The sequence below is a fragment of the Pleurodeles waltl genome, chromosome 11, assembly GCF_031143425.1.
Source record: "Pleurodeles waltl isolate 20211129_DDA chromosome 11, aPleWal1.hap1.20221129, whole genome shotgun sequence".
NCBI lineage: Eukaryota > Metazoa > Chordata > Amphibia > Caudata > Salamandridae > Pleurodeles > Pleurodeles waltl.
Window position 1 is genome coordinate 266,967,314 of NC_090450.1, and position 288,358 is coordinate 267,255,671.

The following is a 288,358-nucleotide window of genomic DNA, read 5'->3' on the forward strand; positions in this document are numbered from 1 at the left end:
AATCCGTAAATCAAGAAAGGCCACCTCTTGATCGGAAATGTTGGAACTGAAACGGAGATTGGTATCCAGGGTGTTAACCCATTTTGTAAATTCTTCTGCCTATTCACTGCTACCCTTCCATATCACTAGAATGTCGTCAATATAACGACGCCATAGTCTTATGTTAGTAAAAAATGGTTGTTCGGGAGTAAGAATATAGCGTTGTTCAAAGGCAAACGTATAAAGACATGCCAAACTTGGTGCGAAGGTACTTCCCATGGAAGTACCTTGTATCTGATGGAAGAGACGTGTTTCGAACTGAAAGAAATTCTCCTTTAGTGCTACGCTTGCACATTGCATGATGAAACTAACTGGAGTGTTGTAGGTCCATGTTTCTGCCAGGAGCAAGTCCTCTACTGCTGCTAAAGTAGCTTCTTGTGGAATATTAGTGTAAAGGGCTTCCACGTCCAGGCATATCAATATGTCTGTGGGGCCTGCGTCATTAACATCGTTGAGTAGAATCAAGGTGTCCTTAGTATCTCTAAGGAAGGTGGAAGTGTTACGAACCATAGGTTGCAGAAAGAAATCGCAGAATTTAGATAAAGGTTCCAAAAGAGAGCCAATCCCGGACACTATCGGGCGGCCTGGCGGTGGAATGTTCTTGTGGATTTTGGGAAGACAATAAAAGTATGGTATCCTGGGATTCTTAGTGTCCAGGAACTCAGCTTCCTGTTGTGTGATCCATCCTGCTGACTCAGCTTCCATTATCATCCCGCGGATCATCCGTTGTAGACGGGGAGTCGGATCTGTCTGAATGTGTCTGTAGTGAGTTTTATCACTCAAAAGTCTAAGACATTCCTCTCTGTAGAAGGTGGTATCCATGACCACAATCGCACCTCCTTTATCTGCAGGTTTTACAGTAATATCAGGATTGTGTGATAAAGAATGTATGGCCGTGCGTTCCAAGCTGGACACATTTTGAAAAGTCTGAGGAGGTTCTAGTAGTTGAATCTCATGACGGACCGCCTTCTCGAAAGTTAGTACCTCTATTGGAATCGAGGTAACAGGAGGTGTGAATGTAGACGGGTTCCTTAAATCAGTGTCGCCTCTGGAGTCCCTCGGCGGTTGGTCTTTAAAGAAGAAGTGCACTCTAATCTTACGAAATAGAGCTGCCATCTCGCAATGCAGTCTAAATTGGTCTTCTCTTGGGGTGGGTACAAAGCCCAGACCTTTTTCTAAGACCGACATCTCCGGAGGGGTAAGTGTGGAGCTGGAAAGGTTGACAACTAGGTTTTCTTTTGTGCTGTGATGCTCCGACTCCTGGTCATCATCTGGGGTTCTTCCTGTGCCCAGTGCACGTTTCTTCCTCTCCTTCTGTTTCTGCCTCTGCCTCTGCCCCGGCCTCTTCCTAAAAAAGGATTGAAATTGTATTGAGGTTGGGGCTGGAAGAAAGGCATAGGCATAGGTTGCCAAGGAGGAATCTGCTGGTACGGAAACGGGGAGTTGTAGTGAGGAGGTGGAATGTAGCGGTTACGATTAGTCCTCTGTCCCTCATCGCTACTCCAACCGTCAGAGCTTGAGCTGTAATGAGGTACAAAGGTCTTCCGTGGTGGGGCATCAGAATCCTCTGAGGTCTCAGAGTTGACCTCACAATGATAATCGTCTTTCGTGTAGGGGTAGATCTTCTCCCTGCTGAACCGTTTAATGTCTTTCTGCAGTTTATTAATCTTCTGTCTAGTGAGGTATTCCTTGGTCTCATTAAGTTCCAGATTTATTTCTGCCAAACAGGACTTAAACTGGGAGAGTTGGACTGTGGTTTTCATAGCTGCCTCAGTGATGGAGATCTGTATCGTGACTGAGTCTGCTAGACGTTTAGATGTATTGATGATCAAGATCAACCAATCACAAGTGCATTTCCATGAGATCTGTGACTAGTCTATTCTAAATTGTAAGTCCTGTAAGAAAATTCTGGGAACATTAGTGACAATGAAGGACCGTCCTTCATGGCACTATTATGACCGAATATCTAAGGGCCAATATCTCACCAAACGGTCTCATTGTCACTAATGTTCCCAGAATTTTCTTACAGGACTTACAATTTAGAATAGACTGGTCACAGATCTCATGGAAATGCACTCGTGATTGGTTGATCTTGATCATCAATACATCTAAACGTCTAGCAGACTCAATCACGATACAGATCTCCATCACTGAGGCAGCTATGAAAACCACAGTCCAACTCTCCCAGTTTAAGTCCCGTTTGGCAGAAATAAATCTGGAACTTAATGAGACCAGGGAATACCTCACTAGACAGAAGATTAATAAACTGCAGAAAGACATTAAACGGTTCAGCAGGGAGAAGATCTACCCCTACACGAAAGACGATTATCATTGTGAGGTCAACTCTGAGACCTCAGAGGATTCTGATGCCCCACCACGGAAGACCTTTGTACCTCATTACAGCTCAAGCTCTGACGGTTGGAGTAGCGATGAGGGACAGAGGACTAATCGTAACCGCTACATTCCACCTCCTCACTACAACTCCCCGTTTCCGTACCAGCAGATTCCTCCTTGGCAACCTATGCCTTTCTTCCAGCCCCAACCTCAATACAATTTCAATCCTTTTTTAGGAAGAGGCCGGGGCAGAGGCAGAGGCAGAAACAGAAGGAGAGGAAGAAACGTGCACTGGGCACAGGAAGAACCCCAGATGATGACCAGGAGTCGGAGCATCACAGCACAAAAGAAAACCTAGTTGTCAACCTTTCCAGCTCCACACTTACCCCTCCGGAGATGTCGGTCTTAGAAAAAGGTCTGGGCTTTGTACCCACCCCAAGAGAAGACCAATTTAGACTGCATTGCGAGATGGCAGCTCTATTTCGTAAGATTAGATTGCACTTCTTCTTTAAAGACCAACCGCCGAGGGACTCCAGAGGTGACACTGATTTAAGGAACCCGTCTACATTCACACCTCCTGTTACCTCGATTCCAATAGAAGTACTAACTTTCGAGAAGGCGGTCCGTCATGAGATTCAACTACTAGAACCTCCTCAGACTTTTCAAAATGTGTCCAGCTTGGAACGCACGGCCATACATTCTTTATCACACAATCCTGATATTACTGTAAAACCTGCAGATAAAGGAGGTGCGATTGTGGTCATGGATACCACCTTCTACAGAGAGGAATGTCTTAGACTTTTGAGTGATAAAACTCACTACAGACACATTGAGACAGATCCGACTCCCCGTCTACAACGGATGATCCGCGGGATGATAATGGAAGCTGAGTCAGCAGGATGGATCACACAACAGGAAGCCGAGTTCCTGGACACTAAGAATCCCAGGATACCATACTTTTATTGTCTTCCCAAAATCCACAAGAACATTCCACCGCCAGGCCGCCCGATAGTGTCCGGGATTGGCTCTCTTTTGGAACCTTTATCTAAATTCTGCGATTTCTTTCTGCAACCTATGGTTCGTAACACTTCCACCTTCCTTAGAGATACTAAGGACACCTTGATTCTACTCAACGATGTTAATGACGCAGGCCCCACAGACATATTGATATGCCTGGACGTGGAAGCCCTTTACACTAATATTCCACAAGAAGCTACTTTAGCAGCAGTAGAGGACTTGCTCCTGGCAGAAACATGGACCTACAACACTCCAGTTAGTTTCATCATGCAATGTGCAAGCGTAGCACTAAAGGAGAATTTCTTTCAGTTCGAAACACGTCTCTTCCATCAGATACAAGGTACTTCCATGGGAAGTACCTTCGCACCAAGTTTGGCATGTCTTTATATGTTTGCCTTTGAACAACGCTATATTCTTACTCCCGAACAACCATTTTTTACTAACATAAGACTATGGCGTTGTTATATTGACGACATTCTAGTGATTTGGAAGGGTAGCAGTGAATAGGCAGAAGAATTTACAAAATGGGTTAACACCCTGGATACCAATCTCCGTTTCAGTTCCAACATTTCCGATCAAGAGGTGGCCTTTCTTGATTTACGGATTACACTTAGAGATGGATATTTACATTCCTCTGTATACCATAAACCTACAGATAGAAATAGTTTACTGCTCTACAACAGTCACCATCCAAAAGCATTAAGGGACAACCTTCCGTTTGGACAGTTCCTCAGGATACGACGGAACTGTTCGGATACGGATGACTTCCATCTTCAAGCCAACACCCTTTGTAAAAAACTGAGCGCACGAAATTACCCTGCAAGGTGTGTGAGGCAAGCAAAGAAAAGAGCCAGCAATATTCCGTGAGAGACTCTACTGACCAACAATATTCGTACTCAACAATCAAGACTCACATGTGTAACCACCTACACGCCTTTGAGCAATCGGATCAAGAGCATCATTCGGAGACTGTGGCCAATTCTTAATAGTGCAGGCGAGACTTTGGACTGCCCCTTATTTGCCTTTAAAAGGACTCACAACATTAAAGATATGGTGGTCCACACCAGACCTGTACATCCGAAAATCACGGATGAAGTCCACCACAATCAGTGGTTAAAAGTTGAAGGCCATCACCCATGTGGGGGCTGTAATGTATGCCCTATGACTAGGAGCACCTATGAAGTAGATCTCGGTGAACCCAAGAAATGGCAATTGAAATCCCACACCAATTGTCGCACTAAGAACTGCGTTTATATGATTACTTGTCCATGTGACTTGAGGTACATAGGAATGACAACGAGAATGGTGAAAACACGCATCAACGAACACCGGAGCACCATCAGGTGCAAGAGGGCTGCAACTAAATTAACTAATCACTATCTGGAAAAACAACATACCCCAGATAACATCAGATGGCTGATATTGGAGACTATTAAAGACAATAAAGAGTGTACGAAAAGACTCTTTGAAAGAGAACAACGATGGGTCTTTAGGTTGAGGACCCATGAGATTGGGCTCAACGACGAGATCCCATGGACTTGCCTTACCCATTGAATATCCAGTTCCTTTAGGTCACTTTGTGCCTCATCATTATTTTTGTTATATAACTTTTCAAAAATGTTTTGATTTATTTTTTGGTATTCATGATGTGCTTATAGAAGGCACATACTACCTTTTTACCGGACCCTTGAATAACGATCTCTCTTTCATCAACTGAGATATTGAGATAGGCACTTCCTTATCCCTTATTTTGTATGAAGACAGTTTCCTCTTAAAAATGGCCGACACAGTTTTGAGTCCTTTTTCTGTGTTTTTCACCTTCTTGAATTTTAGAGTCCTCTTTCACTTTCTTGTGGTATTTTAATGAATCCCTTGGGAACATCATTCTACGTTCCGGGGACCGACACGGCTCACAGGTGAACCAACGTTTGTGGTTTGACACCAAGTAAGTGCCCCTCTGACGCTGTGCGATCGCGGGTCTTTTTTCACCCCCGCTTCGCTTGCTCAAACTTCGTATCTCTTCACGAAGCTGTATTAGCTTGTTTCCAGCGCTAGCCATTACGGGCGAGTTCGCGTGTGACTCGCTGATACAGACACGGGTAGGACGCGCTTCTGATATCCTGCGCTCCGACCGTTGTGTGGCGCGTATGTTTTGTTACTCCTGGTGCGGCTATTTGCCTTCATTTTTCGATGGATTGAGCACACTTCCTTCTCCTTCTTTTAAAGCGGGATGATCGACACCCGTGCTCCTGTAAATAAATGGTTCCCCATAGACGGGCTGATACCATCTTGCGCGCATGCGACCCCGATGTGGAATATTTGACGACCATGAGAATGATTGGGTCTTAAAAACATATTTTTGGACTATGTTTTTAAAGTTGAGGGTCCTGACGGATATTGTCTGTATATACCCTGGCACCCTGCTGATACCTTAGTTTTTCGACTAGGAGGTGCCCCGCAACTGAGGATCATTCTTTACTTAAATATAACCTATAGCTACTCCCACGTCTTTCCTAGTAATATGATAGAAATTGTCCTGTATCATTCTGTGTGAGAGGCTGGAGTTGCTTTTTATCATGGATATCAGGGACTGTGATGAGATTACATTCTTACCAATTACCATGTTGTTTTAAACCCTTACTTCCCTTTTCTCCTTTTGTGTATACATATGTCTAGTTCATAATGGATTTTTGAGCCTGCTACCTCCCCGATGGGGCCCACAAGTAATACTTGGAGGGTGAGCATTTCTCTATTTTTGCACTTCTTGTGTTTTCTCGGTCTTTCACCATGGCACCTTTGTCACAGGTCACATTTGTTCTTGTTTGGCGTTCCCACGAGGGTATATGGTAACCTTTCTGGTACAGTGATTAATACAACTGTTGATGAGTAGATTATCCTCTGACTATGGTTTCCTTTGTTTTCCTTTTTAGGTTTTGAATTAATTAGTTCACTGAACTTTTTTCATAAGGATTAGGTACGTAAGTAGGTCCTGAAGAATCACATGAGATCAATTTCGACTCAATAAAGCGAGAAACATGTTGACCCCTTGATTGAGTATCACGGTAACTCTGTGTACTCTCATTTTTGTACCATTTTGTTACGTTGAATCCTAGTAACAACTGTTTATATTTTGTGTCTAGGGAATGTAGACATTATTTTACCATATCCCTATACGATGTTTTTAATCATGTCAGGGGTTTAAATATTAGAATAAATAGCTTTTTTACCCTTAGTAATTTTTATTTTGTCTATACCAATCCTTTTTTTTCACGACTTGACCGGCTTCACAACAACTGTTTAAAGATCTCCGGCAAAGAGCCCCCGTGTGGGGCCCGTCAGGCATTGCAGTGCCGGCCTGACGAGGAGCATAGCCCTATGATGAAGCATGTCACCGGTAGGTGAGTGAGGGCTTTTGCTTCGAGCACATTGCTTTCCCCCCCCCCCTTTTTTGGGAAACCTTGCCCCAAAAAACCATAACCCTTGCTTCCTTTTCTGCCCCTTTTTTCTCGCTTTGGAACTGTGTGTATACTTTGTTGGAGCAAAGGCCAACACATATAATTTTCTTTTTACAGTTAACAATCAATGTGGAGTTGTTTTTCTCAAATGTTTCTTCTGAGATGCAGGTGTTAGGAGGGGAGACAGTCAACAAGATGAACAAGAAGTTTGTTGTGTGTGAGAGATAAGAAAGCCTGAGATGAACAATGCAAAGACTAAAAAAGGAGTGTTCTGGAAGCTTGGCAGCTGTAACTCTTTTGAATTTGCTGAGATTAAATAGTATCAAGATGGTATAAATTAGGGAGTTGGAAATTGTACCTTCCAATTAATTCTAATTAGGGTTTTAATGGTGAAGCTTTGACTGTGATGTCATCATCTTGGGACACTGTGATTTAAGGAAGGTTAGTTGGTGAGAGATTCAGACTATTTCATTTTCTCAGAGCTGAATGGACCCTTCTGAGGTACAGACCTCATGATTTCTACATGGCTTTTTGCCATCACACCTCTCTTGACAGAATATTCCATGGAACTTCTGCAGATCTTTCTCAATTATTCCTTTAATGTTAGAATAGTTAGGTTTTAGTTTAAATGGTTCAGGTGACCAAGAATCATATGTTTTTCAGATCTTTTGTACCGTGGCTATAGAAGTTTTAGTCCTGTATATGCTACCTAGGTTTAACATTACTTGATGATTTAACTCTCCTTTGTGGTTTTATATAGCTACACTGTGGTTTTGAGACTATGTTATGTAATGTTGACTTTGAGTCTGTAATAAAACCCTTTTAACCCAGAGACTGACTCTGAATGTTATTATGTGACATTTGGGTTGTGTAGATATTTGTGCAATGAATTCAATAACTGTAACTGTTCACCCCTTGGAGCTGAGAAGCAAAGATTCATCAGATCCCACAATTAGTGAAAGGGCCACAGGCTCTATCATTGTCACTTAAGAGTACCCAAGAATAGACACAAGAAAGAGTGTGAAAATGTCCTTTAAAGCATTTATTGCAATAGTCCTATTCTTGCATAAACATATGAGTTGTGATTATTAGGCAAACAAGACAGACAATGGTAACCAGCAATACAAAGATGTTGAAAAAGATAAGCAGTTCAACCATGGATTTGTGATTGTGTTAGTATACTCCTATTTGTAAATACCTACACTGCTGAGAGCAAGGTGGGAGCACCCTCTGTCAAATATGTTGAGAAAACCAGGACCCTGATACCTGGGTAAGATGTATGATGACATCAGCAAGCTAGTCTGGTGTAGTACAGGCTATTGATCCCATGAAGGGCAGAGATCAGATTGAGGCTCTGCATCAGAATCAGCCAAGCTGCCTCTCAGGCACTGCGTGCCCTGTTATAGAATAAGGCAGGTGGAAATGCTCCTCCTTTGCTGATAGAGCAGAGTCTGTTTATATATTACAAGCACCACCCATGTCACACTGTGTCAAAGTTTCAAGCTTGACACTGTGATATGTCTAAAAATACGGAGTTGTCTCTATGCACAATCAAGAGTGTACAGATTTTATAGCTTACTAGGAACAAGCAACATATACAATTGTTCTTTGTACATTATCACATTAAGGAAAAACAATGCAAAAAGCTTCCCAAAAGAAAAGAAATGCTAAATTAAAAAATGTGCATTTAAAAATGGAAGCTCTAAGCATGCCCTAACATGCAGTTCACTACACCTGCATCTTAAGTGCCTCCTGCTCCAAATAACTTCAGTTTGCTAAAAAACGATACTCAGCGATGAACTGTAAGTTTGGTTGTGTGATATTACACCCAAGGATGGGGGAGATCTAGTATGTCATAGAGAGCATAGGGTTAGGACACGTCATTATGGGCATTAGTCACCTGTTAAAGGGGACCAATGGGCACATTTTCACTCCCTTGTTGAATACAGTATTTGGCTTGTTTGACCCTATTTAAGCAGACTCACATTTCAGAGAATTTTAACTATACTGCTACATCCCCGGAGAGCCCGTCAAGTTACATGACATCCATTTGCCTTGTTTGACCCTGATTGAGCAAACTACCATTGGAGAGACTGTTTACCGGCACCACTACATCCCCAATGTGCCCAAGTACTTCTATAACGTCCATTGGTTTTTATATTGTACAAAACAGTTTCCAGGATTTACATTTATACATTTCATAAGTATGGTATATGATGTTGCAAGGTTTTGCAACTAGAAACTGGAAAGAAAGTAAACCTTTGCAGCTTTTTGAAGTTCAATTGTGGTGACAGAAAATATCCCATTCCTTGCTGATGGAAGTTCCACCAGTGCGGAATGGGAAACACATCGTTGTCAAGCTGCGAGTATTGTTTTCCCTCTCCCACTCAGTACTACGAAAGATCTAGGAGACAGTGGGTGATAGAATTGCACACAGCCGGATGTGTCATCAGAGATGACTTAAACATCTGTCTACAGGGAAATGGTAAAGCCAAAGCAAGACTTTGTCTTGTGCTGGTAAGGAAATCTCACCCTTTTTCAAAAAGAGCAAAGGTTCCTGACTTTGGTCAACTTCCCAGGCAAAGGTCTTACCCTGACTCACCCACAGTCATGAGTCACTCTGTACTCATTTACGTTCCACACCAGAACACAGGGGGCGACCTTGGTGGAGGGCATTACTCTGTCCCAAATGTGACGGATAATCTGTCCGCCATATTACAAGTTCCATAGGATACAATGGAACGTGTAATAGGGCGGATGGGATGTCCGTCACATTTCGGTAATCCCCTCTGCCAAGGTTGTAATTAGACCCAGAGTCTTTGTCTTATGTGTGCACTGGAACTGCCACTTATTTGATAGCAAGCTGTTTCATGACACAATCCTGATGTCTATGTAGTAATATCTAACCTCCCCGTTCCTAAATAAGGTTCTATATTTTCAGTCAGCACTGTTCTGATTGGATGGCTATGACCACCGCACAACACACAAATGGACTTTACCTGGACCAAATACACCAGTATGCTACCTGGACTCAACACCTATACCTTTCCAGAATACAATCCATAGGTGGATATAAAATAAACCTCAGAAACACTTGCTCACTACCGCACAAAGCCTTTTGGATATTTATATTTTTGCCAATCCACTAGTTCATGCTAGCACTACCGCACAAAGCCTTTTGAATATTTATATATTTGCCTATTCATTATTTCATGCTAGATGTAAAATCAAATAGGTGTTATTCCTGAAGGAATTGAAATTACTAATCACAGAGCCTCACCTGCCACTGAGTTCTCCGAAAGGGAAAACGCTGAGAGTCCCTGGTATACTTTGCTCACAAAAACGAAGTCTATGTGCAAGAGGGCGCAGCAAAGTTTCTTTTACTTTTTGAATAGATTTAGGCAAACAGCCTAGGTTTAAGGGAAGTGTGGGGTCTTGATACCACACAACACAATTATCACAGTTGAAATAAAATATGAATGTCCTGCCAGGGTTTTTATTATCTTATCCTATATAAAATTATTTTAAATATAAACAATCCTACTCATCCAAACCAGATAATGTCACAAGGGGAATGGTAATTTGTACAACGCGGCAATCAGTTAAAGCGGATATTAGTAACACTATACAGTACAGAATGCTTGGACGCTGCCATCACACTCCATATAATGCGGATAAATAGCTAATTCTAGTAAAGCCTTGACAAAACCTAGAATGGAGTGGGACAGAGACAATTTAATTTACTATGGCCAGATAAACGTATGGATCACAAGCCACTAATGTTTGCAAACCTTTAAAGAGACACTAGGAGACTAGTCAAAAGAGTGCTTAACCACACCACCAGACAAGGTCAAGGAAGCAAAATAAAATATATAAAAATAACAAAAGTTGATGTAGAAGGTTGTGTAATCGCCAGTCACAACTGTCTCGAATGCACTTGTAGCAGTTGATCTTCCATCTTTGATGGCGGATTCAAGAAGCTCAGCAGATGCAGGTGAACATCATGAGTCATTAAGGTTGATTTGTCAGCAGCCTTCTTTCGGTCTTGGTCTCGTGTTGGGGAGTAAATTAGAATTCAGGCGCTCTTACTGTGTCTGAGGTCTCCTTGTATTGGTTGGGTGCTTCCGCGCAGGGCAATATCAGCAACTGGGCAGGCCAGCAGAGTGTAAGCAGGGCCTTCGGATTTAGTCTCACACAGGAGGGATTGAGAAACATGCCAGTTACACAGGCATGAAAATCCACAGGAACAAGGTCCACGCAGGCTCAAGTCCAAGAGATGAACAGGGAGATTAAAGAAAGCTGGCAGGTAAATATTCATAGCCAATAAGAAACCAATAGAAAACCAATGTATTCTTTCAATTCAAATCGGTGAAATGGTGCGCTGCTTTTTTGTCTCAAAATGTCTGCAGTACATGCAAAAGTGTTGCTTCAGGACTGTATTACCTTCAGTCTCTAGATCTCACATTTAGCAGGAAATGAATTCATTTAGTAAAACCGGTGCCTCGTTTTATTTTCATGTTATGAAAGACTGCTCCATTCCATTTTCTTTTATAAAACTTCGGGCACGCCAAAAATCATTTTATGGCTCTGATATTGCACATACCTAGAAAGTGGTTCCACATTTCTATTCCACTGATAGTAATTTAGGGCTACCTTACCGGGACACCTGTGGACAAGAGCAAAATATTAACATTGAGTATTAACCTATGGAAAGTGGATGGATGCCTGTTGGATTTGATTTATGGCACGGAGACTGGCACGTTTTCTTAATTTATTGTGCATTTAGAGTAATATTTTAATAGAAGACAGGTTTTCGACAGAGAGGCTCTGTGAGTGGTTTAGTATACGCCTGTAAATCTCCATCATGTTAACAAGAAAATGTCCCCTGCATTATCCCAAACGGGAGGTTGGACGCTTATCAGTCTTTCGCCCGTCCTTTAAACAATGGCAGGATATTTTTACATTCTCCAGCCATCCACCTCTCCTGCCACTCCACTTTATAGACTTTACTGCAAAAATCGTTCTTCTAGAGCTATAAGGGGAAAGCAAGCCAAGAATATTAGAATTTCCGTTTATTGATGAACAATCGGTTTTTACAACCAACAGAAACCCAGGTTTTAAACCAAAGTTTGAAACATGGAGAATGAAATTGCTGTAAAATGTGAGTATTTTTTCCACTCCAGGACATATACCTTAAACAAGTTGTCAAGATGCAGAAATTATATGCGTATTTTGTTTTTAGAAATAATAACACTGCAGCTTATAATGTACTTTCTATATATATCATCCTTTCGCTCTCGATAGTATAAACTGGACATTTGGCTAGTGTACTAATCCATGCACTTTCATGATGCACCTCACTCTGGAGGATAACTATATGTTTCCTCGCCATGATTACTGCATCACCATGTCACGATTCACCGTTTGTATAAACCTTGATGTAAAACCCAATAAAAACAATTTACAAAAACACCAACACAACAAAGGCACAACCATGACACAACACGATAACACAACCGCACAATACCAGAACAAAAAAGATAAAGCAACACAATTTTGAAAACTTGTGATACTCTATTGTTGTCTGTTGGTGCGTTACTACATTCTGTTAAGGCGTTGGTGTGCCTTTATTAATGAGTTGTGTTTTGTTATTTTAGTGAATTTTATTGGTGTTTTTTATTGTGTTGATGTGATATTTCTTTGTTGTTGAATTGTCCTGTTGTGTTGTTGTGCTACAGTGCTTCTTTTGTGGTTTGGTATTATATCATTGAATTATATTCTTACTTTGTGTGCGCTCAGTGCACTACGTCCACCCCTGGCGTGAGACTCTTGCGGTGGGGAATGCGGGTACCCCCCCCTCGAGTGACTCCTTCGATCACGTCCCCTCCTCTCTCTTTTTCTCCTCATATCTTTATTCTTCTTTCTATTACATCTCTTTCATGTTTACAATGTTTCTAAATAATTTTGGTTGAATGTATAAATGGCAATTACACAGCCAAGAATGTAAAAGACATGCAATAGTAATTAGAATCAGAGCAAAAAAAACAAAAAAAAAACTGTAATTATGTATATCTTGGAAAACAATTGTACTTTCTTATTAATTCTAGATCTATTTCCTGATGACTTATCTAAATCATAATTTAAGACCACATTAAAATCCCCCCCATCCAAACAATAGGATATGAAAATTGCGGAAAGTGCTGAAATAAATCTACTAAAGGGTCAATACCATCCTTATTGCCAACAATCTCCCTATAGCCCATCTTCCAACCTTATCTATAGGTCCCTTCTGAAGGTAATTAGGATGATTTTTAATAAGCACCACAACCCCTTTACTCCCACCCCTCTGGCTGAGCTTATTATCCGTTGTACCCATCTACATGACCTAACACAAAACTCCATACACTCTTGTCTAGACAGGTGAGACTCTTGCAACACTAATACATCTGCTTCAGCATCTTTCATGTATTGTAACAACCACTTTTGTCTATTTACTACCCATAATCCATTAATATTCCAAGACAGCAGCTTCAACTCCTTCTCACCCCATCATCTACCCCTTGTCATTGTTTCGAGACATATTATCGCCCCTAAGCTCACGCTGTTTCCCATTACTCTGAGGAAATGTTTCTCTTTTCTCTCCACCCTGTGCCCTATTGCCCCCCCCCACCTCTACTCCCACACTCCATACCTCCCAGGGTGCACCTCTCAGGCATGGTCTTCCAGGTGTAATCGCTTCAGGGGGGGACTACCACTGGGACTTTAAAGTTACACACAAACATTCAACAGATGAGCTAACTGAGAGGGAAAGACAGAATAAAGCGGCCTGCATATTCCCAACTTATCTAACTTCTCCTAATGTTTTTATCAGGTCATCTAACTCTCTTGCTTCTTTAAAATTATACATTTTATCATTCACCATTACTCTCAAAGAAGCTGGGAATTTCAACTGAGCTGTAGCTCCTAATTTCTTGAGGGCATCAATTCTCTTGCCTAGCTCCACTGCTTTCTCAAAAAAGGTCTGACCTGATTTCGAAAGAGACTTCCTCTGCCCAAAGTGACTTCTTTTTTAATGCTGCTACCAAACTTCTTTCTTAACTGTATATGTATGAAAACACACCAAGATTTTCCTATTGGTCTGTCTGTTTGGAGGCTTTTTAAAGGGGTCCTGGTGTACTCTTCGTATGTTGTTCGTAATATATTACATCTGCCTTATCAATCTGTAATCCTTGTCTAATCAGATGGACCACAAGGCCTTTCAGATCATCATCCTCTATCCCTTCGGGGACTTTTAGAAGCCACAAGTTATTTCTCTCTGGCTATTTTCCAAAATCTCCAACTTATTCCTAACACTTTCCTCTCAAGCTTTCAGACTCTGAATTGTCTCCTTATTCTTCTTTACTCAGGCCCCCTACTTCTTCCTCGAGTGCAGCTGTCCTACCTGCCAGATCATCAATTTTTTTCCCCAAAGTCTTGCATAGGCCTCTAATCTCCCTTTGGTTAGAACTTGATTTTTCAAACCCATCTTTAATTTCCAAAGCCAGACCTTTCAACATTTCTGAAATAGAATGACTCAAAGGGCTTTCTGCAATCCCCTGGCACTGACTTTCCCCAGCTCCAACTAATCCTAGGATAGGAAAGTCATCCAATAGGGGGTCTTGAGCTTGCTCTTGCTGATGAGCTCCCCCTAACTCTGCTAGTTCCTCCTCTGTAAATTCCAAGGAATTACTGTCCGGAGCCCAGCCCCTTGTAGACATTAAAGCACTTTCTTCCTCCCCCTCCAGCCGTTCCAGGCCACCCAAAGGAGAAAATCTTTTTGATGTACCTACTATTTGGGTTACATGAGACCCCCCCAAACTAATAACCTTGAGGTAGCCATATCAGTGCCAGAACCTTGTTGCCCCACTTGGTCTGAAAGGTCCAGCTCTTCCATTTGATTCCTAGGTGAGACCCTAAAATATGTTCTCAGTGAAGGGGTAACCTTATGTCTGTTAGTCCATTTTCTCTCATTTTTAACTTTCAAACAATCTCCCCCCTTGTCTCTATTGCCAATGTCTCTTTGGGCTTCAGCTATTCCATCCAAGACTTCCCTTACTGGAAGGTCCACAAGGGCGTCATACAACTTCTTTTTAACCCCGAAAACCTTCCTACCACTCCTCAAAGAGTACTCTTCCCAAGCTTCCTCCTTGCCACAACCTCTCCTTTTATTTTTATTAGATCCAGCCTTCCTGCAGCCCCTGTAGCGCTTCCACTTTGCCCCTCAAAGACTGTCAACATCAGGACAGTGCGCGCTCTACGGGCGACAAAAATGCAAAAACCCAGTCTTTAGGCAAGAGCATAATTCATGCATTGTGTTTATATGCAGTATGTTAACCTCTTACATTGCAGAGTTTAACCTTGAAAAACACAATAAATGATGTTTGCAATAACTGTTCATCTGCAAGGTATTGCTGCAGGCTTACTGAGTGTGTTAGGGTGTGGTCCCTTTCTAGGACCTTCTAGAAGCTTTCCCTGCAGCATGACTGGGTGTGGTTTGTGGGCTGGGCTTGACTCTATATAAGGGAGCGAGCCTTCCTGCAGCCCCCGTAGCGCTTCCACTTTGCCCCTCAAAGACTGTCAACATCAGGACAGTGCGCGCTCTACGGGCAACAAAAATGCAAAAACCCAGTCTTTAGGCAAGAGCATAATTCATGCATTGTGTTTATATGCAGTATGTTAACCTCTTGCATTGCAGAGTTTAACCTTGAAAAACACAATAAATGATGTTTGCAATAACTGTTCATCTGCAAGGTATTGCTGCAGGCTTACTGAGTGTGTTAGGGTGTGGTCCCTTTCTAGGACCTTCTAGAAGCTTTCCCTGCAGCATGACTGGGTGTGGTTTGTGGGCTGGGCTTGACTCTATATAAGGGAGCCAGCCCAGGTCCACATGCTCACTATTCAGAGGTCCCGGTGCAGAGCAGCAGCAGCTTCCTGAGTTCCTGTTCCGGAGGCCTACCTTGATATTCCAGGCCTGCCCTCATTATTTTGTTGATCCTTGAGCAGGGCGGTAAGGCGGAGGTCGGGCTGGGCCCCCGAACCCTGTTTTCAAAGACATTCGACTTTTGGACCTAGTTGTGAAACTCTCTGTGTGCGTGAGTGTGATTTCATGGCATTTGCATATTCTTGTCCGAATCGGCAGAGTGCGCGATTCATTTTTAACATGTAAACCTTGGCATTCAGATCGGCAACAGTGTGCGCGATCATTTCATGGCATTTGCATATTCTTGTCCGAATCAGCAGACTGCGCGATTAATTTCTAACATTTAAACGTTGGCATTCAGATCGGCAACAGTGTGTGTGATCATTTCATGGCATTTGCATATTCTTGTCCGAATCGGCAGAGTGCGCGATTCATTTCTAACATCTAAACCTTGGCACTCAGATCGACAACAGTGTGCGCGATCATTTCATGGCATTTACATATTCTTGTCCGAATCAGCAGAGTGCACGATTCATTCCTAACATGTAAACCTTGGCATTCAGATCGGCAACAGTGTGCGTGATCATTTCATGGCATTTGCATATTCTTGTCCGAATTGGCAGAGTGAGCAATTAATTTCTAACATGTAACCCTTGGCATTCAGATCGGCAACAGTGTGCGTGATCATTTCATTGCATTTGCATATTCTTGTTTGAATCAGCAGTGTGCTCGATTCATTTCGAACAAGTAACCCTTGGCATTCAGATCGGCAACAGTGTGCACAATCATTTCATGCCATTTGCATATTCTTGTTTGAATCAGCAGAGTGCGCAATTCATTTCTAGCAGGTAACCCTTGGAATTCTGATGGGCAACAGCGTGCGCGATCATTTCATGGCCTTTGCATATTCTTGATCGAATCCGCAACAGTGTGCGCGATACAATCCTGACATAAAACTCTTGGTTTTTGGATCGGAAGTGTGCGCGATCATTTCCTGACATTTGCATCATGTATTTCGAATCGGCAACAGTGTGCACGTTTCAACCCTGACATAAAACCCTTGGCTTTTAGATCGGCAGTGTGTGCGATCATTTCATGACATTGAAAACTTTGGTGTGCCGTGTTTGCTGAGGTGCACACACTTATCCTGAGCTTTTGGATTTCTTTGAAATGCTTAATTCAAAGTGCAACATTCTTTGTGCATTTTAAGTTACTAGTACAGTTCCTATTGTTTCCAGAGAATGTTCAGATAGCTTTTGTCCTCATGTAAAAATGCAATGTTTATTCTGAAACATTATTGAAGAAGGTTCTTGTATTCTAGACAGTATGTGATATTTCCTGAAAAGCTCATATGAAACATTGTATTAACCCATTCTTGATTTTTCCAGGTACCTAGATTTCCTGAGGTCTAGTTATAGTCATTTCTTAGGTTATCCATGATTACAGTATAAGAACTCTTAGAACCATAGTCTATTGAAAGTCAATGTGATTATATCTTGACATTGTGTTGTTTAACCTCTTGCTTCCTACAGGTCTCCTTCCCAGCTGTTCCCTACCTAATCCCCTTTTCCCCCACTTGGACTCTCTCATGCTCTGTGGTATATCTATTGGAGCTTTGGAGCTGTCTACTGGTGGACATGTTGGGAACGTGCACAGGCCCCAAGGATCTGGTCTCCCTGACAAAGACTCAGTATGCCTCCAACACTATTCTTCTAAATAAACGGGGGTTTGCCCAGTACCTTGAGCCTCCAAGAGCGAACTTGCAGCCTCTCCAGCTCTCCTCAGCCTACAACTCGTGCTTGTGCTGCTTGTGGCAACTCTGCCGCTTGCAGCTGGTTCTCTTCCACGCCTGACATCCGTCACCGCCCTCCCCCAGAGTGCAGCTCGTTCTGCGCCCCTGGCACTCCAAGACCCCTCCACCCCACCTCCTCTCCGGTCACCGATCCTCCTGGTAAATCCCTCACAATCGCCGTCGCCATCCACGTCACTTCGGTCCATCACTCCCCACCTCCATTACTGCCCAGAGGAGCCCCTCCTGCAGCCCGCTACCTAGCCGGCCGCCATGTTCTCCCCTAGCCAATCTTATTCCTCCACTAGCCCATCTTATACGGATCAGGGTAGGTGGACGCTTGCTAGAACCTTGTTATTAGATGAGGTGGTGGCAGAATTACAAGCTGAGGTAAAGGAATTCTTTGTTTTTAATGTGGGCTCAACCTCTCCGGTTATGGTATGGGACTTCGTTAAGGTGTTTTTGCGCGGGAGACTAACTACAGCGGCCACGTTTAAAAGACGTCTGTATAAAGAAGAGATTGGTAAGTCAGAAAAGCAGATACAGCAAATAGAAGCAAGATTGACATTGGTTGGTCTGAAGGACGAGGAAGTAAAACAGCTACACAGAGTATACCGGAGATTGCGATCTGAGTTGACTGCTGTGATTGAGAAGAGGAGTAAGAAGAGATGTGAGGCAAACAGGGTAGCACATTTTGAGTATAGAGAAAACTGCAGTAAATTACTGTCATGGAAATTAGAAGTTAACAGAGAGAGGAACAGGGTGATAAAGCTACGAGATGCAATTTCAGAGAGCTTGAGGAGGGCTGATAAGGAGGTAGGAGAAGTTTTTTGAGAACATTTTTCAGAGTTATATGCTGAGAATCTAGAAGTACCCTTTGGGAACAGTGAGAACCTGGTTAGAGGAGTTGGGTTTGGGTACTTTGCGTGATGAAGAGAGTAGAGGCCTGAATGAGCAAGTTGATTTGGAGAAATTGGATGATGTTTTAAAATCAGGCAAGACTGGGAAAGCACCAGGCCCGGACGGTCTACCTCTGGAAGTTTATAGTGCCCTGTGAAATTTTAAAAAGAAGTTTTTTGTGAAGATGTGTAATGACATTTTAGAAGGCAGAAGTATGATGCCTCCATCTTGGAAGTCAGGGAAAGACCCAAGATTTGCCGACTCATATAGACCAATTTCCCTAATAAATGTTTTCAAAGATTATGGTGGATAGGTTAAGTGGTGTCCTGGGAAAGCTTTTCACACGGATCAAAATGGTTTTATGAAGAGTAGGTTGATGCAGAGGCTGACACAAACCCTGATAGGCTCAATTGATCTGGCAACTACATGCCAGGATCCCTTGCCGGTAGTAATGGTAGATGCCACTAAAGCATTTGATAGGGTTAATTGGGTTTATTTGGAAATGGTTTGCAAGTTTTTCAATTTGGGCAAGAACTTTATTGGGGTGTTGCAGAAGATCTATCAACACCCCGAAGCGAGAGTGCTAGTTAATGGTGTTCTAACTCTCCCTTTTAAAATTCAAAGAGGTTCAAGACAAGGATTCCCGCTGTCGCCATTACTTTTTAATATATATATATAGAGAGAGTCTCTAGCTTGTAAATTTAGGAGGGATCAGAGTACACTCCCATTTCGGTGCGGGAATCGGAGTAAAAAAATGTCCCTATACGTGGATGATCTGTTAGTGTACACAGCAGATTTGGGTCAAGCAATGGTACCCCTGGAAGAGCTGATGATGGAATCTGGGAAAATCAGCGGATTTGCTGTGAATAGTGAAAAATTTGAAGTTTATGCTAGGGAACGCACAGGTGGAAGGGATGTCTGTAAAGAAGGAGGTAAAATATTTAGGGATCACAGTAACAGAACGTATAAATAAAATTGCAGAAGTTAACTTCAAGATGGTTTTGAGGGAGGCTGGCCAGCTAATGAAGAAGTGGGTTAGTCTTCCTCTTACTATAATAGGACGGGTTAACTTAGTCAAGATGGTGGTTTTACCTAAATTTTTGTTTATTTTTAATTAAGGTCCCTTTGATGTTTAATAAAGAGTGGTTGAGTAAACTTCAGGGAGAAATCAGCAGTTTTGTTTGGGCCTTAAAAGGGATACGCATTGTTGGAAGAAGTTGAGGAGGAGGAAAGAGAAAAGAGGGTTGGCGTTACCGGATTTACAGTATTATTCGCAGGTCTTCTTCCTGAAGAATACAAGGGAGCTAATGAAGGAGCCAGGCAATCCTGAGAAAGGACAATTTTTTTAAAGTTATGATGGAAATAAATGGTGTATCCCAGACAGGCTTTTTATATAAATTTGGCGATCCTAAATTCTTCAAAAAAATAATATTCAAGGTAATCTCGGATTTGGTAAAGCTGTGGTGGGGTGTGAGAAGAGCCACTAAGTTACCATACTATAGTAAGTATGCACCAATTTGGGAATTCTCTAGGTACCCCAGAACAGACTAGAGACAGGTTGGCTGTACCTTAGAAGGAGGCAGCCTTTTTGGACTGGGAACACCTGTTCAAGGATGGTTGTATGGAGTCTTTTGAGTCCCTCCATAGGGAGATGGGGGCAATCTTTCCAGATTTAAATACTTTCAAATAACTAGCTGAATGAAGCATGTAAAGGAGGAGGTAGGGGGCTTAAAGGAACTGAAAGAGTTTCTACATCTAAACCCCCACCTGAGAAAGGAAGTTACAAAACTGTACTGGTTGATATTGGAGATTGCGAATGGAGAGTTTACCCTTCCGGAAGACGTGTGGGAAGAAGGCTTGCTAGGATGACAGATAGGAGATCAATGGCAAGTGTCTAATACCCTTTTATATGCTGCAGTTCGGCTGCGTCTCTAAGAAGGAATCAGCTATTCTCAATTCACAGGGCCTTCTGGACTCCAAATAAGTTTTCTAAAATGGGGCATGGATCTTCAACGACATGTAAGAAATGTGGCTTGGTCTTGGCGGATGACCTACATATGTTTTTGAGATGCCCCCAGCTTAATCGATTCTGGAAGGAGGTGGAGGAGGTAATAGGGTAAGTTCTTTCTATGGACTGTCAGGTAAGGCCCTTCTTAGATATTTTGGATCCCTACAGAATCAGAACCAAGTGATAACTGAGAGGGACAGTGCTAAATTGCGTCTTAGATGAATTTGTTGACCAGATGAGAAATTTGTAAGTAATGGGTCAGTGCCTTTCCCCCGACTCTGCAGGAATGGAAGGAGGCACTTGTCTATAATTTAAATCTGAATATGAAGAGGGGAAGGCGCATAAACTTTGGGCTCCTTTGAGAGAGTGGCCTAGAAGAACTGAATAGTAGGTACATGTACAGTGGCTTTGATATTGTCCTATGAGAATACTGCTTACTCGTCTCAAGATGCTCTCTGTGGAGCCAAAGCAGCTCACGATCAGCGAATCAGCTCTAATTCCAGACAGGAGTTTTCTCTGTTTTCTTTGGGTCTCCCCTCTGAGTCAGATTGTGGTGGTAAATGAGGATGAAAAAAAAAAGACCAGTTCTGCATTATATTGAGTAAAATGTACTTTTTGTTTAAAGTGAATGTAACATGAATATTAATGAAGCAATATTAAAGTCTTATTCATACATTTGCATATTTAAATGGGTTCAGTATAATATATTAATCAAAATGTATTTTTTTAATTTGCTTGCATTCAATCAATCAATCATTTGTAAAGCGTGCTACTCACCCGCTAGGGTCTCAAGGCACTGAGAGGAGAGGGGCAGAAGTGCTACTGCTCGAACAGCCAGGTCTTGAGGTGTTTCCTGAAGGTCAGCAGGTCCTGGGTCTGTCGTAGGTGGACGGGGAGGGAGTTCCAGGTCTTGGCGGAGAGGTAGGAGAAGGATCTGCCACTAGCTGTAGTTCGATGTATACGAGTGACGGTGGCGAGAGCGAGATTGGCGGAGCGGAGTTGGCGGTAGGGAGTGTGGAAGGAGAGTCGTTTGTTGAGGTAGGCAGGGCCGGCGTTAGTGGAGTGGTTTGTGAGCATGGATGAGGAGTTTAAAGGTGATCCTTTTGTTGATGGGGAGCAAGTGTATGTCTCTCAGGTGTGCTGAGATGTGGTTGCAGCGTGGGATGTCGAGGATGAGGCGTGCGGAGGCGTTCTGTATACGCTACAGTTTTTTCTGGAGCTTGGTCGTGGTTCCCGCGTAGAGTGCATTGCCGTAGTCCAGTCTGCTGCTGACGAGGGCATAGGTGATCGTCCTTGTTTCGGTGGGAATCCATCTGAAGATCTTGCGGAGCATGCGGACGGTGTTAAAGCAGGAAGATGAGACTGTGTTGACTTGCTGGGTCATGGTGAGAGCTGAGTCTAGGATGACACCTAAGTTGTGTGCGTGGTTGGTGGGCCCTGGTGCGGTTCTAAGGGCGGCTGGCCACCAAGAGTCGTCCCATGCAGAGTGTTTGGAGCTGAGAATGAGGATCTCCGTCTTGTCTGAGTTCAGTTTTAGGCAGCTCCTCTCCATCCAGTTGGCGATGGCCTTTGTTCCGTCGTGGAGGTTGGTTTTGGCGGTGGCGGGGTCCTTGGTGAGTGAGAGGATCAGCTGGGTGTCATTGGCGTAGAAGATGATGCTGAGGCTGTGGGATTGGACAATATTGGCGAGTGGTGCCATGTGGATGTAAAAAAGGGTTGGGCTGAGCGAGGATCCTTGGTGAACGCCGCAGATGGTCTTGGTTGCTTCAGAGCGGAAGGGAGGGAGGCGGACTCTCTGGGTTCTGCCAGAGAGGAAGGATGTGATCCAGTCCAGTGCTTTGTGGCGGATCCTTGCATCGTGGAGACGTGTGCGGATGGTGTGGTAACAGACTGTGTTGAAGGCAGCCGAGAGGTCTAGGATGATGAGGGCTGCAGTTTCACCTTTGTCAAGCATGGTCCTGATATCGTCAGTTGCGGCAATGAGGGCGGTCTCTGTGCTGTGGTTCCTCCAGAATCCGGATTGAGCATTACCCTAAGTGAGGCTTATACGGCCTGTATTTCGTGACTGTGCAGGAAATGTTGATTCATTTTCATGACATGAACTTTCTTTTGGATTTTGTTCCTATGAGAACATTAGCTGTGGTAATAGACGGCCATTGTTTCAGACTTAGAAAGAAGTGAAACAGTGTCCTTGAGTGTGGAACATCCTGAACCATGGACTGGTAATATATACAATTGTTTCAATCCCATGTGGAGCAACATGGATGGATAAGGTTCCCATGAGAGACCTAGGAAGATATGTTGAAATTTCAACCTGGAGTTGTGTGATCGATTGCTAGTGGATGATGCACCTTCAACATAAAATAGATTGTCTCTCAGAACAAATCAGAATGTGTATAAACTTTAATATGTCTTTGACCAGTTGGACTTTGGTCATTCCATCAGATATCTAGATGCCGTTTGACCAGATGCCTTGCTGATGAAGAACCCTGAATACTGAGCCCCTTGGAGAGGTATCTTCCTCTCTGCCTTGCCCCTTTGAGATGCCCCACTGAAACTTAGAGATTTTCTTCCTAACCCCTACAGAAAACTCTTGATCGAGCTTCTGACATGCTGATGCTTTTCTTTTTTACCTATCTTTTGCCCATCTCAGTTGGTACCTTGTTGCCTGCGATTACCTTTTTGCCCTTTCTGGCCATTTTGTCTTTTGCCCGCATGTGTTCTGCCCCAAACACATTATTCCTTACTTTGGCAATGTAGGGTTTCCTCTTGTGCACAGCTAAATTACGACTCTGCCGATTTGAATTTGACTGATGTTTGTCAAACCAGAGCAATGCTTGATTTCTATATCTCAAATAATTGTGTTAATGTTTTATACTCTTCTTATTGAATGCTTAGTTTTATTAAAGTTAGTTCACCTGAACTTATTTTGCTGCCTTGGGCAAACCTTGGTGATCCTGTAACTTTATAATTTTGTCTTGAGAGTTGTCTACATGACTTCAAGCTTGAGTTTGGAATAAACCCCTTAACTTTATTTCAGACTTGAGTTTGGTTGTCTGGCCAAATGGGTCATACTTTTTAACTTAATTGGTTTATATTGAAATTGAATTGTATGGTTCATCCACACCCTGTTGCAGGGTCAAAGAGATACATCGACTGAAGTTCAGCATTGATTCCTGTGAAGGATGAAAGTGCTCTAGCAGACCTCGTAACAGAAGTATGGTTTGACCCACAAGGGGGTAAACCATTCAAGGGTAGTGTTAGGGAGATAGAATTGACCTTATGGTTTGCCCCTCAACATGGAAGAACCATTCAAGTGCAGTGTTAGGAAGATAGGATTCGCCCCATGCATTTGACCAGTCCAAATTTTGTCCACCTCGAATTTTGTCCCATAGTTCGTTCTGAAGACTGATGTGGGTCCAACGTCGTGCCTACAAGTTACGGATGTGTGAGTATTAATATGGTTTTGCGCCTGCATTGCTTTTGGCCTGAAGATTGTTATGAAATGAAAATTGTGGTGAAGTGTGATATTGTGAAGTATTTTGCAGGATTGCCATACTCATTTGATTGTGGCACTTTTTGCTAAAAAATGTCCACAGTTGTTGTTGCTAAACGGGTCCGCTGTGGCCTAAGATCCCAAAATGACCCACAAGTGTAGGAAACACTTGGTTAATTTATTGTCTGCAGTGAGGTACTTTCCATGAGACATTGTTGACAGTGCCCATAATCTTCCTTGATTGAGTGTGATTTGCGGTATGCATTAAGTGAATCCTGAGGGCCCATGGAGGATCTGTATCAACTGGAGTGAGAAGTGCTGGTCAAGTTTCACTTGTTGTGTAGGTTAGAAAGCTACAGCTGGAAAGTGTAGCTCCTTACAACTTTAAAGTGTTTGAGTTCCTACCCTGTAGTGCGCAGACAGGTTGTTGGTTTTTGCTCACAGTATTTTGCAATAGAGGTATGTGAGTGATTGTGTGAGAGACAATTGCAAAGCAACTGCAGCTGCTGAAAGATGTGAGTGTGCTATAATTTTGTGCCACACTAGTAGAGGTCGGCTGGAGTGAATCTGCGCTGGTATTGGTGGACAGTGCTATTGGTTGAGAACATCGTGAGAAAAGGATTGTGGGATTGAAATTACGTCCTGATTCACTCAAAATGTATTGTGATTAATTGAATTTAATTAAAAATGAAGTTCTTTAAAGTTTAAAGACTGCATGAAGAGATATGTTTGTTCCAGTTAGAGATGGTATAGTAGCTTCACCCAGTTGTTCAGTGCCATCTGTAAAAATATTTAATACATGTTTGTGGCTTGAACAGTGGAGCAAAATTACTGAAAAAGAGGGCTCTTTAGCATTTCTCCTTTTTAGAACCTTTAATTTGAAAATTGTAGACAATCTGAGGTGAATATTGTATGAAAGGAAATTGCCTCCAAGACCCGCACAGTTTGAAGCCCTTAGTATTTGGGAACTCATAGCACGAGAGAAAATGTCAAATAAATACGAGAACAGAATGCAGAAAGCAATTAAGACACTTGCAGAAACTAAATGGGATGCAGAGCAGAAAATGTGGCTATCAGACTTACTTGAGGGAGTGAGAATGTAACCAGCTATTTCAAACGAAGAAGAAGAAAGCATTGAACCTAAGACTAGGAAAAAGACATGAAAGCCTGAAGAGGCAGGAGAAGCCATGGATAAAAATACAGTGACATATGAGAGTGATTCAGGTGAGTTTATAAATCAGATTTTGATGACTCATCCACCTCATTATTCAGTTGACTCAGGAACAACAAGTAGAGCAGCACAAAATGTAATCCTGAATGTGCCAATTGCCCCAGTTGCACAGACCCCAAATCAGATTGTTGGACTTTTTGCCTTATGCAGGGTCATCCCCAGTCTTTTTGCCTCCTTCCTCCTGGTTTTTCTGACCTCTCGCTGTTGGCTCTAGGACTCTGAGCACTTTATCACTGCTGACCAGTGCTAAAGTACAGGTGCTCTCCCATCTAAAGTTGGCATGATTGGCTTATACCTAAGTGGCATATTTAATTTACCTATAAGTCCCTTGTACAGTGGTATCTCTATACCCATGGCCTGTAAATTAAATACTACTAGTGGGCCTGCAGTGCTGCTTGCGCCACCCACTGAAGTAGACTTTTAAACCTGACTCAGGCCTTCTAGCCTGTGCCTGTGTGCGCAGTTTTCTGCCACAGGGACCTGGCATCTAAATTTACTTGCCAGGCCCAGAACTCCCCTTTTACTACATGTAAGTCACCCCTAAGGTACGCCCTAGCTAGCCCTATGGGCAGGGTGCCATGTATGTAGAAAGGCAGGACATGTGCCAGGTTGCGTGGCCTGTCCTGGTAGTGACAAACAGCCTAACTTGGTGTCTCACTGCTGTGAGTGCTGCCTTCTCATAAGATTGCATTAGAAATGTCCTGCCTTATGTGTAAGGGGTATTGTTCGATTTATGAGGGGTAGCGTAGGTGTGTTTGGTATGGTTGTGATGGTGATAATAAATGCTGCTTACTAGTGTGGGTGTATTTTTTATTACTATCACAGAAATTCCACTTCTAGAAAGTGCCCATTTATCAGTGCTTATGACTCTGGTGTTTTTCAGCTTGACTCCAATCCAAGGCTGTGCCCTGGCCTCACACAATAGGGTCGTTAACCCCCCACTGATGTTTGGAGCCTGTGCTGAAAGGAGAGAGGGGGCACTACCAGAACCAGTTGGAACTGGCTGGAACCCCCTCTCCCTACCATTACAAAACATTGTAAGGACTGAGTATAAGTATAGGGGAATTTCCCCCACAATCTGGAGACTATTGGAATCATCTTGGAACTTGACCCCAAAGGCTGAAGGGACTTACCAGGAACCGCCATGGACTGCTGATGCTGTGCTGACCTGTGACCTGCCTGGTCACTGTGAAGGACTTGCCACTTGCTGCCTTTCCCTTGTGCTGGCCTGTTGCTGGGCCCTCCACCTGAGGACCTTTTCTTAAGACTCTGCTCCCCAGGGGCAGGGTGTTGTGGCCCCTGACACCTGCATCCACCTACAGGGTGAGGATTGTTCCTTCTTTTACTGTAGAACGCCTGGCGGGCACTTTGCTAAAATTAGCGCTGGGCACAAGAGGAGCGCTTCTCCTAGTGCCCGTTTTTGCGCTTGAAAGCGCTGTGTCTGACGAAGATCACCGCCGCAACCCGGGGACGCTGTGTTTACACAGCGCGAGGGAAACACGCTGACTTGTGCCCCCGGGGCACAGAGAGAATCCTGCTTCAAGTAAACACAGAGCAAACGCGCTCCTATGGTGGCCCCCGGGGCGAGGCCACACTCGTTGGAGCTCCCCCGGGGCACCCGAAGACCCTGCCTTGGGCCAGAGAGTCGTCGTAGAGATGAGAGGAAAGGAGGACGCCTCTCCCTCGCCTGGTGAAGCCTCGGAAGGCTTTGATTGTCCTGCAGGTGGGCAGCAGCCTCATCGGAGGCTCACCGCGCCCCGGATCCTTCAGGGCCCCTGCGAGGGCCAGCCTTTACAGTCGAGGTCTCCCCCTTACAGCGGAGGGCCAGGACAGGTCCGGGGGAGACCCTCGTGGATCACAGGCCCCTGGAGGGGCCCGCTACAAAGTTGGAGGGGGTGCGTGACGCCCCTCTCCTCTCCCTTATTGCGATTATGTTGGCCCCCCCTCGTGAGGGCCGGTTGAGGCCCGGGGGCCCCTAGTAATCACGGGTCCCCCCAGAGGGGCCCACGCACAAAGGAGAAGAGAGGCGTGCACCCCTCCTCGGGTCTGAAAAATAGAGGAGGCCCCCGTTTTGCGCACAGGAGTGCCGGGGGCCCCATTTTGCACCTTCTTCATTCCTCAGGCCCTGGAGGTGCCTTTACCATCCAAACAGGTACTCCCTAAAAGGGGTCCATATATATAATCTAAAGTTCTTCCTACAGACTTTGGCTGATTGATATATTGCCTACCTATTTTATGATGTTTTTTTACATATGTGTATGCGAATATTCCTGTTATGGGCATGACATGCTAGTATGTTTTTCTAACTTGCCATATGTTTTCTAATGTTCCTACTATGGGCGTTTCATGAAATTCTTATGACAAGTGCTCTAATGTGATAACGTGTTTCCTGACTACTTATGTTGCAGAATACTGAGTAACCTGTGTGTTATGTGTGACCACTGCTAATTTGCAGAGTAACTAATGTGTAACGTTCTGACAACTGCTAAGGTAGCAGGATAGTACTGATATGTGATGTTTGGTCTGATAATTGCGTTGTGTACAATACAGTATATTTTCATATATTCTGGTGTTGTGTTTCCTTTGTGGTGGGGATACGTGTGTTGTGTGTGTTGTGCAAATGCTTTACACATTGCCTCTGTGATAAGCCTGACTGATCGTGCCAAGCTACCAAGGGGGTGAGCAGGGGTTATCTTGGACGTGTAACTCCCTTGCCCTGACTAGAGTGGGTAGCTTCTGCCTGGCTGAGGTACATACCCTAGCCAACCAGAAACCCCATTTCTAACACAGATAGTGCCAAGTACACCTGCAAATCCAGTGACACAGATTCCTGATACGAATCAACCAGTTCAAAGTGGTAATACAGTTCAGCATATACAAAGTCCAGTTGTGACCCAAGTTGTGCCAAATTCTAATGTGAATCAGACAGTGCAGTCACCCTATGTGAATCTGCCTGTCCAATAGGACAAAGTTTCAGTACTGTCCTGTCAAGACAGAGTGTAGGAATGATAATTCCTCAAAGTCAGACAAGTTTAAAGGTCAAGACGCATTAAAGGTTCATGTGACTATTGGTCCATTTGTTCCTTTGTATACTTCAGGTACGCCTGGAAGCAATGCCCACTCAATAAATGTTCCGAACGTTTCTGATACACCAGTTACATCGCCTAGGATATCACTAATTGGCATGCAGAGATCAGTATATTCTAACAACTAAGAAATGGAGAGGTCAGCTTCTTTTGTCAGACTTTCAATCCCTGCTCGAATTCAGATTCAAACCCGATGAGAGGTCAGACAGGATTTACTCCTGATGTGAGACCAGACCTGGTCAGATCCCGAATGCACATTGTACCACTACACAAAGAGGAGTCCCCTTTAATACCCCAGAGAGCATGCCACACTTTAATGCCTGAGTCAAGAGAATATGGGATAGATAAGAGCAGAAGTACCACAAAAAAATATTAGTTTGCAAGGTTTTACTGCACAGTAGATGACAGATTAGTTAAATAAATAGAATCCTAAAGGTGCGACAGCTATAACAAATTGTAAGGTAAGAACAGAAGAGACGCCAGAGAGACCTAGATCAGTGAATGTGCCCTGAATGAAATTAGAATCAAATGAGATGTATTTGGGAATGTTAGGCACAGCTCAATTGGAAAATTACACAGAAGACGAACTGCGGTTCGTGTGCAAAGATGTTACTCAATGTGCAGGACAGACTTATGAGAGATTACCTGAAGTATCAGAGAAATATGATTTTGATTTGGAGAAATCAAAACCCCTAAAGAGAAGTTACAGATTGCAGTTCAACACAAAGGACATAATCAATATGACATCTCCCAGAATAAAAATGTACATTAAAGAATTGATTACATGCATACAAAAATGGGATGCTGTAGATAAATGGGAAGGCAGATGGGAGACAAAACAAGGTCAAAAGAAGGCAAAGCCAAATGTGCCTCCAGTAGGAGCATATCAAGCCGAGGACAATGTAACAATGGTACCCATGAAAGAAATACAAGGTGGAGGTTAAGTTCATGTACCCTGGAGTAGGAGTGATATTTTGTCATCCACAAGTGATTACCCAATATTAGGAGAGAAACCAGTGGAGTGGTACAAGCAAACAGAGAGAATAGTGAAACTTTCAAAATGCCTGTGGGATGATTTGAAAATGTTGATTGACATTGTGCTGATTTGTGGAATGAAAGCAAAGTGGATGTTGATTGGCCTAATTGTGAACCTCAAAGAGATCCAGTTATTGGTGCACAAGCTGAAGAGGTGATGAAAAAGTATTACAAGGTAATTGAGTTTTTCAAAAACAAACTGCCCCCGAAAGACATGGATTGGTGGAAAATTGACAAGACAGCTCGGGAGTCAAAGGAGTTGATTCATGCACACTATGAAAGATAGCTCCAAGCTTTCAAACAGCATAGTGGTACAGAAACAATAAAAGCTAAAGATATGGGTCATTTTGTGTTCAGGTTGGTGCAAGAATAGAAGCCAGACATTAGTGAGATGATTTAGCAGCACCTGATTTGTTGGCAGAATAAACCCATTAATGAGATTCTGTGATAGGCCAAGTAATGTAGTGATGAGCTGAAATTGAAGCAAAAAAAGTTAAAGAAGAAAGTAATGATTATGCAGTTCAAGGCTGCACAGAAAGGTGGTGAATTCTGGTGGAATGCAAAGTGTACGAGAGCAAGTGACAAATGCTGTTCAGCCTAGATGTAGAGGTCATGGTGGTCATGTAGATCAGAGGGGAGGTGTGGTTGATGTTCAGGCTTTGACGAGAACTAATCCTTGCCATGTCGTGGAAATTTTGGATATTGGTAGACGGAGTGTCTCTTTAATAATGTGAATAACCAAGTGCAGAATGTTGGAGCTGCTCATGCACCAGGCAGTAACCAAGTTCAAATTCAGAGAGTTCAAGGACCCTGAGTACAATATGTGAATGTGTCCCAGGAGAGCAAATACAGGTACCTCATGCCCCTATGGCTCAACAGAAAATGGTTGTTCCCCAAAGGAATCTGAACCAGATCGCAAATTCAAATATGAATCTGATAGCGTCACAGTTTTCCCTGTATGGACCTGAGTGAGGAAGAATTTTCAGAAGTTCTTCAAGCTGATAGCTCAGATAATGAGGATTGCATGTTAGCTGCATCCTTAAAGATCACTCAACGTGGTCCCTATGTAAATGCAAACGTTGTGAATCATGATCTCAAGATGTGACACAGGAGCTACACATACCACTGTCTGAACAATAGAAGTGGCAAATCTGACCCTTTCAGGAAAAAGAATTTAGGTCGTAGGAGTTGCAAATACCAGTTAACCAACCCTGTACCAGAATATGTGCCTGTAAAAATAGGCCCATTTGAAGATGAGCAGCAATTTTAGTTTACAATTCAAAACCTGTAAGTTCACATGTATGCAACCTATTGTGTAAGTGAAACCTTTCTATTAGCTGCACACCCCAACTAACAGAAATACAGACAAATGAAGGAGATGTGCCCTGTTAAATTGTGAAGCAGCATCTGAGTGTCACATTGTACCCAATGCTAACATGTTATGATTTGCCTGAAGACCTAAAAGACACGGTGACACCTGAGGTTTGAATTTATTCAGGAAAGGAAATAGGACTCATTAGAGGCATTGAGCCTATTAAAAAAACAGTGAAGTCGAATGCAGTGTATCCAAAAACACCCCTGTATAATGTGACACCTGAGACACTTGCTGGAATAACTCTCCTGATTAACAGTTTAATTGAACAAGGCATTTTTAAAGCAATTTTGGGAAGTCCATAAAACTCTCCCCTTCTAGGATTGTGGCTGCCCAGTGGAAAGTACTGCAGAGTTCAAGACTTGAGAAAAGTTAACAAGATTGACGTTCCATGTTCTCCCGTGGTACTGAATTCTGCAGTGAATTTATTCCAAAAATCCCAATGAAGCAGAATGGTTTACTGTAATTGATCCCAGTCAGGCTTTCTTCTCCATACCCTTGCATGAGGAAAGCCAATTTCTCATTCTTCCAAACTCCTCAAGGGTGTAGAGACTCACCATCAATTTTCAACCAGACCTTGCAAAAGTATCTGGAGTCCCTTAAGATGCACTATCACTCAGTCTTAGTCCAACACATAGATGGCCTCCTTGTTGCATAAAACACCCGTGAAGCATGCAGGAGAGATACAATAGCGATCTTGAATCATTTAGAAGGAAATGGACATAAGGTTATCCCCAGCAAAGTTACAGTATTGCAAGAAAGAAGTCATGTCACCACATTGAGAAATGTGTGTGGAAGGTGGCACAGGAAAGAATCTCAGCAATCATGCAAATGAAACCTCATGTCACACTGAAAGAAGTTTGAATGTTTCTGGGAATGGTTGGCTACTGCCATCAGTTGATTACACACTTTTCCCTTTTGGCTACGTCTTCATGTAGGCTGACCCACAGATTGTGTCTTATCGGGTACTAATGGATGACAGCTGCATGCATGCCTTCACAGAGCTGGGAGAAAGCCTATGCCGAGCCCCAACTCTGGGAATGCTTGATTATAACAAATGTATTTCTTTGTTTGGCTGTGAGAGGGATGGATGTGCTCTCTCAGTTTTGACACAGTTGCATGGAAATGTGAACAAGCCTGTGGCTTATTATCCTGCCACTGTTGATCCTGTGGTTTCAGCACTACCTGGTTGTTTAAAGACCATCGCTACTTTTAGCATCAGCACAGAGCAGTGCAAAGGCATTGTTATGGGTCATTATCTTACATGTTTTTATTCTTTATCCAGTGGAAGTTTGTTATCCGTAGAAAGACCCAACACTTGACAACTACACGTTTAACCAGCTACGAGCAAGTTACACTTGCATCTACAAACATTAATCTTAAATGTTGTACTATTTTTAATCCTACCATGTTGTTGCCAAATCCTGTTATAAATGTTGATGACCTCGAGGATGAGGTTGGGCATGACTGTCTCGATGTGACTGAATTGTGCACCAAACCAAGACCTGACATTCAATATGCCCCCTTAAATGAAAATGATTACATCATGTTTGTTGAAGCTCCTGTTTAAGAGATACAGATGGTACCATGTGAGCTGGTTATGCATCTTGCATGGTTTCAGGTGTGGTAGAAGCCTCCTGGCTTCAAGGAGTTTTTTCTGCCCAAGTAGCTAAATTGGTTGCTCTTACCAGAACATGCTGTGCTTCTGAACAGCTTAAAGTGACAATCTTCATTAGTAGTCAGTATGGTTTTAGTGTTGTTCTTGATTTCAGACAGTTGTGGTCCCAGAAAGGGTTAATGACCTCCTCTGAAACCCCTATCCAGAACAGTGATAAGATTCATAATTTGTTGAATGCATTATGGCTGGCTGCACAAATTGTCACTGTGAAGTGAACAGCACACAGAAAATGTACTGACTATGCAACTGTTAGACTTGGCATCCTTGGTGTGGTCTCCTCTAACGTTTTGCCTCTGTTTCCCAGATTGTTGATGTGTGCTGGACTCTGTTTTGCTGTTTTTGATACTCAGGGTATTTTACCACTGCTATCCAGTGCTAAAGTGCTAGTGCTCCTATGTAAAATGTATGTGTAATTGGCTTTCCATGATTGGCACATTTGGTTTACTAGTAATTCCCTAGTACAGTGCACTAGAGATGCCCAGGGCCTGTAAATGAAATGCTACTAGTGGGCTTGCAGCACTGGTTTGCGCCACCCACATGAGTAGCCCTGTAAACATGCAGTGTCTGTGTATGCAGTTTTTAAACTACCAATTCGACTTGGCAAGTGTACCTACTTGCCAGGCTTAAACCTTCTCTTTTATACATGTAAGGCACCCCTTAGGTAGACCCTAGGTAGCCCCATGGGCAGGGTGCAGTGTATGTTTAATGTAGGACATGTACTACTGTGTTTTATATGTCCCAACAGTGAAATACTACTAAATTCAGACATCACTGTTGCAAGGCCTATCTCTCTCATAGGTTACCATGGGGGCTGTCTCTAAATATTATTAAAGTGGAGATTCCCTTTAGCAGCAGATAGAAATATGGAGTATAGGGTATCTGGATTCACAATTTAAAAATACATCGTTTGCTAAAGGTTGTTTTTGGATTGTGTGTTTGAAAATGCCACATTTAGAAAGTAGGCATTTTCTTGCTTAAACCATTCTGTGACTCTGCCTTTTTGTCGATTCCATGTCTTGGTCAGTTTGACAGGTGGGCTGTTTGCACCTCTCTTCTAGACAGTGACACAAAGGGAGCTGGAGTGTAACCTGCATATCTTGATGAGCTATCTCGCCTGGAGGGGAAGGGGGGAGTGGTCACTTACACCTGAATGGCTATGTCTGCCCTCACACAATGCAGTCTCCAACCCCCTTTTGTGTGTCTGGAGTCTGGCCGGATCATACAAACAAGAGACACTTTCATTTGAAGTATGCCCACTTCAAAGGCAGAAAGGGGTATAAGCAGTGGACCCAAACCCCTGAAAATGCGATCACTTCTGGAATCAGGAGGAACATCTGCCAAGGAGAAGAGCTGAGGAGAAGTGCTGCCCCTGCCTGTGAATGTGCTTTGTTTGGCTATCCTGTAGTTGCTGCTTCTACCTGGGAAAGGGAACAAAGACTGGACTTTGTTGTGCATTCATGCTTGAGAAGAATCTCCAAGGGCTTCAACTGAGTTTGCCTCCTGTTGTTGAAGTCTCAGGTTCATCAAAGACTTCTCCTGCCAGCACCTGGACTCTCTGCTGAGACTCTTGCCCTGTCAAGTGGTGCCCTATCCAGTCCCTGGGCCCTTGAAAGGTGAAGTTGGCAGACAAGAACTGAAAATCCGCGCACAGAATGCTGTGCCGGTAAATTTTTGATGAAGCTTCCGCAATGCGGCTGGTAAACGACACGCCGCCGGCTTGGTGCCTGAAATCAACGCTCCACCTGCATCACAGTGGGGAGATCAACGCATTGCACCTGGAGAAACAACATGCAACACCCGCTTACAGAGGCTGATAACGATGCAAACCACACGCAGAGTGGTTTTCTGATACTGTGCGACCGGATTTTCCACGTATCGTCCCTGGGCGTCAAAGTCAACCCAACTCTGCGTGGATCCGAGGTACCCAGTCCGGAAATAGACGCATCACTCTCTTGCAAGGGAGAAAAACAATGCTTCGCCGACCCGACCGGAGAAGGAAACGATGCACAGCCCCACTTACAAGTAAGTAATCGAAGCTTCGCTACACTTTTGCGACACACGGTCACCGATGTGGCTTTATTTTTTATGCCCACCACTTACATTGTTTAACAACAGCATTCTTACTGTTTTCTAAGGATTAAGGCCCTCATTACAACCCTGGCGGCCGGTGTTAAAGCAGCAGTAAGACCGCCAACAGTCCGGCGGTAAAAAAAATTTAATCACAACCATGGCGGAAACCGCCAACATAGACAGCCACTTTAACACTCCGACCACCAAGGCGGTAGAAACTAACAGCATGGCGGTCACCGCCAACAGACAGGCAGAAGACAATGTACCGCCCACACTATTAGGAGAGGCCAATCCGCCACCTTTTCCAGGGCGGAACCAACGCGAACGAAAACACAGCGGAAACAGGGCTTGGAAGGGAAAACACACCTCTACACATTCCACGAGGAGCCAGGATGCCATGGAGCCAGAACTCCAAATACTCCCTGCGATAGTATTCCTGCTCCTACCAGGAGCACAAATGACGGCGGCGACGACCACGGTGAGTACTGCACTTACAACACAGGGGGAAGGGGGAGTGAAAAGAGAGTGACACACACACGCAACACGCAAAAACCCTACCCCCACCCTCACCCACAACAACATACACACAAATACATGCTGCAACATTACATTTACACCCTCCCACCCCCCGTTGAAGAACGCAAGGACAAAATGAAATTAGTTGAACGATTGTAATCAATAAAAATCCATTAGTCAAAACTTTAAATACAGTATAAACAATTATGTACACCAACGTTACAAGTCCGGATAGTGCACCATTCATAGTCCGTGGACCACTGGGCCTAAAATGCATGGGCGAGGCCCACACTCGATACCAGGCTCCAAACGGAGAGAACACTGCTGGGCATCAGATCAAAATGAAACAGGCACCTCAGGAGGAAGCGAAGGGGGGCACCTCAGCCGGATGAGTGCACAACGCCAGCTCCACGAGGGGGCTCCATGCCCATTGATGTATCCAGGGGAGTGCAAAGCACAGTCTCTCAAGTGGGTGGTTTGCCCACTGCTTTATCCTGGGGAGTGCAAAGCCGCAGTCTCTCAAGTCTCTCCAGTGGGTGGGTTGCCCACTGTTTTATCCTGGGGAATGCAAAGCCACAGTCTTTCAAGTCTTTACAGTGGGTGGTTTGCCCACTGCTTTATCCTGGGGAGTGCAAAGCCACAGTCTCTCAAGTCTCTCCAATGGGTGGTTTGCCCACTGCTTTATCCTGGGGAGTGCAAAGCCACAGTCTCTCAAGTCTTTCCAGTGGGTGGTTTGCCCACTGCTTTATCCTAGGGAGTGCAAAGCCACAGTCTCTGAAGTGGATAACAGACTCCACTGGTTCTGGAGGGGGCTTTGTGCCCAGAGTGCTTCATCCTGCCAAGGACTGAGGTAGCGGATGTCTTTCTCCACTGGTTCTGGAGGGGGCTATGTGCCCAGAGTGCTGCATCCTGCCAAGGACTGAGGTAGTGGATGTGACACTCCACTGAGAGTGGTGCAACATGCAAGCTGCCCAGGCTCCTGGAACTGACCACCAGCCTCGGACGACTGACCACTGGGGATGGCAGCCATGTCTGCGGTGGTGCCACTGGCTCAGGATGTCGCGGGTCACTGGCGGCTGTGTCAGTAGCGGCGGTGCTTGCGGCTGTCTCAGTAGCATTGGTGCTGGTGGCGGTGTCAGTAGCGGCGGTGCTTGTGGCGGACTCTGTGGCATCGGTACTGGCAGCGGGCTCTGTGGCATCAGTGCTGGCGGCGGCCTCTGTGGAATGGGTGCTGGCGGCGGTCTTTGTGGCGACGTGCTGGTGGCGGGCTCAGTGACTGCGGTGCTGGTGGCGGGGTCAGTGACTGCGGTGCTGGTGGCGGGCTCAGTGACTGCGGTGCTGATAGCGGTGCTGGTGGCGGTGCAGGTGGCGGTGCTGGTAGCGGTCTTGTCCGCCGTGCAGGTTGGCGTTGACGTGGACCTGCCCTTGATCTTCTGGCCCTTCCCCACCTTGGATGGTGGCGCAGCTGTCTTGCCACTATCCACTTTTGTTTTGCCTCAGCCCTTGGTGGCAGGTGCTTTCGCCTTCTCCCTCTGGGATGTAGGCAACCTTTTGACTTTTGGAGGTGGCGGAATGTCCTTGCCCTCGCTCCGTGGAACACTGACAGCCCTGTTGCTTGGCGCACTCCAAAAGCCCGCAATTGCTGGCACCAGTGTGCCCGGTGATGTGGTGGCTGAGGTGCTGGGTTGGGACCTGGAAAGGCGGGCCCTAGGGGACGGACGGGGGGGAGGTGTAGGAAAGAGGTCAAACTTAGATAGGAAAAGCTTTTTAGACACACTGGGACGGGTAGATGGAGGGGGTTTGGGAGTGGAGGAAGAGGTAGTGGATGTAGGAGGTGTACGTTTGCTGACTGGGTGGGTGAAGGTGCATGGGCTGGAGGCTGTTGTTAGGTGGATGGCTGTTGGGTGGGTGTGTGGCTGCATCTGTGTACTTTGAGAGGGGGGCTCACAGACACACTGGTAGAGGACACAGAGGATGTGAATGGTAATGGGGTGGTGAGTGCTCGTGAGCGGTGTGTGGTGATGGGCGTGCTGGTGATGGAGGTAGTGGCTGAAGATGTAGTGCATGCAGGTGTGAGTGGAGACCAGACAGGGAGGGATGAGGGAGACGTGGAGGAGGGGGACACAGTGGAGGCAGTGGATGTTGGTATGTGTGCATGGGTATGATGCTTGTGTGAGTGCCTGTGGGATGTGTGGTGCTTATGTTTGCCAGAGCCACGCTTGTGTGTTGAGGTGTATGCATGCTGGTCTGATGGTGTGCTTGGGATAGGCTGAGGTATAGGGGATTGGGTCTGGGTGGAGGAAGTTGGAGGGGGGAGGCTGGACACAGGGACAATGGCTGCCATCAGTGCAGAGGCCAGAGCCTGAAATGCTCTCTGTTGGGCTGCCTGGCCAGAATGAATGCCCTCCAGGTATGCATTTGTTTGTTGCAAATGCCTCTCGATGCCCTGGATGGCATTCACAATGGTAGACTGCCCAACAGGGAGGGATCTCAGGAGGTCAATAGCCTCACTGAGGGCAGCAGGGCTGACTGGGGCAGGGCCTGAGGTGCTTGGGGTGAAGGAGATGCCCACCCTCCTGGGTGAGCAGCCATGGGACACACGCTGAGGGGCTGCTGGGAGGGCGGTGCTGGTAGGGGGGGTGGCGTCTGTACCTGTTGATGCGGGGGGCACAGAGGGCCCGCCACCGCAAGGGAGCTCCCATCAGAGGAGCAGTCGCTGTCGCTGATGTCACCTCCTGTCCCCACCGTGGAGCTCCCCTCGCCCTCGGTCTTACTGGTGGCTTCAGACTCCGTTGTCTCGCCCTCCAGGGCCATGTGGGATGCAGCTCCCTCCTGCTCCGGTGGCACAGATCCTCCGCCTGATGATGCTAATGCACACATGAACAGGGAAACCACAAAAAGGAGGGGGGAGACAGAAGAAAGACATGTTCAGTGCATGCAATACCGCTACTGTTGGCGGACACTACAGACACAGCAGCCCTCTGCACTACGCCATGCACTTAGACTTTCCTAATTAATCCCAGGGACATGGGGTATAAGGCCTCTGACCGATTGCTGCACACATGGAAGTCACTGGAGCCTGACTAGGTGCAGTTGGCTCTTAGCACTGGTGGGGTTGGGGTGCCACATGGCCTGCCTCACCAAGGGACCTTGCCTACAAAACTTGCCCTGGCCTAGGGGAACCCACAGCACACCTCCCCCACCCAGACACCTCGTAATGCAGGCAGAGTCAGATGGATGTGACTGTACTCACCCCCTTGTGGCTGCTGTGATGCCCTCAAGCGCCATCCAACTCCAGATATGGCACTGCCAGGATCCGGAACATCAGGGGGGTCATGGTGCGACGGGCACCCCTCCCACGTTGGGAGTCCATCCGCAGCTGGGCCTCCACCGTCTTCTTGCTCCAGCGGCGACTGTCCTCCCATCTTTTCCGGCAGTGGGTGCTCTGTCTGTGGTGGACCCCCAGGGTCCAGACGTCCTTGGCGATGGCACGCCAAATATCCTTCTTCTGGTGGGCGCTGACCTAGAGGAATAGTACAGGGGAAAAGGATAATCTTTAACTGCCTGGACCGTCACAGTCATTGACCCCCGTTCCCACCCTTGCCCTGACGCACATACACTCACTGTCCGCTCATGCAGGCCTCAGTTCCCCCGTATCTTCCATCCACACCACTCCAAACAGGCATTGCCCATACAGTATGCTCACAGTGTACTCACCTGTTTGTCTGGAGGACTGTAGAGTAGCGTGTACTGGGGGAGGACCCCATCCACTAACTTCTCCAACTCCTCCGAAGTGAAGGCAGGGGCCCTTTCCCCAGACATGTGAGCCATCATCGCTTCAAGACTGAGGTCACAGCAGCACTTGCAGTAAAGGTCCTCTCCTGTCGAAGGTCAGGTATCAAGTGAGTGAACAGACAGAAAATGGCGGTCACGTCCGCGGCGGTGCGTTCCGTCACCGTCGGCGTACATCGTCATTGGCTCCTGGGACCCAATGTTAAACAATGCAGGATTGCGCTGCGGTCTTCGACCGCCTACCGCGACGGTGTACAACGCCAGCGCAGTTACCTCATATCCCCTTGTCCCACCTTACAGGTCAGGCAGCCGCCATTTCAGGGGGCCACATGGCATTAATTTTAAATGCATCGCACCTATCTAGGCCTTGCATACACAGAGTAACAGGCACATTGCGGATAGACAAATGTGTGCAATAAATATTTTTTTTAATACCTCAGTGTTGGCTGACTCTGTGCTCGCTGTTCTCGTCCATAGGGCACGTCCGCTGGGGCAGGTGATAAGATGGCGGCATCCTCCGGTGTACAGACCGCTGGTGGACCTGTCGACAATGGAAGACAGACACATCATTATCACTTACAGACTTGATCGTGCCACAATCTAGGAACTGTGTGCCCAGTTGGAGCCAGACCTGATGTCAGCTATCTGCCATCCCACAGGAATCCCCCCTCTAGTGCAGGTCCTGTCAGTACTCCATTTCCTGGCAAGTGGGTCTTTTCAAACAACAGTGGCCATTGCATCAGGGATGTCCCAGCCTATGTTCTCAAACGTGTTGTCCAGAATGTTGTCTGCCCTGCTGAAACACATGCGCAGCTACATCGTTTTCCCTCAGGTAGAGGATTTGCCCACAGTGAAAGGTGACTTCTATGCCCTAGGACATATCCCCAACATCATAGGTGCCATTGATGGGACACATGTAGCCTTGGTACCCCCCGCAGGAGTGAACAGGTGTACAGAAACCGGAAGAGCTACCATTCAATGAATGTGCAGATGGTGTGTTTGGCCGACCAGTACATCTCCCATGTGAATGCCAAGTTTCCAGGCTCAGTGCATGACGCTTACATTTTGAGGAATAGCAGCATCCCTTATGTGATGGGGCAACTCCAGAGGCACCGGGTGTGGCTAATAGGTGAGGACAAGGACCCTATACCGTGTGAATGATTGTCTGGTTCTGGGGTTGTCCCTAGGGGTTAGTGTGTGTCTAACAGTTGTCCCTCGACATTTGCAGGTGACTCTGGATACCCCAACCTGTCATGGCTACTGACCCCAATGAGAAATCTCAGGATAAGGCAGAGGAACGCTACAATGAGGCACATGGGCGAACTAGGAGAGTGATCGAAAGGACCTTCGGCCTCCTGAAGGCCAGGTTCCGGTGCCTCCATATGACAGGTGGTTCTATCTACTACTCACCAAAGAAGGTGTGCCAGATCATCGAGGCCTGCTGTATGCTGCACAACCTGGCTTTGCGACGACAGGTGCTTTTTCTGCAGGAGGATGGTCCAGAAGGAGGCCTTGTGGCAGCTGTGGAGCCTGTGGACAGTCAAGAAGAGGAGGCACAAGAAGAGGATATCGACAACAGAAACAACGTTATCCAGCAATACTTCCAGTGAGACACAGGTAAGAAGACATCACTGCCTCCCACATCTCATACAATTGTTAGACCTATCATTTGTCTGTCACTTTCACCCAGTGTATGGACCCTGACTTGTCACTTTGCATTTCCATTTCACAGATGTGGGTCCCACTGTGTGACCTCTGCTATATTACCTCCTGGACTAGAGCTGTGTGACATAGGTATGTTGACAATACAATCGACATTGCTATTTTCCTTAGTTATAGCAAATACACATTTGTGAAAGCACAGACTGACTCCAGATTGTTTTGTGATTCAAGGGTGTTCATTTAAGGGCTAATTAGTGGAGGGGGTAGTAAAATGGGCAGGGGTGATGGTGGAGGAATGTCCATGGCACAGTCCAGTCTATTTGTTTCACAGGTGCATTGTCCAAAGGGGCATAGGAAGTGGATCTGGGGCAGTTGATCGATGGACAGGGTGAGGAAGTGGGACAGAAGGATGACATTCAGGGTGGTCTCATTTCTTGGTGGGGGTCTTGGCATTGTTTTCTGTCTTTGTCCTGAATCTCTGGGACCATTTGCGGGTTGGTTCTCCATCTGCAGGGGGTGGGGTGCTGGTGTCGTGGTCCTGTGGCGGTGCTTCCTGTCCACTAGCGCCGGCGAAGGTGGTGGGCTGTTCATCATCCAGGCTAGTGTCAGGGGCCCCTTGTTGTGCCACAGTGTCCCTCCTGGTATTCACAAGGTCCATCAGCACCGCTACAATGGTGACCAGGGTGGTGTTGATGGACTTGAGTTCCTCCATGATCCCTAAATACTGTTCCTCCTGCAGCCGCTGGGTTTCCTGAAACTTGGCCAGTACCGTTGCCATCGTCTCCTGGGAATGATGGTACGCTCCCATGATGTTGGAGAGGGCCTCGTGGAGCGTGGGTTCCCTGGGCCTGTCTTCCCCCTGTCGCACAGCGGTGCTCCCAGGTCCCTGGATTTCCTGTTCCTCTGTCCCCTGAATCGTGTGCCCACTGCCACTGCCCCCAGGTCCCTGATGTTCTTGGGGTGGTGGGTTTGCCTGGGCTTCCTAGTGGTGGACACACTGCTGCTTGACATGTCCTGGGGACAGAGGTATGGGCCCGCTTGGTGGGTGCTGTGCTGGTGTTTCCTGAGGGGGGAGGCTCTGTGGTGGCATGTGCCAGTGTGTGGGGAACCGACTGTTCCGAGGTCCCAGATGGGCCGGGCTGGTCATCTAGATCCGGTTGGACAGAGCTGCTGTAATTACTGTAGGCCTTTCTGTGGGGGGAGTGGACATGTCTGGAACCTCCTGTCCGGTGACATTGTGTAGGGGTCCTGCAGGGGTGTAAAGGCATGAATATTGCATCTGTGTGTGCCATTGTGTGCAATGGGTGGGTGACCCTGTACCCCAGTGTTTACATTCTTGTCTAGGACCTTGTGTGATATTTGGTTTGGGGATCTGTGTGGGTATCTGTAGTGGCCATGCTTTGGTGTTGGGTGTCCATGCTTTGGTGTTGCATGCAGGGCTTGGTATTGGGATGTGTGGGTTGTGATAGTGGGGCATATGTGAGGTGTTGGAGTGATGGGTGTGAGGGTGAGGGTGAGGTATGTGATAGCATGCAGGTAGGGTGGGGGATGTAATAGTTAAGATTTGACTTACCAGAGTCCATTCCTCGTGCTACTCCTGCGAGGCCCTCTGGATGCAGTATAGCCAAGACCTGCTCCTCCCATGTTGTAAGTTGTGGGGGAAGAGGTGGGAGCCCGCCGCCAGTCCTCTCAACTGCAATCTGGTGTCTTGAGACCACGGAACGCACCTTCCCCCGTAGGTCGTTCCACCTCTTCCTGATGTCATCCCTAGTTCTTGGATGCTGTCCCACTGCATTGACCCTGTCTACGATTCTGCGCCATAGCTCCATCTTCCTAGCCATGGAGGTGTGCTGCACCTGCGATCTGAATAGCTGTGGCTCTACCTGGATGATTTCCTCCACCATGACCCTGAGCTCCTCCTCAGAGAACCTGGGGTGTCTTTGCGGTGCCATGGTGTGGTATGGGTGATGTGTGAGGTGGTGTGTGTTGTCATGTGTGAGGGGATGTGTTTGTGTGTGTTGTCTGAGGTGCATGGATGTTGTGTGAGTGATGGTGTTGTGTGCCTGTGAATGCTAGTATTGTTGATGGTGGTGTCTCTCTCTGGGCTTCTTTCTTAATTTGTGTTGTAGATGTTTGTAGGTGATGTGGGTGTGTGTTTTATATTGGATATGGGTGTGTGGGTGTGGTGTGTGTATGTGTATCAGGTGTGTGTATTTTGAATTGTCCAATGTGGTTGTGTTTTGTAAGAGTCTGTGCATTTTGAGCGTGGCGGTGTGTACCACCAATGGAATACCACGGTTGAAAGACCGCCGCGTGGATTCGTGGGTCGTGATAGTGTGGCCATATTCCTGTTGGCGTGACGGTGTCGGTTTTTTTATCGCCAGTTTATCACTGACCTTTGGTGTGGCGGACTTGTGTTGGTGTCTGGATTTTGGCGGATCCCGGCCTGTGGGTCATAATAGCTGTAGCGGAATTCCGCCGCTGCAGCGGTATGTTTGCGGTCTTCTGCACGGCGGGAAGCGGGATTTACCACCAATGTTGTAATGAGGGCCTAAGAGACTTATTTCTTTTGAAATAAATATCTTGACTTGTGCATGTTGGATTTTTTCCATTTTGGTCTTTGTTGATTTAGATAAATATTACCTATTTTTCTAAACTGGTGTGGTGTCCATTTTGTAGTGTATTCACTGTATTACTGTGTGTGTTGGCACAAATACTTTACACATTGCTTCTGAAGTTAAGCCTGGCCGCTCGTGCCAAGCTACCAAGGGGGTGAGTGGGGTTAACTGAGGGTGATTTTCTTTTAGCCTGACTAGAGTGAGTGTCCTTGCTTGGACGGGTGGTAACCTGACTGCCAACCAAAGACCCCATTTCTAATAGTAACCCTAGGTAATGCATATGCTAACAAAGTGGCAAAATATTTTACCCTTAGTTGCTCTTCCTTTAATGGGGAGTGGAGCAACAAAACTAGTGAGAGAAGTCAAAGTTTCCCATTAACCACTATTGATAGCTGAGAAGAGGTTAAGAGATTGCTGGAAGAATTGACATAGGAAGAACAGCCGAACTGGCTCAGAGCAGGATGTGTCAAAAGAAATGAAAATGATGTTTGGGTTTCCAGTGATGGAAGATCAGTATTGCCAAATAGATTGTTGGTCTCTATGGCTAGATATTATCATAGACAGGCACATATAGGTAGGGATGCAATGACCAACATGTTCAGACAGACATGGTTTAACCCCAAATTTAGAGAGACTGCAGAAGCACAAATGTGCCACATGCCAGCAGATGAATTCAGGGAAGCCCAAAGTTGTTATAGTGAGACATGTAGTAAAACAAAAGGATCGTTCAACAGAATGCATCTGAATTTTGTAGAACTACCTGAGTGCAATGGACTGAGGTGCAACTTAGGCCCTCACTATGACATTGGCAGTAAATCCCACTTACCGCCATGCTGACTGCCGCCAACATACCGCCGCCGCAGCAGATATCCGTTCCCCATATTATGACACACACACACACCAATCAGTGACTATTCAGCCACAGACACATGTCCGCCACACCAAAGGTCAGTGATAAACTGGCGGTTCCAAAACCCACACCGTTACACCAACAGAACAACTCTCATCACATTATGACCCACGAGTCACCACGGCGGACATTCAATGGTGGTAAACCATTGGAGGTACATACTGCTGCGCTCAAAATAACAACACACATACAAAACAACACCACATTGGACAATTCGAACTACATACACCTGACACCCATACACACACCACACCCACACCACTTTAAAACACACACCCACAGTACCCACAACCCTTTATGACTACAAACCATTGCCAACAGACTGACATCACAACTACAGACAAGACCAGACCCACACACCACCATCACCTATACACCACCCACGCACCTTACATCACACACCCCAACACATCACCCTACATACCCTCACCCACACCACTCACACAACACCCATGGCACCACAAAGACACCCCCCATTCTCAGAGGAGGAGCTAAAGGTCATAGTGGAGGAAATCATCCGGGTAGAGCCACAGCTATTTGGAGCACAGGTGCAGCAAATATCCATTGCTAAGAAGATGGAGCTATGGCAGACGATCGTGGACACAGTCAATGCCGTGGGACAGCACCCCAGAACCAGGGACGACATCAGGAAGAGGTGGAACGACCTACAGGGGAAGGTACGTTCCATTGCAGCAAGACACTAACTCGCTGTACAGAGGACTGACGGTGCACCCTAACCTCTTCCCCCACAACTAACAATGTGTGAGGAGCAAGTCTTGGCAATCATACATCCTGAGAGCCTGGCAGGAGTAGCAGGAGGACTGGACTCTGGTAAGTCAACTCTATACTACTATCGCCACCTTACCTGCATGCCATCAAAGACCCCCACCCTCACCCGCACTCCCATCACTCCACCCCCTCCCACACCCTCCACCATCACATCTCACTCATCCCAATGCCAGGCCCTGCATGCCATACCAATGCATGGACATCACTCACAGCCCTGCATGGACACCTATCACTAAAGCATGCAAACTAGAGATAATCAGCTAGCTCACCACAAACCAACTTATACAAGTAAAAGCTGCCAGGGCAAGTACAACCAAACAGGGAAATCCACTGATGCACAATATGTCACACACAGAAATAATAACACTGCATTCACATTCCCACAGGTACCCCAGCCAATGTCACCGGAGAAGAGGTGACAGCACTATCCAGTCCTCCCCGAGAAGAGGCTCACAGTGATGACCGCGACTCTGGACACCTGGATCTGGATGACCAACCTGGCCCATCAGGGACCTCTGGACAGTTGGTAACCCTGCTACAGTCACACACCACCACAGAGCCTCCCCCATCAGGAAACACCACAACAGCACCCACCCAGCGTACCCATACCTCTGTCCCCAGGACATGTCGATCAGCAGTGTGTCCACCTCTACAGGGACCCCAGGGCACCCCTCATACCCAAGACAATCAGGAGCCTGGGTTCAGTGGCAGTGGGCACACGGTTCAGGGGACAGAGGCACAGGACAACAGAGAAACTGGGAGGAGTGCTGTGCGCCAGGAAAGGACAGGCCCAGGGAACCGACTCTCCAGGAGGCACTCACCGAGATCCTGGGAGCATACCAACATTCCCAATACGCTGGGCCAGATCCTGGCCAACGTGCAGGAGAACAGGCGGCTGCAGGAGGGACAGTATCAGAGGATCAGGGAGGACTTGCAGGCCATTAACACCACCCTGGTCTCCATTGCAGGGGTGCTGGCAGAACAGCAGGCCCCTGCCACTAGCCAGACATCTGAACTGCTTTCCACCTCCGCTGCCGCTAGTGGCCAGGAGGCCCCGCCACAGGAAAAACAGGCCACCAGCACCCCTCCCCCTGCAAATGTTCCCTACGATCCAGGCAGAAGCCAGAGACTATTGCCCAGACCCCACCAGGAAATGAGACTCTCCTGAATGTCATCCTTGTGTCCCACTCTGTCACCCTATCCACCTTGAAATGCCATTGCTCCCCTTCCTATGTCTCCTTGGGCAATGCACTTGTGCTACAAATAGACTGGAACTATACCTTGGACTTTCCTCCATCATCACCCCAGCCCAATGCACTTGCCCCCCTACTCCTTAGCACTTAAATAAACACCCTTTGAAAAAATAGTAAGTATGGAGCATGTCAAATGATTTCAGTATTTATTTGTGTAACCAGATTCAAACATTGCATTACAAATGTACAGTAATGTTCACATTGTAAACACCTGTAGTTGGCTGAGGTGATCACACCAGGAGCGATAGTGGGGCACCAACATCTGAAAAATGAGTTACCAAAGGGTACAGTGAGTGGGCATTGAAGTGGGAAATAACAGCATGCTGGTGTCAAAGGTAATCAAAATAATGACAATGATATATGAAGTAGAACTGTCCTACCTGTGTGTCATTGGGAGTACTGTCTGATGACTGCAGTTCTTCTGTCCTCATCTTCATCCACTGCCTCCTCATCCTCACTGTCCACAGGGTCCACTGCTGCCACACGGCCACCTCCAGCTTCCTCCTTCTGCAGAAAAGGCACATGGCGTCTCAAGGCAAGGTTGTGCAACATGCAGCATGCCACAAAGATCTGGCAGACTTTCTTGGGTGAGTAGCACAGGGATCCTCCTGTTAGATGGAGGCACTGAAATGTGGCCTTCAGGAGGCCAAAGGTATGTTCTATAATCCTTCTTGTACGTCCGTGTGCCTCATTGTAACATTCTTCTGACCTTGTCCTGGGATTCCTCACAGGGGTCAGTAGCCATGATAGGATGGGGTAACCTGAGTCACCTGCAAATGTGGAGGGACAAGATTTAGCTACACACAATCCCTTATGGCCTACACCATACCCATACACCAACATCCACTGGGTTGGAACCAGGGCTCACCTATTAGCCACACCCTGTGCCTTTGTAGTTGAGCCATCACATTGGGGATGCTGCTATTCCTCAGGATAAAGGCATCATGACCAACCCAGGATACTTTGCATTGACATGGGAGATGTACTGGTCCGCCAGGCACACCATCTGGACATTCATGGAATGATAGCTTTTTCGATTTCCGAATATCAATGCAATATGTGTTCCATCAATTGCCCCAATTATGTCGAGGATATGTCCCATTGCATAGAACTCAGCCTTCACTGTGGCCAAATCCTCCACTTTTGGGAAAACAATGTAGCTGCACATGTGTTTAATCAGGGCAGACAACACTCTGGTCAGCACTATTGAGAACACTGGCAGTGACATTCCTGTTGCCATTCCTGCTGCCAAGCCCACTGTCACTTGGAAAGAACCAGTTGCCAAGAAATGGAGCACAGATAGAACTTGCACAAGAGGTGGAATCCCAGTAGGGTGACGGATAGCAGATATCAGGTCAGGCTCCAGTTTGGCACACAGATCCGTTATAGTGGCCCTGTCCAGTCTGTAGGTGAGGATAATGTGCCTGTCCTCCATTGTTGCCAAGTCCACCAGGGGTCTGTACACAGGGGTATGTCTCCATCTCCTATTCATCTGCAGCGGTTGCAGTCTAAGGGACAAAGGAGTGAGGAGCCGGTCACAAACTGAACATTGGAGCCACAACAGTACAATGCATGATGTCAATTAAAATGTATAAGTGGCATTTGTCTTGTATGTCCAATTGTGAACTGTGACACAGTTATAATACAGGCCCTGCACCCCCCACTCTCTGAAATGGCATCCGCTTGGCCTGTGTGGAGGGACAGGTAGAAGTGAGGTAATTCCACTGACGTTGTACCCCGTTGCGGGAGGCGTTCGGGAACCGCCGTACAACTTCTCATTGGATAACATTGGGCCCTATGGGATACAGTGGCCATTGGTGATGTACGCCGGCGGTGACGGTATCCACCGCTGCGGACGTCACTGCCATTTTCTATCTGTTCACTCACTTGCTACCTGACTTTTTGACAGGAGAGGACCTACACTGCATGTGCTGCTGTGACCTGTGTCTGGAACCTACCATGGTGTGTGTGACTGGGGAAAGGGCCCCTGCCTTCACCTCAGAGGAATTGGAGCAAATGGTGGATGGGCTCCTACCCCAGTACAGACTGTTGTATGAGCCTCCAGACCAACAGGTGAGTACACTGCTAAGTACGATGCTTGGGGCATGAATACACTGGGGTGGTGTGTGTGAAGGGCTCGTGGGGGGGTGGTGGATGTCCCCTGGGTGGCCTACAGCTTGTGGGCTGGGCACTTTGTGTGCAAATGGTGATGTGAAGGGGTATGGTGGGCCAAAAGTGTAACAGCCAGGATGGTCTGACTTATGGCTTTCCCTGTTTGTATTTCTCTGCAGGTCAGCGCCCATCAAAAGAAGGGTATATGGCGTGCCTTCGCAAAGGACATGCGGACCCTGGGGGTCTACGTTAGACGGAGCACCCACTGTTGGACATGGTGGGAGGACCTGAGACGCTGAAAACGGAGGACGGCAGAGGCCCAGCTGGGGATGGCCTCCCAACGTGGAAGGGGTGCCCGTTGAATCCTGACCTCCCTGATGGCCCGCATACTGGCGGTGGATATCCTGAGCTGGATGGGCACTTGAGGGCATCACAGCAGCCACAAGGGGGTGAGTACAGTGCCGGTCATTACAACTTGCGCCTGGTAGGGTGGTATCCAGGTGGGGGATGTGTGTCAGTGGGTGCCCCTAGGCCAGGCCTGACATTACAGAGTAGGTCCAATGTTGGGCAGAGTTCTGAAGTGATATTCCTTCTACCTAGCTTGTAGGTATCCTCTACTGGGCAGGGCTGTGTGAGTCCCAGGTATTCTGCAATTGGTGGGATGTATCCCTCCCCATGCCCTGGAGGCTAGCATAGGTATTGTTAGTGAATTGCATACTGCGTAGGCCTGCATCTCCTTCGTCCCAGGCACCTCAAGCCCTGCCCCAGTTAGCCCTGCTGCCCTGAGTGAGGGGGCAATTGACCTCCTGCGATCCATCTCTGTTGGGCAGTCAACAATTGTGAATGCCATCCAGGGGTTGGCAGCCCAAATGCAACAGACAAATGCATTTCTGGGGGGCATTCACACTGGCTTGGCGGCCCACCAGAGATCAATCCAGGATCTGGCCTCCTCTCTGATGGCAGACATTGTCCCTGTTTCCACCCTCCCATTTCCAACTTCCTCTTCCCAATCCCATTCCCCTCAACTCCAACCTATCCCAAGCACACAGGCAGATGAGCATTCACACAGGACAACACACAAGAGTGGACATGGCAAACACACGCACCACACATCATCCCACAGGCACTCTCACAAATACCATCCAGATGCAGACATACCAACATCCACTGCCTCCACTGTGGCTCCTTCCTCCTCCTCCACCTCCCTCCCAGTTGCGTCTACACTCACAACAGCAGGCACTGCACCATCATCCACTACCATCATCACCACCACGCCTAGCAGAACACACACCTCACTTGCAGACACCAGAGACACCAGTACAACAGCCATGCACACGTCCCCTGTGTCCTCTCCCACTGTGTCTGTGCCCCCTCTTCCCAAAGTACACAAACGCAAGCACTCCGACACCCAACAGCCATCCACCTCTCAACAGCATCCAGTCCATGCACCTGCACCCAAACACAGTAGATGGACTCCTCCTACAACCACTCCCCCTTCCTCCACTCCCAAACCTTCTCCCTCTTCCCACCCCAGTGTCCCTAAGAAGTTTTTCCTCTCCAACACTGACCTCTTCCCTACCCCTACCCCCCAATCCTTCACATCTGACCAGGGTGGCAAAAACCCAGGCAAGTACTTCAGCCACCTAGTCCACGGGCACAGTAGTGTCCACACCCACTCGTGGTGGTAAAGTATCCAGGGCACCTGGCAGCCTCAAGGAAGGGGTGCCGTCCCCAGCTGCTGCCAGGAGGGGCAAGGAGCCTGCCCCAAGTGCTGCCAGGAATACCATGGTGTCATCCCCAGCTGCTGACAGGAAGGGCAAGGAGCCTGCCCCAAGTGCTGCCAGGAAGAGCAAGGTGCATCCCCAGCTGCTGACAGGAAGGGCAAGGATCCAGTTGCTGCCAGGAAGGGCAAGGGGCCTGCACCAGCAGGCAGGAAGGACAAGGGGCCTGGTGCTGGGACTCAGTCGGAGCCCCACCACCAACCATGGTTGTGCAGTCGTCCAAGGCTGCAGGGGATGGGCTGGAGCTTCCCCTCACAACCGCCACCACCAGCAGCAGCAGAACCACCACCAGCACTAGTAGGCAGCCATCCAAGGCTGCAGGGGATGGGCTGGAGCCTCCCCCCACAACTGCCATCACCAGCAGCACCACCAGCACCAGTGGTCAGCCATCCGAGGCTGCAGGGGATGGGCTGGAGCCTCCCCTCAGAAGCAGAAGCAGCAGCACCACCACTACCACCACTGACCAGCCGTCACTTCCGGCGGACGGTCTGTAGTCCTTCAATGGGCTGTTGTGCGGCCTGCTCCCTGCAAATCCTGTGGGTATGACACCCAGCTGAGAGACTGTGACCTTGCACTCCCCAGGATCAAAAGCACAGGGCACGATGCCCCCTCCAGGACCAGTGGGTATTGCACCCACTCACCCCACCTTCCCAAGGATCAGAAGCACAGGGCACAATGCCCCCTACAGGACCAGTGGGTATGCCATCCACTCACCCCATCCTCCCAAGGATCAGAAGCACAGGGCACGATGCCCCCTCCAGGACCAGTGGGTATGCCATCCACTCACCCCATCCTCCCAAGGATCAGAAGCACAGGGCACAATGCCCCCTTCTGAACCAGTGGGTATGCCACCCACTCACCCCATCCTCCCCAGGATCAGAAGCACAGGGCATGATGCCCCCTCCAGAGCCAGTGGGCAAATCACCCACCTGAGAGACTGTGGCATATGCCCCCTCCAGAACCAGTGGATTTGTTCCATCTGCCGGCTGAGGTGCCCACCCATTCCCCGTCCCTCTGAGGTGCCTGCCTATTTTCCAAATGATGCCCCTGCAGTGTTCTCCCTGTGTTGGTGCAGGAGACAGGTGGGGCCTTGGACTTTGTCATGTGTCCCTGTGGCCCACGCATTTAGGGAACTGGGCAGTGTCCCTTGTAATGTAAATATGTATATACTTTTGGACTGAATGTTAGTATTTTTACTCTATTTATATTATTACACTCACTTTCATCTATTCATTTTGTCCTTGCATTATTCCTGAGGGGTACAGGGTAAATATATTGTTTTACTGCATCTGATTGTGTGTATGGTGTTGGGGGTGGGGGGGGGGTTGTGCATGTGTGTGTCATTCACTTTTTCCTCCCCCATCCCCTGTGTGCTAGGCAGCTGTACTCACCGTGGTCGTCTTCGCCATCGTTGGTTTTTGTGGTGGAGTAGGGCATAAAATATCATGGGATATATTTGCAGCTCGGGCTCCGTGGTGTCATGGTTCTACCCTGTATCTCCAAAGGTGAGTCTTTTCCCTTCTGATTTCTGTTTACGCCAGGCTTTTGATGTCGTTGGTACCGCCCCCGAAAAGGTGGTCATAATACCGTGGGCGGAACATTGACTTCCGCATGGCTGTAGGCAGCTACCGCTGTAGTGCCTGTTGTTTCCGCCCTGGCAGTCGGTGTGGTAAAGTGGCAGTATATCTCAGTTCTCACCACCATTGTCATAATTTGGCAGTAGTTACCACCAGCCTGTTGGCGGTATTACCGCCACTTTATCACCGACCGCCAGGGTTTAATGAGGGCCTTAGTTATTGCTTGCATTTTTTCACACTGGATTGAAGCTAATCTAGGAGAAAAGATAGTCTCACAGAAGCAAACCTGTTACTTAGGGAGTTGATACGGTGTTTCATTTTTCTGAATTCTTTAGAGTCAGCTTGAGGAACTCACTTCTACAGTGACATCCTTAAATTGGTATGTGTGGCATTACAAGTTGAGTAAAGATTGTATTGCAACTACAGTCCTGAGGCTTCAGGACTTATAGAACAAATTAATGGAACCCTGAAGTCCAGACTGGTGAAAGTATGTGCATCCACCACTTTGAAATGGCCAGACGCATTGCCTTTTGTCTTGATAAGTATGCGCAGTACACCCAACAGAAAGACTAGGTTATCCCCTTGTTAAAGTATCATGGGGAGAGCCATTAGATTGCCAGAAGTGCCTGCAAAAGAGCTTGCAAACATTACAGATGATGTGGTGCTGGATTATTACAAAGAACTGGCTAACATGGTTCTTTCTTTGTCCCATAAGGTAGGAGAAGCTACAGCACAGCTGTAGCAGAAGCCGTGCCATGACCTATGTCCAGGCGACTGGGTCATGATCAAGAAGCATGTAAGCAAAACATGCTTGCCACTGAATTAGAAAGGCCCTCACCAGGTAGTTTTAGTGACCACTGCAGCTGTGAAGTGTGTTGGTCTCTCAAACTGGGTTCACACGAGTCATACTTGTGAAGTTTTAGGTCCCCTTGATGATACACCATCTGTTCCAGAAGGGTAGGCTACAGTGAGTGAGAGGGATCAGGTTAGCCAAACTTTTTGGACTAGACATGTGGCTGCTACAGCACAAGCTCAAACTGATGGCGTTCTGAGTGAGTCACCAACAGTGGATGGTACAGAAGTGTCAAGACAGAATCAGTTGACTCATGCTGGCTCGGATGCTGACGAAGGACCGGTTGCTGTAGATAAAAAAGTTGTACCAGGAGACAAGTGGCCTAAAAAACACTCAGTGACAGCTGTACAAGTGCCTCCAACTACTGCTGAGGAGATTGAGGAGTTGAGTCAGAGTGGCCGTGATGCTGAGGGTCGAGTAAACAGAAGATCAAAGAGTACGAGAATACCAAGTCGAAGATAATCAGCATCTGAATTGACATATTTTCCTGCCAATGGCTGGAGAAGGAATTTGCAACCTTTTGCTTTCACAATTCAAATCCAGTTCAACATTCTTGAGTTTGACAATGCAGTGGAGCTGAACTATGAAATCTCACTGCTGCTTGATGAACAAAGAAGTCATGTTATGGAAGTGATTATTGGTGATTAGGAGCTGTGCCTTAATTAGAGACATTTGAACTTTAGTGGAAGCCTTTTTGAATATTTGCAGGTAGAGAAAATTCTTGATGAACTTTCCAGAAGATCAAGGAATTTTATGAAAATGTGCATTTTCAAAGAGACTTTTTTTATTATTGCTGTGTTCACAAATGAAAAGGAATGAAAAGAGACAGTGAAACATTAAAGCTGCTTTGCATTTTTGATTGTTGTTTTTGATGTTTTGAATTCAGATTTTTGGTCTGAAATTAGAGAACTCATGGAGTTGAATCTCAATAGAGGTAGTAAATGTAAATACATATGTATACTTTTAGTAGTAGTGACAGTAATCATGATTACATTAATGGTCATTGGATTGACTTTGCCCACAGAAAATGATTCAGAGAAAGTTACATCCACAAATGCCCCGAACTTGGCAAATCCAATTGCAAATCAGGATCCCCTTTATGAAGATGAGAAATATTTGCATACTGATGGTTCTAGCAGTGATTTATCAGCAAATGTGTAATATAAACCTCTTTATAACTCAATAAATCAATCAAGCAATCAATCATTAGATGTTTGTAAAGTGCTGCTTCTCACCCTGGGGATATCCAGGTCCTGTGGGTTGTTGCTGTAAACTGGTAGCCTCTCATCAAAGACCCATGTCTTGAGCTCCCTCCTGAAGTCAAGGAGGATGTTTTGGTACACTGGAGGTAAAGGTCATTCCTGATCTTGGCAGCGAGGTAGGAGAAGAAGCACCCACTGCAGTGACTGCAGGGAACCCGCAGGACTTGAGTGAGGGTAACGGAGGTTGAACAGAGTTCTCTGGTGGGCTGGTGGAAGGAGAGTATGTGGTTGATGAGATTGGGTCCAATGTTGTTGAGGTCTTTGCACGTGAAGGTGAGAACCTTGAATTTGCACCTCTTGTGCACGGCCAATCAATAGAGACCTCTGAGGTGGGGAGTGAGGCAGGTCCATCTGTAAAGGTCCAGGATGAGTCTCGCTGCTGCATTCTGAATGATTTTGAGGCGACAGATGAGCTGTGTGGGAAGTCCTTCGTAAAGGGCGTTTCCGTATTCCAGTCTGCTTTATGAGTATGAAGTCACCATGGAAGCTAGAGATTGATACATTTGCACCCAGTTGCCTTCATCAGTAAATGAAGGAATTACATATCATAATTTACCTCTTAACTATGGAATTTCCTGTAGTCTGTTATTAACACTGTTGTATCAGTGGGAGTATTATCAATACTTCCATTCAAATTATGACCTAGTGTTCTCCATTGTCCCCATCATGAAACATTTGAGTAATATTGCAAAGACGAAAAACATAGACACAGTGGGAGGTTTCTTTGAGCCTACATTGACATTTGGTACAGTTTATGCCCACAAGAATAGTTTGGCCTGCATTCTTAGCCTATTGGCGAAGGAGTTCATTGGACAGGTTGAGGAGAGAAGAGCTATAAAGACTAAAATGGAAAAAGAATAGTTTTACAAAATTGGGCAAATAATGCAACAAATTTAGTGGCTAGGTATCAAGAATTCCTGGCCTTAGATTGGCAACATGTTGGGAAATTATGTGTATATAGTCTTAGATCAAAGACGGACAAACTTTTTGTAGAAAGTCTTGAATGTAGACATGTTTTTGTTTAAAAGTGCTAAGACACTGTTGCTGAATGACAAGATCCACCCATACCAGGTGTTTATTTCATATGTGGGAAACATACCTATTACAATCTGCCAAAAGGCTGGTATGGAACATGTTGCCTTGGAGTCGTTTTTCAAAAGACATATCATGTGGACCATTTTAATGATCTAGGTCCCGGATAAGAAATCAAACTCCAGTGTTAAAAGAGGAGGTAAAGCTTCAGAGATTGTGGGAGATATTTTTAGTGCCATAATTCCATCAGTAGGTGTTATCTTGAATGGTATCAAGATTAGAAAGCTGTCAACAATAGTAGATAAGTTATCTACAGTCACTGCAGTCACCATATTGTTAATAGAGACATAAATGGTTGCTGTGAGATCAATAGTTCTGCAAAATAGCCTTGTGTTAGACATACTCCACGCAAAAGAAGGGGAATTTGCTAACTTAAATGTGCAACAATGTTCCAGTTACATAGATGTCAATAGTAAAGAAATAAGAAATAAGAAAATACTTTGCAAACATGACTGACATGAAAAGGGACCTGAAAGAGTTAACAGCAACAGGTGCATGGGAAGCAATAGGTAGTGTTTTCTCAGCCACTGGAAGGTGGTTTGGAAACTTAGGGAGAGGAATTATGGGAACCATCTTGAAACCCCAATTGATAATGACTATGTGCACCCTAGTTGCAGTTGGTCTTTACAAAATGATCAAGAAGCTGAAAGAAAAGAGAGCAAGGAAATGACAGCAAAAGAAGGAGATTTAAATGGAGACTAGGAGAAGTATATGCTATAATCACCTTAAGGGGTAAGAGGACTACAGAAGTCCTTGCCTGAATAAGCCTCTAAAACTTTGAGCTGTCTTAATAAAATTAGAGTTGGAGTATCTTGTGATGGCTTGATTCACCATCAAAGGGGGGACTGACATAGTTGATCATTTAGTGCTGTCCCTCAAGTCACAGAAGTCATCAATATATGCATTATTTTAACAAAAGTACTAATAGTTTTAATGTAGAAACATGCACTGAAAAGTCATTTTAAATGTGCATTTGTTTAGACTAGTGTTAGAAACCCTGGTGGTAATTTTTATAAATCAAATGTTTGAAGGATTTAATTGATATTATGGGGAATATTTATACTCTGCGCCGAATGTGCGTCAAAATTGGTGCAAAACCTGCCCCATATTTATACTTTGACGTCCGACCCCGCAGGCTTCAAAATTCCACCATGTGCGTCATTTTTTGGAAGGGGGAACCAGCCTTGGGTTAATTATATGCAAGGTAGGCGTTCCCTTCCAAAAAATGACTTTAAGGCCTGTGCCCCTTATTTATACTCTGGCGTCATTTTGACGCACAGGAGGGGGTGGGCCTTAAAAAACGACGCACAGCCTGATGTGCGCCGTTTTTTAACGCCTGGGTCAGAGCAGGCGTTAAGGGACCTGTGGGCTCAGAAGGAGCCCAGAGGTGCCCTCCCCTGCCCCCAGGGACACCCCCTGCCACCCTTGCCCACCCCAGGAGGACACCCAAGGATGGAGGGACCCATCCCAGGGAAGGAAAGGTAAGTTCTGGTAATGTTTTTTTTTTTTTTAAGTGGCATAGGGGGGCCTGATTTGGGGCCCCCTACATGCCACTATGCCCAATGACCATGCCCAGGGGACATAAGTCCCCTGGCCATGGCCATTGGGCAAAGGGGCATGACTCCTGTCTTCGCTAAGACAGGAGTCATGTCAATGGAGGTTGGGCGTAAAAAAAAATGGCGCAAATCCAGTTTGAGGCCTGAATTTTGCCTCAGACCTGACGTGCACCATTTTTTGACGCACAACCCCCATTTTCCCATACGCCGGCGCTGCCTGGTGTGAGTCATTTTTTTTACGCACACCAGTCCGCAGCGCCGGCTAATGTCATTCCATTAATAAGGCGCCCACATGGCGCGTTGGAATGGTAAAAGTTTTGACGCACAACTTCGTTGGCGCAGTTGTGCATCAAAAAGTATAAATATGGGCCTATGTTTGGACTTAGACCTTATACTAATAGGATGTATTGAAACAATATTGAAATTCTAACGATTAATCATTTCAATACTTGTGCAAAAATAAAGAAATGAACCTCTGCATTATATTGATTAAAATGTATTATCAGAGTCTTTTCATTTAAAGTGGATATATACATGAATATCAATGAAGCATTATTAAAGTCACATTCATACATTTGCAAAGCATAGTAAAATGTGTTCAGTAGAATGTATTAATTAAAATGTATTGTTTTAATGTGCTTGTGTTCGCCTAAGTGAGGCCTGTGAGGCCTGTATTCTGTGACTGAACAGTAAATGTTGAATCATTTTCATTTGTTTTAAACCTTTATTTTTGTGCTTTTATACCAACAAATACAGTGGAATTTACTGAAGTAAACAGTACAGAGACTGTAAAATCAAGTCATACTAGCAATAACAAATGAAATCGGTCATTTTCATAACGTGAACTTTCTTTCAGACTTCGTTCCCATGAGAACACTAGCTTTGGTAATAGACCCCTACTGTTTTAGACAGAGAAAGAAGTGAAACAGTGTCCTTGAGTGTGTAATATCCTGAACCATGGACTGGTAATAGAAACAATTGTTTCAATCACATGTGGAGCTACATGGATGGATGAGGTTCCCATGACAAACCTGGGAAGATATACTGATGTTTCAACCTGGAGGTATGTGATCAATTACTATTGGATGATGCCCCTTCAATATAATGTGGGCTCTCAGAGCAAACCAGAATGCCATAAGTAGTTTAATATGTCTTTCACCAGTTGGACTTTGGTCATTCCATCAGATTTACAAATGTCCTTTGGCCAGATGCCTTGCTGATGAAGAACCCTGAATGCTGAAACTCTTGGAGAGGTAGCTTCCTCTTTGCTTTGACCCTCTGAGATTGCCCATCTGACACTTAGGGGGTCATTCTGACCCTGGCGGTGATTGACCGCCAGGGTCAACGACCGCGGGAGCACCGGCAACAGGCTGGCGGTGCTCCCAAGGGCATTCTGACCGCGGCGGTATGGCCGCGGTCAGAAACGGAAAACCGGCGGTCTCCCGCTGGTTTTCCGCTGCCCTGAGGAATCCTCCATGGCGGCGCAGCTTGCTGCGCCGCCATGGGGATTCCGACCCCCTCACCGCCATCCTGTTCCTGGTGGTTTTGCCCGCCAGGAACAGGATGGCGGTGAGGGGTGTCGTGGGGCACCTGGGGGCCCCTGCAGTGCCCATGCCAATGGCATGGGCACTGCAGGGGCCCCCGTAAGAGGGCCCCTAAAAGATTTTCAGTGTCTGCCATGCAGACACTGAAAATCGCGACGGGTGCTACTGCACCCGTCGCACCCTTCTCACTCCGCCGGCTCCATTCGGAGCCGGCTTCCTCGTGGGAGGGGGTTTCCCGCTGGGCTGGCGGGCGGCCTTCTGGCGGTCGCCCGCCAGCCCAGCGGGAAACACAGAATAACCGCGGCGGTCTTCTGACCGCGTAGCGGTATTCTGTTGGGGGAACTTTGGCGGGCCGCCTCCGCCGCCCGCCAAAGTTAGAATCACCCCCTTAGAGATTTCCTCCCTAATACCTGCAGAAGACTCATGACTGAGCTTCTGACATGCTGACGCTTTCCCTTTTCACCTGTCTTTTGTCCACCTTAGTTAGTACCTTGTTGCCTGAGATTACCTTTTTCCAACATTTTTTTGCCCTTTTTGTCCTTTTTGCCTTTTGCCTGCATGTGTTCTGCCTGCATATGTTATTCCTTATTTTGGCAATAGTAGGGTTTCCCCTTGTGTTCAGCTAGATTATAGTTCTGCTGATTTGAACTTGACTGATGCTTATCAAACCATAGCAACACTTGATTTCTATATCTCAAATAATTGTGTTATTGTTTCGTACTCTTCCTATTTAATGCTTAGTTTTATTAATGTTAGTTTGCCTGAACTTATTTTGTTACCTTGGGAAACCCTTGGTGATTCTTTCTTGAGAGATGTCTACACGACTTTGAGCTTGAGTGTGTAATAAACACCTTAACTTTTCAAATTGAGCTGTGTGGTTCTACCACCCCCTGTTGCAGGGTCCAAAGATCCATGGACCTGAATTGAGCATTGATTCCTGTGTAGAATGAAAATGCTCCAGCAGTTGTATTTTATTGAAATATAAAAATAAAAAAATCTATTTTTCTTAATTTTACTTCTATTTTGGATTATTCTTGAAAATATGAGTTATTTGACCTAGAGGCATAAATTATATTACCATTGTTTTGGAAACGGTAAGTGTAGAACTTTAAAAGGGGTTTCTACTCAGTGCAATCAATGTAGAAACAAATATTTCTTACATTGTCCTTCAGTACCAGGTCCTGTATATTTCCGATTCTTGACTCACTAATTCCCACAGAGCACTGTAGCACAGTAAAAGCAAATATTTCCTTACCTTCCTTAGAGTATCATCCTGCACCTTGGAGGCCAGTTTCCATTCCTGCAGTGTTTTCTAATCAACCAGAAACAACAAAAATACTCTGTTTCAGTAGGTTTCTTTTTCTAAATTTATTATTTGCTATGCAAGAACACTATACAATATATATTATGCATTCCCCAACAGTGAGGGTAGGGTTACAGATTCCCGGTACTTTCTCATACTTAACTTTGGCTAAATTATTTAAATTGGAAGCCAATATTCAAGGTGTTAGACTTTTCATCCTTAGCGCGGTCTCCCTTAACTTTTTGCCTCTGTTCCCCAGGTTGTTGATGTGTGCTGGACTCTGATTTTACTGTTTTTGTTACTCTGGGCACTTTACCACTGCTAACTAGTGCTAAAGTGCAAGTGCTCCTTTACAAAATGTGTAAGTAATTGGCTTATCCATGATTGGCATATTTGATTTATTAATAAGTCCCTAGTACAGTGCACTAGAAGTGCCCAGGGCCTGTAAATCAAATGCTACTAGCGGCTCTCCAGCACTGATTGTGCCACCCACATAAGTAGCTCTGTAATCATGTCTCAGACCTGCAATTGCAGTGTCTGTGTGTGCAGTTTTAACTGTAAATTCAGCTTGGCAAGTGTACCCACTTTCCAGGCCTAAACCTTCCCTTTTCTTACATGTCAGACACCCCTAAGGAAGGCTCTAGGTAGCCCCAAGGGCAGGCTGCAGTGTATGGTTAAGGTAGGACATATAGTAATGTGTTTTATATGTCCTGACAGTGAAATATTGCTAAATTCATTTTTCACTGTTGCAAGGCCTGTCCCTCTCCTAGGTTACAATGAGGGCTACCTTTAAATCTGATTAAAGTGTAGGTTCACTTTGGGAGTGGATGGACATGTGGCGTTTGGGGTCTCTGAGCTCACAATTTAAAAATACATCTTTTAGTAAAGTTGATTTTAAGATTGTGTGTTTGAAAATGCCACTCTTAGAAAGTGGACATTTTCTTGCCTATACCATTTCTGTGACTCTGCCTGTTTGTGGATTCCCTGTCTGGGTCAGTTTGACAGTTGGGCTGGTTGCACCTCACACTAGACAGTGATACAAATGGAGCTGGGGTGTCGCCTGCATATCCTGATGAGCCATCTGTGTTAGGAGGGAGGGGAGGAGTGGTCACTCACACCTGAAAAGGCTGTGCCTGCCCTCACACAATGCAGTCTCCAACCCCCTGGTGAGTGTCTGGGGCCTGGCCTGGGTAAGGCAGGATTTCACATTCAAAAAAGACTTTACTTTGAGGTAGGCCTACTTCAAAGGAGAAATTGGGTATAAGAAGGGCATCCAAAACAGCAGACTTTAGAAAATCTTCTGGAAACAAGAGGAACCTCTGCCTGGAGAAGAGCTGAAGAGCTGGGGAAGAAGAGCTGACCTGCCTGTGACTGTGCTTTGTGGAGCTATCCTGCAGTTGCTGCTTCTGCCAGAGTAAGAAGGCAAAGACTGGAATTTGTTTTTTATTTTTTATTTTTATTTATTTTTATTAAATTTAAATTCCCCCTCCCCCTTATCAGGATCAATCAATATAATAACAAAAACAATACATTGCCACTTACAATGAACATAAATAACTGTGTATAATCATTCCATAGAAAATTAAACCATAGAGAAATTCACCCAAATTTATCTGAGAAGCAATCACCCCAAATCAAAGAAAACCTTTTCCCACTTCCTGCTCTGTTAGCGTATCTCATTTCCTGATTCCTGACTTGCGTCATTTTGCACCGCCATTCTTGAGCAGTGGGAGAGAGCTCAGACCACCAGTTTCTTAGCACAAGAGATCTGGCGACCACAGTAGCGATAAATACAAGTTTCTCCCACCTAGAAGGGAGCTTAGCCTCAGAGTCGAAGCCTAGGCACATCAGCCATGTACTGGGAGTTATGGATACCTGTGCCATGGTTGTTAACATCTTAAATATTCCATACCAGTATTCCTGTATGCATCGACATGTCGCAATCACATGTGTCCCGCCCGCCACCCCAACTTCTTTACAGCAAAAACACTGGTCGGGACAACTAGGTCCTATACGGGATAAGGCCTGTGGAGTTCGATATAATAACCATTTGTTGAAGAATATCATTCAATGCCAGTTTGCTCCTCTGAGAACTGAGAAATTCAGATGATTAATTCTCTCCCAGCCTTCGCTCAAGAGATCTAAGCCCCCCTGACGAGCCCATTTCCTTTGCGCTTTTATCCCAGGATTGGCCTTATCCCTGTCTGACAAGAGCTTTCTCCATGACCCCGCGGACCTTATCCCAGGAGGATCTACCAGTTCTACGATCAACGACTGGGCATTAATAATAGAATTGACATCTAAATCCCTCAGAGTGTATAGCAAAGTATTATAGGATCCCAGCAAGAGAAAGTCATTTTTAACAGCAGTCAGGGTATTTAAGGGAGTCTCCCAGATATCATTAGCGTGAAAATCCCCAATTTTACTGAACCCAGCGTATTCCCATCTCCTTGCTAAGTCTGTATTGAGCTGAGTACCAGAGCGTAACGTGATCTGTGCAAGAGGGGTATCGAAATGCAGAAATGGAATAGAATACTTTCTAAAAAAGTCTGATTTTTTTCTTAAAGAACCATGGCTGAGGATGTAGTGCATGCAGGTGTGAGTGGAGACAGGGAGGGAGACGAGGAGGAGGGGGACACAGTGGAAGCAGTGGATGTTGGTGTGTCTGCATGTGTGTGATGCTTGCGTGAGTGCCTGTGAGATGTGTGGTGCTTATGTTTGCCAGAGATTCGCTTGTGTGTTGAGGTGTGTGCAAGCTGGTCTGATGGTGTGCTTGGGATAGGCCGAGGTACAGGGGTATGGGTCTGGGTGGAGGAAGTTGGAGGGGGTGGCTAGAGACAGGGACAATGGCTGCCATCAGTGCTGAGGCCAGAGCCTGAAAAGCTTGCTGAAGGGCTACCTGACCAGAATGAATGCCCTCCAGGGATGCATTTGTCTGTTGCAACTGCCTCTCTACACCCTGGATGGCATTCAAAATGGTAGACTGCCCAACAGTGAGGGACCTGAGGAGGTCAATGGCCTCCTCACTGAGGGCAGCAGGGGTGACAGGGGCAGGGGCTAAGGTGCCTGGGGCGAAGGTAATGCCCACCCTACTTGGTGAGCGGGCACGGGGCAAAGGCTGAGGGGCTGCTGGGAGGGCGGTGCTGGTAGGGGGGGTGGCGGCTGTACCTGTAGAAGCGGGTGGCACAGATAGGGCCGCCACCGCAAGGGAGCTCCCATCAGAGGAGGAGTCCGTATCGCTGGTGTCAGCTCCTGTCCACGCAGTGGAGCTCCCCTCGCCCTCCGTCCTACTGGTGAATTTGGAGTCCGTAGTGTCGCCCTCCAGGGCCATGTGGGATGCAGCTCCCTCCTGCTCCGGTGTCACTGCTCCTCCCCCTGATGATGCTAATGCACACAACTACAGGGAGACCACAAAAAAGGGGGTGGGGAGACAGAAGAAAGACATGTTGAGTGCATGCAATGCCGCGCACTTGGGGTCCACTATTCAATCCCAGGGACATGGCTTACAAGGCTATGGCCGATGTCTGAACACATGGATGTCACAGGAGCCTGACTAGGTGTAGTTGGCACTGTACACAGGTGGGGTGGGGTGCCACAGGGCCTGCCTGAAGAAGGGAACTTAACTAGCAAACTCGCCCTGGCCTAGGGTAACCCACAGCCCACCTCCCCCACCCAGACACCTAAAATGCACGCTGAATCAACAGAATGAGAATGTACTCACCCCTTGTGGCTGCTGTCATGCCCTCAAGCGCCCATCTAAGTCCGGATACGCCACTGCCAGGATCCTGAACATCAGGGGGGTCATGGTGCGACGGGCACCCCTCCCACGTTGGGAGGCCATCCCCAGCTGGGCCTCCGCCGTCTTCTTGCTCCAGCGGCGAATGTCCTCCCAACTTTTCTGGCAGTGGGTGCTCCGTCTGTGGTAGACCCCCAGGGTCCGGACTTCCTTGGCGATGGCACGCCAGATGTCCTTCTTCTGGTGGGCACTGACCTACAGGAATTGTACAGGGGAAAAGAGAAGTAATTACCAACTGCACCGTCACAGTCATTGACCCGCATCCTTGCCATGAAGCACATGCACTCACCGTCGTTTCATGCACGCCTCAGTCTCACCCCCCTATCTTTCATCCACCCCACTCCACACAGGCATTGCCCATACAGCATGCTCACAGTGTACTTACCTGTTTGTCTGGAGGACCGTAGAGTAGGGTGTACTGGAGGAGGACCCCATCCATGAGTTTCTCCAACTCCTCCGTGCTGAAAGCAGGGGCCCTTTCCCCAGACACACGAGCCATTGTCTCTTCCAGACTGAGGTCACAGCAGCACTTGCAGTGTAGGTCCTCTCCTGTCGAAGATCAGGTATCGAGTGATTGAACAGAGAGAAAATGGCGGTCACGTCCGCAGCGGTGCATACCGTCACCGCCGGCGTACATCGTCATTGGCTCCTGAGACCCATAGGGTCCAATGTTAACCAATGCAGAATTGCGCCGCGGTCTTCGACCGCCTACCGCAGCAGTGTACAACGCCAGAGCAGTTACCTCAAATCCCCTTATCCCACCTTACAGGTCAGGCAGCCGCCATTTCAGGGGTCTACATGGCTTTATTTTTGACTGCGTCACACATTCCTAGGCCTTGACTAACCACTCATACAGGCAAATTTCAATTTATGAATATGTTCAGAGTAAGCAGTGTTTACGTACCTCAGAGTTGGTTGACTCTGTGCTCGCTGTTCTCCTCCATAGGCACCGTCCGCTGGGGCATGTGAGGAGATGGCGGCATCCTCCGGTGTACAGACCACTGGTGGACCTATCGACAATGGAGGAAAAACATGTGATCATCACCTACAGGCTTGATCGTGCCACAATCCAGGACCTGTGTGCCCAGTTGAAGCCAGACCTGATGTCAGCTATCCACCATCCCACAGGAATCCCCCCTCAAGTGCAGGTGCTGTCAGTACTCCATTTCCTAGCAAGTGGGTCTTTTCAAACAACAGTGGCCATGGCATCAGGGATGTCCCAGCCTATGTTTTCCAACGTGTTGTCCAGAGTGTTGTCTGCCCTGCTGAAACACATGCGGAGCTACATTGTTTTCCCTCAGGTGGAGAAATTGCCTACAGTGAAAGGTGACTTCTATGCCCTGGGACATCATAGGTGCAATTGACGGGACACATGTGGCGTTGGTACCCCCCGCAGGAGTGAACAGGGGTACAGAAACCGAAAGAGTTACTATTCCATGAATGTGCAGATGGTGTGTTTGGCAGACCAGTACATCTCCCATGGTAATGCAAAATTCCCTAGCTCAGTGCATGACACTTACATCCTGCAGAATAGCAGCATCCCTTATGTGATGGGGCAACTACAGAGGCACCGGGTGTGGCTATTAGGTGAGCACCTGGACCCAAATCATTTGGAATAGTTGTCTGGGTCTGTGGATGTCCCTATGAGTGAGTGTGTGTCTAACAGTTGTCCCTCGCCATTTGCAGGTGACTCTGGTTACCCCAACCTGTCATGGCTACTGACCCCAGTGAGGAATCCCAGGACAAGGGCAGAGGAACGCTACAATGAGGCCCATGGGCAAACTAGGAGGATTATAGAGCGGACCTTCGGCCTCCTGAAGGCCAGGTTCAGGTGCCTCCATATGACAGGTGGTTCCCTATTCTAATCACCAAAGAAGGTGTGCCAGATCATCGTGGCCTGCTGTATGCTTCACAACTTGGCTTTTCGACGACATGTGCCTTTTCTGCAGGAGGATGGTCCAGATGCGGGTGTTGTGGCAGCTGTGGAGCCTGTGGACAGTGAAGACGAGGAAGCAGAAGAAGAGGACGTCGACAACAGGAACACGGTGATCCTGCAATACTTCCAGTGAGACACAGGTAAGGAGACAAACCTGCCAGCTGCATCTAATTTAAATCAACTACCTCTCTACTGTCTGTCATTTTCACCAAGTGTATGGTCACTGAGTTGACACTTTCCCTTACGATTTCACAGATGTGGGTCCCGCTGTGTGACATCTGCTTTGTTTCCTCATGGACTAGAGCTGTGTGACATAGGTATGTTGACATTACATTTGAAAGAGCATTTTGGCACTGTAATTGCTAATACACTATTTCGAAATCACAGACAGACTCCAGATTTTTTTGTGCTTTAAGGGAGTTTATTTAAGTGCTCAATATTGGAGAGGTTGTAAAATGGTGAGGGGTGATGGTGGAGGAATGTCCATGGCAGAGTCCAGTCTATTAGTCTCACAGGTGCATTGTCCAAAGGGGCATAGGAAGTGGAGCTGGGGCAGTTTAAGTATGGACAGGGTGACAAGGTGGGACACATGGATGACAATCAGGGTGGTCTCATTTCTTGGCGGGGTTCTTGGCATCGTTCTCTGTCTTTGTCCTGGATCTCAGGGACCGTTTGCGGGGTGGTTCTCCATCTGCAGGGGGTGGTTGTGCTGGTGTCGTGGTCCTGTGGCGGGGCCTCCTGCCCACTAGCGCTGGCGGAGGTGGTGGGCAGTTCATCGTACAGGCTAGTGTCAGGGGCCCCTTGTTGTGCCACAGTGTCCCTCCTGGTGTTGAGGAGTTCCTTCAGCACCCCTACAATGGTTCCCAGGGTGGAATTGATGGATTTGAGTTCCTCCCTGAAGCCCAAATACCATCGTCTCCTGGGAATGGTGGTAGGCTCCCATGATGTTGGAGAGGGCCTCGTGGAGAGTGGGTTCCTGCGCCTGTCCTCCCCCTGACGCACAGCAGCCCTCCCAGTTCCCCTGTGTTCCTGTGCCTCTGTCCCCTGGACTGTATGCCCACTACCACTGCCCCCAGGTCCCTGTTGTTGTTTTTGGGGTGAGTCCAGTCTATTAGTCTCACAGGTGCACTGCCCATATGGGCATAGGAAGTGGAGCTGGGCAGTTCCAATATGGACAGGGTTACAAAGTGGGACAATGGGATGACAATCAGGGTGGTCTCATTTCTTGGCGGGGGTCTTGCCATCGTGCTCTGTCCTGTTCCTGGATCTCAGGGACCGCTTGCAGGGTGGTTCTACATCTGCAGGGGGTGGGGTGCTGGTGTGGTGGTCCTGTGGCGGAGCGTCCTGTCCACTAGCACCGGCGGAGGTGGTGGGCAGTTCATCGTCCATGCTAGTGTCAGGGGCCCCTTGGAGTGCCACGGTGTCCCTCATGGTGTTCTGTATGTCCTACAGCACCCCTATGATGGTGCCCAGGGCGGAGCTGATGGTTCTGAGATCCTCCCTGAACCCCAAATACTGTTCCTCCTGCAGGCGCTGGGTCTCCTGAAACTTGGCCAGGACCGTAGCCATCGTCTCCTGGGAGTGGTGGTATGCTCCCATGATGGAGGAGAGGGCCTCGTGGAGAGTGGGTTCCCTTGGCCTGTCCGCCCCCTGTCGCACAGCAGCCCTCCCAGTTCCCCTGTGTTCCTGTACCTCCGTCCCCTGGACCGTGTGCCCACTACCACTGCCCCCAGGTCCCTGGTGTTGTTGGGGTGGTGGGTTAGCCTGGGTTCCCTGTAGTGGTGGACACACTGCTGATTGACGTGTCTTGGGGACCGAGGTATTGGCCCGCTGGGTGGGTGCTGTGCTGGTGTTTCCAGAGGGGGGAAGCTCTGTAGTGGCCTGTGCCACTGTGAAGGGAACCGACTGTCCTGAGGTCCCAGATGGGCCGGGCTGGTCGTCTAGATCCAGTTGGACAGAGCTGCTGTCATCACTGTGGGCCTCTTCTGTGGGTGGAGTGGACATGTCTGGACCTTCCTGTCCGGTGACGCTGGGTAGGGGTCCTGAAGGGGTGTAAAAGCATGATTATTTCATCTGTGTGTGCCATGGTGTGCAATGGGTGGGTGACCGTGTACCCCAGTGCTTGCATTCCTGTGTAGGACCTTGTGTGATGATGGTTTAGGGGGGTGTATGGGTATGTGCAGTGGCCATGCTTTGGTGATGGGTGTCCATGCTTTGGTGTTACATGTAGGGCTTGGTGTTGGGATGGGTGGTTTGTGACATTGGGACATGTGTGAGGAGTTGGAGTGATTGGAGTGAGGGTGAGGGTGGGGGTATGTGATAGCATGCAGGTGGGTGGGGGATGAAGTAATGAAAGAGTTGACTTACCAGAATCCATTCCTCCAGGTACTCCTGCGAGGCCCTCAGGATGCAGAATAGCCAAGACCTGCTCCTCCCATGTTGTTAGTTGTGGGGGAGGCGGTGGGGGTCTGCCGCCAGTCCTCTGTACCACAATGTGGTAACTTGAGACGACGGAACGCACCTTCCCCCGTAGGTCGTTCCACCTCTTCCTGATATCATCCCTATTTCTTGGGTGCTGTCCCACTGCGTTGACCCTGTCCATGATTCTTTGCCATAGCTCCATCTTCCTAGCTATGGAGGTGTGCTGCACCTGTGATCCGAATACCTGTGGCTCTACCCGGATGATTTCCTCCACCATGACCCTGAGCTCCTCCTCAGAGAACCTGGGGTGTCTTTGCCGTGCCATGGGGTGGTGTGGGTGATGTGTAGGGTGGTGTGTGTTGTGAAGTGTGGGGTGATATTTAGAGGTGTCTTGTGTGAGGTGCGTGCATGTTATGTGGGTGATGGTGTTGAGTGCCTGTGGATGCTCGTTTGTAGATGGTGGTGTCTCTCTGTGGCCGTCAGTCGCAATTCTGGTTGTAAGGGTTTGTGGGTGATGTGGGTGTGTGTTTTATATTGTATTGGGTGTGTGGGAGTGGTGTGTGTATGTGTATCAGGTGTGTGTATTTGGAATTGTCCAATGTGGATGTGGTTTGTAAATGTGTGTATTTTGAGCGCGGCGGTGTGTACCGCCAATGGAATACCGCGGTTGAAAGGCCGCCGCTTGGATTCGTGGGTCGTGATAGTGTGGCCGTATTCCTGTTGGCGTGACGGTGGAGGATTTCTTATCGCCAGTTTATCACTGACCTTTGGTGTGGCGGACTTGTTTGGGTATCTAGATTTTGACAGATTCCAGCCTTTGGGTCATAATGACCGTGGCGGAATTCCGCGGCCGCGGCTGTGTGTTGGCGGTCTTCTGCACGGCGGTAAGCGGCTTTTACCGCCAATGTTGGAATGACCCCCTAAGAGCCGCTTCCTGAGAGATACGTTCTTCATCTAGAAACAGAATAATGTTGTCCGCGTAAAGTTTAATCTTCCCCATAAACGTTAAAAGAGGCTGTATCTGATTATGTTGTCTAATTTTAATGGCTAAAGGCTCAATAAAAAGAGCAAAGAGTATCGGGGATAGAGGGCAGCCCTGCCTATTCCCCTGTTGTATTTGAAGTTGACTAACGCACTTGGAGTTTATAATAATATTAGCTTCTGAGTGTAGATAGAGCCTTTGAATTAAAACAATGATCTGGGAGGACACCTTATAGCTAGCAAGTACTGCAAAAAGTGTGTCCCATACAACCAAATCAAATGCTTTTTAAGCATCTAGTAAAAGAAAGATGGCAGGAACATTATTAGAAGCCAAATAGTCCAGAGCCTCAGCCAGAAAGTGCGTATTAGAAGCAAGTTGCCGACCTCCTATAAACCCGTTTTGATCAGAATGCACCAGTTTATTAACTTCCCGATTTAGCCTGTTAGCGAGGAGTTTAGTAATAATTTTATAGTCTGTATTTAACAGTGAAATTGGACGATATGCATTAGGGTCTTCCCTGTCCTTGTTCTTCTTAGGGAAGCTAACCACATTTCCTAAATGCCAGGTCTTGGGAATCTGCTTACCCACCAGAAGGCCAATAATTAAAGCCAAAAAATCATCAACAAATGCTTTAATGAAGGCCTTATAAAATTCAGCTGGAAAGCCATCTGGTCCCCAAGCCTTCTCCGTGGGGAGGTTCTTAACCACGTCAAGAAGTTCACACTTCGTGAATGGCTGTATCAGAGCCTCACTGTCTTTTTCTTTAAGACTGGGAATGTCCAGTCTCCCCATGAATTCTGTAATGGCCCTAGGGTGAATGCTCGGAGCATGGCTGTAAATTCCTCTATAATGCTCCAGCATAATTTCACCCACAGCTCTGGGGTCAGTGTGTCTAGATCAGGTAACAGGACATCTTAAAGCATGTATAATATTCCCAGCAGCTCGATCTTGGGCTTGCCATGCCAAGAATTTACCTGTGAAATTACTTTCTTCGTAAACCTTTTGTTTATAAGCCTGATAGTCTGTATCAACGTCTTAAAAAAGTTATTCGTCAATGCTTTTTTAGCAGATTCGAAGGACTGTCTATTATTTTCATGAGGGGCATGGAGGTAAGCAGTTAAACAGCTTTGGACTGCCTCCTCCAGTGTCCTAATTTGTTGTTTCAAATAAAGTTTATCTGCAGCCTCCTTAGCAATTACCCAGCCCCTGAAGAAGGCCTTAAATGAATCCCAAATTACAGCTGGGGTAGAAGATCCCTGATTCCGTTAAAATAATTCAGTTATTTCGTCCTGGGAAATCTGTAACCATCCTTCGTCCTGGAGAAGCTGCAGGTTGAAGGCCCACCTTGTAGTCTGATTTCTAGTGACTTTGAAAGAGAGAGACACTTCTAGGACTAGGGAGGCATGGTCAGATAGGCTTGAGTGCTGCACCAACTGAGTTTTAAAACACAATGGCCCATGTTTATACTTTTTTAGTGCCGCATTTGCGTCGTCTTTTGATGCAAAATCGGCGCAAACTTACAAAACACAATTGTATTTTGTACGATTGCGCCGATTTTGCGTCAAAAAATGACACACATGCGGCGCTAAAAAAAGTATAAATATGGGCCAATGTTTCTGATATCAGAAAGAAATCAATACGCGAGGAGCTTTTAAATCGAGTCGAGATACAGGTATATTCCCTCCCATTAGGAACATTCGTTCTCCAAGGATCACAGAGCATCAAGACCCTAACGTAATCTTTTAAAAAAATTGGAACTCTGGGTTTATGATGTTTCTTGCCCCAGACAGTAGTATCTAAAACTGGATCCTGAAGAAAATTAAAATCTCCTCCAATAATGATTTTGCCTGGTAATTGCAAAAGTGATTGAAACATCCCAACATAGGGAGCTGGGTCATCTAGCAAGGGAGCATAAAAACTAACGTAGATAAATCTTTCTTTGGCAACCAAACACTGCACCCAGCACCATCCCCCTCCAGGATCAGAAAAAAAATCAAGTGGCTGTGCACTGAGGCCTCTGGCTAAAAAGACTGTGACACCTCTATGTGCTGCTGAGGCTGTGGCGACCACCTTAAAATTGACCATCTTTCTAAACATGTGAAAGCCCAAAACTTTATTAGGCGGAATATGAGTCTCCTGTAAAAGAATAACTGAAGGGTTTAAAATAACAACCCTTTTCTCAATTGCGGCCCTTTTCCTACGGTTATTTAATCCATTGACGTTCCAGGACAGTATTCTTAATGGAGAATACAACCTTGTCATTGATTTAAACCTTGACTTACTTTGAATGATATTGCCCACATTATGGGCTGAAACATTCTATAATAATAAGTGTAACAGCGTTCTGGAGTGGCAAAACAATTGATCCTGGCATCCTACCCTCCCCTCCCATTCCCTCCCCTACTGCGCCATCCCTCACCCTTGTTGGCCAATAATTGGAGCCCTCCCTTCTGCGCCAACCTAGACCACCCCCCGCCACGATACCCCCTTCATGCCTAACCTGGTGCCATGACATAGCACCCAAAGCCAAAGACCAGCGAGGGGCTAAAGTATAACTACCCTGGAAGGGCGCTGTGGTCACTCTCAGTACAATCTGCCATTCTAATACAACGAGATCCTCCCTCTTAGCGCAGAATGTGTCTCGCCCCCCCCTTCTGTTATATTTTTTCCCTTATATTTTTCTCCTTATACTTTTCCCGCTCCAGCTTCCCCCCGCCCGCTTGTCCGTCTTGACTACTCAGGATTTTGAATTACATGGAGCAAAGACTTAGCAGCATCAACTGTATGAATAAAATTAGAGTGACCCTGCAAAAAAACTTTAAGCTTAGATTGCTGCACTAGCCCAGTCTGGGGCCCAGCCTTTTGAAATGCCGGGATCAACGCCTTCAGTTCTCTCCTCCGGTGTGCAGCCACCACTGACATATCTGAGAACATTTTAAATGCATAGTCGACGAGAATCTGGTGGATTTTACTCATGATTGCTTGCTGGAGAATCCGTTCCTTGATGCGAAAATCACCAAAATTCACAAGAATAGTGTGACGATATTAAGGGGGTTATTACAACTTTGGAGGAGGTGTTAATCCGTCCCAAAAGTGACGGTAAAGTGACGGATATACCACCAGCCGTATTACGAGTCCATTATATCCTATGGAACTCGTAATACGGCTGGTGGTATATCCGTCAATTTACCGTCACTTTTGGGACGGATAGACACCTCCTCCAAAGTTGTAATAACCCCCTTAGTGTTGGAAGGCTGTATAGCAGGGACACAATGGGCCCGCATAATAGTAAGATCTAAGTGCTTGTCTGTTGGATCTAACAAAACATGACGCTGAATAAGAGCAGTAACTAAGGGGGTCATTCTGACCCTGGCGGTCTTGGACCGCCTGGGCAAGAATGACGGAAGCACCGCCAACAGGCTGGCGGTGCTTCATTTCCCATTTTGACCGTGGCGGTAAAGCCGCGGTCGCACCGCCGGGGACGGCAAGCAGCGCTGCCCTAGGGATTATGACCCCCTTACCGCCAGCCTTTTTCTGGCGGTTTACACCGCCAGGAAGAGGCTGGCGGTAAGGGGTGTCCTGGGGCCCCCTAACAGGGCCCCGGCCTGCTTTTCACTGTCTGCATGGCAGACAGTGAAAAGCGCGACGGGTGCAACTGCACCCGTCGCACCGCCGCAACACCGCCGGCTCCATTAGGAGCCGGCTCCTGTGTTGCGGCCTCATTCCCGCTGGGTTAGCGGTTAACATGGTTAGCGCCCACCGGCCCAGCGGGAATGTTGGAATGGGAGCCACGTTCTTGCGGCCGCATGGCGGCCGCTTGGCGGTTCCCGTCTGGCGGGCGGCAGTAGCCGCCCGCCAATGTTAGAATGACCCCCTAAGTCTGTCACTGTCTGACCATTTTCACGCCCTTCGGGAACTACTGTGAATCTCAAATTAGTTCTGCGTGAGCGGTTTCCAGCATCGTCAAGCCGGATCTGAAGATCTAGCAAATCTGCCTGACATTTTGCCAGGGAAGGCTCTGTAGACATACACACGTCCTCAAGATCCAAAACTCGCTGCTCGACATCCTTAATTCGTGAGTTAAGTTGCTGCACATTACTGCAGATTAAGTTTAATTGTGACTCAGTTCTCTGGTTTGCATCATCCTGTGAAATATTCTGAGATTTTAGTTCCCTTAAAATCTGAAGGAGTAAACTTTCCGGTGGAGTGCCTGTGTCTGTCTTGTCTTTTAGCTCCTGAAATAGGGCTTCTGTTTGATTGTTTGCCTTGGAGGATCCATTAAGAGTGGTAACAAAAGGAGGATATCCGACTGTTATGCTACCCCCGGCACTACTGATTGGGTCATACGATGGAGAGCTATCTGTCTGAGGAGCAGAAATAGAATCATTGATTAGTGAAGGAGTGATATCCTTCTGGCCCTTCCCTGACCCATTCCCAAACAGAAGATATTACGGTTTAGGAGCTGTATCCATATTGGAGACCTGGCTGCCAGAGGCCTCAAAGTTCCAGCTAGGGGATGATTGAATAAGCAGTGAGGAGCCTTTGCCAGGATATCCGAGATTGGGATCTGGGTCGAGTACCAAAACTCTTAGTTCCTGCGATAAACAGACAGAACTGAGATCAGAGATGAGGTTCAAACTTGTCATGTTAATCGTGGAAGACGGTGAGTTGTGAGGCAGGGGCGGTGTGAAGTTGAGATATAAATTTGTAGTTGATGGCAGGGCAGAGTCTAAAGGTAAAGCCTTGTTGATGTGGTTATCCGAGGGGGCAGGGCGATTTACTTTAGCAGTGCGCGCTACTCTGGGTGCCCTGGCTGAAGATCATCCTGCACCGATAGATTGATGCGGAGAGCGCCGCATGGCGTGGCGAGGCCACGTCCTGACAGAAGATACCCTGTTTTTTCTTTCAGCCTTTTTTTCCTCTTGAAGCAAACCCTGCCTCACCTTTGTGTATTGTATACCGTGGCGGTCTCTCCCTTGCAGAGTCAAAACTGGAGTTTTCCTAAGCAAGTCCGCCTGCTAACGGGCTATTAGAAGAGCCGGGAAGTTGTAGTCCCAAAATCAGGGTGTTCAAATAGAGTCAACAGCCAGCAGTCTCCTGCTTACTGCCCTTACTGCCTTCTGATCCCTACAGGTAGCCTCCCCCTCAGTAGCGCCGTCACTCCGTGCTATCTCCGTTTCCCAACCACCCCCCCCCAGCTGGACAACGCACCCCTTACTGCTTCTCGTGCTCCTCCGATGTTATTGGCGCTGGGGCAGAGGCGGGAGTCTGCGTCTACTCCTACTGCGACTGCCTTGCGCCGCAAGGGTTTTCTTACTACAGCCTCAATGCCTCAGCTGTGAGAGGTACTGGGGGGGTTGGAGTGGTCCGATGCAGTTGTTTTCGGCCGCTGCGGGTCCGGTCCTTACCGCGGTGCAGGTGTGCTGCTGTGTCTCTGCGGCGACTTGGCTCAGCTCGGCTGCCGCTCCCCTGCTCCACTGCAGACTGCTGTTCCTGCTGCTCATCTTCCTGCCTCCGGAATCCAATGGAGGCGTCAGGTCAGTTTTCAGAATGTGCCCGGTTTAGCTGTTCCGTTGCAGCCCTTACCGCCTGCGGTCCAACCGAGCTGCTGTACCGTGGAGCCTCAGCCGAGGCTCCCATTAGAGGAATGCTGAATCGCAAAGCGTCTCCACAGCGAGTCTCACTCCAACGCGCGTCCTCTCGCCGTGTCTGTGGCTAGCCACGGAGCATGACGGGAGCTCCTACGCGGCCTCGTCAAAGACTGGAATTTGTGTGCCTTCCATCTTGAGAAGAAATCTCCAAGGGCTTGATTTAGAGCTTGCCTCCTGTTGTTTGAAGTCTCAGGGACAGCAAAGACTTCTCTCTGCCAGCACCTGCAGTCTCTGGAGAGACTCCTACTCTGCACAGTAGTGCCCATCCAGTTCCTGGGACCCTGAAAGGACGAGCTGACAGCCTAAGGACAAGAAAATCCACACACAGAGCACCGTGCGGGAAAAGATCGACGCAACTCCAATCTGCGGCTGAAGAAACGACGCGCCACCGGCTCCGCAGCTGAGAAACGAATGCTAGCAGGAAACAAGACTGAAGAATCGACGCACAGAACAGGAGAAACGACGTGCAGCATCGCTGACGGAGGCTGGGAGATCACAACCTACGCTGCAGGGTTTTCGGATCATCGTGCGGCTGGATTTCCTACTCAAGTACCGCTGTGCGTGGAAAAACAACGCAATGCCTGCCCGCACCCGAAAGTGCTGACCGGATCGATGCATCGCTCTCCTGCAGAGAGAAGAAACAATGCACCCCGACCCGGCAAAAGGAGAAACGATGCACGGTCCCGCATGTGAGTGGAAATAATGCCTTGCAAGCCCTTTTTGACACGCAGTCGCCCGTGCAGGGTTATTTTTGACGCGCCCAAGGTACTTTTCATGCTGACAGCGTTAGTGTGTGTTTGAAACTACTTAAAGACTTTTTTTGCATTTTTATTGATAACTTGACTTGTGTATTGTGGATTTTTGTTGTTTTGGTCATGTTTTGTTTAGATAAATATTTCCTATTTTTCTGAACTGGTGTTGTGTCATTTTGTAGTGTTTTCATTAAGTCACTGTGTGGGTTGGTATAAATACTTTACACCTAGCACTCTGAACTTAAGCCTACTGCTCTGCCAAGCTACCAAGAGGGTAGGCAGGGGTTAGCTGAGGTTGATTCTTTTTTACCCTGACTAGAGTGAGGGTCCTTGCTTGAACAGGGGGTAGCCTGACTGTCAACCAAAGACCCCATTTCTAACATTGGTGATCAGCGGTTGGGATTTGGACTTGTATTTGTACATGACATACAATGATTAAGTGTACACTACTATTTGGAGTGCAGACCACTACGTGACCACATACTACTTGTTGGTGATCTTTTGATTTTTTCTCTTTGGGACTGTTTTTGTTCTACTTCCATTTTTTCGTTGATTCCTCGATTGACTTTCTTTGGAACTTCATTTGGGAACTTGTTTTTCTGCCTTTGGAACTTTGCACTTGTTTTTGAATCTTCATCAATCAATCAATCAATCAGTGAATTTATAAAGCGCGCTATGTACCCGACAGGGTTTCGAGGCGCTGGGGAGGGGGTGGGGGGTGCTGCTAGCGTTCGAAGAGCCATGTCTTGAGGAGTCTCCTGAAGGTGAGGAGGTCCTGGGTCTGGCGTAGTGAGGTGGGGAGAGAGTTCCAGGTCTTGGCGGCGAGGAAGGAGAAGGATCTGCCGCCAGAGGTCTTGCGCTGGATTCGGGGGACGATGGCGAGGGCGAGGTTGGCAGAGCGGAGTTGACGTGTGGGGACGTAGAAGTTGATTCTGGTGTTCAGGTAGGTGGGTCCGGTGTTGTGTAGTGCCTTGTGTGCGTGGGTGAGGAGTTTGAAGGTGATCCTTTTTTCCACAGGGAGCCAGTGGAGGTCCTTCAGGTGGGGGGAGATGTGACATCGGCGGGGTATGTCGAAGATCAGGCGGGCGGATGCGTTCTGGATGCGTTGGAGTCGTTTGATGTCTTTCGTTGGGATGCCTGTGTAGAGTGCGTTGACGTAGTCAAGTCTGCTACTGACGAGGGCTTGAGTCACCGTCTTCCTGGTTCCTGTGGGAATCCACTTGAAGATCCGGCGGAGCATGCGGAGGGTGTTGAAACAAGAAGAGGAGACGGCGTTGATCTGTTTGGACATGGTGAGAGCAGAGTCGAGGACGAAGCCGAGGTTTCGTGCGTGGCTGGCTGGGGTGGGTGGGGGTCCGAGGGCGGTGGGCCACCAGGAGTCGTTCCAGGCCGAAGGGGTGCGTCTGAGGATGAGGACTTCCGTCTTGTCGGAGTTGAGCTTCAGGCGGCTGTTGCTCATCCACTCGGCGATGGATTTTAGTCCCTCATGGAGGTTGGTTTTGGCGGTGAGCGGATCTTTGGTCAGGGAGAGGACGAGCTGTGTGTCGTCGGCGTAGGAGATGATGCTAAGGTTGTGTTGACGGGCCAGTTGTGCGAGGGGGGCCATGTAGACGTTGAACAACGTTGGGCTAAGAGAGGAGCCTTGGGGGACGCCGCAGATGAGGTTGGTGGCTTTGGAGCGGAAGGGTGAGAGTCGGACTCTCTGGGTTCTGTTGGAGAGGAAGGATGAGATCCAGTTGAGGGCTTTGTCTTGGATGCCGGCTTCGTGGAGACGGGTTAGCAGGGTGCGGTGGCAGACTGTGTCGAAAGCGGCTGATAGATCGAGGAGGATGAGGGCTGAGGTTTCGCCGTCATGTCCCAAGCTGGAGATGCATCAGTTGGAGCTGACTTTGACCTTGAGAAATTGGAGAGTTATACCAAGGCTCAGTTGAAGCAGTTCTGTAAAAGTTTTGACTGTCCCATTAAGAGTTCATCCAGGAAGGAGGAGCTGCAAAACGCGCTGAGGGCCTGGGTGACAGCCAAGAGCACTGAAGGGCACACAGAAGATGAGGGAGATGAGGAGGAGGAGGAAGAGTGTTCCGTGCACAGTGGTATTTTGGATGGGCCTGTTATGTCCAGGGAGAAGGACATCATAGTTAATATTATAAAATAGAGTTCTGCAACTCATAGTAAAGTGCCTGCTAGGGTGCAAAGAAAAACAGCCTGCAAAAGTTACAAAGATGCAGAATGCAAAATACAAATAACAACAATTGAAAAGAGAATATAATGAAATAAAATGCTACAAGTAGTTTTAAGCTGCTAACCTTCTCACATACCTCAGAATGATTTAACAATTGCAGATAAAGCAAGGATATTCAGCACTGCCTGGACACTAACAGTCAGATTTACAAGGTACTTGAGCCGCTTTGTGCCACATTAGCATTTTTTTTTGTTTGCGTTAATGTGGCGTTAGGAAGGCATTTCCGACACGTCATATTTACAAAGTGGCACAAAGCTAGCATTGCACCACTTTGTAACCGCTTGCACAACATTATGCCTGCGCCAGGCATAATGTATGCAAGGCGGCGTTACCCCACGCGGAGTCCACACATTGCAGGTGTTAAAGTGACAAGCCCATTACAACCTATGGGCCTTCCCTGTGTTTTTCTGGACTAGCTCCATAATTAATGGTGCTAATCCAGCAAAGCACCACAATTGCGTCAGAAATTCTGACGTTACTGTAGTGACGTGTGCCAAGGTGCGCTGTTTGTAAATACAGCGCTACCATGGTGATGTTAAGGGGACAGAGGGCGGCCCAAGAAAAGTGGCGCATCAGGACTGATTCACTACTTTATTGTACATTTGGCCCTAAATGTTTTAAGAAGGGCTTTATACATAAGTCAAAACACAGCCTAAAATATTTACAAATAAACATAACATGTAATAGTGACTGAGAAGACACGTTATTGCATGCACAAGCTGGAAAGCTATTATTATACAAAGGGAAACCTAACATAGAACTGTATCACTGATACCCCTGAGATAAATGTATTCCTTTACAGAACCTTTAGTCGCTTGATACCTTAGCCTCTTGGAATGACTATACTCCAAGAAGCAGAGTTTTTTCAGCCACCTATCTTTCGTAAAAAGGGACTGATGTGTGTCAAAGAATTCAGGATAACCTATCCTACTTAGAGAATCCTTTAAAGAGGCTAATGATGGTAACCTCCGGCCATACTAAGCAGTCCTAAATGATTTCCCAGTTCAGTCCAGCTTCCTGAGGGGTCCAAACAGATACCCAAAGCATCAGTGGAGCCAGAAGCACTAAGTCAGAGATATACTCTCTGAATGCAGGAGATAGTGTGAGCTGGCAGGTGGAACAGAAAGGAGACATCTGAACTTCCGATTTTCCTCAATTTTGAGTGGTGCAGGATCGAATTAACACCACTTGCCTGTCCCAGATAAAGCAGCAGGGACCCGCTGCACTTTGTATATTGACAAAAAAAGCAAGTTTTATGTGCACCATGGAGGGTTCAGCAGGTTAAATATTGCACCTGTTGACCTAGACATTTTCTAGCGAACATTTCTAACCTGGGTGTGCCAAGTCTCTGAAGAGTCAAAAATAATTCATAAATATGGAAACCTATTGACCCTGGTCAAGATGTTACTGCCAATTTGAAAATTAGAAATGTTTATTTTGCCCAGGTCACCGGCCATGATGTGTGATTTGCTTTGTTTTGTGACTAGGAATAACTCACCCATAAATGAAACGAAGAATCCACCGAATTACAGAAAGCACTTGGGCCCTCATTACAACCCTGGCGGTAACTCCCGCTTTCCGCCGTGCAGAAGACCACCAACATACCGCTACGGCTGCGGAATTCCGCTACAGGTATTATGACCCACATCTCGGAATCTTCCACAATACAGACACCCACACAAGTCCACCACACCAAAGGTCAGTGATAAACTGATGATACCAAAACTTCCACTGTCACGCCAACAAGAATACGCCCACAGTATCATGACCCACGAATCAACGCAGCAGTCATTCAACCGCTGTAAACCATTGGCGGTACACACCGCCGCGCTAAAAATACACACACACTAACAAAACACAACCACATTGGACAATTCGAAATACACACACCTGATACACATACACACACCACACCCACACACCCAATCCAATATAAAGCACACACCCACATCACCCACAAACCCTTACAACCAATAAATTGAAGAAGGCCAGAGAGAGAGACTACCTAAAACAACACCAGCATCCACAGACACACAAGACCATCACTTACACAACATCCACGCACCTCAAACAACACACACCAACACATCCCCTCACACATCACAACAGACACCACCTCACACATCACCCACACCATATCATGGCACCTCAAAGACACCCCAGGTTCTCTGAGGAGGAGCTCAGGGTCATGGTGGAGGAAATCGTCCGGGTAGAGCCACAGCTATTCAGATTACAGGTGCAGCAGACATCCATTGCAAGGAAGATGGAGCTATGGCGCAGAATTGTCGACAGGGTTGACGCACTGGGACAGCATCCAAGAACACGGGATGACATCAGGAAGAGGTGGAATGACCTACGGGGGAAGGTACATTCTGTGGTATCCAAACACCAGATTTCTGTACAGAGGACTGGCGGTGGACCCCCCCCTCCTCCCCCACAACTAAAAACATGGGAGGAGCAAGTCTTGGCGATTATGCATCCTGAGGACCTTGCAGGAGTAGCAGGAAGACTGGACTCTCGTAAGGCAAATCTTACTACTTTATCCCCCCCACCCCACCTGCATGCCATCACATACCATCACCCTTTCCCTCACACCCAGCACCCCAACAACCCACAGATACCCCACTAACACAACCCACACATCCCAAAACCAAGCCCTGCATGTAACACCAATGCATGGACAGCCATCCCCAAAGCATGTCAGTAGAGAGACTCACTCATGCCCCAAAATCACCAAACACACACGGGCCACGGCAATAATGCAAGCACAGGAGTAGAGGGTCACTCATCCATTGCACAAGATGGCACACACACATACTAAAACTATGCATTTACACCCCAACAGGACCCATACCCAACGTCACTGGACAGGAGGTGCCAGACATATCCAGTCCCCCCCACAGAAGAGGCCCACAGTGACGACAGCAGCTCTGCACGCCTGGATCAAGATGACCAGCCCGGCCCATCAGGGACCTCGGGACAATCAGTTCCCCTCACACAGTCACAAACCACCACTGAATCTCCCCCCTCAGGAAACACCACCACAGCACCCACCCAGCGGGCCCATCCCTCTGTCCCAGGACACGTCAATCAGCCGTGTGTCCACCACTACAGGGAACCCAAGCAAACCCACTAACACAGGATGATCAGGGACCTGGGGGCAGTGGGCACACGGTTCAGGGGACAGAGGCACAGGACAACAGGGAAGCTGGGAGGACTGCTGTGCGACAGGGGGAGGACAGGCCCAGGGAACCGACACTCCACAAGGCACTCCCCAACATCATGGGAGCTTCCCACCATTCCCAGGAGACCATGGGCACAGTACTGGCCAAGTTTCAGGAGACCCAGCGGCTGCAGGAGGAACACTACCTGGAGATCAGGGAGGACTTGAAGTCCATCAACAACACCCTGGTCACCATTGCAGGGGTGCTGGCAGACCTTCTCATCACCAGGAGGGAGACAGTGGCACAGCAACGGGCCCCTGACACTAGCGTGGATGATGAACAGCCCTCCACCTCAGCTGGCGCTAGTGGACAGGAGGCACCGCCACAGGAACAACAGGACACCAGCACCCCACCCCCTGCAGATGGAGAACCATTCAGCAAACGGTCCCTGAGATCCAGGAGCAAGACAGAGAACATTGCCAAACCCCTGCCAGGAAATAAGACCCCCCTGAATGTCACCCTTCTGTCCCACTATGTCACCCTGTCCACCTTTAACTGCCATTGCTCCTCTTCCTATGCCCCTTTGGACAATGCACCTGTGAAACAAATAGACTGGACTCTGCCATGGACATTCCTCCACCATCACCCCAGCCCATTTTACAACCCCCTCCACTTATTTGCACAGAAATAAACACACTTCAATCACAAAACAATCTGGAGTCAATCTGTGCTTTCACAAAGGTGTAATTGCAATATCTATGGAATATATCAATGTCAATGTACTTGTTCACATACCAATGTAACACAGCTGTAGACCATCCTCCAGCCCATTTTACAACCCCCTCCACTCATTTGCACAGAAATAAACACACTTCAATCACAAAACAATCTGGAGTAAGTCTGTGCTTTCACAAATGTGTAATTGCAATAACCATCGAATATAGCAATGTCAATTTACTTGTGCACATACCGATGTAACACAGCTGTAGGCCTGGAGGAAATATAGCAGAGGGCAGAGTGTGGGACCCAGATCTGTGAAATGGAAAGTCAAAGTGACAAGTCAGGGTCCAGACACTGAGTGAAAATGACAGACTTATGCTAGCTCCAACAATAGAATGAGTTGTGGGAGGCAGTTACATCTTCTTACCTGTGTCTCACTGGAAGTATTGCATGATGATGTTGTTTCGGTTATCGATATCCTCTTCTTCTGCCTCCTCTTGTTCACTGTCACAAGACCATCATCTGGCCCATACTCCTACAGAAAAAGCGCCTGGCGTCGTGAAGCCAGGTTGTGTGGCATACAGCAGGCCACGATGATCTGGCACACCTTGTTCGGTGAGTAGTATAGGAAGCCACCTGTCAGATGGAGGCACCGGAATCTGGCCTTCAGGAGGCCGAAGGTGCGTTCTATAATCCTCCTAGTTCACCCATGTGCCTCATTGTAGCGTTCCTCTTCCCTTGTCCTGGGATTCCTCACTGGGGTCAGTAGCCATGACAGGTTGGGGTAACCAGAGTCACCTGCAAATGTTGAGGGACAACTGTTAGACACACACTAACCCTTAGGGACAACCCCATACTCAGACACCTATGTCAACTGTATTGGGACCTTGGCCTCACCTATTAGCCACACACGGTGCCTCTGGAGTTGCCCCATCACATAAGGGATGCTGCTATTGCTCAAAAGGAAAGCGTCATGCACAGAGCCAGGATACTTGGCATTCATATGCGAGATGTACTGGGCTGCCAAACACACCATCTGCACATTCATTAAATGGTAGCTTTTCCAGTTTCTGTACACCTGTTCATTCCTGCGGGGGGTACAAATGCCACATGTGTACCACCAATGGCACCAATGATGTTGGGGATATGTCCCAGGGCATAGAAGTCACCTTTCACTGTGGGCAAATCCTCCACCTGAGGGAAAACGATGTAGCTGCGCATGTGTTTAAGCAGGGCAGATTACACTCTGGACAACACATTGGAGAACATTGTCTGGAACATCCCTGATGCCATGGCCACTGTTGTTTGAAAAGACCCACTGGCCAGGAAATGGAGTACAGACAGGACCTGCACTAGAGGGGGGATTCCTGTGGGATGGCGGATAGCTGAAATCAGGTCTGGCTCCAACTGGGCACACAGTTCCTGGATTGTTGCAAGATCAAGTCTGTATGTGATTATGATGTGTCTCTCTTCCATTGTTGACAGGTCCACCAGGGGTCTGTACACCGCAGGATGCAGCCATCTCATCACCTGCCCCAGCGGACGTGCCCTATGGAGGAGAACAGCGAGCAGAGAGTCATCCGACACTGAGGTATCACAATGTGTTATTTGCAGAAACTTATGTAATTCGCAATGTCCTGGTATCTGTCTGTATTCCCGGCCTAGATAGGTGTGACGCAGTTTGTATCCATCCCATGTGGCCCCCTGAAATGGCGGCTGCCTGACCTGTAAGGTGTGACAAGGGGAAATGAGGTAACTGCGCTGGCGTTGTACCCCGTCGCGGTGGGTGGTCAAAGACCGCAGCGCAATTCAGCATTGGTTAACATAGGGCCCTATGGGACCCAGGAGCCAATGACAATGTATGCCGGTGGTGATGGTACGCACCGCCGCGGACGTGCCCGTCATATTCTGTCTGTTCACTCACTTGATACCTGACCTTCAACAGGAGAGGACCTACACTGCAAGTGCTGCTGTGACCTGTGTCTTGAAGCGATGATGGCTACAGTGTCTGGGGAAAGGTCCCCAGCCTTCACTTCGGAGGAGTTGGAGAAACTAGTGATGGGGTCCTCCCCCAGTACACAACTGTACGGTCCTCCAGACAAACAGGTGAGGACACTGTGATCATGCTGCGTGGGCAATGCTTGTTTTGAGTTGTGTGGATGGAAGATACATGGGGGGGGCTGAGGCCTGCATGTGCGGATGTTGAGTGTATGTGGGTCAGAGCATGGGTGGGAACTGGTGGGCGATGAGTATGACGGTCCGGACGGGTGAGTAATTTCCATTCCCCCTGTACCATTCCTCTAGGTCAGCGCCCACCAGAAGAAGGGTATTTGGCGTGCCTTCGCAAAGTACGTCCGGACCCTGGGGGTCTACCACAGACAGAGCACCCACTGCCATAAAAGATAGGAGGACCTGCGCCGCTGGAGCAAGAAGATGGCGGAGGCACAGCTGGGGATGGCGTCCCAACGTGGAAGGGGTGCCCGTCGCACCATGACCCCCCTGATGTACCGGATTCTGGCGGTGGTCTATCCGGAGTTGGATGGGCGCTTGTGGGCATCACAGCAGCCACAAGGGGGTGAGTACACTCTCATTCAGCTGACTCTGCGCGCATTACGAGGTGTCTGGGTGGGGGAGGTGGGCTGTGGGTTCCCCTAGACCAGGGCCAACTTGGTAGGCAAGGACCCTTGTGAGGCAGGCTCTGTGGCACCCCAACCCACTAGTGGTAAGAGCCATCTACACCTAGTCAGGCTCCTGTGACTTCCAGGTGTGCAGCAATTGGGCTTAGGCCTCGTACCCCATAGGCATGTGAATTTACTAGGAACTGTTAGTGCATGGCATAGTAGTGAGGGTTGCGCCCTGTGTGTTGTGTCTGCCGACGGTAGTGGTGTTGCATGCACTAAACATGTTTTTCTTCTGTCTTTCCCCCCTTTTTGTTGTCTCCCTGTTCTTGTGTGCAATAGCATCATCAGGCGGAGGAGCAGTGACACCGGAGCGGGAGGGAGCTGCAACCCACTTGGCCCTGGAGGGTGAAGCAACGGAGTCTGAAGCCACCAGTGGGACAGAGGGCGAGGGGAGCTCCACGACGGGGACAGGAGCATACACCAGTGTCAGCGACTCCTCCTCTGATGGGAGCTCCCTTGCGGTGGCGGGCCCCTCTGTGCCCACTGCATCAACAGGTACAGCCGCCACCCCCCTACCAGCACCGCTCTCCCAGCAGCCCCTCAGCGTGTGTCCCGTGCCCGCTCACCCAGGAGGGTGGGCATCTCCTTCGGCCCAGGCCCCTCAGACCCTGCCCCAGTCAGCCCTCCTGCCCTCAGTGAGGAGGCTATTGCCCTCCTGAGATCCCTCACTGTTGGGCAATCTACCATTTTGAATGCCATTCAGGGTGTTGAGAGGCATTTGCAACAAACAAATGCATAACTGGAGGGTGTTGGACCTGGCTTTTTGACAGGGTCATCCCCAAACTTTTTGCCTTCCTCCTTCTCTTTTTCTGACCTCATTTTTGCTGGTTTTTAGACTCTGCGCACTTTACCACTGCTACCCAGTGCTAAAGTGCATATGCTCTCTCCCTTAAAACATGGTAACCTTGAATCATACCTGATTGGACTATTAATTTACTTATAAGTCCCTAGTAAGGTGCACTTTATGTGCATAGGGCTGGTAAATTAAATGCTACTAGTGGGCCTGCAGCACTGGTTGTGCCACCCGCTTAAGTAGCCCCTTTTCCTTGTGTCAGGCCTGCCATTGCAAGGCCTGTGTGTGCAGTTTCACTGCCACCTCGACTTGGCATTTAAAAGTACTTGCCAAGCCTAGAACTCCCCTTTTTCTACATATAAGTCACCCTTAATGTGTGCCCTAGGTAACCCCTAGAGCAGGGTGCTGTGTAGATAAAAGGCAGGACATATACCTGTGTAGTTATATGTCCTGGTAGTGTAAAACTCCTAAATTCGTTTTACACTACTGTGGGGCCTGCTTCCTTCATAGGCTAACATTGGGGCTGCCCTCATACACTGTTGAAGTGGCAGCTGCTGATCTGAAAGGAGCAGGAAGGTCATATTTAGTATGGCCAGAATGGTAATACAAAGTCCTGCTGACTGGTGAAGTCGGATTTAATATTACTATTCTAGAAATGCCACTTTTAGAAAGTGAGCATTTCTTTGCACTTAAATCTTTCTGTGCCTTACAATCCACGTCTGGCTGGGCTTGGTTGACAGCTCCTTGTGCATTCACTCAGACACACCCCAAACACAGGGTACTCAGCCTCACTTGCATACATCTGCATTTTGAATGGGTCTTCCTGGGCTGGGAGGGTGGAGGGCCTGCTCTCACACAAAGGACTGCCACACCCCCTACTGGGACCCTGGCAGACAGGATTGAACTGAAAGGGGACCTGGTGCACTTCTTAGCCACTCTTTGAAGTCTCCCCCACTTCAAAGGCACATTTGGGTATAAAACAGGGCCTCTGCCCTACCTCATCAGACACTTGCTGGAGAAGAAACCGGAACCAGAAACTACATCCTGCCAAGAAGAACTGCCTGGCTGCTCAAAGGACTCACCTGTCTGCTTTCTACAAAGGACTGCTGTCTTGCTGTTGCCCTGCTGCCTTGCTGAACTCTCGTCTGGCTGTAAAAGTGCTCTCCAAGGGCTTGGATAGAGCTTGCCTCCTGTTCCTTGAAGTCTCAGGACCAAAAAGACTTCTTCCTTTCACTTGGACGCTCCGTGCGCCGAAAATTTCGACGCACAGCTTGTTTCGCGGCGAGAAAAACGCCGCACACCGACGCTGATCGACGCGACGCCCTCGGGACGATCGAGACTTCGACGCACAACCTCGCAAGGACAAAGCCGCTCGACTTTCCAGGAGAAATCGACGCGACGCCCACCGTGAGTGCGAAACTTTGACGCACGGCCTCGCAAGGACAACGCCGCCCGACTTCCAAGGAGAAATCGACGCGACGCCTGCCGTGAGACCAAACTTTCGACGCACGGCCTCGCAAGGACAACGCCGCCCGACTTCCAAGGAGAAATCGACGCGACGCCTACCGTGAGATCGAAACTTCGACGCGCAGCCCCGCAGAACGACGCGCAGCCGGAAAACAAGCAGGAGAATCCACGCACAGACCCGGGACATCTGGTAATCCCCGCAATCCACAAAAAGAGACTGTCTGCGCGCCGGAAAACGACGCCCGACTTCCCCGCGTGGAAAAGAACGATGCAAGTCTGTGTGTGCTGAGGAGAAATCGACGCACACACCCCTTTTTCCACGCCTCTCTTCTCCTGTGGCCCTCTGAGGAGATTTTCCACCAGAAACCAGGTACTTTGTGCTTGAAAGACACTGTATTGCATTCTAAAGACTTAAGACACTTTATATCACTTCCCTGTGATATTTCTACAATTTTCCATTGCAACTTTATTCTTTTTGACCTACAATTATCCTGATAAATATTATATATTTTTCTAAACACTGTGTGGTGTATTTTTGTGGTGCTATATGGTGGTATTGTATGATTTATTGCACAAATACTTTACACATTGCCTTCTAAGTTAAGCCTGACTGCTCGTGCCAAGCTACCAGAGGGTGGGCACAGGATAATCTTGGATAGTGTGTGACTTACCCTGACTAGAGTGAGGGCTTTTGCTTGGACAGGAGGTAACCTGACTGCCAACCAAAAACCCCATTTCTAACATTGGTGATCAGCGGTGAGGATAGGACTTGTATTGTGCAGTGACATACAGTAGCTAAGTATTTCACTACCTACCCACAGTTGAATGTCAACTTGGTTTTTATCTCTTTTTGCAAATCCGTTTTTTTCCTGACAATTTTCAAAAACTAAATCCTCACTCAACATGTCTCTGACTGGGTCTCAGACAGGGGACTTTGACCTAGTCCAGGTGGATACATATACGGTCAAACAACTAAGAGGATTCTGCAGGGCATTGAGGGTACCCACCCAAGGGGCCTCCAGAAAGGAGGACTTTCAAGTGGCACTGAGGGCCTGGGCAGAAGCCCATTTAGAGGATGATGAGGAAGAGGAGCCAGAAAATGGCCCCTCAGAGGAATTTGCACTATCTGTGGATGGTGTTACCACTGCAATTGTGCCCCCTTCCAGACCAGGGAGCAGTGTCTCTGGGCAAAGCCTGACCGCAGAGGAAAGGAGAGAAGAAAGGGAGTTCCAATTGCAAATGGCAAAATTGAAAATTGAGGCTCAACAGGAGGAGAGAAGGGCAGAAAGAGAAGCCAAACAAGCTGAGGCTGAAAGAGCAGCCGAACAGATTGAAGCTGAAAGAACAGCCAAACAGATTCAAGCAGAAGCTGAAAGGGCAGCCAAACAAGCGGAAGCTGAAAGAGCAGCCAAACAGGTGGAAGCTGAAAGAGCTCTGGCTGAAAAGAAACTCTTGTTGGCTCATGAACTGAGTCTCAAGGAGCTGGAGATCAAGGCAAGACAGTCTGAATCCAGCAATAATGGTGGCAGCATACTGACAGGACCTGCTGGAGAAAAGAAGGTTCGTATACCCAAGAATGTGGTGCCCAGTTTTGTGGTGGGAGATGACATAGATAAATGGTTAGCTGCTTATGAAGTTGCACTAAGGGCTCATGAGGTTCCTGAAGGGCAATGGGGGGTAGCTATGTGGGGTTATGTACCGCCATTGGGGAGGGATACACTCCTCACATTGGATCAACCTGATCAAAACACATACCCACTTCAGAGAGCCATTTTACTTGCCAAGTTTGGGCTGGCCCCTGAGGGATACCGTCAGAGGTTCAGGGACAGCACCAAACAAACCACACAAACATGGGTAGATTTCTTTGACTTCTCCAGTAAGGCACTGAATGGATGGGTGCGGGGCAACAAAGTAACTGATTATAAAGGTTTATATGACTTGATTCTGAGAGAGCATATGCTTAATACTACTTTTACAGAGTTGCGCCAGCACTTAGTGGATAGTAAGCTGACTGATCCCAGGAAGCTTGCTGAGGAGGCGGACCTCTGGGCAAGCACCAGAGTGTCCAAAAAGGTATCTGGGAGTAACCCCGAGAAGGGTAGTTCCGGTTCCCCCCAACAAAGTGAGGGGGAAGTTAGAGATGACCCAGACGAGTTCCAGAGTAAGGGGGGAAGAAAGGGTTCCCATACCCCCTCTGAGAAACAGGGTGGGGGTTCTGATGGGCAGTGGCCCAAAGTATCCCATTCCCAACCCCGCTGCTTTGAGTGTTCCCAGATAGGACACAGGAAGGGGGACTCTGTCTGTCCAAAGAACTCACCCAATATTGGGACCTCTACAGGGGTGGCCAATGTGGCCTTAGGGGAATGTCGTCCCCAGGGGCAGGTCGTAGACCATGCCTTCATCTCCTTCAGTTGGGAGGTGGACTCAGAGGGTAAACTGGTGATCCCTGAGGGTGGGAGTCGTCACTTCCACCAGGTGGGAGTGAATGGGATCCCAGTCACCGCTCTGAGAGACACGGGGGCTAGTCTTACCATGATTGTGGAGAGACTAGTGTCACCAGAGCAGTACACCGGACAGGTGTGTAGAGTGACTCCAGCCATTGGGGAAGATTTCTTCCGCCCCATGGCCCGGGTGTCCCTAGAGTGGGGTGGGGAGGTGACCCAGAGGCGGGTCATAGTTAGTCCCCAGCTGCCCATTGACTGCATTCTGGGGAATGAGTTTCCCTTAGTGTCAGGAGAGCTGAGAGGGCCGACCCCCAAGGGTGCCCTAACAGTTCATATATCTGGCGGTACCACTCCCCAGAGGAGGGTATGGAAGCCCAGATGGGGAGGCACGGGGAAAAAGGACTCACCCCTGCCCTCTGTTCAGCCTCAGAGTACAGACCCTGGGCTGAGGGACCAGTATCAGGGACCCACCACTGACCTGGTGAGAGTGGAGAAGGGGTGCCAGACCCCTGGGGTTACTACCCCCCATTCTGGGATGCTACAGGAATCCCTTGGGAGCTCCCTACCAGCCCCCCAGCTGGAGGAGAAGCTCAGCCAACGGCCCCCCTCCGGGTCTCCACCTAGCAGTGGATGGTCAGGGGCCTGGCTCATAACACTGACAGCTGTCAGTGGCATCTATTGGTTTCTGTCCTTGTGGGCAGAGTTTTCCCTGGGTGGGGGACAGAAGTCAGACCCAAGGAATGGAATGGGCCACATCACTTTGTTGGCCATGGTGATACTGTCTGCATACTGGGATACATCTGTAAGCAAATTAAAGTTAGGAGCTGTCCAGATGGGGTCCTCAGGTGATGAGAAGGGTTCCCCATGGGCCAGATCAGTGGCCCCAGAGAGTATAGACAAAGAAGCCTCACTGAGTTCGGAAAGGCGTAGAACTGGCGAGTGCCCCTGCAGTAGTGGGCCATTGTCCATGTTCTATCGCCTTAAGCAGGGAAGTCCATCAGAGTGTTGATTAGTCTACCCTGGCTTTAGGCTGGGAGGGGGTCATGTTGGACCTGGCTTTTTGACAGGGTCATCCCCAAACTTTTTGCCTTCCTCCTTCTCTTTTTCTGACCTCATTTTTGCTGGTTTTTAGACTCTGCGCACTTTACCACTGCTACCCAGTGCTAAAGTGCATATGCTCTCTCCCTTAAAACATGGTAACCTTGAATCATACCTGATTGGACTATTAATTTACTTATAAGTCCCTAGTAAGGTGCACTTTATGTGCATAGGGCTGGTAAATTAAATGCTACTAGTGGGCCTGCAGCACTGGTTGTGCCACCCGCTTAAGTAGCCCCTTTTCCTTGTGTCAGGCCTGCCATTGCAAGGCCTGTGTGTGCAGTTTCACTGCCACCTCGACTTGGCATTTAAAAGTACTTGCCAAGCCTAGAACTCCCCTTTTTCTACATATAAGTCACCCTTAATGTGTGCCCTAGGTAACCCCTAGAGCAGGGTGCTGTGTAGATAAAAGGCAGGACATATACCTGTGTAGTTATATGTCCTGGTAGTGTAAAACTCCTAAATTCGTTTTACACTACTGTGGGGCCTGCTTCCTTCATAGGCTAACATTGGGGCTGCCCTCATACACTGTTGAAGTGGCAGCTGCTGATCTGAAAGGAGCAGGAAGGTCATATTTAGTATGGCCAGAATGGTAATACAAAGTCCTGCTGACTGGTGAAGTCGGATTTAATATTACTATTCTAGAAATGCCACTTTTAGAAAGTGAGCATTTCTTTGCACTTAAATCTTTCTGTGCCTTACAATCCACGTCTGGCTGGGCTTGGTTGACAGCTCCTTGTGCATTCACTCAGACACACCCCAAACACAGGGTACTCAGCCTCACTTGCATACATCTGCATTTTGAATGGGTCTTCCTGGGCTGGGAGGGTGGAGGGCCTGCTCTCACACAAAGGACTGCCACACCCCCTACTGGGACCCTGGCAGACAGGATTGAACTGAAAGGGGACCTGGTGCACTTCTTAGCCACTCTTTGAAGTCTCCCCCACTTCAAAGGCACATTTGGGTATAAAACAGGGCCTCTGCCCTACCTCATCAGACACTTGCTGGAGAAGAAACCGGAACCAGAAACTACATCCTGCCAAGAAGAACTGCCTGGCTGCTCAAAGGACTCACCTGTCTGCTTTCTACAAAGGACTGCTGTCTTGCTGTTGCCCTGCTGCCTTGCTGAACTCTCGTCTGGCTGTAAAAGTGCTCTCCAAGGGCTTGGATAGAGCTTGCCTCCTGTTCCTTGAAGTCTCAGGACCAAAAAGACTTCTTCCTTTCACTTGGACGCTCCGTGCGCCGAAAATTTTGACGCACAGCTTGTTTCGCGGCGAGAAAAACGCCGCACACCGACGCTGATCGACGCGACGCCCTCGGGACGATCGAGACTTCGACGCACAACCTCGCAAGGACAAAGCCGCTCGACTTTCCAGGAGAAATCGACGCGACGCCCACCGTGAGTGCGAAACTTTGACGCACGGCCTCGCAAGGACAACGCCGCCCGACTTCCAAGGAGAAATCGACGCGACGCCTGCCGTGAGACCAAACTTTCGACGCACGTCCTCGCAAGGACAACGCCGCCCGACTTCCAAGGAGAAATCGACGCAACGCCTACCGTGAGATCGAAACTTCGACGCGCAGCCCCGCAGAACGACGCGCAGCCGGAAAACAAGCAGGAGAATCCACGCACAGACCCGGGACATCTGGTAATCCCCGCAATCCACAAAAAGAGACTGTCTGCGCGCCGGAAAACGACGCCCGACTTCCCCGCGTGGAAAAGAACGACGCAAGTCTGTGTGTGCTGAGGAGAAATCGACGCACACACCCCTTTTTCCACGCCTCTCTTCTCCTGTGGCCCTCTGAGGAGATTTTCCACCAGAAACCAGGTACTTTGTGCTTGAAAGACACTGTATTGCATTCTAAAGACTTAAGACACTTTATATCACTTCCCTGTGATATTTCTACAATTTTCCATTGCAACTTTATTCTTTTTGACCTACAATTATCCTGATAAATATTATATATTTTTCTAAACACTGTGTGGTGTATTTTTGTGGTGCTATATGGTGGTATTGTATGATTTATTGCACAAATACTTTACACATTGCCTTCTAAGTTAAGCCTGACTGCTCGTGCCAAGCTACCAGAGGGTGGGCACAGGATAATCTTGGATAGTGTGTGACTTACCCTGACTAGAGTGAGGGCTTTTGCTTGGACAGGAGGTAACCTGACTGCCAACCAAAAACCCCATTTCTAACAGAGGGCATTCATTCTGGGCAGGCGGCCCAACAGAGAGCATTTCAGGCTCTGGCCTCAGCACTGATGGCAGCCATTGTCCCTGTGTCCAGCCACCCCCTCCACCTTCCACTACCCAGACCCAATCCCCTGTACCTCAGCATATCCCAAGCACACCATCAGACCAGCATGCACACTCAGCAACACACAAGAGTGGACATGGCAAACATAAGCACCACACATCCCACAAGCACTCACACAAGCACTCACACAAGCACCATACCCATGCATACACACCAACATCCACTGCCTCCACTGTGTCCCCCTCCTCCACGTCCTCTTCCCTCCCTGTCTTATGTCCACTCACACCTGCATGCACTACATCCTCAGCCACTACCTCCATCACCAGCACGCCCATCACCACACACCGCTCACGTGCACTCACCACCCCACTACCATGCACACATCCTCAGTGTCCTCTCCCAGTGTGTCTGTGAGCCCTCCTCCCAAAGTACACAAATGCAGGCACACACCCACCCAACAGCCCACACCTCACAACAGCCTCCGGCCCATGCACCTTCACCCAAATTCAGCAAACGTACACCTCCTACAACCACTACCTCTTCCTCCACTCCCAAACCCACTCCATCTTCCCGTCCCAGTGTGTCTAAGAAGCTTTTCCTGGCTAACATTGACCTCTTCCCTTCACCTCCCCCCCGTCCTTCCCCTAGGGTCAGGCTTTCCAGGTCCCAGCCCAGCACCTCAGCCACCAAATCCCCAGGCCAAGTGGTGCCAGCAACTGTGGGTCATCAAGTGCGCAACCCCTCAGGGCTGCCAGTGTGCCACGTAGCGACGGCAAGGACATTCCGCCACCTGCCAAGGTGAAGAAGGTGCCCACATCCCGGAGGGAGAAGTTGCACCTACTAGCCACCAAGGGCTCCACAAAAATAAAAGGGGATAGTGGCAAGACTCCTGCAGCACTATCAAAGGTGGGGAAAGGGACAAAAGCAGAAGAGCAGGTCAGGACAGGGCACGGTGGTACCGACTGAGGGACCAGTGTTACCCCTTCTGTCCACGACAACACCAACCTGTACGGCGGTGAATACCGCAAGCTGCCCCGCCACCAGCACCACCACCTGCACCACCACCAGCACTGCCACCTGCACCGCCACTTGCACAGCCACCGGCACGTCTGCAGCCTCAGCGACAGTCCCCAGCATCTTCCTCAGTGGGCAGCCGTCCGAGGCTGCAGGGGACGTCCTGCTGTGTCCCTCAGCGGGTGCTGACCCATGCACCACTACCAACACCGCCGCCACAAACACCGCAGCAAGCACTGCCACCAGCCCCACAACATGCTCGGACAGTGGCACCACCGCTGACATGGCTACCATCCCCAGTGGTCAGTCGTCCGAGGCTGGAGGAGACTTCCTGGACCGTAGACAGCTTCCATGAGCATCACTGTTTGCACCTGCAGGTGGAAGACGAAGCTGCAGCAGTGTTGGGTATGTCTCTGCCTCCATGGCATATCATGCTACCTGTTCCTCGGCAATCTCGTGGCACACACACCCAGGTGAGGGAATGGTACCGGCCACACTGCACGTGGAGCACTCTGGGCACCATGCCCCCTCCAGAACCAGTGGAGAATGACATCCACTACCTCAGTCCTTGGCAGGATGAAGTACTCTGGGTACCATGCCCCCTCCAGAACCAGTGGAGAGATACATCCACTACCTCAGTCCTTAGCAGGATGAAGCATTCTGGGCACCATGCCCCCTCCAGAACCAGTGGAGAATGACATCCACTACCTCAGTCCTTGGTAGGATGAAGCGCTCTGGGCACCATGCCCCCTCCAAAACCAGTGGAGAGATACATCCACTACCTCAGTCCTTGGCAGGATGAAGCACTCTGGGCACCATGCCCCCTCCAGAACCAGTGGAGAATGACATCCACTACCTCAGTCTTTGGCAGGATGAAGCACTCTGGGCACCAGACCCCCTCCAGAACCAGTGGAGAATACCTCCACTTGAGAGACTGTGGCTTTGCACTCCCCAGGATAAAGCAGTGGGCAAACCACCCACTGGAGAGACTTGAGAGACTGTGGCTTTGCACTCCCCAGGATAAAGCAGTGGGCAAACCACCCATTGGAGAGACTTGAGAGACTGTGGCTTTGCACTCCCCAGGATACAGCAATGGGCATGGAGCCACCTTGTCCATCAGTGGCGTTGTGCGTTCATTTGGCTGAGGTGCCCCTCCCCTCCTCCTCCCCCTCCCCCTGAGGAGCCTGTTTACTTTCGATCTGATGCCCCTGCAGTGATCTCACCGTTTCTAGTCAGGTTTCTTGTGTGGGCTTTGCCCATGCATTTGAGGACCAGTGGTCCACGGACAATGATTGGTACACTATCCGGACTTGTGTAGTTGGTGTGCATATTTGTATATACAGAATTTTTAATTTTGACTAGCAGATTTTTCATGATTACAATGGGTGCAATAATTTCCTTTTGTCCTTGCATTCTTCTGGGGGGTGGGGGAGTGTATATGTAATGTTGCTGCATGTATTTGTGTGTATGTTGTTGTGGGTGAGGGTGGGGTTGGGGGTATTGCGTGTTGCATGTGTGTGTCACTCTCTTTTACCTCCCCCCTCCCCTGTGTTATAGGTGCAGTACTCACCGTGGTCGTCGACGGTGTCTGTCCTGCTCCTGATAGAGCAGGAGGAAGGGCAGCATAGGCAGAACGTGTAGTTCGGGCTCCATGGCGTCCTGGTTCCTCGTTGGGTGTGGTATGGTGAGTGGTTTCCCTTCTGTGTACTGTTTCCGCCGTGCTTTTGATAGCATTGGTTCTGCCCCAGAAAAGGTGGCGAATAGGCCTGGTGTGATAGGGTGGGTGGTACTTTGTCCTCCGCCTGTCTGTTGGCGGTTACCGCCGCGGTGTTTGTTTCTACCGCCGTGGCAGTCGGAGTGTTAAAGTGGCTGTCTATGTTGGCGGTTACCGCCATGGTCGTGATTCAGTTTTTTTTACGGCCGGCCAGTTGGCGGTATTACCGCCGCTTTATCACCGACCGCCAGGGTTGTAATGAGGGCCTTGGTGTGTGGGCAATTAGTATTGGGTCATCTACGCATAGCAAAGCAGAGGCACATGAAGACTCCATCATGGGGATCCCATCAGGGGCATTATTAATCAGGGAATTATGTAATTAATGCAAAGAGTAAACAATTTCGAGCCTTGGGGTACTCTGGGAGACAAGTCAAAAGGGCCTGACAATATTCCCAATGCCATTAGTACTCTGTCACCCAAATTAGCATGAAAGGTATGAAGAAAATTGACCAGTTACACCTCAACCCCCAAATCCAGCAAAAACAGTCAAAACTTGGTTTGATTGATGCAATGAACAAGTCCATAAAGATAGGTACGCATGGCAGTGCTTCACACGATTATTTTAATCTAAAATAAGATGTAAAGGCAAGCACTGGCTTCACTGCACCCAGCCTGACCTAAAACCATCCTGACAGGGTTTATGATGATATTCACTTCAGCCCATGATCGAAGGTTGGAAAACACAACCCTTCTTATGAACTTTACCATAATATTGAATACAGAAATGGGCCTATATCGAGGGGCATTTGTATCTCCCTTTGTGACAATTGATACAGTCTCTGACAGTGCCCAAGACATAGGTATCCTATTGCTCAAGAGAGTATTAAACACATTTATAAGCAAGGGGCCCCAGATCTCAAGTTGAAACCTATTCAAATCAATAGGCATACCGTTAGACCCTGGTGTCTTGCCCCCATTACTTTCATGATAGCCAGGGTAACGTCAGGGATTGATAGCAACACACAAGTGGCTCCCTCCAGCTTGCTTGTTACTATCTGTGTCAAAATCTAGCCTCCTTTGCTTGATAAATGGGCTGAAAATGGGAAACCCACTCCCTACTAATGATGCTGCAATTCAGTGTATTTGACAAGGCTGTCCTCTGACAGAATCCTGTGGCTATCTTCCAGAACTTTTTACTATCCAGGTGACCAGCTGTGACCTCCAACTTACCCCAGCCCATCTCAAGCAGTTCTTTTTTTCTTTTTAATGGCGCACACTTATAAGATTTATGTGCAATTATAACTTTGTCCTGAGTAGTTTACCGGTGCTGTTGAGGGGGGTCTAAACACCGGAAAATGCATGACGTATGCATGCCTTTCACAAATGAAATCAAGCAAATTTTAAAAGGCAAGCCCATTAACCAACAAAACTGATGGGAGTGACGTGGACGTGGTTAAAACCCACAGAGATATTACAACAGGGGCCAGAGGGCTTGTGCGCTCAACCCTAAAAAGGATCAAGCATTTGAGTTTTGAATGAAATGCACCACCAGAGAATTCTGCACACATCCTCAAAAACTCTTGCTTCAATTTTCACCACTTCCACAATGTATGATTGTATCTCTGGAACAACTAAAACATTATGGCTCTCATTACAACCATGGCGGTTGGTGATAAAGTGGCAGTAATACCACCAACAGGCTGGCAGTAAATACAGCCAAATTATGACTGTGGCGGTAACAGCTCACACAGACTGCCACTTTAACACACCGACCACCAGGGTGGAAGCAACAGGCACTACAGCGGTGACCGCCTACAGCCAGGTGGAAGACAATGTTCCGCCCACTGTATTAAGACAGTCCAATCCGCCACCATTTCCGGCGCGGTACCAACGACATCAAAAGCCTGGCAGAAACACTGCACAGAAGGGAAATGACTCATCTGTGGAGACTCTGGGAAAAACCACGCCGCCATGGAGCCCTAGCTGCATGTCTTTCCCATGCTCTTCTACGTGCTACTCCACTACGAACACCAACAACGGCGAAGACGACCTTGGTGGGTACATCCGCCTAGCAAACAGGGAAGGGGGGAGGAAAAAGAGAGTGGCACACACAGGCAACACGCAACGCCCCCACCCCCAACACCATACACACAAGCAGATTCAGTAACATAACATATACACCCCGTGCTCCTCAGGAATAATGCAAGGCAACTCCTATAGATTAAAAAGAGTGTAATAAGATAAAAAAGTAGCAGTATGTGCATCCAAATCAAAAAGTATATGCATATTTCCAAATGCAGGTATAAAAAGAAAACAGATGGAGGATGCCACAGCGCCCGCACATCAATACTGGCTTCAGATTAATGTCTTTATAAACAAAATACAATTGACTAAGTCCAGTGGGTGCCAACCAGCTGGGCACCTCCCACCAAAGGTGTCCAAAATCGCTGACTGCAGAGTAGTCAGTGATAACATCAAATAAATAAACAGCAAGCCAGGGCACACCAAAGCAAATTCCGAGTGGTTGATTCAAGTGGTCAATCATTGAGAGTCAGGGTCCAAGACGTAAGTAGCAGCCAAATGTTTATTGATGCGTGCACCGGTGTGGTCAGTGTTCAGGTCAATGACCACATGAAAAAACAAATAATCCAACACAAACAGCCAACAGCCAACACGTGTTTTGTCTCCTAGACTTTGTCAAGGCTGTAGAATAAATGACAATATGTACAAATTGGTAACATAGAACAGAAACTGCTGCCATATCAACATATGTTTTAAATTGAAATTAAAACTGAACCAAGTAGTCCCATGTGACAAAAACAAACTAGGATGTAGAAGTTGGAAGTAGTGCCAAGATTAACCCCTTCGCTGCCAGGCCTTTTGCCCCTCCTGTGCCGAGCCTTTTTTTGGCTATTTGGAGCAGTTCGCGCTTAGGCCCTCATAACTTTTTGTTCACGTAAGCTACCCACGCCAAATTTGCGTCCTTTTTTTCCAACATCCTAGGGATTCTAGAAGTACCCAGACTTTGTGGGTTCCCCAGAAGGAGGCCAGGAAATTAGCCAAAAAATAGTGAAAATTTCGTTTTTTTAAAAACAAATTGGAAAAATGGGCTGCAGAAGAAGGCTTGTGTTTTTTTTCCCTGAAAAGGGCATCAACAAAGGGTTTAGGCAGACTTCAATCAGAAAACCCAATTTTTCAACACAATTTTGGCATTTTACTGGGACATACCCCATTTTTACGATTTTTTGTGCTTTCAGCCTCCTTCCAGTCAGTGACAGAAATGGGCATGAAACCAACGCTGGATCCCAGAAACCGCAACATTTCTGAAAAGTAGACAAAATTCTGAATTCAGCAAAGGGGTAATTTGTGTAGATCCTACAAGGGTTTCCTACAGAAAATAACAACTGAAAAAGAAAAATATTGAAATTGAGGTGAAAAAAACATCAATTTTTCTCTAAGTTTTACTCTGTAACTTTTTCCTGCAATGTCAGATTTTCGAAAGCAATATACCGTTACGTCTGCTGGACTCTTCTGGTTGCGGGGATATATAGGGCTTGTAGGTTCATCAAGAACTCTAGGTACCCAGAGCCAATAAATGACCTGCACCCTGCAGTGGGTTTTCATTCTATGCCGGGTATACAGCAATTCATTTGCTGAAATATAAAGAGTAAAAAATAGCTATCAAGAAAACCTTTGTATTTCCAAAATGGGCACAAGATAAGGTGTTGAGAAGCAGTGGTTATTTGTACATCTCTGAATTCCGGGGTGCCCATACTAGCATGTGAATTACAGGGCATTTATCAAATAGACGTCTTTTTTACACACTGTCTTACATTTGGAAGGGAAAAATGTAGAGAAAGACAAGGGGCAATAACACTTGTTTTGCTATTCTATGTTCCCCCAAGTCTCCCGATAAAAATTATACCTCACTTGTGTGGGTAGGCCTAGCGCCCGCGACAGGATATGCCCCAAAACACAACGTGGACACATCACAGAAAACAGACCTGTTTTTAGCAAAGTGCCTACCTGTAGAGTTTGGCCTCTAGCTCAGCCGCCACCAAGGGAAACCTACCAAACCTGTGCATTTCTGAAAACTAGAGACCTAGGGGAATCCAAGATGGGGTGACTTGTGTGGCTGGGACCAGGTTCTGTTACCCAGAATCCTTTGCAAACCTCAAAATTTGGCGAAAAAAAAACACATGTTCCTCACATTTATGTGGCAGAAAGTTCTGCAATCTGAGAGGAGCCACAAATTTCCTTCCACCCAGCGTTCCCCCACGTCTCCCGATAATAATGATACCTCACTTGTGTGGGTAGGCCTAGCGCCCGCGACAGGGAACACCCCAAAGCGCAACGTGGACACAGCCAATTTTTGAAGGAAAACAGAGGTGTTTTTTGCAAAGTGCCTACCTGTAGATTTTGGCCTGTAGCTCAGCCGCCACCTAGGGAAACCTACCAAACCTGTGCATTTCTGAAAACTAGAGACCTAGGGGAATCCAAGATGGGGTGACTCGTGTGGCTCGGACCAGGTTCTGTTACCCAGAATCCTTTGCAAACCTCAAAATTTGGCTAAAAAAACACATGTTCCTCAAATTTCTGTGGCAGAAAGTTCTGGAATCTGAGAGGAGTCACAAATTTCCTTCCGCCCAGCGTTCCCACACGTCTCCCGATAAAAATGATACCTCACTTGTGTGGGTAGGCCTAGCGCCCGCGACAGGAAACGCCCCAAAGCGCAACGTGGACACAGCCAAATTTTTGAAGGAAAACAGAGGTGTTTTTTGCAAAGTGCCTACCTGTAGATTTTGGCCTGTAGCTCAGCCGCCACCTAGGGAAACCTACCAGACCTGTGCATTTCTGAAAACTAGAGACCTAGGGGAATCCAAGATGGGGTGACTTGTGTGGCTCGGAGCAGGTTCTGTTACCCAGAATCCTTCGCAAACCTCAAAATTTGGCTAAAAAAACACATGTTCCTCACATTTCTGTGGCAGAACGTTATGCAATCTGAGAGGAGCCACAAATTTCCTTCCACCCAGCGTTCCCCCACGTCTCCCGATAAAAATGATACCTCACTTGTGTGGGTAGGCCCAGCGCCCGCGACAGGAAACGCCCCAAAGCGCAACGTGGACACAGACAACTTTTTGAAGGAAAACAGAGGTGTTTTTTGCAAAGTGCCTACCTGTAGATTTTGGCCTGTAGCTCAGCCGCCACCTAGGGAAACCTACCAGACCTGTGCATTTCTGAAAACTAGAGACCTAGGGGAATCCAAGATGGGGTGACTTGTGTGGCTCGGACCAGGTTCTGTTACCCAGAATCCTTCGCAAACCTCAAAATTTGGCTAAAAAAACACATGTTCCTCACATTTCTGTGGCAGAAAGTTCTGGAATCTGAGAGGAGCCACAAATTTCCTTCCACCCAGCGTTCCCCCACGTCTCCCTATAAAAATTATACCTCACTTGTGTGGGTAGGCCTAGCGCCCGCGACAGGAAACGCCCCAAAGCGCAACGTGGACACAGCCAAATTTTTGAAGGAAAACAGAGGTGTTTTTTGCAAAGTGCCTACCTGTAGATTTTGGCCTGTAGCTCAGCCGCCACCTAGGGAAACCTACCAAACCTGTGCATTTCTGAAAACTAGAGACCTAGGGGAATCCAAGATGGGTGACTCGTGTGGCTCGGACCAGGTTCTGTTACCCAGAATCCTTTGCAAACCTCAAAATTTGGCTAAAAAAAAAACATGTTCCTCACATTTCTGTGGCAGAAAGTTCTTGAATCTGAGAGGAGCCACAAATTTCCTTCCACCCAGCGTTCCCCCACGTCTCCCGATAAAAATGATACCTCACTTGTGTGGGTAGGCCTAGCGCCCGCTACAGGAAACGCCCCAAAGCGCAACGTGGACACAGCCAAATTTTTGAAGGAAAACAGAGGTGTTTTTTGCAAAGTGCCTACCTGTAGATTTTGGCCTGTAGCTCAGCCGCCACCTAGGGAAACCTACCAAACCTGTGCATTTCTGAAAACTAGAGACCTAGGGGAATCCAAGATGGGGTGACTTGTCTGGCTCGGACCAGGTTCTGTTACCCGGAATCCTTTTTCAAACCTCAAAATTTGGCTAAAAAAACACATGTTCCTCACATTTCTGTGGCAAAAAGTTCTGGAATCTGAGAGGAGCCACAAATTTCCTTCCACCCAGCGTTCTCCCATGTCTCCCGATAAAAATGATATCTCACTTGTGTGGGTGGGCCTAGCGCCCGCGACAGGAAACGCCCCTATAGCGCAACGTGGACATAGCCAAATTTTTGAAGGAAAACAGAGGTGTTTTTTGCAAAGTGCCTACCTGTAGATTTTGGCCTGTAGCTCAGCCGCCACCTAGGGAAACCTACCAAACCTGTGCATTTCTGAAAACTAGAGACCTAGGGGAATCCAAGATGGGGTGACTCGTGTGGCTCGGACCAGGTTCTGTTACCCAGAATCCTTTGCAAACCTCAAAATTTGGCTAAAAAAACACATGTTCCTCAAATTTCTGTGGCAGAAAGTTCTGGAATCTGAGAGGAGTCACAAATTTCCTTCCGCCCAGCGTTCCCACACGTCTCCCGATAAAAATGATACCTCACTTGTGTGGGTAGGCCTAGCGCCCGCGACAGGAAACGCCCCAAAGCGCAACGTGGACACAGCCAAATTTTTGAAGGAAAACAGAGGTGTTTTTTGCAAAGTGCCTACCTGTAGATTTTGGCCTGTAGCTCAGCCGCCACCTAGGGAAACCTACCAGACCTGTGCATTTCTGAAAACTAGAGACCTAGGGGAATCCAAGATGGGGTGACTTGTGTGGCTCGGAGCAGGTTCTGTTACCCAGAATCCTTCGCAAACCTCAAAATTTGGCTAAAAAAACACATGTTCCTCACATTTCTGTGGCAGAACGTTATGCAATCTGAGAGGAGCCACAAATTTCCTTCCACCCAGCGTTCCCCCACGTCTCCCGATAAAAATGATACCTCACTTGTGTGGGTAGGCCCAGCGCCCGCGACAGGAAACGCCCCAAAGCGCAACGTGGACACAGACAACTTTTTGAAGGAAAACAGAGGTGTTTTTTGCAAAGTGCCTACCTGTAGATTTTGGCCTGTAGCTCAGCCGCCACCTAGGGAAACCTACCAGACCTGTGCATTTCTGAAAACTAGAGACCTAGGGGAATCCAAGATGGGGTGACTTGTGTGGCTCGGACCAGGTTCTGTTACCCAGAATCCTTCGCAAACCTCAAAATTTGGCTAAAAAAACACATGTTCCTCACATTTCTGTGGCAGAAAGTTCTGGAATCTGAGAGGAGCCACAAATTTCCTTCCACCCAGCGTTCCCCCACGTCTCCCTATAAAAATTATACCTCACTTGTGTGGGTAGGCCTAGCGCCCGCGACAGGAAACGCCCCAAAGCGCAACGTGGACACAGCCAAATTTTTGAAGGAAAACAGAGGTGTTTTTTGCAAAGTGCCTACCTGTAGATTTTGGCCTGTAGCTCAGCCGCCACCTAGGGAAACCTACCAAACCTGTGCATTTCTGAAAACTAGAGACCTAGGGGAATCCAAGATGGGTGACTCGTGTGGCTCGGACCAGGTTCTGTTACCCAGAATCCTTTGCAAACCTCAAAATTTGGCTAAAAAAAAAACATGTTCCTCACATTTCTGTGGCAGAAAGTTCTTGAATCTGAGAGGAGCCACAAATTTCCTTCCACCCAGCGTTCCCCCACGTCTCCCGATAAAAATGATACCTCACTTGTGTGGGTAGGCCTAGCGCCCGCTACAGGAAACGCCCCAAAGCGCAACGTGGACACAGCCAAATTTTTGAAGGAAAACAGAGGTGTTTTTTGCAAAGTGCCTACCTGTAGATTTTGGCCTGTAGCTCAGCCGCCACCTAGGGAAACCTACCAAACCTGTGCATTTCTGAAAACTAGAGACCTAGGGGAATCCAAGACGGGGTGACTTGTCTGGCTCGGACCAGGTTCTGTTACCCGGAATCCTTTGCAAACCTCAAAATTTGGCTAAAAAAACACATGTTCCTCACATTTCTGTGGCAGAAAGTTCTGGAATCTGAGAGGAGCCACAAATTTCCTTCCACCCAGCGTTCTCCCATGTCTCCCGATAAAAATGATATCTCACTTGTGTGGGTGGGCCTAGCGCCCGCGACAGGAAACGCCCCTATAGCGCAACGTGGACATAGCCAAATTTTTGAAGGAAAACAGAGGTGTTTTTTGCAAAGTGCCTACCTGTAGATTTTGGCCTGTAGCTCAGTCGCCACCTAGGGAAACCTACCAAACCTGTGCATTTCTGAAAACTTTAGACCTAGGGGAATCCAAGATGGGGTGACTTGTGTGGCTCGGACCAGGTTCTGTTACCCAGAATCCTTTGCAAACCTCAAAATTTGGCTAAAAAGACACATGTTCCTCACATTTCTGTGGCAGAAAGTTCTGGAATCTGAGAGGAGCCACAAATTTCCTTCCACCCAGCGTTCCCCCACGTCTCCCGATAATAATGATACCTCACTTGTGTGGGTAGGCCTAGCGCCCGCGACAGGGAACACCCCAAAGCGCAACGTGGACACAGCCAATTTTTGAAGGAAAACAGAGGTGTTTTTTGCAAAGTGCCTACCTGTAGATTTTGGCCTGTAGCTCAGCCGCCACCTAGGGAAACCTACCAAACCTGTGCATTTCTGAAAACTAGAGACCTAGGGGAATCCAAGATGGGGTGACTCGTGTGGCTCGGACCAGGTTCTGTTACCCAGAATCCTTTGCAAACCTCAAAATTTGGCTAAAAAAACACATGTTCCTCAAATTTCTGTGGCAGAAAGTTCTGGAATCTGAGAGGAGTCACAAATTTCCTTCCGCCCAGCGTTCCCCCACGTCTCCCGATAAAAATGATACCTCACTTGTGTGGGTAGGCCTAGCGCCCGCGACAGGAAACGCCCCAAAGCGCAACGTGGACACAGCCAAATTTTTGAAGGAAAACAGAGGTGTTTTTTGCAAAGTGCCTACCTGTAGATTTTGGCCTGTAGCTCAGCCGCCACCTAGGGAAACCTACCAGACCTGTGCATTTCTGAAAACTAGAGACCTAGGGGAATCCAAGATGGGGTGACTTGTGTGGCTCGGAGCAGGTTCTGTTACCCAGAATCCTTCGCAAACCTCAAAATTTGGCTAAAAAAACACATGTTCCTCACATTTCTGTGGCAGAACGTTATGCAATCTGAGAGGAGCCACAAATTTCCTTCCACCCAGCGTTCCCCCACGTCTCCCGATAAAAATGATACCTCACTTGTGTGGGTAGGCCGAGCGCCCGCGACAGGAAACGCCCCAAAGCGCAACGTGGACACAGACAAATTTTTGAAGGAAAACAGAGGTGTTTTTTGCAAAGTGCCTACCTGTAGATTTTGGCCTGTAGCTCAGCCGCCACCTAGGGAAACCTACCAGACCTGTGCATTTCTGAAAACTAGAGACCTAGGGGAATCCAAGATGGGGTGACTTGTGTGGCTCGGACCAGGTTCTGTTACCCAGAATCCTTCGCAAACCTCAAAATTTGGCTAAAAAAACACATGTTCCTCACATTTCTGTGGCAGAAAGTTCTGGAATCTGAGAGGAGCCACAAATTTCCTTCCACCCAGCGTTCCCCCACGTCTCCCTATAAAAATTATACCTCACTTGTGTGGGTAGGCCTAGCGCCCGCGACAGGAAACGCCCCAAAGCGCAACGTGGACACAGCCAAATTTTTGAAGGAAAACAGAGGTGTTTTTTGCAAAGTGCCTACCTGTAGATTTTGGCCTGTAGCTCAGCCGCCACCTAGGGAAACCTACCAAACCTGTGCATTTCTGAAAACTAGAGACCTAGGGGAATCCAAGATGGGTGACTCGTGTGGCTCGGACCAGGTTCTGTTACCCAGAATCCTTTGCAAACCTCAAAATTTGGCTAAAAAAAACACATGTTCCTCACATTTCTGTGGCAGAAAGTTCTTGAATCTGAGAGGAGCCACAAATTTCCTTCCACCCAGCGTTCCCCCACGTCTCCCGATAAAAATGATACCTCACTTGTGTGGGTAGGCCTAGCGCCCGCTACAGGAAACGCCCCAAAGCGCAACGTGGACACAGCCAAATTTTTGAAGGAAAACAGAGGTGTTTTTTGCAAAGTGCCTACCTGTAGATTTTGGCCTGTAGCTCAGCCGCCACCTAGGGAAACCTACCAAACCTGTGCATTTCTGAAAACTAGAGACCTAGGGGAATCCAAGATGGGGTGACTTGTCTGGCTCGGACCAGGTTCTGTTACCCGGAATCCTTTGCAAACCTCAAAATTTGGCTAAAAAAACACATGTTCCTCACATTTCTGTGGCAGAAAGTTCTGGAATCTGAGAGGAGCCACAAATTTCCTTCCACCCAGCGTTCTCCCATGTCTCCCGATAAAAATGATATCTCACTTGTGTGGGTGGGCCTAGCGCCCGCGACAGGAAACGCCCCTATAGCGCAACGTGGACATAGCCAAATTTTTGAAGGAAAACAGAGGTGTTTTTTGCAAAGTGCCTACCTGTAGATTTTGGCCTGTAGCTCAGCCGCCACCTAGGGAAACCTACCAAACCTGTGCATTTCTGAAAACTAGAGACCTAGGGGAATCCAAGATGGGGTGACTCGTGTGGCTCGGACCAGGTTCTGTTACCCAGAATCCTTTGCAAACCTCAAAATTTGGCTAAAAAAACACATGTTCCTCAAATTTCTGTGGCAGAAAGTTCTGGAATCTGAGAGGAGTCACAAATTTCCTTCCGCCCAGCGTTCCCACACGTCTCCCGATAAAAATGATACCTCACTTGTGTGGGTAGGCCTAGCGCCCGCGACAGGAAACGCCCCAAAGCGCAACGTGGACACAGCCAAATTTTTGAAGGAAAACAGAGGTGTTTTTTGCAAAGTGCCTACCTGTAGATTTTGGCCTGTAGCTCAGCCGCCACCTAGGGAAACCTACCAGACCTGTGCATTTCTGAAAACTAGAGACCTAGGGGAATCCAAGATGGGGTGACTTGTGTGGCTCGGAGCAGGTTCTGTTACCCAGAATCCTTCGCAAACCTCAAAATTTGGCTAAAAAAACACATGTTCCTCACATTTCTGTGGCAGAACGTTATGCAATCTGAGAGGAGCCACAAATTTCCTTCCACCCAGCGTTCCCCCACGTCTCCCGATAAAAATGATACCTCACTTGTGTGGGTAGGCCCAGCGCCCGCGACAGGAAACGCCCCAAAGCGCAACGTGGACACAGACAACTTTTTGAAGGAAAACAGAGGTGTTTTTTGCAAAGTGCCTACCTGTAGATTTTGGCCTGTAGCTCAGCCGCCACCTAGGGAAACCTACCAGACCTGTGCATTTCTGAAAACTAGAGACCTAGGGGAATCCAAGATGGGGTGACTTGTGTGGCTCGGACCAGGTTCTGTTACCCAGAATCCTTCGCAAACCTCAAAATTTGGCTAAAAAAACACATGTTCCTCACATTTCTGTGGCAGAAAGTTCTGGAATCTGAGAGGAGCCACAAATTTCCTTCCACCCAGCGTTCCCCCACGTCTCCCTATAAAAATTATACCTCACTTGTGTGGGTAGGCCTAGCGCCCGCGACAGGAAACGCCCCAAAGCGCAACGTGGACACAGCCAAATTTTTGAAGGAAAACAGAGGTGTTTTTTGCAAAGTGCCTACCTGTAGATTTTGGCCTGTAGCTCAGCCGCCACCTAGGGAAACCTACCAAACCTGTGCATTTCTGAAAACTAGAGACCTAGGGGAATCCAAGATGGGTGACTCGTGTGGCTCGGACCAGGTTCTGTTACCCAGAATCCTTTGCAAACCTCAAAATTTGGCTAAAAAAAAAACATGTTCCTCACATTTCTGTGGCAGAAAGTTCTTGAATCTGAGAGGAGCCACAAATTTCCTTCCACCCAGCATTCCCCCACGTCTCCCGATAAAAATGATACCTCACTTGTGTGGGTAGGCCTAGCGCCCGCTACAGGAAACGCCCCAAAGCGCAACGTGGACACAGCCAAATTTTTGAAGGAAAACAGAGGTGTTTTTTGCAAAGTGCCTACCTGTAGATTTTGGCCTGTAGCTCAGCCGCCACCTAGGGAAACCTACCAAACCTGTGCATTTCTGAAAACTAGAGACCTAGGGGAATCCAAGATGGGGTGACTTGTCTGGCTCGGACCAGGATCTGTTACCCGGAATCCTTTGCAAACCTCAAAATTTGGCTAAAAAAACACATGTTCCTCACATTTCTGTGGCAGAAAGTTCTGGAATCTGAGAGGAGCCACAAATTTCCTTCCACCCAGCGTTCTCCCATGTCTCCCGATAAAAATGATATCTCACTTGTGTGGGTGGGCCTAGCGCCCGCGACAGGAAACGCCCCTATAGCGCAACGTGGACATAGCCAAATTTTTGAAGGAAAACAGAGGTGTTTTTTGCAAAGTGCCTACCTGTAGATTTTGGCCTGTAGCTCAGTCGCCACCTAGGGAAACCTACCAAACCTGTGCATTTCTGAAAACTTTAGACCTAGGGGAATCCAAGATGGGGTGACTTGTGTGGCTCGGACCAGGTTCTGTTACCCAGAATCCTTTGCAAACCTCAAAATTTGGCTAAAAAGACACATGTTCCTCACATTTCTGTGGCAGAAAGTTCTGGAATCTGAGAGGAGCCACAAATTTCCTTCCACCCAGCGTTCCCCCACGTCTCCCGATAAAAATGATACCTCACTTGTGTGGGTAGGCCTAGCGCCCGCGACAGGAAACGCCCCAAAGCGCAACGTGGACACAGCCAAATTTTTGAAGGAAAACAGAGGTGTTTTTTGCAAAGTGCCTACCTGTAGATTTTGGCCTGTAGCTCAGCCGCCACCAAGGGAAACCTACCAAACCTGTGCATTTCTGAAAACTAGAGGCCTAGGGGAATCCAAGATGGGGTGACTTGTGTGGCTCGGACCAGGTTCTGTTACGCAGAATCCTTTGCAAACCTCAAAATTTGGCTAAAAAAACACATGTTCCTCACATTTCTGTGGCAGAAAGTTCTGGAATCTGAGAGGAGCCACAAATTTCCTTCCACCCAGCGTTCCCCCACGTCTCCCGATAAAAATGATACCTCACTTGTGTGGGTAGGCCTAGCGCCCGCGACAGGAAACGCCCCAAAGCGCAACGTGGACACAGCCAAATTTTTGAAGGAAAACAGAGGTGTTTTTTGCAAAGTGCCTACCTGTAGATTTTGGCCTGTAGCTCAGCCGCCACCTAGGGAAACCTACCAAACCTGTGCATTTCTGAAAACTAGAGACCTAGGGGAATCCAAGATGGGGTGACTTGTGTGGCTCGGACCAGGTTCTGTTACCCAGAATCCTTTGCAAACCTCAAAATTTGGCTAAAAAAACACATGTTCCTCACATTTCTGTGGCAGAAAGTTCTGGAATCTGAGAGGAGCCACAAATTTCCTTCCACCCAGCGTTCCCCCACGTCTCCCTATAAAAATGATACCTCACTTGTGTGGGTAGGCCTAGCGCCCGCGACAGGAAACGCCCCAAAGCGCAACGTGGACACAGCCAAATTTTTGAAGGAAAACAGAGGTGTTTTTTGCAAAGTGCCTACCTGTAGATTTTGGCCTGTAGCTCAGCCGCCACCTAGGGAAACCAACCAAACCTGTGCATTTCTGTAAACTAGAGACCTAGGGGAATCCAAGATCGGGTGACTTGTGTGGCTCGGACCAGGTTCTGTTACCCAGAATCTTTTGCAACCTCAAAATTTGGCTAATCCTCACATTTCTGTGGCAGAAAGTTCTGGAATCTGAGAGGAGCCACAAATGTCCTTCCACCCAGCGTTCCCCCACGTCTCCCGATAAAATTGATACCTCACTTGTGTGGGTAGGCCTAGCGCCCGCGACAGGAAACGCACCAAAGCGCAACGTGGACACAGCCAAATTTTTGAAAGAAAACAGAGGTGTTTTTTACAAAGTGCCTACCTGTAGATTTTGGCCTGTAGCTCAGCCACCACCTAGGGAAACCTACCAAACCTGTGCATTTCTGAAAACTAGAGACCTAGGGGAATCCAAGATCGGGTGACTGGTGTGGCTCGGACCAGGTTCTGTTACCCAGAATCCTTTGCAAATCTCAAAATTTGGCTTAAAAAAACACATGTTCCTCACATTTCTGTGGCAGAAAGTTCTGGAATCTGAGAGGAGCCACAAATTTCCTGCCACCCAGCGTTCCCCCACGTCTCCCGATAAAAATGATACCTCACTTGTGTGGGTAGGCCTAGCGCTCGCGACAGGAAATGGCCCAAAACACAATGTGGACACATCACATTTTTTCATAGAAAACAGTGCCTACCTGTGGATTTTGGCCTCTAGCTCAGCCGGCACCTGGGGAAACCTAGCAAACCAGCACATTTTTGAAAACTAGAGACCTAGGGGAATCCAAGATGGGGTGATTTGCGGGGCTCTGACCAGGTTCTGTTACCCAGAATCCTTTGCAAACATCAAAATTTGGCCCAAAAACACTTTTTCCTCTCATTTCGGTGACAGAAAGTTCTGGAATCTGGGAGGAGCCACAAATTTCCTTCCACCCAGCGTTCCCCTAAGTCTCTCCATAAAAATGGTACCTCACTTGTGTGGGTAGGCCTAGCGCCCACGAAAGGAAATGGCCCAAAACACAACGTGGACACAACATATTTTTTCACAGAAAACAGAGGTGTTTTTTGCAAAGTGCCTACCTGTGGATTTTGGCCTCTAGCTCAGCCGGCCCCAGGGGGGGGGGGAAATGCCCTAAAATAAATTTGACCCCCCCACCCCACCAAACCCCCCCTGCCCAGGAGCGACCCTTGCCTACGGGGTCGCTCCCCCTGCGTGACATTGGCGCCAAAAAACAAATCCCCGGTGCCTAGTGGTTTCTGCCCCCTTGGGGCAGATTGACCTAAAATCGACCCATCTGCCCCCAAGTTTGCGCCCCAGGGAAGCGACCCTTGTCTGATGGGTCTCTCCCCATCTCTAAAAAAACAAACAAACAAAAAAAAAAAAACACACACAAACAAAAATTGCCCTGGCGCCTACAGGTTTCTGCCCCCCCCTGGGGGCAGATCGGCCTAATAATAGGCCGATCTGCCCCCAGGGGAGGCAGAAATGGCCTAAAATAAATTTGCCCCCCGAACCCCCAGCCCCCCCGGGAGCGACCCTTGCCTACGGGGTCGCTCCCCCTGCGTGACATTGGCGCCAGAAAACAAATCCCTGGTGCCTAGTGGTTTCTGCCCCCTTTGGGCAGATTGACCTACAATCGACCAATCTGCCCCCAAGGGGGGCAGAAATGGTCTAAATACAGTTTGCCCCCCAGGGGAGCGACCCTTGCCTGATGGGTCGCTCCCCATCTCTAAAAAAACAAACATAAAAAAAAAAAACACACAAAAAAAAATTGCCTGGCGCCTCGAGGTTTCTGCCCCCCCTGGTGGCAGATCGGCCTAATAATAGGCCGATCTGCCCCCAGGGGGGGCAGAAATGGCCTAAAATAAATTTGCATCCCCAACCCCCACCCCCCCACCAGGAGCGACCCTTGCCTACGGGGTCGCTCCCCCTGCGTGACATTGACGCCACAAAACAAATCCCCGGTGCCTAGTGGTTTCTGCCCCCTTGGAGGCAGATTGACTTAAAATCGACCAATCTGCCCCCAAAGGGGGCAGAAATGCTCTAAATACAGTTTGCCCCCCAGGGAAGCGACCCTTGTCTGATGGGTCTCTCCCCATCTCTAAAAAAAAAAAAAAAAAAAAAAAAAAACACACAAACAAAAATTGCCCTGGCGCCTACAGGTTTCTGCCCCCCCCCTGGGGGCAGATCGGCCTAATAATAGGCCGATCTGCCCCCAGGGGAGGCAGAAATGGCCTAAAATAAATTTGCCCCCCGAACCCCCAGCCCCCCCGGGAGCGACCCTTGCCTACGGGGTCGCTCCCCCTGCGTGACATTGGCGCCAGAAAACAAATCCCTGGTGCCTAGTGGTTTCTGCCCCCTTTGGGCAGATTGACCTACAATCGACCAATCTGCCCCCAAGGGGGGCAGAAATGGTCTAAATACAGTTTGCCCCCCAGGGGAGCGACCCTTGCCTGATGGGTCGCTCCCCATCTCTAAAAAAACAAACATAATAAAAAAAAAAACACACTAAAAAAAATTTGCCTGGCGCCTAGAGTTTTCTGCCCCCCCCCCCGGTGGCAGATCGGCCTAATAATAGGCCGATCTGCCCCAGGGGGGACAGAAATGGCCTAAAATAAATTTGCATCCCCAACCCCCACCCCCCCCCCCACCAGGAGCGACCCTCGCCTATGGGGTCGCTCCCCCTGCGTGACATTGGCGCCAAAAAAAATAATCCCCTGGTGCCTAGTGCTTTCTGCCCCCTTGGGGGCAGATTGACCTAAAATCGACCAATCTGCCCCCAAGGGGGGCAGAAATGGTCTAAATACAGTTTGCCCCCCAGGGGAGCGACCCTTGCCTGATGGGTCGCTCCCCATCTCTAATAAAACAAACATACAAAAAAAAAAACACACACATTTTTTTTGCCCTGGCGCCTAGAGGTTTCTGCCCCCCCTGGTGGCAGATCGGCCTAATAATAGGCCGATCTGCCCCCAGGGGGGGCAGAAATGGCCTAAAATAAATTTGCATCCCCAACCCCCACCCCCCCACCAGGAGCGACCCTTGCCTACGGGGTCGCTCCCCCTGCGTGACATTGGCGCCACAAAACAAATCCCCGGTGCCTAGTGGTTTCTGCCCCCTTGGGGGCAGATTGACCTAAAATCGACCAATCTGCCCCCAAGGGGGGCAGAAATGGTCTAAATACAGTTTGCCCCCAGGGAAGCGACCCTTGTCTGATTGGTCTCTCCCTATCTCTAAAAAAACAAACAAACAAAAAAATAAAAACACACAAAAAAAAATTGCCCTGGCGCCTACAGGTTTCTGCCCCCGGGGGGGCAGAAATGGGCTAAAATAAATTTGCCCCCCGAACCCCCAGCCCCCCCGGGAGCGACCCTTGCCTACGGGGTCGCTCCCCCTGCGTGACATTGGCGCCAAAAAACAAATCCCCGGTGCCTAGTGGTTTCTGCCCCCTTGGGGCAGATTGACCTAAAATCAACCAATCTGCCCCCAAGGGGGGCAGAAATGGTCTAAATACAGTTTGCCCCCCAGGGAAGCGACCCTTGTCTGATGGGTCGCTCCCCATCTCTAAAAAAACAAACATACAAAAAGAAAACCACACAAAAAAAATTTGCCCTGGCGCCTAGAGGTTTCTGCCCCCCCCCCTTTTGGCAGATCGGCCTAATAATAGGCCGATCTGCCCCCAGGGGGGGCAGAAATGGCCTAAAATAAATTTGCATCCCCAACCCCCACCCCCCACCAGCAGCGACCCTTGCCTACGGGGTCGCTCCCCCTGCGTGACATTGGCGCCAAAAAACAAATCCCCAGTGCCTAGTGGTTTCTGCCCCCTTGGGGGCAGATTGACCTAAAATCGACCAATCTGCCCCCAAGGGGGGCAGAAATGCTCTAAATACAGTTTGCCCCCCAGGGGAGCGACCCTTGTCTGATGGGTCTCTCCCCATCTCTAAAAAAACAAACAAACAAACAAAAAAAACACACAAAACAATTCTGCCCTGGCGCCTACAGGTTTCTGCCCCCCTGGGGGCAGATCTGCCTAATAATAGGCCGATCTGCCCCCAGGGGGGGCAAAAATGGCCTAAAATAAATTTGCCTCCCGAACCCCCACCCCCCCCCGGAGCGACCCTTGCCTACGGGGTCGCTCCCCCGTGTGACATTGGCGCCAAAAAACAAATCCCCGTGCCTAGTGGTTTCTGCCCCCTTGGGGCAGATTGACCTAAAATCGACCAATCTGCCCCCAAGGGTGGCAGAAATGGTCTAAATACAGTTTGCCCCCCAGGGGAGCGACCCTTGCATGATGGGTCGCTCCCCATCTCTAAAAAAAACAAACATACAAAAAAAAAACCACACAAAAAAAATGTGCCCTGGCGCCTAGAGGTTTCTGCCCCCCCCTGGTGGCAGATCGGCCTAATAATAGGCCGATCTACCCCCAGGGGGGGCAGAAATGGCCTAAAATAAATTTGCCCCCCGAACCCCCACCCCCCCGGGAGCGACCCTTGCCTACGGGGTCGCTCCCCCTGCGTGACAATGGCGCCAAAAAAACAAATCCCCGGTGGCTAGTGGTTTCTGCCCCCTTAGGGGCAGATTGACCTAAAATCGACCAATCTGCCCCCAAGGGGGGCAGAAATGGTCTAAATACAGTTTGCCCCCCAGGGGAGCGACCCTTGTCTGATGGGTCGCTCCCCATCTCTAAAAAAACAAACAAACAAACAAAAAAAACACACAAAAAAAATTGCCCTGGTGCCTAGAGGTTTCTGCCCCCCCCTGGTGGCAGATCGGCCTAATAATAGGCCGATCTGCCCCCAGGGGGGGCAAAAATGGCCTAAAATAAATTTGCCTCCCGAACCCCCACCCCCCCCCCCGGGAGCGACCCTTGCCTACGGGGTCGCTCCCCCCGCGTGACATTGGCGCCAAAAAACAAATCCCGGTGCCTAGTGGTTTCTGCCCCCTTGGGGGCAGATTGACCTAAAATCGACCAATCTGCCCCCAAGGGTGGCAGAAATGGTCTAAATACAGTTTGCCCCCCAGGGGAGCGACCCTTGCATGATGGGTCGCTCCCCATCTCTAAAAAAACAAACATACAAAAAAAAAAACCACACAAAAAAATTTTGCCCTGGCGCCTAGAGGTTTCTGCCCCCCCCTGGTGGCAGATCGGCCTAATAATCGGCCGATCTGCCCCCAGGGGGGGCAGAAATGGCCTAAAATAAATTTGCCCCCCGAACCCCCACCCCCCCGGGAGCGACCCTTGCCTACGGGGTCGCTCCCCCTGCGTGACATTGGCGCCAAAAAAACAAATCCCCGGTGGCTAGTGCTTTCTGCCCCCTTGGGGGCAGATTGACCTAAAATCGACCAATCTGCCCCCAAGGGGGTTCAGAAATGGTCTAAATACAGTTTGCCCCCCAGGGGAGCGACCCTTGCCTGATGGGTCGCTCCCCATCTCTAAAAAAACAAACATACAAAAAAAAAACACAAAAAAAAATTGCCCTGGTGCCTAGAGGTTTCTGCCCCCCCCCTGGTGGCAGATCGGCCTAATAATAGGCCGATCTGCCCCCAGGGGGGGCAGAAATGGCCTAAAATAAATTTGCCCCCAAACCCTCCCCCCCCCCCCGGGAGCGACCCTTGCCTACGGGGTCGCTCCCCGTGCATGACATTGACGTCAAAAAACAAATCCCCGGTGCCTAGTGGTTTCTGCCCCCTTGGGGGCAGATTGACCTAAAATCGACCAATCTGCCCCCAAGGGGGGCAGAAATGGTCTAAACACAGTTTGCCCCCCAGGGGAGCGACCCTTGTCTGATGGGTCGCTCCCCATCTCTAAAAAACAAACAAACAAAAACACAAAAAAAAAAATTGCCCTGGCGCCTAGAGGTTTCTGCCCCCCCTGGGGGTAGATCGGCCTAATACCAATAGGGGGGGGGGGCAGAGATGGCCTAAAATAATTTTGCCACCCCTACCTCCCCCCCCTCCCCCCCAGGGAGCGACCCTTGCCTACAAGGTCGCTCCCCTTGCGTGACGGCGCAAAAAAAAGATCCCTGGTGCCTAGTGGTTTCTGCCTTGGGGGCAGATTGACCTAAAATCGGCCGATCTGCCCCCAAAGCAGGCAGAAATGGCCTAAATACATTTTGCCCCTCCAGGGGAGCGACCCTTGTCCAAGGAGTCGCTCCCCATCTGTAAAACAAAAAAACAAAAAAATCCCTGGTGCCTAGTGGTTTCTGCCCCGGGGCAGATCAGCCGAATCAAAATAGGCTGATCTACCCCCCAGGGGGGGCAGAAATGGCCTAAAATAATCCCCCCCCCCCCCAGGGAGCGACCCTTGCCTAAGGGGTCCCTCCCCTTGCGTGAAATTCACGCAAAAAAAAAAAACTCCCTGGCGTCTAATGATTTCTGCCCCCCTTGGGGGCAGATTGGCCTCATCAAAATAGGCCAATCTGCCCCCAAGGGGGGCAGAAATGGCCTAAATATAATTTGCCCCCTAGGGGAGCGACCCTTGCCTAAGGGGTCGCTCCCCACCAAAAAAAAAAGAAAACATAACAAAAAGAAAAAAAAAAAGAAATGATCCCTGGTGCCTAGAGGTTTCTGCCCCCCCTGGGGGCAGATCGGCCTAATAATAGGCCGATCTGCCCCCAGGGGGGGCAGAAAAGGCCTTCCCAAAAAAATGCCCCCCCTGGGAGCGACCCTTGCCCAAGGGGTCGCTCCCGTTGCGTAAAATTTGCGAGAGAAAAAAAACTCCCTGGTGTCTAATGGTTTCTGCCCCCCTTGGGGGCAGATTGGCCTCATCAAAATAGGCCAATCTGCCCCCAAGGGGGGCAGAAATGGCCTAAATATATATTGCCCCCTAGGGGAGCGACCCTTGTGTAAGGGGTCGCTCCCCACCTAAAAAAAAAGAAAACATCACAAAAAAAAAAGAAAAAAAAAAAAGCTCCCTGGTGCCTAGAGGTTTCTGCCCCCCCCCTGGGGGCAGATCGGCCTAATAATAGGCCAATCTGCCCCCAGGGGGGGCAGAAAAGGCCTTCCTAAAAAAATGCCCCCTCCTGGGAGCGACCCTTGCCCAAGGGGTCGCTCCCTTTTGACAGTTTCATTAAAAAAAAAAAAAATCCCTGGTGTCTAGTGGGGTTTCAAAAGCCGGATTGCAAGCAATCCGGCTTTTGAAACCCTGTGAGAGACTTCAAAGGGAAGGAAATACATTTCCTTCCCTTTGAAGCCTCTCGGGGCCTCCCCCATGGGATTGAAAGAGAAATGCAAAAGCATTTCTCTTTCAATCGCGCTGGAAGCTCTGCTTCCAGCGCGATGGGGGAGGCCCTGTGACTAATCAGCGCGCGCTCGCGCGCTGACGTCACAGGGGGGGTTGGGGGGGGTCGGGGTGGGAGGGGAAGGGCTTCCCCTTCCATCCCTGACTTTGGGGGGGTGGGGGGAAGCACACAGAGGGAGCGAGAGCGCTCCCTCTGGGCTGTGTGCCGAGGACGTAGTGGTTACGTCCTCGGCACAGCAGCACTGTGCCGCAGGACGTAACCACTACGTCCTCGGCACAGAAGGGGTTAAGGGATGCGCACCATGGAACTTCCACTCTCCTTACTCATTTTCTGAAGGTATACAACTCTATGTTTGCTGTGTTTTCGGCTATCTCTTCACTTTGGATGGTCCGGTATTTTACTATCGCACACATACTCTCTTGGAGACTTTTATTTACGTGGATTGTTTGTACTATGGGTCACTTGCACGTTTCCATTTCAGTGTGTTTACACCACAGAATTGGCTGGTTCTCTGGCACCTTGTTTCTTCACACATTCATGTCTATAATGTCACTTTCTTTTGTTCTTGAACTATAGTACTTTTGCTTGCATGCATCGATTATTCCGTACGGTGCACATCCCTTAATCTTGGCACTACTTCCAACTTCTACATCCTAGTTTGTTTTTGTCACATGGGACTACTTGGTTCAGTTTTAATTTCAATTTAAAACATATGTTGATATGGCAGCAGTTTCTGTTCTATGTTACCAATTTGTACATATTGTCATTTATTCTACAGCCTTGACAAAGTCTAGGAGACGAAACACGTGTCGGCTGTTGGCTGATTGAGTTGGATTATTTGTTTTTTCATGTGGTCATTGACCTGAACACTGACCACACCGGTGCACGCATCAATAAATATTCAGCTGCTACTTACGTCTTGGACCCTGACTCTTATTGATTGACCACTTGGATCAACCACTCGGAATTTGCTTTGGTGTGCCCTGGCTTGCTGTTCACATATTTACAAATGTAGGGGCACTGCCCAGTCCTCAATGTTCGTGGGCCACAGGGCCACATTACAAAGTCCAAGGCTCCACTTCACTCCTGCAACAACATGGAGAGAACACTGCAGGGGCATCAGGTCGAAAATAGGCAGGCACCTCGGGGTACGGGGAATGGAGGGGCACCTTAGCCGGCAGATGGAACAACGCCACTAGTCCTGGAGGGGGCAACATGCCCTGTGCTTTGTCCTGGGGAGTGCAAGGCCACAGTCTCTCAAGTGGGTGACTTGCCCACTGGCACTGGAGGGGGCGTTGTGCCTTGTGCTTTGTCCTGGAGAGTGCAAGGCCACAGTCTCTCAAGTGGGTGACTTGCCCACTGGCACTGGAGGGGGCAACATGCCCTGTGCTTTGTCCTTGGGAGTGCAAGGTCACAGTCTCTCAAGTGAGGACTTGCCCACATGCTCTGGAGGGGGCAACATGCCCATTACTCTGTCCTGGGGAGTGCAAGGCCACAGTCTCTCAAGTGGGTGACTTGCCCCCTGGCTCTGGAGGGGGCAGCATGCCCTGTGCTTTGTCCTTGGGAGTGCAAGGCCAAAGTCTCTCAAGTGGATGACTTACCCACATGCTCTGGGGGGGGCAACATGCCCATTACTCTGTCCTGCGGAGTGCAAGGCCACAGTCTCTCAAGTGGGTGACCTTCCCACGGGTTCTGGAGGGGGCATTGTGCCCTGTGAGCTTCATCTTGGGGAGGATGGGGTGAGTGGATGGCTTCTGCACTGGTTCTGGAGGGGGCATCATGCCCTGTGATCTTCACCCTGGGGAGGATGGGGTGAGTGGATGGCATCTCCACTGGTTCTGGAGGGGACACCGTGCCCTATGATCTTCATACCTGGATGGGATGAGTGGATGTCTTCTCCACTGGTTCTGGAGAGGGCATTGTGCCCTGTGAATGAGATCTTGGGGAGTGCAAGGCCACAGTCTCTCAAGTGGGTGTCATACCCACTGGATTTGCAGGGGGCAGGCCGCACAACAGCCCATGGACGCAGGTCTACAGAATGTCTGCCGGCAGTGACAGCTGTTCAGTGGTGGCAGTGGTGCTGCTGCAGCTGCTGGTGGTGGTGGTGGGGGGATGTTCCAGCCCATCCCATGCAGCCTCAGACAGCTGCCCACTGGTGGTGCTGCTGCTGGTGGTGGTGGGGGGAGGCTCTCGCCCATCCCCCTGCAGCCTCGGACGGCTGCCCACTGGTGCTGCTGCTGCTAGTGGTGGTGCTGGTGCTGCTGGTGGAGCTGGTGGTGAGGGGAGGATCCAGCCCATCCCCTACAGCCTCGGACGGATGCCCACGGGTGCTGCTGCTGGTGGTGCTGGTGGCTGTTCTGCTGGTGGAGCTGGTGGTGGGGGGAGGATCCAGCCCATCCCCTGTATCCTTGGACGGCTGCCCACTGGTGCTGCTGCTGCTGGTGGTGGTGCTGGTGGCGGAGCTGGTGGTGGTGGTGGGGGGAGGCTCCAGCCCATACCCTGCAGCCTCGGACGGCTGCATCACCATGGTTGGTAGTGGGGTCTCCAACTGGGTCCCAGCACCAGGACCCTTGTCCTTACTGCCTGCTGATGCAGGCCCCTTGCCCTTCCTTCCTGCAGCTGGGGCTGGCTCCTTGCCCTTCCTTCCTGCAGCTAGGGCTGCCTCTTTGCCCTTCCTTCCTGCAGCACCTGGGGCTAGCTCCTTGCCCTTCCTTCCTGCAGCACTTGGGGCTGGCTACCTTGCCCTTCCTTCCTGCAGCACTAGGGGCTGGCTCCTTGCCCTTTCTTCCTGCAGCACTTGGGCCTGGCTCCTTGCCCTTCCTCCCTGCAGCACTTGGGCCTGGCTTCCTGCCCTTCTTTCCTGCAGCACTTGGGGCAGGCACCCTTTCCATCTGGCTGGCTGGTGACCGGGATCCTTTCCCACCTGGAGTTGCTGGGGACACTACTGTGCCTGTGGACTGGGTGGCTGAGGTGCTTGCCTGGGTTTTGACCACCCGGGCCTGACATGAAGGGTGAGGGGGAGTGGTAGGGAAGAGGTCAATGGTGGAGAGGAAAAGCTTCTTAGGGACATTGGGGTGGGAAGAGGGAGAAGGTTTTGGAGTGGAGGAAGAGGGGGTGGTTGTAGGAGGTGTCTGCTGTGTGTGGGTGCAGGTGCATGGGCTGGATGCTGATGTGAGGTGGATGGCTGTTGGGTGTCTGAGTGCTTGCGTTTGTGTACTTTGGGAGGAGGGTGCACAGACACAGTGGGAAAGGACACAGGGGATGTGTTCATGGATGTGGGGATGATGACTGCCAGTGAGATGTGTTCTGATAGGTGTGCTGGTGATGGGGGTAGTGGGTGAGGATGTAGTGCATGCAGGTGTGAGTGTAGACACAACTGTGAGTGAGGTGGAGTACGAGGAGGAGGGGGCCACAGTATAGGCAGTGGATGTTGGTATGTCTGCATCTGGATGGTGTTTGTGTGAGTGCCTGTGGGATGAAGTGTGGTGCTTGTGTTTGCATGTGCTACTCTTGTGTGTTGTCCTGTGTGCATGCTCTTCTTCATGTGTGCTTGGGATAGGTTGGGTGTGAGGGGAATGGGATTGGGTGAGGATGTTGGAGGGGGGAGAGTGGAAACAGGGACAATGGTTGCCATGAGAGGAGACCAGAGCCTGGATTGATCTTTGGTGGGCCGCCAAGCCAGTGTAAATGCCCTCCAGAAATGCATTGGACTGTTGCATTTGGGCTGCCAGCCCCTGGATGGCATTCACAATGGTTGACTGCTCAACAGAGATGGTTTGCAGGAGGTCAATAGCCTCCTCACTCAGGGCAGCAGGGCTAACTGGGGCAGGGCCTGAGGTGGCTGGGGTGAAGGAGATGCCCGCCCTCCTGGGTGAGCGGGCACGGGAAACTCGCTGGGGGGCTGCTGGGAGGGCGATGCTGGTACAGGGGGTGGCGGCTGTACCTGTAGCCGGGATGGGCACAGAGGTGTCCGCCACCACCAGGGAGCTTCCATCGGAGGAGGTATCCGTGTCCGAACTGTCCCCGCCAGTCTCTGCCGTGGTGCTCCCCTCACCCTCCGTCCCACTGGTGCCCTCAGCGTCAGTGGACTCTGCCTCCTGGGTCCTGTGGGATGCAGCTCCCTCCGTCGCCGGTGTCACAGCTCCTTCACCAGATGATGCTAATGCACATAAGACAGGGTGACAAAACAAAAAGGGGGGAGAGACAAAGGATACACTTGGTCAATGGCGGCACCAACACCACTGTTGGCGTACACAACACACTCACACACAGGGAACAGCCCTACACACTAGGCAGTGCACTACCAGTTACTATGATAGTCACCAGGCCATGCGTAGGGACACGTACCGCCAACTGCATCATACCTGAGACACACACACCCCTTCCCAGTATTGGATGCCTACTAGCTAGGTTGGAGGAATTTCACATCAGAACCCTGGCCAACATGGGACCTACTCTGCAATGTCAGGCCTGGCCCAGGGGCACCCACAGGTCCACATCCCCCACCCGGATACCACTACAACAGGGGTAAGTAGAAATGAAGGGAATTGTACTCACCCCCTTGTTGCTGCTGTGATGCCCCCAAGCGCCCATCCTGCTCTGGATAGGCCACCGCCAGTATGCAGGCCATCAGAGGGGTCAGGGTTCAACGGCAGTGCAGTGGTCACCGCAGGCGTAGATCACTATTGGCCATGTATCCCATAGGGCCCAATGATAACAAATGAGGATTTGCATGGCGGTTCCGGACTGCCTCCCGCAACGGCGCACAACGTCAGCTGAATTACCTCATTTCCATCTGTCCCTCCATACTGGACAGTCTGAACCCATTTCTAGGGGGTGGGAGGCCATGGATCCTATCTGCGTCACAGTTCACAATTTCACAATCTGGACATATTTCACCACAATATTGTAACAATCACAATATGCATTGAACTGAAGTGGTTACAATGTACAGATAATGACCAGCTGCTCACTATTTTACCCCATAGATTGCAACCGCTGCGGATGAATAGGAGATGGATACATCCCCCGTGTACAGACCCCTGCTGGACTTGGCAACAATGGAAGACAGGCACATTATCCTCACCTATAGACTGGACAGGGCCACAATCACAGAGCTGTGGGCCCAATTGGAGCCTGACCTGATATCAGCTATCCGTCATCCCACTGGGATCCCTCCTCTTGTGCAAGTTCTATCGGTGCTCCATTTTCTGGCAACAGGTTCTTTCCAAGTCACAGTGGGCTTTGCAGCTGGAATGTCACAGCCAATGTTCTCAATGGTGCTGACCAGAGTGTTGTCTGCCCTCATTAAACACATGTGCAGCTACATTGTTTTCCCCCAAGTGGAGGATTTGGCCACAGTGAAGGCTGACTTCTATGCAATGGGACACATCCCCAACATCCTTGGTGCGATTGATGGGACGAATATTGAATTTGTCCCCCCCCCGGCAAAATGAACAGGTCTTCAGAAATCATAAAAGTTATCACTCTATGAATGAGCATATGGTGTGTTTGGTGGACCAGTACATCTCCCATGTCAATGCTAAGTATCCAGGCTCAATACATGATGCTTTTATCCTGAGGAATGGCAGCATCCCAAATGTGATGGCCCAACTCCAGAGACACCGTGTTTGGCTAATAGGTGAGCCCTGGTTCCCACCCAGTGGATGTTGGTGTATGGGTATGGTGTGGGCCATATGGCATAGTGTGTGGCTAACAGTTGTCACTCGATATTTGCTGGTGACTCTGGTTACCCCAACCTCTCATGGCTACTGACCCCTGTGAGGAATCCCAGGACAAGGGCAGAGGAACATTACAATGAGGCACATGGGTGAACAAGGAGGATTATTGAATGTACATTCGGCCCCCTGAAGGCTAGGTTTTGGTGCCTCCATGTAACAGGTGGATCCCTGTGCTACTCACCCAAGAAGGTCTGCCAGATCATCGTGGCATGCTGTATGTTGCACATCCTTGCCTTGAGACACCAGGTGCCTTTTCCCGCAGGAGATGGCCGTGTGGCAGCAGTGGACCCTGTGGACAGTAAAGATGGGGAGGCAGAGGATGAGGATGAGGACAACAGAAGTGCAGTCATTCCTCAATACTTCCAATGAAACACAGGAAAGATAGTGTTATTTCACAATTCATTGACAGTCTGATGTGTGACATTGTCACTGGCAGGCTATGAATTAATACTTCTATGACCACTCACTGTACCCATTGGCATCTCTTTTTACAGATGTTGGTGCCCCAATATTGCTCCTGGTGTGTTCACTGCAGGCAACTACAGGACTTTCCCATGTAAACATTACTGTACAGTTGAATTGCAATTTATGAACCTTGTTAAACGAATACATTTTGAAATCATTTGACATACTCCATACTTGTATTTTTTCTAAGTGGATTTATTGCCTTGCTCTAACTAAAAGGGGGAGCGCAATGGGCTGAGGTGATGATGAAGGAAAGTCCAGGTTAGAGTCCTGTCTATTTGTAGCACAGGTGCATTGTCCAAGGGGGCATAGGAAGGGGAGCAATGGCAGTTCAAGGTGGACAGGGTGACAGAGTGGGACACAAGGGTGACATTCAGGAGTCTTATTTTCTGGAGGGGGTCTTGGCAATAGTCTCTGGCTTCTGCCTGGATCACAGGGAATGTTTGCGGGGTGGTTCTCCTTCTGCAGGGGGAGGGATGCTGGTGGCCTGTTGGTCCTGTGGCGGGGCCTCCTGTCCACTAGCGGCAGCAGAGGTGGGGGGCTGTTCAGTAGTCCGGCTAGTGTAAGGGGCCCGCTGGTGTGACACTGCCTCCCTCATACTGTTGGCCATGTCTGCCAGCACCCCTGCAATGGAGACCAGGGTGGTGTTAATGGACTTCAAGTCTTTCCTGATCCCCGGTACTGTCCCTCCTGCAGCCGCATGTTCTCCAGCATCTTGTCCAGGATCTGGCCCAGCGTATTCTGGGAATATTGGTATGCTCCCAGGATTGCGGTGAGTGCCTCCTGGAAAGTCGGTTCCATGGGCCTGTCCTGCCCCTGGCGCACAGCAGTCCTCCCAGCTTCCCTGTTGACCTATGCCTCTATCCCCTGACCGGTGTGCCCACTGCCACTGACCCCAGGTCCCTGATTATCCTGTGTTTGTGGTGTGCCCTGGGGTCCCTGTAGTGGTGGACACACTGCTGATTGACGTGTCCTGGGGACAGAGGTATGGGCCCGCTGGATTGGTGCTGTGGTGGTGTTTCCTGAGGGGGGATGCTCTGTGGTGGTGTGAGACTGTGCCTGGGTAACCGACTGTCCGGAGGCCCCTGATGGTCCAGGTTGGTCATCCAGATCCAGGCGAGCAGAGCTGCTGTCATCATTGTGGGGGGACTGGATGTTGCTGGCACCTCTTCTCCGGTGACATTGGATGTAAATGCAGTGTTATTGTTTCTGTGTGTGACACATTGTGCATGGGTGGGTTGCCCTGGCAGCTTTTCCTTGTGTGAGTTGTTATTTGGTGGGCTAGCTGATTGTCTCTAGTGTGCATGCTGCAGTGATAGGTGTCCATGCAGGTCTGTGAGTGGTGTCCATGCATCTGTATGGCATGCAGGGCTTGGTATTGGGATGAGTGGGTTGTGATGGTGGGGTGTGTGGGAGGTGGTAGAGTTATGGGAGTGAGGGTAAGGGTGGGGTATGTGATGGCATTCAGGTAAGGGGGTGATAGTAATAGAGAGTTGACTTACAAGAGTCCAGTCCTCCTGCTACTCATGCCAGGCCCTCAAGATGCACGATTGCCAACACTTGCTCCTCCCATGTTATTAGTTGTGGGGGAGGAGGTTGGGGTCCAACGCCAGTCCTCTGTACTGCGAGCTGGTGCCTTTCTGCAATGGAACACACCTTCTCCCGTAGGTCGTTCAACCTCTTCCTGATGTCATCCCTTGTTTTGGGGTGCTGTCTCACGGCTTTGACCCTGTCCACGATTCTCTGCCATAGCTCCATCTTCCTAGCAATGGATATCTGCTGCACTTGTGATCCAAATAGCTGTGGCTCTACTCGGATGATTTCCTCCACCATGGCCCTTAGCTCCTCCTCAGAGAATAGGGGGTGTTGAAGTGGAGCCACGAGTGTAGTGTGTGTGGTATGTGTGAGGGTGTGTAGGGTGATGTGTTGGGGTGTGTGATGTAAGGTGCGTGGGTGGTGTAAAGGTGATGGTGGTATGTGGCTCTGGTGGTGTGAGTGCTCTTGCTGTCTCTCTCTGCTGGCAATTATTTCTAGTCGTAAAGGGTTGTGGGTAATGTGGGTGGGTGTTTTATACTTGTGTGGGTGTGAGGGTGTGTGTATGGGTGTCAGGTGTGTGTAGTTTGAATTGTCCAATGTGGTGCTTCTTTATTAGTGTGTGTGTATTTTGAGCGCAGCGGTATGTACCGCCAATGGTTTGCAGCCGTTGAATGTCCGCTGTGGTGATTTGTGGGTCATAATGTTGTGGGCATTGTTCTGTTGGCGTAACGGTGTGGTTTTTGATACTGCCAGTTTATCACTGACCTTTGGGCTGGTGGATTTGTGGTTGTGGCTGAATAGTGACAGATTGGTGTGTGTGTGTGTGTCATAATATGGTTAGCGGGTATCTGCCGCCGCCTTGGTATGTTGGCGGCAGTCAGCATGGCAGTAAGTGGGATTACCCGCTAATGTCATAATGAGGGCCTAGATTTTGATGTAATATAATATAATATAATATTTTATCTAATTTGTCTTATTTGCCTGATGTATCCAATTTGAGACCCACTTTAGTGCCGAGAAGTATATTAAAGATCAATAAATGGCTTTTATTTTGACTAAAATGCATTATCATCCTTTCTATATGCTCACTGTAGCGACCCTCAAACCAGCAATTTACTACAATAGATTTCAACAAGCCAAAAAGGCAGAGAAAAATCCAACAAAGGCGAAGCAAATTTATCACATTCAAGCCATTATTCTAGTCATAAGTAACAGTGAATCTACATAGAATGTGGAGGTAATTCATGCAGAAGTCTAATTAATTGTAACATAGGAGTGAATGAAGCTTTAGTTTCACATTATTCGTCCAGAGTATGGTAAGGTATGTGAGAATGATGCTTACCAGAGATGGCTGCACTTGATAACGTTAATACTACACCATGCATGTTTTGTTATATCAACATAACATAAAACAGTGTAGTAAATAGAACGAAAACGTAGAGCTGCTCTGAGGCTTGTCCAACAGTTGTTTCTCTTGAAGTTGTATTGTCAATATAGCCAAGTGCCATGGGCTACGATGGTAGTTAAAATCCCTGTTCCAGAGGTATAGGCCTTAGCTACAAGCACAAGGGCTAATATGCTATTAGAACATTCCACCAAATGAGGGTAACGTGCTCTAAATCAAAAACAAAGAAAAGTAAAGGCAATGAATGTTGGAGAAGGAGGTCTAAACCAACCATTATTGTATTAAATGGAACTCCCAGCCTTGCATTTTCTAAGTAAGCAATATGATTCAAAGGAAAGGGTACACACACATACCTACTCACAAGTGGGGTGTCAAAGAAGCCCTAAGCGCACAGATGACCCTATTCTACCTCAGTCAATAACAATCTGTGATTGATCTCTCCTTTAGATAATATTGGTATTGTAAATCAGACCCTTAGCATTTGGAGTGAAATTAAAAAAAATTATGCTAGATTGTGTGGTTTTTCAAAGTGTTATTTATGTGAAAGGTTAAATGCAGATTGTTTGTTGGATTTATTGATGATAAGACTCTGCCATTCTTCTCCTACTGAAATTTATTGTAGTGAATAGAGGGTTTTGATGGTCACTAACAGGAGCACATAGATAGAGATATAACACATTTTAGTCAAAGCAGAAACCATTTAATATTAGTGGTGCCTTACTAATTATAGGAATTGTGGTGATTTCTGAGCTGATTTAACTCGGTGAAAATTGCCTATCTTTTACTGAGACTTAATGACCCATCTATGAGAGTAAATCGTTTTCTATCATGAATTTATCATAGAAATTATGGTTAGTGCTCTAGATGCTAAAAGTAGAATATTTTTTTCATAAATTCACAAATATCTTTCTCACCTATGTAAGAAAACAAGCTTAGCATTCAGAGTGAAACATGTATCTCTACTAATAGTACCAGTGGGACAGTTGATTCCCCCAAATTTGTACCAGCTTGACCACCATGTTTTAATTAACAACTAGAATGCTATTATTCTAGGTTCATGTAAAAGAGAGATCTTCATGGATAGCATATTGCATCAATAGGAACTGCTGGATATAAAGATGTTCTAATGGTACAGGATGACGTAATTTAACAGTAAAGATTTATTATAGAAACCTACGCTTTAAAAATGTGAAAAAAGTATGGGTTTTTAGTCACTTACAATATCATATATTTTAAAGGGGTAAAATATTTCATGGCATGGTTTATTCCAGATAAGTGTTTCCATAATGAAGATTTAGGGACAGTTTGTGACAGCATGTTTGGAGATGGGCAATACGTATTTTCAAAGCAGCAGTTTGTGAGATCATTTTGATTGCGCCCCTAAATTACTAACCTTGCAGATGTGGGTGGATATAGTCGTATTGGATGAGGAGCCGGGATGCCTTCGCCTTTTGCATACTGGTTTTGCTGGATTCTAGGACATTTGGAGCACAACTCCATTTTGCCCCTTTAAGTTTGTGTTTAGTCCTGATGGAGACCCTTCACCAAGATTTTAAGTGGTTCCTCCTTTCTTCGGGTCGAAACACCAATGATAACTGTGCGATTTTGGCTGTACTGGATTTTTTTTTCCAACGGGGGAACACAAGAATGAAAGCTGTTGTCTCCTCCTTTTGGACTGACAATCTAATATATTGACTATTGGGAGGGCACACGGACAGGCCTCAAAACGACTTCTTAATGACTAATTGTATATTGTTCTTATATTTTTTTTCACAAGCACTCTCTTATGGACACTTTGTACAACAACGGAGCAATCACTGTATTGTCAGATGATGTGTATTGATGATTGTTCTTAAATATGGCAACAACACAAAGTGATGAGGTGTGATGCCCCGAAACCGGTCCCAGAATGCTTGTTTCTGGTTCAGGGAGGACCTGACCTGGCAGTTTGGGCTGGACTGTTCACATGGGGAGCAGGGTCAAGACTGGTTTGCACATGGCTGCGTCTAAACTGGAGTGGCATGGTGAGCAAAAGAACAATAGATTTAACCCAGATATGTGACTGGCGGTGAGTATTTAAAAAGTTTCAGCACTCAGTCCGTCATCCTTTTGTCTTGTTGTTTTCAAGTATAGTTGGAAGAATTTTGTATAGATCTGTCTTTGTCGCTATTTTCTATGTTCCTTCTCCTCTTTCAAATGCTTATATGTTCATTGTATGTGACTGCTGTTTTTCAATTGGCTTGCACACCACATATGTGTTCGTAGAACCATTTTATTGCATGTGCACAGACAATCCATCCTCTCTGTTGCTTAAAACTTCCTTAATTTTAAAACAGTAACATTTTAAATCTTCAATTAAATACACAGATGTAGAGTTTTCAGAGCTGCAGTTAGCTATTCATAGACAGATCTAATTTTTAAACTGAATAGACTTGAGCTTCCACGGGTAGTGAGAACCTTTTGAATAAATTGCTGTTTAGACATTTCATTTTTTGTTTTACTTCTTTTTATAACTTATAAGTAATCACATTCAAAGGTAATTTAATAAGAACATACTTTCTAGATAAGAAACATTGTAAATCAGACAACACAATTACGCAACAATTCAAACACACGGAAAACTACACCATTTTTACAAACTGGTGGACTTTAAATATGTAATAAAGCACATGTGAAAGACTGTTGTAGGGAACATGGGAAGGACTGTACTTTAGGTTCCTGTAGTAGCAGAAATAAGAATTTCACCCATCTGCAAATGAATGTGAATGATTTTGAAACTGTCTTCTCCAGCACCTTCTCTCCTAGTGCAAGCATATTCTGTCAGTTGAGTGCATATTCTACTTCATCAGAACTCTGTAATATTCACAGGAAGCTGCTAGGTGAAAGAACCACACATACATTGGTTGACACCGTACTGAGGCTTGTCTCAGCTACCAGATACTCACTGACCAGCTACCAGCCAATCAAAATACAGTATTTTGGTACGATACAGCTGTCTGAATTACAATATGACTTATAGCTCTCCACAATGTATATCTAGCAATCAGCTAGTTGCTTGGCATTTTAATCAACATGACGATGTGTAGTTGGTGCTCACCTCCACATTTCTCAAGTTTGTCCAGAACTGCATTCGATTCTGCTGTCTCTCCTCCTTCCATGTAGATAATGCTGAGCACTGCATATGAAAAGATAGCTGTGATTGGAAGCAAATAAAGGTAGTATTCCTATTATGAACATTGTTGTGTTAAAATAAACTAATACTGGAGAACCACCACAACAGAATATGCATTGTTACTGCATCATGATGCGCAAGAGACTGTCATTACAGGATGCGTTAGGACCACAGTCCGGGACATCAAGAAGATGTAGCGAGAGGCAGAAGCCGCTATCCCTGGCATGCTTTGTTATGCCTTACCACCACTGGTCTTAGCAGCAATGAATGCAGAGGCAGGGACAAACAGTAAACAGAGGTCCAAGAGTGCTGTCTACTTTCAGGGTTGGACTGTACTAAAGGACAATCTCACAGTGCCCGAAGACCTAGTCTAAACAGTCAGTGTGTGAGCTTGTCTACTTTCTGTGCCTTTTTACTCCTTGACCACCCAGACACACAGTGGCAGCTACAGGGTTCGTTGAGAAGCAAAATGTGAGGCAAGGGGTCAACGCTTTAACCCCACTGGAGGTCAAAGAGTGCATGATGTTACTTCCTGTGTTCCTTACATTTTGTGGAAAGGATGTCCATGGTCACAGTGGCAGCATTTCATGTTGGCATTGATACTGCTGTGCACATTATTTGTTCAACTGTGATACAGATTCACCAATGTAGTGCTACAACAGCCTAGTAAGGAACATGTATGTAGTATGTGTCACAGTTACATTAACATGTAAACATTATGTTTACAGCTTTAAATGGTATATGTTCGAAAGTTTGAATATCTCATTCTTTAATGGGCAATTACAGCATTATCTATGGTGAGCCTGGAACCTTGACGATGCTCTGGTACTGTGTACATCACATAAAAGACAGTAAAACTGTATTGGGGTTTCAGTGTCTCAGTTACAGCACTCCATACTATTCACTAAAACATTTATCGCATGACATTGTTAAGTGAAATTATTGTGGGATATCTTTATGTTAGTGACACACCCACATTATCTCATAGTGTGGGGATTGATTACACTGCTGTGAGGGTTTATACAGGGTGTTTACTTAGCTGCTCTCTGTAGCCAGCCCATGACCTGTGGAATCCAGGAGGCAAAAAAGAACAAATAATTAAGGGTCCCAACTCACCCCACTTTGTGAAGACTTATAATAGTGAAACATGCTATCCACCCACTAAAACGAATCCACCAAGATCTGAAAAACTATTCCTACCAATTATTTGAAATGGCACCAGAGCTGCAACGTTTCCAGTAATTAAGGAAGAAAGTTTTCAATACATGAATGAAGGTGATACTTTGTTGAAACAGGCAATGATTCCGAAAACTTGGGTCCCACCTGATGCACCTTTACTGTTATACTAACTCTATTTTGTTTGTCTCCCACAATTAGAATGGATTCCCAGGGTGACAACTGAGAAATGTTCCACTACACCAAACAGAAGTTTATCTTCAATTCTTCCATCATCCTAAAATATGACATGTTCTGTGTGCAGATTTGTCATGGTTGTTTACAGTGTATCTGACCCATCACTCTCACCTTCTGACCAGCGGTCACCGTACTTAGACGCACTTTCAGTATGTGTTGGGGTCTAGTAGTACCTGTTGCTTCCTCCAGTCTTGCTCCGCTTCTGCCTCCTGCCCTTTCCCAGATTTCAACCAACAACACTTCTTCTGGTCCAGCCCATTTCTCCCTTCAGTCCTTCTTCTTCTGAGCAAGCCTTGTGTCTCCTATGTTCCAGTCCAATTCTGATTCTCCTAGTTATATCCATTATTTCTTTGTCCTGTTCTGTCCTCTGCCTTGCTTCCCTTTTTCTAGTCCTCCTTTGTCCGCTCCAGATTTTTCTCTCATTCTGCTTCACTTGGTCCTTCCTCCAGTCCTTCCCTCCCTTCAAGCATATTCTCCTGTATGGTAGAGTGCATCTGACAGTCAAACCTACTTTACAGGCTGCCTCACCACACTACTTTCTGAGGTCCTGCTCCAAGTCGGGTCACTTCGGTCCCTTCTGCTCCAGCCCTACATCCTGTCTCTTTTACTTTCATCATTACTTTGCTCCTCCACTGCCGCTTGTCCTTCTTTCTCCCAGTTCTCCTGTCATTCCATATCTGGAGCTCTCATGCCAAAGTTTTTCTATATCTTGGTATTGTCATGGGAAGTCATATGTCTTCTTGTGCTTTTCGGACTATTCACTCACCCATTCAAGTAATCTCAGCTCCAGAGGCCTGAGGCTGAGTGCTTTGTAATGGATCTGTTTTTAGTCTCTCCTGTATACAATCGAGACTAACAATATCTGGACAGACCTTTAAACACATAGCATACAGATACTCATGGATGGCCTTCTCAAATTAGAACTGACTCTGAGCATTTGAAAGGATCAATTCATCCAAACATTTGTAAGGGCTTTGCAGCCCACCCAAATTACCCCTACGTTGAGGTATTTTTAAATATGTTTTGTGCCCTGAAGGTGTAGGCAAGGTCTCTTGAGACTTAGCATTATCTTCCCCCACCACTATTGTGGCCCCACTCAGTGTTACTGGCTCAACATCCTTTCTGGCTTCCACCGGTGCCAGTAAGCTATGTACCAAAGCTACTGTCTCTTACATTTCAGAAGACAGTCATTACCATGGGAAGTCACAGCTTCACCCACTTTTGTGGGACCTGTTCTACCCAGACTTATGCAGAACATTACAGCCAAAATGGTTAAGTTGAATGCTTCTACCCATGACTCTATTCTTAAGTGTTGTGTTTCAGAACCTTCCATCTGCACTCCAGAAAAGGCAGACATGGGACCCTTTTTTAAAAAGTAACCTGTGCATATTCAGGGGTTACCCACTCACATTCTAGCTGACTCATGAATATTTGTGAGTGACTTTTATTCGCAAACATTTTGCAGAGACCAACTCATCTGAACATGTTGGAGGGCCCCAAGATTCAACTCAAATTACCCCAAATTAAAGTGTAGATCTTATCGACAGAAGAAAGCTCAATACATTTAGCAGTATGATTTTCAGAGTATGCACCTTCTCCAGTGATATATCTGAAACCTGCATACCACAGTTTTAAATACACATATGAGAGACTCAGAAGGTAACTAGTTTGAAGTCAATAAAGGAAATATACTTCTGTGGCTGTATGGCAGAGTGTATGGCAGAGTCAAGCATGCAAGATGAAGCCTTTCACATTTCTTAACTGGCTACAACAAGTACCATTGCTGTGTAACATTACAGACAAGAGAGTCGATGGTGAGTTTGTCACCTTTAAAGGCACAGCAGGTTCAGCCAGTCATGGATTTTTAGCTAACAGCACAAACGTTGGCTAAAATGCCAAGTTGCATGAAGGTGTCACAAATGACAGCTACAAAAATGCATGTGCAGCAGGTGCTTTGAAATGTGAGTAATACATTTGCGTCTTTGAAAACTCATTCTATCATGAGAATTCTGCCTGTTCGCATTCTGACTGGCCTACTTCAACAGTATTAACAGTGTCTGAGACCTGACACCCAGAGTCACATGTCTGGAAACTCAGACTTCCCTAATTGTAGATTGTTTCCACAGTTCACAGAATATTGCTCTTTTAATTTGGCTCTGTATGGATTTTGCTAATTTATAATTTATTATAAATTACTTTATTGTCTTTATTCCTTAACAAAGCAAACCTCATACCAGCCTCCTTTCACAATAGTTGCTGAACAAACAGCCCCAAACAACTTCACATAGGAAATCAAAAACTGATTCACTCACACTTTTCGATTTTCATACAGCCTGCTATCATTTTCCGTAATATACCCCAAAAAACACACAGGTTTACAAAACTAGGATAAAACACCAACTCTGCCATTATTTTCATGCTTTATCATTTCTCAAAAACATACCATCCAGTTGTATAATACATACATACAGCTCCAGAACCTTCTTGTCTGACACACTCTCGAAAGAAACCAGAAAAAAAACAAATGACCTAATTTTCATGTTAAGTGCGTTAATGCTAAAAAGCTGTTCATAAAGGCCTAAATATCAAAATACCATTTTCTAAGCTCTCAAACCGGGACCATGGGGGCCTCTTCAGCCCAGTTGCTTTCATAACCCAGTAGACTAACCTTGTAGACTAAAGGGTTCTTTTAAACAAACACAGCACATACCACAGAATAACCCACAGCAACCACTGAACTATAACAATTAACTGCTCTACAGCAGAACCCTTTCTTGAATACCTTTGCCAAGAATTGTAAACTCTAAACTGTTTAGAGTACATGGGATCCAAATCCCTCTGCAAACACCTACAAGCCCTTACATCCAGGCACCTCTCTATCTCCTCCTTGATCCCAAAGCTCAGGATTCATTGAGGAGTTATACATCCTCTTTGGAGGATGCTATCCTCCAAGCAAGAAGGTTAAACACACAGTAACTTCACCAAAAAATGTAGTTTCTCTTCTATCCCTACCAACAGTCCTTTGAGAACTAGAATAAAAAATTATTTCTCCGTAGCCAACCTTAGGGTTGTTGGAAACCATACATTTGTTGTCCAACCTAGAGTACAAGAACCAAATGACAAACCTTCCTCTTCACCTGCAACAACAGCCACTGTAGCATCGCAAAAGGTAGAAATGCAAACTTTTCAAATCCTTTCACTCCCAAATGACCAAACCTACTGCCTGAGCCCCCAGATCTTGGTGCCAACTGAAATACTTCTCTAAGTGAAAAATCAAATACTAGGTAACATGTCCAGCTCCATTACGGAGCAACATGTCCAACGCCATACTCCCTGAATCTTTAAAGAATATTCCAGTCTATGCAACCAATTGCTCTAATAAACTAAATAACACAACGCTCAGTATGCAGCTCTGTTTTCCTACCCTGGCAAATACTGCACTTCATAATATACAGAGTGTTCTAAACAAAAAAAAACATACCTGATCCCCTTTGATACTGATAAAACCTTTTCAAGCTGCTTCCTCCCAAATTGTTAATATATGTCAGCACAGTCAAGTTGTCCATCCTCAACAAGACTGAATAACTGAAACTGAGACTTGAAACTCCAAAGGGCAAGAAACATAAGGATGATTTCCAAATTTCCAACAAATGTATATATTACCTCTTTTCTCTTCTCTACCATGCATTTCCCCAATTTCCTGTATAACAACCTTATTCCCCAGCCAACATTGCTCGCATCACTCTCCGAAACAAAATCCAAGGTTGTTACAGAAACCGCACGTCCATGCAATGCTTCCTGGTGTTTCAGCCTCCACAACTCTACCTCCTTCACTTCTCCCTATACCAACACCTTGTCTGTCTAAAGAACCTTTGCTATCCCTGCATTCTTCAAGTACTGTAAAGCAGTGTAGTGAGTTGGACCAGAAACACTGTCTAAATTGAGGGAGATAACAGGACAATCACTAAAGCTAAATATATTCATATTACCTTCTCCAACTTCAAAGAATGAAAAATGTCTCATATTGGCAATCTTCACTGTCTTTTCTGGCTAAAGAACATGTGCATTTAGTGTATCAAATCTGAAACCCAGAAACTCTAGACTTTCAGAAGGGATCCAAAGTGACTTTTTCAGGTTCAGAACAGAACCTAAACTTTTCAAAGTTGACTTTGTTAAAGCCAGCTGTGACACCAGCAGCTTCACCTCTTGTTTCATCAGCTATATGTAATCTAAATAGATTACCAATTTCATGTCTCATTTTCATCAATAACCTACTACCAGCCTCAACGGGTTTGCAAAACACCATGGTGCTAAAGAAAGGTCAAACAGCAATTGGAATTGAGACAACAGACTGCTCCATCTGAGGTTAAGGTACTCCTGACTATCCTAGGCAGTCGGAATTGTGTAATACACACCTTTCAGGTCTAATTGCACCACCTAATCACCTTCCTGAAGCAATGCCTTTAGAAAGTGAATGTCTGTAAACAAGAAAGCCGTTCAACTGTCTAAAATTGATCAAAGGCCACCATCCTTTGTCCTCCTTCACCAGAAACAAGAGCTTACAAACTGTCTGCTAGTGTCTCCAACTTTCATGATTGTGCCTTTTCCCAACATCTTCTCCAACAGGATGTATTTAATGTGCTTCAAATCCTCTTGAAACACTAGTTCCCTTGGTTCCGTCATCTGCACTGGTTTTTGTCATAACGTCTATTCTTTGTGGCATATTCTATTCCAGTATCCATTGTCCCCCTGTTCCTTTGCCAATTTTTCAGAAAATAAACATTAGCTCCCACTTTCATACAGGAGGAACCAAAAGATGCCCTCAAACTCACCTTGTCCTGCATTTGTTTGAAGGCCATGACTCCCAGAGAGTCTAGTCCTTTCTGCTGGAAGAACCCTGATGAACCTTGGATGCCTCTATATGCACCTCTTCCCGGGTGGACTAGAACTTACAGAGGTTGGTCTATACTCCCGGCCCTGCCATAGAAACTATTTCTACCACACACCTTCCTCACTGGCATTTGTTCCTTGCCAAATGTGGTAAATGTTGCTATATACTTCCCCATCAACTTTACCACCCTCCACCAAAAAAAAAGTTTGTTTCCCTCTTCTCTTGACTCATTCAATTTATTTTTGATTTTCAGCAAAATTTCCTTACACCTTATGCATTCACATTACCAAAAAAAGTATATTGCTCTTTGACACGACCATCCCACAATGTCAGATATACCTCCTGGCTGTTGAAATATGCCTCTGCAACAAGATCTATTTTAAAGTTGAGAGGTTCCCAAACATCCAGAAGCTTATCTTGCACTCTTTGAGCAAACACTTCAGTCCTTTTTTGGACCTCTTCCAGGTTTAAATAAATTCATAATCAAATCAGGAACTAATTCAGCATTATCCATTCTCAGTCATCAACCACAGAGTAGTAATATTCTGCTTTTAAAGTACTCCTCTCTTCCTTGTCCAAACGCATTCTTATTCAATAGCAGATATATTCCTCACCATACTTAAGAGCCCACGACTCTGAACTGTGTGAATGCTTTATGCCTTCAGATTAAACAAGGCCAGCTACAAATGATTTTTCACTACTGTCACTGCCTTTGACTTGGTAACGTTGTCATCTCTAAAGTAATCCCAATTGATTTCTTCACTGTTTAGATTTAAAACATATTTATCTACCTGAAAATTCAGATAGTCCTGTTAAAAAGGGCACTGAAAAGCCCCATCCATCAGAAAATTATTCTTTCTCCTCTGTGTACCTCTGCGGACACTCATCTCATGTTAGGTGATGTGGTCCCCCACATGTTTCTTCCCTTAGACATCTGGGCATCCAGATGCTTCATTTTCTTTGAGCATTTACCTCCTGCACCAGTATGCAACCTATCCTTGCCCAATGATAAGGAACAGAACTGATTTCTATAGTCACTAACTTCCTTCCCTTTACTCACCATAAGTACCTTGACTCTGTTCTGCATACAGTGCTTAATCTCCTTCCTAATAATTATTTTATTATGTCCTCCTATATATTGATGTTTGTAATGTTGCTCTCATGTTCAGACATTCTGCCTAATAGCCGTCTACCAATTCAGATTAACAAGCAGACAGGTTGAAATCATTGTCCTTATTTAAAAATTGAAAGTCAAGACAGAATTTATTTCAAACCTTTAACTCTAGTAATAAAGCAAACCCTCTAACCACAAATGTTCACTAAACTGAAGCTTTCTCCAAGAAGAGGTGACCTCAAAAGAATGATTTTCACATATATAGGTGAAAGAATGCTTACTGTCAGAAATGGTGACAAATTAAGCTTTTGGTCTTGGCTTATGCACCAGGAAACTGACAGCTGTTTAAAAGAATCCAATCACATGCAGCAGTGCCCAATTGGCTATTAAAATAAAGAGGCATTTACATACAAAACATGACACAATGCATAGATCCAAGATGGCATAACTGTCTTCAGATGTAACCTTCAATGTGTATTAGGATTTGTGTGCCGTACTTTGTGCATATGCAGTTGCAGCTTGTGCACGTCACAGAGTCAAGGATCCTTGTGCCACCATTGGCCTCTGAAACGGCTGCATCTGGTGAAAGTGCATCATTCGAAAATATCAAATTTTCTGACACCAAGGTGGTAAACACAATGGCCTGTGCAGTGTTCCTTCTTATAGTCTATTTGTTCTGGTGACTCCATTTTGAATGACACAGGCATGGTTTCCAACAGTCTTGGAGTTACCTATGGAGGAACTATTTTTGACTCCAATTTCCAATAGACCGTTGATCGGTATAGTAGGGGAATAAAATCCATTAGTGGAGTCCGGTTTAATCACGCTTTTTGCTTGGGGCATATGAGTAGATCTAAAGATTGTTCAAAAGAGGCTGACTTAGTCTTTATTGACTCCTCGGCTTTAGGGACAAGGAGTGGATATAGAGGTGCCTAGAATGTAGGTGCTTGTTGGTGTTTGGAGCAGGATTTAGCAAACCTGACAACTTGTATTACTGTGTGAGGAGGGAGTGGGGCCTCAGAGGGGGCAGGGTCTTTTGCCAAGCACTAACTAACAGGCAGCCCATCCCCAGGCCCACCACCTCTCCCCTCTCAAAAAAACCAAAGGGTAGTTGCAGATGTCCTGAGGTGTTTACACACCTCTTACTGGACATCGGTTGCTTATAGCCTCTAAAGTTATCCTGCAAAGCCACTACCAACTCATCTTTCCAGCTGCCATGTGATTTCGGCTTTTTACGGGGAGACTGTGTAAAAGGAGCCAAAATGGAATGACACACAGTGGCACCGTGTGAGTTTGTACGTCTGACTGAGATCCCACATATGGTAGTAAGGTTATGGTAGCCACATTTTTTTGGTAACGTTTTTCAGAAAGTGTTAGCTAACTGTCATAAATCAGCAGTTGCTGTGGACCATTCTTTGGTAGGTGCTGTTTTGTTGAACAAGAACCCTTTAGTGTGCAGTGTCATTAAAGGTCTTCAGCTGAAGAGACCTCCATGGTCCAGGTATGACAGCTAATGGAATATTATATTGATATTAAGCCATTAGAGGAATTGTCAATAAACAGTTTTTTTAGCATTAAGGCAGTTAATATGGATAGTCGCTACTATGCTTTCCCGGTTTCTCTCATGAGTGTTTCATATCAGAAGGCTCTGGAGTTGAGAAACAATTATTAGGTAACTGGACGGTATGTTTCTTGAGATTATGGAAAGGATGACGTTGACATCAGTGTTTGCCCTAGTTTTGATGATCATGCAAAATTGTTTGTGTTTCAGGTACATTTAGGAAGATCAATGCTGAGTGCTTGAGAATAGAAGAGCGAGAGTGGATCAGCTTTTGAGTTCATGTGAAGCTGTCTGGGGCTGTTTGTTGAGCAACTATTGTGAAATAGGTTTTTGATGCACAAGAGGAAGTTGATAAGAATATGGCTTTGATAGATGTAAATTGTTGAGGGGTGCTATGGCTGGTAAGGTGTCCAGTGCAGGTGGTATGTTACAGGACATATTTTTACGGCAGCTGATTGTTCCAGTGCTGGGGTGAGTAGTGAGTTTTCTTCAAGCCAGTGATGCATCTGCCAGACTTTGATCTGAAAGGCTTTAAACATTCATAATGCTAGAATGCTATCTTGATTAAAAAAAATGCAACGCCTCAAAACTAGAATGAAAAGGACATTTGGTTTTATTTAAGCCAAGGAGACTACCAATATCAATTCCACTGCTCCGAATGAGTTGTGGTCGAGAGGCTGGTTTGATATACTGCATGGTTGGTGTGAGTACAGCACGTTAGAGATGCTTCTGGACAAGTGGATTGTATGTTTTTGTTACAAATGTGACGCTTATGTAAAATGTTGGTTTCCTTTTTGGTTGATTCTGTTTATTGTTTCATTTCAGACAGCCAATGATAAATTCTTTGGAACACAAGGTTTATCACTTGTGGGAGGAAGATTTAAGACTGAACTTTTCTTCATTGGCAGCATTCAAAAGAGAGAAAATATGGAGATCAGGGGCTGATTTGGAGTTTCTGTATCCTATTTCCATTTTGATTTCATACAATGTTAAATGTTCTAAAGTTTTTTAAAGTGCTGCTGGGTAGTAAATAAAGGAAGTAATACATAATGTTACACTCTTTGTCTGTAATAAAATCATGATTCTCTCCCCACTCTGGCTTTGAATCGGCATTCATTCTTACCTTTCACTTGCACTGCTGATGACTTAGGCACATGATAAGTTTGAACATTTAATATTAAAGAGGAATCAAAAAGAGTGAAAGTCTTCAAAGAGGGAGCATATTGAATTTCAAAGCTGGTGGATTATCTGTCTCCTGCAAAGTATAGAGACCTTAACTCTTCAAGAAACCTTTCATAGAATGGTAGCACCCAGATTAGTATTGATCCTTGTGTAATAGGTTGCTTTGTTACAAAGTCGTAGTAATTGAATACTATGAACGCATTACAGTCCTGCCTACTATCGCACTAGTGCTAACATTTTCACAGACTTGGTTGTTTATTCTGGCTCATCATGATAGGAACTCGGGAAAATCCTGTTACTGATAAGTAAACCCATGTTTCTTGGTGAAGCTGCTGCCAATCATGACCATCATCAAATGATTAATCTTTGAAGAGACATTTTTTGGTTTGAGCATTCTAAGAGTTTGAAATTTGTGTTCACATATTCCTTTGCATTGGTGCTGGTAAGAACCAACAGATTCTGTGAAGGCATAACCAGAGCAATACAAATATATTTTGTACAATATATTTAAAAATACATTTGGGCCAAAGCATTGGCTTTCATTTCATTGTGACAAAACTTGAAATGTATAGTAAACTCAAATGTTTCCATGAAGTGCAGCCAATAAATCAAACTTTGAACCAGATTCAGAACATTATGATTGCGTCTGTAAAAACTGGTATTGCTAGTAGTATCATGCTTGGCACACCTGAACTATAAGAATATGAGATATAATTATTTTTCCTGGTCCTTCATTGCAGCCCTTTGAACACAAATGTGTGCCTGAAAAATACTGGACTTTTGTCTGGAAATTTCTAGATGTACATCAATTATCAGAAACCTACACAATACAATTCCGAAATGTTCATCAGTGCATTGTGCACTATGGGAAGTTAGTCGCGGGTCTGAAGATGTCCACTGTGCAAAACATAAAATTTCAAAACCCCAAAAAATCTGAGTCAACACCACCATCTTCTACATGAAACACTGACAGCTACCTCCCACATCCACATTTGCAAACAAACCAAAAGCAACCACAGGGGAATGTCTGGGAATGTCTGGGAAACACAAGGAAACAACATTTAAAGTGTTTGAGCAGGAGGTTCTAGCACTGACAATTGTAAAGGACTATGAGTAAAACTTATTCCACACCTTGTAGCCCACACTTCACCACACACAGGCCAGCTTTGGCACGAGTTGCTGTAGAAAATAGACATTATCTCTCCTATTATGATGGACATAAATATTTGAATAGGTGGGATGACCATAACCAGAGGGCCAAAACTAGTGATTGTGTAACTGGAGGAATAGGCGGAGAAATGTCAGCACCACTCAGACTGGGTGGGCTGTATGAATGGCACCATCAACCACAGTTGCTGATGTTAAAAGGACAGTTAATGGTTAGCCTAAGTCACCAATTGTTCACCATAACAAATCCTATCTATTTTCTCTTTGTTTCCATTCAACATTCAAATTAACAATTCAAGTCATTGAGGAGAATACTGCACCAGAGATCTTTAGTAACTTTCCTCAACACAATATAGTAAGTAGTAACTTTAACGCTTAATTCTATCCAATTTCAGGGGCTAATTTATTAAAATGGAGTACATAATCTAGGAGCACCCTCGATGGCTGAAAGCACAGGTTGTTTTAAAAATGTCATGCAAACACATGTCTGAACTTAATTGTCACATTATTGTGTTTGAAATATCAGCCTACAGATATATCTTGAACATACCTAATACCGAAAGATAATCAAATTATGAATAAAGTTATCATAATTACCTTGACTGCAACAATATTTTGATATTTTGGGAGTGAATGTGTGTGCCACAATATATCTGTAGGTCAATATTTTGACCTTAACAAACAGATTTTTTTTTAAAATGGAGTCTTGGCACAAATCAAAGATGGAGACCAAGTTAATTAATTCTCTACTAACTTTTCAGCATGAATTTCTGTTGCATTATATTATTAACACAATATGATCTCATTCCACAAACTTCATTTGTAATGGGTAATAAAGCCTTGACAGGATTTAGTGTCTCCTATGTATTACACAGGATGAGTAATTGAGCTTCAGCTTTTACATCATTTTCACTAAGCCACAGATTTGGTCAACAACACTCCAACCCTTCTCATCAGTCTGTGACTGAAATGCTGCCAGCATGCCTTTGAAGTTACCAGACGCTAACACCAATAATGCTGAAAACTGGTTCCTTGAGGTTAGCAATATGAGATTCACTTTTGTGAAACCTAAACATTTTTCATAGTGAAATATAGTTATGTTGCTAAAAGGTAGCCACTATAGTTTATAATCCTTGTAGAATTTTGCAAGATCATAGAGGCATCTCTCCATGATAGCTGGGTGATTTTTTAATGATCTTTATTCAATTTTCATAGGATATAATTAACAGCAGTAATAATTCACTCTACAATGTTAGTGAATGAGCCTCAATAAAACCACTGTAAACAATACCCAAATACCCCCCTATCCCACTCCGCTCCTGTGTATAGCCTCGTAAACCATCTAGAGAGTTACCTCTGCATAATAGCAATCTGTCATTGGTGTCAAATCATATATCCAAATGGGACCTAGTATCTATCCCCACCTCTCGGTAATCCTAAGTCATGCAGGCACATCACACAGACTGTTCCCCCTGTGTCTCTCTCTCTCTCGTTGGGGGTTCTTTCAAATCAGAAAACATGGCTGCCCAAGTCCGTACATCATCTTTCACGTTTTCATCTTTGTGGTCACGTTTCATCCATATTTCCTCAGCAGTTGCCCATTAGGAGACATCCCTGAGCCAATCCAGATACCTCAGGGGCTCTGCACCCAGCCATGTTATAACTAGTCAGTGTTCTACTAAAATCAAGCCTAGTAGAACAAACTTTCTTCTAAGTTTCTTATTGGAGGGGATGAGTCCACACAACACCACAAAATCATACCTCTAGCTGTAAGGTCCAACCAGTGTCTCTCTTCAGGTTGTCCAGCACTGTCTGCCAACAAGAAGATAGAGCGGTGCAAGACCACACCATATGCATAAATTCTGTCACTGGGCTTCCGCAGCAAGGACAACTGTCCGATTGGGCAGAGTATATAGTATGCAACTATTTTGCAGAGCAATATATGTGGTCCAAGTAATTGTATTGTATTGATTCAAATCTAGCAATGGAGCTGACCATCCGTTCCACCTCGTGTATCCATACCCAGTCTTTTTTCTGTCAATGGCTCATCTAGTATTCCATCCTACTTGGTCTGGATGTGAAGGAGAACTATTGGGTGGTCCTCTTGCAATACCCTATAAATATGAGGGGGTCAATCTGCGGCACCCCACCAACTCCGATAATGTCACCAGGGTGTATGAGCACGACAGGGCATCAGGCAAGGTCGACCAGAGATGTTGTGCTGTGGCAGAGATATTGGCATACTGTAAATATTGTCCCACTCCCATTTCAAAGGAATTCATGTCTTTGTCCTGTGTGACAAAGTGTTCACCCAGATACAGGTCGTCCAAAGTGTTGCAGCCCCCATCCATCTACCTCTTCTCCCACATAGACTCTGCTATCATCAGGAATGATTGTATAGTCCATAGTGGCATGTCTGGACCATATGGCTCACGTTGAATCACTCTTGGCTGTACTCTCCTACAGCTCAGGCACCTGGAATAAAATGTAAGGCAGATCCGGAGGAACCCGAAACCCACTCATCAGCAACACGGTCAATGAACTCCCAGCATAGGAGCCTCATGAAAGGGTCTATTCCAACGTGTCTACAGGGTTGAACCAACGGACTACATGTTGAAAATGTGCTGCCGTGTGATATAGTTCTACTTTGGGAACATTCAGACCTCCCGACCCCAGGTGTTTTTCAATGTAGATAAACCTATACATTTCAATTTATTGGTCCCTAGCATGTCAACTATAAGGATATCAATAGATTTAAAATACTGTCTAGGTATCGTATATAGCATGCCTTGGAGCGCATAGAGAATTCTGGGGAGCATGATCATCTTTACTATGGTGATGCTGCCCATTAAAGACAGAGGAAAATCCCTCCAGAACCTGACGGATGAGCGCAGTCCAACCACCACCCTCCTGATGTTAAACTCCAAGAATGATGCCAGGTTCTCATATATGAAATTAATACTCTTTAGTGCACTGGGAGCAACCTAGTAGCAACACGCCTTGCCATGACATGCTCAGAACAAATTAGGGTCCCAATAAAGAGGGAGCTCTGTATTGACAATGAAGGAAACAAAGGAGACAATTATTGCAGTGCACACAGTGGGTAATGCCCCTCTTCCTCTAAGAAACAGTCCAGTAAATCACAACGCAAGCACAGACAAACTGTCTAGTTAAGCCTAGCAGACAAACTGCACTGAACTTGAACATCAAAAGAGTAATAAACAAGACTGCAATAAAAAGGCACACAATTCCATTTATCTAACTAAAGTCACTACCACAAAAGTTATGAAGATACTGAGTTTGTTGTCTGTTTCCCTTTCAAACCTTTGTTTGACTAGGATAATTTCCAGGAGGCCATTCCTCCTTGAAAGGGCCCCCACGGTCATTGTAGTTGGGGATATCACCTTAATTTTCCTTCCCTTCAACCATTATCCTTGATTGGACTACTATATACACTTGAATGAATGAATCTATTTTTAGAGCACACTGCAACTCCTAGGAATGTTCCCCAGTGCCCCTCTGAAGGTCAACCAACAGATAAACTTTGTGCAAAGAGATGTTTGTAATTCTTTCCTGAACTGCCTCTCACAGTGCATGGAGCACAAATGCAGCAGGAGTTTTCTCCAAGCCCTTCCCACCAGAACAGCGATGGAGCGACCACCATATTTTGGAATATGAACTAGGAAAGGCGGTGCAGACCTCAAGACTCCGGAAGGGGTATAGTGGGAGATTTACTGTATCAAGTAAGAAAGACCTTAACCCGATTCACAAAGGTAAACTTAGAACTTTTGGTCTAAGTTTAGATATTTGTTCTAAGTTTAGACCAAAAGTCTAGACTTAGAGAAAAAGTCTAACTTTACTATGAGTAAAGTTAAACTTTACATCTAAACGTAGACTTTTGATCTAAACTTAGACTATTGGTGTAAGTATACCATTGTGAATCGGGCACCCTGCCTTCAGAAGCCACAAAGACTAAAGATTGGAGCTTTAAACAATATCCTTTTTTGATAGGTAGCCAAAGGCAACTATTGAATCTGAAGGTATCCAGGATTCATAGTAATTCTTCAGAAAATCGATCTCACTCCAAAACCAGGATGCCCACAGAGTTATTCTCAAAAACTGTTCAGGTGCTAGCCTTAATCACTACCATTTCCCAGGAGTACATATTTTGTTTTTCAGGTTGTCCCATCCATAGGTTCTAATACACCAAATGCATAGAGACCTGATGGTATGGTAGCTGGTGATCACAAAGAAAGGTTCTTGATGCTTCTATCATACCTAATGGAGGCCTGGGGCCAGGCTGTGTAAATGAGAAGTTTGGGAAACGTTAACATCCACAGGCCAAGTAGGGGGATCGGTCTTAATAAGGTGACCAGTCTGAAATATCCTGCAAAATTCCTAGTACCTAAAGTCTGCAAATGTTTGATCACAGGTTTCTTTTGGGCTTAATCTGAAGCATGCCCAGCATTGCTAGTGGTTAGCAGCATAACCAACTTAGAACCTTTAAAAGACACAATTAGAAAACAAAAATGAAGCTCCAACACCTATTAAGGAAAGATGCACAACCTATCTGCATCTGCCCAGCATTTGTAAGGACTTCACCCCAGTCAGATCTTTTTTTCCACTTTCCAGGCCATAACATTTGTAAGCTCCCGCACCGCCACCCTGACCTTCTTGAGCCATCTTTGGGTGCAAAATAGCACCGGCCACAGGGGGAAAAGTGCACCTGATAAAGACCTCTAAGTCGATTTCCCTTGCAATTCGTCATGCTCCTCCAGAATTACACGTAGAGATTTGGGCATTCAGCAGCCATAATGCCTCGGTGAAATTGAGCAGCTTTACGGTGTTCCAGTGGATATCATAATTCTAATGGGGCAGGTAACTGTAGTTACTAGCCCCATCGAAATGAAGAGGTCAACCATAATGAGGGCCACCATGAATTTATATTTTGAAATTAAGAAGGGAATTGTCAGCTTTGCACTGAAATGCATCATGGCGGATTTTTTCTATAGTGGGGCATGAGATAATATATTGAAGGACATTATATTGAAGAGGTGTAGAGAGATTCTCCACACGATTTGTCTTTTAGAGCCATTTCATTTTGCCTCTCATTTAACTCTAAGAATCCAAATTGATGTATATGAAGTGGAAATTACAACCCAAGGTCCAAGAAAACATTTACACATGAATGTATCAAGGAATATGTCAACAGAAATAGAACAAATGAGATGGCACATCCACTTTACACTATCCTCTGTGAATGATGACTATTTTCTCTCTGTAAGGTGGTTTATTCTTGCATATATAGTTGCTCCCTGGCTGTAGTAAAACACTGAGCAAAGTGTTCACAAACCCAAAATTGCACCTCGCTGAGGAGGCCCAATGAGACTAAAACCGGTCTGGACTTGTTTGTGTACCCATTCGGCACAGACATTCTCTGTCAGTTTGGTCTAAACTGGAGCAGGACCAGGGATGTTTGCGTAAGGCTGGTACCTATCTGTACCATCACAGTAGGCAAAAACAAGGATGGATTGAAAAGGATCAGAGACATTACTGTGGTTGCGATCAACTCAAGTATTCCATCCATTACATTTTTGGTTTTATTTATATATCTTGCCAACACTAAATAAAGCATTTTTATCTTGAGGCTTGCAAGCAAATAAATGAAAATACATAAATAGATAATCGCTGCTACTTCACTGCGCCATTGTCACTAGAGCTGCATCACATGATGTGTATAGTCATGACAAACCATCATAACAATTATGTACTCAAATGGACCAAACAAAATGCAGGGCGTTTGCAACCGGAACCATACCTCGTCTGCCAGTGCCACTGTTTTCAGCTTCAGTTTCTCATTCTCTTTTTCCTGTACACAAAGCATACAAACATATGATTTCACAGCAGCCCATTCCCCTGATTACTTTTCATTGACAGTTCCACCATATACCTATATTTTCTTATTCACTATTGTTTCTTGCATGTATCCAAGGCAGCTAGGTTCATGCAAAGGCTTTGTTCCCTCCTTTCTGCTAAGAGAGAGATAAATACTGACCTACAATTACCAGGAGTATTTCCCCATGCGTTGTTTGCTTCTTGGACTAAATGCGTGTCTTATAGGCATTCTTCTGTTATGTAACATGCTTATTTTTTTCGGTCATGTGTACATAGACCCTCATTACAAGTGACCCAGTAAGAAAGTACAAATCTAACGGATTGGTATTACCAATACCCCACAGTACTACTGCACCTCTACCTGGCCATTACAAGAATAACATCAGAAATAAGAACAACATGCAAGAATTTGTTTCCTATGTCAATTAACATTTTATTACATTTTTGGCTGGCGTTTCAAAAGGATATTTTACCTCAATTCAGCAGTTGTAGATTCGAAGTGAAATGCTCCTGACTCCACAATATTCTAGCGAATCTAGTATTCTCGATGTGGCCGGCAACTCCTATTACCGCCTCATCTGTATTAAAATGCCTCTTGTAGTGAGGTCCTTAGTCTGAGTTGCTTCAACATTTCTTTCTTCCTTCCAAAGATGTGGTCTCCAAGACTGGGTATGATATTTGCTGTCAGGTCTCACCAGGGTGTTGGTTACAGTCTTAAGACAGCTTCCTTTTCTGCTGGTTACTCACTTTCTAAAGATTCAAACATTTATTTCGCTCAGGTCATGCACATGTCCTCACTATTTTGATTTATTGCCGAGTCATGAAATAGGGCAACTTAAAGATTGCTTTCTAGTTCGGCCGTCTTTCAAACTCTCCTGCCATTTGTGTACATTTCTTTTGGATTTCGATGGCTTTTGAGCTTCAGTTCACCTTGCTGTGTTCATCCTACTTATCTAAATTTTGGCGCATTCAGGTTTTTCACACTACATTTTCTTTCGTGCACTCCCTGGGAGAAATCAGTTTTGTGATGGATATGTGGACAGTCACAAAAAAGCATGCTTCCCCAACAACCTAAAGGCCAACTAATCAGAGCCTGGTCTCTTCTGTATAGGTGCAGCTAAGGGGCATCGCCCCCCTGGCTAAGAGCCAGAAGCTGTAAAATAAAACAATATTTAATTAATGTTTTATTTCACAGCTGCTTGCTCAGCCAGCAGCATGTGCAGGGAGGGGCGGGGCTGGGCCACGGGAGGGTGTAGAGGGGAGGAGCAGGAGAGAGTACACCAAAGTCCCCTTGTGTGTTTGGCGGCCATCTTAGGCTACTTTCATGCTAGGTTTAGCACGAAAGCAGCACCAGGATTGCTGCTGAGCCTGTGCTGGTGTCCCGGTGAATGCTGGGACACCAGAAGAGAAGAGGAGCGTGAGACAGCCAGTGGCACCCATGAAGGTAAGATATTTCTTTTTTATTTTTTGTTTTTATTTTCCTCCGTCCCCTCTCGCCCTTCCCCTTGAGATCTCTGGCCACCGCTGCTTCTGTACCTCATAGGAGATTCCATTTGTCCTTGGTTTTTGTAGTTACCAAACCAGAGCTTCACCCATCTAATCAACCCAAAGATGAGAAATTACTTGCTTTACTGAAAATCCTTAACAGTGAAATCTATAATTTTGTTCTGATCAATTTCTCTTTTTAGCTAGATTTGTCTTCCATGGCATTTCTCTCGGGAATGGATAGTACTGTTTATTCTATGAAGTGCTCCTTTCAAGATAGTCAGCTGTTCTTTCCTTTAAGCTAAACTACGACTTAACATGAATCAGTATTCCCAATATGCCTACAAAAATTGTTTCTCTAAACAATTTTCGGCAACTAAAACCATTCAAATTTTCTGCCGGAAAAAAATTCAACAATCCTAGTTTAGCTCCTCAAAATTGGTAAATATAATTCCTGGGTTTGGCATTACGATTCTACATATTGGGGTCAGTATTTCAATACAGTAATACCACACTTAGTAAACGGCAATACTGCAGTGTGTAGTATTTAGCGAGTATGGTATTACTATGCCATTGGAGAACCTGGAATGGTGGATATTGTTAACTAGTTAATACTGCTAGTTTCCCCGTTACGGTGTACGAAACTGACGGTTTTATGAGGGAAGACTTATGGATTGCGATAATATGCGGTAGAAGCTTACCTCTACTAGTGGGTATTACAGTCCACAAATGTACCTCAGTGGTTTTCATCCTGGTGTCTACAACAGCCGTCCAAGCCAAAGAGGAATATTTCATTTGGACTTGGCCCTGGATGGACCTATTTTTTATCTTTTCTGCACAAGACTGCGAGATTCTGGTGTGCATACTGAGCATGAATATTTCAATAACAATCCAGTTTTACTCTGCCTTTTTCTCTTCCTCATATCTTCGCCTTCGTCCTCTTTTCTCACCACCTCCTAAGATGTATTAGTGACATTAATTTCACAAAGTGTACCATTTTTAAGGTAGCATTGAAAATATTTTTTACCGGTAGAAATTCAGTTTTATATGTACCGAGTAAATATTCGCTGTGAATAGTGCCCATATATAAAAATCACCCCTGAAACAGGCAGGCATGTTTTTATAGAAGTTCTCACCAGCTTCTTTATGGTAGAAATCTTTTGTGTGGAAATGTCGTTTTCCTTCTTTAAGGCTTCCTTAAGTCCTTGGATTTTGCGTTGTAGGGCGTTCTTTTCCTCTTTCACATCTTTTATGCTGAAAGTGAGAAGTGCGCATCATTAAAACCTGACATGTACACAGAAAGCATTATTTACAAGAACCTTGTTTTACAATAGCCCATTTTTATGTGTGATGGTCTGAGAGAGCCACTTATATTATATTATTCAAACCCAGTTCACTTTTCAAAATTTTGCATTTCAGCTTCTTATTCTTGGATAAAAATGTTGAAGAATATGTATCCAAAGTTTGAAAAATACATTTACCATTGAAATATATCTCTTTATGTAACGCCAAACAGGCAGTCGTTTATAAAGCATTGTCAGGAACTGCTGTGACTATCAAGGCATCTCGCTGTTTGGTGCAGGGCTGCGTCAGCGTGACACAAACCTGCACCTAACAGTTGTATTTTTTGATTTTCAAAAAGAAAATCCCAAAAGTTTTTTCTGAAAATAAAAAAGTAACGGTGCCCTCGCAATTAGAGTCATTACTTGGTCGTTATGGACAGTAAAAAATTGGCTACATGTCCACCCATGCTGATGGGGTAGGTGGAAATGTGGCCAGAGGATTCCTTTCCCTTTGCAAATGGGTTACCACCACTTTTCAGCTGCTGGTAAAGTACATTCTATACCAATTTGGTATTTGAAAACGGTCAAAATACTTAATTGCAAATGGAAATTGCATTTTGGTAACAGGTTACCAAATAGCATTTTGCATTTTGTACATTTCAAAAAGCATTTTTGCTGTCCCAGATGGCATTAGTCTCCAAATCGGAGATTTGCTTAGTAGATTTGGCCCCATGTGCTTTGGTTGCAAAATGTGAGTGGCAGTGATTAAATCAGATATTTTTTATCAAGGCTCATAATTAGGTCAGTCCTTCTGGTGGTAATTGCCTGCCAAGTGTTTGAACATTTTCATAATTTCAGAGAGGATCTCCAGCACTTGCTTAACAAAATCCTCCTGCTGAGAAACCCCCTGAAAGAGGAAACAACAACTTAGTCCAGGCTTTTTAGGCCATTTTGTGAAAAATGACAACTTAATGGGGCAAGGCACTGCATTAAGTACCACCTCGGTTCTCAGATCAACACAAAATGCCCCCTAATACTAAATTCCTTCTGAAAGATTTCTCGACTTGAAATAACTTGGAGTACTATCTTTCTATCCCAAATCAGACACAGTCTTTAATTACAGCTTCCAACGTCCTTCAAATCAAGCAATGACAAGACTGTTTGTATTTCTGACCATAGTAAAAACAATCCACACAAGGATCAGAGATTTTCACTAACTGCAATCGAACAATATTTTATAACTAATATTTAGGAATGTTTGACCTGGCCCCTTTTGCAGGGTCATCCCAAAACTTTTTGCTTCCTTCTTCCTATTTCTTCTGACCTCTTGCTGTTGGCTCGAGGACTCTGAGCACTTGATCACTGCTGATCAGAGCTAAAGTGCAGGTGCTCTCCCTTCTAAAGTTGGTATGTTTCACTTACACCTAATTAGCACATTTAATTTACCTGTAAGACCCCTGTACAGTGGTATCTCTATACCCAGAGCCAGGGCCTGTAAATTAAATACTACTAGTGGGCCTGCAGTGCTGCTAGCGCCACCACTGAAGTAGCATTTCAAACCTGTGTCAGACCTGCTAGCGCAGGGCCTGCATGCGCAGTCTACTACCTCAGGGCCCGTGCATCTAAATTTACTTGCCAGGCCTAGAACTCCCCTTCTACTAGGCCCTAGCTAGCACTATGGGCAGGGTGCTAGGTATGTAGAAGGCAAGACATGTGCCTGGTTGCGTGGCCTGTTCTGTTAGTGACAAACAGCCTATTTGGTTTGTGACTGCTGTGAGTGCTGCCTTACTCATGCGATTGCACTGGAAATGTCTTGCCTTATGTCTAGGGGGTATTGTCTGATTTGTGAAAGGCAGGGTAGGCATGTTTGGTATAGTTGTAATGGTAGTGAGAAATGCTGCTTACTGGTGTAGTTGGATATTTTTATCATTATAGAGATGCCACTTCTAGAAAGTGAGCATTTCTCTGTGCTTATGACTCTGGTGTTTTGCTGGGATGGTGGAAGTGTCACAGAGGTGGCTCTGCATATTGAATGGTCTTCTTGGGCGGTGAGAAGGGGAGGCGGGCGCAAATGCATTTGTGAAGGCTGTGCCCTGGCCTCACACAAAGGGCTTATTTACCCCAAACTGATGTCTGGAGCCTGTGCTGGAGGAGTGAGGGGACACTCCTGGAACCAGTTGTAATTGGTTGGAACCACTTTTCCCCCTCTTTGTAAGGGTTGTGCAAAACTGAGTATACGTACAGGGGATTTTCCCCATTTTCAGACACATAAGAAACATTCTTGAAGAAATGGACACAGAATGCTGCTGGAGGGACTAAGAGGAACTGCCACTGACTGTATCCCCCTTGTGCTGGTCTGTTGTTGGGCCCTGCCGCTCTGTGCTTCACTTGTGTCCCAGGGGCTGGGTGCTATGGCCCCCAGCAACCATTTGTTCTCCAGCGTGAGGACAAGCTCTGTGTTGTGAAGCTCCTGTGCTGGAGCCTAAGTGCCTGAAGAGTGCTTTACTTTATTCCCCTAGCACCTTGAGAGCGCTCCTCCTTTTATCTACCTACCACTTTTAGAGCTCTGGTACTGCTACTGGCGTAGTCGCTTTGTGAGCACTTTCTATGTTGTGGCCAAAGGACAAAAGCACTGCTGCGACCCGGGCAAAGTGGGAACATGCTTTCTGAAGTACCCCTGGGGCACGAAAACAGGAGCTAATGCGCTCCTGGAGGTGCCCTGGGGTCAAAGTGTGCTGAGAGGAGTGCCCCTGGGGCACAGGTAGGCACCCACTTTGGTGACTTCACCGCTGTGGCCCGGAAGGGGCAGGGAGGAGGCTCCACCATGCCCTCATCCCTGTTGAGGGGATATCCCGGGACGGGTGGAAGCCTCATCGGAGGCACCCACGCCGCCAGGCCCCCTTCCCCAGTGGAGCTAAACCTTGACAGAGGTACCCTGTTCTCACCGGGCCCCCCTCCAAGTCTTGTGGCTTGCTGGAGGGCAGGTGACCTCGCTGGAGTGCCCCTATCCCGCTGGGCACCTACCGGGCGCAGAAAGCGGAGCAGAGGAGCTCCGAGAGTGGGGACACGGATGTCCCTGTTTTTGCCCATCTCATTTTTGCACCCAGTGAAGAGAACAGGTTGCCTTCACCTGATCTGGTGGGAATATTGCCAAATAACATATTCATTCCTGCTGATTGTTTTTGCAACAATGTTCATGTGTTCTATGATCTGCGCAGCTCGGGTGATATGTTTTTATGACTTGGCATGTGCTCTCCAATGTTCCTTTTATGGGCATTTATGATGGTATGTTTACTAGGGCAAGTGCATTTCTAGTAATGGGTTTACTGTGACCTTCTGCCTTTCAGGTAATATGTGCTTTTACCCTGATATGTGCATTTTGGGAACGTATACCTGACTACTGCTGATGTTGCAGGATAACCAGTAACCTATTTGTTCTATGTGAATACTTCTGGATTTCGCAGAGTAATAGTACTGTGTAATGTTCTGACAACTGCTTGGGTAGCAGGGTATTACTGACATGTTGTGTTTGGCCTAACAATGTTGTGTACAATACAGTTTATTTTTATATAACTTGGTGTTGTGTTTCCTTTGTGGTGGGGATAGTGCGTCACATGTGTTTTGTGTGTTGTGCAAACGCTTTACACATTGCCTCTGGGATAGGCCTGACTGCTCTTGCCAAGCTGCCAAGGGGTGAGCAGGGGTTATTTTGGGTGTGTAATTCCATTCCCCTGACTAGAGTGGGTGGGTTCTGCCTGGCTTAGGTGCATACCTTAGCCAACCAGAAACCCCATTTCTAACAAGGACATTATATTTATGTCGACCTAACTCTAACTATGATATTCTGGTAGCAGCCCAATCCGTCATGTCAATCAAGCCCCCTTTATAAAAAGCCAGTGGCACTGTTTTACACAAAAGAAAACACATGTCTTCACCCACGTCACACAAGTTGTAAAAAGGTCTGTAGAAAACAAAGTAATAGATACAAACGTAGTAGATTAATAGATCTACAGTGTGAGAGAGCATAACTTGGTTGTGCCAGGATGTCTCTTAAATCATGAAATGAAGGGATGTTTATTTTTCTGTGTGACATGAGAAATGTTTACCATTTAAACATGGTGCAGTGAAATACATACAAGTGAAGTGCACAGATCAATATAATGTTTTATGTATGCCACATGTAATCATAATTTTGAAAGGGTGTTTATGTCATAGTATTTTAAAAATATTAATCTTTATCATCATTCTATATTCGACAAAAGAAATGTTTAGAAATTTAAACTGAAAGTATATTCATGTTGATTTAGCTTGGCCTGAGTAAAGGCCTGCATTTTTCCTGGGTTCTAACCTTCATTGTGAAGTTTTTGTTTTGTATGTTTTTCTAAAGATGCATGTGTCAAAGTTAATAAGGAGCCTATTGTGTGTGAGAGATGAGAGAGCCTGAGAAAAGCACTACAAGGATGGAAGGAGAATCCTGAATTGTCCGTTGGCACATTTCTGAGCGTGAGGGTGCAGCAAAGCCACATAGAAGAGATTTAAAAGAGATACTTTTGCACATTAAATGTTTGATTTGCGATTTTTATTTTTTGTGGAAGAGTTTACAATGAAGTCAACTAGAGATTTAAGTGTGGTCTAGTTGGTGAAAGACTCATACCCCCTTATTACCTTGTGCAGAGTGGACCTCTTTGAGGTATAGCCCTCTAATTCTTAAAGATTTAGAGGCTATATGCTACACACACCTCTCTTGACGGCATCTTCCACAGAAGTTCTACTATGCTGACCTTTTCTCTGAACCCCCTCCAATATTTGAATAGTTAGGAATCCAGATTAAATGGTTAGGCAAAGGAATTTGATTTTGGACTTCAGACATCAAATGATTTTCTGGATTTTCAGCACTGTTGCTCTTGAAATATTGGTATTGCATATGCTAATTAGATTCAATATTGTGCTGTGTTTTAACTCTTCTTTAGTGATTCTGTATATCTATACTATTGTTTTGAGACTCATTTATGTAAGTTTGACTTTGAGTCTGTAATACAGCCCTTGGAAACTTTAAGATGGTCTTAGAGTTTGAATGTGTGAACATTCTGTTGCACTGTAATTAATCTAAATATTTTTTATGTGAGTCTCCTCACCCCTCGGAACAGAGAAAAAAAATATTAATCGGAGTCAAGAATTTGAGATGGAGTACCGGCTGGATCGGATGGTAGCAACGAGGATGGTTGTCTTTCCGAGATGAGGAGAACTGGAACCATAGTCTACAGTAATTAGCCCCCAGTGCCTAACCTTAGATGCCCTTGTCCAGATTTTAAAGATCAGCGGAATTGCATTGACTTGGAGGTGAGTTATATTGGCGGCAGACGAGTGAATATCAATAGGGTTGCAGAATGCAGCAGTTTGCGTCCAGCTTGCAGTAATTGTGAGGTTGGATGGTGTCTTGTGGAGATGTTTTCTATGTTGTATGAGTGTGGTGATTTATAAAGGAGTTGAAATGGTTATTGGGTCCAACATGGCCTAAGATCCCAGAATAGCTTATAAACTGTAGAAGACACCATATTACATTGTCTGGTAAGATGTTCATCATCAACTGCACAGACAAGAGAGGGGCTCATTTTATGTGAATGTGAGGTGATTGGAACAGTGGATCTTAAAGCACAGAGTGAAGCTTTACTGATCTATAAGACACCACGCAGGTCGAGGTTCAATCAGAAGTGATTGAAAACTTTCTTGTGTGTTTGAAGCTGTTCATTGTTTATCGGAGCAGACAGATGTTTTAAATTTTGTATATGTGTGTGATCTTGTGGTGTGAGTGTACTTGAAGATTGTAAAGGGGGGAACTGCTGAGAGTAGTGAGGTCTACGTCACAGTGTGCCATGCTGGTAAAGGTTGGTTGGTGTGGCTCTGCACTGTTATTGGTGAACAAAGACATAAGGTGCTGCACTGTGATTGGTGGTTATGGCGGAGCAAAGGATTGCGGATACAGCATTAAAAAAAATGTAATTGAAGTTTTGTGAAAATTTATGAAAAAATGAAATTCTTTTAAGTTATATGAGACTAGTTTAAAAGTGACGTTCATATTCCCAGGAGACAGGGTAAAGTAGCACCTCCCGAAGGCACACCAGGTCAGTATATAGCGATTAATGTAGGGCTTCTTACATGTGTTTGGGTTGATCAAAGGTATACAATCACATAAATGATGGTTCATTGAGTTTTCCACAATATTGCACATTCAATTTGAGGATTATTGAAAATTTGAGGAGAGTGTTGTACAAAGTGAAGTCACCTCCTAGACCTGCACAGTATAAGGCACTTAAGGCTAGGGAGTGGGGTTGCTCATGCTCGAGAAAAGGAGAAATATCAGGGTAGAGCAAAGAAAGCTTTACGCACTTATGCAGATTCCAGATGGGTTGCTGAGCAGAAAAGGTGGAGAACAGACATGGTAGAAGGGGTCAAGCTGTACCCAGCTTTGACTACTGATGTGGTCAAGGCAGAAGGGAAAAAAAATGATTTGAAAAAAAAGAGAAGAAACCAAAAAAGCATGACGACACAAGTCTAGACAGTGACAATTATTCTGGAGACAGTTTTTTTAGATGTGTTACTTTCTGAGCGTCCAACCCCCATATATAGTGAAGTCAGAAGTGAAGGGTGGACAATGGTACTGGTAGCAGTGGCCTAATTACCTTTCCTACTGCCACAGCTAAGACAGCTCCTAGTCCTGTGGGACCCATTCCAGTTAGCATGCCTTGTGAACTGAGAAGCGAGGGTTGGAGAGAGTGTGCTCCAGTCAATCCCACTGTGAATACTGTTGACACTCTTACAGGCCCAGTTAATATCGGCCCTGTAGTTCCTATATATAAATGGGAAGTCTCTGGTAAAAACATGTACAATTTGGCTGTACCCAATAATGTTGGAGGATCAAATAGAGTTCCAAATAGTCTAAATACTAGTGAATTTGTTCCTTTTATTCCAAAACACACTAGTGCTCCATGTGGAACAAGTGCAGATACATCTCTGAATATGTCAGGATACACCTCAATAGGTACTTTTATGAAGATGCCCACACATACTACTCCTGTATGGGAACTGTCTCTGAATTTAGGGAATGGTGTTCAGGTAAATGATTCCACACCTAAGCTTCCCATGGTAACTCAATCCATCAGTGCAAAGTAAATAGACAAATGGGTCCAATTCTTTAATGGAAGCACTCCATCTAGAGAGAGTACAGGTACAAAAGTGAGTCAGGGAACAATTTCATCCACATCTAGAGAAAGAACTTCGGATGTTGCAAAGCTGACAATAGAATTGGATGTAATGATTCTTTAGAGACTTGTCAAGGGGATGAGCTTGCATTTATGTGTAAGGACATCACTAAGCAAGTGGGCCAAGTCATGATAAATTGTTAGAATTGGCTCAAAAAAATGAGGTAGACCTAAACAAGACTAAGGCCCATATTAAGACATTGGCAGTATAAACCGCCTACCGCCGCAGTGACAGCCGCCAAAAGACCGTCACTGTGGCTACCATCCGTTCACCAAGTTATAATCACAGCTGGATTTCTGCCACAAGAAGGGTGGAAATCTGGCCTTGGCCATACTGGCTGATGGTGGTAAGGTGTTGCTGTTACCACCAGCACCACCATGCCAGTATACCACCGCCAGCCATATCATGACACATGATACGGCCTGGCGGTGTCCTACTGGCGGTCACTGCTGGCGGTAGCAGCGCCCCATCCTGTTCCCTGCCGGAAGACCACCTGGGTGAAGGTAAGCTGGGCTTCCGACAGGGGAGGGAGGTGGGGGGGTTGTGTGTGGGGTTGTGTGATTGAATATGTGAGTGTGTGCGTGAATGCGCCAGTGTGCGTAGTGCTGTTTGCATGGGTGTATGCATGTGTGTAAATGTGTGTAAGAATGGAAATGTGAATGCATGTCTGCATTTCAGTGTGAATGTGTGTATGGATGTGTGCGAGCATGAATGGATGTATGTGTGAATGAATGCGTGTATGCCAGTATGAGTGAATGGGTGTATGCTTGGTGCTGGTCTGCGAGTGTGTGCGTGTATGGGGGTATGGGGGAATCAGAAGGGGGAGCGTGGATAAAGCAGTGTGGGGGGCGTCTGGGGAGTAGAGCCTCCTACCAGTGACAGGGAAGGAATTCCCTGGCACTGGTAGGGCCTACTGCCATGGTTTTCGTGGTGTTCCTAACTCCACAAAAACCATGGCGGTAGGCAGGGTCAAAGTGCCGCCAGCGGTACAATAGCGGCCGCCGGGCTGGAGATTGTTATTTCCGGCCTGGCAGCTGCTACTGCCATGGCAGTAGGAATAGTAAATTGGCGGGTTGGCTGCAGCGTGTCATAATGTACGGCCAGCCTGTTGGCAGTACTTCCGCCACATTACCTCCTACTGCTGGGGTCATAATGACCCCCTAAGGCTCTTCAGGGAAGCTATCGAGTGAGCTTCAGTGAAAAGGGCATAGTTGACATGATAACTCCAAGACTGAACACTCAGATCAAAGAACAAATTCAGAAAATTAGAAAATGTAATTCATTAGATGAGTGGGAGGCTAAATGGGCGAAAAAGAAGGAGTTAAAGAAAATTCCAGGTGAACCGCTTCCAGGTGGGACAGAGGGAGGTATTACAACCTTCCCCCTGACAGAAGTGCCTGGTGGAGGTTATGTTCATGTGCCGTGCCGTGGAGCAGAAGTGATCTTCCATCTCTTTATCAATGATTTTCCAAAATTATGAAAGAAGCCAGTGGAATTTTTTCGACACGTTGAAAGGTTCATAAAAAGTTCACAGGTGTTGTGGGTTGATTTGAATATGTTACTTTGCATTGTTGTTCTGAGAGACTTGTGGACTGAGTGTAAAAAAGCTGTTCAGTGGCCTGAGGCGGAACCAACTAGAAATGCAATAACCAAAGGTCCTTCGCAGTTGGTAACGAAGAAATATCAGGAGGTCATGACTTTACCGAAAGGGATGGTGCCTCCACACGATGTTGATTGGGTCAAGACTGATAGGATGACTCAAGAGTCAAAGGAGCCAATCCATGCTTACTATGAAAGGTTGTTACAGGCATTCAAGTAGTATAGTGGTATGGAGACCTTAGAGGCTAAGAATATGGGACATTGTGTGTCGAGGTTTGTGAAAGGGCTGAGGCCAGAGATAAGTATGATGACCTAGCAGCATCTGATTTGTTGGAAGAATAAGCCTATTGACGATAGGAGCTATGCAAAATACTGCCATGATGAGATAGAGATGAAGCAGAAAAAGCTCAAGGAAAAGCTGATGGTCGCTCAGATGAAAGCAGCTCAAAGAACTAGCCAGATGCCCATAGCTGTAAAAAACAAGGATTCACTGCAAGGGGTATACCAGCCACCACAAAATCCAATGCAACGTAGAGGTTGAGGAGTTCCTATAGATCCTGGTACAGGAATAGATTTAAATAGTCTTAAAAGATCAACTCCTTGTCACATCTGCAATAAGATGGGATATTGGACACAGGAATGTCATTTGAGTCCAACTAATCAGGCCCAAAATGCAGGGTTTGTGGCTTCTTGGAAAAATAACCCCAATCAGATGCAGGGTGTCCAAAGATCCAGGAGTCAAACTTTTAACGTGTGTTAAGCCCCAATAATGCAATTATCGATGCCACAGCAAAATGCTGTTGTGTTGCGACAGAATAAGAATCAGGGTTTGAGAATGAAGCAAATCAGCCACAGGATAATAATCCATTTCAACAATTTCCCTTGTTCGATTCTAATGAGGGAAATGGCTCCGATCAGTCAGCCTGACGATTCCTGAAAGGGGTGGAAGTCTGCATATTGGCACAGCCTAAGAGGTAGACCAGGGTGGGCCATTAATAGATAGTGAGGTGGATGGCCGTCCCGTTGCATTCCTGGTTGACACTTGTGCTTCCCGTTCTACTCTAAGAACAGTAGAAGTTCTGAACCTACCCCTCTCAGGAAAACAATCCAGGTTTTTGGTGAAAAGAATAAACAAATGACTGCTCAAGAACCTGCACCAGTCACAGTGAAAATAGGATCTTTTGAAGACAAGCACAAGTTTATAATGTGTGTTCCAAGTCCATGGAATCTGTGAATTGTGTTAGCTTTAGTACCCCTGATGGAATTGAGCTTCAGGCCCAAGATGAAGAGGCTTTTTTTAAAGTATCAAGAAATGCCTTTCCAATCACTTGAAAGTGACAATCTTTCTCGATAGTCAATACAGCTTTGGTGTTGTTCATGACTTCTGACTACATGTGGTCTCAGCAAGGGTTTATGACATCCTCTGGATCTCTGATTCAGAACAGAAAACGAGTGAGAAACCTTCTTGAAGCGCTACAATTGCCTGAACAAGTCCCAGTGGTCAAGTGCCCTGTCCATCGTTCTGTAGATGACCATTGACTTTGGGCAGTAGGTACAACAACAAGGTTGCTAAGTACTGCGCTCATCATGTTTGTACATTTAAGGGTGAATTAACAAATGAGGAAATGGAGGAGACTAACTTTAACCTTTTGTTGACAACAGCTGATACTTGGGATGAGGTGAAAAAGCTCCAAGAGGAAGTGTCTGAAGAGAAACAACAGAGTTGGTTTAGAGCAGGCTGTGTTAAAAGAGATGATGCCATTTGGGTTTCAGTAGATGGATGACCAGTGTTCCCAAATAGCCTGTTACCTCCTATGGCTAGACATTTCCCTTACGTGGCACATATTGCTAGAGACGCGACAGTGAGGTTGTTTAGACTGACTTGGATAAATCCTGAATTTAGATTGATGGGTGAAGCGTTATGTCACAGATGTGTTGTGTGTCAACAGAACAATGTTGTAAAGAGAACTGCAGTCACATTCAGTGACATAGGAAGGTCAGGAGGGCCTTTTAACAGAATACAGATGGATTTCTTTGAAATGGCTGTCTGCATTGGATTGAGGTATGTTTTGGTCATTGTGTACATCTTATCCCATTGGGTAGAAGCATATCCAACTAAGTGAAGTGATAGTCTTACTGTAGCCAAACTATTGTTAAGGGAACACATATCAAGATTTCACTTTCTAACCTCTTTGAAATTAGATCCAGGAACTAATTTCAACAATGACGTTCTGAAATTGTTATGCTCACCATTGCAAATGGAACAACAATTGCATTGCTGTTATAGACCAGAGGCTTTGGATCCTGTGGAAAAGGTGAATGGCACGCTGAAATCCAGACTCGCAAAAGTGTGTGCTTCAACATTTTTTTAAATGGCCTGATGCTTTACACTTGTTTTGGTGAGACTTCAGAGTGTACCTTATCGAAAGAATCAACTGTCCTCCCACGAAATCCTGATGGGGAAGGCATGGAGACTGCTTGTGATTCCTGCAAATGCGTTTGTGAATATAACAGATGATATGGTCCTAGACTTGTCGTGTATGCATTTTAGTTGCTTGGGTATAGGAGTTTAGCTTAGCTTTGGTTTGCAGGTCTGTGCCCTTTCACCAAGATAAATATGCTCTGTTTTATTATTCAGTTATATTCATTTTAGCATTGCTTGCAGTTCTTGCATTTTAGGAGAACGTTTTTATTTTATAATCAGTTGCCATTCTGTGAAAGAGTCATTACCTGTAATGTAGGTATTGGATTGTCATCATGTCCCTTTGCTTCATGATATACAAGAACAGAATGTCAACATATCAATCATTTTGTTATGATATTGCCGATCGAAGTTTGCGCACACAATCTAATGCTTAATCTGGGCCTTATAAAAACACTCTCTGAGATGAAGGTCATTAGAGGGGGTTACACCAAGGATATTCCATCTATACTGCACGTCACTTTGCTGCAGACCTCAGCCATTGTGTCTCTACATTGCCTGATTTGGAAACTGGAGGACAACCTTGTTCTAAGTTAATGGATTTGGCTTGGGTAGATTAGGTTTCTCATGCCTTGCTCTCTTTAGGGTAGACAATACGCTTTAGGGGTAAAATGTGTGTATTCATGTTTATCGCAAAATGTTGGGATTGTTCATTTTCACATCACTTAATCTCACAATCCTAATTTTATCTCTTGTCATTATCCTAATCATTGCAGCTTGTTAGGAATGGGGTCTCTGGTTGGCAGTCAGTTTGCACTCTGTCCAAGCAGTGTCCCTCACTCTAGTCAGGGCAATGGAGATCCACACTCAAGATAACCCTGCTCACCCCCTTGGTAGCTTGGCACAAGCAGTCAAGCTTATCTCAGAGGTAATGTGTAAAGTATTTGTACCAACATACACAGTAACACAGTGAAAACACTACAAAATTGACACCACTCCAGTTAAGAAAAATAAATAATATTCATCTAAATCAAACAAGACCAAAACAAGAAAAATCCAACCTACATAAATCAAGATATGAATTTTCAAAGTAAAGAGTCTTACTCCATAGAAAACAATGGAAACATTAATTTTACACAATGTACCTGGTTTCGTGTCAAAAATAAAGATGCACGGGTGAGCATGCATCGAAAAACTAAGCGATGCATCGATTCCTTACTCGAAACTCAGGCTGTGCATCATTCCTTCTTCGGTCAGGTAGGCAATGCATTGTTTTTCCTCTCCTGCAAAAGAGCACTGTGTCGATTTCAAGACAGGGCACCTCGGATCCGTGAAGGCTTGCATTGATTTTTGATGCCCAACGATGATGCGTGAGAAATCCAGACGCACGGTGTTGGAATACCGTGCTGCGTGGGGTTTGCATCGTTGGCAGCTACAAGCGGGTGTTGCGCTGTTTTCTCCAGCTGCGAAGTGTCGATCTCCCAGCCGCAATGCAGGTGGAGCATCCATTTTAGCCGCAAAGTGGGTGGCGTGTAGCTTTTCAGCTGCGTTGCTAGTGGTGCATGGAAATCTTCCCTGCACGTCTTCCTGTGCGTGGATTTCCATCCTTTTTCTACCAGCTTCACTTTCAAGGGCCCAGGGACTGGATGGGGCACCACTTGGCAGGGCGGGAGTCTCAGCAGAGAGTTCAGGTGCTGGCTGAGGAAGTCTTTGATCACCCTGAGATTTCAAAACAGGAGGCAAGCTCAATCTAAGCCTTCGGAGAGTCCTCCCAAGCAGCAATACACCACAAAGTCCAGTCTTTCTCCCCTTTCACAGGCAGTAGCAACAAGTGCAGGATAGGCCAACAAAGCACAGTCATAGGAAGGAGCAGCACCTCTTCTCAGCCCTTCAGCTCTTCTCCTTCTTCTTGGTTCCAGAAGCAAATTTAAAGTCTGGGGTTTTGGGTCCACTACCTATACCCCTTTCTGCCTTTGACATAGGCAAACCTCAAAGGAAACTCTGTTGTTCACAAGATCCTGCCTTGCCCAGGCCTGGCCCCAGACACACACCAGGGAGTTGGAGACGGCATTGTGTGAGGGGAGGCACAGCCCTTTCAGGTAAAAGTGAACCCTCCTCCCTCCACTCTAGCCCAGATGGCTCATCAGAATATGCAGGCTACACTCCGGCTTCCTCTGTGTTACTGTCTAGAGGAGATTCACAAGCAGCCCAACTGTCAGTCTGACCCAGACAGGGAATCCACAAACAGGCAGAGTCACAGAATGGTTTAAGCAAGAAAAGGCCTACTTTCTAAAAGTGGCATTTTCAAACTAACAATCTAAAAACCAACTTCACTAAGGGCCAGATGTATCAAAATATTTTGCACTCGCAAACAGCGAAATCGGCCGTTTGCGAGTGCAAAATCGTGGTCTGCAACGCATCAAAGGCATTCGCAGACCACAAAATAGAAATCGCAAACATTTTCGATTTTTTGCGTTGCAACCTGGATTTTGCGAATCGCAATTTGCGATTCGCAAAATCCAGGTCGCAAGGCAATTCTGCAAAAAATCGCAAATTGCGATTTTTCGCACAATGGTATTTTGCACATGCAAAATACCATTGTCTGCAACCAGGTGGTAACCTGGTGCAAAATTTAAAAATGCAGTAAAACTGCATTTTTAAATTTAATATGTAAAGCACACATGCCCTTTTGGCATGTGTGTACTTTACATGGTAAAAAAAAAAAAAATTGGGGTGCAGGAGAGGGGCCCTTAGGCCCCCAGCACCCTGGCCTTTTGCATTTCCCAAATTGCGATTTCTGGTTCAGAAATCGCAATTTAGGAAATGCGGCCCATAGCTGCGAATGGGGCCAGTATCGCAATTTGCGATTCGGTAATTGCATTTGCGATTTTTAAGAAATCGCTATTACCGAATCGCAAATGTGATACATGGCCCTTTGCGAGTCGGTAATAGCGATTTCTTAAAAATCGCAATTACTGAATCGCAATGGGCCAGATTCATACATCTGGCCCCATAAGATGTATTTTTAAATTGTGGGTTTCAGAGACCCCAAACTCCACATTTCTAATTCCTCATTGCTCACAAAGGGAAATTGCAGTTTAAGGTTATTTAAAGGCAGCCCCCATGTTAACCTAAGAGAGAGGTGGCCTTGCAACAGTGAAACCCGAATTTGGCAGCATTTCACTGTTAGGACATAAAAAGCACATGAGTACATGTCCCACCCTTAACATACACTACACCCTGCCCATAGGGCTACTTACGGCCTACCTTAGGGGTGCCGTACATGTATAAAAAGGGAAGGTTTGGGCCTGGCAAGTGGGTACACTTGCCAAGTCGAACTGGCATCTTAAAAACTGCACACACAGACACTGCAATGGCAGGTCTGAGCCATGTTTACAGGGCTATTCGTGTGGGTGGCACATTCAGTGCTGCAGGCCCACTAGTGGCATTTGATTTACAGGCACTAGGCACCTCTAGTACACTTTACTAAGGACTTACTAGTACATCAAATATGCCAATCATGGAAGATGCCAATTACACATGTAATGTCATATAGGGAGCACTTGCATTTTAGCACTGGTTGAGCAGTGGTAAAGTGCCCAGAGTAACAAAAACAGCAAAAACAGAGTCCAGCACACAGCAACAACCTGGGAAGCAGAGGCAAAAAGTTAGGGGATACCACACCAAGGATGACAGGTCTAACACAGCTCAAGTATTTTATCATAGATTGCAGTTTGTTAAATAAATGTATTGAAAACTATCCTGCATCTTCTTTCTTTCCTATGTGTGTCGGAGACTAATGAGAGAAAAGGGTAAGGCTTGTTCCACCACAGAGAGGATTCCAGAGTCCATGTGCTAGGTTGCCAGAAATCACCTTTACTATTTGGGTTCTGGTGAGGTGCTGCTAGAAAGCTGGAAATATTGAGCCAACTGATATAGAAGTGTCTCAGTCGCCTACAAACAAAGATGCTGCTGCCCCTAATCCAGCAGTGTCATAGAGATACGAGAGTCCGCACAACAGACTATTGCAAGGGACTAGCTGATGTGTTGAGTTCTGTCTCTCAACAGGTCCAAGCAGTCACAACTCCCCGCAACAAGAACAGTGCCATTACCTTAGTCCTGGAGACTGGGTCTCAGTGAAGAAGAATGTTAGGAAGATGATTCTGGAACCCTGTTGGTGTGGGCCATACCAGGTGAACCTGATCACGATGACTGCTGTGAAGTGTGGGGGTCTCCCCAACTGAATACATGCTTCCCATACTCACACAGTTGAATGCCCCTTTGACACAACATAGTCTATTCCAGAAGAACCCTCGATGTGAGAGAGACAACAGGGAGAGGTTAGTCAAGCTGTCAGGGACCAAACTGAGCCTGTAACAGCACCCAAGCAAGCTGAAGAGGGTCTTGAACAATTCACAATTGACTCTGAAGAAGAAGCAACAAAGTCCTATCCTGTGGTGAATGTCAGCCTCAGAAGCAGACCCTGGAGAAGGAACGAGTGGTGGAAGAAAGCCAATGGAAACTTGAGACTTTTGGCTCAGAAGACAAGAATGGAGAAAAGTGTGTTTGCCTAGAGAACCTGTGCCACTAACGATCGTTGAAAAAAGCAAGAACTCTGACTTCAGAGAAAGTGGAGATGAAGATGTGGCATTGAGGAGATCAAAAAGAACTTGAGTGCCTAGTTAAAGGTATTCTTCACCGGAGTGGACCTATTTTGCAAATGACAAAGTCACAAATAAAGTGTTCTGGGAATATTGGGACCAATATACAGATTCAGCTGAACCTCCATGAACTGAACAATATGGTTGAACTATATCTTGAACTTTCATTGTCGTCAATGAGCTTAGTTTGTGTGCACATTAAAGACATTTACATTGATTGGGTTTGGGAATTTCAAAATGTTCCTAGGCCCCAGTAAACAAAGAAAGAGGATTGTTACTCAGAACACAGAGTACGGCTAGGGAAGTCACACAAAGATTACATGTTGTTGATAAATGAACTTTCTTTGCTGTTTGCATTGGTGAAATCAAGGAAGACATATTTTCCTACAGTTGTACTTATCTGATAATAGATCTGATTCTAAAGACAAAATGGAGTCAAATCAGAAATGTAGATATAAATACATAGTAAGTGGTTTGATGCTTATTTCCTTTGTAATATCAGTAGTTTTGCTAATAGGAGCGTTTCCCTCTACACATTCTGAAGAGAAGGAGGTATCCCTTGGTGTTTCCTCATTAACGCACAGTCCTACAGATGATAATCATTGTATATTAAATGAGAAAGCATCACATTTAGATGAGTCTAGGGAAGATTATTCAGCCAATGTATATTTTAAACTGTTATATGAAGATATCAATACGATGGATGTAAGGGACTCCTATGTCTGTACACAGTTACCTGCTTCTGCATCAGAGGGTATCACTTATCATCACATTCCATCAACAAATGGTATTTCTTGTAGTTTGCAATTGAGCACATTTTATAATGAAGGAAGTTTTCAGTATTATTTTTCAAATTATGATGTAGTGTTCCCAGAAGTTCCCTTGTTTAAGCATCTGAATAAGAATCCTTATTTTAAGGTACAGAAATTGAAGAGAAATACTTTGCATCACTTTAGCCTTTAGATACTGCATATGCACAGAGACATAATTTGATCTGTTCAATGACTGAGATAGAAACTACATTCCTGAATTTGATGGAAGATCATAGGAGGAAATTAGAAGCCAAATCTAAAACAGATAAATATCTTAGAGTACAACACAAATGGAAGAAGGGAGAAATAGAACATCAAGTGCATGGAAATTTACCAGCTTTGATTTTAGACTGGCAGCGTAAAGGGAAACTGTGTATACACATTGATCAGAGTTATATACACTTGTTGTTTATAGAGAGCAGTGATTGTGAGCATGTTTTTATGTTAGGGGAAAGAGTGAATTTGTTTTGGATGGAAATGATCCTGTGATCCCTAAAGTGTATTTTATTTGTGGAAAGTATGCATATTTTACATTTCCGAAAGATTGAGATGGTACATGTTATCTAGCTATAGTATTTCCATAGATCCTGTATGGAAGATTAAATTTAGAACTAGATGAGGAGCATGTGCTGCTGGAATAGTAGGGGATGTCTTTGGTGCGTTGATTCCATCAGTTGGAGTGATTCTGAATGACTTGAAGATCATAAAGTTGTCTACAACAGTGGATAAGTTAGCTACTAGCACTGTGAATTCCTTGTTGTTGGTAAACACAGAGATGGTAGCGATAAGGTCATTGGTTTTTCAGAAATCAACTTGCACTAGATTTGTTGCTTGCAAAAGAGGGCGGAGTCTGACGGATGCTGAAGGTCCTACAATGTAGTACCTATATTCCAGATAAGAGTAATGATTTGCAGAAGTATTCAAAATTATCAGTAATCATTCTGCCCAAAAATCCTTTTGTTGTTTTTTGGAAATGTGTTTATTGGCATTTTTGGAATAAAGACCACAGCATATGGCTATGTAATGAACCATTACTGGCTACATAATAAGCAAAATGTACACCAAAGGCAAGACATGATAACACAACAATAAAAGATGCAGTTGAGTTGGCAATAACATGTAGAGGGTACTCACTTATCAACATAGTACAAAGTATATGTCATTGGGGCACCATATGGGCATCTGCAGAGGAGTGGGATATCTAGCTCCCAGAATTCACAGGAGGTAACAATAGAAATAAGTCCTCAATGGGTCCCAGATATCTTGCGGACATGTTTGGATCAGCTGCATCTCAGCTTAATGTTTAGTGGCCCACAAATCTTTAGGGATCACAACATCAATGAAAGTATTCAAGTCCTCCAAAACTATTTTTGAAATCTTCATAATTCAGTCCACTGCAGTATACTATTGGTCAACTTTGGAGACTGATTAGTAAATGTGAAAAGATTGCCAGGTTTCTAACCTCCATGCACCTCTCTCAGTGGGTACTTTCCGACCTCAGTATCACTCATACTAATTTCTGCCTTCAGACCCACCTGTATTCTGTTTCTTTTTTTGTTACCTTTCCTTTCTTGACCATTGGTCGTTATACTTTTGGGTGTTCCTCATTTTCTGATAAATTCCACTAACTCCCTGACATGTATTTGTAAATCCTGTGTTCTGATATTCTGGATCCTTGGGCCTGAACATTATGTAACTCTTCTTTAAATTCTGACTTGCGTGCATGCAAACCAACTCCAAACTCTGTAACCAGCTCTTCCAACCTTTTATGATAAGGCTTTACAGGCATACCTTGCAGCTTCCCTACTCAAGAACTAGTTCTGCTGTTGTTATTGTTACCACCCTGGTGTATCTGGTATCGCACTAGATTTAGGAGCACAATCCTGTACGGGAAGGGTACAGCCTAATAATGTGCCAGTCATTGATGCTAATGCAGATCCAGAGTAGCACATTCAACAAAAAAGGGATCTAAGGGACTTTGATGTTTCAAACTTGGAGAGCTTGCAAATGGAAACTCGAGTAACTATAACAAAGAAGAGCTTTTAATAATTGACCTGAAGCTCCAAGGGTTAAATCCCCCTCTGAGGTACCCTGGTGAATAGGCACACTCACATCTGGTATGGTCCTTGGTACACTGGTCAACAGGTGCACTCTCACCTGGGGGCATATTTATAAGTCCCTAGCGCCACCAGAGCATCACTTTTTTAAATGTTCTGGTGGTGCAGTGTGCTGGCCGATATTTACCTTGCGTGGCCTTTCATTTCCCTGTAAATATGCCCCCCTTTCACACATTACTCTATGCCAATCGGGCATTCCATGGGTGTTGCTGTTGGTGTTCCCAGGCAAAAGCCATGGAATCTGACGCATTCCCAGATTTACAAGGTTTTATAAACCTGGGAATGCATCAGATTCCTACGCCACCCCAACAGTGGCATAAAAGTAGTGCAACAAAGGGAAACATCTTTATTTCTCCTTGTTTTTCTCTCTTTCTACGTGTGCTTCATTGAATAATCATGAGGTGGGTCGCAATTTGCGACCCCCTTGCGAATGGCAGCAATCACAGCGATGGTGGCCTGCTGGGGACAGCAGACCACCATGTCTGTGACTGCTTTTAAATAAAGCAGTTTTTTTTTGTAATGCAGCCTGTTTTCCTTAAAGGAAAACAAGATGCATTACAAAAACGAAAAATTTAATGTTTTTGTTTCATTTTTTCAGATTCTGGAAAAATGTTTACAGTGCCATTCACAACGGGGAAGGGGTCCCAAGTGGACCCCTTCCCTTTTGTGAATGGCTTACCACCCATTTGAAAAGGGTGCAAAATGCTATTGGTTTGCGACCGCGTTCGCTGTCACAAACCAATCCTACATTTCACTGCGACTCGCAATTAGGAAGGGAACACCCCTTCCTAATTGCGTGTTGCAAACCTGTTTTGTGATTCGTTAACGAGGTTACCAAATCGCAAAACAGGGTTTGTGCATTGCGATCTGCTTTTTGCACGTCTCAAACAGCGAAATTCGCTGTTTGCGACGTGCAGAAAGCTTGCTACATGTGGCCCTTAGTCCTCATACCCCCTCAAATGTTTTTAGTTTGGAGAGCAAGTTTTGGAGCAATTTGCTATGTGGAGACTGCTTTATATGAGTATAAGGGGGTCCACAAGAAGCAGTGGGTTTTAAGGAAATGGGTCCCAGTCACCAAATTAATGAAGGGTTCACTAAGGTAGACCAATTGGGTGCTTCGCACCCATAATCAAGTATAGTTGTGGAATAGTCTCTTTTTGGTGGAGTGTGCTACTGGCTGCTGTCACTCACGATACTTTATTATGAAATTATGTTTTTTTGTACATGAAATATGTGATCTACGGTTATATATTTATTCATGTGTAGGAAAGTCCTCCTTTTTGCCCTGGTCACCCCCACACTTATTGGACAGGTACTGGTGGTTACTGACTCTTGGCTGTGCCCTGGGTACTGCTTACCAGTCCCAGGGCCGGTGCCCTGTGTAAAGTGGATATGCAAATTAGGCTAATTATAATTGGCTAAGTCAACCTACCTATAAGTCCCTAGTATATGGTAGGGCATGTAGGTTTAGGGACCACAGCATAGGTAGTTCACCCATAGGTGCACTGCTGAGGTGCCCAGTGTCATTTTAAAGGCAGGCCTGCCTTGCTGGCTGGTTTTAAAGTAAAGTTATATGCAAATTCGACTTTGGAATTAAAAGTAGTTCCAAAGTCTTAATTGCCTTATTTTTGCATGTAAGTCACTCCTAAGGTGCCCCTAAGGCTGGGTGCCATGTAACTATGAGCAAGGACCTTATACAAATAGTTTTATAAGCCCTGGTGAGGTAAAAACAGCCAAATTCGTTTTTCCCTCATTGTAGTGAAGGGCCTTCATAGGCTAGAATGGGAAGATTTTATTAAAATGTTAAAAGTCCCCTTAAGTGACAGATACGAAGAGTTTGGTATCAAATTAATTGTTATAATAAATCCCACAACTTCCAGTTGTTGGATTTAATATAACTTGTTCAGGTAAAGAGTTTTAAACTTTACCTGAAAAGTTGCCAACTTCAGCCGTGCATTGTTTTTGCTGCTGTGCTCTAATTGGCCAGCCTGCCTTGTTGAGGTGTGAAGTGGCCGGGCTTCACACAAAGAGAGGTGCCTGTGGGAGGAGATCTGTTGAGGCAGGAAGGGGGAGGGCTGCCAAACTGGTCTTCAAAGGCAGAGAAGGACATTTGGAGCAAACCAGCAACCCCCCAACATCCTGCAAACCCAGACAACTAGGTGCCCCCTTGATTGGATTAGGAGAGGGCAGGAGAGGGGTGTGTTTAGGATTTTTTAGCCACACCAGTGGGTGGGCTCAGCCAGATGTAACCTCCAAAAATCACATTCAGCCACAATGGATTTTGAGGAATGTTGCCTCCTGGGATTGATTTTTGGCACACTTCCCAGGAAGTGGTCATCACAGGGGGAAGGACCCTGCACCTGATTGGAGAATCAGGGCCCCCCTGTTTTTCACCCAGGAGCAAGGATAAAACTGGCAGACCTGCACCCCACCTCATACCCCCATCAGATTCTAACAAGGAAGAACCAAAGGAGAAGAAGGACTGCCCTGCTGGACCCCTGGCCTGCACCTGGACCCTGCACTCTGAAGGACTGCACCAGCTGCACACTTGGGCTTGACCACAAGGACTTTGCCTGGGTTCAACTGGTTCAAGGAGGGACTCCCTGTTTGCTACAGGTGAAAAATTGCTTACCAGAGTCCCCTGCACCAACTCCTGAAGAAATCAACCAGCTGACCACTATCCAGTGGCCAAAAAGGTGTTTGCGCCAGGTGCTTTCTGGGAGATGTAGTCCACACCCCCAAGGATCATCTCAGAGCTTCAGGAGCCTTGGGGTGAGCTGTGGACCCCAAAAGAACCTTAAAAGAACATCTGGGAGAAGATCCAGTAGTTTGGAGAAGTTTGGAGAACTTTTGGAAAAAAGCTCCATAGAGGGACCGACCCGCCGCGGCAACTCTAGCCGGCTTGCCTCAACCGCGACCAGGCGTGATTTGCAGGTTTGTCCCGGTGAAGAAAATCTCCCAAAAAGATACTAAGGCCGTCATTACAACCCTGGCAGTCGGTGTTAAAGCGGCGGAAATACCGCAAACAGTCCGGCGGAGAAAAAAATGGGATTACGACCGTGGCAGAAACCGCCAACATAAACAGCCACTTTAACACTCTGACCGCCACGGCGGTACAAACAAACAGCGCGGCGGACACTGCCAACAGACAGGCGGAAGACAATGTACCGCCAACCTTATCACAACAGGCCTATCCGCCACCTTTTTTCGGGCGGAACCAACGCAAACAAAAAACACAGCGGAAACAGAACATAGATCTCCACACCCCACGAGGAACCAGGACGCCATGGAGCCCAAATTGCAGATACTGCTGATGATGGTATTCCTGCTCCTCTATCAGGAGCTCCAACGGCGGCGGTGATGAGCACGGTGAGTACTGCACCTACAACACAGGGGAGGGGGGAGGGAAAAGAGAGTGACACACACACGCAACACCCCCACCCCCACCCTCACCCTCACCCACAACACCATACACACAAATACATGCTGCAACATTACATATACACTCCCCGCCCCCTGGAAGAACGCAAGGACAAAAGGAAATGATTTGAACGAATGTAATCATATGAAATATCATTATCAAAATTCAAAATCCAGTATATACAATTATGTACACCAACTACACAAGTCCGGATAGTGCACCAATCATTGTCCGTGGACCACTGGGCCCAATATGCATGGGCGAGGCCAACACATGATACCTGACTCCAAACCGAGAGAACACTGGAGGGGCATCAGATAGAAAATAAACAGGCACCTCAGGGGGAAGGGGCGGGGGCACCTCAGCCTGATGAACGCACGACACCACTGCTCCACGAGGGGGCTCCATGCCCACAGTTTGGTCCTGGGGAGTGCAAAGCCACAGTCTCTCAAGTCTTTCCAGTGGGTGGTTTGCCCATTGCTTTATACTGGGGAGTGCAAAGCCACAGTCTCTCAAGTCTTTCCAGTGGGTGGTTTGCCCACTGCTTTATCCTGGGAAATGCAAAGCCACAGTCTCTCAAGTCTTTCCAGTGGGTGGTTTGCCCACTGCTTTATCCTGAGGAGTGCCAAGCCACAGTCTCTCAAGTCTTTCCAGTGGGTGGTTTGCCCACTGCTTTATCCTGGGGAGTGCCAAGCCACAGTCTCTCAAGTCTTTCAAGTCTTTCCAGTGGGTGGTTTGCCCACTGCTTTATCCTGGGGAGTGCAAAGCCACAGTCTCTCAAGTCTTTCCAGTGGGTGGTTTGCCCACTGCTTTATCCTGGGGAGTGCAAAGCCACAGTCTCTCAAGTGGATAACAGTCTCCACTGGTTCTGGAGGGGGCTTTGTGCCCAGAGTGCTTCATCCTGCCAAGGACTGAGGTAGTGGTTGTCATTCTCCACTGGTTCTGGAGGGGGCTTTGTGCCCAGAGTGCTTCATCCTGCCAAGGACTGAGGTAGTGGTTATCATTCTCCAATGGTTCTGGAGGGGGCTTTGTGCCCAGAGTGCTTCATCCTGCCAAGGACTGAGGTAGTGGATGTCAATCTCCACTGATTCTGGAAGGGGCTTTGTGCCCAGAGTGCCTCATCCTGCCAAGGACTGAGGTAGTGGATGTCATTCTCCGCTGGTTCTGGAGGGGGCATGGTGCCCAGAGTGCTCCACGTGCGGTGTGGCCAGAACAATACACTCTCCTGGGTGTGTGTGCCACGAGATTGCCGAGTTACAGGTAGCATGATACGCCATGGAGGCAGAGACATACCCCACACTGCTTTGGCTTCGCATTCCATATGCAGGTGACAACTGTGATGACAGTGATGCTTCATGGAAGCTGCCCAGGGTCCTTGAACTCACCACCAGCCTCGGACGACTGACCACTGGGGATGGTAGCCATGTCTGCGGTGGTGCCACTGTCTGAGGATGTCGCGGGACCGCTGGCGGTGCTTGCGGCGGTGTCAGTCGTGGCGGTGCTTGCAGCAGGGTCTGTGGCGGCGGTGCTGGCTGCGGGGTCTGTGGCAGCAGAGCTGGCGGCGGGGTCTGTGGCGGCGGTGCTGGCTTTGGGGTCTGTGGTGGCGGTGCTGGCTGCGGGGTCCATGCCCTCTCCTGACCTGCCCTTCAGTTTTTAGCCCTTCCCCACCTTTGATGGTAGCGCAGTTGTCTTGCCACTACCCCCTTTCGTTTTCACTGACCCCTTCGTGGCAGGTGTTTTTGGCTTCTCCCTCTGGGATGTGGGCATCTTTTTAACCTTGACAGGTGGCGGAATGTCCTTGCCCTTGCTCCGTGGAACACTGGCAGCCCTGATGGTTGGCGCACTCCATGACCCTGCAGTTGCTGGCACCACTGTGCTTGGGGATGTGGTGGCAGAGGTGCTGGGCTGGGACCTGGAAAGCCTGGCCCTAAGGGATGGAAGGGGGGGGAGGTGTAGGGAAGAGGTCAATGTTAGCCAGGAAAAGTTTTTTAGACACACTGGGACGGGTAGATGGAGAGGGTTTGGGAGTGGAGGAAGAGGTAGTGGTTGTAGGAGGTGTACGTCTGCTGCATTTGGGGGAAGGTGCACACTCTTGTGTGTTGATGTGTGTGCATGCTGGTCTGATGGTGTGCTTGGGATAGGCTGAGGTACTGGGGATTCGGTCTGGGTGTAGGAGGTTGGAGGGGGGAGGCTGGACTCAGGGACAATGGCTGCCATCAGTGCTGAGGCAAGAGCCTGAAATGCTCTCTGTTGGGCTGCCTGGTCAGAATGAATTCCCTCCAGGTATGCATTTGTTTGTTGCAAATGCCTCTCAGCACCCTGGATGGCATTCAGAATGGTAGACTGCCCAACAGTGAGGGATCTCAGGAGGTCAATAGCATCCTCACTGAGGGCAGCAGGGCTGACTGGGGCAGGGCCTGAGGTGCCTGAGGCGAAGGAGATGCCCACCCTCCTGGGTGAGCGGGCACAGGACACACATTGAGGGGCTGCTGGGAGGGCGGTGCTGGTGGGGGGGTGGCGGCTGTACCTGTTGATGCGGTGGGCACAGAGGGGCCCACCACAGCAAGGGAGCTCCCATCAGAGGAGGAGTCGCTGTCGCTGGTCTCTGCTCCTGTCCCTGCTGTGGAGCTCCCCTCGCCCTCCGTCCCACTGAAGGCTTCAGACTCCGTTGTTTCGCCCTCCAGGGCCAAGTGGGATGCAGCTCCCTCCTGCTCCGGTGCCAATGCTCCTCCGCCTGATGATGCTATTGCACACAAGAACAGGGAGACCACAAAAAGGGGGGGAGACAGGAGAAAGACATGTTCAGTGCATTCAACACCACTACCGTTGGCGGACACAACAGACACAGCAGCCCTCTAAACTACGCCATGCACTTATAGTTCCTAGATTAATCACATGCCCATGGGGTACAAGGCCTAAGCCCGATTGCTGCACACCTAGAAGTCACAGGAGCCTGACTAGGTGTAGATGGCACTAACCATTAGTGGGGTTGAGGTGCCACATAGCCCGCCTCAAAAGGGACCTTGCTTACCAAGCTCGCCCTGGCCTAGGGGAACCCACTGCCCACCTCCCCCACCCAGACACCTCGTAATGCACGCAGAGTCAGCTGAATGAGAGTGTACTCACCCCCTTGTGGCTGCTGTGATGTCCTCAAGCGCCCATCCAACTCCGGATACGCCACCACCAGGATCCGGAACATCAGGGGGGTCATGGTGCGACGGGCACCCCTCCCACATTGGGAGGCCATCCCCAGCTGGGCCTCCGCCGTCTTCTTGCTCCAGCGGGACAGTTCCTCCCATCTTTTAGGGCAGTGGGTGCTCCGTCTGTGGTGGACCCCCAGGGTCCGGACGTCCTTGGCATGGCACGCCAAATAGCTATCTTCTGGTGGGCGCTGAACTAGAGGAATAGTACAGGGGGAAAGGAAATTCTTTACCCGTCCGGACCGTCATACTCATTGGCCCCCATTCCCACCCTTGCCCTGAGGCACATGCACTCACTGTCCATACATGCAGGTCTCAGCCCCCCCCATGTATCTTCCATCCACACCACTCCAAACAGGCATTGCCCATCCAGCATGCTCACAGTGTACTTACCTGTTTGTCTGGAGGACCGTACAGTTGTGTGTACTGGGGGAGAGACAACTCCTCTGAAGTGAAGGCAGGGGCCCTTTCCCCAGACACATGAGCCATCGTCGCTTCCAGACACAGGTCACAGCAGCACTTGCAGTGTAGGTCCTCTCCTGTTGAAGGTCAGGTATCAAGTGAGTGAACAGACAGAAAATGGTGGTCACGTCCACGGCGGTGCGTACCGTCACCGCCGGCATACATTGTCATTGGCTCCTCGCACCCATAGGGTCCAATGTTAACCAATGCAGAATTGCGCCGTGGTCTTCGACCGCCCACCGCGACGGTGTACAGCGCCAGCGCAGTTACCTCATATTCCCTTGTCCCACCTTACAGGTCAGCTGTAAGGTGACCTGTAAGCCATTTCAGGGGGCCACATGACATTAATAATAACTGAGTCACACCAGTGTAGGCCTTGAATACACACAGTTACGGGCATATTGCGGATTAATAAATGTGTGCAAATTACATTTTGTGATACCTCAGTGTTGGCTGACTCTCTGTTCGCTGTTCTCCTCCATAGGGCACGTCTGCTGGGGCAGGTGATGAGATGGCGGCATCCTCTGGTGTACAGACCGCTGGTGGCCCTGTCGACAATGGAAGAGAGAGACACATCATAGTCACACTCAGACTTGATTGTGCAACAATCCAGGAACTGTGTGCCCAGTTGGAGCCAGACCTGATGTCAGCTATCCGCCATCCCACAGGTATCCCCCTCTAATGCAGGTCCTGTCTGTACTCCATTTCCTGGCAAGTGGTTCCTTTCAAACAACAGTGGCCATTGCATCAGGGATGTCCCAGCCAACGTTCTCAAATGTGTTGTCCAGAGTGTTGTCTGCCCTGCTGAAACACATGCGGACCTACATCGTGTTCCCTCAGGTGGAGGGTTTGCCCCCAGTGAAAGGTGACTTCTATGCCCTGGGACATTTCCCCAACATCATTGGCGCCATTGATGGGACACATGTGGCATTGGTACCCCCACGCACGAGTGAACAGGTGTACAGAAACCGGAAGAGCTACCATTCTATGAATGTGCAGATGGTGTGTTTGGCAGACCAGTACATCTCACATGTGAATGCCAAGTTTCCTGGCTCAGTGCATGACGCTTACATTTTGAGGAATAGCAGCATCCCTTATGTGATGGGGCAACTCCAGAGGCACCGGATGTGGCTTATAGGTGAGGACAAGGACCCTATACAGTGTGAATAGGTGTCTGGGTATGGGATTGTCCCTAAGGGTTAGTGTGTGTCTAAAAGTTGTCCCTCGATATTTGCAGGTGACTCTGGTTACCCCAACCTGTCATGGCTACTGACCCCAGTGAGGAATCCCAGGACAAGGGCAGAGGAACGCTACAATGAGGCACATGGGTGAACTAGGAGGGTGATTGAACGAACCTTCGGCCTCCTGAAGGCCAGATTCCGGTGCCTCCATATGACAGTTACTTCTCTTTTCTACTCACCAAAGGAGGTGTGCCAGATCATCGTGGCCTGCTGTATGCTGCAAAACCTGGCTTTGCAAAGCCAGGTGCCTTTTCTGCAGGAGGATGGGCCAGATGGTGGTCTTGAGGCAGCTGTGGAGCCTGTGGACAGTGAAGAAGAGGAGGCATAAGAAGAGGCTATTGACAACAGAAACAACATAATCATGCAATACTTCCAGTGAGACACAGATAAGAAGATGTCACTGCCTCCCATATCTCATACTATTATTGAAGCTAACATAGGCCTGTCATTTTCACTGAGTCTGTGGACCCTGACTTGTCACTTTGGCTTTCCATTTCACAGATGTGGGTCCCATTTGGGCCCTCTGCTATATTTCCTCCAGGCCTACAGCTGTGTTACATCGGTATGTGCACAAGTAAATTGACATTGCTATATTCCACAGTTATTGCAATTACACGTTTGTGAAAGCACAGACTCACTCCAGATTGTTTTGTGATTTAAGTGTGTTTATTTCTGTGCAAATAAGTGGAGGGGTTTGTAAAATGGGCAGGAGGATGGTGGAGGAATGTCCATGGCAAAGTCCAGTCTATTTGTTTCACAGGTGCATTGTTCAAAGGGGCATAGGAAGTGGAACAATGGCAGTTGAAGGATGGACAGGGTGGCAATGTGGAACAGAAGGGTGACATTCAAGGGGGTCTCATTTCTTGGCGGAGGTCTTGGCAATGTTCCCTGTGTTGTTCTTGGATCTCAGGGACTGTTTGCGGGGTGGTTCTCCATCTGCAAGGGATGGGGTGCTGGTGTTGTGTTCCTGTGGCGGTGCCTCCTGTGCACTAGCTCAGGCGGAGGTGGAGGGCTGTTCATCATCCAGGCTAGTGTCAGGGGCCCCTTGTTGTGCCACAGTGTCCCTCCTGGTGTTGACAAGGTCTTGCAGCACCCCTGCAATGGTGACCAGGGTGTTGTTAATGGACTTCAAGTCCTCCATGATCCCCAGATAGTGTTCCTCCTGCAGCCGCTGGGTCTCCTGAAATTAACCAGTACCGTTGCCACAGTCTCCTGGGAATGATGGTAAGCTCCCATGATGTTGGAGAGGGCCTTGTGGAGAGTGGGTTCCCTGGGCCTGTCCTCCCCCTGTCGCACAGCAGTCCTCCCAGCTTCCCTGTTTTCCTGAGCCTCTGTCCCCTGAACCGTGTGCCCACTGCCACTGCCCGCAGGTCCCTGATTGTCTTGGGTTGGTGGGTTTGCGTGGGTTCCCTGTAGTGGTGGACACACTGCTGATTGACGTGTCCTGGGGACAGAGGGATGGGCCCGCTGGGTGGTTGCTGTGGTGGTGTTTCCTGAGGGGGGAGGCTCTGTGGTGGCTTGTGTCAGGGGAACTGACTGTCCCGAGGTCCCTGATAGGCCGGGCTGGTCATCTTGATCCAGTTGTGCAGAGCTGCTGTCATCACTGTGGGTCTCTTCTGTGGGGGGACTGGATATGTCTGGTACCTCCTGTCCGGTGATGTTGGGTAGGGGTCCTGCAGGGGTGTAAAGGCATGAATATTGCATCTGTCTGTGCCATCGTGCGCAATGGGTGAGTGACCCTGTACTCCAGTGCTTGCATTCTTGGCTTGGTCCTTGTGTGATATTTGGTTTGGGGTCTGTGTGGGTATCTGTAGTGGACATGCTTTGGTGTTGCATGCAGGGCTTGGTATTGGGATGGGTGGGTTGTGATAGTGGGGCATATGTGAGGTGTTGGAGTGATGGGGGTGAGGGTGGGAGTATGTGATGGCATGCAGGTTGGGTGGGGGGATGAGGTAGTAAAGAGTTGACTTACCAGAGTCCAGTCCTCCTGCTACTCCTGCGAGGCCCTCAGGATGCAGTATTGCCAAGACCTGCTCCTCCCATGTTGTTAGTTGTGAGGGAGGACGTGGGGGTCCACTGCCAGTCCTTTGTACAGCAATCTGGTGTCTGGAGACCACGGAACGCACCTTCCCCTGATCTTCCTGATGTCATCCCGTGTTCTTGGATGCTGTCCCACTGCGTGGACCCTGTTGACAATTCTGCTCCATAGCTCCATCTTCCTTGCAATGGAGGTGTGCTGCACTTGTGATCTGAATAGCGGTGGCTCTACCCGGTCGATTTCCTCCACCATGACCCTGAGCTCCTCCTCAGAGAACCTGGGATGTGGTTGAGGTGCCATGATGTGGTGTGAGTGATGTGTAAGGTGGTGTGTGTTGTGATGTGTGAGGGGATGTGTTATGTGTTGTTTGAGGTGCATGGATGTTGTGTTAGTGATGGTGTTGTGTGTCTGCGGATGCTGGTGTTGTTTATGGTGGTGTCTCTCTCTGGTGTGGTTTCAGAATTCTGGTAGTAAGGGTTTGTGGGTGATGTAGGTGTGTGCTTTATATTGGATTGGGTGTGTGGTGTGTGTATGTGTGTCAGGTTTGTTTATTTTGATTCGTCCAATGTGTTTGTGTTTTGTAAATGTGTTGATTCATGGGTCGTGATAGTGTGGGCGTATTCCTGTTGGTGTGACACTGTCGGTTTTGTTATCGCTAGTTTATCACTGACCTTTGGTGTGGCGGACTTGTGTGGTGTTCTGTATTATGGCGGATTCTGAGCTGTGGGTCGTGAAAGCTGTAGTGGAATTCCACAGCCGCAGCGATATGTTGGCGGTCTTCTGCACGGCGGTAAGCAGCATTTACCGCCAGGGTTGTAATGAGGGCCTAAGTCCGAATGTGGAAAGTTGACCGGGGCCTCCCAACCACTGAGGAGGACTCCAAGGACGTTGGATCAAGATCCAGGTTTACCCCGGTCCTCACTGCACACAGATTCTAGGGTCATACCTAAAGATAGTGGGGGAATGGGATCCCTTCAGGAGGAGAGAACCTTTCCCTCAGGGAAAGAGAGGTGGAGGCCCAGCTAGGATTTATAGCTTTGGAAGCACAGAAGCTGGCCCTAGAAGAGAAAAAGTGGGCAAGGGAATAGAAAAGAGATGGTGGCAGCAACAAAGAAGCCGAGGTGTCCATGGGTGGTTTTTTTTGCCCCAGATTACCCAAGGAGGTGGTTCCTGCCTATGTATAGGGTGATGACATAGACAAGTGGCTGGGGGCCTTTGAGAGGGACCTCCAGATGAGGAGAGTCAAGCTTCAGTACTGGGGTTAACTTCTTTGGGAGTTGGTCCCCAACTCTGGGAGGGATAGGCTCCTAACCTTCAGGGGGAAGGAGGCAGATTCATACCCCAGTGTGAAGAGATGATTGACTAAAACGTTTGGTCTGACCCTAGAGCAGTATAGGCTCAAGTTTAGGGACACCCAAAAGACAAGCACCCAGTCCTGGGTGGACTTTGTGGACATCTCAGTTAAAGCACTAGAGGGCTGGATACAGGGCAACAAGGTAAGTACCCTTGAGGGGCTGTACAATTTGATTATGAGGGAGCACCTTCTAACCAATTGTGTCCAAGAGACGCTCCGCCAGTATCTAGTTGACTCTAAGTTGACCAACCCCAGAGAGCTGGGAGAGGCAGCAGATGACTGGTTATGAACTAGGGATAACCAGAAACCCCCAGGGGGTGATCAGAAAAAGGGAGGACATGGTTCTTCTCAGGGGAAGAACCAAGGGAAAGATAACAAAAAGCCCAAGGAGTCCTCACAAGAGTCCCCAAAAACTTCTCAAGGTGGGGGAGCCCCGAGCCATTCCACCTCTAAGGGGAAAGGGTATCAGGGGAAGCATTATGATCCTGTTAAAGCAGGAACGTTTCAGGAGCTTGCTAAGGCCGGCAAGTGTTTTGAGTGTCATCAACCTGGACACAAACGAGGAGATGCTATCTGCTCCAAGAAGCCCTCCACTGGTGGGCAATCCCAGGGGATTGCTAGTGTAGGGATAGGGGTGGAAGTTGGCCCAGGATTGGGATCAGGGTACACAGAAGTCACCTTAGTATCCGTGGGTGGGGTGGACATTGCAACTATGGTCACCTTACCTCCAAGCATGGAGAGGTATAGGCAGAGGCCTAAAGTCAATGGGACTGAGGTGGAAGCTCTGAGAGATACAGGAGCCAGTGTGACAATGGTCACAGAGAAGCTGGTTTCTCCAGAACAGGTCTTACCTGTTGTCTTCCACCAAGTGACTTATGCAGATAGCAGTACCAAACTCCATCCCATGGCCATGGTGAGTCTGGAATGGGGAGGTGTGACTGGCCCTAAGAAGGTAGCTGTAGCTCCTGCCCTCCCAGTAGAGTGTCTGTTGGGAAATGATCTTGAAGCATCTGAAAGGTCAGAGGTGGAGAGAAGGGTCCATGGACAGATGCTGGACCTCCCTGAATGGGTGTGTGCTGTGACTAGGTCACAGTCAGCACAACAGGGAAGTGCTGGACACTTGGACCTGGAACAATGGGCCAAGCCTCTAAGAAGAAAAGAAAGGGCACTGGGTCTGGCTTGCCAGCCCCCATAAGTACAGAGGATCAGGAGGAATCCAAACCTGAGGGGGAGGATCTGACCTCTGAGGGAGGGCCTTTTCCCCTGCAAGCTCTGCCTGACTTGGCAGAACTGCAAGGGGCAGGTGGGCTCACCAGAGAAGAGTTGTGCCAGGGACAAAGAGAGTGTCCCACTCTTGAGGGCCTAAGGCAGACTGCTGCCAGGCAAGAACAAGGGATACCAGTGGGACCCACAAGGTTTACTGGGAGGATGGAGTTTTCTACACCGAGGCAAGGGACCCCAAACCAGGGGCAACCAGTAGAGTAGTGGTCCCCCAGAAGTATAGAGAATTTCTCCTTACTTTAAGCCATGATATTCCCTTAGCTGGACATTTGGGGCAGATCAAGACCTGGAACAGGCTGGTCAGCCATTTTTATTGGCCCCAAATGTCAGAAAAAGTCAAGGAGTTTTGCAGCTCCTGTGTTACCTGCCAAGCCAGTGGCAAGGCAGGGGGCAAGCCAAAGGCTCCCTTGATACCACTGCCAGTTGTTGGGACTCCCTTTGATAGGGTAGGGATTGACATTGTTGGTCCCCTAGACCCAGCAACTGCCTCAGGCAACAGGTACATTGTGGTGGTTATGGACCATGCCACCAAGTACCCTGAGGCAATACCCCTCTGGACAGTCACTGCTCCCACAGTGGCCAGGGCCCTACTTGGTGTGTTCACCAGAGTGGGGTTCCCAAAGGAGGTGGTCTCAGATAGGGGCACACATTTTATGTCTGCCTATCTGAAAGCCATGTGGGATGAGTGTGGTGTTACTTATAAATTCACCACCCCCTATCATCCACAGACCAATGGTCTGGTGGAAAGATTTAATAAGACCCTGAAGGGCATGATCATGGGTTTGTCTGACAAACTCCGGAGGAGATGGGATGTTCTCCTCCCATGTCTGCTGTTTGCCTACAGAGAGGTGCCACAGAAGGGGGTTGGATTCAGCCCCTTTGAGTTACTGTTTGGGCACCCTGTAAGAGGCCCATTGTGCTTGGTGAGAGAGTCTTGGGAGAAGCCTCTCAAAGAGTCCAAGGAGAAAGTTCTGGATTATGTGCTGGGCCTGCGGTCACGCATGGCTGAGAACATGAAGAAGGCAAGCAGAAACCTGGAGGCCAGCCAAGAGCTCATGAAGCTCTGGCATGACCAGAAGGCTAACATGCCTGAGTATCACCCAGGACAGCTGGTGTCGGTTTTGGAGCCCATGGTTCCTAGGGCACTTCAGGCCAAATGGACTGGGCCCTATCCAATTGAGGAGAAAAAGGGTGAGGTCACCTACTTGGTGGACCTTGGCACCCCCAGGAATCCTCATAGGATCCTGCATGTCAACAGATTGAAACCCCACCAGGACAGGGCAGACATGACCATGCTGATGGTCACTGATGAAGGGAAGGAGGAGGAGAGTGAACCTCTGCCAGACCTCCTGTCCTCAAATGAACAAGATGGGTCGGTGGAGGGAGTGGTACTCTCTCCCAAGTTGACAGACTAGCAACAAAGAGACTGCAAGAAAGTTTTGGAGCAGTTTGCTAGTCTGTTCTCCCTGACCCCTGGACTTACCAATTGGTTTGTCCATGACGTGGCACTGGTGACAGCTTATTTGTCAAGGACAAGATGCACAGGCTGTCTGACCAGGTCAAGGCCAACATCAAAGCTGAAGTGGCTAAGATGTTGGAGCTCAAGGCAATTGAGCCCTCTGACAGTCCTTGGTCCAGTCCAGTGGTACTGGTGCCCAAACCTAATCCCCAAGGTGGGAAGAAGGAATTGAGTTTTTGTGTGGACTACAGAGGTTTAAATGCAGTCACTAGGACTGATGCTAACCCCATACCTAGAGCTGATGAGCTCATTGATAGGTTGGGGGCTGCCAAATTCCTGAGCACATTTGATCTGACCTCAGGATACTGGCAGATTGCCTTAAGTCCAGGAGCTAAGGAGAGGTCAGCATTTTCCACAACAGAGGGCCACTTTCAGTTCAAGGTGATGCCCTTTGGCCTGAAAAATGTTCCTGCCACCTTCCAACGGTTGGTGTATAGAGTCCTGTCTGGGTTGGAATCTTTCAGTGCAGCTTATCTGGATGATATAGCTGTATTTAGTTCCACCCGGGAGGACCACCTGGTCCACCTGAAGGAAGTGTTTCAGGCCCTGCTTCAAGCAGGCCTGACTATCAAGGCAAGCAAGCGCCAGATAGGACAAAGCTCAGTTGTGTACCTGGGCCACCTTGTTGGTGGAGGCCATGTACAACCTCTCCAGCCCAAGATCCAGACTATCTTGGATTGGGAGGCTCCTAAAACCCAGACTCAGATCAGGGCCTTTCTTGGCCTGACTGGGTACTACAGGAGGTTTGTTCAGAATTATGGGACCATAGTGGCCCCCCTGACTGAGCTTACCTCCAAGAAACAGCCCAAGAAGGTCATTTGGACCCCAGAGTGTCGGAAAGCTTTTGACACCCTAAAACAGGCTATGTGTTCAGCACCAGTGTTACTGGCCCCTGACTATAGCAATGAATTTATAGTGCAAAAAGATGCTTCAGAGGAAGGGATTGGTGCAGTGTTAGCACAAGTTAATGAAGAGGGCCAAGATCAACCAGTTTCCTTTTATCAGCAGGCGACTACTCCCCAGAGAGAAAAGATGGAGTGCCATTGAGAGGGAGGCCATTGCTGTGGTTTGGTCCCTGAAGAAGTAGAGGCCATACTTGTTTGGCACTCACTTCCGTGTACAAACTGACCACAGACCTCTGAGGGTTGATGCAAATGAGGGGGGAGAACCCAAAACTGTTAGGTGGTCCATTTCCCTACAGGGGATGGACTTCACAGTGGAGCACAGACCTGGGACTGCCCATGCCAATGCAGATTGCCTTTCCAGGTTTTTCCACTTAGCTGATGAGGACTACCAGGGTGTAGGTTAGTACCCATCACCTTTCATCTGGAGGGCAGTGTAGGAAAGTCCTCCTTTTTTCCCTGGTTACCACCACACTTTTTGGACAGGTACTGGTGGTTACTGACTCTTGGCTGTGCCCTGGGTACTGCTTACCCGTCCCAGTGCTCTGTGTAAAGTGGATATGCAAATTAGGCTAATTGTAATTGGCTAAGTCAACCTACCTATAAGTCCCTAGTATATGGTAGGGCATGTAGGTTTAGGGACCACAGCATAGGTAGTGCACCCATAGGTGCACTGCTGAGTTGTCCAGTGTCATTTTAAAGGCAGGCCTGCCTTGCTGGCTGCTTTTAAAGTAAAGTTATATGCAAATTCGACTTTGGAATTAAAAGTAGTTCCAAGGACCCCTGGCCTGCACCTGGACCCTGCACTCTGAAGGACTGCACCAGCTACACATATATATATACAAAAAATTTAAGAGAAAATATAAATGTTTGTTTTATTTTTGGTGTATTTACTAAATAGGATTATGTTCAAAAGGGGTCTCAGCATAAATGATGTGTTGACCACTGATGTTGATGATGAGACAAAACAAACTAGAGGTTAACGGTGTTGTTTATGAAATGTGTGTAGAATATGGTGAAATAGACCTTGAAAATAAGAGAAAGTTCCCTGGTCAACGTCCATGCCTGGCATGTGTGCAACACTAAGGTCAGTCTTAAGGGACTGACCATCGTGGGTAAGTAGTGGTCAGTTATTCTGGTTACAGCGTTGGTGAAATTAGTTCCCTTTGAAATACGCAGAAGAGGTAAGAGATGGCATGAGTCTTTTCTCCCATGAGTAATGTGCCAAAATAATTTTAAAGTCTTAGACGTGGTTTAGGAAAATAAAAAAAACACATTGGCCCTCATTTTGACATTGGTGGTCTTTTCCGAAGACCGCCGTGGTGACGGCCACCAACAGACTGCCGCGGAGGCAGGAATCCGCCCAACAGATAATGACACACAAACACAAAACCAACAGAAACCAGCCACAACATCAATTCTGCCACACCCAACGGAGGCAAAAAGCTGTCGGACCCACCACCCTCCCTGCTACGCCAGCAACACACCACCCTCCAAATAATGGACCATGAATTACCACAGAGGACACTCAACAGCGGTTACCCACTGGCAATGCAGACCGCTGCAGTAGAATTGGGCACCCAACACCAACGGAAGCCACATTGGCCAGATGAAAAAACCCACACATGAAACATATACACACACAGTACACACCTCCCAAGAGCACTATAAAACACCCTCCTACATAACCCACAATCCTTTGCAAACATGAAAAACAAACCAAACCTTGCCAGCAAAAGACAATACAAGAACTGCACACACAAACCACAGCCACCTTTCACGCATCAAACACCACACACCATAACCCAAAACCCATCACAATCCACACAACACACACTACACCCAACACACAATAGGCACGTCCCCACAGAAGAATACCCATTTCACAGATGAGGAGTTGCGGGTGATGGTGGAGGAAATCGTCAGGGTAGAGCCACAGCTGTTCGGTGCACAGGTCCAGCAGATAACCATTGCCAGGAAGATGGAGCTATGGCGGTGGATCGTGAACAGGGTGAACTTTGTGGGAACATATCCACGCACAAGGAGCAACTTTCACAAGAAGTGGGAGGAGCAACTATTGGCAAGCCTGCATCCTGTGGGCCTCACTGGAGTCACTGGAGGGCTGGACACTGGTAAATCACAATTACTACCCTACCTCCACCGATACCTGCATGTCATGTCACTCCCTCACTCTGACTCCCTACACCCCATTCCATCCCATACAGTGCACCATCCCAATAACTACCCTCAATTGTGTACCCCTGCATGCCCTACCCACTGCAAGCACACCCCTCCCAGGTATGCATGCACACACAATAGGAATGTATGGGAAGCATGTAGCACTACCAATCCCACAATCCATCACCTTACACTAACCAAAGGTGGGAGGACAACACCCAACCCATAGGGAAGGCCAGAATTGCGGAATATGTGCCAGACAATGACTGTAACAAATCAAACTTACATGTCCACAGGTACCCAAGCCAATGTCAGTGGTGAGCATGTGCAACGGCAACCCAGTCCTCCACCAGAAGATAGCCTTAGTGATGCAGCAACTCTGGATGTCCCGATCTGGATGACCTCCCTGGCCCATCTGGGACCACTAAACAATCGGCTTCCACATCCCACACCCAGTCCACCACAGGGCCCCCCCATCCGGCTCCAACACCACAGCAATCACCCAACATCCACAAACCTCTGTTCCCAGGACACTTCGATCAATAGTTTGCCCACCTGTACAGGGACCCAAGTTGACACCACACAGGCAAAACGATGAAGGTTCTGGTGTAAGTGGGACTAGGCACACCGTTCAAGGGACTGAGACACAGGGGGCCAGGGCCAGTGGGAGGTTAGCTGTGTGCCAGGGGGAGGTCAGATCCAGGGAACCGACTGCCTAGAAGGCACTCACAGATGTCCTGGGGGCATACCAACAATCCCAGGACAGGATGGGGCAGGTGATTACCATCTTGCAGGAGAACCAGCATCTGCAAGGGGTACACCACCAGGAGGTCATACAGCAGTTGTGGGGCCTAAATGGCAACATGGTCTCCATTGCAGGGGTGCTGGGTGACATGGCCAACACGATGCATGAGAACAGAGCACACCAGCGGGCCCCTTCCACTAGCAAGTCTACTCACCAGCCAACAACATCTGCTGCAGCTAGTGGACAGGAGGACCTGCCTCACCACTCATAGGCCAGAAGTATCCCTCCCCCTGTACAAGGTAAATCACCCCACAAATGTTCCCTTCAACCCAGACAGACACCAGAGACTGCTGCCAAGATCAAAACCACCGCCAGTAAATTATCCCCTCTAGAATGTCTGTGTGCCACTGAGTCATCTTGCTCAATTTGGACTGCCATTGCTCCTTTTCCTATGGCCCCATGGATAACGGACCTGTGCTACAAACCAACTGAGTCACTACACTGAAGTTTTGGTCCCCCATCACCCCACTCTTTTGCACTACCCCATCCTTTTTGTCACTTAAATAAACACCCTTGAACACAACTGAAATATTTGTGGTTTGTCATGCAACAATATGTAAAGTATTGAACTGCATTATCCTGTGCAAATGTCCTATAATGTGTGAATCCACCAAACAAATGTGTTTAAGCAGTCTGTAGTCATCACATCAGTACACAGTTGTGACCACACCAACATCTGCAAAAAGGGAAGGCACAAGTGACAGTGAATTGAAAAGTAAAGTTAGTGCTTGGCCCAACAAAGCAGGCACACAGCGCGTAACTGTAATGGAGATATGGACAGAAGTACAATCTTACCTGAGTGTCATTGGAAATACTGCTATATTATATGTGTCCTGTTGTCCACATCCTCCTCCTCCTCCTCACTGTCTACAGTGTCCTCTGCTGCCACAGGTGCATTGTCTCCCCCTCCTACTGCAGATAGGGCACATGGTATCTGAGGGCCAAATTGTGCATCATGCAGCAAGCCAACAGTAGCAGGCAGACCTTCTTAGGGGCATTGTATAGGGATCTACCAGTTAAATGGAGGCACCGGAACCTGGCTTTCAGTAGGCCAAATGTGCGTTCAACAACCCTCCTGGTACGGCCATGTCCTTCATTGGACTGATTTTCTGCCCCTGTCCTCGGACTCCTCACTGGGGTCAACAGCCAGGACAGGTTTGGGTAGCTGGAGTCACCTGGAAGTAGTGAGGGACACACATTACTTATTTACAATGGAATGGAGTATAACTTCAATTGGTATACACTGACATACATTGGGTGAAGACTCAAGCTCATCTATGAGGCACACTCTCTGCCTCTGTAGTCGTGCCATCACCTGTGGGGCGCTGCTACTCCTCAACACATGGACATCATGCACAGATCCGGGAAACTTGGCAGTGACGTAGGAGATGTATTGATCAGCAAGGTACACCATCTGGACATTTAGAGAGAGGTAACTCTTCCTATTCCTGTAGACCTGCTCATTTGCCCTGGGAGGACCAAGGCAATATGGTTCCCGTCAATGGCCCCAATCACATGTGGTATGTGTCCCATGTCGTAGAATGCAGACTTCAAAGTGGGCAAATCTTCACTCTGAGATGTAGCTGCTCATGTGTTTGAGCAAGGCAGGCAAAACCCTTCCAAGCACAATCAAAAATGGCTGTGACATTCCTAAAGCCAAGCCCACAATCACCTGGAAAGAACCACTTGCCAGGTAGTGGTGCACTGACCTGTACTGCTACAGATAGCAGGAATCAGATCTGGCTCTAATTGTTGACACAGCTCAGTAATTGTGGCCCTGTCTAGACGATAGGTGATTATGATGTGGCGTTCCACCAGTGTAGCCAAATCCCCTAGGGGTCTGTACACGGGTGCTTGCCTCATCCTCCGCAGTGGTAGGTAACTAAGTAAACCAAAAATGAGATGTGTGTGACTACAGGAAGTATGGACACACTATGGTCAGGCTGGCAGTAATTACCGCTAAATTAAGACCATGGCGGTGAGAACTCCGATAGACAGACAATGTTCCACACCAACGGGCAGGGCGTTAACACCATGCACCACAGCAGTAGCCATCAACAGCCAGGAGGAAGACAAGGTACCCCCCCACCATATCGTGTCACAGCAAACGGCCACGATTTCCAGGGAGGTACCAACGCCATCAAAATCTTGGCGGAAACACATCACGGAAGACCAGAGACTCACCAACAGGGACACAGAGAAGATCAACGTCGCCTTGGAACCTGAACTTCAAGTCTTACCGATGCTCTTCTACGCCATGCTACCACCTGGAACACCAACGCCGCTGCCGACGGTGAGTACAGCCACCTAGCACACAAGGGAGAGAGGGAGGAAAAGGAGAGTGACATACACATGCACAACACACACAATTCACACATACACCATACACACAACCAGCTGCAGAGGAAAACCAATGGCACAGGGCACACTGTATAATAATACAAGGACTACAGGTCGGCAGTACTGAGATTGTAATTGCATGTCAACAGCCACCATATGAACTAACTGGAGAACAAAGAGATATGAACAATTGTCCAGAAAGGGCCAATGCCCAGTCCAAAGTACATAAGGCCCACATGGCCACAGGGCACACCCCAAACCCCAACTTGATCCTGACTAACTCCTCACAAAACTGTGTAGGGGCAACATCTCAGAAGTGGACAGGCACCTCAGGAGGAATGAGGGTGAGGGGCACCTCAGCTGAACTCGGGAACTTGCACACTGGTTCTGGAGGGGGCTCCTTGCCCAATTAAAATTTCTGGGGAGTGCAAGGTCACAGTCTCTGAGGTGGGGAACTTGCCCACTGGTTCTGGAGGGGGCTCCATACCCATTTCAAATTGCTGGTGAATGCAAGGTCACAGTCTCTGAGGTGGGGAACTTGCCCACTGGTTCTGGAGGGGGCTCCTAGTACAATAGTCCCTGGAGGTGAGGCCTGCTGTGTCTCTGCTGGGGGAGGTGTCTCCTGGGCAACCTCTGCTGGAGGCGAGGGCTGCTGTCTCTCTGCTGGGGAAGGTGTCTCCTGGGCAACCTCTGCTGGAGGCGAGGGCTGCATTGTCTTTGCTGGGGGAGTTGCCTCCTGGGCAGCCTCTGCGGGAGGTGAGGGCTGCTGTGTCAAAGCTGGAGGTGAGGGCTTCTTACCTTCGATCGGTGGTTGAGTGGGAACCATTACTGTCATTGGTGGTTGAGTGGGAACCTTTCTGTCATTGGTGGTTGAGTGGGAACCCCTTCGGTCATGGGTGGTTGAGTGGGAACCATTACTGTCATTGGAGTTGAGTGGGAACCTCTTCTGTCATTGGTGGTTGAGTGGGAACCTTACCCCTCCTGGCTGGTGGAGTGGGATCCTTCACTTTCATGGCTGGTGGAGTAGGATCCTTCCCTTTCCTGGCTGGTGTAGTGAGATCATTCCCTTTCCTGGCTGGTGGATTGGGACCCTTCCTGGCTGGTGGGTTGGGTTCCTTCCCCTTCCTGGCTGGTGGAATGGGATCCTTCCTCTTCCTGGCTGGTGGAGTGGGATCATTCACTGTCTTGCCTCCACGACTAGGAGGTGCCTCCACTGTCCCTATGGACCTTGTGGCTGAAGTGCTGGGCTTGGTCAATGGGGCCCTGCTCTTATGGGCAGGGTGGGGGGGGGGGGGGAGAAAAGAGGTCAAGTTGGGCAAGGAAAAGTTTCTTCTTAGGGACAGTGGGGCAGTATGAGGGAGGAGGGATGGGAGTGGAGGTTGAGGGAGTGGTTGTTGGAGAAGTACGTCTGCTGGACTTGGGTGCAGGTGCATGGGCAGTGTGCTGATGTGAAGTGGATGTCTGTTTGGAGTCTGAGTACCTGAGTACCTGAGTTTGTGATCTTTAGGAGGGGGGACAGACAGGGTGGGAGAGGACACAGGGGACGCGTGGATGGATGTTGTGGAGGTGTCTGCTAGTGAGGTGTGTGTGCTGTTTGGTGTGGTGATGCTGGTAGTGAATGTTGAAGCAGTGCATGCAGGTGTGAGTGTGGACGTGACTGTGAGGGAGGTGGAATGAGGAGGAGGTGAGGCAATCAGTGGAGGCAGTGGATGTGGATGTGTGTGCAACTGTCTGTTGTTTGTGTAAGTGCTTGTGGACTGAAGTGTGGTGCCTGTGTTTGACTGTGCCACTCTTGTGTGATGTCTTGTGTGCATGCTCATCTATATGTGTGCATGGGATGGGTTGGGGTTTAGGAGACAGGGACTGGGAAGTTGTAGTTGGAGGGGGAACGGTAGGAACAGGAACAATGGCTGCCATCATAGAGGAGGCCAGAGCCTGAATCGATCTCTGTTGGGCCTTCAATCCACTGTGGATGCCCTCCAGGAATGCATTGCATTGCTGCATCTGGGATGCCAGTCCCTGGATGACATTCACAATGGCTGACTTCCCTACAGAGATGGATCTCAGGAGGTGAATAGCCTCCTCACTCAGGGCAGCAGGGCTCACTGGGGCAGGGCCTGAGGTGCCTGGGGCGAAGGAGATGCCCACCCTCCTGGATGAGTGGGCACGGGAAAGTCGCTGAGGGGCTACTGGGGGGGTGGTGCTGGTACGGGGGGCTGGTGGCTGTACCTGCAGCTGGGGTGGTCACAGATGTGTCCGCCACCACCAGGGAGCTTCCATCGGAAGAGTAATCAGAGTCTTTGTTGTCAACTCCTGTCTCTGCTGTGGTGCTCCCCTCGCCCGCCGTCCCACTGGTTCCCTCGACATCGGCAGACTCTGCCTCCTGTGTCCTGTGGGATGCAGCTTCCACTGTTGCCAGTGGCCCTACTCCTCTGCCAGATGATGTTAATGCACAGATGAACAGGATGACAGAAGGAGAAAGGGGAGGGAGGGAGAGAAAGGGAGCACTGGGTCATTTGCAACACCAACACCAAAGGCTGGGATACACATCAACGTCAGTCACAGGAATCATGGCTTGAGCACTATGCATTGCACTGGCATTGGCTATATGCCACAGAAAGATGAGGGCCAAACACCTCCAACTGCACCCTCCTGGGACCCACAAAGCCCTGACTGGCATGGAATGCAAACGAGCTAGGTTACCTTAATTTGCCATACACCATTACCCTTAAGCTGGATCACGCTGCAATGTCTGTCCTGGCATTAAGGGGCACCCACTAACTCACACCCACCACCCGGATCCCATGCCACCTAACAATAATTGTAGTAATGCCCACTCTACTCACCCCCTTGTGGCTGCTGTGATGCCCTCAAGCGCCCATCCAGCTCTGGGTAGGCCACTGCCAGTAGGCGGGCCATCTGGAGGGTCAGGTTCCGACAGGCACCCCCTCCCCGTTGGGAGGCCATCCCCAGCTGGGCCTCTGAAGTCTTCCGTGCCCAGCATCTCAGGTCCTTCCACCATTTCGTGCAGTGGGTAGTCCACCTGCTGTAGACCCCCAGGGTCCGCAAGACCTTCGTGATGGCACGCCACAATCCCTTCTTTTGATGGGTTCTGACCTGCAGAGGTAATGCAGACAGAAGGACAGCATTACACATACAATCCAGCCTGTCACACATATGGCCCATAAATCCTGTTTCCAACTCCATTGGCACACACATTGCCCAGTGCACACTATGTACCCTACCACCAGACATCCTCCCCAACAAATGACACGACGCCTGCATATACATCTCGATGCAACTTTCCCACATGCATTGTGCCAAAGATGTACTCACCTGTTGGTCTGGAGGCCCATACAGCTGTCCATACTGGGGTAGGACCCCATCCACCAAGCGCTCCAACTCCATCAAAGTGAAGGCAGGGGCCCTTTCCCTGTTCACACGGGCAATGGTATGTTCCAGATACAGGTCACAGCAATACATGCAGTGTAGGTGTTGTACTGTGGAAAGTCAGGAATCAAGTGAGGTTATTGAGGGAAAATGGCGTTCACGCCTGCAGCGGTGTACACCGACACCACTGCTGCTGCTCCCCATTGGCCACTGTACTCCATAGAGTCTCATATTAGCCAATGAGGAATTGCACAGCGGTGCAAGCCGCCTTCCGCCACGACGCCCAACATCGGCGGAGTTACCTCACTTCCACCTTTCCCCACATACAGGACAGGTGGTCGCCATTTCATGGTGGTGGACTACATTCAGATCTTCCATAACTGCGTCATTGGAGAAAATTGCACATACATTGCCATTACCACTGTCCCATCAGATTAGCGCTGTATGCACACTGAGGTGGTGGTTCCATTGTTCAAATTGTGACAGCCTACTCACTCTTGTGTCCCTTAGATACCTACCACTGCGGATGAATAGGAGGAGGAGACAAATTCCCGTGTACAGACCCCTTGTGGACTTGGCTACACTGGAGGGCAGGCACATAATACTCACCTATAGACTGGACAGGGCCACCGTTACAGAGCTGTGTGCCCAATTGAAGCCTGACCTGATATCAGCTGTCCGTCATCCCACTGGGATCCCCCCTCTTGTGCAGGTTCTATCAGTGATCCATTTCCTGGCAACTGGTTCTTTCCAAGTGACAGTGGGCTTTGCAGCAGGAATGTCACAGCCAATGTTCTCAATCATGCTGGCAAGGATATTGTCTGCCCTGGTGAAACACATGTGCAGCTACATTGTTTCCCCTAGGTGGAAGATTTGGCCACTGTGAAGGCAGGATTCTAAGCAATGGGACATATTCCCAATATTATTGGGGTGATTGACGGTACACATATTGTGTTTGTCCCCCCGCCAGAATGAACAGATGTTTAGGAATCGGAAGAGTTTCCATTCACTGAATGTGCAAATGGTGTGCCTGGCAGACCAGTATATCTCCCACGTCATTGCCAAGTATTCTGGGTCGGTGCATGACACCTTCGTTCTGAGGAATAGCAGAATCCCAAATGTGATTGCCCAACTACAGAGGCACAGGGTGTGGCTAATAGGTGAACCAGAGTCCCCACGCACTGTATGTCAGTGTATGCCTTCAGGTGTTATCCCCATAGCACTGTGTAAGGCTAATGTTTGTCCCTCAATTCTTGCAGGTGACTCTCGCAACCCAAACTTATTGTGGCTCCTGACTCCTGTGAGGAATGCCAGGACAGGGGCTCAGAACCGTTATAATGAAGCACATGGGCGAACCAGGAGAGTAATCGAAAGGACCTTCAGCCTCCTGAAGACCAGGTTCAGATTCCTGCATCCGACAGGTGGATCCCTGTGCTACTCACCCAAGAAGGTCTGCCAGATAGTAGTGGCATTCTGCATGTTGCAGGACCTGGCCCTCAGATGACATGTGCCTTTTCTGCAGGAGGAGGAAACTGGAGATGACCCTGTGGCAGCAGTGGACCCTGAGGAAAGGATGGGGAGGCAGAGGATGAGGATGTGGACAACAGAACATCAGTTATACGTCAATACTTCAAATGACACACAGGTGAGACAGTGCAACTGACCATTACTTTGGCTATTGATTTATCTGTGTGGCTGTAGCATGAAGTCATTCACTTCCTTTGCATCTCAACTTAATGTCACCTATGGCTTGTCATTTTACAGATGTTAATATGACAACTGTGTCCTGATATGTTTACTATAGACAGCTACAGGTCACTATATTTATGCTATCACATTGTTCAGATCATTTGCACTAGATGTGACTATTCCCATAAATGCACATTTTCAACACATAAAACAGTGTCACTCAAGTTGTGTTCAAGGGTGTTTATTGTAGTGCAAATAATTGACGGAAAAGTGCAATGGAATGGGGTGATGGTAGAGTAAAGTCCCGGCTATTGTTCCAGTCTGTTTGTAGCACAGGTCCAGTGTCCAAGGGGTCATAAGAAGGGGAGAAAAGGCAGTTCAAATTGGACAAGGTGACAGGGTGGGACACAAGGAGGACAATCAGGAGAGTCGCATTTCCTGGTGGTGGTCTTAGCAAGTGTCTCTCTCTTCTGTCTGGGTTGCAGGGAACGTTTGCGGGGTGGTTCACCTTCAACAAGGGGAGGGGTGCTGGTGGCCTATGGGTCATGTGGTGGAGCCTCCTGCCCACTAGCTGCAGTGGAAGTGGAGGGCTGGTCAATAGACTGGCTAGTGGTAGGGGCCCTCTGGTGTGCTGTCCATTCCCTCATGATGTTGGCCATGTCTGCCAGCGCTCCTGCTTTGGAGAACATGGTGGTGTTGAGAGCCTGCAAGTCCTCCCTTATCTGCTGATGGTGTTCCTCCTGCAGCCGCTTGTTCTCCTGCATGTTGGTAAGGATCTGGCCTATCGTATCCTGGGATTGTTGGTAGGCCCCCATGATCTTGGTGAGTGCCTTCTGGAGAGTCAGTTCCCTGGGCCTGTCCTCCCCCTGGCACACAGCGGTCCTCCCAGTGTCCCTGTTGCCCTGTGCCTGTGTCCCCTGAACGGTGTGCCCACTGTCACTGACCCCAGGTCCCTGATTGTCTTGGGGGTGAGGTGTGGACTGGGGTCCCTGTACAGGTGGACACACTGCTGATTGACATGTCCTGGGGAAAGAGGTGTGGGGACGCTGGGTGGGTGCTGTTGTTTTGGATACTGATGGGAGAGGCTCTGTGGTTGACTGGGAGTAGGCTAGGGTGAACGACTGACCAGTGGTCCCTGATGGGCCATGTAGTTCATCCAGGTCCAGAGTTACTGACATCACTGGGGGCATCTTCTGTTGGGGGACTGTTTTGTCGTGGCACCTCCTCTCTGCTGATGTTGGCTGGAGCACCTGTGGGGATGTAAGTGATGTATTATGCTTCATGTCTGTGACATTTTGTACACCCCGAGCTTCCCCTCTATCATGCTGTTGCCCTGCCACCTTTGTTTGTATATGGTGATGTATTGTGGAATTGTTAGTTCCCCTATGCTGGGCATGCTTTTTTGATGGGTGTCAATGCACTGGCATAGCATTCAGGGCTTGGCATTGGGGTTAGTCATATGTGTAGGTGCAGAGTGTGGATGGAGGGGAGTGATGGGAGTGATGGTGAGGGGGTGAGATGGGATGCAGGTCTGGCGGGGTTGATAAGTAGTAAATGTTGACTCACCAGTGTCCAGTCCTCCGGCTACTCCAGTGAGTCCCTCAGGATGCAGTATTGCCAAGACTTGCTCCTGCCATGCTGTGAGTTGTGGGGGAGGAGGTGAGGGTCCACCGCCAGTCCTCTGTATGGCGAGCTGGTGCTTAGCTGCCACAGAATGTACCTTCCCCCGTAGGTCGCTCCACCTCTTCCTGATGTCTTCCCTTGTTCTTGGATGCTGTCACACAGGGGTGTGGGTGTTGGGTACTGTGGTTGAGTGTGTGACGTGGGGTGCATGAGGGGTGTATGTGGTGTGTGTGTCTAGTTGTCGCAGTGGTCTTGGTGTCAGTCTTGTGGCAATAATTTGTATGCGTAAAGGGTTGTGGGTAATATGGGTTTGTGTTTTATAGTGCTGTGGGTGTGTGGGTGTTGTGTGTGTTGTAGTGTCAGGTGTGTGTTCTTGGTATTGGCCAATGTTGTCTAGTTTAGTATTTGGGTTTCCATTCTGACTGCGCCGGTGTGTACCGCCAATGATTTACCGCCATTGAATGGCCGCCGTGATGATTCGTGGGTCATGATGTGGTGGGTGTTGTTTTGTTGGTGTAACCGCCACTTTAGCACTGACCTTTGGGCTGGTGGATTTGTGTATGTGGCAGTATTCTGTCGGATTGGTGTGTGTGTGTCATAATTTGGCAAATGGATGTTCGCCTCCACGACGGTATGTTCGTTGCTGTCACCACTGCAGCAAGCGGGATTTACTGTCAATATCAAGACGAGGGCCTAAATGTTGAAATGCCTGCTTATTCCCTGTGTAACACAATAGTACCATTCTGATGGGGTATAGTGATTTGTTTTGTGAAGAATTGAAATTGGCCCTTTTTGCAGGGATATCCCTAAACGTTTTGCCTTCTTCCCCCTATTTTTTCTGGTTATTGCTGGTATATTGACTCTGCTCACTTTACCACTGCAGATCAGTGCTTACATGCAAGTGCTCCCTGTGTAAATTGTATTCATGATTGATTTATCCATGATTGACCATTTGATTTACTTGTAAGTCCCTAGTGAAGTGCACTATATGTGCCCAGGGCCTGTAAATCAAATGCTACTAGTGGGCCTGCAGCACTGAATGTGCCACCCACATAAGTAGCTCTGTAAACATGTTTCAGACCTGCCACTGCAGTGTCTGTGTGTGCAGTTTTGCACTGCCATTTCGACCTGCCAAGAGTACCAACTTGCTAGAACCAAACCTTCCCTTTTACTACATGTAGGTCACCCGTAAACTAGGCCCTAGGTAGCCCCATGAGCAGGGTACAGTGTATCTTAAAAGTTGGACATGTACTGATGTGTTTTGCATGTCCTGATAGTGAAACACTGCCAGATTAGTTTTTCACTATTGCATGGACTATCTCTCCCATAGGTTAACATGGGGACTGCCTATATCTTTTAAGTGCAGTTTCCAATTGGGAGCAGATGGAGATATGGAGTTGGAGTTCTCTGAACTCAAAATTTAAAGATACATCTTTTGGTAAAGTTGTTCTTTAGAAAATGCTATTTTTAGAAAGTGGACCTTTTCTTGCTTAACCATTATGTGCCTCTGCTTGGCTGCTGAATCCACGTCTGGGTTGGACCGACAGTCAGGCTGTTTGTGAATTCCCTCTAAACAGTGACACAAAGGGAGCTGAGGTGTGTCCTGCATATCCTGGTGGGTCTTCCTGAGCTACAGTGGGAGGGAGGAGCAGACACCTTCACCTGAAAGGGCTTTGCCTGCCCTCACACAATGTAGTCTCCGACCCCTGGTGTGCACCTGGAGGCAAGCATGGGCCAGGCAGGATCTTGTGAACAAAAGAGACTCTTCTTTGACGTTTGCCTACTTCAAAGGCAAAAATGAGTATAAGTAGTGGGCCCAAAACCCCAGGTTTTTAGAACACTTCTGGATCAAGAGCAACCTCTGCCAATGAGAAGGGTGGAAGAGCTGTGAGGAGGAGTACTGCCCCTTTGCTGTGTGTGCTTTGTTGGTTTGGCCTGCAGTTGCTGCTTCTGCTGTGGAGAGGACTAAGACTGGACTTTGCTGTGTATCCTGCTTGTGAAGTTTCTCTAAGGGCTTGAAGTAGAGCTTGCCTCCTGTTGGAAGTCTCAGGAATATCAAAGACTTAAAATTAATCTGCCTACAGCACTGGGAACTGTGCGTTTTGTGCTGCAGCAGAAGAAAAACCATCACAACGCCATTAATCATGCCGCTGCCTGCATCGTGACCTGATTGTGCTGCACTGAGCCAATCCCTGCTTTGCATGTTAACCCTGGTCTCACCGACGATGACAACAGAGGCTGTCACTGAGCCACTGCTTGCACCATGACCTGGGGGCCCCTCATTTTGCATCGCCTTGCTTCATATCGAAGACTTGGTATCCCTCATGACGTCGCTCTACACTGACACTGATGCCACTGCTTGCACTGTGGCCTAAGGACACTTCTCATGAGGTACACGAAGCACCGCCCTGTCCCGTACCGCAGCCCGACCGATGCCAATGCCATTGACTCCAGCATCATCAACAGACACCCCTGCCCGCACCACGACTCATGGGCACTGCAAGGAGCCAACCCTGCATTACTTTGCAGTCTTGGGCCTACCGAAGAGAGCCCTTCAGCAACGATGAGTCTGCACTGTGATCTGGAGACACTGCATGTCACATCTCTCTGCTTCACACCACAGCCCAGGTCTCACCGACAACGCAGGGTCCCGTCACCGAGCCACTGCCTGCACTGTGACCTCTGGGCCCCGCACCTTGTACCGTCCCTTTTCACACTGCAGCCCTGATGCCATCAACGCCAGCGCTCCTGACTTCATCATCATTGCGGAGTTCGATCTGCAATGCATGCGACTTCAAGGCCCTAACGACCCCTACACCAGCCTCAAGCACTGACACCCACCAACACCTGTCGAAGCAAGCAACTCCGCACTTTGCATCTCAATGCCAGGACCTCGAAGCCCTGCATTTCCAAGGTACTGTTTGTGGGTCTTCCTGACACCGTAGCTGGCCCGGGATTTCACGGTCAGCCTGAACTAGTTGGATTTGTTGTTCACGACTCCATGATAGCCTTGGACAGAACTACCAACTTCAAGGAACTGTATTTTTAAGTAATTCTTGCAAAATTCATATCTTTATCACTGAATGTTGGATTTTTTTCATTTTATTCTTCATTTACACAGATAAATATTGGCTATTTGGGTAAAATCAGTGTGGTGTCCTTTTGTAGTGTTTGCACTGTATTACTGTGTGTTAGGTGACAATGTTTCACACATTGCCTCTGAGATAAGCCTGACTGCATGTGCCAAGACACCAAAGGGGTGAGTAGGGGTTGCCTTAGGTGTGTGACTCAATTATCCTGACTCGGAAGAAGAGTCCCTACTTAGACAGGGTGCAAGCCACTGCCAACTAGAGACTCCAGTTTCCAACATAAAGTATACTATACAAGGTAATAGAAATGTAAAATAAAATGAAGATAAATATCATTTATGCAGAAACTGCTCTGGAGTTCATCACTTATTTGTTTTAAAGAAATTACTAGCTCAGGTGATTTAATATAATGTATTAATGAGTGTTCATGTATTCTGAATACGGGGTTTGTTTAGAAAATATAATAATGTAGAAAAATAAGACAGGTTTTTGAAAATGTGATTACGAAGAGTGACCGCCAATGTTCACAATGTGTAGTTACTAGTAGATAATACTATGAAATGTTGAATATATGTTTGACTAATGTAGCAATATGTCATTGTTAAGGTTATGTGTTATGTTCTAGCTTTATTAACTGTAGGCCTTAACTTGGCGAAGGTATTGACCTACTTTCTAGGCCTCATGTCAAAGCTGTATTTCGTAAAGTTTAATAAACGGCTGTCATAGAGAGTTTTCCATTTTGCATTGTTTAAGTGTGCTCATAACTAAAGGTTCTCATGAGAACCGACTGCTAAAAGATGCTTTTCTTGCTAATGTAACATTTTGTATGTAATGTGTGTGAGACTGACTTTCTCAGGAAGAGAACAATGGAGATACTACCTGGAGTAGAAGCTGCAACAATACTGTTACCTGACAAGCCGGAAGATGAGGACATTGCAGGACAACCAATCATAGACATGTGAACGGAATAATGGTAGAATTTGTAGATCTAAAGTTTTAGTTTTATTGGACAAAGTCTGACCATGCGATTAACTGACCAATGGGGATTTGGGAAATAGTTTTAGTAGTTTTAATTTAACAGAACTGCACGGGAGAGGGATAGTTCATTCTTGCCCATTTTGCGTCCTGACAAGAGACGTGCTTAACTTTAGTGCTTAAATACTTTGGCCCACATTCGGACATTGGGAGTATAAGCCGCCTACCGCCGGGGTGACGGTCACCAGAAGACCGTCACAGCGGCTACCATCCGTTCGGCAGATTATGACCACAGCCGGACTTCCGCCACAAGAAGGGTGGAAATCCGGCCATTGCCATACTGATGGATAGTGGTAAGGTGGCACTGCTACCACCAGCAGCGCCACACCAGTAGACCGCCGCCAGCCATATCATGACACATGATATGGCCTGGCGGTGTTCTGCTGGCGTCCCTTTTCCTGCCGGAAGACCACCTGGATGCAGGTAAGTGGGATTCAGGCAGGGGAGAGGGAAGGGGGGGTGTTGTGTGTGTGAGGTTGTGTGCATGAATGTGTGAGTGTGTATGAATGCGTCTGTGTGTGTAGTGTTGTTTGTGTGGCTGTATGCATGTGTGCATGCTTGTAAAAATGGAAATGTGAATGCATGTCTGCATGTCCGTGTGAATATGTGTACTGATGTGTGCGAGAATGAATGGATGCATGCATGAATGAATGCATGTATGCCAGTGTGAGTGAGGGGGTGTATGCGTGGTGCATGTCTGTTTGTGTGTGCATGTATGGAGGTTGGGGGATCAGAAGGGGGAAGCGTGGATGGAGAGAAGGTGGGGGCATCTGGGGAGTGTTTGGGGGGGTGAGCCTCCTACCAGTGACAGGGAAGGGATTCCCTGTCACTGGTAGGGCCAACCGCCATGGTTTTCGTGGCATTGCTAACGCCACAAAAACAATGTTGGTAGGCAGGCTGAAAATTCTGCCGGAGGTACAAAAGCAGCCGCCGGGCTGGAGATTGTTATCAGCGGCTGCCACTGCCATGTCAGTATGAAGGGTAAATTATTGGTTGGCTGCAGCCAACCCGCCAATGTCATAATGTGGCGGTATGTACTACCAGCCTGCTGGCGGTACTACCATCACAATACCACCTACCACCGGGGTCATAATGATCCCCCTTTACATTTTCTGAACTTTGAGGCTGAATCCTGATTGCCTTGCTGATCGACTGATGTCCTGAGGACGAAGTCTGACTCTGCTTGCTGATCCACATTGAGGATAGGTATTATGAATTAGACTGTTGATTATTATGCATATTTGCTTATTCTTTCTAGGTACCAACTGCTCTGTTTTGATAGAGCCATAGTTAGATGTTTTTCCAAATTTGTGTTACAAAATTGTTTTGCATGAAGCCCAACATGCGGATGGTAATCTAGTGTTAGTTAAGGATCCTCACTAATGAAATTATGCTACTAGGGAAAATGTTTGTAGGATTAATTTATCTGCTGAATTCGAATGTATGTAATCATTTTGACACAGTTGACTTTGCTATTAATTTGCCCCATAACCTTAGAATGTGTTGTAGTTAAAGCTTTGATTAGATTACGTTTCTTCCGCAGCTTTGGACAGCCAGTATTGTTTCTGTATGATTAATTTCTCTGCTGAATTGGAATGTATGTAATCATTTTGACGCAGTTGACTTTGCTATTAATTTGCCCTATAACCTTAGAATGTGTTGTAGTTCAAGCTTTGATTAGATTACGTTTCTTCTGCAGCGTATTGCAGTATTGTTTCTGTATGTGTTTCATTTGATTTTGAGATTAATCTACATTACTTTAGCATTGTTAATACAGGGCAATAAACATTCTAACTTTTACTAAAAGGTTGTTATTCATGACTAAAAGGTCAAGGTGCGTGACAATTACTGACTTCATTGGTTATTACTGTTACTGATTGTTGTTGATTATTGGTGTTGTGCATTGATTATTGATTATTGATTTGTATGTACTGGAGTTATGATAAGAACATCTTAATTGCGAGTCAAAAGGTTCAACGACCTATTTGCGTCCCTTGTAAGTTAACTTATTAAGATCAGACAAGCTAACAAAATAAGTGAACTCTGAACACCTACACGACAATTGAATTCCATAGGCAACCTTGGCTGCCTGCCTCTTCAAACTTCTTTTTGGCAGAAGAACATTCACAGCACAGGGGCATTAAAAATAAGTCCTTTGAAAAGTCATGAGGTGAAATAGAAAGACTTTTCTTCTTCCTGAATCTCAACCCCTCTCCATGCCTCCTTTTTTAGCCCCTTTATCTCTCACTCCCTAATCCATTGCAGAGAGAGATTGGTTGTTTCTATGGCACATAGGTTTATGGAGACCATCCTTGTAGTGCAGAAACTGTTGTGGTATGGTACTAGGTGCCCTCTTGGTAAATTTCAGGCAGTACAATTTCATAGTGAAGACTTTTTATAAGATCAGCTTGGTGTGATTGTTTTTGAGGGACATAGGGGCTCATTATGAGTTTGGCGGACGGTTTAAACCATTCGCTGAACTTCAGATGGGGAGGTTGCTGCCATACAGGCTACCTCCCTGCCGGCCCCATCAAGAGTTTCCCACTGGCCTTGCGAGAAACAGCCTACAGCATTGTCTCCGGCTTCTGATCGAGCTGGCGGCAATGCTGTAGATCGCAGAGTGAATAGCACCGCTGCTACCTCCAGACTGCTGGGATATCCAATCTTGGTGGAGCTGGCAGTTCCCTGGCAGCCCCACTGGCAGGGTTGTGATGAGGCGCTTGGACCTCTTCATTGGCGGTGGCCCAACTGCAATCTGCGAGTCTGGCGGTCTAGTGACCGCCAGGCTCGTAATGAGGACCATAGTGTGATTTTAAATCCCTACAGTGCAATGAAATCGAAATCTGTCCTAGTAAGTACCTCCTTATATTATAATGCTATAGAGAAATGATCTATTTTTTTAAAGTTTGCACAAGTTGATAGGTTTATTTTGCACATGTGAAGAACATGAAAATATCACAAAATAAATAATTATTAATGGGTTCATCAGAGCTCATAGGTTGCAATCAAGCATTAAAGGAACAAGACGAAAAACTTGCAAATTTAGAAAAGGGTGTAAATATAGTCTGCCAAAAGATGGCAAGTTGACTGAACGTCCCCAGTGCACCTACTTTGAGTTAAGTGAAATAGTGATTCGCCAACTAATTTACCAAAGTCTGCCAAAAACCTTGTCAAATCAACCAAAATTCTGTAAGTTTGTCTTGCAAAGGTACCCCCATGTAAGATCTCCATGGCATTTCCATGTAGTGTTCCTACCACCATGCGGCTAGATTACTGTGTGTACTAACTGTGTACTGGTACTTTGAAGGCACATTTATAGTGTTCACAATTGGTAGAAAAAGATCCACCATCTGATATGGCCACTCTGGTGGAAAAGCCATTGTGATCAATGAGAACTCTAAATATGGCATAAACTCCTTTGCAGTTTTTGAGATTGAAACACATATGTAGCAACTGTGGACACAAAAGCTGCAATAACACTATAAATCATGCCCAGAGCTGTCCAATTTCTGATAATTGATTTCTGACCACTTTAATGGAACTGTAACATGTTAATAGGCCATTTCCTTAAACAGGAAAAAAAACTTGTTGGAGAATGAACATGTAAATTTAGCCAATATTTTACCACAATAAATACTTTAGAGACAGTCTGAGTCTTACACTTCCATCCTACCTTTTGATTTCTACCTTCATATCCTTGATGTCTGTAGTTAGCACTTGGATGCTCTCTTCCAGCTCCTCCACCTCTTCATGTAGACTCTTGCATCGTTCACTCAGGTTCCTGTTGGTGTACTGTAACTGGGGAAGGTGGCTGATCTCCACAGATGCTTCCCTGTATATAACAGAGAACAAGACAATGCATTAATTGTAGAGGCTAACACTGCATTCTAGAGGTTGTCTGGAGTATCACAGACCTTATGTTATGGTGATTGCTCTATTTGCACTTCAAAATTGATTTTAGTTGCAATTTACATTTTGCCATTAGGTTTTGGAACATATATGATGCAGAATACCCCTAATTCCTCTGTTCTGCTGTCTTGCTACCAAAGGTGCTCCTGACTTGTGAAATAGATGTGTTAAATTCATGAAATAATTCAAAAAGTCAGGTTAACGTTGTACTACTTTTTAAATCGTAACTATTTTTTCCCTGAAATTCCTCACGACAACAGTGAAAAGCAGGAGAAAATAAGATGAAAGCCCCTAGATCTTTCTGATCTGGTGGTTATTGTTAGCAAGTTCTCAAGGTGAAATTCAAGGCCTACATTTCCTAAATTGTTTTATATGGTTCTCGTAGTTGCTTGCATAGTTGCTAGATCATAAATAACATGTATTTATTAGTTTACCTCTAGCTGTTCTCATTTGAATCTCCTTATGTCCTCAGACAGGTTAAGTTTGCATGCCAGGGACTTTATGATTATGGGATGACAAACTAACATAATGGGATATTTATGTGGTGTTCTTCCTATGGACATCCTTGCTGATTTTATAGCCTGATATTTACCTTAGTTTGGAGAGTTGTATGAAGAAGCTTTAGAAAGAAAACAAATAATTCACATCAACTCCCTTCAGGGTGTCAGAAAAAAGAACACCTAAACCTTTAATATTTTTTGTTGATGGACTTTACAAAAAATACACAATGATGAAAGTGATCTTCATTGACAAGGTATATGTTAGACCTGACAGCCTGAGGGTGGTCTTCTCCCAATTTGTTGCCTGTCTTCCTCCATTTTTCTAAACTCATTTTTACAGGATTGTAGACTCTGGGAACTTTACACTGCTGACCAGTGCTTAAGTGCCTGTGCTCTCTCCCATAAAAATTGTAGCATTGGCTTATTCCCAATTGGCATATTTAATTTATGTATAATTCCCTAGTAAAGTGAACTACATGTACTCAGGGCCTGTTAATTAAATGCTACTAGTGGGCCTGAAGCACTTGTTGTGCCACCCACTTAAGTAGCCCTCTAACCATGACTCAGGCATGCCATTGCAGAGCCTGTATGTGCAGTTTTAAACTGCTACCTCCATCTGGTAAGGTAATAGTCTTGTCAGGCCTAAACCTTCCCTTTTCATAAATATGTCACCCCTAAAGTTAGCCCTGTCTACCTACAGGGTAGGGTACCATGTATGTAAAAGGCAGGACATGTACTTTTAAGTTTCACATGTCCTGATAATGTAAAGCTCCCAGTTTAGTTGTTCACTGCTGCAAGGCCTATCTATCCCATAGGATAACATTGGGATTACCTTATTACCTCTTTTTAGTGCAATTCCTAATTGTGAAGAGAAGGGTATTTCAAGTTTGGTGTCACCGAACTCACAATTTATGGTGAAGTTGGATTTTATATTTCAGTTTAGCAAATGCCACATTTAGAAAGTTGTCATTTACTTACTTTAGCCCTTTGGTGCCATATCCCTGCATCTGGTAAGCACATATGGAGTGGGTAACAGCTGGCATCCTCCATTCCTTCTAGACAGTCATACACAAAGGAAGAGTAGGTGTGCCTAAATGGTCATCTGCATACAGATGGGCCATCCTCAGCAGGATGGGAGGGAGGAGCGGACACACCTTAAAGGGCTGTGTCCTTACCCCACACAAAATATTGATTACTGCCCTGTAGTGTCTCTGGAGCCAGGACAGGAAAGGAGAACCTCTGTGCACTTCATATCTTTCTTTGAAGTTTCCCCCACTTCAAAGGAACTACTGGGTATAAGTACTGGACCTCTGGCACTCCAATGTAATACACTTCTGGACCTGTAACCACTCTGCCAGGAAGAACAGGACCTGCTGTGCTGCTCAAGGGCTGCCACTCTGCTGGGACTGCTGATTGTTGAACTCTTGCCTTGCTGTAGTGTCCTGCTGCCTGCTGCTCTCTCTCTGCCTGGGTGAGAAGGTCCGGACCTGCATCTCTTGAACCCAGAGTGACTCCAAGGGCTTGTTGGTTTGCCTCATCTTGCATAAGTTCCAGGAACACATGGGAATTAGAACCCTCCTATTCCCACCCTGGGGATCATCTGCTGGTGAGTCTGCCTGCCAAGTGGTGCCACCTCAGTACTGGACCCTTGGAAGTGGATCTAGGGGTTTGCTCCAGTGAAACAGATGCAACTCCTGGTGTGAGAGCAGAATTGATGCATCCCTGTGCTTGGGGGAACTGGACCATTGCATCCCACTCAAAACCACTACATTACACTCTGAACCACCACTTCGAAACCAATGCATTGCCACCACCGCTTGGAGAAGATCGACACATTGCCTCTACAGTGCAATGAAATGTAGCGCATCGCATTTGGAGCAGCTGCACTCCCAAACCAGTGATCTACTCACAGAAATGATACATTGCCACAGTTGCATGGAGAAAGTTAGCCTCAACTGTGTGGGAATTACTAATGCATCTCACCGTTGCAACCAGGATCAAGGTAACTTTGCTCAGCGGACTCTGCTTGTGACCTGTATCCAACCTGCACTCCATGGTGGTCAGCTTTAACACTTGACTTTCTCCCAGTCCAGCGCAACCAATTAACTATTTAGGTGCTATTTGCTTCTAAGCATTATTTTTGCATTTAATCTTTAAAAAGTCATATCTCAACTTCTACTGAGTGGATTTTTGGCATTTGTGTTTTGTTTTATATATGCAATTATTCTTATTTGTCCTAAACTTGTGTGGAATCTTTTTGTGGTGTTGTCACTGTTTTATAGTGTAACTGTTGTACAAATACCTGCCTGCTCTGTGCCAAGCTACCAGAGGGTGAACACAGGATAATTTAGGTTGTGTAGTGACTTACCCTGATTAGGGTTTTGGATCCAGCTTAGAAATTGTATATACCTCTGCCAACCAGAAACTCAGTTTCTGAAATATAAGAATACTGTGGCAGTATCTCTTGCTTTAGAGAATGACTTTTCACCCCAAATACTTTATTACAGTAATAATGAATAAAAGGATTCCTCCTGCTTAGCACGCTTCCTGGGGTCAGTCATCTTGCTACCACCCATGTGTTGGTACAAATATCAAGCATGTGCTCCTTCAAATTTAAGTTGTACAGCCCTGAATAACCATGAACCTTGCTGCCCCTCACCCAGCCCTTCAAGGGCTTTCTGGCGTAGTCAAGGAAATCCACCCATGTTTGTGATGAGATCTCTTGCAGCTGCCCCTGAATCTCTGCCTATATTTCTCAGGCTTCAGACCAAAATTACTGACCATAATGGCTTTCACTGCAATGTAGTATAATGTGTCAGTTTCTCTACCTCCAGTGTTAAGAGTGTGTCTCTCCACACTGTTGGCATATACCTCCAAGGACTACCCCCCCAGAACTCCTCAGGAACATTGTGCACCCTTGGCCCCACTTCATGGGCTGCAAACCACTTATCCCCTACCACATAACTAGGCACCAAATAATTTGGTATTCTGATCTTTACTTCACCAGTGGACACTGTAGGTACCCTGCCACCATTACTGCTGGACTCCACCTGTAGTACTTTAATGTCCAGCTCTCTGAGGCTCTAGCTCATTTCCAATTTGGCAAGCTCTAGCGTTATTTTGCTCTCCTATCCTCCAGCTTCTCTGAGGACACATTTCTGGATAATACACTGCTCCCTGTCGTGGGGGGAACCACTGCTCCTGGCAGTCCCAGACTCTTCAGTGAGTCCTAGTCCAGCTTCACATCATCATCCAGTATCTCATCATTCTCCTCCTCTGGGGCTAAAATGACTGCATCATGAGCTTCTGCCCAGGTCCTCAGTGCCTTTTGCAGCTCCACCTACCTGGTAAAGCCCTTAGTAGAAAGCTCACTCCCCTCGCAGAAATCCTTGACCTGCACCACTGTGTAACTCTTAAGTTTGGCCAGCTCAAAATCCATTTTTGCAGGTGCATATGTCACTTCTCCAGTCAGACACATGACTCTGGAAATAAATAATATTTCCAATCAGGAAGGATTGAAAAGGATTTAAATTGGTCTAAATATGGAGTAGTAGTGTATACTAAGTCACTGTAAGTCACTGCACAAACGAAAGTCCTATCCCACCGCTGCCACCACTGTTGGACATTGGGTTTCTGGTGGGCAAAGGTATGCACCCTGTCCAAGCAGGAACCACAATCCTAGCCAGGGTGAATCAGATACACACCATGAGCTAACCTGTGCTCACCCTCTGCCCACCCTATACCATTAAGTTAGAGTTTGAAAATTAAGTGTAAAATACCTTAATTTGTTTTGCTAGCATTTTCCCAGGCGAAGATATGATTTAAAGCTTTTAGTTATACATAGGCCGGTTCCTGGAAAATGTAGCTTCAGCATACACAGTGAAAACAGGTCTTGGACAAGAGTTTGGGTTTGTGAGAGCACACAGTCCTCATGTGTATTGTGCCACTGTTTTACATATTTAGGCACCAATTTACTACTATTTTGCATTGTAGGTGCCCCACTTTTTTGGTGCAGACATAAAGCAAAATGTATTTCTGGGTTCAGAAAGCCATGCAAAGCCTGATTTGTATGGCCTTGTAAAGAACATTAATGGATCCCAGCACATAGTGCTATCTTGTATTATTTTATGTCAGAAGGCCATAAATGGGTGGAGCATTGGTGGTGTTTAAGGTGTGCAAACCTGGGTTTGAGTCAAAATTATGCACTTACCCAAGGCTGGTGTAGTGAGGAGAAATATATTTTTCTCTTTAATTCCTCTTTGCATGTGTGCTGCATTCTGCAGCACACATATGTAGAGGAATACGCCTCTAGAAATAGTTTTTGTGTAGGTAGGAATTCCTTCCTGCATAAAAACTATTCTGACCACAACACAGGCACCTTTGCATCATGCTGAAAAGGTGCCTGTGTTAGCACTAGGCACTCAGAAGTGCACCAGTGCATGGAGGAAGCAGAATTGTGCCATATGTTAATATATATAGCCATTTCTGCTTTCTCCTTTTCACGCAATGCAGCACAGAAAGATCCCTTTCTTCGATGCATTGAGTAAAAGTTTAGTAAATCTCGGCCTTAGTAGCTAGCCTCTTACTTACAGGACAAATATTAGAGGTGACTTATTCAGTTACAGTTTACGCCTTGCACCTTTTTGCGCCATAGTGCAAAGTGTGTGCATGGGTTTACCATAGCTTTTGTACGAATAGTAACAAGGCAAAGACACTTCTCCCGACCATGTGTCATTTATCCTGTCTTTAAAGGAAAGTTACATAAACCAGCTAGGGTAATGCAATACACAGTACTTGCATTGAAGGGAAGCACAGGCACTACACTACTGTTTAATAGTGATATAACACACAAAGTGCTACAGCCAACAAAACGTGCAGTGTAAAATGGGTGGGAAGCAGAAAAATAACGATGTCCTTGCGTTTATTAGAGGTACAGTCAATGGTATACAGGCAAAACAGGCATTCGGTCACGTGAGTTTTTGCATGGGAGTGGGATTTGAGACGTCACATAGGCATGTGAGGACAAAAAGTCTTCCCAATTATCCCTTTACATTAAATAACTTATTTTGTACTTCTAACAGCACCATGTTAAGCAAATTTGATTTGCTTCCTTCCTTGTCCATCCCTATTCTGCCTCTAGTCCCTTGAAGTGCATTTTTTATCCTCTTTGCCTAAGAGTATGTAGGGTATGCTGTTTTCTTTGTTTGCTGTTCTTATTTAACTTTCCAAGTCAAATAATAATCCTTTTTTGAAACACAATTACATTGGTACTTGGGGCTATTTCCTTCTATGACATGAAGAGCCTCTCTGGTGATGCTGAGCACACTTCATTGAATGGAAGCTGCTGCACATAAATTGGTGCCGCTGTTGTACTTTAAACTTGTTTATGTGTTGCTTTATTGCTGAGTTTGATGCTGCTCTATAAATTGGAAGGAGAATAATAGTCATATTTTTCTAGTTACAGGTGATGGTCTGTGGATTATGAAAACAACTGTTTTTGCCTTGTAGGTCCAAAAAATCAATAGTATGTTTGGAATAAGACAGTGGTGTTTCTTGATTACCACCATTTTTCAATCCATATTTATGTTTTCAGATAAAGGTATTTAGGTAGTTCCGTTGTTTATATGTAGCCGCTGACCAACATTACTGTGTGCAAATGACAAAAAATAGGATATGCAGTGAAACATAACAAGTATCAATTAAGAGTGCATTTGAACAGCAACAGATAAGACATCCTATTTTTAAATAATTATATGAACCCTTCTTTGGCAATCATTAGTTGTTTAATAGTATTGTAAAAAGAATCATAAACATGACGACTAAGGACTTCATTATAAGCGGCACAGTTAATTACAATATACAGTATGCAGTACCTGCTGTTCCCACACATATCCCAATTAAGAGTTTTGTGATCAAACAATCCTGCTGCCAAAAATCTTCCAATATTTATCAGGTGAGAAGCGACTGGTATGTACCGAAACATGCAGTTTTTGGTGTGGTAAGCACCAATATCCAAATATATTTAGCCAAAACCCGTTTATAAATCCAAATAATGTCTATTAAGCACAATCAGATTTTATCAGGCATGACAAATAAAACAAATCCTACCAATTTCACACTACTTTGGTGAAGTGAGCATCTAATGTGTGGTAAGAGAGAGTTCCCATGCAACCACTATGGTGCGAAAGAGAGTACATGGCACAAGGCCGGCAAACTGTGTGCTAATGCTTGAGAAAAGAAGAGCAGCACTAAATCTTACTAGATATGGGGCCAGATTTAGGAAAAGTCATGCTTTTTTTGCGCCCCTTAGTGCCCCCCGAAGCCACCATTTGTGCCCAGTATCTATGATATGGTGCACCATAGCAGTAGTTAGGGAACTAGCATCAAAATATTTTATGCCAGCTCGGAGCGTGACAGGATTAGCATCAAAACTTTTGAGGCTTATCCTTCAAAGCCTATTGAGGCCCTTTATAAATAGTGGTGTGCCTCCAGTTTACGCCTGCTCTGAGCCGGCGTTAAAAGTGCCCAAAAAAATGACACAAAAAAATATCTTAGATTTCTTTGCGCCATTTCCCCCTCCCCCCCCAACAGGGGGATCGTCCCCTTTGCATACATTATGCGTGGCACATGCATGATGTAGTGCAAAGGGTGACAAAGCAATGCACGTATACGGAGTAAACAAACATTGTATTATGTCTCTTTGTGTAGTACATTAATACATCTGATTTAATGTTACCGTTATGCCAAATATCATTCAAAGACATATGTACTAGGCCCATATGTTTTTTAAACAATGTGTTGATGTTGATTGCTAGTTATGCAATCAAAACATGGAAGGTCTTTTTAAACAATTACAAAACATTGTACCCACCTCCAACCCCCTTATATAACTTACCTTCTTCCATACTTTCAATCCAGAGACATATCACCTTTTCAGTATTGGGGCTTTCATACCTTCCTCGCTTCTATACTGTCTTCTTTACAAAGTTCTCCAAACAGTTGAACCTTGCAAACATTCCTGTTATAATCCACTTTTATATTCAGATTCCACTGCTTGAGTCTATATTGCATTCCTCAAATGTCCTGCTTTTTTCCAAGTTGGACACCTTCAAGGTCATTTATTGAAGTTCACCAACTTTTTGATGCATTTATTCATGCAATCGGTTTCCTCTGACCAGGGTTTTAACTGGGCTTCCCCTCATCTCCTCTTCTGCATCAACTTTAGTCAGTATGGATTCCAGCTTTGGATCTGTTGGCGGACTCCTGCCTGTCGTGGATCAGGTTGTCTTTCATTTTCAGACATCTCTTTTTTCTTCCTTACAATGTTTCGGGTAGGTCATTTCTTTTTGAGCCCAATCCCCTGAGACTATCAGCATCTTAAAATTTAAAATGTTTTGTTTTTCTCAAATCCTGATCTGGTGATTTTCTCTCAGGACCAGTATTTCACCAAGCTTTCTTGTGGGTTGTAAGATAATACTCTGTCCTTGTAATTTAGGATGTTGGTGATAAGTGGTGTAAGAGATGTGGCTGTTGGAAATTTGTGGAGCATCAGCATGTACTAGATGCCTTTACTTTTTTCTTAGGAATTCTATCTGCTACATCTTCTGAATTTGGGACTCATCTTACTGCCTCACTAACTGTGTTAGCACTATTATGGAAGTCTTGATGGAGCAACGTAATGTCCGTCTCACACTTTTTACTCCCTTCCAAGGTTATTTGAGTTCTATTGATTGCCTTTGGGACCATTTGTGTCTGTGTATCTTTTTAGCTCACGTTCCAGCAGTCACAGGGAGTTTGCCAGGCCATTAACACTTTTCACATGTAATCTTGGAAATTTGGGCACCCTGTCTGCTGTGTCCTGATGAAGTATGCATTTTTGTTTTCAAACCATCATGAGCTTAGAAGGGAGGATGTGGCTACTTTCACCATGCAGTGCGTCCCACCTTCACAAGTGTCTGCCTGATTTATAATTAATTTAGGTGAAATGGCCCTCATTCCCCTACAACATTACCTTCACGCCTGAGTTTATTGCTCAGGTACATCACATAACCAGAGTGTGACAGGGCATATTTTGGCACTCCATTGCTTTTCACGACAATGTCCATCCACTTCACCGTGTCACAGTTTCGAAATATAGGTAAGTCAAATTTACTAGTAACTTCCCAGCAACCCTCCATCATGTCGTTAATGTGAAAGTCAGGTCAGTTCAGATCAATTGTAAGCTGTCTAGTATACAGTCTGGGGACTGATATTTTAAATGAGAACCTCAGTATAAAGTCACTGAATTTACTTTTAAGACCAAAAAATGTGTATTTGTATAAATAATACTGTATGGCAGTTAAAATTATTATTAGAAAAAAGACGAACAGTTTGGTACTTTCTAGGTCTGAGACAGCTTCCTAAACCATTTAATTGCGTTTCTACAGTAACACAATACAACCAAAATAACATTTTGTCCTACAATGCTATTGTATGCAAGAAGAATTGTTAGCTCTCGGCTATATTTAAAAACAACACCTCAGGGTTTCAGAATTTGTTAGGTTTCAAGAGTTTCTTGATAGACAAAGATGCCAATCAGCGTGCCTCCACAAGTGTATCAAGTGTGTATGCTATGATACATTTTCTATTTGACCTAGTTTCTGAGTGAATTTGGTTCAGTGGGTTTGAACTCAGAGTCTGAGAATCCACAAAGAGTTTTTAAACCCACGCAAAAAATGTTTACACTTTAAACACTTTAAAACCCACCACCCAAAAGTAAACTGGTGCTCCAGAGGCTCTGCGAAAGTTTTATTACATGAGTATAATCTTCCAATAAATACTAAATACATGGTTTTGTGCATATTTTTGTAAGTGGTGACACTTTTTAAAAAATGACTCCAGCAGGAGACTTATATGGGTGAAAAAATGTCTTCCAGGAACATTGAAACTGTTTTTTGCCAAAGCAATGAGACAGCTTCTGTTCAAACAAATCTCTCGGCAGAGTCTTCTGTGAATTTTGGGGCATATTCATACTCCATTTGCGCCGAATTTGAATCATTTTTTAATGCAAATTCAGTGCAAAACTAACTCCATATTCATATTTTGATGTTAGACCCGTCTAATGTCAAAATATTGGAGTTTGCACCATTTTTTAGATGTGTGAACCTACCTTGCATCAACGAGACCCTATAGCACCATATTTATCCCCCTGTGCTAAAATGACGAACGGGTAAGAGGAGGGGCTAAATATTGGTGCAAAGCTTGCTTTGCACCATTATTTAACGCCTGGGTCAGACCAGACGTTAGGAGACCTGTGGACCCATTTTCATGGTTGAAAACCATGGATTGGGTCCACAGGTGCCCTCCTCAAGCCCCAGGAACACCCCCACCCTCACCAGAGTATGAGGCCCCCATCCCTGGTAAGTAGGGTAAGTATGGGTAAGTATTTTCTTTTTTTTTTAAGTTAAAGTGCTATCGGGGGCCCAACTTGGGGCCCCTTGCATGGCACAGGGTGCAATGGCCATGCCCAGGGGAAACTGGTCCCCTGTGCTGGCCATTAAGTTAGTGGGCATGACTCTTGTCTTTTCTAAGACAGGAGTCATGTGGTATGGATGGTTTTGTGTCAGGAAATGACGCTAGGCTGGTTGGAGGCATTATTTGCCTCTAACCAGCCTAACCTCATTTTTTGGTGCAAAACCCCCTTCCCCGATACAGCCACCCCCACCTGGCTGACGTTATTTACCCAGACGCTAGCCCACCCTTTGCGCCAGCTTGTGGGATTCCATAAATTTGGCACCCGGCTGGTGCCCTGGAATCATGCAAGCCAGCGCTATACTTTTTGTGACCCAAAACTGCATTTGCGCAGTTTTTCATCAAAAAGTATAAATATGGGCATTTGTACGCAAGCTATGCTTTCCTGTGTGAAGTAATGACCAATCGAATTGCACTTATTGCACATAATTCTGAGTAATTTTTGTAGAATGAACACATATTACATTGGGAAAAATGAAGATGCTTTCAGGGTGCCAGTGAAGTGATTTTTAGAATGAAAGTTGTAATCCCTAGATAAAGGTACCACCGGAGATTTCAGTGACCAGTGTTACCAGGCACACTTCAGAGGGAGATCAGTTGCAGATCTGACTGGTCCTCAAAACCAGTATTCAAACAGTTTAATACTGGTGCTGAAAATTGAATTAGCTCGTACAAGAAGTATCCAGGTGACCCAAACTTTAGGGGCCCATAAGTCTTATATAACTTTGTGCAGTTAGCGTATTTGTGTGGCAGGTCCCCCAGGAGACCCTGAGCAATCACCGGACTCACAGGCTCCCAAAAGAAACCAGGGAACTGAGGGCCTTGTTTACAGTTAGGAAAATTAGATACTACGAGACAAATGTGGCAGATGTCCCATTCACAAGTACAAAAAGTTATAATGCACTTATAATACAGATGAGAGGATATATGACACGTTTGTAATGAAGTATCTCATCTGCCAAACTTTGAATAGATCCCAGAGTCTGAATGTTATTGGAGTAACATTTAGGAAAACTGTAGAGAGGTGGTTTAAACAGTGGCAGAATTAAGATATTTTTCCTCAGTCAATACCCTCAGATTTAGGGCGAAAGCATAAACCCTTATTTCCTATTAGGGTCGTGTACATTAGAGGATTCATGAATAGTTGTGTGTGAAGCTTCTATTGCATTAGAAAAGTCACGCATTCACCCCAATTATTTGCCTATGATTAATTCACTAAGTGCCACGCCCTTTTCAACAATTGTGCCCTGGTGTGTTTTTGCCCCACCAGGTGGGAATATTTCTTCGTGAGGAGGAGTGGACAGTGATACAGAAATGCTCAACTCCTCTGTTTGTCCTCTACGCTCATCCAATCACTTTAGCTTCAATAATTTCTACAGAGCACACCAATAGAGTTCTTCTGATAGATTTAGTTTGGTGTCAATCTTGGGGGAGAAGAGCAGCACCTGTGTCCTGGTCAGATGTTTGTCAAAGATGTTGCTGTCTAGCTTCTTACGACGTTTGAGGTCAACACGAAGCACTGCGGGAGAGCAATGGCCAGTAAAGTGAGAGGTCTAGGTTATATAATCATAACTCCAGCTTATCAAAGTAGAAGTCATGTTTGTGGGTTTCTTTCCAGGCTTTCACAAATTCGAGTAAAAACGCTATCACTAGAGATGAAACATGAAGAATGTTTACCCCACCCTTCCATATTTCTTTGCAACTAGCCCTCTAAACCTGAAGTGGTACACTGCAGGCTGCCACTTTGAAGGGTGTATTTACTTCAAGGCTTCTTTCAGGGTTCGGTGTTCAGGCTGTCCTGAGAGCACAAGAATGGGTTAAGATAGTGTTGAACCTCTGGTCACTTCCTTTGCAGCAGAACCTAGAACACCCCTTTATTGGCTGCCTGTAACTGACATCATTTGCTTTTAATGTATGTTTATAGAGATTTAAGTGTCTACATGTAATTGCTCCGACTATCTTTCTAGCACTAATCCCACCCAAGACCATTAAGAATGTCTGCCAATTCTTTTCTTAAGGCACGTCTCAAAGATTAACAATTTGCTTCCTGAATATTAACAATTTTAAGCAAGATTCAGAACACGCCGTTAAAGACGTTGGAAATGGCAGCCATTTCAGATGTCTGGAGAAATTGCGGATTGCTTCTCTGAAAGACCCCGTGGCCACACAAGTCAGAAGGTGAATGACAACTGGACAAGGTGTGCGCTATTACCAGCAAATCGGCCTCTAACATCCAGGAATGTTGTAACTTAGAGGAGTGGAAAGTACGTCCGTGACTTACTCAATATTGTTTCCCTCTGCAACATCGAGTGGGTCCAAACGACCACATCTGGGTGGAAGAGACTTTACTGTTAAAGCTGTTAATGTTTTGAGGTCCTTCCCTTCAGTGTGGCTCTGTTTCGTTCTTAACTCTTTCAGACGAAAATTGAAACTATTTGCTGTTGCAGGTAGTACTTCTAGAACGCACAGAGCCATCAGGAGTCACATGAGCTATAAAAAGTGGATCAGTCAGCGTGCCTTAAATACTCTCACTGGCGACGCCACACTAGTATAGCACAGACCCAACTGCCCAGTTAGCGGCAGAATGTAAAATGATGGGTTACCCAAACAGAAGGTGGTGAAGGCGTCCTGATACTTCTATAGCCCACCAAAACACATGGACCTAGGGCTGAATGGGGCCCTTGGACGGTGGGAGTCCTAAACTGGAGGGATTGAAGGAACCTGCGATAAGGCCCCGTAAGGGACATGAATATCCTGTTGTATATTTACAAAGAAACATTTGCTCTTTTCCTCTTTAACAGGTTTGTCGAATTCTACGCCCTAGGTAACTGGTGACCTCAACAGGAAGGAGATTTTTTGTATGCAGTGTTTTCTCACAGGCTAGTTTCCTAGAATTTCAGATAAATAATACAGAGAAAATAGAACCTCAAAACCTCAGATGCCTCACATGAACGACTTCCTTCGCAGTTCGAATCAAGGTTCAGTTTGTAAAATAATCTAGCTTAATACGACAAATATGTTCCTCTGACGTTGCCTTACAAAGGCAATTCTGGTTTCATAATAACAGCAGATGTGATTGTCCAAAAAACATTTTAAGAGATGCACGTCAATAATACATTATCGGTTCTAAAATAAGAATAGGCTTGTTATGCTGGCCAGCAATATGTTTTAGAGTCTGTTTGGACATGACCAATTATGCTCTGTTGGATTGTTAAAAGGAATATATTTTGATAGGGATACTTACTAGGCCTGGGTTCAATTATGCTGGAGTAATCTAAGTCATTTCGGTATTATGCAATTACACTTCCTCACGTAATTAGGATTAATTTGGGGGGTGAAATCCATTTTGGAAGCATGGATGCATTTTGCACTAAGATTTTAGCGCTGAATGCTGGTAGTAAATTGGGGAACAAATTCTACCCCAAGAGCACATTTAGCAAGTGTGAGCTGCAGGTCAGGCTCCTGATTCATGTTCTGTTATATTATTGCTATTTGTTAGCGCAAAAGGAATCGTCACATCCATTCTGGATACAGAGGGGGCATTTTTGCGCAAAGATTAGCCCTAAATGCAGAATTACTTTTCTCACATAATTCAAGCATCTCATGCAATTCTTAGGTAATTAAGTGTGACTACACTACACAAAATTAAGCAAGTTACACCCAAACCTAATATACACTTTCTGGAGCAATGCTTGTCGTTTATAAACTCTTCAATGATGGTAGAGCAACTATACTGGAACAGCTAGATATACAAAACTATTTTGTGGTTGTAAATCCTGCACTTTGGAAAATCGCAGATTATGAAGCTGGGCTAGGGTTTTTAAAGAGTATAAAGACTTTTTACAAAGCAGAAAAACCTTTGAGACTTGTAAAATGACTTTTGTGATCCTTTCTTTCGCTAAGAGAAGAAGGTGTCATAAGGCACTCCCCTCGCATTTCTGATTTGTAAAGGAATGTATCAATGGTTTGAGTGTGCAGCTGAGGACACAGTCCATTGAACAGTTATCAGACTACGAGTTGGAGTGGTAACTGATTTAAAAAGGTACAGCTGTCCTCATGGGAGACCTTCCTAATCATGTTGTACAGCATCAAGGGGGGGCAGGCTGTAGTCTAGAGATTGACGGTGGTCCACATCGTGCTCCTATGTGCTCCCAAAGGTGAAGCAAATTTCTAAAAGCAAAACCTCCCGCTTTAATGGACAAGGGCAGCTTCATAAAAATGTCTCCCATTTGGGAAAGCAAATGCACAGAGGTCTTTGTCCATTGGGGGCCTCCATTCGGCAATTCGCAGCCAATCTTACACATTGCACAATACTTAATTAATACTCACTAGGGAAGTCGTTTTTAAACTCCCTTCAAATTGATCCAACCTATTAGTACAGATGTAACATCGCAAATTGCGTTCCCATTGGCAAACTAGTCCGTGTCTAAATTGCACATCCATGGTTTGTGATTGGAACTGGAGTATCTAGATAATAGTCGCTTAATTTCCATTCTCTCCTCTCAATCACAGAAATAAACCACATTTTCCTTTTTTAAATCAAGTGGTAGTAGGCAATTTTGTGACCATTTAGAAACAAAACCAAAAGGAAATGACAACTTTTCATCATATTTTGGAAATGTAAAGTCACACTAAAGTTCTCATTTAGACAGTGCAAATGAGTTTGATGCCTATCATATGCATCAATCAAAGCTGTGTATGTTTGAGCATAGTACTTGCTGTGTAGTAAATTGCGAAGAGGCTTCTAGGTCATGCACAACCAGAGAAAATGGTCACTGGTCTCAAGCTGTCCTATGAACATTTAATTTGAAGATCCTTGCTTACAATCAATATACGCAACCCTAGGAGCTACTTCTCTAAATTCAATTTAAGCTATTTTCCCAGCAGCACGTGGCTTTCCCTGAGGTTCAACAGGCACATGCAGTCTGCAAAAAACTATTAGCAAGCCTCCAGCAGTTTCGAACTAAGCTCAAAATCTGACTCTATACAATGCAAGGTGAGACAGAAGCAACAATGAGTATTATTTTGCACCCATCATTTGGTCACTAATATATCTTCTTTACATTATGAGTATCTTCTGCATTTTAAACCAGCATTGCAGCCTTACTCACAAAGCTTCAGCTATCTGCGAAGTACTTCATCCGTGTCTCATGGCTCTTCTGTTTCTAACTGGCACTTTGTGCCAAGACGTACATCCATTACCTTACAGTATAGCTGACAAATAACATCCAATGCCAGACACCATTACGACACAGTGTGAAAAGTATTCCAAGCTAATTAAATCTTGTTCAAGGATGCCGATTGCATCAAGCAGGTAGCAGGGTCATCTTTTTCCACTTCCATTCCCTTAACTGCAAAACGGTTCCAAATCCAATCATCTTTCCTTGAAGCACATCTCTGTTAGGTGCAATGTAGTAGTCTTCTGTTCATTTATCACTGCGATAATTTTGCAGTGCTCATGCTCATTCAGTACTTTTAGGAAAACTTGATAATTGAAACGCTAGAAATTGAAAAGTGCGAGAAAATCTATCTTATTTTTAGGGACCTTCATTTGAGAGTGGGATCTGAATTCTACTCACACAGCTGTATCATATTGTTTTATCTTGACAACCACACCTGGCACCAGTTCACTCATACAAATTGTTACATACCCAGTCTTTCTTTTAGTTGTTCTCCTTTTTTGGCTGATTGTCATTCCCTCCCAGTGGAATCAATGGGAAGAACCCATCCGGCTGCTCCAGGACAGGCTGAGTTTTTTTACTTGTTTGTGAGGTACTAGGCCTGTTCCCATAGTACTCTCAAGTCCCCGAGCACACTCGGGGACCAAAGATGGGCTTTGGTAACTATCAAAACGTAATGCTACATTTACCGACCTGTAACATTAGACACAATCTTCTGATTGGCTGGCCAACTTCCAATGTTCCATCCAGAGTGCTAATGTAATTTATTCCATAAACATTTAGACATTACATTCGAGTGTAGGTCATTCAGACGAGCCACAGTATCACTTAAAACATAATTTAACACTATATGAGCGTAATGAGCATTTTAAATTTGATTCTTTGCCAAGTTTGGGCCACTGTGGTGCTGTCTAGTGTTTCACAGACCATATCCATCAAAATTACTTTTGGCTAAACAAGAGGTTCATTGTCCTCCTCCACCAAAGCATGAACAGATGAATAGAATGCTTCAGGTGAAATGTCTACTGTGCTTCTCTCATCCTGCTCTCATGCTTTTCATGTTTCCCTTCACTTTCAGCAGAGGGGCAACGCTCCTTTGCCCTCATGGAGGCACCGCTGCTTTTGCCACCACTAGTTTCATTCCAAAATTGAGTACACCATATAGCAGTTGACTTGTAAGTGAAAGTCAATATTATCACCTGAACATTCAACAAACCCCCTACTGTTTTTCAGTCAAACAGTGTAAGTATAAGTTGGAGTGCCTAGTGTTCTCAAGCTGCTGTGCGACCCTCAACTGCACACCTTTAATTGAAATTTGTGACTATCAGTAAGTACTGAAGTTGTGAGTTTATTCTATTTTACAAAATCTTTCGGAGTGCTCATTATTTGAGCCCAATATCTTTTAGCAGTGGTCCTAGAGCAAGATTCCAAACGTGCCTGTTGTGTCTTTAATAACGGATGTTCTCCCCGGGTAGATGGAATAGATAATACATTTTAGAAAATATTCAAAAATTTTAATTACATTTTTTAAGCTTGCTGCACATTGCTTTTCAGGGCAGCCAGAGCTAAGACGAATGGCAGCCTACTTTCCTAAAAAAATGTTCGTATTCCTTTTCCTTGTACTTGATCATGTTTTCTCCATATTACACAACAGAATGCTACTAGTTGTAATATAACTTTACATTTACTGAAGTTGTAATCTTCTTTGGATAATTTAGGAATACAATAAGTGGCAATTTAAGTGTTGAGGGCTGTGATTCATGCTTCAGAAGCCTTCAGCCATTTGTCCTGACAGGTCCATGGCACTATGTCTTTGCCCCTTGTGTACTTAGCATACAAAGTGTACAAAGCTCTTACACCAATCCTGTAGCTTGTTAGAATGTATATATAATTGTGTCCACTTAGGTTGTTTTTTTAAGGAATGTTCAGCTACTCAGTTTCTCTTACCATCGAATGCGCAGACAACATGACGAGCACTGGAATACAGGACACGACAGGAAATAAATGTTGAGGAGTCATAGCAGTAGCAAGCACACAACAGAATAGTTGGGTAGTCTTATATTATAGATCATAAAGATGTTCTGATTAGGTGATCGAGCCAGAGATCACCAATTGTAAGGCAGAAAGCTTCAGTGTTCAGAATATAGATGAGCAGCAGATACTTTACCTTATTCCTACAGGTGAACTATTTTACTGATAACAAACATGACGGAGTGAAAACAACGTCATGCATGTAGAAGCCACTCAATTGGGATATAACAAGAAGAATCGCCTCTGAGTGGGAACAAATGCCCAGATCTACTAACAGATTGCAAAGAAATCCGGGCAGCAAAAGAAAAGCAAGTTAGTGTCAAGCAGCTACTTTATGAATAAACACCCTATTGTGAAAATCAAGGTTAGTGGTATAATAAACAAGCCTGTGTTGGATCAAATGCACAATGATGCATGTAAAGTGGGTGCAAACAGGCATATCACTGTAAAGTGATATTTAGCAACCTCAAGCAACATAGAGCAAGTTAGCACTGGCAGAAATAGTGTAAAAACCATGCACGTAATGGAAAAAGTGTAAACAATGGACAAAAATAAGAGACATGTAGAATCCCCCCATCTTTAAAGGCTCTGTATGCTCCTTTAAGAAACAAGATCGTCCCTTCAGCCAGCAACAAGTGAATCCCATGAAGTGCCAGCACATATCGAAGTACTTGGTGCACTGCATTTGTTGACCTCATGCTCCCGCCAGACTACATGTGCAGCAATAACTCTGGCTCCCACTACCTGCATAATCTGTATTGCTTTCACATGCTTTGGAGGCAGTTTTGCTAATCTTGACCATCACACAACAGAATCTCAAGTTCCCCTTCATGGGTATCAATAAGCAGCAAGTGAATGCTAGCTACTATGCCACAGCCAGTGTCATAGGTGCCCTAGAAAGCACACTTGTCACATTTGTACCAATTGCTGGCACTTCACCCATTAACAAAAAAAGGAAATGTACATAATGAATCAACGTGCAGGCAATCTGTGACAGAAACAAGTGATTTTCAAAAGTAATAGCCAAGCCCCAAGGATGCACACTGTAACATAATTCATATATATTCCTACAGTCACAGGAGCAGTACCATCAATCATTATGTACAGACAAAGGGATGGATTTTGGGTTTAGTGCTCAGTAGCTCATCCATCAGCGTGGCGGAGAACATTACCATCTTGGCCTTTCCTTTCAATGTACAAAAAGATTGGTGGAAGGCTGCCGTTGTTTTTTTACAGCCATCCACCAAACTTTTTCAAAGTTTTTGTTTTTCAAAAACAAACTTCCAAAGCCAGAGCTTGTTTCTGAGAAACACAAAACTAATGACTCCCACATCCCTGGAGCTTTCTCCTGGCAGTGACAGAGCAAAAAAAATACATTACACCATCCACTCTAAATAGGGCAGCCACTGAAAAGTTCTTCCTCTAACAGCCCCAGTCTGTTGTACCATCAGAGAAGCTTTTTATCAACGGGGCAAAAGGAAGCACCATCAATGGGAACCTTAAGGTCTGATAGTCTCTAAATGAGGAGGGCTGACCAAGGGTTTGGTGGACAGGGTACTCTGTAACATTTGCAACAGATTACCCTGTGTGCTAAACTCCAAATCAAGCCCAAAGTATGCTGGGAGGTATGCATGCTATACTTGGGCACAAGAACAGTTTGGAGGAGATGTCTTTAATCATTCAACATAAATGAATGGAAGAGAATTTGTAAAGCGCACAGTCCATCAACCTCATGATCGTCAGGTAACACTCACCAGAATTAGTATGACCAAAAAACAGACATGCTGCGTTTGTGTACCTCAGAACAGGAAAAACATTTGGGCCTTGATTTACTAAGCCTTTGCATTGCCTTTGTATTATACAAGGCAATGCATGGCAACACAAAGGCTTATTGGGAGTTTACAAAGCCGTGCAAGACATGATGTGTGTGGCTTTGTGTTGTTTTCTACAGAAAAGAAACACAAGACAACTACATTGTGTTACATTTCTCAGCATTCCATGGGTGGAGCATGGGCATATCCATGCGCCCACTCATTGATTTCATGTAATTCTAGATGTACTAAGGTTTGTAAAACTAGAATTACGTGAAATCGGAAATGCCTACCACAGAGAGGCATAACAAGGACAAATATGTTTGTTTCATCTCATTCTTCCCCCTTTTATGTGTGATGCATTCTAAATCAAACATAGAAAGGGGAATACGTCTCTGTGGGTTGTTTATGTTCAGAAAAGTATTTTTTGCTGCACAAAACCTACCCTGTCCGTAAGGCAGGCACCCTTGAACCACAGTGAAAGGTGCTGGCATTGGTGCTAGGAAGCCACAAGTGCAACAGAACTATGAGAAAGCTGAAGAGTACCATATCTTAATAGATATGGTGCTTTTCAGCTCCCTTCCTTTCACGCTTCGCAACACAGTAACTTTGCTTGCTGCCCTGGATTGCATGAACTTTTGACAAATATGGCCATTGGTATTCACCACAAGCAGCATGATGACGTGATCACTGTGCCGAGGTGCACAAATTGAGGTGTGATAACAACACGCTAAATAAACACCTCATTCGTGATATTTGTAGTTAGCATGTGTGTTGGCAGAAGAAAATAACTGCAACTCTTCATGATGCTCCTATAGGCTCCTAAGTGGACTGCATGCTAAATTTACAGAAAGAGATGATAGTAAAAAAATCTGTGACTGATAATCCTTAATGTTTGTTTATATTATTATACATGAATATACAGTTTGAATAAGTTGTGAGGGTTGTGGTAGCAGTCAGGAAATACACAGCTCAAGTGTATTTCCTTTTTACTTTTGTGATACTATTATTCGAAGCTGTGCTAAATTCCTCAAGGGTGCAGAACCTAATTCAATTCAGTACAATATCTTGCAACAAGGCTTGTCGGTCGGGTCCCCAAAAAACGAAATAATAGTTAAAGAGTAATTTTGCTCCTGACAAATTAGTTTAGGAGAAGAAAAGACGACAGTAGAGTGTGACAGGACAGCAGAAAATGAACTCACCAGCAGCCACCCCGCAGGCTGACATTCATAATCTCTTCTTCCATACATAAATTTCCTAGATTGACAGAAAGAAATACACAATTAATGTTTTAAGTATTTAAATCCTAATTTGTTTCTTTAAATATGGGGCGTTTACAATTAGTGACTATTAGCATTTCTTCCTCGCTCAATTGTTTTCTTGTTTGCTATTTGTTTCTTTCATTCATTTCTACCTGTCCCCCTTTCCTCTGTTATTCCCTTATTCCTCAATTCTGTACCTCATGTATGCTTCCTTTTTCATTCTGCTCTTTAATGCATCTTCCATCCTTCCTTGCCCCATCTCTTTCTTTGTTCTTCCCTCTCACAACCCCACCAGCACTCCCATTCTTCCTTCAACCAGCCCTTCCTTGACACTGATCTTCTTTAATCCCTTCATACATTTTTTATTCTTCCCTTCTTGGGTCACTTGGGTATAAGCCCTGGTCAAGCAGTAACCACAGTATTTGTCAGGGTAAGGCATAGGGAAACCCCTAAGTAAACTATGCTCAACCCCCTGGTTGTTTGGCACAGAGCAGTCAGGCATAACTTAGAGACAAAGTGTAAAGTATTTGTGCAACACTTTAAACAGTTATACAGTGAAAATACCATACAAAAAGTATCCCAAGTCATGTTTGAAAAATATAGCAAAATTTGATCAATAAAGCAAAACCAAAACATCCCATCAGTAGAACCGGAGTTTTGAATAAAAAAAAAATAAACTGTAAAAGAGCGCTGAAAGTATAAAGAGGTAACCACTCTTATCTGGCCACATTGGATCGAGTGAAAGTCAACAGTTTAGGCCAATCATGATGGAGTATGGGTCAGATACAGTCCCCAGATTAGTCCTGCTGAGCTTTTACCTTCTCAAGTTTTGTTGCTAGAGCGCCGCTAGCTTTGGAGAGGGCCATGAGGAGCAAGGGAAGAGTCGCGTGACAGACAGGCAGGCTGGCTGGAGCTCTGTGTTAGCAGTTCCAAGAGGGCTGTTGACGCTGCTGTTTGAAGACACGGGCTGGCGGTGGCTCACAATGGATTTCAGTGCTAGTTCACTGTCTCTGTATGAATAGACTCGTTCTGGGTCAAAGACAGCCCAAAAGTCACATTTAAGAACTCCCATGAGTCACACCAAGAGCCCAGGTCCCGAGAAGCACAACTTGGGGGTCAGGAGCTCGCTGCAGCTAGGTCCAGGAGCTGGTTGGGGAATCCTTCATGTCTCTAAGGTTTAGATCAGGAGGTCAGCAGACTAGCCCAAGGAGTCACTCTGGGGTACTGGGTTCAAGAAGAAGTTACAGGTCCAGTTCTTCTTGCCTAGACAAGAGGGCAGCAGGCAGGAGGTCAGTACAATACAGCAGCAGATCCCTTAGAGCAATAGTCCAGTAGAGTGTCAGTCCTTGTAACAGCACAACGATCCCTCTTCCTGGCAGAGTATCCACAGGCATAGATATGTACTAAAGAGTTGATGTCTGAGGTCCAGTATAAATGCCCAGTTGTACCTTTGAAGAGGGGGGAAGCTTCAATAGGTTTCCATTTGAAGTGCCCAGGCATCCTGTCTTTCCTGTCCTGGCTCCAAACTAACCACAGGAGGTATACAGTCCTTTGTGTGGAGCTCAGACACAGGCTATTCAGGTGTAAGTCGGGCCATGCCCAGTTCCTCCCTCCCATCCTGCCAGTGATGGCCCATCAATACACACCTAAGCTCCTATTGTGTGTGGCTGTCTAGGAGGAATACACAAAGCTCAATTGTCAGCTATACCCAGTCATGTGACCAGAGACAGGCTTCAAGTGCTAAATGGCTAAGACAAAAAATGCATTTTCAGAATTGCAATTTAAAATCCGACTTCACCACAAGTTAGGATTTTACATTCCAATTCCAGAGACACCAGACATGAACTCTTTATCCCTTCTCATTTGGAAATCACACTTATAAAAAAGCAATAAGGTAATTCCAATGTTATCCTATGAGATAGGTAGGCCTCACAGTATGACCAGGGCATGTTAAACTTAAAAGTGCATGTCCTGCTCTTTAAATGCACTGCATCTTACCCTCTTTGTTGCCCACGGCCTACCCAAGATGTAAGGTATATGTATTAAGATGGAAGGTTTGGGCCTGGCAAAAGGTTTATTTTGGTAGGTCGAAATGACATTTTAAAACTGGTCACACAAGCTCTGAAATGGCAGGCAAGAGACATTTGTAAAGGGCTACGTAAGTGCATGGCACAACCAGTGCTGCAGGTCCACTAGTAGCATTACATTTACCGGCCCTGGGTACATGAAGTACCATGTTACTAAGGATTTATAAGTAAATTAAATATTCCAATTGGGATTAAGCCAATACTAGCATGTTTACATTAGAGAGCACAAGCACTTTAGTACTGGTTAGCAGTAGTAAAGTGCAGAGTCCTAAGGTCAGCAAAAACGAGACCAGCACAAAAATGGATGAGGAAGGCAAAACCTTGAGGGGAAGGCCACTCAAGGCTGGCAGGTCTAACACTGATCTATTTCCTTTCAGTCACCCTTCATACCTTGTTCTATTTCCTCCATCCCCCTATATCACTTCCTTTCCCAAGTTCTCTTCCCTCGGCTCTTAACTTCCTTCCTGCCATTATTTCCTCTTACTTCCTTTCTTATTTCCTCTCATCCTTTCTTTGTTTTTCTGCAGCAATTACATCCTCCTCACTCTTTGTTCCTGCCTTTCTTTTGTCCTCCCTTCCTCCTCTGTTCATGCCTTCCTTCTCTCATTCCTCTGGTATTTCTCTTTATCTGTGATTGAATCAGTCACATTAAAAAAATTAATCTGCCTCGCACATGTTCCCTGTTTCATTTCCTTATTTCTCTCTCGCCATTTTTAATTTTTTGTCTCTCTTCCACCATGATCACCTTTTTATTTGCTCTTTCTTCCTCCACTCTTACCCTTATTTCCTTCACCCTCACTCTCTTTTCTTTCTTTCTCTTTTCTCCCACTCTCACCTTTCTTTGCTCATCCACCTTTCTTTCTTTCTTTCTTTCTTTCTTTCTTTCTTTCTTTCTTTCTTTCTTTCTTTCTTTCTTTCTTTTTTTCTTTCTCTTTTATTTCTTTCATTGTTACTTTTACCTTTCTTTTTTTGTTCTCATTCTTGACATTCTTTCATAGCTTCCAACTTGCTGCTTTCATTTTTGTGTCCCTTCCTAGCCTCCATTATGTCTTACTTCCACATTTTCTGTCTTCTTCAATTCCCTTCACTCTCTTATCCCCCCTTTACTTCTATTTTCATATCTCATGGTCAGAGTATATCCGTTTTAGAACCATGTTTAAATGATCATTGGAAAGACCAGTATGTTGAATGATACACACAAAGAAACACATTAATAGGTGGCGTGGCTTCGGGCGTCAAGATGGCGCGTGCACTCTGAGAGTGCTCTGGACCCCTCCGTCATCCGCCAGAAGAAGCCGGTAACATCCTGCCTGGAGGCACCCATCTGATATACCTGATGAGTTCCCTGACCCCTCCGGACCAGCCCTGAGCCAAAAGAAGAAAACGGTGAGGCGAAACTGGGGACTTGTGGAGACAACTGTCCCTGCAGTCAAGATGGTGGTATGGTGCGGCGTTCCCGGCTGCGTGGTGGGCCGCGTCGCTGTCCCCGGGAGACGCCATGCAGACAGCAGGAGTCAACGCTGATCTGAGCCTGTGGTTCGTCCTGAGCCCAGGCGGTGGAGTTTCCGAGCAGCCGCTGGGAGGCGGCGGTAGCGGCGGATGAAGGGAGGCCCCTCGCTCCTGTGGTTTGCCTCCCCCCCGCCTCTGGAGGGCTGACTGGGCGGGCAGGCCGGACGACGAGCGGCTGGCTTTGAGCCCGAGCTCTGCCCGGCCGCGTTCTTAGAGCAGCGCGGGCGTGCGCAGCCATCAGAGAGTGGCTTGGTGGCAGGGACGCGGCTCCGGAGGCGGCCGCGAGCCTCCCCTGGAAGTGCTGGCCACTGAGTGGGGCGGCGGCCTGAGGGTTGTGCTGCGGGCCCTGGCCGGCGGATGGCCCTAGCCCTGGCGGGCGGGAGCCGGTACCCCTAAGATTGGTGGGGCCAGAATCCTGGTTGGACTTAGCCAGGGGGCGCCTGATGAGACTTTTGGTGCCGTGCCTCATAGGCGGGGGACTCCATCACCGCTGGGGCTGACCTGCGGCACCTGGGTGCTAGCCGGGTGGGGCCGTGCGGAGGCTGCTCTGCTCCCAGTGGAACCAGCCAGTTGCTGGAGTTCGCCAGTGGCAACCGACTACGAGAGCTTGAGGTGTGTGCTCCCGCTGGATTGTCTGGGCTGGACTAGGAGACCCCCCTCCCCGGAGGTGCACGAGTGAGGCTTAGGCGTACAGGAGACAGCAAGGACACAGGAGAAAGGACCCGTAGTCCATGAGGTGAGGAGAGAAGGCGTCATACCCTGAAATAATCATGGGGAAAGATAGAGCGAACAAGCAACCACCACCCTCCCAGCAAAAGATCGACTAATTCACTACAACAGCTGCTTCCCGGAGCGATGGGGACGCGATTGCCGGGGCCCCCGCGCCAGACAGGGTAAACGCGATCCTCCAAGTGATCCAATCCTCGCAACTGGCTGTGGAGACTAAAATAGGGGAGGTAAGAGAGGATATGGGCCTTATCAGACAAGATCTTAGAAATGCGGTGGGCCGAATCACAGAAGTAGAGGGCCAAGCCTCACAGGCTGATATGATATGATTGGGCTGACCTCAGAACCAAGGTGGCCCAGCTGCGGTCCCGAACAGAATCGCTCCAGGCGCAAAAACCTGCGCATTATAGGATTCCCTGAGGGTGCGGAGGAAAATAAGGCCTCTGAATTTCTGGAACATTGGTTTAAGTCCTGGATGCCAGCGCAAGCCCTCTCGCCTGTGTTTGCAATTGAGCACGCCCACAGGGCTCTGGCGCCGCGGCCCCCCCGGGTGGTCCTAGGAGACTGATGATAGCGCGTTTCCTAAACTTTAAGGACTGGGACAATATCCTGAGAGAGGCCAGGAACACGGCCGACCTTCACTGAGAAAATAATAAAATCCTAATATTCCCAGACTACACTTGGGAGGTCCAATCCCGGCGCTGATCATATGAGCTTGTAAAACAAAAACTCAGGGCCATGCAACTTTCTTACATGCTCCTTTTCCCGGCACGTTTAAAGGTCTTGATGGCTGGAAAGTCCTACTTTTTTTAAACCCCGGAGGAGGCGTGGGACTGGCTGACTGGGTAGGGTGTCGGGCCACGGAGAGGCCCGCCGGGCCGACTGGGGGCTCCCCTGGGAATGGACTGCACGTCCGAGCGGGACAGCGGAGGGGCCGAAGACGTACCCGCTCATGGCGCGGGGGACTGAATGGCCCTCGAGCCCCTAAAGGAGAGGGCGAGGGTCGAGGCTCTGAACCAGAGATGGAGGGGGTCCCCGGAGGGGTTCCGTGAGCCCGAGACCCAGTACAGGCAACAGAGAGCGACCACTTGAGCCAGTCCCGACGCTTGGCTGATACAGGAAACTTAACCTCACTCATGACCGACAGATCTTGAGAGACCCACACGGAACCGGCGGGTGCGGTTCGGAGCGAGGCTCAATGGACAGCTCGGTACCCCCGTCTGCAGCTAAAACTTACTATTCTTTCATACTTCGACTTCTGTTCATCGATTGTACATGATCCGATTTGCATGGAGGGGTCCACCACTCCACTCCAACGACAGCTTACCTGGCTGTTTTGTTTTCGCTTTTGTTGGGTAGTTGGGTGACAGATGCTTCCTGGGTAGAAGTATGGGGTGGGGGGCGGTTGGGGGGTGAAAATCTCTTTAAGGACTTAGTTGGGATGGTATTCGTAAGTTTCCTTTTCTGTTTGGGGTTTTTATTTCATTGCTTAGGACGGTCACCTTGGTGCCCACTGACGGGTATTCAGCGATTCAACGCACCTCTTCCCCTCACGCGTGGCCCACACTGACACAGGTCTTATCATGGAATGTGAATAGCCTCTTAGATAAGATCAAGAGGTCTGCAGTGTACAGTACTCTTCTCAGATATGCCCCCTTAGTGGTCCTACTACAAGAAGCACATCTCCTTGGGACTAAATGTCTCATGCTTGCAAGGGGGCGGTACGATAGAGTTTATCACTCAGGTTTATCCAAGGGCTCCAGGGGTGTGGCCATTCTTCTTCATTGATCACTGCCCATGGTAATCACTGCCTCACAATCTGACGCACAGGGTAGATACGTTATGGTGTCCGGGTTGCTTCAAGGGCTGCCGATCAGCCTTGTATGTGTATATGCCCCCCCCCAACAGGGTTTGACGCCTTTCTGCACTTGCTCCGCCAGGTTCTGGCCGGACTCCCTAACGGTGCTACTTTAATAGTGGGAGACTTTAACGCCTTCCTAGACCCCAGACTGGACGTATCCGGTAATGTTACTACCACCAGATCTGGTCGGGCCTCAACCCTGAGGGGCTGGGCCGAAAGTCTGGGCCTGTGAGAGGTGTGGAGATCCTGGCATCCTAGGACACGACAGTATACTCACACCTCAGCGGCTCACGGAACCCACGCGCGAATCGACCTAGTGTTCATGCCGTCACTGAACATAGTCGGTGTGACAGGGGCAGATATCCTGCATCATGGGGTCTCTGACCACGCACCAGTTCAAATCCGAATAGGCGGTACTGATCCTTCTCGGCGCCGATGTGGCGGCTGAACACTTGGTACTTGCAAGATGGTGACTATACCCTAGCGGTCAGAGATCACCTTACACAATACTTTGAACACAACGTGGGTTCGGTCCGGTCTCCAGGCACTGTTTGGGCCACGTGGAAGGCCACCCTCAGAGGACATGGCAAGCATCTTCTTTGCATCCGTGAGCAGGCCTGCAACCTCAGTGTCAGAGCTGTAAGCCCACGCACTGCGATTGGAACGCTCACACTCGAACTCTGCTTCGGCTTCTTGCCTGAGGCAGCCAATTGGGGTGCGAGAGGAGATTAAACACTTGGTGCTGGAGTCCGCAAAACACATCTGGAGGGCGTTGGCTGCCCGTGTGTATGGCTGGGGGGATAAAAACGGGGAACTCTTACATTGGCTGGCCCCTAGACCCCTAGCCGACAGGGTTACTCCCGAAATAGTAGACGTCTCGGGATCCCTTTCCAGGATGCCCATTGAAATTGCACAAAGTTTTGCCTCCTACTATGCACAACTATCGGCGGAGCGCCCCAGGCCGCAGACGGAGAGTGAATCCCCCCTCTTAGACGAAATTATCCTGCCTAGAGTTTCCCAGTCGGTAAGTGAACACCTAGACGAGGCTATCAGCCTGGCAGAAATCACGGATGCGGTAGCTAACCTATCCTCCGGTAAGACTCTGGGCCCAGACTGGTTCCCAGCAGAGCTCTACGGTAAATGTGGAGATATTCTGAGCCCCCACCTACTAGACATGTATGAAGAGGCAGAAAGAAATGGACGCTTCCCCACAGGGATTAATCAAGCCACAATTGTGGTGATCCCTAAGACTCAGTCCCCATCACAGAACTGCTCAGCGTATAGACCTATCTCCCTCCTGAAGACTGAAATCAAGGTGATGTCCTCGATTCTTGCCGCAAGGCTGAAAAAAGCACTCCCATCGCTGGTACACCCCGACCAATGCGGCTTCATGTCCTCCCGAAGCACTAGGCACTGTATTAGATGCTTGCACCTAGCCCTAGCGCACCGGGGTGAATAGACCCGGTTCCCCCTGGCTCTGCTCCTACTCGACTTTGATAAAGCCTTCAATACTGTGGATTGGTCTTACCTCAACCGTGTATTGCAAGGCTATGGACTTGGTCCCAAATTCTGTGGCCTTGTGAGACTACTCTACTCTAACCCAACTGCTAGGGTACAGGTAAACAGTGTGGTTTCTGATTCCTTCCGGATCAGTCGAGGTACTCGCCAGTGATGCCCGCTGTCTCCGCTGCTCTTTGCACTTGCAATTGAACCATTGGCAAAGTTGCTGCATGAAGACCCTTTGATCAAAGGGTGGAATTGACCCGTGGGACTGGAAGACCGCGTGGCGCTCTATGCAGACGATGTCCTCCTCTATATCGCTGACCCGGCCACTAGCGGCCCGCGTATCCTGCGGATCCTTGACCTCTTCTCAGAGGCCTCAGGCCTTACGCTAAACCCTCATAAATCCTTATTGGTCCCTCTGCACCCTTCTAGAGACTGTATTGAGTGGCAACACAACATTCCCATCCGTAGGAACAGTTTTAAATACCTGGGCGTGTTTGTTGCACTTATCTCGGAATTAGCTTGGGAACTTAATGTCACACCACTCACTAGGAAAATCAAGGACGATTTACAACGATGGCGGTTCCTACCACTTAACCTATTAGGGAGAATAGAGCTCTAAAAAATGATGATCCTTCCCAGGCTCCTTTACCTATTACAGAATTTTCCATACCCGGTCCCTAAGACGTGGTTCAGAGAAATGGACTCGACGGCCCGCCAATTTCTCTGGAGGGGCGAACGTCCTAGACTCTCCCTTTCCACCTGCCAACAGGACGTCTATGATGGGGGTTTGGGAATGTCCAACATCCACCTCTACTACATTGCATTGCATCTGCTCGTAATCAATGACTGGGTGGGGGGTGGCTGGACAGACCCTGCTTACTGATTGGAGCTTCACACACTGAGCTACCATGGAGTTTTTGAGGCCCCGTACGGTGGCCCGGTCCCTAAAACCGTCCCGGAAGTGACAAGAGTTATCATAACGGGTGGCGCGAGGCCCAAAAGATGTTGGGTTGGTGGGGACGCCTCACCCAGCAGACCCCATTCTGGCACGGAAAACTACTCGCAGACGTCGTGGGACTGGAGGGATTCCAGAGGTGGGACAACATAGGGATATCTACACTGGGGGATGTCTGGGAGGGAACACACCTGAGGTCTTTCGTGGAACTCCAGGAACTCTTCTCGTTACACAGGACACAATTCCATAAATAACTTCAGCTTCGCCATGCTTTTTCCGTACACATGCGGGAGGGAGACTGTGTCCCCGAATGTAGCGGAAACTTGGGGAGGGGTGGAGTCTCCCAGATATACCGTTCCTTACTGGTCAACACTACCAGTCCCCTAGGGGGGCTCTGCCAGAAATGGGAGGACTGGGCGGGACCAATGGAGGAGGAGGACTGGGCAGAGGCACTGATGGTCCCCCGGGTATTAACAATGGCCATGCGATTCCGGTTACTTCAGACCCTATACCTACACATGGCATACCTCACTCCCGCTAGATTGTATAAAGCGGGCCTACGAGCCACGGCTGACTGTCCCAGATGCTCCGGTCCAGACCCCGACTTTTTCCACATGGTCTGGGTTTGCCCAGTGATAGCGATTTACTGGGGGGCGGTCTTGGGGGAGGTCTCTGAGACTCTGCTGGAAGATATCGAAGTGGCCCCATTACCACTTCTGTTTGGGGTCATGGGCGAGCTGGGTCTGAGGAGAGCAGACAGCATTTTCTTGGGAGTGGTATGTTTGGTGGCCAAGAGAGGCATAATGGCAGAGTGGAAGGCCGGAGTGGCGCTGGCTTTGAATAAATAGAGACGAGGTATGAATTGGTGCGCACAGCGTGAAAAACTGGTGTATGAAACTAGGGGATGCCCTAACAAGTACACCAAAGTCTGGGGGAAATGGGATGATGCGGCAGGCTTCTAGCGGGGAGGTGGTGTGACTGGAAAAGATTATATCCTCCTGAGGCTGAATTATAAAGCTTTTGACTATCATTTTTATTTGTATAGATCTGCTCTACGTTGCCCAGATGTGGTCCAGGGACTGACCGTTCGCAATCACTAGTTGGTGTTTTGTTATGTGTATTTGTATTTTAATTTCCTCGTTCTTCTAAAATCAATAAATCTCTTTATAAAAAAAAAGAAACACATTAATAAACAGATTGTCAAAGTTCACACATACATACACAAATTCAGACAAGGCAACACACCTGAAGACAACCATACACACACAATGCAGTCTGCAGAAACCCATGCATGCACCCCACCAGCTCTACTTGCAGCCATGCCCACAGGCTAAAAGACATGTAGCCACCAGTGAACACAGAGCACCATATATACAAGTACCATTGAACTCAAAAGGATCCCTAAACACACATATGCACACTGTCACCACAACAGACAGATCAAGAGACTGAGCTATCATGCACACAGACCAACATATAGCCTGATACAGTCTCAGGCAACACACACTTTGCATACAAGCATGGACAAAAAGACAAACAATGGAGGGATAGACAGACAGACATGAAGATGAAGGGATAGATTGATAATCCCTATTCATTTAATATTAGAACCTTTTCAACAAGAAGTCGTATTTGAAGGAGAGAAACTAGAATCAACAACTATTAAGCCCTTAGCAAATGACACGGAAGAATACAGTGCACCCTTCATGCCCATTCTCTTTGGTCTAATTATTGGAGGTGTGTGAAATAAGTGTGATTTGCTTTTGCCTAATTATGCAAAATGTTGGCAAATAATTATGGTGAATGCAAATCCATAATTTCACTCTATATTTTAGCGTGAAATGCATACTCGGTCAATTTTTGGCTCGAGAATGCATTTAAACAAAGCATTGCAAACAACAGCTGTTAGCATTCTGTTACTTGAATGTATTGGATAGCACATTTCACATTACATTTTTACTGCAAATAGTATGTACTTAGGCAAAGTAGCATCATGGTATAATTCACACAATTTGTGTGAGAAGTGTAATGTGACATTCCCAAAATGATGTGATTACTCAAGATTAATTTAAATTTTGCCCAGGCCTATCAATTATAAATATGTTGCACTGTCATTCGCTAATTCTCTCTAGGAGTGATATATAACACATTTTAGAATTACAGATCACTCAATGTACACCTGGCTTTCATTTTGCATATCACTTGTATCAGGTTTGCTTTGGTAGTACAATTAGGTCAATCGAAGAAGATGCCTACAATGTACTGAATCTTTTTAAAACAAGAACTTAAAACACTTTAGGCCTCATTTACAAGAATCGTCTCCGATACAACAGATTTCTTGACCCTCATAACACCATGGTGGCGCTATATTTAGTATACAACGCTCCATGGCGCACATTTTCCACAGATGTGTTGCAAATTCTGATGTATCTGTGGTGCTAAAGTCATGCATTGCTAGACTAGAGTAAAAACAATGGTGCTACTCCAGCAATGCATCGAAGGCTTCCATTTTAAGAAGTCATGTGTCATCATCATCATCAAACAGACTTTTCGACTTTCAGCAAGTCATAAAAGTATCAAATAGAAACACGTCTATATATGTAAACACGATAAATAGATAAAAGTAATAGAATAAATTATAAAAAGAAAAAGTAATAGTGCACATCCTTAATTTATCCATATACAAATATTTAAAACCTTAATAAATTTAAGCCAATGCACCCATGAATTTCTTTACAGTTAATTCTAAAAAGTAAAGAGTTTGCCAAAAATTCCAGACATTCCAATAAAATTAGGCCAATGCGCCCATAGACTTCCTTACAGTCAGTACTGTACATAGAAAATTTGCCAAAATTCCGCACATTTCAGAGAAGATAAAATCTGTAAGCTAAAATATGCACCACGACACTGGCGCAAGTTAGTCGATCTAAAAAAAGGCAATAAGAGACATTTTCTTTGTTTATCATAGAATTTACAAAAGAGGACTACGTGCATCATAGATTGGGCTGCCTTCGCATCACAGGGCCATGCTCTTAGGGGTGTACTCCAGTCATTCATGGTCGGAAAGGTTATTAAACGATGGAAAGTATCTAAACGTAATCTTGTAAGGACTAAACGATGTTGAGGGTTTGTCACGCTTGCTAAATAAGGCTGCACGGCATCTGTAGACAAGATTAGTTGATTAGACATAACGCTAGTTTTTTTTGATTCAGCTTCCCATCTCTGTTCTTTTAGGTGCTTCAATGTCAAGGCCCTCAAATCTTTCCTGGTTATTTTTTCCAGTGATTGTGGGTTTAAGTAATAGTCTTTGCAACCCATATTTTCGAAAAAGGTAATGATGTATCTCAACCAGGGAACTCTTAGCGAGTGTGTTAGCCTCATACAATCAGATAGAATGGCCTTGTTTAATCCAGTATACTCGGAGGTCCACACTTTGTGCCATAGTAATAGTGGCTGTATCTTTATCAAATCAATTACAAAAGAGACCCCTAATTCCGCATGGCTAATGTATGATGATGTGCTATTTGGTACCATTAGCAAGTATCTGAGGAAATCATTCTCCACTGTCTGAATCGAATTACAATTGGTATACCCCCAAATACCTGCTCCATACATAGCAGCAGAGATGCACTTAGCTTTATAGATCTTTACCATATTCGGCGGGGTAATCCCCCCTAGCCTTTTAGAAAAAATCTTCAAGGCCGCCGTTGTTTTAATGATCTGATCTTTTTTTGTTTTCACGCAGTGTGCCCAAGTACCCTGTTTATCAAACATTATACCCAAATATGAGAAAGTACGAGCTATCTCCACTTTGTCCTCATGGAGAGTAGTGTTATAGATCTTACCCAGTTTCCTGCCACAGTTCATTATAAAAGTTTTGGAACGGTTGACTGTAAGTCCCAAATCTGTCATGAAGATTATACAAGTGGTTAAGAGTTTTTGAAGGGCTAACTGTGTCCTAGCCATAAGTACTGCATCGTCTGCATAAAGGAGTGCAGGGAAAGCACGATTACCTATTTGGGGAAGGTCTTTACATTTGCTTGTCAATTCACATTCTAAGTTGTTTATATATAATGAAAACAAGAGTGGAGCAAGAACACAGCCTTGGCGCACCCCTCTATGTAGGCCAAAATGCCTGGTACATTCCCCTCTCATCCCATACCTTACTCTTGCTCTACATCCTGTGTACAAGTCCCGTATAAAATGAACTATTGTTAATTCGACCCCCATGCTTATTAAAATGTCCCATAACTTCTCATGTAAAACGCAGTCAAATGCTGAGGATAAATCTATGAAGGCCAGGTACAAGTTACCCTCTCTGATCTTTGTATAGTTCCCCACTATAATGCTTAAATTCAGTCCCTGTTCCACTCTACCTAATCCTGTGCGGAAGCCGTACTGCACTGGAGATAAGATGTCGTTTCCTTCCGCCCATATTTGGAGTTTGTTTAAGATTATTCTCTCCACTAGTTTAGCTGATGTATCGAGCAGGGAGATTGGCCTATAGCAAGCTGGATTGAGGTGGTCACCTTTTTTGTATATAGGGATGATAATTGAATCACGCCACGTCGATGGAGGGCCTTGTGTACAAAAGGCCTTCAGTACCTGCGTCAATAGTGGGCCCCATAGGTGCGTATTTGCTTTGTATAAATCTATTGGGACGCCGCCGGGGCCCGGCGCTTTCCCTGCTTTACTTATATTTATGGCTTCCACTACCTCCTCTAGGCTAAACTGAGGTATTACAGCTAGACGTGGGCCTTCCTGGGAATTTGGGGCCTTTAGAGAGTCCGGAGGATCTCTGTCACTGGGTTGACAATATATCTTAGAGAAATACATGATCCAGTCCTCTTTCGAAATTGCAATTTCCATTCTAGGGATATCTCTATTTCCTAGAACGGGAGTGTTTATTATTTTCCAGAAGAGGATGTTATCTTTCGCAAGGCTAGCTTTGTGTAGATTTTCCCATAAGTTTCCTCTCAGGGCAGATTTCCTCTTTTTTATGGCTGTCTTATATGCCTGTCTACAGATACGTATTTCAGTCAGGCATCTTGTTGGGGCGCTTAGGGCTTTTTCAAATCTATTATGAGCTTTCGTGCAGTCATGGTCAAACCAGCCGCTTTCCCTTTTTTTCCCTGCCCTTCCCGACCTGATAGTAAGGGCTTCTTTCATGCCTTGCGTTATCTGCAGAAAAGCACTTAGGCATTTTCCTGGAGCCGTATCCTCACTAAGGCAGTCTAGGCACGCTTGATTGTGTTCGTGTAATAGGTTTTTCAGTAATACCTGTGGATTTATCTGAGACCATCTCAGTGTATATCCAGTACCCGGGGCTAATACAATATCATTTACCGTCGTGACCTTTCCATCTTTAGCCTGTATGACGGAAGTTAGTGAGAGTTCCAAACTCTGAGGGAAGTGATCGCTTATTGCAATATCATGAATTGTATAGTTAATAAAATAATGTGCAAAATGGGTTGACATTAAAACATAATCGATCACCGTGTCAGCGCCCCTTCCGTTAAAAGTTGGTTTAAACAATGGTTCTTTAAAATGTAATTTATTTACAAAAGACAGGTTGTGTTTTTGGGCCACTGAATTCATCACATCTCCTTGGATAGTATGTGGAAAATGAGGCCTTGAGCCAGTATCTTCAGTGTCCCAACCGCACACCTTTTCCGTGAGCTCTTTACAGGGATGAACATTAAAATCACCGCCCCATATAATAAAAGTCTTGCTTCTATTATTTGCACATATTTTCTCTAGGTCCTCTCCCATCTCTGTTAAAATTTTAAGAACTTCTCTTGGTGATGCGTTGTTATAAAAATTGATAACTACCTGCTGTGTATTCTGGTCCAAGTTACTCTCTATCATATGGTAGTGGGGTTTCGTAATTTGCATTTTAAAATTATGTAGCCACAACTTATTAGAAATATATGTGCATAAACCTCCTTTTGGCCAACCATGTTTGGTCTGTACAGCTGGTGTATGAAATGTCTTATAACCGTTTATGTGAACAGGATCTAATAGCTAAGGGCCAGATGTAGCAAAGCTGGGAATTGCGACTTGCAATTTGCGAGTCGGAGCGACTCGCAAATTGCAAGTCGCAATTTCCAATGCAGAACGGTGTCTCAGACACCGTCTGCGACTTGCTATGGGGTCGCAATGACCCACCTCATTAATATTCATGAGGTGGGTCGCAAATTGCGGCCCCATAGCGAGTCTAGGCACTCGCAAACATGGAGGCCTGCTGTAGTCAGCAGACCTCCATGTTCGTGACTGCTTTTAAATAAAGCATTTTTTTTTTTTTAAGTGTAGCCCGTTTTCCTTAAAGGAAAACGAGCTGCACTTAAAAAAAAATCCGAAACCTTTAGTTTTTTGTTTTTTTCAGGGCAGGTAGTGGTCCCTTGGACCACTACCTACCCTGAAAAAATATTTGTGGGTCCATTCACAAAGTGGAAGGGGTCCCATGGGGAGCCCTTCCAATTTGCGAGTAGGTTACCATCCACTTGAAGTGGATGGTAACTGCGACACCATTTGGGACCGCATTTGCGGTCGCAAAGTGAATTGCATACCACTCCGAATCGCAAATAGGAAGGGAACACCCCTTCCTATTTGCGATTCTGAAATGCATATTGCGAGTCGGTACCGACTCGCAATATGCATTTCTGCATAGGGAAACGCAATTAGCGAGTCGCAAACGGCAATTTTTGCCGTTTGCGAGTCGCTATCCGTTTCCTGCATCTGGCCCTAAGTCTCCTGGAGGCATATGCAAGAGAAATCTTAAATGAAGTCCACCCAAAGCTCGTCATTAATCTTGTTAGTTAGGCCTGCCACATTCCAGTAAAGTATGACTACTTCCATGTACCGGTGGGGTTGGGAATGCACCTTCTCTGTGATTGGTAAGAGTATTCTACCATCTATTGTATAGATTGTTGGCGAAGGGGGTTTCTCTAATTCGAGTGGGTGTCTGCGATGTTCCTATCGGATAACACTGTGTGCAATGTGTCTCCCCTGTTCAGGCTAGGCCCTTCAATATTTACTTCCGGGACCACTTCGTAAGAGAAATCTTTTTTGTTCATAGTAAGTCAATCCAGATCTTCTAGCGTTGTGAGAGGTTGGAATCTATTACTAGAAAGAATGGGATCCGGACGTCATGTGTCAGTTTCACACCTGCTCTGATCTAGTGTTGCATTTTTGATGCAATAAAGACGCAGAATGGTGCACTGAAATCTTGGACATTTCACTGCGCCAGTTATGCGTGGTCTTTAAGGGGACAAAGCCTACCTTCCATGCATTATACCTGACGCAGGTATAATGTGAGGCAAAGCATCACAAACTGGCGCAATGGTCCCATTGCCCCAGGTGGTAAATGTGGTGCACTGTAGGGGACTGCTTAGCGTCACCACAGCGGCAAAAAACTGAAGCTACAGTGGTGCAAGGGGCTTATAAATAACCCCTTTATTCTCTGTATATGGTGAGAGTTTGCAAATCTAGGTCCATGCAGTTTACAGACATTATTTGTACCAAATTTTGTTTTGTACCCAAATGTGCAGATGTTTTGTATACTTTAAATTAATTTCGTTTTTAAAAAAAAACAAAACAAGTACTTTTTTTACTTGTCATTTTGTTGCTTGCTTATTTGTGACCGTTAACAGGATGTCCTAGAGCTTGACTGCTTAAACCTCCAACCTATACCAGTTTAGTCAAACAGCAAACGTTTCTTTTTTTTTTTATCAAACGTATTTTTATTCAAGCAGGTATGACTTGAAAGTCCCATAATAACAATTCAAAATCATGGCATAATCATAAAAATCAAAACAGTAGTACAACCCTTATACTGAGTTTTAATACACTTCTTATATAAAATTGCACTCTCTAATAGTTCATGGAGATGTATTGATTCATTGAGCTTTAGATTTTGATTCAGATCTGAATCAAAGCTGAGGATGAAGAGGTCTTTCCCCTCACAAAATGAAACTTTCTAATGGCCCCATTCCTCTGTGCAACTTGAACTGGTCCCTTTTTTTTACCCCATAGATGATATGATGGAGGTCATGGGTTCTTCCATTGTTGCAAAATGAAAGATTTTGCTATCAATGTTGCTATAAAACAAATACTGAAAGAAGAGTGGCCAGGGCACACCAATAGCATGAATCCTGATCCTGATAATGTTCAAGAATAAGTAGAAAGTTCGTTCTTGGAAGATGATGTGTAGATATTTATTATAAGTGCAGGTAGGAAGTAGAAATCTCAATCAAAAGACTGCGTTGTACAAAATGACCATGTGTCCAGAGCTGCCAGGTCACAAAAGTTCCAAAAGTTGGTGACTAGAGGACAGAGATAGGGAAAATGAAGCCAATCTCCTACCTCATGATGGCATAGGAAGCAGTTGCTTGGAATAGATGGTACAATCTCATTAAGTTGCACACGTGTATAATAAAGCATCCACTTTGTAAAGAATGAAATTCTTTTGAAATTTGCGCCTCTTAGAGCTTTAGCAGAATATTTATTGTAGTGCTTCCAAGTCTGGAGATCCATAGCACAAAACATAGCTGCTGCTATTCAGTTTAGTGCAGGAGGAAGAACTTTATCTGACAATTCTTCTAAGAGGATACTATACCAATTACCAACCCCTGTCCATTTCTGCACCCACAAAGCCTGTGTAATTCTAAAATAGAATGATTTGACTGGATACTAACCTGCCGAACCTAATGCTTTGATGAAGTGGCGTATTTGACAATAAGAAAAGCATAGACCTCCAGGGATAGCTGGATTGCTAATTTTAAGTTGTGCCCAAGTTATTACACTATCTCCAGATTGGAAATCCTGGATTTTTTCCAACCCCAGGTATTCCCAGTCGCTTAGAGTTTTAGTAGTGAGGGAGAGTCCAAATGAAGTTGCTTCTCTTAAAGAGTTAGTTGGATGAAACCGAGTAAAATGATACTTTTGTTGAAGTTCTAAACCTCTGTGCCAGAGGAGATTGAGGATCTTGTATCTTGTGCATTTTGGAAGCCATGGCATTTTAAGAAAATGAGATATATGGATGTTGTTTTCAAAGAGCATCTGTTTCAGATAGAAATTCGAGTCAGAATGATATATAGAGGCAGTTCTTACCATCCAATCTATGTAAGTTGCCTCGTAATATTTTTTTAAATGTGATAATGCTAGACCCTCATCATTTAGGGTGAGCTCTACTGTCTCCAACCAAATACGAGATTTTTTATTTGCCCAGATAAATTCCCATACCATTACAACAAGATCCTTGAAAAACTTTTGTGGAACCTTGATCATAAAATTAAAAAATATAAACAAAAATAAAGGTAGTATCATCATTTTTATCAAGGCAACACAGGCAATTATCGTTAAAGGTGAATTCTGCCATTTAGCATAAGAGTTTGTGCTTTCTTAAGAGTAAGGAGATAGTTCATCGAGTAGAGATCAGACATATTTTGAGTTACGTAGATGCCTAGATATCGAACAGGATGGGGAGTCCGATAGTTAATTTACATCTCGACGGGTAGGATAGAATCTTTAGCATTAAAAAGCAACACCTCCGATTTGAATTTATTGATCTGATAGCCCCCCAAGTTGGAGAATGCTTGTATTTTACTGGAGGCCTTCTCGATATTCAATACGTCAGCCTCGAGATACAAGATTACATCATCAGCGAAAAGTTTGTGCTTGTTTACACCCGGCACCGGAGGCTTTATAGAACTATCCTGCGTTAGAGCAGAAGCCAGTGGTTCCATAAAAAGAGCAAAAAGTATTGGGCATCCCTGTCGAGTCCCGCACTATATCGAAATTTTGCCAACTACTTGTGAATTAACTAATTCAGGGGCTTCCGCCCCTTGATAGAGATTAGAGAAAAGTTGCACTATTTCTATAGGTAATTTAAATTTTCAGAGGATTGGAAAAATAAGCTCCCATTGTACAAAGTCAAAAGCTTTCTCTGCATCTAGCATTATTATGGCTGCTTTGCTTTTGTTTGTGGAATAATAATCGATTTCCTGAATCAGAAAATTTGTGTTAGTAGAAATAAATCTTCCCGGGAGAAAGCCACACTGATCATGATGAATAAGACCCTGAGGTAGAGGTGTGATACATGCTGCCCAGGTTTTCATAAGAATTCTGTAATCATTGTTAAGGAGACTAATAGGGGGATAAGAATCAGGTTGCTTGCTAGGTTTGTCTTTCTTAAGGAAGCTGACAATGGTCGCCCGGGTCAATGAGCTGGGTATTTCTTTTCCCTTGAGTATTGCATGAAAGAGCATAGCTAAAGTTGCTGCTATCTGCTCAGACAGGCTTTTATACAACGCTGCTGTCCGCTTTGTCATTTGGAGAGTTCCTAATGGCTTCTACTACCTCTTGCTTAGTAATTGTCTCATAGTCAAGAGTCGGTAGTGAAACTGATGCAAGGTATTTATTAATAAGCTCGTTACATGTGGCTGATTCGGGGTATACATTTTTGTATAGTTTGTTAGAAAGACCTTTCCTATCTCTGTGGCCTAGTCCACCATGTGCCCCTGTGACTTGTCAAATATGGTTTTGTTAAAGAGGCATTCTGCCGTTTTTTAATATGTTGTGCCAAAAATCTACCTACATGTTCGCTCTCTTCATAATGTTGCTAAAAACATGTTTTATGGTTAATGATCTCCTGCTCTAAAAAAAAATCTTCAGTGGAATTTTGGCATTCTGAAGAAGAGTCCATGAATTAGGATCACTATGTACCTTATGCACACGCGTTGCAAGATTAAGTTCCTGCTGAAGGCTGTTAGCTTTTTACTCCTTTATTTTTCCAAGAGAGGCATTAAAGGCTATAGCTTCCCCTCTAACATGTGTATTACATGACTCCCAGATGGCAAAAATAGAAGCAGTTGCTTTGTTTCTAGCTGTTTTAAGAGAAGAAATCCAGCCTTCGTTAGTAAGTAAGGATTTATCTAATGACCATCTAGGTCTTTCTCGATGCTGATAAGTGGAAGATAGTTGAAGTACTGGAACAGAATGATCCGAGAAAGGGCTGGATATTATGTCGGAGCCAATTCGATCCCAAGCATGGGATACTAAGATAAAGTCAATCCTTGATGCTGAGTTGAACCTTTTTAAAAATCAAGTATAACATTGATCTTATGGATGATCAAGCCCCCAAGGATCCTGCAGGCCCAGATCCCATATAAATTTCGCAAAGAAAAGACAAGCTTGTGGCTTGTTTTGTGAGCGGTTTCTACGGGAGGCGTCAAGGTTCATGTCTTGGATTGTATTGAAATCGCCACCGACTACGAAAAGACCAGGAAAAGTACATAAAAGTTTGTATAGACTTTTCAGAGAAGTGATTTAATCTTCTATGGGGCCATAAAAGCTTGCGACGTGCATTAATTGCCTTCCCACTTTGATACTAACTACAACCTATCTTGCTAAAAGATCACATAGGACCCCCAGAACTTCACTTGGAAGTCGCGAGTGAGCAGAACTGCGACCCCATGGACAGCCGCATTGGCCAATGCGAAAAAATAAGAAGAAATTAAATTCGGAACACGTGGACACTTTGCCTGTTGTTTAAAATGAGTTTCCTGAAATAAAATCACCTGGGTTTGAGAGGATCTTAACCAATGAAGTATTGCTTGCAAGTTATGTGGATTATTTAGCCCATTCGAATTGCATGAAACAATTTTTAAGGCTCCAGAAGAGTATGTGCCAGTTGGACCATCACTCATTTGTAAGAAACAAAAAATAAACAAAGCTCTTAGCAACCTGCTGACCCTGGACCTGATCATATAGCCTAGCAGTGGGGAAATATGACTTACTTTTAATGGTTTTAACCTCAAAATACAATTTTTACCATACCATTTTTTTCTCATAACCATCCTCCTGGAACCTACGTTCCTATTTCTTGTGTTTGTGACCTGCTCCTTTTGCCTGCCCCACCCCTGTGCAGAAACCCCCACCACTAAGTGCATCCAACCCCCACCCACAACTCCCAGGCCCACCAGTTATGGCCTCATCCTCCCAGTGCCCCCTACCCCTCTCAAAAGTGACCCGCCCAGCCCCCAAGTGACAGTGTGCTGGTGTGGCACTCATAGAGTCTGTAAAAATAAAAAGTGATGAACGGAATGCTAAACAATGTCAAACATTCACCCCCAGTACAGAGATCTGTGCCTAAATCCATAATTGTTTTGCCACCCATGCCATTCCACTTTGGACTCAGCCATATGCAAATCAGTCTTGACACTGTTCCCCATGGGAATAGTGCAGCCCGAACTGGACTGGAAACGGCGATAGTGAGCCCAAGCTTGATGAAGATCCAATCCTCCCTGCCGCTTGAGGGCTAGCACAGGGGGTAGAACAAGAAGCCACTGCTGTAGAGGGTAGCTGCGGTGACAAAGGTGACAAAGGTATCACAGATGGATTTAACCCCCCTGAAGATCTCCTCCTGATCAATCAGCTTGATTTTTTTAACCCCCATTTTTTGTTTGCCTGCGGATAACGGGGTGAAGCCTTTAAGTTTGCTTACTTTCAAGGATCTACCCCCAACATGGGTCTTTGAAGAAGCATCACAAGAAATACGTTTCATACTTTGTAGAAAATGTAATAGAGGGTGGCCAAGGAAAAGTCGAGAAGCAACAGGCCGCATCTGCACTACACAGAATGCTTCCGCTGCAATGACTGGAACCAAGTTGTCCCAGTGCCTAAATGGCTGTTAGTCCTTGACAATCCTTGATAATCCTTGACGACCCTGAAAGACTGTAGTATATTTGAAAAGCAGGACAAGACACCTCGGTTAACATCAAGAGATATAGGGGGTCATTACAACATTGGCGGTAAAAGCCGCTTACCGCCGTGCAGAAGACCGCCAATACACCGCCGCGGCCGCGGAATTCCCCCACAGCTATTATGACCCACATCTCGGAATCCGCTGAAATTCAGTCACCCAGACAAGTCCGCCACACCAAAGGTCAGTGTTAAACTGGCCAAAACAAAACCTCCACCTCCACGCCAACAGAAACACGCCCATGCTATTACGACCCACGAATCCACGCGGCGGTCTTTCAACTGCGGTATTCCATTTGCGGTACACACACATCTCCAAAACACCGCCACATTGGACAATTCCAAATACACACACCTGATACACATACAAACACCACTCCCACACACCCAACACTATATAAAACACACACCCACATCACCCACAAACACCTACGACCAAAAATTTGTCACGAAGGCCAGAGAGACAGCACAGAATAGACAATTCCACCACACAGAGGCACACAACACCATCACCCACACAACTTCCACGCACAAAACACCACACACCACTACACATCACCACACACATCAACACTGACACCGCCCCACACATCACACACACCACCCCATGTCACGCCAAAGAAACCCCCGCTTTTCCGAGGAGGAGCTCCGGGTCATGGTGGAGGAAATCCTACGGGTAGAGCCACAGCTATTTGGCTCACAGGTGCAGCACACATCCATAGCCAGGAAGATGGAGCTATGGCGCAGAATCGTGGACAGGGTCAACGCTGTGGGACAGCATCCAAGAAATCGGGAGGACATCAGGAAGAGGTGGAACGACCTACGGGGGAAGGTGCGTTCAGCGGTCTCCAGGCACAACATCGCGGTTCAGTGGACTGGCGGCGGACCCCCACCTCCTCCCCCACAACTAACAACATGGGAGGAGCAAGTCTTGACCATCATGCATCCAGAGGACCTCGGAGGAGTCGGTGGAGGAATGGACACTGGTAAGTTAATTCTTAACTATCATATCCCCCACCCTACCTGCATGCTATCACACCCCCCCCACCCTCACACCCTCCCCTATCACCCAAACTCCTCACTAATTTACTAAGAACACAAACCACACATCCCAACACCAAGCCCTGCATGACACAACTAAGCATGGACACCCATCACTAAAGCATGCTCACTGCACATACCCATAACAACCCCTAACCATCATCACACAAGCCCCCACACAGGAATGCTTGCACTGGGGTACACAGTCACCCACCCATTGCACACCATGACACACACACATGCAATAATCATGCTCTTATGCCCCTGCAGGATCACGAAGGACCGTCACCACACCGGAGGGTCCAGACAACTCCACTCCACCCACAGAAGAGGCCCACAGTGACGATAGCAGCTCTGCCCTACTGGATCCTGATGACCAGCCCGGACCATTGTGGGCCTCGGGACAGTCGGTTCCCCTTGCACAGGCACAGCCCAACACTGACCTTCCACCCTCTGGTAACACCAGCACAGCACCCACCCAGCGGGCCCAAACCTCCGTACCCAGGACAGGTCAATCAGCTGTGTGTCCACCACTACAGGGAACCCAGGTTAACCCACCACCCCAACAACAACAGGGACCTGGGGGCAGTGGTAGTGGGCACACGGTCCAGGGGACGGAGGCACAGGAACACAGGGGAACTGAGAGGGCTGCTGTGCGACAGGGGGCGGACAGGCCAAGGGAACGCACTCTCCACGAGGCCTTCTCCTCCATCATGGGAGCATACCACCACTCCCAGGAGACGATGGCGACGGTCCTGGTCAAGTTTCAGGAGACCCAGCGCATGCAGGAGGAACAGTATTTGGGGTTCAGGGAGGAGCTCAGGACCATCAGCTCCGCCTTGGGCACCATCGTAGGGGTGCTGAAGGACATACAGCAGACCTTGAGGGACACCGTGGCACTCCAAGGGGCCCCTGACACTAGCATGGACGATGAACTGCCCACCACCTCCGCCGGCGCTAGTGGACAGGACGCCCCCCACAGGACCACCACACCAGCATCCCACCCCCTGCAGACGGACAACCACCACGCAAGCGGTACCTGAGATCCTGGAACAGGACAGAGCAAGATGGCAAGACCCCCGCATGGAAATGAGACCACCCTGATTGTCCTCCCACTGTCCCACTTTGTTACCCGGTCCATACTTAAACTGCCCCAGCTCCACTTCCTATGCCCATATGGGCAGTGCACCTGTGAGACTAATAGACTGGACTCTGCCATGGACATTCCTCCACCATCACCCATCACCATTTTACAACCCCCCTCCATTTTTGAGCACTTAAATAAACACCCTTGAACCACAAAACAATGTTGAGTCAGTCTATGATTTGGTAAAATGTATTATCAATGACAGTGTCAAAATGCGTTTCTAGTTGTAAAGGCAACATACCTATGTCACACATCACAAGTCCTTGAAGGATGCATGCAGATGACACACGTTGGTAAGCACACCTGTGAAACCGTAATGTAAAGGAACAACTCAGTTACCAAATAATCCTATGAAATTACACACAGGATAGAGGAAGATGTGTGACAGTGAATGTAATGGTAAAAATGAAAATGTTCTCACCTGTGTGTCACTGGAAATATTGCTGTATGACTGACTCCCTGCTGTCGTTGTCTTCTTCCTCAGCTTCCTCCTCATCACTGTCCACAGGCTCCACAGCTGCCAAAACACCGTCATCTGGACCATCTTCCTGCAGAAAAGGCACCTGGCGTCGCAAAGCAAGATTGTGAAGCATCGAGCAGGCGATGATGATCTGGCACACCTTCTTCGGTGAGTAGAATAGGGAACCACCTGTCATATGGAGGCACCTGAACCTGGCCTTCAGGAGGCTGAAGGTGCGTTCGATCACCCTCCTAGTCCGCCCATGGGCCTCATTGTAGCGTTGCTCTGCCCTGGTCCTGGGATTCCTCACTGGGGTCAATAGCCAGGACAGGTTGGGGTAACCAGAGTCTCCTAATAGCCACACACGGTGCCTCTGGAGTTGACCCATCATATCAGGGATGCTGCTATTCCGCAGGATGTAGGCGTCATGCACTGAGCCAGGGAACATAGCATTAACCTGGGAGATGTACTGGTCTGCCAAACATACCATCTGTACATTCATGGAATGATAACTCTTCCGGTTCCTGTACACCTGTTCACTCCTGTGGGGGGAGACCAGAGCTACATGGGTGCCATCAATAGCACCTATGATGTTGGGGATATGTCCAAGGGCACAGAAGTCACCTTTCACTGTAGCCAAATCTTCCACTCAGGGAAAATGATGTATCAGCAGGGCAGACAACACTCTGGACAGCACGTTGGAAAACATGGGCTGGGACATCCCTGATGCCATGGCTACTGTTGTCTGAAAAGAGCCACTTGCAAGGAAATGGAGCACTGACAGCACCTGCACGTCAGGGGGGATTCCAGTGGGATGGCGGATTGGTGACATCAGGTCTGGCTCCAACTGGGTACATAGTTCCTGGATAGAGGCATGGTCAAACCTGTAGGTGACGATTAAATGTCGCTCCTCCATAGTCAACAGGTCCACCAGTGGTCGGTACACCGGAGGATTCTGCCATCTTCTCAATTGTCCCAAATGACGGTGCCTAGGAAAGACAACGACGACCACAGAGTCAACTTTTTTCCAGGTGTGTACCCACAGTTACACAGAACATGACACCAAACACAAAACCCTTCCTGTATCTGTGTTGAGTGTAGGCCTAGCTATGTGTGATGCAGAAGTAAATGAAGCCATGTGGGCCCCTGAAATGGCGGCTGCCTGACCTCTAAACTGGGACAATGGGATTGTGGGGTAACTGCGTTGCCGTTGCACTCCGTCGCGGTAGGCGGTCGTAGACCGCGGCGCAATGCTGCATTGGTTAACATTGGACCCTATGGGCCCCAGGAGCCAATGAACAAGTGCGCCACCGGTGATGATACACACCGCCGCGGACGTCACCGCCATTTTCTATCTGTTCAATCACTAGATACCTGATCTTCGACAGGAGAGGACCTACACTGCAAGTGCTGCTGTGACCTCAGTCTGGAAGCGACGATGGCTGCTGCTTCTGGGGAAAGGGCCCCTGCCTTCACTGCTCAGGAGTTGGAGAAACTAGTAGACGGGGTCCTCCCCCAGTACACGCTACTCTACGGTCCTCCAGACCAACAGGTTAGTACACAAGGAGCACGTTGTATGGGCTAGGCCTGGGTGGAGAGGGCTGGTTGTAAGAGGGAAGGGGGCAGAGTTCAGGGAACATTAATGCATGTGAATGAATGTGCCTCATGGCTAGGGTAGGGAGGGGGGACACTCACATCGACGGTGCAGTTGGTAATGACTTCTCTTCTTCCCTTGTGCATGTCATGTAGGTCAGCGCCCACCAGAAGAAGGACATTTGGCGTGCCATCGCCAAGGACGTCCGGACCCTGGGGGTCCACCAGAGACGGGGCACCCACTGCCGGAAAAGATGGGAGGACATTCGCCGCTGGAGCAAGAAGACGGCGGAGGCTCAGCTGGGGATGGCCTCCCAATGTGGGATGGGTGCCCGTCGCACCATGACCCCCCTGATATTCCGGATCCTGGCGGTGGCCTACCCTGAGTTGGATTGGTGCTTGAGGGCATCACAGCAGACACAAGGGGGTGAGTACACTCTCATTCTGCGGACTTTGCGTGCAGTGGAGGGGTCTGGGTGGGGGAGGAGGCCTGTGGGTGTACCTAGGCCATGCAGAAATACGTAGGCTAGGCCCCTCCGTAATGCAGGCCATGTGGCACTCTACCCCACCGCAGTAGAGTGTCAAGTACAGGTATACAGCTGCATCCCACATGGCTATGGAGGGCCACACCACGGACTCAGAATGCACCAGTGGGACGGAGGGTGAGGGGAGCTTCACGTCGGCCACCGGATCACCAACCAGCGACACGGACTCGTCCGCCGATGGGATCTCCTTGTGGTTGCGGCACCATCTGTGCGCCCCACTTCTACAGGTACAGCCGCCACCTCCAATACCAGCACCGCCCTCCCAGCAGCCCCTCAGCGTTCGCCCCGTGCCCGCTCACCCAGGAGGGTGGGCATCACCTTCGACCCAGGCACCTCAGGCCCTGCCCCAGTCACCCATGCTGCCCTCAGTGAGGAGTCCATTGACCTCATCAGGTCACTCACTGTTGGGGATGTCTACCATTGTGAGTGCCATCCAGGGTGTAGAAAGGGAGTTGCAACACGGTAATGCATTCCTGGAGCGTATTCATTCTGGTCAGGCTGTCCTTCAGCGAACCCTGCAATCTCTGGCCTCAGCACTGATGGCAGCCATTGTCCCTGTGTCTAGCCTCCCCCCTCCAACCTCCGCCACCCAGACCAAATCTCCTGTACCCCAGCCTATCCCAAGCACACCATCAGATCAGCATGCACACACCTCAACACACAAAAGTAGCTCAGGCAAACATAGGCCCCACACAACCCACAGGCACACACACAAGCATCATCCACATGCAGACACAGCAACATTCACTGCCTCCACTGTGTCCCCCTCCTCGTCGTCTCCCTCCTCCCTCCCAGTCTCGTCTACACTCTCACCTGCATGCACTACATCTACAGGCACCAGGACTCGCACCGGAACACCCAGCACCACACCCCGCTCACCTGCACTCACCACCTCCACTCCCATTTACACGTCCCCTGTGTCCTCTCCCAGTGTGTCTGTGACGCCCCCTCCCAAAGTACACAAAGCGGGCACCCACACACCCAACATCCATCCACTTCACGACAGCCTCCAGTACCTGCACCTGCACCCAAAACACCTAAAGTGACACCTCCTACAACCACCTCCTCTTCCTCCATTCCCAGACCCCCTCCAGCTACCCATGCCAGTGTTCGTCAGAAACTGTCCCTCTGTAAAGTTGACCTTTTTGTCCCCCCCCCCCCTCCACTTCATCAGTCCCGTCGTAGCGCCTCAGCCAAAAAGCCTCCAGTACCAGTGGTGCGTGTTCAAGGTGTGTGGAGTGCACCGGCCACCAGGGCAGGCAGTGTGACACGGAGCCAAGGCACTGCCAGTCCACCCCCTGTAAAGGCTCTGAAGTTGGAAAGTGGCTGACGGGACCGTGTGAAGACTCCTGGAGGCAAAACAACTCACAGGGGTCCCAGGGGGATTGCAGAGTCAGCTGTGACTCCTCCAAAGGTGGGGAAGGGCCAGAAGAAGTCTGCACAGCCTGGTGTGAGCATCACGGCGGAGAAGGGCGGCATCCTTCCCGTCGGCCGGGACGCCACCGCCTGCACCGTCGTGACTGGTCCAGAGACCACCGCCAGAGTCATTGCCCAGGAGGGCCCAAGTATCGTCACTGGTCAGGAGACCACCGCCAGAGTCATTGCCCAGGAGGGCCAAAGTATCGTCACTGGTCAGGAGACCACTGCCACCGCCAGAGTCATTGCCCAGGAGGGCCAAAGTATCGTCACTGGTCAGGAGGCCACCGCCGGAGTCAGTGCCCAGGAGGGCCAAAGTATCGTCACTGGTCAGGAGACCACCGCCACCGCCGGAGTCAGTGCCCAGGAGGGCCAAAGTATCGTCACTGGTCAGGAGACCACCGCCACCACCAGAGTCATTGCCCAGGAGGGCCAAAGTATCGTCACTGGTCAGGAGACCACCGCCACCGCCGGAGTCATTGCCCAGGAGGGCCAAAGTATCGTCACTGATCAGGAGACCACCGCCACCGCCGGAGTCAGTGCCCTGGAGGGCCAAAGTATCGTCACTGGTCAGGAGACCACCGCCACTGCCAGAGTCAGTGCCCAGGAGGGCCCAAGTATCGTCACTGGTCAGGAGACCACCGCCGGAGTCAGTGCCCAGGAGGGCCCAAGTATAGTCACTGGTCAGGAGACCACCGCCACCGCCGGAGTCAGTGCCCAGGAGGGCCCAAGTATCGTCACTGGTCAGTAGACCACCGCCGGAGTCAGTGCCCAGGAGGGCCCAAGTATCGTCACTGGTCAGGAGACCACCGCCACCGCCGGAGTCAGTGCCCAGGAGGGCCCAAGTATCGTCACTGGTCAGGAGACCACCGCCAGAGTCATTGCCCGGGAGGGCCCCGGCAGCCACAGCCCCGCTGGGTAATGAGGGACCGTCATGCCTCACACCAATGTCCAGTCCAGAGAACGTCATGCCACACACCAATGCCCAGTCCAGAGACTGCCATGGCAAAGCACCGCTGAACAGTCCAGAACCGCCATGGCTAAGCACTGCTGAACAGTCCAGAGACCGCCATGGCAAAGCACCGCTGAACAGTCCAGAACCGCCATGGCAAAGCACCGCTGAACAGTCCAGAACCGCCATGGCAAAGCACCGCTGAACAGTCCAGAGACCGCCATGGCAAAGCACCGCTGAACAGTCCAGAGACCGCCATGGCAAGGCCCCGCTGAACAGTCCAGAACCGCCATGGCTAAGCACCGCTGAACAGTCCAGAACCGCCATGGAAAAGCACCGCTGAACAGTCCAGAGACCGCCATGGCAAAGCACCGCTGAACAGTCCAGAACCGCCATGGCAAAGCACCGCTGAACAGTCCAGAGACCGGCATGGCAAAGCACCGCTGAACAGTCCAGAACCGCCATGGCAAAGCACCGCTGAACAGTCCAGAGACCGCCATGGCAAAGCACCGCTGAACAGTCCAGAACCGCCATGGCAAAGCACCGCTGAACAGTCCAGAGACCGCCATGGCAAAGCACCGCTGAACAGTCCAGAACCGCCATGGCTAAGCACCGCTGAACAGTCCAGAGACCGCCATGGCAAAGCACAGCTGAACAGGGCATGCACCGCTGAAGGAAAAGACCGCCACATCAAGAATCGTTATCCCATGTGCAGCTGGGACAGTGACGGGACAGGAACTGTCACGGGGAGACTAATCCAGTCTGGGCACCAGTCCCCCTCCAGAACCAGTGGTGGCTGTTATCTACTTGAGAGACTGTGGCTTTGCACTCCCCAGGATGGTACAGTGGGCAACCCACCCACTGTAGAGACTTGAGAGACTGTGACTTTGCACTCCCCAGGATGGTACAGTGGGCAAACCACCCACTATAGAGACTTGAGAGACTGTGGCTTTGTACTCCCCAGGATGGTACAGTGGGCAAACCACCCACTGTAGAGACTTGAGAGACTGTTGCTTTGCACTCCCCAGGATTGTACAGTGGGCAAACCACCCACTGTAGAAACTTGAGAAACTGTGGCTTTGCACTCCCCAGGATGGTATAGTGGGCAAACCACCCACTTGTGAGACTTGAGAGACTGTGGCTTTGCACTCCCCAGGATGGTACAGTGGGCAAAGCACCCACTGTAGAGACTTGAGAGACTGTGGCTTTGCACTCCCCAGGATGGTACAGTGGGCAGCCCACCCACTGTAGAGACTTGAGAGACTGTGGCTTTGCACTCCCCAGGATACATCAATGGGTATGGAGCCCCGTCGTGGATCTGGCTTTGCACTGATCCGGCTGAGGTGCTCCCCCTTCCCTTCCCCCTGAGGTGCCTGTTGTATTTCTCTCTGATGCCCCGGCAGTGTTCTCTCTGTTTGTGGACAGGTATCTTGTGTGGGTCTCGCCCATGCATTTTTGGACTAGTGATACACGGACATTGATATGTGCATATCTGCACTACTTCTCGTAATGTATATACTTTTGAATGATTTTATGATATATCTGTATATATTTGAGACATGTATATTGAAACATTACAATGTTTGAACTGATTTCGTTTTGTGTTTGCATTCTTCCGGGGGGGTTGTGGGTTGTTAATGTGATGTTTGTGAATGCATTGGTTTGTGTGTTGTAATATGAGAGGGTGGGGGTGGGGGTGTTGCGTGTGTGTGTCCCTGACTTTTGCCTCCCCCCTCCCCTATGTCGTAGGTGCAGTACTCACCGTTGTCTTCGCCGGCGCCGGCGTTGCTCTTCGTATATGAGTAGGAATACAAGGGCCGGTAGGATTTGTAATTCCGGATCCATGGAGTCCTCCTTCCTTGTGGGATGTGTTCAGGTGAGCGTTTTCCCATTGCAGAAACTGTTTCCGCCATGTTTTTATCCACGGTGATTCCACCCCGGAAAAGGTGGCGGATTGGCGGGTTGTGATACTATGGGCGGTACATTGTCTTCCGCCTGACTGTTGGCGGTGACTGCCGCGCTGCTTGTCTGTACCGCCGTGGCGGGCGGTGTGTTAAAGTGGCTGTCTTTGTTGGCGGTTTCCGCCAGCGTCATGATTCCCTTTTTTTGTCCGCCGGCCCGTTTGCGGTATTACCGCACCTTTAACACCGTCCACCAGGGTTGTAATGACCTCCATAATGTCTTGTGCCTTATGATGCTTAAACTTTAGTATTCTCCTAACATTGACCTTGCCATTGGTTATTAATATTCTGCTGTTGGTCTTGTGCCTCTTGATACTTATTTTCCTCTTTCCTCCCCCCTCTTCTCTATTTAAGTTTTTTGAGTCTTTTACACATAGCAGGCAGTGCTGCCTGTAGTTATGCCTGCCACCCCTGGTACTTAACGAGCTGCTAGAGGAGCAAAAGGAGTATAGGAATAGAAATAGGAACACAATGTATGGGATTATAGAAGCAGAAGCAGGGTTGATTTGGTCAAGAAGTACACTGTCTCTCTGAGTACTTGCTTTTCCTGCTTAGTATGGAGTTGGTATTTAGTTGTAACACCTTCTGCAAACCTTCTTGGTTGTTCCTTTTTTCTTTAAGATTTTTTTTTTAACCCAACATGTCTCAAGCAGTGTTTTGGACAATAATTAATAATTAATTTGCCCTCTGTCTCTCTGTTCCTTTAGTCATTACCTGTAGTTTGTAGTGGTTGTTGCTGTTATGCCATTATGCTGCCGTAAGTGGGATAACGTGCTGCAGGGGAAGAGAAGAAGTCGCACCAGCAAGGAAGTTTGTTAACATGAATTAAACATCTTAGGTTTGCCTCCTGGCTGCTGGCTACTGGCTCCTGAACGACACGCACCACACTCTCCTTGTTCTCGTGGTGTTGCTGTGGCTGCACATTACTTTACGGCCGGCCCAAATGCAAGAGCTGTTTTATAGCTTGCTTCGTTTCAGTGACTTCTTATCTAGATTAGATATCTTTCAACCAGCGCCACAAATATTATAATGTGGTCATCATTTTAAACTTCACACATATCAAGCATGGCCTTTTCATTGTCCTCTTAATCAACTGCAAAGGCTTGAATTCGATAGTTTCATATCTTCATTATATTTCCTTTTATAATATCTTGACATTGTTAATGCTGCAACCAGCTTTCACAACTGCATAGCCAAAAAATGGTTTGTGTCATTGATACCTTAATTTAGCTACTGGCAGGACCGAACTGAGGAGCCATAAGCAGCTTTGGCGCAAAAATGTTCAAACTAGCCGCACCAAATTTGTCTCCTCCCATAATCAATCTCATTCCACCTTCCATTTATTCACTCCTTCCCACCTCTTTCTCTTCTTCATCTCTGAGAATTTTCTCTACCTTCTCTTACTCTCCCTCCCTCTCTGTCTTGAAGCCCACCCCTGCCTGCTTCAGTTTTACTTGGGGAGCAGGTGAAAGGGACAAAAATCCAATGAGCAGCCTTGGGCTTTCAAAACAGGCCTCCGGAAAATGACCAGTGGAATAAAAGACCTGTCCAGCCCTGGATTGTGGGTGAAAAGTCAAATATTCAGCTTGGTTGTTCTAGGCCTCAAATTGTGGCACCAAAGAAAAATGTAAATGCAATATTATAAGGAAGTGCCTATTTATGCAGATGCAAAACAAATAGTATATAATCTCCCATATTTATCTAGGTGCTGACAAAATAGTATATAATCTCTGCTGTTTAGCGGGTGACACGCTAAATAGAAGAGATGATGTACAATTTGACCAACAACCAGACAAATAGTGTGTATAAATTCATTATTTAGATGGCCATGAAGAAAAAAGGGACAACGGGCAACGCTAGGGTGGGGTCCATTTTGTAATGGGAAGATAACATGTGTAAGGCATTTGAAAATTAGTGCATATACATATGTACAATAGATTACACAAAGGTAAGTGCTTAAATTAAGCGAAATTCTTTACAGATGAAAAAAGAATAACATCAATTTTGAGTAAAAAATGTATGTTATTTTATTAATAAGAAATGTAGCTATCAAACTTCTATTTTAGGAGCTTAAGGCTATGGCAATAAATGCCAACAGACCCAATTCAGACAGGAGACTACATATATTTTTCAATCCAAAACCAGTTTCATTTTAGCTTTCTCCCACCTAAGATTGTCTCTACTTCAATATAAATCAATGAGGAAAATACATTCCCCTGATTTCTTTTTCAAAATCTTCCACTTTTCAGTTTTAAAATGTTGTCAGGTATATGGAAACAGATATTTTGTGCTGAAGTTTAGGACACTTGCAGGAGCTAACCTAAGTGAAAAACAGTGATGGAGCTTTGTGGAATGGGGAAGTTAAAGCAGGATACAGGTAATTAATGCGTTTTTAACAGGAGGAGCTTATAAATACTTGTTGGTCCCGTGGCATGTAAGGCCCCTTCAGCCCGACTGACATTTAGGTCTCCTGCACAATTTATCATGTCAATGCTAGTTTTGATTTTTAACATTCTAAGCAGTGTCTATGTGAGCAAGTTCCTATCTCTTTCGAGAACTTACCTCTGTTCTTGACAGAAATAAGGACTCAGTAGACAGTGATGTATAAGCGCAAAAAACCCAGAAGCCAATAAATAAAATAATAATCTGAGTGACAGGCTCGGAAGTTGTACCTGACCAAAGTCATTGTGGAGGGGGCCACAGAAAGGAAGATGAAGGTGCCGTCAGAGGAGGGCGATGAAAAGTAGGAGAATAAGGACCAGGAGGTGGACCTTCACTAGGCCTAGGGCGACCATTGCCTCGAGGACCAGAACAAGAAGAACCAGGCCCAAAAGACTTAATCTGTGAGGTACAGGGTTACCAATGTCAGAAGGGACCAGGAACAAATAGAAAAGGAGGAACTGGACAAGAAAAATAGGACTAGGGGTACTGGAACCAGGGTAAGAAGGATCAGGAGGGCCAGAAGGATGTGGTCCAGTAGGTTCTGGACACAGTGGACAAGGGCCCAAATAACAGAAGGCCCAGTGGTCAAAACAGCAGAAGGCCCTGGACAATAATGATGAGAAGAGCTAGGAGGGCCTGCGTGCATCCCAGGAGTAGCAGAAGCCCTCATAGCCCCCAAAGTGTGGGTGGCCCCACTCAGCCTCTACTGATGTGAGTGTGGGTGGCCCCTTCAGCATATCTTGCATGGGGGGGCTCACATTTGTTACACCACTGACCCCAGGGTCAGAGTGGGTAGGGCAACAAGGGCCAGGAGTAGCAGAACCAGGTAGAGAGACCATAGAGGACAAGTACCAGGACCAATAGAAATAAGGAATAGAGACAGAAGACTGAGACCACAGAGATCAAACCAAGACAGACCAAGGGTCCAAAAGTGAATGGACCAGGAAGACTGTGACCAGAAAGGACCAGGGCTAAAACGATCTCTAGACCCTAGATTAGAATGACCAGGAGTGGTAAAAAGGACCAGGAAATCTAGGCCCAGAGAGACCAGGATCAAAAGGTCAATGACCTTTGGACTCATGGCAATCCTAAATCAGGGTGACAAGAACTACATGAACCAAGGTGACACAAAACAAGGAAACTAGGAAGACCAGTGCTATAAGGATGAGGAAGACTGGATTTAGGAGGACCATGATAAAGAGCACCACAGCCAGATGGACAAGAACAAGGTGAAATAGGCAAACCCAGAGACCAGGAGGACTAGTAGGACTAGGATGGGGCAGGAGAACCAGAGGACTAGGAGGTCTTATGAAGCTAAGACCATTGGGACCGGCCCCAATGCATGAGGACCAGACAAAGGAGTACCAGAACTAGGACCAGGACTACTTGGACCAGGAGAAATAGAAGAAGTATAAGGAACAGGCAAACCGGGGGAATAGATAGGGATAGAAGGATGAAAAGTTATAGGACGGGGAGCCTGTGAAACAGGTGACACAGGGTACAAAAGATTACGTGCAAGAGTACATGGGAATGAGAACCAGCCAGATCAGGATCGATAGGGCCAGGAAGTTCTAAAGCTAGCATGAATCAGATGTCAAGAAACATCAGAACTAACAAAGGCTAGGATGATCTGTGGTTGACCAGGACAAGTTATTGCAGAATCATGAAGGCAAGGAGTGAGAGGAATAGGGCCAGGATGATCGGGACCAGATTAAAGAGGACTACAAAGATCAGCATGTGTAGAGCAATGGCCCTTAGTACCAGGAAACCAGGATAAGCCAGAGAGGGACTAGGAGAACCAGTACCAAGGGCACCCAGAAGAGCAGAGCAAGGACTAGGTGAAATAAAAGGAATAAGATTAGTAGGACCAGAAACAGGGCAAAGAGGGCAATGAAGATCAGGACCTAGGGGACCGGGCCACACATTACCAAGTGGAGCAGAGCAAGGGGACTGGACAGTGGTGGCCCTGAGGAGCAGGACCAAATTGACCAAGCTCAGGAAGACCAATGAAGCCAGTAGAACCAGGGTCTGAGGACCAGGTTGAAAGCAAGGAGGGTTAGAAGGATTGGCACTAAGAGGACACTAAGAGGACCACAAACAGGTCTAGCAGTGCCAGGGCCATGACTATAAAACAGAAGGGCAAGGACCTGGGGGTGGTGGGACCAGGATTAGGAAGTTCAAGAGAACCAGAACAGCCACAGCCAGGAAGGCTAAGAGACAGGCCTTGCTGTCCAAAAAGGACCAGGTCCAAAACGATTAGGCTCAAAAGGACCCAGACAAAGAGACCAATATCAAGAGGGCCCAGACCACTGAGTGCAGGGTATGAAGGACAATGAGGAGAAAGCACAGGGCCAGGAGGACCAGGGTGATCCACACAGGTAAAACAAAGACTAAGAGGATAAGGCCTATGAGGACCTGGATTTGAGAGGTCAGGTGGACCGAGAGGACCAGGAGGGCCAGGAATTGATGTATTAGGAATTGGATGAGCTGGGTGAGAAAGACCAGGTCAAGGAGATGAGGATCAAGAGGACCGGGCAGGAGGCGGAAGAGCTAGGACAAGGGGCCTGGAAGGATAGGGTGGCCAGAAGACTATAACCAAGAGGATTAGGCATACACAGACCCAAACAAGAAGGACCAGAAACTAAAGGATCAAGTCCACTGGGCACAAAACCAGGAAGAGGACACCAAACTATGAGGTCCGGAAATAGGAAGACCCGTGCTAGGCAAACCAGACTAAGGGGGTCATTGTAACCCTGGCGGTCACCGACCGCCAGGGCCAACGACCGCGGAAGCACCGCCAACAGGCTGGCGGTGCTTCCTGGGCCATTCTGACCGCGGCGGTAAAGCCGCGGTCAGAAAAGAGGAACCAGCGGTTTCCTGCCGGTTTACCCCTGGCCCAGGGAATCCTCCATGGCGGCGCTGCTTGCAGCGCCGCCATGGGGATTCCGACCCCCTTCCCGCCATCATGTTCCTGGCGGTTTTTACCGCCAGGAACAGGATGGCGGGAACGGATGTCGTAGGGCCCCTGGGGGCCCCTGCACTGCCCATGCCACTGGCATGGGCAGTGCAGGGGCCCCCTAACAGGGCCCCACAAAGATTTTCAGTGTCTGCTTTGCAGACACTGAAAATCGCGACGGGTGCCACTGCACCTGTCGCACCCCTGCAAATCCGCCGGCTCCATTCGGAGCCGGCTTCCTCTTTGCAGGGGCTTTCCCGCTGGGTCGGCGGGCAATCTCTTGGAGATCGCCCACAGGCCCAGCGGGAAAGTCAGAATGACCGCCACGGTCATTTGACCGCAGAGCGGTCTTTTGGCGGTCTCCGCCCGGCGGGCGGCGCCCGCTGCCCGCCGGGGTCGGAATGACCCCCTAAGTGTGATGAAGAGTAGGAGAGCAGGACCTGGAGAATCAGAAGGAGATGGCCAGGCACCCAGAGCTAGCAGGACAAGAGCTAAGAGGACAGGGCAAGGACGACCAGTGGACCACAACCAATGGGAAAATGAAGATCTAGACACAATGGCCCAGAAGTATCAATACCTGGCATACCAGGACAAGGAGGACCAGAGTGAGAAGAAAAAAGAGAATCAGGACCTTTAGGGCCAGGATGACAAGAGTCAAGATGACCAAGCTGGAATAGGATGACCTGAAGAAAGAGGACCAAGACTAAGTGGACAATTTAGTGCAGAATCAGGATGACAAGGAGCAGGAGGACCAGGGGCTAGACTATGACGACAATATGAAGCAGACCAGTAGAGTTTGGGCAAGGCAGGTGGACTAGGGCCATTAAGACCAGTATCCAGATTGGGGAGGATGAGAGGGACTAGAAGGATCAGAATAAGCAGGACCACAGGCAGGGCTAGGAGAAGCCAGAGTGGTCACAACAAGGGGAGCAGAACCTGTAGTACAAAGTGGATCAGAAGGACCAGGAAATGGGTATCAGGACCAGACACGTGAGGATGAGGGGGACAAAGCTACAAGGACCAAAAGGACCACACCAGGACCAAAATGAACTGGCCCAGTTAAGAGGTCCTAATACGAAGAATTGGGAACAGGGGAAGCAGGACCAGGTGGACCACAAAGACAGGAACCAGGGCACAGAGAAGTAGGATGACTCAAACCCGGAAGACTAGGAGTGTCAGACATAAGAGAATGAGGACAACAGGGTTAGGTGGAGAAGGGCCCAGCAGACCAGAAGGATCAGAGTGAGGATCAGGAAGCCTAAGAATGAATAAAACAAGGAAGGGCAAGGCTAAGGGCCAAAAAGATGAGGGTGAGGAGGGACTAGAACCAGGAGCTCCAGAACCGGTAAACCAGTATCGGGGTGACCAGAACTAGTTTATCCATGGCCAGAATGAGGAACATAAGGATCAAAACAACCTAGGAGGACATGAAACAGGAGCAGGAGGAGGACCAAACCTTGTAGGAAAAGTACAACCTGAAGTAGAAGTAAAAGGATTGGGAGCAGGAGGATAACTATTCGATTCTACACCCCACGTATTAGGATATCTCTTTTATAAATGGTTCTTATTTATTCTTCTTATGCTGTCAACCTCCAGAAACCTCCACCTTTTTTAGCCCAGGTTTAGAACTTGCTGAAAAATCAAAGAATGCAAAGGGAATGAACTACCAGGACTGTTACACTTTGATCTCTGAATGAATGCAGACACCGTCTGATGGTGGCACAAGATCTGGAGGAAGAGGGACTGTAACTTGGAAAGTGGTCTTAAGGTGGCTAGGTGAAAAGTAGTGTGCTCTGTGAAAAGGTTTAAGACACTCAGCAAAATGGTTAATGGCTAACAAACAAGGACAAAGAGAAATGGCAATCAGCAAAGGCGGGCTCTGTATCATAAGAAAGCTCAGATCATCAGAAAAGGGGGTGAGGTTGTCTTCATATAGATAATCTCAGATGGCCTAAAGAGTGTATATAATTAACAAAGGCCTCTGATTGCCAGCTCTAATAGCACTGGAAACCAAGATCAGCAGAAATAGCTCCAGCTCGAGGCTAGTGATTTGCAAAACTCTAAGGGCTAGATGAAGGGTGGTAGAGATACATGTGAGGCAGATGTGTTTAGAAGGCCAGCAGAGAGGCACTGTGTGTCAAAAATGGCAGAATAGACTGTGTGACTCCCAGACCTTGAAGTTGGCCTTCCATGTCTTTGTATATGCAGAGGATATGTAGACACGTGCAGTAGTAAGACTACATGTGTGGTAAATGTCTAAGTGCATTGCCCTGTGGGTTGCATTTTGGATGAAAAACATTTTGTGCAGTTGTAAAATTACATTGACAAAGGCATGCTTTTGATAAGGTTAAACACAAGTACTATACCCCGGATTGCTAGGCCATGCATAGTTTTAGAGGAATGTTTTATTGTATACCATATGGTTAATACGATAGTCAACTATATACTTAACTATCATATGTCACGTCACATTTATGCCCCTCCATAGGGAACAGATGTATTGTACTAGACAAGAATTGCCATTCTAACTCACCCCCACATCATGGTCTCTGTGACTAAACACAAGTGACACTAGATGTGAATGACAGTGTCACACAATGATAACTATAAATGATAAACCACATCTATGTATGTCTTTCTATTGTAAGTGCCTTTGTGAGACAAATGTTTAAGACTGTGGACATGAATTGCGACTATTATTGCTGAATACAATGGTAAACACAATATCCATGGAATACCTACAATGCATTGGACTATAAGGCATACACAATATAGTGCATTTACACAGCTGGTTAAATTTAATTGTCCAAATATGCACACTATTGGGTTTGGAACTATGTAGCCAGTAATGCCTATATCGTACATATATATATTACAGTATATAGATGTGGCATTGAATATACAATCTACATTTCCCTGTTGATATTTTATTAAGGCTACAATATTAAGGTATAATGAAATTCCCTGCAATATTCAGGACACCCACCACCACTGCCTAATGTTTCGGTTTCTAGTACGAAATTGGCCTGTCAATGTTTCAAATCAATGACCTCCTTTTATAATACGTCAACCATTTTAACCGTTTACATATTTTATTAGTAAAGCTAGACCAACAAATCCCACCCCACCTTACACACTCATTTAACTGATCTTGCAATACAGTTTGTTTGGGTCAATTCATAAAAATCAATGTGGGAGTTTTGTTTTCTTTATTACTTGGCATAGAAACAATGAGGTATTTGCATTAGGTCCTCTTAGTAACAGTCAGCTTTCCTTAAGAAAGAAAACACATTTATAGATGCACACATATGTGTCCATTTCACAAGCTGCAAGTTGTTATTCACACACCCTGGAAGCAATTACCATTATTGTGTTGCTGGAAACAAATCTACGTCCTCGCTGCTGACATGTCCAACTTCCATTCTCAATTAGTAGGGTGCTATGTGTGCATGGAGGCACTTTGTGCATGCAGAAACACTTTAGGGCTTATTTACATGCCCAGTGGTACAGTGCTGCCCGACACCACTGAGAAAGGGCAGAAATGCATCGCATCTATGTGGCACATTTCTGTCCTCTCCCCCTGCACTGGCGCAAAATGGGCTGTCTAGCGCCAACACAGGCACCTTTGCAACATGGTGCAAGGATGACTGCTTTGTGCAGATGATAGTTTATGTGCAGGAAGGGACAACTTCCTGCACAAAAACAATACCTAAAGGTGTTTTCCTCTTTCTATGTGTGCTGCAAAATGCAGCACACATAGAGGAAAAAACAGGGAGAAACAAAGATATTTCTCCCTGTTGCATCACTTCTACGTCATCTCTGAGGCGACATAGGAACGTGACACATTCCCAGTCTTGTAAATCTGGGAATGCATCAAATTCCTTAGCGTTCCATGAGTGTTGCATGGGAACACCAACAGCAACACCCATGGAATGCGTCTTTCACACAGTTTTCTGCGTGAAAGGAGTCCATATTTACAAGACCATGAAAAGCCACACTAGGTGGCTTTGCGTGGCCTTGTAAATGTAGAATAGTATACTTCACCACTAGAGTGTGTAAAAAATGGATGCTCTGGTGGAGCAGTGTGCTACTAGGGCCTGGTAAATGAGGCCCTTTGTGCCTGACGAGACATCAGAAGACATTTGTTGGGTAAATGTGGGTGCGGGCTATAAGTCGTGTAGCACATGTTTAGGGTTCATTCTATCTCCCTCTTCTATAAATTAGGCCATATTAAAAGAAATAACTCTGCCGGGTACTGAGCTTTTTGAGCTTTTGAGTATATTAATACTTTTTTTCAGTTCCATTCATTGTGCTGACGACTGCAGTAAGCACTAACAGATCACTATTGCCACTTTTGAAACATAAATGTACAAAATTAACTACTTTGGTATCCAAATGGAATGCAATAGCGTAAAGGCCAGAAACACCAATAATAAACAAACATTTGTTTATGCTTATTCATGCAAATGTATTTATGATATTGCACATCAATCACCTCCTGTCATATAAAAAAGGTTACACAATCTACTCTTGCCTTTTTTCCTTTTCTATGAAAATATTGGGGGAACTTACAAATAGACTTCATACAGGGAATGAGTGCTATAAAATAACTTGACAGGTCCCATAACAAGAAGGGCCAGTCCCTGAGGTGGACAGACAATAGGAATAGATGTGATCCACTGGGTATCTCTTAGCCATGGAACAAGGTTACTTGAAATGCAATCTCAGCTTTACCCCTTCATCTAAATATGTTAGAAAGAAAATCTGTATTTTAAAGCTGGGCAGACCCACAACACAATGGCATTTCCCTGGGAAGCATTAAACATTGGTCTTGCCATCAGAATGAATTACTGCCACACTAGATGTAGTCTAGTGAGCTGGCGGAAGCTGTGGAGCTATGAGACGTGTTTTTAATCCTGGCTCCCTATTTGGCCAAACTCTGTGCTTTTGGGAAATCACGCCTTGAACATGTCTTCTGCTACCTAGTAAGCATGACTGAGAGCATTCAGAATCAGTGTAAAAGCTGCTTGTAAGTGTGTGGTTTAAAAAACTAAAAGGACTAGACTTCTGGGGGTGTCAGTCCACAGTATTGTGGTACATTCATCAACACCTAGAGGTAAATTCATAGTTTTTGGGTTTAGTAGCAAAGTGCTGAAGTCTTTAGGTCCCATCTCAACAAACAGTTTGATACTAAGCAAATACTGCTCTTTCTGTGTACCTGCCCACTAATATCAGGAGAGCACTTTGTACCAGGCTGAATGAAAACAAATAAACATCAAGGGCATTTTCACACTAACTGGCATGGCTTTTTTCATACATTCAAGGTCTTTTAAGGTAAGTAGCTGCGCTTGCATCTTTATAGCTGACTATGCATCATTGTTAGGATGACCAGATTTTTAAAAGAAAAAACTGGGACATGTCAGACAAAAAATTAGGACTAAGGGGGTCATTCCGACCACGGCGGGCGGCAGGCACCGCCCGCCTGGCGGGAACCGCCACTTGGCCGCTCCGCGGTCAAAAGACCGCGGAGGCCATTCTGACTTTCCCGCTGGGCCGGCGGGCACCCGCCAAGGGAGCGCCCGCCGGCCCAGCGGGAAAGGCCCTGCAACACAGAAGCCGGCTCCAAATGGAGCCGGCGGTGTTGCAGGGGTGCGAGGGGTGCAGTTGCACCCGTCGCGATTTTCACTGTCTGCTATGCAGACAGTGAAAAGCATGCTGGGGCCCTGTTAGGGGGCCCCTGCACTGCCCATGTCAGTGGCATGGGCAGTGCAGGGGCCCCCAGGGGCCCCACAACACCCGTTCCCACCATCCTGTTCCTGGCGGTAAAAACCGCCAGAAACAGGCTGGCGGGAAGGGGGTCGGAATCCCCATGGCGGCGCTGCTTGCAGCGCCGCCATGGAGGTTCAGCCCAGCCAGGGGAAATCCGGCGGGAAACCGCCAGATCCCCTTTTCTGACCGCAGCTTTACCGCCGCGGTCAGAATGGGCAGGAAAGCACCGCCAGCCTGTTGTTCCTTAGAGGTACTAAAGCGCCCTTATCCCACTTTCACAGGAATGGGGCAATGCAGGTATCGCTAACAGATGTTGGTAGCTAGATCTTTTTTTTCCTTAGAAGTATAACAGTCCTCCCTCAAGATCTGCCTCTTGGGAATCCTGCCATATAAAATGCATTTTATATCACAGGCCAGTTAAAGGTGATGGCTTCAAAGCTCTACAAAAGGCTAATAACACATGATGTTCTAGGAAGAAGGTACTTCGTAATGAAGAACTGTTTAGATTGACCCAGTGGACAACTGTTGAATGCCATTTAATAGAGTCTCACAAAGTCTGCATTCTTCCACATTTGAGGAAGTTTCAGTTTACTGACTCAGGCCCTTTTTCCTAGGTTTTTCCGAACATTTGTGAAGTAGTACCATCCAGGGAAATACTGGTACTGCAGGATTTACTTTCTTTCTGTGAAGCATTACCTCCATGTTTCTACTAATACTTCTTGTTTTTCCTATTCTAAGCTATGATACTCGGAAAACTGAGAATTTTCTCCACTCAGAGCTTGCAAGGTGTGACCGGGTTAGATTTGTTCAGGGTAAAGCCAAAGAATGTGTACAGGAATTACATAAACTTGTGCACATCCGTTTACACCATATTTGGGATGACTGGTCCGTTCAGAATGGGGGCCTAGATAAAAATGTAATAGGAATATATTGACAATATTGCACAGATTAAATGGGAAACTAGAAGAATAGTGCTAGTTAGCGAATATGAACAGTATTAGTACATTTTAATGTTATCCTCTCTGATGGCTGGGAGTAACATTCTTAGATGATGCTGAAATCTATTTTTTACAAAACCCAAAAAAGATCAATTGCATTCCGAAGTGTTTTGAGACTGGTGAAATGGTGCTACCCTAATCAGTGTTCCTGTACCCAAGGATCTCATTCAATAGATTTTTAATGATAGAGATTGACTTGCATTGCAGTATCTCTGAGCTGGTGATACAAACACATTTCCACTGGTGCTTCAGTGCACAAATGACAAGTATGGAAGATTAATCGTCAGGGTGAAAAAAAATAGATACTGTCCCTGATCACTGCTCTGATCTTGAATGTAGTACACATGTCCCTGATAACCGCTCTGATCTTGAATGTGGTACACATGCAAAGAGAAAACAACGAGGATAAATTAAGATATTTTTCTTTGATACGCCAGGCTCAGGTCGTCTCACCATTTTGGCGCAAACCCATGTTTACAAATCTTTGTAAATATGAGTTTGCATTAAAAATGCATGTGTGCATGCATGAGAAGGCCCATGAAACGTCCGTTTAAGGTTTTTCTGATGCAAGGTAATGCAAGGCAGTGCTATGTACTGCTTTGCATTACTGTTTTTCCTACCAAGCCTCGCAAAGCTGTGCAAATCAGGGTTTGCGTGGTTTTATGCATCCCGAAAAAAACTTTGTTGGGGCTGCTCCAAATAAGTGACTTAACCCGACACAAAATGTTGTTAAATTTGGGTCTCAACTCTCTGTCTTCAAAGGGATCAGTTTTAACACATGTTGTTGATTGTAGAAAGAAATATTATGAAACCTTTAATTCTTGGATGCACTGACTCTAAATCATCTCTCTAATTGGGGCGGATCTGAATGCTACTTGTGTACATATAATTTTGAAACTCTCTGAGTCACTTAGGGGCATATTTATACTCTGTTTGCGCCGGAATAGCGTCGGTTTTTTTACGCAATTCCGACGCAAAACTAACTCCATATTTATACTTTGGCGTTAGACGTGTCTAGCGCCAAAGTCCATGAAGTTTGCGTAATTTTTTAGCGTGGACACCTACTTTGCGTTAATGATATGCAAGGTAGGCGTTCCCGTCTAAAAAATTGACTTCGCGGCATGTGCGCCGTATTTACACTCCCGGGCAAAACTCATGCCCGGGAGTGGGCGGGTCAAAAAAAATGACGTCCAGCCGCTTTTGCGTCGTTTTTTAGCGCCTGGTCAGGGCAGGCGTTAAGGGACCTGTGGGCTCGGAAGGAGGCCAGAGGTGCCCTCCCATGCCCCCAGGGACCCCCCCTGTCACCCTTGCCCACCCCAGGAGGACGCCTAAGGATGGAGGGACCCATCCCAGGGAACATAAGGTAAGTTCAGGTAAGTAATATATATTTTTTTTTTTTGTGGCATAGGGGGGCCTGATTTGTGCCCCCCTACATGCCACTATGCCCATTGACCATGCCCAGGGGACAGAAGTCCCCTGGGCATGGCCATTGGGCAAGGGGGCATGACTCCTGTCTTTGCTAAGACAGGAGTCATTTCAATGGGGGTTGGGAGTCGGAAAAAATGGCGCAAATCGGGTTGAGGCGAAAAATTTGCCTCAGCCTGACTTGCCCCATTTTTTGGCGCCCAAGCTCCATATTCCCCTACGCCGGCGCTGCCTGGTGTACGTAATTTTTTTTCACGCACACCAGGCAGCGCCGGCGGCTAACGCCGGCTAATATCATTGAATAAATACGGCGCCCGCATGGCGCTTCAGAATGGCGTTAGCTGGCGCTAATTTTTTTGACGCAAAACTGCGTTAGCGCAGTTTTGCGTCAAAAAGTATAAATATGGCCCTTAATGAAACAGAAAACGACAGAACTTTGACACTGAGGTAAAAAGTGAACTGGGTCTATAAATAACACTGCATTTAGGAGCTATCGGTCAGTTACACACCAGCAAAATCTTTAATTATATTCCATTATTTTAGCCACATCAACGACTGGGTGACACGTCGATCATCTTTTTCAGCATGAAGTTCGGCGTCAAAGCAGCAATTGGGGTACGAATGCATAAATGTCAAGTTTCCCATGCCCATGCATGATGAGCTGCTCCAACAGTTTTTTTCTATCAATTCTGGGACTTTATTGTTGGTTTTGTCATAGAATAAGCAAAACGTCCATGCCCAGAATTTAAAGGAACAAAACGTGGCCTGGAGCACCTCATAAAGCGTAGACCTAGGAAATGTGGCATGGCAGGTGTTGAGGAGGGACTGGGGCACAAGATGGCTCAGAGCCTGGACTTGTCAGCCAGTGTGTGGAGGGCCTTGTTCTCATCCAGGGCTGGCAGAAAACAGAAGGCCACAAACAGATTCCTCCGTGGCGAAGGACACTCTGAAGCTGTGGGCAAGCAGGTGGGTGGGCACACAAATGGGCAAAGCTCTGAATTAAAAATAAACCAGTTGAGGGCTTAGGAAAGGGGGTGTTCTTCATGTCGTATTCCTCATTGTTTGACCCGGAGATTGGTCACAAGTACCAGGGGCAGATCAAAAGACGGACAAAGATAGGGCCAGCATAGATTAGGGTGACCACATTTTGAAAACCAAAAACTTGGACATTTCACAAACATAGAAGGTGGCCTACAGTTTTTCATCAACTAAAAGGCATATAAGCACATACCTGACAGCATTGACCAACATGGAAACCATAAACACTGTGATAGTAAGATGAATTAAATGCAACATTTTCACAATATATTACCTGGCTTAACTACATTGATTTATGATAAGGCTTAATGATTAATTCTGCATTGAAATACACAGAAACTTGCCTGATATTTCCTGAAATCGATGATGAAGACACAGGACTGTCCCAGTAAATCTGGATTGCCATGTCACCCTAACTATAATGCCAGAAATTAGTGCTATAGAAAGACAACACTGGTGCATCTGACAAATCTAAGAGACAGTCTAAATGTTAGAAAGAGAAACATTATCAGTGTTTTAGAGATCGTGCTCATTTTCCAATTTTAGAAAGCTTTTCGTAGCTGGAGGACTACATTACAACAATCTCAAGTTACCCCATGAGCAGCTCATTCGGTTAGAGGTGAGCAAGACCACAAATTATGAGGGAGAGCCAAGCATAGGTTCGGCTCTGGTTCTATAAGGCTGCACATGGGCCAATCTCTGATAATATCAGGTACTTAAGTCTTGTCACAAACATAATTTTAAAACTTGCTGTGAAAGTGTATTTCTTTAACTCACTTAAGCTTTTCAACCTTAGTAAATCAGTTTATTGGAAAAGTATCAAAAGTGAGAGTTTTAAACCATGAACTGAGTCGCCCTGGTGACAATGCTGTGCTGTTAGTGGTCTAAGAGGTAAACCCGTTGCACTGTGTACCCAATATGTGGCCTAGATTCATATTATAAATGGAACAATATTAAAGGCAAGCAACTCAATACAAAAGAGGTTTTTGTACATTGTGCAGTCTGAACTCACATATTTGAAAGTGTTCTCCTATGTGATAATGAACAACCGAGGAGATTCTGTGAGCTAATGCATTAGCCTAGAATGACAAAATGTTTTCAAGCAGAAACGTTGGTTTGGTCCCAGGGTTTAATGATGCACACTGTCCAATTCAACTACAGGATGGACAGTTTTGCATAAGGAGATAAGAGCTTTTCACAAGAGACACACTGCAAAAAGCTTTTTTTTCGACACAGGGAGATTTCCAGGATTCACAGGATGCGTAGCCATGGCCATGATTCGAACCCAGTTCCCCATGTTACATGGCCGTAGCTGTAGCCGTGAAGTTACATTATCTCCTGTGAAAGCTCATTGTTTTGGACTCAAGGTTTTAAGAGGACCTCAAGCTGAGCCTGAGCCAGAGCTATGCACCTAGCCCCAGATTGGCACGACCTTTCAGTGGCTCGCCACTTCTACTTTCAGAGTGGTTGTCTTCAGGGACTTATTGTTTTGCATCTATGAAAGTAAAAACAGAACTCAACGTCCCTGAAAGCAAATTATAAAAAACAGGTTTTAGCAAGAGTAAATATGTGCCTACAAGATGGAATGGAAGGTGGTGGGAAGAGACAAAAGGATCTGTACAAAATTGCCTTTTCTACAACATGGAACTAAAAAAAACATACTTTGACTTTTCTGAAAACTGATATAGTATCAAAGTATAGAGAGATTCTGTTATAAATAGTGCAAATGCATTTTCAATAAATAACCTTGCTCCTTTTCAAACGTTTATTCTTAAGCTAAAGAGAAATTCATGAGCTTGGGAGTCAGCTGAAGGTCTTCTCAGATAAGGATTGGCCACTCTTTACATCCTGCTGTTGTACCTCAATGAGACACTGCTAAAGTATACTAAAAGTGATCAACAGAATGACTGACTTAATCTCAACCTGAACTGTTAATTACTCAGGCCACATGCCAATTCATAATTATTTTGCACATCAAGCCACTTCAATTTGAACAGCGCTATATGCAAATCAGTGTTTACCCTGCTCCTATTGGATCTGTCCAGTCTGAACTGCCAAGCAAAGTCCACCTGAACAAGAACACAAGCCACCCAAGTCTGTTTTCACCCTTGTTATGAGTTCATCAACCGGGTATAGCTTGGTTCCAGTGACTCAGTGTGCAAAGGACCTTCACATGGGCATACCCAGGGTGACATACTAATGTCTACAAAAAGTGATGGATGGAATGCATGAACTAATCTCAGCCACTGGTAATTACTTGGAGCCGCATCCCAATCCATCATTTTTCACACATCCTGCCACCTCAGTTTGGATACAACTACATGCAAATCAGTCTTGACCATGCTCCAATGGGAACAGTAAAGCCCAAACTGCTAAGGCAGGTCCTCCTTGAACTGGAACACAGGCAACCAGGAGCAGTTCTGCCCATGTTATGAGTTCATCCACCAGGTTTAGCTTGGTTCCACACAGTGTGCAAGGGACCATTGTCTGAGCATACCCGTCCCACTCTGGGCGACAAAATAAAGTATACAAAAAGTAATGGGTGGAATGCTTGAAGTCATACTGAGGCACTGCAGCACAGCAGGGAAGCCCATAAATCAACTGTAAAAATAATATAATTGCCTCCTGTCCCTGTAGTGACATAAGAGGTGAAGAACAGAGGAAATGGCCCTGCTAACCTTGGAGGTTCTCAGGAGATTTTCTTTAAATCCCCCTTATCCCACCACCATGTCCCCTATGCCCCCAGCACTCCAAATATAGGGGGCAGTGCAGGGAATATACTTCCCCCCCATTTGCCATACTTCCTACTCCCATGAGTAGATCGGAGTAACCAATGGCCCTCAATGACAGCCCTTCACTGGGGATGTGTTCTGCTTCACAAATGATGGCTGTCAATGGGAGAGTACTGCTGCATCATGTTGTTATCTGATTGTGGTAATAGGCCTCTCAAACACAAAATGGCAAATAAGTGCTCTGTTGCACACTAAGCTAGCTGACACTGTCTTGCTGTAGTTACGTTACAGTATGTTCCATTATATTATTTTATATTAATGAATATATCATTTAAATGATTCAAAGCACACTACCACCTGAGGGCCACTTGGTGCTAAATTTAGTAAAAGCACAACTAGAAATAGAAGCCACTTGAAATGATGAAAAAATAACTGTGTCTTCAGTTCTTGTCTAAAGCCCAAATACACAGGGATGTTTTAGGTTGCAGAAACCAGAATCCGAAGTGTGAGAGCTAAAACTGAAAAGGAGCCGCTACCAAGTTGTGCCCATTGAAATCCTGAAGCTTGCAGAAGAATCGGTGAGAAAGAATGAAGAGATCTTGAGTATGCGGATTAGATCAAACAATTAACAATGAATCTAGGAGCTGAGCCATAGATGGATCAAAGAACAACACATTGGGCTGATTTAGATTTGAGTGGACTGGTTACCATATCACAAATGTGGCGGATGTCCTGTCCAGCTTGTTACAAGTGCATAATGTCCTGAAACACTGGTTACGATGGACGGGATATCTGTCACATTTGTGACAGAGTAACCTGTCCACCAAACTCTAAACCAGACCATAGTGTATTAACAATTGAACAAGTCTTAGAGGGAGCTGCTGTAGAGCAAAAAGAATCAGTGTAGTGTGACTAAATGGGAAATCAGTGCCTCTGCAAGGCTAGCTTGATTTTGAATGAATAAAGGTAGGAAATCAATGATAACTGTATGTCTTAATAAATCTTGTCAAAGTAATAAAGTCTGACACCAACCATTACATCCCTCCAATTAGATTTTGTAAGCCAGTATTTATTAACCTGTGGTCCATGGACCTCAGGGGGTCCTGACAACTATTCAGGGGGTCCAAAACTGTTTAGAAATTTAAATATTATCAGATTAGCAAAGTGCATATACATAAAGCGCACAAAAGGCGGTGGGAGAATGCTTTCAATATGTCTAACCACTGCAGTCCTCAGGGCAGCATTCCAGACCATCATTCTTTTGCCCAACCTGATCAAACCCAGCTATATGCAAATGCAGGAACAGAAATTGTATTAATGATTTTATTAATAAATAATGTACTGATCATTGGTAAACTAATATGTGAAAAACAGGTGACTTTTGTAAATGGCCACCACAATTCATTTTGTATTCTACTTAGGCTAACTTAAGCTAAAATCGTAGTCGTTTTCCATTTCTCAATGCTTAGTTAAAAGAGTGTGATGAACAGCGTATAGACGTGTGGATAGCTACCCCTAGTCGGTTTTTACGTTATGTCTTACAAGGTGAGATTTATTAGGTTATTGCGCGAGTTTGACTGTCCTATTGTTTAGAATTGTCACTAACGTGTGGTTTCTTCCTCGAAGGTGGAAGTAGATGGAGACTTTGTTAGATGTTTCTTCCTGAATCTAAGATTCGGATGAGATGGAACAATGGATCCACAGACGAGACAGAAGAAGAGAAGAATTTCTTATAAATCGAGTCTAGCTAATGACTGCGTAAATGTTATGTGGACGAATCAAAATTCAGTGTATTATAAATGTGTAACTTTTAGTTATCTAACTTTAGTTTTATTGGCTGAATCATATAATACCCCATGTCTTGACCAATCATGAGTTTGTAGAAAATATTTGTTAGACTTTTCATCCTTGGCGTGATCTTCCTTAACTTTTTGCGTCTGTTCCCAGGTTGTTGCTGTGTGCTGGACTCTGTTTTTGCTGTTTTTATTGCTCTGGGCACTTTACCACTGCTAATCAGTGCTGAAGTGCAAGTGCTCCTATACAAAATGTGTGTGTAATTGGTTCTTCCATGATTGTCATATTTGATTTACTGGTAAGTCCCTAGTACAGTTTACTAGAGGTAAATCAAATGCTCCTAGTGGGCCTGCAGCACTAGTTCTGCCACCCACAATAGTAGCTCTGTAAACATGGCTCAGACCTGCCACTGAGGTTTCTGTGTGTGCAGTTTTAAACTGCCAATTCGACTTGGCAAGTGTACCCACTTGCAGGCCTAAGCCTTCCCTTTTCCTACATGTAAGACACTCCTAGGGCAGGCCCTAGGTAGCCCCATGGGCAAGGTGCAATATATGCTTAAGGTAGGACATATACTAATGTGTTTTATATGTCCTAACAGTGCGGGTTATTTTGACACGACCCAGGTACATTTTCACGCTAACCGCATTAGCGTTGTGTTTAAGAGAACATGAAGACTCTTTTTGCATTTTAATGAATAACTTGACTTGTGTATGGTGGATTTTTGTCGTTTTGGTCTTGTTACGTTTAAATAAATATCTTCTATTTTTCTAAACCTGTGTTGTGTCATTCTGTGGTGTTTTCATTAAGTTACTGTGGCCCTCATTCTGACTTTGGCGGGCGGCGGAGGCCGCCCGCCAAAGTCCCACCGGCAGAATACCGCTGCGCGGTCAAAAGACCGCCGCGGTTATTCTGAGTTTCCCGCTGGGCTGGCGGGCGACCGCCAGAAGGCCGCCCGCCAGCCCAGCGGGAAACCCCCTTCCATGAGGATGCCGGCTCCTAATGGAGCCGGCGGAGTGGAAGGGGTGCGACGGGTGCAGTTTCACCCGTCGCGATTTTCAGTGTCTGCATGGCAGACACTGAAAATCTTTGTGGGGCCCTGTTACGGGGGCCCCTGCAGTGCCCATGCCATTGGCACGGGCACTACAGGGGCCCCCAGGGGCCCCACGACACCCCATACCGCCATTCTCTTCCTGGCGGCCAAAACCGCCAGGAACAGGATGGCGGTATGGGGCTCGGAATCCCCATGGCGGCGCAGCAAGCTGCGCCGCCATGGAGGATTCCCCAGGGCAGCGGGAAACCGGCGGTACACCGCCGGTTTTCCGTTTCTGACCGCGGCTGTACCGCCGCGGTCAGAATGCCCATGGGAGCACCGCCAGCCTGTTGGCGGTGCTCCCGCGGTCGTTAGCCCTGGCGGTTTTTACCGCCAGGGTCAGAATGACCCCCTGTGTGTGTACAAATACTTTACACCTTGCACTCTGAAGTTAAGCCTGCTTGCTCGTGCCAAGCTACCGACGGGGTGAGTGGGGTTAGCTCAGGGTAATTCTCCTTCACCCTGACTAGAGTGAGGGTCCTTGCTTGGACATGGGGTAACCTGACTGCCAACCAAAGACCCAATTTCTAACAATAATATAATGTTCTGTCACCTATTCTTGAGTGTGGGCGTTCTTATTCTTCTTGGGAGAGAGTTGGATTAGTGATGTGGGTTTAGTTGTCGATGCAGACCAGACCCTATGAGATTTTCCAGTGACACGATAATCGTTGGGCTTGAGGGATCGTCCTACTGATGGTGTCCCCTTGCTGAAGTGATCTGCATGTGTTGTTCTATGGGTAATGTATGAGATTGTATTGTTATATGTGTCTTTTGTTTTGCAGGTACCAGCTGCAACTCACAAATTAATTGCTGCATAATGATAATACCTCTTGCTATAACCAGAGCTAGTACGTTTTTCTAAATTTGTGTTTCTAAATTCTTTTTACATGAAGCCCAATATGTTAATGCTAATTAGTGGTTAGTAAGGGAATTTGTCTTTACATGCTCATGATATATATTGACTTTCTTTGATCTTTTGCTCAAATGTATTCTATTTCGCTGTTGCAAATATTGGTGCTATTAAGTTGCGTTATAATACTTGAGATAATTGTTACTTGCTTTGATTTCACTCAGATATATAAGACGTTCTAATCAGCCGTTGATGATTCTATATGTTTATCATGTATGTTTGAGAATTATTTTCGTGAGTCTAGCATTGTTAATATAGGGAAATAAATGTATAATCCTTCTTAATAAACTGGTGTGGTTATTGCGTAGTGGCTATTATTGGTTCCTTGTTTATTGGCTTTTATTATGACATACATCCTTGACATCCCCTCAAATCAATGTTGTGTCGATCCATTGGCCTAAGGCGCGAAATCCACTTTTTATTTTGAGGTAAATAGCTAGGATTTCTTGGTGCTGTAGCAGTTTTTGGTAGCAGAGTTACAGTTATGTCATTATTTGATGTTGTCATAGTTTGTGAAAGAATTATTTTGAAATCATTTTACTATTTTATTTTCTGATATGTTGTACGGATCTGAGAAAATGAGTTGCTAGTTGCCTTAAGTGACTTTCTCCCGTCCTCAGAGATGCTCTAGATTGAAGGGTATGTTTCTAGAGGTTTTTTGATTGAATTGAGTGAGGTGAGATTATTTTGCGCTTGCACAGCTTGAGCTAATTTGCAGATGATTAAGGGGGATATGAGTTTAGAAGGAGTGGGCGTACTCATATAGAGTTTAGAAGGAGTGGGCGAACTCCAATAGGTATGAGAGTAGCGAAGCGGCGTTCTTCATTTGAGTGTGGCGCTTAGTGCAGGGAAAATTGTCCACGTGGTTGTTGATGATGGACCGAATGAGAGATGTCTAAGACTCTGGCGTATATTGAGAAGTGCAGTGAGACACTTGGTATATGTTGTAATTTGTCCATTTAGTAGACTGATCTGGCGTAGTTGGTCAGTCTAGTTTGTGAGATAATTTGTGTGATTGTATTTTACTGGGATATGGTGAGTACTAAGGGCCAGATGTAGCAAGCTTTTTGCATGGTGCAAACAGCGAATTTCGCAGTTTGCGCCAGGCAAAACGCACATTGCGATGCTCATTCCCATTTTGCGAGTCAGTAACCTGGTTACCGACTTGCAAAATGGGAATGCGACTCGCAAATAGGAAGGGGTGTTCCCCTTCCTATTTGCGAGTCACATCGCGATGTAGAATTGCTTTGTGACTGCGAATGCGGTCGCAAAGCAATTCGCAGTTAGCACCCATTTCAAATGGGTGCTAACCCATTCGCAAAAGAGAAGGGGTCCACATTGGACCCCTTCCCCTTTGTGAATGGCCCTGAAATCATTTTTTTCAGAGCAGGCAGTGGTCCTGTGGACCATTGCCTGCTCTGAAAAAATTAAACACAAACGTTGAATTTTTTCGTTTATGTTGCAACTCGTTTTCCTTTAAGGAAACCGGGCTGCAATACAAAAAAAAAACTGCTTTATTAAAAAGCAGTCACAGACATGGTGGTCTGCTGTCTCCAGCAGCCCACTATCCCTGTGAGTGCTGCGAATCGGAAGGGGGTCGCAAATTACGACCCACCTCATTAATATTAATGAGGTGGGTCTTTGCGACCCCCTTCCGATTCGCAGATGGTGTCAGGGACACCATCCTGCATCCGGGTTTGCGACTCTCAAATTGCGAGTCGGTCAGACTCGCAATTTGAGAGTCGCAAATTCGGATTTTTCTACACTTAGCCCCAAGTGCACTAGGACAATAGTCCAATGATCAGTTGAGAAGTGAAATTTGCATGTCGAATTTTGAAGGTTCCTGAAGCAATTGTATTACCTTGCCTGCAGTAAATGGACAAATTAGTTTTCTTATTTGGTTTAAGGTTTTGCTTGCAAACTAATATTGCATTGGTTTGATGTGTGAGTTGTGTAAAGGTCAGGCTGAAAGACTTTGTCAGCTTCTCAGCAGTCACGCTGAGAAGGGGTGTGTGCGTTAGTGTGATGTAAGTTGTGCCACACTGGGATAGATTGGTTAGTGAGAAGGGTCATGCACGGATTTGTCTATCAGTTCGATATTAGTGTAGTGTGATTGGAAGGTATGAGTGTCGAAGAGGATTGTGGGATTGTAGTCACTTTTCCTGATTGGTTGTTTTTGAACAGATCTTGTTGTTTTGTTTTGTTTGATTTTTTTTGTGAATAATTTTTTGTGGAAATTGTTTTTGAATAAACTCTATTGAAAATGAAGTTTTTCAAAGCTTTGAGAAGTGCCTTGAGAGGTGATGCGTATATTCTGGCACTTGAAGGAGAAATTTGTTCGCCAGAAAATACTCCGACATACATTGTGATTGAGGAGAAGGGTACAGGAGCATGCCTTTGGTTGAAACATTAGGTTAAAATCACAAAGAAAGAAGGTTGTTTGGCTTTTCCAGAAAACTGTACATTCAATTTGAGAATTGTGGAGAATTTGAGGCAGAAAATGTACAGTTTAAAACCTCCTCCGAGACCAGCACAGTATGAAGCTTTAGCGATTTGGGAGCTGGTAGCTAGACAGCAACAAGCATTGAAATTTGAGAAAAGAATGAGAAGAGTAGAAAAGACACTAGCAGAAGCTAGATGGGACAAGCAGAAAGAGTGGAGATCAGCTACTCTACAGGGAATTATATCATTTCCTGCAAGAACAAAGATGATGAGGATGAGTCGAAAGCTGAGAAGAAAAAGAAAAAGAGTTATTTAGAAAATAAGGAGCAGAAACTAAAAGATTTGAAACAAGTTATGTTTAATGATGATAATGAATTGGATGAAAATTAATTAGTTTCTGAGATTTTGCTAAATTATCCACCACCACATACAGCTGAAGGAGATCAGAGAACTAGTGAGAGTGGAATGAGTGGGAGTGGGATTGGTAATACGAGTCCTACTGTACCATCCACATCGGGGGTATCACAGAATATCCTGAGCAATGGACGAGTTCAGATGCAGAGTAGTTTCAATGATTCATTGAACAATGGACATCAGTGGGAGATAAACATTTCTGAAACTTATCCAGAGGCTCAGAGTATAAGGACAACTCCTAATTTAGTGTTGTCTCCAGGTCAGCAAGGGCTGAATATAATTCAGAAAGAGCCTGTTCAAATACAGATTCCTCAAATGCAGAGCATGAGAACAATGCAGACAAAGAAAACTGGATCCTTTGCTTGTCCAGATGCAATTTCAGTACCTATTACGATGGGTCAGCTTATGCCACTATATGCACAGACTAATAATAGTGGAGTGCGTTCTTTAGTCCAGTTTTAGAATGGGGTTTTGGAAAATTCGACTCCATGACAAGGACAAACCCTGTATGAGACTAATTCTTTATTAGATTTGTCTCCTGTTGGGAATTCTGGGACCAGATCCTACAGTAATCAGGGGGAGAAACTATTGCCTCCACAGCAATGTGTGAGTATAGTACGACAGCAAGATTCAGGTGCACAGTCTAATGATATTTCCTTAAAAGGTTTATCTGCACAAGAAATAGCAAAGTGGTTAGAAGACTGTTAGAAATGGGGTTTCTGGTTGGCCAGGGTATGCACCTAAGCCAGGCAGAACCCACCCTCTCTAGTCAGGGCAAGGAAGTTAACATCCAAGATAACACCTGCTCACCCCCTTGGTAGCTTGGCACGAGCAATCAGGCCTAATCTGGAGGCAATGTGTAAAGCGTTTGCACAACAATCACAACACACGTGACCCAATATGTACACCACAAAGTAAACACAACACTGAGCTATGTAAAAATAAACTGTATTGCACAAAACATAATTAGACCAAAAATTACCCTTCAGTAATACCCTGCTACTTTACCAGTTGTCAGAACGTTACACAAGTTACTAATACTCTGCAAGAATATGCAGTTGTCACATTAGAACACGTAAGTGCTCAGGATTCTGCAACATAAGCAGTAGTCAGGAATCACAGTAAATAAATGCACTTGTCATAAATACATCATACATGTCCATAAAAGGAACATTATTACATATGGCAAGTCATGAAAAACATATATCCATAATGCCCATAGCAGGAACATTGGGAAATCATATGTTAAGCAAAAAGAGTACCTGTTTTTGAGAAAAAGGCACTCCTAGTGCCTAGGAGAGGAAGGTAGGGCCTCTGGCACTCCTATGCGCTAAACAGGGGCCACTTTCAGCTCTTGGGGGGGAGGGGCGGCGGCACCCTCTCTGCTTAGCCAGACAGGCCCCTCCTGTGTCCCGCGATCATAGGGGGGCCCCCTGGGCCTCCACTGGCCCTACCACCGGGGGGACATAAAAAAATGCCCAAAGTGAGTTACTGAGGTGATCGAGCCCCTAATGCAGTGGCCGGGGGGAAAGGAACTCCCTTTCCACCCACCGTCCCCTGCGTCGTGCAGGCAGCCACCCACGTCCTCGTGCTGATGCCCACCAAAGGAAAGGGGGAGCAGGGGCCTCCAATGAGGCTTCCCTCCTGCTCCTCTGCAGCTACACCTGACACAGTGCGCGAGCCGCTCTTCTGCCCTTTTCCTGGGTTGCGACGGTTATCCGGCCCGAATCAGGGCTTTCTGGTGCCCCTGGGGTGATCCTTGGAGTGAACCGTGCCCAGGGGGTGCCGATAGGGGCACGTTTGCTCCGGTTACCTTTTCTTTGTGCCCCGGGGGCACTGGGGAGTGTGCGGCACTCGCGCTTCCTCTGGATAAGACGAACGGCTGCGGCGGTGATGTGTCAGCCAGGGTTGCGCTGGTGAAGTTACTTCAAAGCGCCTACAGAGCACTAAGGGGGCCACCCAGGCTGCGCTCTTCAGCACGCTATGCCCGGGCTGCGGCGGTGATCCTTCCTCACCACACTGCGCTCATATGAAGCGCGTCTGTCCCCCTACAAGCGCTAGAAGCACTTTAGGTGAAAATTGCAGCACTCCTCTGGCTTTTCGAAAGAACAGAGATCAGGGGCCACAGCACCCTGATCCTGGAGACAAGCAAGGGGGGGAGCACAGGGCTGGCAGGCCCAACAACAGGTCAGCACAAGGGATGCAGGTGATGGCAGTTCCTCCTAGTGATCAGGCAGGTCACAGGTTAGCACAGCAGCAGCAGTCCAAGGTGGTCCTGGTGAGTCCTTTCAACAGCGTCCTGTGTCCAGTTTCAAGTACGTTTCCTGGAGCCCCAAGAATGTCTGAATTGTGGGGAAAATTCCCCTGTACTTATACTCAATTTGCAGTGTCTCTTACAGTGAGGAGGAGATGGGGTTCCAACCAGTTACAACTGGTTTTGAGAGTGCCCCTTCTCTCCTCCACCACAGGCTAAAAACATCAGTGGGGGGTAAACAACCCTATTGTGCGAGGCCAGGGCACAGCCTTTACAAATGCAGGTGTGCCCAGCCTCTCCTTCTCTCAGCCCAGGAAGACCATACAATATGTAGATGCACCTCTGTGACACCTCCACCCTCCTAGTGTACAAGCTGTCTGAAAAGTATGCACAAAGCCCCAACTGTCACTCTGCCCAGACGTGGATTGGAGTCATGCTGCAAGACACCAGAGTCATAAGCACAGAGAAATGCTCACTTTCTAGAAGTGGCATTTCTGTAATAGTAATAAAACAATACACCTACACCAGTAAGCAGCATTTCTTATCACTATCACAACCATACCAAACATGCTGACGCTACCCCTCATAAATCAGACAATACCCCTTACACATACGGCAGGGCATTTCTTATTCAATCCTATGAGACGGCAGCACTCACAGCAGTGAGACACCAAGTTAGGCTGTTTATCACTACCAGGACAGGCCATGCAATCTGGCACATGTCCTGCCTTCTACATACATGGCACCCTGTCCATAGGGCTTGCTAGGGCATACCTTAGGGGTGATTTACATGTAGTAAAAGGGGAGTTCTGGGCCTGGCAAGTAAGTTTAGATGCCAGGTCCCTGTGGCAGAAAACTGCGCACACAGGCCCTGCACTAGCAGGCCTGAGACAGGTTTGAAAGTCCACTTCAGTGGGTGGCGCAAGCAGCGCTGCAGGCCCACTAGTACCATTTAATTTACAGACCTTGGGTATAGGGATACCACTTTACAAGGGACTTATAGGTAAATTAAATATGCCAATTAGGTATAAGCCAACCATACCAATTTAACAAGGGAGAGCACATGCACTTTAGCACTAGTTAGCAGTGAAAAAGTGCTCAGAGTCATAATGTCAGCCAACAAAGGTCAGAAAAATAAGGAGGCAGAAGGCAAAAAGTCTGGGGAATGACCCTGTAAAAGGGTCAGGTCCAAGAAAGACTTAAGCAGTTCAAATACTTTAGAGAAACAGAACAGAGAGGAAGACTTAATAGACAGAGTGAGGTTGACAAAGGAAGGAAATGAAGTCTTGAAGGGACAATGGGTGTGAATAGACTTGAGTCAGATGCCGAAGCTCAGTTAAGATACTTATGTAAGATAACTACAAATGGAGCAGGAAAAGTACACCAACAGTTAAAAGAAATAGCAGATGAATATGACATCGATCTCACAAAATTGAAAACCCTGAAGAGAAGTTATAGGTTAAATCTTGAAGAAAAAGGCTTTGTACACATGAGGTCTGCAGGGATGAAAGCACATCTTAGGTAATTACTTGAAAGAGTGCAGGTTTGAAAAGCATTAGACAAATGGGAAGGCAGATGGGTCAAGAAAAGAAAAAGACAAAAGAAAGGAGACATGGCACAGACAGGAGACTCAGTGAAATAGTTGCCGATGAGGGAGACACCAGGAGGGAATTTTATACATGTACGTTAGAGTTGGAGTGATATCGTAAGTTTTACAAATGATTACCCAAGGTTTAGAGAAAAGCCAGTAGAATGGTATGAGCAGACAGATAGGTTTGTGAAGCTTGCAAAATGTCTGTGGGAAGATCTGAAAACTCTCTTTGATATTGTTGTACTAGTAGATTTGTGGATTGAATGCAAAAGGAGTGTGGATTGGCTGACAAGTGAGCCGCAAAGGGATTTGAAAACAGGTGCACCATCTACAGAAGTAATGAAATATTACTATAAGGTTGTTGAGTTCCTGAAAACAAGAGTTTCATCCAAAAACTTTGATTGGCAATGCATAGATAGAACAGCACAGGAAGCGAAAGAATCGATTCATGCATACTATGAAAGGCTGTTGAAGGCGTTTAAACATTTGAAGGCGTTTAAACATTTCAGTGGTATGGAGACAATCAAGAAAGAGAAAATGCATCATTTCGTGTTTAGGTTTGTTGAAGGATTGAGACCAGAAATTAGTCAGATGATTAGGAATCATTTAATTTGTTGGCAAGCCAAACCAATTGATGAGGTGTTGCAGTATGCAAAATAATGTAGTGATGAGATTGAAATGAAGCAGAAAAAGTTGAAGGAGAAAGCAATGGTGATGCAGATTAAGCCTGCACAGACAGAAATGCAGGGAAATTCTCAGCCGCAGTCGAAAGGAAATAGCATGTTTCAGATTTAAGGCAGAGGCAGAGGTCGAGGTGTAATGATGCTTCCAGTGGTCAATAGAAGTGTGGATTTGAATTCAGAGGTGATGCAAGATGAGCAGCAAAGAAGAAGAGTGTTATCTTGTCATAATTGCGGGGTAATTCGACATTGGAAGAGACAGTGTCCATTGTTGAGTCAAGGTGGTGTTGTGCAACAGACAAATGGTGTCAATTCTTATCAGAGCATGAAAGGACCTAGAACGGGAGGTCAAAATCCGAATTTCCAGAATAATGTAAATGCTATGCAGGGTTCTCAACCTTTGCAGCCGATGCTGCAGATACAGAATGTACAATCACAGGTACAACAAGTACAAATGCCACAGCTGCAACAAGTGCAGCCACAGGTACAGATGGAGCCTGCACAACAAATTCACATACCGAGGCAGGTCCAAAGGATACAGGGTCCTACAGATCAACAACAAGTAATGCTTTTGCAGGTGGTCACAAATCAGAAACAAAACAAAAGTGAGAAAACAGTTGATCAATTTCCTTTACACAGTGAGGATGAAATAAAAAATGAATGGGCGTTGGATAGTTCAGATGAGGAGGAGTATGTGATAGCAACATCATTAGAGGTGGATCAGAAGGGTCCTTATGTGAAGGGTGAAGTATATGGTCATGAAATTAGCTTTCTGGTTGACACAGGAGCTACACGCTCAACAGTAAGAACTGTGGAGGTTCCAGATATAGCTATATCAGAGAAAACAGGTCAGTTTGTAGGAGCTCCGAACAAGCATTTGACCAATAGTCTTACAGAACCAGTTTTTGCTAAAGTTGGTCATTTTAAGGATTTTCACAGATTTGTTATTTGCGATTCCAGTCAAGTGTTATTACTGGGAAGAGATCTGCTGTGTAAAATAAATTGTTCGATTTCATGTTCACTTAAAGGAATTGAGATTGAGACAAGCAGTTATAAGGAAGATTCATTGATTACTGCTGAAAAGGAACGAATGTCCAGGGAGTGTTCTCTGATTAATTCTGATGAACAAGAAAATAAAGACAATAATTCAATTGATTCGATTGGTTTCTTTCCAGTCTTTGAAATAAAGGATCTTCCAGTCGATTTGCAGGAAAAGGTTAAGTCAAAAGTTTTTGGATCTTTCAAGGAAGGACCTTGGCCTGATCAAGGGAGTTTAAGGAGTCAGAGTGGCAGTGAAAGAGAATGTTGTATTTCCACAAACTGCACAGTACCCAATGACAAATGAGGCAATCGAAGAAATAAGACCTTTGATAGAGCAGTTCTCGGAACAGGGAGTTTTGAAAGAAGTGATGAGTAGCCCGTGTAATTCACCAATAATGGGTTTGAAAAAGCCAAGTGGGAAAATTTCTTCTTGTCCAGGATTTGAGAACTTAAATGATATCGTAGTCAATTGTTGTCCAGTTGTGCCAAACCCAGCTGTGATTATGTTCCAGATTCCAGGTGATGCTGAGTGGTTCACAGTGATCGATTTGTGTCAAGCATTTTTCTCCGTGCCTCTTCATGAGGACAGTAGATATCTCTTTTGTTTTAAATTCCTCACCAGAGTCTATTGATGGTGTAGGATTCCTCAAGGGTTTTCAGAGTCACCATCAATTTTCAATCAGATTTTGAAAAAGAACCTGGAGTCATTGGTGATGCCTTACCAGTCAACATTAGTGCAGTATATAGATGATCTATTGATTGCATCGAAGACAAAGGAAGGATGCAGGGAGGATACAATTGCATTGTTAAACATTCTGGGGGACAATGGTCATAAGGTGTCTCCTGAGAAATTGCAATATTGTCAACGAGAGGTGAAATATTTGGGTCATTTGATTGAGAAAGGGTCCAGAAGAATTTCGAGGGAAAGAGTAGCAACACATGGGAAAATGAAGATACCTACTACACAGAAATAAATGAGAATGTTTCTGGGAATGGTAGGATATTGTCGTCAGAGGATTCAAAATTTCTCAGATATTTCAAAACCTTTGCAAAAGCTGACACATAAGGATGTTTCAGACCACATAATGATGGATGAGGAATGTATGAGGGCATTTGCTGAATTGAAAGAAGGTTTGTGTCAAGCACCTGCGTTAGGTATGCCTGATTACACAAACGTTTTTCTGTTGTTTTGTCATGAACCACATGGATGTTCTTTGTCTGTCTTGACACAGACACATGGTGGTGTCGATCGACCAGTAGCATATTTTTCAGCTACTTTGGATCCAGTTGCAGCAGCCTTACCAGGATGCTTGCGGGCAGTTGCAGCAGTCGAGCAGAGTATAACCCAAAGTGAGAATATTGTGATGGGTTATCCTCTGAAAGTAATGGTACCTCATTCAAAAGATATTTTGTTGACACGATCAAAGACACAATATTTGACTAATGCAAGATTGACACATTATGGAACAGTGATTCTTGGGGCACCTAATGTAACAATCAAGAGATGTACAGTGCTTAACCCAGCAACATTATTACCAGATGAGAGAAATAACTCAGATAAAATAGATGACACTGAACATGATTGTTTGGAAGTTACAGAATTGTGCACAAAACCAAGGGTAGATATTAGAGACACTTGCTAGAAGACAATGATCAAATTATCTTTGTCGACAGTTCCTGCCTGAGAGATAACAGGGGTATACTGAGAGCAGGTTATGCAGTATGCACAATTACTGGCATATTAGAAGCGATATGGCTTAAAAGAGTGTTTTCTGCTCAGATTGCAGAATTGGTGGCTCTTACTGGAGCATGCCAAATTTCGGACCAGATGAAAGTAACAATCTATACTGACATCCATATGGATTCGGCATTGTGCATGATTTTGGACAAATTTGGTCACAGAGAGGTTTCTTAACGTCATCAGGTTCAACTGTAAGAAATGGTGAAAAAATACTTGAATTGCTACAAGCTGTTCAGAAACCTGGGAACATTGCTGTGGTTAAATGCAGTGCACATCAAAGAGGACAGGATTATGTGACACTGGGAAATACTTATGCAGATCAGGTTGCAAAATTCTGTGCCTTTAATAGTATCTTGTTCAAAGGGAAATGGGAACTGATGCCTGAAAATGATGAAGATTATGCAACTTTTACAATGCAAATTGTTGAGACTTTGGAGAAGCTGAAGGCTATACAAAATAATGTTCCAGAAGAAGAGTAAAGAGATTTGGTGAAACTCAATTGTATACAAAAGGGAAGATGATATTTGGGTGACAACGGAGGGGAAGGTGGTTTTACCAAAGAGTTTTCTGACACAAATGGCCAGATACTACCATGGTCAGGCACACATAGGGAGAGATGCAATGATCAGGAGTTTCAAACAGTTCTGGTTTAATCCAAAATTTAGACAAGTTGCTGAACTAGGTTGCCATAGATGCATTGTCTGCCAGCAGATGAATGTTGGTAAAGGAACAGTTGTCAACATGGGACACATTGGCATGGCAGGAGGTTTGAAATATGTGTTGGTGATTGTGTGCATGTTTAGTCCTTGGATTGAGGCTTATCCCACAAGGAGAAATGATAGCCTTACAGTGGCTAAGTTACTTTTGAGAGAGCTGATTCCACGTTTTGGTTTCCTGGTCTCTTTAGAATCAGATAGAGGAAGTTACCTCAACAATGAGGTGATAAAATGACTATTTTCAGCTTTAAACATTCAGCAGAAGCTACATTGTAGTTACCGCCCAGAAGCTTCAGGACTTGTAGAGCAGATGAATGGAACTCTAAAGTCCTGATTAGCAAAGGTGTGTGCGTCAACTAATTTGAAATGGCCAGATGCTCTAACCGTAGTTCTCATGTCAATGAGAAGTACTCCTGACAAGAAGACTGGTTTGTCTCCTCACGAAATTCTGATGGGGCGAGCAATGAGATTGCCAGCAATACCTGCAAATGCAATTGTAAATATTACAGATGACATGGGGCTAGATTAGTGCAAAGGCTTGGCTGATGTGGTTTGATCTTTTTCTCATCAGATGGAAGCTAAAACAGTTCAACAATCTCAAGGTCACAACTTGAGAGCTGGTGACTGGGTTATCAAACGAATGCACGTAAGTAAGTCATGTTTGGAGCCAAGGTGGAAGGGGTCCTATCAAATCATCCTTGTTACAACAACAGCTGTGAAGTGTGCAGGTTTGCCGAATTGGGTGCATGCCATACATACAAGGAAAGTGAATAATTCAACAGAACAAGAAGAGGAGCTGTTGAGATTACCACCAGCTAACAACTTTCCAGGTAAAGAGCAAGAAAGAGAGGAGTTGGAGAAGATTCCTGAGAATGTTCGAGATGTACCTGAGAGAGCGTAGCTTATATGATCTATATTAACATGAAATGTTTATGAATTAATGTGTGATAATGCCGCATAGAAACAGATGTAGTAAATTTTGCTTAAACGTGCACTTGAAATGTGACCACGGGAGTGGCCGCCAATATATACGTGGACTAATAATAATGACTAAAATGTTTATAAATTGTTATACTGAATATACTGAATAAGTATATACTAATTATTAATGATTGTATTATTGAATTTGTGCTGAAATCCTTGTAGGCCTTAAGTTAACCATGAGCCGAAGCTTAGCTGCTTGGCTCTCATATTAAATGTATTTTTTCTATCTTGCAGTGTGCTGACTCGCAAAATGACATGACCCCTTGTTTTCTTCAAACTAGAAGCTGAATGTAACCATAGTAGATCCGTTCTCACAAATTCTTCATTGCTAATAGAGTGATATTAGACAAAATGCAACAGTGTAGATTAATGTAATGTACAAGGTCGTTCAAACCAGTAAAGACAATGGAGCTACTGACTAAAAGATGTGCAAAGAATTACAGAAGGATGAAATCATACCGGACGTGCTACCTCTGAAGACGTCAATCATGTGGACCAATTAAGTGTCTGTAAAATAATATGGGGTGAAAGAATAATTACATAATCTGTTCTCCAATAGGATAAAGATAGTGGGGTATAACAAATGTCCAATAGAATTTTAGGGGAATGTACAACGAAAAAGGGATAAAAACCCATGACACAGGGAGCCATTTAGGTGGGTTAGGGAATGCTATTGATTTTATCCAGAAACTTTGTCACTCTGTTTGGTGACTTATTGGTTTGCTTAGAACCATCCTCGTCCTTACAGTAGATTACCTATTTATACTTTACCTCCTTATGAGGGAAGTGCCCCCATTTTGCCCCGGAGCTGAGTTCTGACATATGGTGATTTGACTGATGTCCTGAAGACGAAGACTGAACCTGTGCACTGACCTAAACTTTGGAGGGTAATTATGACAATGAATTTTGTGATTTGTCTGTTTGCTTTTTCTTTCTAGGTACCAACTGCTTACTTTTGACAGAGACCATAGTTAGATGTTTTCCAAATTGGTGTTCTAAAATTGTTTTGCATGAAGCCCAACATGCTAATGCTAATCAGTGTTTAGGACAGGTGTTCCCTAAACTGACGCAAATAGACAAACAACCAAATCTAGGCTTTGTTGAACTAACGCGTTATTGACACTCTGCTAAATTGATCGATGTTTACGCCGTGTTATGTTTTGATGTTTGTGATTCTCACCTTAATGAAATCTTATCAGTTGCCATATCGTGACTATGCTCTTGTGTTTCTTGGTTTTGAGATTAACGCATCTGCTTTTAGAATTGTAACTAATAGGGAATAAAACTCGTAAAATTCTACTAAACTGGTGTGGTTATTCATGACTGCAAGGTCATGGTAGTAGTGTTTTGAATTGATTTATGACTTTGACTAAAGTGAAATGTATTGTTGTGAAAAATATTCATGACATTATCGACGTATTGATTGACATATTGATTAGCTATCTCGTCCTAAGGTGTCTCTCAACTGGGTCAAAAGATTCATTGGCCTGAAATGAGTCCTGATGTGTAATAAATTATCATAAAGGGACACATTAACAGTTTCTGGTAGCAGAGCGACGGTTTGGCCCTTTGGGGCCCTAGGACGGAGAATTATTGTTTAGATTGTTTTTCTGAGATAATGCAAGTTGGAGAGATGATGCGTTTTCTAAATTCACGATGACTTTCCTGGGATCTCGGTGCCTGCCTAAGTGAGTTGGGGATGTTCTCAGCGTTTTAGCATGTGTGGTGTAGGATTTGCGCATGCTCAGCTTATGCATTTTGCAGGTGATTTGCGAAGTTTGTGTGTAGTTAGGCCAGGTAAATGTTGTTTTAGTAGGAGTGGGCGTACTCTACGGTATGAGAGTAGGGAAGTCGGCGTACTTCATATGAGTGTGGCGCTTTTTGTTCAAAATTATCCACGTGGTTGGTTTTTAATGTACAGACCCGTTGCGTTCTAAGACTCCGGAGTATATTGACAAGTGTAGGAGACACTTGGGGTTATGTTGTAATTTGTGCGGTTTAATTAGGTCAATCGGGCGTGGTTGACAAGTCGAGTTTAAGTCAATTGTGTGAGTGAAATCTTCGATGGAGATTTGGCAAGTTCTAAAGTGCACTAGAGCAAACCATTGACAAGTCGAGAGTAGGATTTGCGGGTCGAATTCTGCTTGCGGGTGCGGGAACTGAGAAGGAGAGAGGCTTCAAATAAAATCACTGTAAAGTTCTGAAGCGAATGTGTACCCTTCCTGTAGTAAACCGGCAAATTTGAGTTGTTGTTGTTAAAGATTTGGCAAGTTCTAAAGTGCACTAGAGCAAACCATTGACAAGTCGAGAGTAGGATTTGCGGGTCGAATTCTGCTTGCGGGTGCGGGAACTGAGAAGGAGAGAGTAGCGGCCCGAGGCTTCAAATAAAATCACTGTAAAGTTCTGAAGCGAATGTGTACCCTTCCTGTAGTAAACCGGCAAATTTGAGTTGTTGTTGTTAAAGGAGCTCGCAGTAATTTTGCATTAGTTTGGTGTGAATCTAGTGAGGGGCGGACAAACCGCAAGACTTTGTCAGCTGCAGAGTGTGTGAGTGTGACGTCAGTGGTGCCGCGCTGAGATAGGTCAGTTGCCGAGAGGGGTCGCGCACGGATCGGCTGCCGTCCGTGAGAGGTAATAGGTTGAGAAAGGTGGGTGAAGAGTGTCCTGGGAATTAAAGTAACTTTCTGATTAAATACAACAAAAGAAAAGACGCAAAGATGAATTTTATCAAAGCTTTTAAGAGAGCTCTGAAAGGAGACGCAT